Source organism: Chionomys nivalis, chromosome 10 (assembly GCF_950005125.1).
Source record: "Chionomys nivalis chromosome 10, mChiNiv1.1, whole genome shotgun sequence".
NCBI classification, from domain to species: Eukaryota; Metazoa; Chordata; class Mammalia; order Rodentia; family Cricetidae; genus Chionomys; species Chionomys nivalis.
The window spans coordinates 52,503,168-52,791,525 of NC_080095.1; the positions used below are offsets into that span (position 1 = coordinate 52,503,168).

General features: G+C 43.4%; 1 non-coding gene across 1 annotated transcript; it reads left to right on the top strand.

The window, feature by feature from the left end:
• Window positions 1-205,223: 205,223 nt before the first annotated feature.
• On the top strand, window positions 205,224-205,381 carry LOC130883249 (U1 spliceosomal RNA). Its single transcript, XR_009057937.1, has one exon. It is a non-coding gene; the product is annotated as a U1 spliceosomal RNA (small nuclear RNA).
• The last annotated feature ends 82,977 nt before the right edge of the window (window positions 205,382-288,358 follow it).

Here is a 288,358-nt window from a genome sequence, read left to right on the forward strand (position 1 = left end):
ATATGGAATTATATTGGCATGACTTACAGGCTGCAGTCCAACAATGGCTAGCTGTGAACGGAAAGTCCAAGAATCCAGTAGCTGCTTGGTCCCAAGTGGCTAGGTGTCTCAGGGGTCTTCTGTATGATCTGGAATCCCGAAGAAGTCGGCTCCAGTGCCAGTGAAGGAATGGATGTGCTGAAAGGTGATGAGGACAAGCAGGTGAAGGATGAATGCACTCTTCCTTCTTCCATTGTCCTTATCTAGGCTTCCAGCAGAAGGGGTGGCCCAGATCAAAGGTGTGCCTTCCTGCCTCAAGATCCAGATTAAGGCCATGTGTCATCCACCTCAAGATACAGATCAAGGGCTTTTTGTCTTTTTGTCTCAAAATCTGGATCACAAGTGTGCCCTCCATTTCTGAACTATATATAGTTCATTCAAGATATTGTCAAGTTGACAACCAAGAATATATTGGTTGTTCATAAGTATATGTTGTATTTAAGGTGTATTGCAAGTATTTTCAACTTGCATTGGGTTTCTTGGGATGTAATCTCAGTGTAGGATAGGGAGCATCAGCATGCAGTACAGTATTGATGACCACAGTCACCGCATTGGACATTAAGATAGCCAGAGCTCATCCGTCCTAAAACCCGATGCCTTTGACCTACATCTTCCCCTTTCCCCCAGTATCACCCAACACCTTCCAATCACTATACTGTTCTCTACTTCTCTAAGATCAACTTGCTTAGATTTCACATGTGAGTACGATCATGAAGCATGTGCAGCCTTAGAACCAATTCCCATCCCCAGCGTGGGTGTATGACCCTACTTTCCCATCACGTTTGCAACATTTAGCTTCTTCATTTTGACTGTTCGAACAAGCATAAGCCAACACCCTGTTTTGGGTTTGCATTTTCCCAGTGATGAGTGATGTTGAGCCCGTTTGCCACATCTTCTTTAAAGAAATATCTACTTAGAAGCTTAGCTTAAAATCAGGTTGTCCCTTTGTTCTCTAATGTCCTTATATACTCATTTAGAATATATAGTTTACAAGGAGCCTTTTCTAGTTCACAGGTTTATTTTCATTCAATTTATTATTTGCTGTGTAGAAACTTAAATCGGATGTAACCCTACTTATGCACATTTTCTAAAGAACCATTGCAAAGATCAATGTCAAGAAATTTTTCCCAGAAGCTGTCTTCCAGTCATTTTACAGCATCCGGTATTACATTCAAGTCAGGTTGTAAAGTTATTTTGAACTGATTTTTATATGTGGCATGCCAAGGCTCAACTTAATTCTCCCAAATTTATCCAGGTGGATTTCAGTTAGCCAGCACCAAAGAGACTGTTTCCCATATTATGCGCTTAGTATCCTCTGGAAAATCTGTTCAGCGAAAGCAAGTAGATTTAATTCTGAGCCTTCTGCTGTCTGTGAACTGCTTACCTGCCTCCTTCCCTGTACCCCGCTTCATTGCTGTTTTGACCAGCAAAGGACTGATATATTTTGAAAACAATAAACATCCGGATTATTCTTGTTCAAGATTGCATCTGTTATTCAGGGTCCTCTGAATATGAATTTATTTCTGTATTTTAGAAACATTTGGGGGAAACTGACTCCTTGTGTAATGGTATAATTCACCTGTGAGGTCTCCTGACCTGAGTGGGTTGCTCATCCACTATGATGTTTTTATTGCTATGTTTCTGTTTCTTCTTGATTCTGTTTTTGGCAAATCGTTAATTCCTATGAATTTGTTAATTTCTTTTGCGCTATCCGATACGGTGCTCTGTAATTACCCATCGCCTCCCTTCTGGTGTTTTTTTATCTGAGGCGTCTATTGCAACGTCTCCTCTCGAATTTCTAGGTTTGTCTCTTTCCTGGTTAGGCTGGCTGAGGATTTGCTGCTCCCTCTCCTACAGACACCATCTCTTGGTTTACTGATCTTTCCCATCCTTTACTTCCTTATTGCCTTAGCCACTAGTATGTCCTTCCCTCTGCTCACGTGGAGTTAGCTTCTTCTCTTTTCTGTAGGTTTTTGGGTGTAAACTTAGATTGCTTCTTGTGGATGCAATCTATCATAGAGAAAGATTCATGTGCACGGGCAAGGATGTGTGTTTTCTCATGGGTCTGAAAGTCTTGCCCATGTCTCTTGGGGTCACGTGGTTTTTAAGGCTCTGTTCTGCCTCCTTATTTGCTGTCTGAAAGTCCTGTTTACTCGAGAGTATGGGGATCGAAGAGTTCTGCAGTTGTTTCATGGCTACCCACTTCTCTCTTTATATGTACCAACTCAATTTATAGTTACAGGATTTGTTGTGAGGTCATATATATTTATGATTCTTATAAATTGTTGTTGAATTTGTTTTTTAAATCATTGAATAGTAACTTGCTTTGTTTCCTGCTATTGTTTTTGACTGAAAGCTTATTTTGACCAGGGTATATGTACACTTGATTTCTTTGAGTTTTCATTTACGTGGAATATTATTCTCTATTGGTTCATGTCCTTAAATCTAAAGTCCGTCTATTTTGGAGAATATATAGTTAGGGCAATCAGGCTATATCATTTGATTGTAGGATTATTTCATTAACCTTTGTAGTCGTGTTGACAGGTTAGGACCCGTGCTTGCTTTTTGTTGCTTTCTCGCTGTTTTTTAGCTATGTTATTCCTTTCTTGTCTACCTTTTTCTGTTTTTTGAGGATTTTTTTCTGCGGTATCTCCTGTGTATTTTGCCCTGTGGTTACCGTGAATTCTGCATCAGGCCCTTTATCACAGCCACCTGTTGGAAGCTGATAACAGCTTCAGTCACTCTACCAGGTACTCCGATGTCAGAGTTTATTCTCTTCTTTATTTGCTTAACTGCTGTGGTGATAGTTCTTCTAACAACTTTTTTTTCAGATTTGCCCACAAGTGTTGATGGTGGTTTACATGTCACCAGTACAGTGATGACATATTCTTTCTTTTTTACCATTAGCAGTGAACTCTCTGCTTTTGTGTCATTATTTGGCACCTTTTCCCATCAACTTGAAGAATCCCCTTTGGCACTTTGTGGAGATAATATGCTTCTGTTTTTGTTTGCCTGGAGACATAATATCTACTTTATCCTAAAGGGCAGTTTTGCTGTTGGTCTGTAGTCAGGTTGCATGTGGTGGAACTCTTGGCAGAGGTGGGGATGGGAACACAATACCCGGCAGTCAGAGATTCCTCCAGGCCCATGAGGAACAGGAAAGAAGCTGCAGAATAGAGAAGGGTTAGAGTTTGCTGTTGGGTCTATGATGTAGTTCAAGTTGATGGGCCTTTTCTGGGCTTTTGATGTGAGATGTCCTTCTGTAAATGTGTTGCTTTTATTGGTTGGTGAATAAAGCTGTTTCAAACAATGACTTAGCAGAGTAAAGCCAGGCAGGAAATCTGAACAGAGATATAGAGAAAGAGTAGGTGGAGTTAAGAAGATGCCAAGTAGCTGCCAAAGGAGAAAGACAACAAAACCTTACCAGTAATCCACAGCCTTGTGGCGATACAAAGATTAATAGAAATTGGTTAATTTGAAATATAAGAGCTGGCTAAGGATATGCCTGACCCATTGACTAAACAGTGCTGTAATTAATATAGTTTCTGTGTGATTATTTGGGTCTGGGTGATCAGAAAATGAAAGTTCAGTCTTCATTTACAGGTTCTGGTTTGTCCTAGAGTTTTGGCATCGTCTGTCTAGTTCCTAAAGCTCACGAAGGAAGACTTTTCTCTGTGGATGATTGCCAAACTGTTCTTGTCTACAGAGAACACGGGGTGGCAGGTGTAAGCCCCTTGAGCCACACAAGTGGTCAGGCCCCTTCCCCACTACCTCTAACTGCCAAGTCTCACCCACAGAATACTAATGGCCCTAACTGTTGGCCCCTGGCCCCACTCTACAGAGTAAAAAGCCCAATCTCTGGACATGAAATACCACCAATCTCTACTCTGAAAAGTTCCACCCCCTTCCCAAGAAACTATATATAAGCCCTGTACCCTGCTCAGTTTGCTGCAGTTTCTTGCCAAAGCAGAGGCAACCACCCTCCTGGTGTTTCTTTCCCTCCCAATAAATCTCTTGTGTGAGGTTTATTCTATGGTTTGACTTTGTGATGTTACTTGGCTCCCGGCTGCCAGGAGGCCATGCAAGCTGTGATGCTTACAGCAGGGGACACAGGACTTCTTATTTTGCATTTTTCCTGGTATCATTCCAAGACTGAGTCTTAAATTGTGGGTTTTCTTTCTTGTTTTACTTGGTCCTTTAAAAGTGTCTTTTGCAAACTTTCTCATAAGTCATAAATGCTTACTAAAATAAAGCGAGCAACACATTTAAAAAGTAAAATTACCTAAAATGCCAGCATATAGAGATAAGCTTTGTTAAACACTTTAGCAAACAGCTTCCAAGAGTTCTCTACACCTATATATGGGTACAATCTTTTTAAAGAAAAAAATGGTACAATCATACTGTGCTGTATTTACTCTCTTCATGGAGAGCTCCTTTAAGCATGACTGGAAATGAGGTACAATATTTTATTACATTTATTTATGCATATGTGTGTGCGCATGTGCACAGAGGTGCACTTGTACACATGTACAAGCTGTTACGTGTAGGTGGAAGTCAGAAGACAATTTGTGGGAACTGTTTCTCTCCTTTCACCATGTGTGTTCCAAGGATTGAACTCAGGTCATCAGGCTTGGTGGCAAGCATGTTTAACCACCTAGCTATCCTACCAACCCCAATACTTCCATATATTGTGATTTTGTTTAGATAGAATACATTCGAGCAGTGGTTCTCAACCTGAGGGCTGAGACCCATTTGGGGATTGCGTATCAAATATCCTGCATATCAGATGTTTATATATAATATATAATACATGACAGCAGCAAAATTACAGTCATGACATAACAACAGAATAATTTTGTGGTTGGGGGTTGCCACAACATGAGGAACTGTATTAAAGGGCTGCAACATTAGGAGGGTTGAGGACCACTGCTTTAGTGGACTAAACTTTGCATGCATTTTGTAAAGATGCATGCATGCAGGTGAGTAGTCATGCGGACACACTTGCATGTGGTGACCAGATGTCAAGTGCAGATGTTGTTCCTCGACACTGCTCCACTTTGTTGTTTTAAACACAGATGACATTTTATTTATACGCTTTTCCATGAACCAGTTTTTGAGAATTTCATACATGAACATGTTGGGGTTTTTTTTCATGATTTTTATCCCTCTTTCTCCTCCAACTCCTTCTATGCCATCTTGCTACACCCCCTTCTAGATTCATGTCTTCATACATACATGTACACACACACACACACACACAAACAGAGTTCAGTTAGTGTTGTTCAGGATAGGGTTTAGAGATGACCACTTAGGTTTGGGCAACCTAACAAGGGGCTCATCTCTCAAGAAAACTGACTGTCCCTCTTCAGCTGTCTTTAACTACCTGTATCTCCCCAACTAGGGGAGGGGCCTCTTGAAGCTTTCTTCTCTATGTAGACATATGGACTGGTGAGTCTTTTGCAGGTTCTATTTGGGCAACCATATTTTTGAGAGTTCGTGGGTCCAACATCCCTGTCACATTCAGAAGACACTATCTCCCAGCCCTCTGGCTTTGCCTGTCTCCCCAGTACTAGCATTATAAGTGGGCGCCACCATGCTTGATGTTTTCTTTTAGCTCAGCTCCTGTTCCATGTGCAGCAAGCCCTTTACCGAGTGAGCTATCTCAGTCCCAGTACTAAGCTTGTATAATTCCTCCCATCTCAACTCATTTCCCCGGTACTGCAAGTGGGTGTTTAAAATCCAGTAACATCAGCCTGGCTTTGGAAAACACACTGAACCTAGAGAGGACACCTTTCAGATTTTTCCTGAGCTTTCTTTCTACCTTACAAAGATAATACTATTCAACTCAGCTAACTATTGTGTATCTGTATTGTTTTAGGTATCGTCAGCTTTTTAAGAGCACGTACGTTCTCATACATTTATAATGATCTCAGATGTGAAGGGTTAATGCACGCTGGCTGTGACTTTGGAACCTCAGCCATGAACGCAGAGCTGCTCCCACTAACTGAAATCGCCAATGGCAGCCTCTGCATCCTGGCTTCAGCTGATTGTGGCAATCTGGGTTTCATTATTAAAGAAAGATAAGATGACAGGTTGAGCTGCCTCCCACTATCTGGGAAAGACAGAAGCCTTAAGTATCTGGAAAATGTGAACACAAAAATATTTAGGGATTCGAGGAGTGTCGGTTATTTGCCATCTGGGAGAGAAAGGGCAGAAGATTATCACCCAAGCAATTCCGATGTTGGTTTTATCTGTCTGTATTGGGCCTTCCATGATGGACAGAGTCTGCTGCCATTTCCATGAGGCTCGGAGGCTGCCCCTATCTCTGGCATCTCTCATTTATTTTGTGATTCATGATCAGCTACTGAGAGTGGAATCTAGGTGTCAACATGTTTCTAGCAGCTGCTGTCCAGATCTGCCAGTGAGAGTCCTGCTGTGGCCATGCTGAGATAAAAAGCAGGAAAAGTAATGCAAAGAAAAGGAATTTCCAATGAAGAAATGTCCCCAAATGGAATTTCTAGGCTATTGTTAACTCTGAACTTCACCTTTTTGTAGTTAATGCTCCTCCCAGCCCTGGTCTTGCACAGGCTAAATCAGCTCTCCACTCCAGAGCTACAGACCCTCGCCCCTGCCCTTCCTCTTTTTGAGACAAGTCATTGTTATGTGGCTAGGCTGGCCTTGAACTTGCTAAGTGATCTAGTCTGTTAAAACTACTTTATCCTTTTCATAACCACATTCTGGGTTTTTCAATTGCATTTTCTAGATGATTTGTTATATATCTGTTCTTATATCCACTGGTCATGTGTGTATCTTTTGAGAAAAGTCTATTATTATCCTTTTCCCTTTAAAAAATTAATTTATTTATTCAGGTTATTTTCTAACTAATGAGCCATATGTTGTTCTTATATCTTTTGAATATTAAGCCCTTATTAGATTTTTGAGTGTCAGATCCTTTTCTTCATTCCATAGGTTGTCTTTTTATCCTGTGGCTTATTTCCTTGGGCACACAAAATCTTTTTAATCTGATACAACTTCATTTGTCTAGTTTTGCCTTGGTTGTCTGACCTTTCAGGCTGTGTGTATGTGTGTGCATGCAAGGAGCATGACAGTATGGTGTGCATGTCAGTGGAGGAGGGGATGGCGCGTGAGTTCTTTTGTGCAAAGTGGAGATCGGAGGAAAACTGTTAACCGCGTTGGAGACAGGTCTTTCTTCTGTTGTTTACTGCTACATAGACCAGGCTAGCCGACATGCGAGCTCATGGAGATTCTCTGGCCTCTGGGAGTATAGAAGTCTACTGCTCCCAGACTTACATGGTAGAGAGCCAGACTCGGGTCTTCAGGTTGTGGCCCCAAGCCTTTTCCATACTGAGCCATCTTCCCAGCCCTGGGCCTTTGATAATTGCCCAGATCAATGTCATGTAATTTATTACCCTATGTTTTCCTCTAGTAGCTTCACCACTCAGAGTTTTATAGTTAGGCCTTGACTTGATTTTGAGTTGGTTTTTCCTATGATATGATATATAGACCTTCTTTGTGGGAGTATCTGGCTTTATTTTTTTAAATACTATTTTTCAGAGATTGTCTTTTCTCTGTTGTGTGTCTTGATGCTTTTGTAAAAAATTAATTGACCACAAACACATGGATTTATTCTGTCCCATTTGTCTCCACGTGTGCTCTTACGCCAGCTCCTGGCTCTGAAATCAGGCGGAGGATACCTCTGCCTTTGTTCTCTGAGGCTGCTTCGGCCACACGGAATCTTTTGCAATGCTGTACAAATTTAATTCATTTATCTCCTGTTTCAGAGATAATTGTCACCCAAGTTTTAATAAGAATTGCATAGAATGCATAGATCCATTTGGCTAATGTGGGCATTTTAACAGTTTTAACTCTCCCAGCACACGGACACAGGCACCTTTTGAATTGCGTGTGTCCTCTTCTGTATTCTTCCCCGGTGTGTTTTGGTGTTCAAGGTCCAGATCTTTTACCTGCATAGCTAAATTTATTCCCAAGCAATTCCTTTTCTTCCCTTTGTCGCCTCTATCATTACGAAAGGGGTGGCTTATAAGATCTTCTTCAGTAGTTCCTTACTACTAAGTAGAAATGCTGCCTATTTCCTGGTAATTTTACATTTGCAGTTTTCCTGAATGCACTCATTACAATAGCTATATAATAGTTCTTTGATTTTTTTCTCTATAATGTTATGTCATTTGCAATCAGGTACAATTTAACCTCTTCCTTTCCACTATTGAATTAAGATTTTTGCAGTTATTGCTCACCTGATTCTACAGGGATTTGGGTGCTAGGTCAGCAAGTGTGGGTCCGAGCCAGAATCTTTGGAGGCTAACCTATTCAGGCGTGTTCAGCCAGGTATTTGGGAAAGGTTTCTTATTTGAATATACTGGGATAGGCCTGAAGCCTGGTGCAATGGGAGCCAGCCTGGCCAGAGGTGGGCCTTCTGTATGAGTCTGCAGAGGCTGGCCTGAGGCCCAGTTCTGCAGAGGTGTCCTGAGGTCTCAGTCTGTAGCACTAGGCCTATTGTGGCAGGTCTGGACTTTACTGGAGCAAGGCTACAACGGTTAACCTGTGTTTTCTGGAGTATGGATGTTTCAGGAAGAAGGCCAGAGAATGGAGCTACACAAACCAGCCAGCAAGCTGCAGGACTGGAGTCTGTATTTATAAATACTGGCCTAGTGCTCAAGGGGAGTGGTCCACACCTCCGGAGCCAGGGGGTGCAAAATCTGAGGCTTTGAGCTCATCTGACACCTGGATCAGCCTGTCTCCTGGGGTTGAGGGGACTGCCTCTATGGAGGGATGCTTTTAATAGCCAGTTGACTCATATCTTGCAAATTAAATTTCTAAAATGACAAAGTTTTATTTTCAATTACTAAATTAATCTTCTCCTGAGAAAAGATCATCCCTTGTCGGTAAACAAAGGCCACACACACACACACACACATCAGGCCTCAGCAGATCTTTTAACATGGACCTGTTCTCAAGCAGCCTGCATAAACTGAGTTTTCCAGGCTAGAGCTTCCTGCGCGATTGAAGATGCATTATGAAATATGGAAGCTTTCACTTGAGGTCCTCAGTGCTCGCCATCCATCATGTAACATTCTGCGTTTCAATCAGACCACCTAAATGGAAGAGAAACGTTTCCAGCAGTCATCAGCACAGTTGAAAATACAAAGCCAAAGTCCAACAGGCCAAAATACAGTTGCTATTTATATTATCTGCTTCCTCGTGGTGTTGCATGCGCATAAATAAAAATCCCAAAAGAAACGAGCAGAAAGCCAGAGTGAACATCTGGAAAACATACTCCAGTCTGCAGTTCATTCTCTGTCCAGCTTCACTCCAGTTCTTTGCCCCAGCCAACCGACCACCTCCCATCCTACAGCACGGCACAGCATACAGCAGAAGGTCATTATCATCTCTGTAACATAAATTCATGTAGTGAGACTGTAGGAAGCAAAGGAGTTAAGCAGAGGGAAGCCAATCCATTTGAAAAAAAACTGAATGTGCAGTTTAATGGATCTGAGAACAAAGGCCTTTTCTTTCCCTCTTTTGTTTTCTTTTAAAATTTCTGACCATCAAGGAATCAAGGAATGCTCAGAAATGCATTTGTAATTACACTTATATCCTATCATTTCTTAATACCATAGAGTATAGAGAAAATGACAAAATAATGTTTTACCTTGAAAACCTGAGATGGAAAAACCTTCTGTGCACAGGGTCTCTCTAGAATCTGTGTGATTGCAGCCACAGACTTGGCTGAAGTAGCACACGGATGCTCCAATGCCTTCTGCCGAAAGTAACGCATTCCCAAGTCTACCTTACGACCTAGACTAGCTGTCTGCTGTCCAGAAAGATCTCTAAATGGTTATTAAACAACCAGTAACTGCCTAAATTCAGAGCACTTAGAGGCATTTTCAAGGTTTTGAAAGATTGCTCTAACCTCCCTTTTCCTTTGCCAAGATTCAATGGAATCCAGAAAGTTGGCAGCCTAGAGAACGATACCGAGGTGTTTGGTGGAAGTCTCCTTAGAGACTAAAGGAGTCAGGGCTGCTCTCCAAAGTGAAGCACGTCTGTGCCGAATGAGCAACCTTTGAATGCTCAATTGTTGTAATTAACTGGGGGAGTGAATGCCATAATCACAGAACATCCATCCCCCTGTGAAGAAAAAAGCCTCCCCAAAGAAACCAGAAGCCCTCGGGTGAGGAGACCCACTAACCCCACCCGTCTGTTTGGGGTGTACCATCCTTGTGCAGCAGCGGAAGGCCCACCGCTATTTATTATTCCTCCCCTGTTTCACTCCCGAGTTCCATTTCCATTCCCTACACTGCAGTCACCTTCTGTAGCACGCTTGGCGTGCATCCTTAAATACCACAGCATACTTACAGACACTGCGCCCATGTTCACTTGCACAACATTGTGGGGTGAACACTCTTCTGTTTCTTATTTGGGGAACATTTTGCTTTTGAGCTCTGCCCTTGTTATTCTGTGTGTACTAAATGCCTGGATTCTCAGGACTGCATTGTAGTTCACCGTGTACAACTCTTTTTCTGTGGATCCTCAGTTTGGATATCAGTCAGACCCTAGAGAGTAATGTCACCTTTCACACAACAGTTTTGGAAGCTGTTGCATCCCTCTTACTTCTGAGGTACCTTCTGGATCAAGTGGGAGTAGAGTTCTAGAAAGTCTTTCAAATAACATCTTTTTTTTTTTTAACTTTTGCTTTTGTGCAAAGTGTTGTCCAAAAACGAAAACAATATGCATAAAATTTGATTAACAAATGCAATAAGGAGTTACTCACTACCTCCATGGTCAAAGTGTGAGGCATTGCTAATGTAAAATTGGACTTGTCTAGGAAGAATATTGAGAGCAGGCACCTCCCTTTACATTCCTTGAGAGCTAAAGAGAGTTCTCTAAGGGTGAGTTCCTTTTTCCTGAAAAGCACAGCTTGACTGTTGGTTGAGAATGAAAGTTGCAGAGGAGGTGGAGATGGCTGAAAAGATGCTACTGTTCCATCCCCGTGTATGTGGAGTCTGACCTTAGGATGCTACTGTTTATCCCATGTATGTGGAGTCTAACCTTAGGATGCTACTGTTTATCCCTGTGTATGTGGAGTCCAATTTTAGGATGCTACTGTTTATCCCATGTATGTGGAGTCTGACCTTAGGATGCTACTGTTTATCCCATGTATGTGGAGTCTGACCTTAGGATGCTACTGTTTATCCCTGTGTATGTGGAGTCCAATTTTAGGATGCTACTGTTTATCCCATGTATGTGGAGTTTAACCTAAGGCCTATGGAGGCTCAAGACTGTGAGCTAAGAGAAGACAATGGGTTGTAGTAGAGAAAATCAGTTGCTGGAGATCTTTGCTCCTTCAACACCCAAATCTGAAAGACACATCTTCTCAGGCCACAACAAATAATAGAATTGACACAATGGAATTTAATCTAACCTAAATCAAGATCTAAGCCACATTCCCAAACCTGATTGCTCCCGTGCTGGTCTTCATATGAGATTCAAATTTCATGGAGTAAAGTGTGGCCATTAGCTCTGCACACAGCAGTGGCTATACTTAGAGAGTGGGAGGGCTAGGAAGGCCAGAGGCAGAATAGTTGGGTTTTTATCTCACAGTAGGTACAAATGGTGTGTCTTCAAAATAAAGATCTGGTCTTTCTCCAGGGGTGACACAAATCCTAAGATCTTTGAAATCTCTGGGGTGCCTTTTGTAAGGTGAAGAGGCTAGCTCTGAGGTTCTGATCACCTCAGGATGAAGCTGGTCACCAGAAACTCAAAGCACGATCAGAATCTTAAACCTCAGCCTTACTCCAAACCTGAGAAAAGTGAGAGGCCAGGAATAGAACCAGTCACCCACAGCCAAGCATGAGAATGGTTATAGGCAGTAAAGCCTCCACAGGAGCTCCTACGTTCGACTCACAGACTGTGAGCTCAGGGGTACCAGATGGTGGCTCCCAGGGAGAGGGCATAGGCACTCTCTTCCCTGTATTTTCGTGTTGTCTGTCTGTCTGCCTCTCTTTCTCTCTCTCTCATTGTGCTTGTTATAAAAATCTGGCAGATGAGAATAGAATGCTTCCCTGAGGTTTGCAAACCACCCCACCATTGTTAATCAGAACGAAGAGACCATGGAAAGCCCCAACCCCGGCAGCCTGGTCCCCAAATGGAAAGTTGGCTCTCTGAGGGGTATCTGACACTGAGAGCATTTGGGATGCTGGAAATTATCCACCGAATAGGTGCCTAGAGAACTGCAGAACCAGCTGTCAGTGGGGTGAAAGGTGATGCACCTGGAACTGAGCTCCGAAGAAACCAGCTCATCCCCCTGCGTGACTACAGGGCGGCTGTCCCTTGCTTAACCCACTCTGTCCCCAGGAAATACTGTCTTTGTTTTGTCCTTCTCAGGCACAAGCCAGCCGCTAGAACAATGCAGTCTACATCTTCGTGAGGCATATCAGAATCTCGGAACTTCCAAAGAAAGTTCACCTTTGACCCCTCCCATCAAACGCTCTTTTGGAACTGAAAACGTTTCCATGGAAATACATAATGTGTGGAAATGAATTCTTACATTTGGAGGTTCCTTCTGTGTAAACAATACATAACCATATCATATAGATTCAAAAACACAAGGTGATTCGTACACCTATAGACAAATAGGCTTTTAAACTTAGCATCCTCTTAAAAAGTAGAGCAAAATAAACCTAACATAAATTTAGCATTTCAAATGTTTTTAAGTATACAGTTTAGTGGTCTTAAGCACATCAGGAACATATTGTTCTGACTGGCTGGATGGTTCAGTGGTTAGGAGCGCTGGCCACTCTAGAAGAGGACCCAGGTTTGATTCCCAGCACCCACATGGCAGCTCACAACTCCCATTCCAGGAGAGCCCGTGCCTTCTTCTGGCCTTCTCAGGTGCTGTGTCTATGTGGTGCGCAGACATACATGCAGGCAAACACCCATACATATTTTAAGAATTAAAATAAAATAATAATAAGGAATATATTGTTTTGAAATGATCACTGTCATCTATCTCTTACTCTTCCAAAATAGAAACGGGACTCATTAGACAATAACCTCTTTCTCCCTTCCTTCAGCACCGTTCTACCAACCGCTATTAGGAATTTGTCTGCCTAGATACTTGGTGTAAATAAAAACAGTTAACCTTAACATCAAGCAAGTCACATGCTATAAAATCTCCTGACCTCTGTTTTGTACATGCACCATTCTTCCTGTTTTCATATTTGATTAAAAATACAACTATTTTAAGTCATAACTGGTTAAATGGAAGCAGTGGCCCCTCAGTCTGCCCCAGCCGTACAACTGTCCCCCACATTCAGAGGGACTAGCTTGGTCCTATGCTTGTTCCTCTCTAGTCCGGCTGGAGTTGGTGAGCTCCCATTAGCTCAGGTAAACTGTTTCAGTGGATGAACCCTTCCAAGGTCTTGACTCTCTGCTCATATTCTCATTCCTTCCACTCTTCATCTGGACCTTGGGAGCTCAGTCCAGTGCTCCGATGTGGGTCTCTGCCTCTGTTTCCATCTGTTTTTGGATGAAGGTTCTATGGTGATATTTAAGATAACCCCAGTCTGACTACAGGGCAAGGCCAGTTCAGGCACCCTCTCCTCTGTTGCTTAAATTCCCAGGAATCCACAGGATGACCCAGCTAAGACTCGAATCTTGTTTTTAAGTGATAATTCCTCTCCACCTAATGGACAGTTAAAAGAAACAGTGTTCTTGGGTCAGATAAATGTGGACAACCAATACTACATACTTCTCTTGCACAACCCTGTGTACCTTCAAGAATATTCCAGGATCCGATGAGTCTACCTGAGAAACAGCACAAAGGCAGATGAAACCGAGTTGCTGGAAAGAATCCCGATGTGTTTGACCATGCATTCTTTTTTCTCCTAGAAACATCTATTAACATGAAGATTTCGGACGGACACTGAGATAAGGAATGTTATCTCAGTCCTCGGAACCGAGCAACCAGCTTGCAATGCACGCACCGCTGAGTTTACACAGATATCATTCTAGCCGGTCCTCCGATAGCCTTTGTGTGACTGCAGGCATATGGCCCTTTGTAATTAGAAACTCCTAGTTTCTTAATGTGGTTTTTATTGAGTCTCATGCCGAGATAAATAGTTTGTATTTATGCAACGTCTCAGGACTAATTGCTGAGTTTTTAGGGTGGCCTTTTGCTAAGCTCCAATGAGTTCAATTAAATGAACCACTTAAGATAAAACAACGTATCAGTTCAGTTTTCTATCATGAATCAGTCGCCCTTCAGGGACCTGCTATAGATGGAGGTCATTGGCTTTTCTCCAAACTGGAAAGGTCATCTAAAAATCTCTCCCAATGGTCCTGCATCTGTCTCAAATTTCTCCCCAAACTGAAGGTGGCTTCACACATAACATCAGACTTTGCTTAACATTAATTAGGAAATCTTTGCTACATTGATTCTCTCTGTGCTGTGTTGTGTTTTGTTTTTCGATTTGTAAAATATTGCACCTGAATACTTTGAAAATTTCTATAGAGTAGTCAAAAATAATTTTCTCCCAATAGCTGAGACTGAAAAGCTTATCTTTAAAGCCAACACTCAGGACAAAGGAGGCAGGTGTACCTCCTTGAGTTCCAGGCCAGCCTGGTCTGCATAGTAACTTCCAGGACAGCTGGAGCTACGTAGTGACTTTCTTTCTTTCTTTCTTTCTTTCTTTCTTTCTTTCTTTCTTTCTTTCTTTCTTTCTTTCTTTCTCTTCCTTTCTTTCTTTTTTTCTTTCTTTCTTTCTTTTTTCTTCCTTCCTTCCTTCCTTCCTTCCTTCCTTCCTTTCTTTCTCTTACTCTCTCTCTCTTTCTCCCTCTCTCATATACATATATCTGCTCATAAATAAAAATGTTGAAAAAGATAACCTTATTTTTGGTTGTGAGCCTAGCCTTTAACGGCTGAGCCATCTCTCCAGCCCAAGATAACCTTATTTTTAAGTGACAAAAACACTTATAGGAAACGGAGCACAGGGAAGTTTGACTTTTACAGTCCATACAGTCAATGAGTTTAAGATTTAAGCATGTTTAGATGTTTGACTAACTCTGACATTTTGCTTCCTCTTGCGTGTGCATTCAGAGCTAATCGACAGCAGCTAACAAAAGCGAGACTAGCGGTCTATAAGGAATGTGGCCACAGCACCGTGTGTTTACCCATAGTTATGAAGCAAACATTTTCTGACAAGATTGGGTGGCGGTATAATTCAAAGAATACAATGATTCTTTTTAAAAAATAATTGTGAGAATTCAGCGAACAAGATATTAGATGTCATGGTGGCATGCATTTTTAAACGAAAGTGTGTTTTAGTAGATTGTCCTTGCCCATAATCTCCCTCACTTTATTTTTTTATTATTATTAGTCTATATGTGTGTGTGCAGAGTTAAGCATACCAAGTGGAGGTCAAAGGACAACTTTGTGGACTCTGCCCTCTCTTCTAGTCCTGACTTCCATGGGTTCTCGGGCCTCAAGCTCCTCTCATCAGGGCTTCACAGCAAGCTCTTCACCCACCAAGTCACCTCAGTAGCCCAGAAGGTTCTCAAAGAGCAGGTTATTTTTTTATATCTGTTTTTCTTACTACTAAAAGTGGCAAGGAGAATATCATTATGTATATCTTTGCCTATTTTTAATTTTTTTTCTTGTATGATTGACTATTTAAAACGAATTTCCTTAGGAAACCATGGTCATTTGAAAGCTAAGAGCCCTGAGCTCTAGAGATGGCTTAGTATATAGTATAGGCTTTTGTTGCCAAGCCTGGTTCCCTGAATTCAATCCCCAGACCCCACATGGTAGAAGGAAATAACTGACACACTAGTTAATTAACTAATCAATTAATTTTTTTAAAAGCTTGTATTGTGGACTTTTATTAAGCCCACAGTTTGCTTCTCTAAGTTTTGTTTTGTTTTGTAAGTTAGGCTGCTAAATGCCGGGTCTCATTCTGAGGCTTTACTAGATGTGTGCCATTGTCTTCTGCTTTTGCCCACCAGCCTCTGGTGTCCCCCTCACCTCTCCCTGACTCCTCTTCCCCAAAGGATCTCTCTTCTACTGTTTGTCTTCCTGACTCCAGCTTATGGGAGTTAATGTGATGATTTCGGATTTCATGAATTTGCTGAAAATGTAATTTCATTCTTTGTAGATGAATAAAACCCCACCGTGTGTGTCTGCTACTTTGCGAACTGTTCATTTGTCGATGGTATCCATTTGGATTCCATCTAGTGGCTATTGTGAATGCTGCATTGTTAGTGCAATCGTGCAAGCTTCTCTATAACATGTGACCTTGTGGTCCTCCCAAAGCACACTTGGGAATGTGTGATTGGATTTTGTGACTGCTCTATTTTTAATTTTTTTTCTTTTTTTTTTTTTTTGAGGATTACCATAGTGGCTGCACCAGTTTACATTCCCACGATCAGGGTACAAAGATTCCTTTTCCCTGAATCCTTGCCAGCATCCATTTTCTGGATGAAAGTCATTCTGACTGGGGTAAGATGGAATCTCAGCGTGATTTTGATTTGCACTTCCCTGATAGCTAAGGCTGTTACTTTCCCGAAAATATTTATTGTTTGCTTGCATTTTTCTCTAGGGAACTACCTGCTCAATTATTTCCACTTACTGACTAGATGATTTGTTTGGGTATTTAATGTTTTGATCTCCTTAGTTATCAGTTCATTGGATGTGTAGATGGCAATGATTGGCTCTCATTTTGTAGGCTCCCTTGTTCAAAGCCCTTTAATTTCGTCCAGTTCCACTTGTAAATTATTGGTGTTATTTCCTGACCTTTTGAAATCTTTTTCAGAAAATCCTGTCCTATATACTGAGGCATCATCTTTTATCAGCTTCTAAGTTTCAGATCTTAAGTTGAGGTCTTTTGTCCATTTTAAGCTGATTTTTGATCAGGATGAGAGTTTCATTCTCCTACTGTGGAAATCCATTTTGCCCAGCACCACTGTTGAAGATGCTATCTTTCCTCCAGTGTGTATGTTTGTGATCTTTGCTAAAAGTCTAGCGTCCATAGCTGCATTTATTTTTTATAGTCTTCTATTCTGTGCACATCTTTTTCAAGTACTGCCATAGTCATTACTGAAACTCTGGAGTACAGTTTGAAAACAAGTATTGTAATGCCCCCAGCATTACTTTTTCTGTCCAATATTGCTTTGGCAATTCAGAGTTTGGTTAGTGGTTTGTCTGTTGATGTGGGATTCCCTCTGTATGCTGTGAATATGTTTTATTACCACTGGTTAATAAAGAAGCTGCTTTGGCCGATGGAATGGCAGAATATAGCTAGGCGGGAAAACTAAACTGGATGCAGAGAGAAAGAAGGCGGAGTCAGGCAGACATCATGTAGCTGCTGAAAGAGAACGATGCCAGAACATTACTGGTAAGCCACAGACTCATGGTAAAACATAGGTTAATAAAAATGGATTCATTTAAGATATAAGAATTAGCTAAAAATATGCCTGAGCCTTTGGCCAAACAGTTGTAATTAATATAGTTTCTGTGTGATTATCTGGGTCTGGGTGGCCTGGAAAATGAAAGCGCAGTTTCCATCTACAGTCTGTGGTTTTGTTGTTTGGGATTTTGTTTCGATTTGTTTCTATATTAATTTCAGGATATTTTTTTCTATTTCTGCAAAGAATATTATTAGTACCTCTTTCAATTTTTTTCTTCAATGTTTTGAAGTTTTCAGTGTAACGATCCTTCATCTCCTTGGTAAGGTTTATTCCCAGATTTTATTTTGAGGCTATTGTGATGGAAATTGCTACTCTGAATTCCTTCCTTGTGTCTTCGATACTGGCATATAGAAAAGCTACTATATACTGCTGCTTGTGCTAAAAGAGGTTATTGGCTCCAAAAGTTCTCCAGGAGAGTCTTTGGGGTTCTTTGAAATCTAAGATCATATCAGAAAATGTAGTCAATTTGACTTCTTCCTTTCCTTTTCTTTCCTTTGCTTAGGCTACAATATCAAGTACCATGCTGAGTAAGTGTGTAGAGAGTTGGCCCCCTTGAGTCTTACTGATTTTCTTCATTTGGTATATTGTTGACTCCAGGCTTGTAGTCTGTCCTTGTCTTTATTATGTTCTGGTGTCTTCAGGCTGTCTATGAAGGGACAGTGGACTTTGTCCAAGGCTTCATTTCCATGTGTTTATACAATTATGTGATCTCTACCCCTGAGTCTATGTGATGGATTGTATATATTGATTTGTATATATTGATTCCTTCTTTTAGCCTTATCACAAAGGCAACTTAAACATCATGAGCAGTCTTTCTACTGAGAGATTTGCCTCTGTGTTCATCATAAAATTGATCTTTTGTGTCCTTATCTTGATCAGGTTTTGATAGACAGCTAATACACAGAATGAGATTGATAGTGTTTTTTTTCCTATCTGCTTTATGGAATAACTTGATCAGAATTTGTGTTATTATTTAAAGGTCTGGTATGAGTTGACATTAAACCTATTCTATTACAAGCTTTTATTTTGTTAATTGTCTCTTTATTACTGTACAAGACCACTGTTTATTATACATCTCTTATTTCTGTCTCCCGGGCTTAGTTTTGGTAGCTCATATGAGTCTGACTTTATTATTTCCCCTACATTTTCCATATTTTGGAATATAGATTTTTCAAGGTTTTTCCTAATGATGTTGAGGATTTAGTTGGCATCTATTGTGATATTCCAGTTTTCATCCCTAATTTTATTAATTTGGATCTTTTCTTTCTTTTTTCTTCATTGATATAGGAATGTAATATTTTCACATTCTTATCTTCTGTCCATGATATTCTTTCTTCTGCTTTGTCTACTCTATTGCTGATGTTTTTGGTTGTTGTGGTATCTTTTATTTGATTTGTTGAGGGTTTGTTTTGTTTTAGTTTGGTATTTGAGACAGGGTTTCTCTCTGTAATAGTCCTGGCTATCATGGAACCCACTTTGCCGACCAGATTGGCCTCAAACTCACTGAGATCCGCCTGCCTCTGTCTCCCAAGTGCTGGGACTAAAGGCCTGCACCACCACTGCCCAGTGAATTTTTCATTCCTGACAGTTTTTACTTTTAAGGTATGAATTTCCTTGCCATGTTACTGAGTTTCTCAACTGTGTCTTTCACATCCTTAGTTGATTCATTCCTTTTCTTTTTTGTCTCCTTGTTGAAGTCATCGACCATTCTTGTAAGTACATGTTTGAATTCCAAATCAAAAATTTCAATCATTTCAGAACCTTTGAATTTGATAATTGAATGACTCTTATCCTTTGGATGCATTTTATTGCCTTACTTCTTAGTGTTACCTGTGTTACTGTGTCTAGTTTCTGTGTTTCGACTTGTGTATCATTGGTTTGATTCTCTCTTACATTTTCATTTGGGAATCTTTGTGGCGAGCCGCCTTCTCTTGAGGACTCACTCCCTACTACCTACTACCAGCTGAAATGAGAAAACAAATGACTGCATCATCAATAACACCAAACCAAACAAGATACAGAGATAAACTTACAATTAATGGAAGCCAACTATCACTACACCACCAGTGACTATAGAAAGAGAAAATCTATAAATAACGAAGAGTGTGTATTTAGGCCAGTGCTGTGCCCAGCACGAGGAAGCTGTCTTCCTCAGCCAGCTTCCCTCCTTTGTACACCATTCTCCTTTGCTGACCACACTTAACTTTGCAGCCTATGGGTTGAACAGGTTCCCTATGCTTTCCAGTTCATAACCACTTGGACGCTGTGCTGGCTTGCTTATGTCAATGTGATGCAAGTCAGAGTCATCTCAGTGGAGGGAACCTCAATCAAGAAATTGCCCATATAAGGTCAAGATGGAGGCAATTCTGTAGGGCATTTTCTTAATTAGTGATTAACAGGAGTGGGTCTAGCCCATTTTGAGCTGGGACACCCCTAGCCTAGAGATTCCTGGATTCTATAAGAAAGCCATTAGGAGCAAGTCAGTAAGTATGTAACTATGTAATCAAGTAACCATGGCCTCAGCATCAGCTTCTGCCTCCCGTCCCTGCTCTGTTTGTATTCCTTCCTTGGTTTCCCTCAAGTGACTGTGATTTGGGAAGTGTAAGTCAAATAAATCATTGCTCCCCGGGTGGCTTTGGTCGCGATGTTTCATATCAGCAACAGAAAAATAACTAAGACAAACAGATAATGTATCAAGGGATGTCTTCTAAGTGAACTGGGGAGTGGGGTAGCATTGAAAAGGGGTTCCCAGTCCCAGTGCTTGAACATCCTTTGGGAGGAATGAGGCTGCAGAGGTCATGGACTGTGTCAGACCTTCCAGTTCTCACTATATCTCACAGCACAAGGCTTTAAATAACCTTGCATTTAAATCATGAAGAATAAATTTTATATAACCTTCTGATATTAGATTTCCTTACCCTGTAGGCACGGCTAACAGTTTTGCATTCCTGGAATTCTTCACATATAAACAAATATATATTTAAACAGATTGAAATGTATATTGTCATACTGAACACAAAGGCAGCAAGATTTGGGTAGAAGCTGGGATTTGGGTAGAATAGAGAAAGCTTAACTTTGGCCATTTGCCTGACCCTGGTATGAGTGTCAGTGTGAGGCTTGCTGGGAATGCCTGTAAAAAATGTCCCCGTTCATTTTCACATAGGACTTCATGTGTCTGTCCCTAGCTGGGGTGGGTGCTGAACTTATGAGGAACCCACGGTGCTGGCTGGCTGATCAACTATGATGTCCTAGGCTTAGCTTTGCCTTCTAAGACCTTTTCTCCCCTTCAACAGATAAAACTGAACTCGCTACATAAATACAAACCTCAGGTTCACGTAGTGTGTGTTGGAGGTGCCCATCGAATGGTCATGAACTGCTCCTTCCCTGAAATCCAGTTCATTGCTGTGACTGCCTATCAGAACGAGGAGGTAAGCAAGTGTGTGCCTGGGTACACATCTGTGTGGCCCTGTGTCTGTGTGTGTGTGTCAAAGTTACATGGAAGTGCATGGTAGAGTTGGTGGGGCGTCTTTTTATTGCCAGTGAGTAAGACTGAACAGAATTTAAGTTTTGAGGATTTAGACTTTCTCAACAGTGATAAAGCTAAATAGTGAAGTCAGTGTAGAGTCTCTCCCTCCTACCTCCTAAATATCACTATAAAACTTCTGAGTGTATTGGAGATCTGAGTCATTGTTTTGGGTCCCTTAGTGTGCTTGGTCGGTAGAAACCGGTTCAAAATGGATAAAAATGAATCAGACCAGTTTAGACCAGCTAAAACCGGATCAAGACCGGTTTAGACCAGATCAAGCCATTTCAGACCAGATCGGACCAGTTCAGACCAGTTTGGACCAGCTCAAACCGGATCAAGCCGGCTCAAACTGGTTAAGACCGACTCAAACCAGATCAGACCGGCTCAGACCAGTTCAGATCGGTTCAGATCGGTTCAGATGAGATCAAACCGGTTTAGGCCGGTTCAGACGGGGACAGACTGGTTTAGGCCGGTTTAAACTGGTTCAGACTGGGTCAGACCGGTTCAAACTGGCTCGAACCAGTTCAGACCGGCTCAAACCAGTGCAGATCTGATCAAGCCGGCTTAGACCGGATCAAACCGGATCAAACCGGCTTAGACCAGTTCGAGCCGCCTCAGGCCGGTTCAAACCGGTTTAGACCTGATCAAGCCTGTTTGAGCTGGTTCAGACCGGATCAAACCAGTTCAGACCGGATCGAGCCAGTTTAAACCGTTCCAACTGGATCAAACTGGTTTAGATCGGTTCAGACCGGATTAAACTGGTTCCAACCAGATCAAACCTGTTCATGCTTCTAAGAACTCTGGGCATGTGGAATGGATTGAAATTCTCATCTATTTGCGGGGCTGCCTAGCAGACCTTCTAGCTGAGGCTGCAGTTTTTGCTGCCACGAGACCACACTCCTTGCCCCACCCTCTTCCTAGTTCCCCACACTTCTTCAATCTTCCTCTTAGGAATAGGGTTCATTTTCTATACTGAGTCTTCTCACTCACCACGTCACACACAGGTCATTTCCAACCCACACTATCACCCAAGAAGCTAAATTCTGTGCTTTTAAAGGATGATTTGGATGCAATGTGAGTGATGCTTTTATTGCGCCATTCGTGAAACAACTAATGTTGACGCTAAGAATGCAGAGTCAGTTTTGAGCAGTGTGTTAGGTTCTCTATCTCCAAGTATCCTATCAGATATTGTGTGTACATGTATGTGGTGTGTGTGTGTGTGTGCATGTGTGTGTGTTCTGGGCATTTGAATGAAGTGCTGTATTTAGATGGCAGCTTAGGAGACTGTTATAGTTACTTATATTATTCAATTATGGAAAAAAATAAGAAAGAGACAATAGAAAAGGATCAATGGTATGCTTCCAGTGCCAATGGAGCTTAAATATACCTGACTTTCTGAACTATACACATCTGGTCTCTATGTCCAAAGAAGAATGAACCTATCAGGAAAACAGTTACAGTGACCGAACTCCAGAGTCATAGGGTTAATATACAGAGACAACAATATTAATGGAATCATAGGAAGCATTACAATGTCACATTTATTTATTGCACAACTTCAAAGCCCAGCTCCATAAGTTGCTATCCTTGGGACCTTGAGTGAGTTACTTCCTGTCTTAGAGCCTGGCTTTTTCCCCATCAGATAAGTTACAGTTCATCTTGGAGAATTTCCACTTCCCCACCTTAATCTCGAGGAGACAAGATAATAGAAATAAATAGGCCACTTAAAAAGAGTGCACTCTTTCCCGGTCCCCACTTCCCCTGACACCATCACCTTAGTGAGGTAGGCTGCCGGCAAGAGGTAGGCAGGTCTCCCGAGAGACGAGAATGCAGGCTGCGCCATTCTGCTTAAAACAGAGAAAATGGGGGAAGCCATGGGGAATAATGTCTCAATAAATGCTCCCGCCCCACAGCATCTTGAAGGCCGAAGTCTCTGAAACAGCAACTGCAGAAGGCCTGCCTCACGTTGGGTGGGGCTCTCTGCCCTCTGCGCTACCACAGTTATGTAAGGACATGAGTTCTTGAAATACGACTTTTTACCTTTTCCTTTTTGTGGACAGAGGCAAGGATAAACTCGCTCTGTTAGCATGTGGGTAAATCACACAAGCTGTGAGTCAAATTTATTCAGTTAGAAGATTTGGGGATATGTAAATGTGCCCAGAAAAATTCCGAGGGGCTGTTCCTTTCACACAAATCTGGACGGCTGCCTCGGCGGTTGAACCTCACCCTGCTTTACGCTTTGCCTTGATAAATGAATGCCTTATTTTTGAACTGGCCTGGATGCTTCTGACTTTACTGGGAAGTATAGTGTGAAGCTGAACCTTGTGAATTCCTGCCTTGTGACTGAAGGCATGCAAAGCCAACACTGCGCCTGCGTCTCTGCACAGGCGCCAGCCACCCAGGTCCCCGATGTGTTGGATGTCCTCAAGGAAGCTGCTTTGAAACTCTAGTTTCTAAAGCAAGCTTTCGGAGCAACACGGCGCATGTGCCTATGTGAACCCTTACCATGCTCTTGGCATCATGGGTACAAAGGCTGTATGGAACGTCTGAGAGGGTTGTCCTCTGAAAACACAGTGGATAATAATAGAAAGTATGTTTTGCATTTTTACCAAAACCTCAAAGAAGACTCCGGTAGACTGAGCCTGACAGAGCCAAGAAGTAAAGAGGGAGACCCAGTTACCACACTATGTAGTTTTCCTGGCACAGATGTATCTGCTTCGCTCCCTGGGCCTTTAGGCACAAGAACAAAAGAGCTCAAGAGCTCCCAGCACCCTTTGCCACAGCTGCCCACACTCCTGCTCTTGTTCTCCCCTGAGAGTGGGAGGGAAGGAGGCTAGGCTGGCTGTCTCCAAGAGTTGTGTCTAATAGAGAAAGGAGGTGCTGACTGATCTTTTCTTCTTCTTCTTTTTCTTCTTTTTCTTCTTCTTCTTCTTCTTCTTCTTCTTCTTCTTCTTCTTCTTCTTCTTCTTCTCCTCCTCCTCCTCCTCCTCCTCCTCCTCCTCCTCCTCTTCCTCTTCCTCCTCCTCCTCCTCCTCTTCTTCTTCTTCTATTACACATGTAGTAGATTTTTCTTGACTTTCAAAAATCTTAAACTATTGTAAATTGTTCGACCAGCAAAGGTCTAATTATACCCGGCCTCCAAATGTTCACATTAAGAGAGTTGATTTGTTTCCAAGGTAACCCTGAAGCAAATGTTGACTGCATTTATTGTTTGAGAAGTATTTAAATGTGCTTGATTTTCCTCCCATCTGTCTACTTATAACCGTCAGGGCCCAACAAAGAACCCAGTCTATTTTTAAGAGGGGAAATCAATGCAGGAAATTAGTTACACAGGTGATGGTGCCAAAACAGGGGACAGTTCTGTGGCCCGTGAATTAATGACATCAGGGAGAGAAGAGAGAGGCACCCCCTCCCCCGGCCTGAGCTCAGCAAAGGACTGCCTGATGGTCACCACCCCAGCTGCAGTCTCATGGGGCTAAGCATAGAAAAAATGCAGCCACTACTGGAGAAGCTACAGAAGCTGGACACGACCCCATGAGTTCCCCTCTTCCTGCACCTACCCTCACCTCAGTCTTCACGGCCTCTCCTGGCATGTCACACTCCCTAAAGGCAAAAGCCAGCTGCTATGGGAGTCTGGGAATCACATTGAGGTCACAGCTTCTTAACCATTCTATGACGTATCAATGCTAAATAAAAATAAATAGAATGCGAAACCTTCAGTGTCCCCGACATTAGGGAAGATTTGGTTCTGAAGAGTCAAGTGTGAAAGCATCTCTGTATCCCTATTGGCTAGCTCAAGCCCAATCACCCATGAGAGCTTCAGCCCTACAGCTTGTAACAGAAAAGGCGTGATGCCCAGCGGTACCCATGGTACCATCTCATGATTCTCATAACATCATATCTATATTGTCTACTCCTCCCTTGCAAACCCCCATGAAGTATTCTTTTTTTCTGGCCCAGGACTGACAGGGGGTACATTCAACACACCATTGCCAGAACTTTGAAGTATAGGAAGTACGGATAAATGAAAGTATGAATAAATGGTAAATTATTATTATCTCTTGGCCTTTGGGGAAATGAAAAGGATGAAAACACCTTTCTCTTTCTCCCTCCTCTCCGCTTTTTTTTTCTCTTTCCTTTTTGGTCATGAGCCTAGCGTTTAATGGCTGAGCCACCTCTCCAGCTCTTTCTTTCCTTTTTAAAGGAGCCCAGATGCATGACCGAAAACCACTTGTGCTATCTCAGGGTGGAGCCTGAGGATCACTCAATAGGGCACAGCTGGAAAGCATCTGCACTAGAGTGGGCCATCCTCGATTGTTGCTGTAAAGAAGGCAAACTAGCAATCTCTTTATCACACAACAGCTCTCCCTGGGGCCCATCTCTGTGCAACCCAGGACACATCCCAGCTGCCTGGCGGTGCTGTGTTGTCCTAGCCCACTAGAGCCTCAGACCATGATGGGAACTGTCTAAGTGCACATTTGTTTCCCAAGCAGTGGAGGGGATCAGCCATTCTGGGCTAATCCAGTGGAGATAAGAGGCTATGCAGCCCCTGGCTAGAGGCGGATGGGAAACAATTGTCTGCAGCTGACATGCTGAAACCCACACATACTCAAGAGCTGCGAGTTCTGGGCTCTCTGCTGGCTTCCAGAGTCCGCCCAGCAGGCAAGTGGGGTCTCCTTCTCCTCCTCCTCCTCCTCCTCCTCCTCCTCCTCCTCCTCCTCCTCCTCCTCCTCCTCCTCTTCTCCTCCTCCTCCTCTTCTTCTTCTTCTTCTTCTTCTTCTTCTTCTTCTTCTTCTTCTTCTTCTTCTTCTTCTTCTTCTTCTTCTTCTTCTTCTTCTTCTTCTTCTTCTTCTTCCCTTTCTCAGATGAGGATCCCGTGGCTCTGAGGCTGTTCTTGTTCATACGGAGACACACACCTCAAGTCCACAGGTCTAGCTTTGCCTTCCTCTAGCCCCAAAGCTTGCAACTATGCTACATGTCTCTGAGGGAAGAGAAGAAAATTGTGCCCACAGTTCTAATGGACCTTGAGACCAACCACTGACCATCGTGCCCACCCCATCATTTATGAAAAATAGGGGACCATTAATTGTTTGATCTAATACTGGAATACAGATATCTGAACTCTTAATAACTATCCCATCTTAACCGTTGAATCATGTGATATTGCTGAGTGTTCTGGGAGCTTCTGAACAGCTCTGACCACCCATCCATCTCTTAGAGGACAGTTGCTCCATCCTACATCTTTTCTTCCCAGCTTTTCCCAGCTAGCCCAGTCAGTGAACTTTAGGTCACATACAATTAGAGACACCGCCTCAAAAACTAAGGTGGATACTACGTGTGCACGTGTGTGCGCACGTACACACACATACACCACACCTGTGCACTAATGTTCACGTGCACCTGCACACATACACACATGCACGCTACACAGAGACACCCACAAATAAAGAACACGAGAGTAATATTTACTGAGTTCAAACTTGCAAAGAAGAACAAAGGAGGAAGAGAAAAGGGATCCACAAACTAACACCTACATCACCAGTTTACATTTACAAACGGCAGAAGACATGCAAACACTCGAGTAAGAAAGTCAAGCCATGTAGAAGTGTATAAAATGAGGGGGCAAATCCCCCTTACCACTTCCTCATGTTTCATGCCTAGATCATCCTCTGTTCTATTCACATTTTCTTATGCATCTTCTGGGGGAAAATATCCACTTACCTGAGAGTAAGTGTGCCTTCCTGGCTTCTTGTTTGTGTGTTTGTTTGTTTGGTTGGTTGGTTGGTTGGTTGATTTTTTTCTCTGACTAGTACACCTTAGCAAGTGCACACAAATCTCCTTTACACTTTTAAAAATATTTTAAAATGTTTGTTTTTATTGAGCCAAGTGGTGGTGTCACACACATTTAATTCTTGCACTCGGGAAGCAGAGGCAGGTAGATCTCTGTGAGTTCGAGGCCAGCCTGGTCTACAGAGTAAGTTCTAGGACAGCCAAGGTTACACAAAGAAACCCTGTCTTGAAAAACCAAAGCAGAAAAGGATTTGTTATTATTATTTATTATTATTATTATTATTATTATTGTCATCATCATCATCATCATCATTCATGTGTGTGATGGGGAGTGGGTCATACATGTATATGTGGATCTCAGAGGACAACTTTGTGTAGTCAGTTCTTTCCTTCCACCTTCACCTGGGTTATGAGGACCAAACTTGGGTCTGCAGGCTTGTGAGGCAAGCCCCTTCCCAGCTGAGCCATCTCATTACTAAGAGCACAATAACCACACAGAGAATCGTTAACCCCGACCCTTCAGACTTCCTTGCTCATTGTTTGTTTTGCTCCTATGATCAGTGTTGGGGACACACCAGTGAGTCACTTTACAAACATTCAACCCTGTGTGTCACAGTGTGCTGTACACATGACAGTCAACCCTATGTGTCACAGTGTGCCTCAGGCACTGGTACTTTGTTTACAGTTGTCCTTTCCCTCTGCTTTTCCTCACTTCTGGTCACCTAGATCTTTAAGACCCTGATTCTCAGCTGTCCACTTTATCTTAGGTTTGCCTATGCCCCTCAGGGAATGGATTTCTGTTGGACTCCCTCTCTTGGCCTTGAAGTCTGCCTACTCCCCAGGTCACCGCCCTTTGGCTCCAAGGCACTTAAAGCAACCTTTTGAACACTTCCAAATGCCTTGTCAAGAGAAGGAAGATCTGAGATAAATACTTCCCAGAGAGAGACTTTAGGTGGCCCTTAAATGACAGAATGCATCTTAAAAGGTAGTCCCCTGGGAGAACTAAATGACTTCGGCAGGCGCTGCAATGTGAGCCTCTGAGTAAGACAGGTGTTCCCTTAAACACTGGCAGCCTGGTGGGACTCCCCTGAGCCCCACATTAATACCAGGAGGGGGGTTAATGGGAATTAAATTGCAATGAATATTCACAAACCAGACAAACTCTGCATGAGTTTTGAGGGACCACAGAACAGAGTGACGTCATGACCCAGAGAGGCCTAAGGACACTGGTGAAAAATGAGAGAGAAGGCCTCTTGGGATGCTTCAGAGGACGGGCTAAAGACTGCATGAAGAGCAATGTCTCATTTTGTTGAATGAAGAACGCTAGAGCAAAACCACGCTGCTCCGATTCTGGCTGTCCATGCTGTGGGATAATTGATGAACCACGTGGTGACTCGGCTGCCGAGCAACAACACCTGGGTGATGAAATAACGCTTGGAAATGCTACCCCTTCTGCAGTAACACACTGCTGCCAAATTAACTGATCCCCGTTTATTCTCGTGTCTTAAAGTGTGAGGAGACAATCCAGTTAGACGGCTACCAGCACAAGGCTTCTTGTTGAGGACCCTGGTGCTGAGTAAGAGCGGCATGGCTACAGTAGACTGTTCTGATCTTCATAGAGTATGAGGGAGGAAAAACATCCCATAGACGGGCATCTCCTAATTCCGGCATGTATGAATAGGTGGCTTTTCTTAGACAGTCTTTGGCAGGTGTGATCGAGGTGCACCTTTGATTTAGAAAGGTGATCCCGGGGCGTTGGGAGGCAGCTAGTGTTATTGCAGGGGTGCACGGGACCCAGAAGCCAGAGCAAGAGAAGGAGGGATGCCAATGACAGAGCAGGGCTGCACCGTGTGAGGAAGGAGCCCCAAGCCAAGGAAGACAGATGGTTTCTAGAAGCTAAGAATAGAAGGCAGGGAAATTGGCTGCCCTGGAGACAATCTGTGTTTAAGCCATGGAGGTTTCTGTATTTTATGTCAGCCTGAGAGGGGACAGCCCTGTGCCCCAGGTATGACATTCTCGGTCCTTGTAGGACCTTCTTTCACACACTTCTTTGTCCCTCCAGCCCCAGGAGCCGGAGCTGCTGTCACCAACTGCCACCTTCGTGACAGCTCACATTCTGGTTTTGCCTTTTGATTCTTTATTATCTAACAAATCCTCATATTAAGAGTTTGCTGCTATTATTGTTCTGGAAGCGTTTGTGGTTTCTGTTTCCAGACGGGATCCTGAACTGACACAACACTCATAGCTACACACCAGCCCCAACGGTGACTGCAGACAACCTTAATGTAAGTATCAGTAAGAAGCTTCCTAACCCACTCGCCAAGCACATTCGAAAAGCCCCACCTGCACCTCGTGACCCCACCTGTACGTCATCTTTAGGTTTTGCCCCTGACCTGGCCCCGTTTGTTTCTCTTTCCCTAGCTTTTGCACTACAGCCACACGAGGAACTTAGGTTTGAGTTCTACTCCGTTCTTAGACACAATTCCCACATCCCTGCTTTGGAACTAGACTATGCTGCTCTCCCAAGTCTGGCGAACATTCCACATTTTTCTGGGTGGAGAAAATGAATAGCATCTAAAACTACACACCCAAACTAAATCCCTTAACCAAGCTCCTTGTGTTTTCCCAAGTTGGGTAACGTTCTACTTTATTAAGTAGAAAGACTGGAAGTCCCTGAAGCAGCTCCAGTTCCTCCTTCTGATGGCTGTTAAGGGAATTATGTGAAGTAGGTGGGGTACTTACATAAGAAAATTAATTTGTTTATGAGTTCAGGGTGGCTCCAAATAATTGTGGGCTTGGCTGTGCACTGAAAGGATAATTTCCAGGCAACATATCATCTCCAAACATTCAGGATATTTTGGTATGACCATGATTTGAGTTCTGTGCTTTTTTTTTGAAGGTCATATTTGAATTTTGTGAGACTTTTATCATTGGAAGCAATGCAATAAGTCAGTGTTTCTCAACCCTCCTCCTGATGCTGTGACACCAATACAGTTCCTCATGTAGTGGTGACCCCAACCATAAAATTATTTCACTTCTACTTCATAACTGCAATTGTGTTACTATTATGAATCATAATGTAAATATCTGCTATGCAGGCTATCTGTCATGTGAACCCTATGAAAGGGTCATTTGACTCCCCTAAGGGGTCGTGGCCCACAGGTTAAGAACAGCAGCAAAAGCTTTATAGAATGCACTGCTTCCACAGCGTTCCTTCTGCTGGGACTCTGGTCTCTTGTCGGGCCATTGTCTAGTGCTGCAGGTATCACCTCTCATCAGACATGCCACGGTCATTCCAGCAGGGTGCAGTGCTGCTGGGTTATCTTGCACAAGTCAGCAACATTTCAGTCCTTTCCATGTCAGTAATCTTATTTTCCTGAAAGATACTTCTTAGAAACACGGGTTCACAACCGGAGTCACAGACTAGAAGCGACACTGGGGAACTGATTATCGTTTTAAATTCCCTTAGGTTAAAAAAAGTGTAGGAAGGGGGTTGTGACTGAAGAAAATGAAAATCCTTATCTGTTGTAACATGAAGAGCCTCACCGGATACACATGTTTCCAAAGTACTGAGGAAGCCTCAGGACTGGCACCACTTGATTGCATATAGTGGCCACTGTCACTTGTTGGCTATTTCCCATTCTCCTCAGGAACACCCACAGGGGCTGCAGCTTTTAGGTCAAAAGACAAAGCATGTTATAAAAGTAATATACATTTTTCCATGGGTACATAAGAGGGCAACATGGAAAGGATATGTGATAGGACCATCCAGGACACTGTGACATAACTGCTGTGCCCACACAAGATGGGCAAAACACACCAGGCAAACCCCTCAGTGGCTTTGAGGGAGCACTGTCCCATTTTAAACACACAGGAGCACAGCAAACTTCTCTAAGGGGCCAGAGCCAATGTTACTAGAGCTTTTGTTGTGGTTTCTCAGCTCAACTGTATAGACCAAAAGTCACCACGGATCACATGTAAGTGGACAAGCAGTGTGTGCTAACATGTTTTATACTAAACAAGCAAAGGCCACTTTGACCCATGGGTCATAGTTTGTAGATTCTTGTTCTAGGATATCCGGAATAGTCTATAGAAACAAACCTGCCCTACTCACCCCCAAACTACATTCTGTTTTCCCAATATTCCCTGTAATTCTATACGTATGTCACACCTATAAAACGTATGTAATACCGCCTTCTTCCTTGCAGCATCTTAAATGAAGGCAATGGCCTGGGTTCAGAAAGGAAAATGTGCAGTGGCATTCTGTCATTTCTTATCTCGTAGGATGGTCTGTCAAGTCGGGACATCGTAAATGACCAAGTCGTTTGGGAACGAAGACTAAGTCCTAATTTAACCTCTTCCAAAAGCATTAAGTGTCTGAGCATTCCAAGTCATTGCAAACCAAATAATCCAACAGCAGGTGAAGGCTATGGCCTCTTGGGTACTAAGAAAATCAATCAGCCAATACAAACAGAGATGACTGTCGGTTCTATGAGGAAGAAAGGAAAGGAAGTAGGGGGGTGTGGAATGTTTGGGTGAACAGTAAAATTCTTTCTACACCCTTGAGGCAAAGGTTCTAGTTCAGGGTTAAGGTTAATGGAGTTTGAGAAAAGGCTTTTTCCAAGAGTCGAATGTTCCTATCTTTATGGGAAGTTATATGGTTTTCGGTTTTGTTTTGTCTTGGTTTCGCCCTCCCATTCCGTGTGTGTGTGTGTGTGTGTGTGTGTGTGGTGTTAAAACTTTATGCTTAAAATAGTTGTGCTAGAAGTCCTCAGTGTCTGGAAGATAATAGTTATTCTTTTATAGCATTTATCAGCAGACACTCAATTTATAGATGGGGAAATGACTCCAGACTAGTAGACTAAGTACTTAAGTAAATTATTTTTGTTTCAAAGAAGGTTTAGGCAATGCATCTTAGGGACAACACACCATAATGAAAATTAAATAGAAAATGATAGTTTCTGTAAGATGCATGACAGTTAAGAAAGCATCATGGTCAGACACATCTAACAACAGTTTGTGGGGGAGATGGCTTTTCCCACTGTGGTGATTTTCCTTTGTGTGTTTACATGAGGTTTTCTGAATGTGTCATGGATCCCTCAGATGCATGATTTGAGCTGGCAATTTGCAAAACTAATGATTATGGGCATGTCATTATAATGAAGCAATGAGCAATTGGTTGGCCACATTGATCCCAGCTGGCTTTGGGTGGGCTTGTGTCTTTACTGTTTGAGTGGTCACATATCCTGCTCATCAGCTCTGAGACTGCATCAGCCTCTGCCCCCCCCACATGTCTATGCAATGTACCTCATCTGTTTACTACACCAAGCTAGTCTGTTACACGAGTCTCCATTGTCTTAACCTGGTGTTATTTCTTCCTTTCCTCTTGTCATGTGTATCTTACAAGCCCTAACCCTACAGAGTTCATCAGTTCTTCCACTGATCACCTTAGTCTTCATGATGCTTTTCATCTTGGACAAATATGCCCTTCTTCTTCCTTCTTTTCTCAGAATTTGACCTTTCTGTGTATGCCAAGGCTTAGGTCCAGCCTGTTGCCTTCCTGCTTTGACCTCTACATCTCTGCTCTGTAGGTTTGGTTAGTTGATGTGAGATTTCCCTCTGTATGCTGTGATTACCGTTGATTAATAAAGGAACTGCTTTGGGCCTATAGCAAAGCTATAGGGAAACAGAGCTAGTTGGGGAAAACTAAACTGAATGCTGGGAAAAAGAAGGGCGGAGTCAGAGAGAAGCCATGGAGCTGCCACCGGAGACAGATGTGCTAAAACTTTACTGGTAGGCCACGACCTTGTGATAATGCACAGATTAATAGAGATGGGTTAAATTAAGATTTAAGAGTTAACAATAAGAAGCTAGAGCGAATGGGCCAAGCAGTGTTTAAATAATATGGTTTCTGTGTGATTATTTTGAGGCTGAGTAGCCAGGAATCAACAAGCGGCCTCCCTGCAACAGTTAGTGGTCTCTTTTCCCCCTCCTCCTCCTCTTCCTCCTCCTCATCCTTCTCTTCCTCCTCCTCAGTTGCCATTTTCCCTCTTACTATTGAGAAAGTCAGGGATTCAGAAGTAAGTAGGGCATCTGAAGGAAGATGGATTCCCAGTGAGCCTTGATTATTAGGGTATTTATCTCCCCCACACCCCAAAAAGTGTCAAATGGAGGAAGTCTGAGGGAAAGCAACTCCCTCTGGGGCTCTGGCTTCAGCTGCCTTTCCTTGTTTCAAATGAGATCGTTTTTGTTTGCCTCTGAGGTTTGGCCTCCAGAAAAGTATCCAGAACTCAGTAGCATTTGAAATATTAGGCATATCCCAGGACCCAAAAGCTGGAGGAGTTGAACTGTCTGTATCTCAGTAGACCACCCACCTGCAGTCCAACCCCACAGAGTGTCCAACCCCGCAGAGTGCAGCCGCTGCCTCTCACTGTCCTTCTAGGCAGTTGCCCAGGAGGCTCTGCGCCTCTTTGAGACTGCTGAACCAGACAAGAATTCCATCTCTTTGGCCCTGTGGCCCTTGCAGGTGGGAAGGAAAGGAAAATTAAACATAAATTCCTCTGGTAATGAATAAATGTTGGACCCTGGAGAATGCTCGACCTAAAACCGAGGAAGGGAATTTTGGGTTCCTCGTGCTTTTGCTTGTATTCTAATGCTCCCCATGAAAGCCTTCTGCTTAACAGTAGCAAGATCAGAGGAAGCATGAGGAAGTGAGTGTGCTGACATTAGTTTCGGGTCCCGTTTATGAAGCACGCTAGCAAAGCACTTACTCCTTTCCACTCAGCTTCGTGTTTTTGTAATTGCAAAGGTAATCATCACCCACTTTATTTGCTAAGTAACTTTTGGGTATTTCTAAAAGAGCAGGGATATTGTGAAAAAGATAGATTCTCCTAACGGCCTTTAAGAGAGCGAAAGATATGAGAACGTGGTAGCCTGACTCAAAGAAGCACCCCTCCCCAGACCCCAAAGTCGCTTAGCTTTGCGCGGGGGCTCTCCCGATGGCTGTGTTCATCAACACTCTTGGCACTGCTATAGAGATACCATGCCGTGTAGTTTATAGATCGCCAGGACTGCCTCAAGGAAATAGTATAGAACAAATGCTTTATAAATAAAGTGTATTTGTTCTAGTATTTCTGAAAAACAGACATCCAAGGTCAAGCAGATTCAGTGACTGGAACAGCCTCCTCCCTGACTCACCTGAGCCATTTCTTACTGGCTCAGTACATGGTAGAGAGGCCCAGGAAGCTTCCAGAGGTGACAGAGCACTGACATCCCATACGAGGTTTCTCTCCTCATCCCTTAGTCACCTCTCTAAGGTTCTATCTTCAAATAACATCATGTTGAACAGTTAGAATTCTGACATATGCATTTGATGCTGGAGACATATATAAGCCTCCCTGCAGTGCATGGCAAATGGGGTTTGGCAGATATGATCAGGAGTACTAATGACTTGACTTTAAGACGGAGACTGCTGGGTGGTCCAGCCTCATTACACAGTCCTGTTTGAGAGTAGATGTTTTCTCTGGCTGGTGACAGAGAGGAAGTCAGACAGATTCCAGGCATGAGAATGACTTGGCACTTCACCTCTGCTGTGTAGATGGGGGAGGAACGGAACCGGCCTCTAGACTGTGAGAATCCCCTGGCTTTACAGCCAACAGCGAACTGGAGCCTGCCAGCAATCCCTGTGAGCTTGGAAGCAGAGTCTCCTCCCCACAGACTCGAGGTGTGAGTTCAGCCCAGTTCACATACTGACTTTCGCCTGAGCAGAGCACCCAACCAAGCCCAACTGAGGACTTCTGTCCTGAAACATTCTGAGCTAAAACCAGGTGTTGTTTTTAGGTCGTTAAGTTTGTGTTAACTTTTGCTGTAGCAACAGAAAACTACTACAGGAGAGGGCGAGGGGAATTCCTGAAGGCGAGGAAGAGACCAGAGACATCCAGAGCTGGAGTGGAATCCTGGAAGTGGGAACGTATTCAGGCAAATGTATAAAATCCTGGGAAGGTTGTTATTACATTATGTTAGAGTCATATCCCATCTGCTGACTTTGAGTCCAATCTACTCCTCCATTCCAAATATACATTGGAAAGGAGACCAGGATATGGGGGACATCTCTGGCCCAGGACAGGACCCCCCTCCAGTGGCAACATATAGGTCCCTCTGTCTTTTTATTTCCCATAGCTGTCCAGCTGCATTTCAGGGCATGAGGGATTTGAGACTGCACAGTCTGGGATACCTACTCTTGCCACAATATTACCCAGCCCTGACTGATCCTTCAATCATCACTAAGTGGGTTGCCAAGCAACCTAGAAGTAAATGATCCAATTGAGGCAGAAGACGGAGTCCAAAGAACAGAACAATCCTAGTAGGAGCCAGTAGATATGGCCAGAGGTGCCGAAATTCATGCCCGGGTGTCTAGATAGAGAAGCTACAGGAGTTACAACCAACAGTCCAAACCAGAAGGTCAACATCACACAAGCTGCGAGGAAGGAGCCCCAGCTGAGAAAATTGCCTCTATAAGGTCAGGGCTGCAAGCAAGCCTAAGGGGCGTTCTTTAGATTAGTGATTGATGTAGGAGGGCTCAGTCTGTCTTGGGTGGTACTACTCCTGGCTGGTGGCCTGGGATCTATAAGAAAGCAGGCTGAGCAAGTCATGAGGAGCAAGTCATTAGAGGCACTCCTCCATGGCCTCTGCATCAGCTCCTGCCTCCAGGTTCCTGCCCTGTCTGAGTTCCTGGCCTGACTCCCTCTAGCCGTGCGGAAGCATATGCCAAATAAACCCTCTCCTCCCCAACTTACTTTTTGGTCACGGTGTTTCATCATAACAATAGAAACCCTAACTAAGACACAGGAGCTAGCAGACAGAGTCATGGACTGACTGGCCCAACTGCATTTTGATAGAGACATCCTGGATTGAGTCATTTTTAAAAGACCAGGCCTACTGGACATGGCTCTTCCATGCTACTCCATGCTTTGTAAGCCTGCTACTTGAACTGCAGGCTGATCTTTTCTCTCCTTGTGTATAGCATCCCTACAGTGTTGACAGTGTCATTTTTCCCCTATGTCTTAAAAATAAAATCAGCTGTTCCTGATACCAGTTTCTACTGTATTTCTGGTTTATTCTGACCTAGTCCCAGTAGGAAGCGGCACCATTCATAGCTTTTTATAAACAGCAAAGGTTCCTTGTTTGCCCTTCAAAAGGCTAGGGTGCAGAGGAGCCAGCATGCCTGATTCTCATCAGAGCCTGCTTGCAGACTACAGACTGCCAACACCTTATTCTGTTTTCACATGATGCAAAATGAACTATAATTAGCTCACCAGCCTGTTCTTGTAAGGGCACAAACCCCAGTCACCAGGGCTCTACCCTCATGGCCCCAGAGCATCCCAGAGGCATTACACAATGGAGATTAAGCTTCAGCGTGACTGCTGAGGTCATGCTAACATTTGGTCATATTGTCTTCTCTTTCTGAAATACCTCTATCTTCGTTCACCATTTAAAATTATGTTCTCTATGGTTTATTGCGGGATGGCTTCTTACTTTACCCATACAACGGAGGCTATTTCTTACATTCGAATTATTTGGCTTCATTACTCCTCCGTGTCAATGAGTTGTACATCTCTCTTCCCAATCCATTTGCACTCAGGGAGTTCTGTGACCGTAATTTGGTTGTTCCATTGGTACCTCACATTCCACTAGTCCCATTCTTTCATGCTGGTCCCTTCTCTAGTTTAATAATAACAAGCTGTGCCTGACATTAAGCATAAAACCACAGACTGGATATGGATTCTCAATCTCACACTACTGAGCCCAAGCTACTTGGGTTAATAATCAATAGTTAGCATTTAATGAGGAACCCTTGACCAATTAGTCCTTGCCTTTAGGCAAAAGAAAGACAATCAGAAAAGGGAAGATCTGTGTTGGGGGTGTGGGTGAAGGGTTTCCTTGATCTCCTCTTCATGCCAGTAAGGGCAGAGCTCTCACTGGGCTCTGAGAAGGCACAGTATGGCATTGACAGGATAATCTTCTTCAAAGAATTCTCTCAAATTAACTATTGAAGCGTGCGATTCCCTCTAAGTTGTAAACACTTAGTCTTCTGTGTATCCAAAGCCAAATCCTGATGTTTTCTTACAGAAACAGCCAAGCCCCCGGCAGTTTCAACTTCCTAACAAGGTGCCAAGATTTCCTGGAACAAATGACCCCCAGACAGCCCCTTTCCCATTTCCTCCTACCTCCGCCAGTTTCTAGCTTGCACGCCAGCCAGAAATATAATTTACACACACCTCTTGTTACTCTTCCATTTAATTATAATATAATCCTACATATGCAAACATGAAAACAGCAATCATGTTTTATTCCAACTCCTAATTGCATGTAGCAATCATGTGCTTTCGCTAAATTATTTCCATCAAGCATACATCGTCCCATTATTTACAACATGCCAAAAGACCCACCTGCACTCTCCACCATACCCCCGCCCCATCGGCAAAGCCAATTCAAGTCGTTCTGCTTGTTCTGTATGATAGAGTGGAACCTCCCCCATAAGCGTCTGTGTGCATGTAGGTGCACGCACTCGTGCGCGTGAGCACACACACACACACACACTTCCACATTCTAAGTTTATGTGAATTCAGCCACCAGCCTTGCTTTCCTTTCCTACAGCCTTAGACTCCTTGGACGTGAGGGAGTGACCAGCACTCTCCTGCTTTCTTGTGGGTCGTGAGATAATCTGAGTTGTTCCAGTGAGCCAGTCCTGCTCCTCTGATTCAAGCATCCGTTTCTGTTCCCCACAGGCAGAGTCCTCACTGATCTTTCTTTAACGGCGCTGTAAACTTGTCTTAATAAGGCTGTGATGATTCAGTATGGGATGTTCCCCACAGGTTCATATGCTGAGTATTTTGTCTGCAGACAGGGGCAGTATTTGGGGAGATGGTAGACTCTTTAGGAGATGGGATCCAGATGGACAAACCCTTGAAGGCTCTACCTGGCTCCGGGTCACTGTCTTGTCCTGTTTTCTGTCTGACATGAAGTGAAAAAACTCCTCACTCACATGCCCCCATCACCATCATCTGTTTAAGGGCATGGGACAAGCACATACACTGGAAATCATTTCTGTCTTATTTAAATCTGGCGCTTTGGTCCCAGCATTACAAAAGCAACAATGGCCCCTTTTCTCAGAGCCCCGGCGCCATTCTTCTGCTGTTGGACTTTGGAAGCTTCATTCTCTGGATTTGCACTCAGGGCTTGCACAGCAGCCCCCTGGGGCTCTGTGGATGTCAGATGTAAAATAGCCATATTATCACCTTCCACCATCTCATAGTTCACAAACAGCTTGGGAGGACTTTTCAGCCCCCTTATCAAGAGAAGTAACTCACTGGGTATTCTCCACTCTCTTTCCTGAACCAAAACAGAGCGTCAACCGACAGACAAGACAGACAACTGTGGATTTGTAACAAAAGACAGAATCAAAGAGGGAAACAGAGTGATGTCCCTGTTCTTTGCTCTTTCTGACCCTCATTCCTCGAACTAATGTAGCTCTGCCTGATTCTTTCCCACGTTACTCTCATTGGTAATGAGCTTTGAAATGAGTCAGAATGTGTATATAAACGTTAAAAGTGAAAAGGAATTATGATGCATAAGATAAGCACCAAGATTACCAAAGCCTGAAGTTTTCTTTCTGCTATTCAAAGTGTTGTGCTGTTGGGTACATTCCAAACTAGGCCTCAGGCCGCTGCCAGAAAGGGCCATCTTACTACGCCTTTCCTTTTTCCATTTTCCAAGGTTATTATCAATCATATGCTCTCTCCCAAGGCGCATGGGCCGTTTGCTAGGTAAAGGGGGCCTCATGGCTAAGGCAAGATTTCCTTATGTCGCCCGAAGCAGAAACGAACCCGAAGAGGACGCAGCTTTGCCCTGTTCTCTGTGCTTGGGAAAAAGCCCTAGAGAACACTGAGGACTTGAAAACGACCAGCAGGATTTGACCATTCAAACAAAACCTTGCAGCAGCATTCCAGAAGCGAGCGCAGGGACAAGCGCGACACTGTGCAACCCAGCGAGGTCGCTCCGCAGGGACTATTTTGTGGAATTAGGAGAAATAGCTTTTAAGAAGTGGCTGCGTCGGAATGGGAACAGCTGGGACTTTCTTCTCTTTTGTCCTAGGGTCGAGCTCTCGGCTCCCTCGTCTTAAATGCAAAGGTGGAAGATAAATCAAGTCAGACAAAACAGAATCTCTTTTCCAACTGTTTCCATGTGGCCAGCAGCCAAACAGCCTGGGATGAGTGGTGGATCGCACCCGACGTTAACTAACGGAGAGATGGGCCAGGTTGCTCGTTCTGTGTTTTCACAAGTGTTGCACGTTAGTCATGTTAGCTGGGGAAGGCTTTGAAGTTCAACGGGAAGAAGTCATTGTCAAGAGCTTGGGGTTGAAAATGTAGCTCTGTTCAGAGGCTGCGACAAGACACGGGATATTTCCTAGCTTCCTGCTTCGTGAAGTGAAGTGATAGTAAGAATAATTATGATGTTCCCGAAAGCCGCCTCTCCTTTACAAATCGGGTGCTGGCATACCATCTAAAGTTTCTCCCTCCAACTACATCTCCACTCTGACAAAACGTTTGACTTTGAATTCCTTCTCCAGGCCTGGCATTTACTGTTTGCACTCTTCAGTTAGTGTGTAGAAACTATGGAAGTAAGAATCTTCTATTTATTATTCATAAACATATGTCCATGTCTTATCTGGAGGTAACTGGTGTTTCAAAGAAGGAGAAAGCCAGTAGGAAATACGGTGGATCAGCAGAGGGCTGGGGCCCCTCTGGGCTGATAATATATAAACAAAGAAACAAGAACAACCAACAGAACATGACCTGCCTGGTATCTAACCCTGGTGTGCTCCAAAAACTGCGATTGCCAAGGGCTATAGGCTCAGTTCAGTTGTCCCCAAGACAGTACTGCCAGAGCAGAGCAAGTAAGGGTGCAGCGGGGGAGACAGAGAGAGACACAACTCACAGCAAGATGTCCCATGTTATTGTGGGAAAAGGCGGAGTGCAGATGTTTTAGGGGACAGAAGGGATTTGAGATTAATGGGGCCGCCTGTGGGTGCTATGTGGACAAGAACAAAGAAAGGTTTAGTGAAAGTGGCATGGACTGAAGAGGTCAGAACAGTAATCCAAAAAGGAAAGAAAGATGCTCTGAGTGGGGTGGGCAGCAGGGTCCGTGGAGCAGTTCAACTCAAGGCAAATATGAAAAGAAAAGCTACGGGGTCTGCTGACAGGCTTGATATTCGCTGGGTAGAGAAAGAGATGAATTAAGGATGTCTTTAGGGCCGACTCAGCTCCCAGGAGCAGGGCAGAGCCTAAGAGAGGAGGAGGATGGAGACAAAGATGAAAAGTTTTGCCTTCAGACCTATGGATTCACCCTAGAAATCATAGTAGAAATGTTGACTGCATTAGATTAACTGACTCAGAAGTCCAGGGGAAGGCAGGCAAGCTGGAAATTCTAAGTTTAGCCAGAATTATCAGTTGCACAACATTTAAAATAAGCATGTTCAACATCGTATTTTTAGTGCCTGGTGGAGTTAGACACTCGATAAACATTTGTTTCATAAACGAATGTTTCTGTTACAAGACTCCAGTAAGAGAATGGGAATGGAAATATTTTATTTTCAAACTGGAAAGCCCTCTTCACGTAAGAGACTACAATACTCTCATCTGATTATCGTATAAACAGAAAGATTTTGAATGGACGACAGAGTGCTCAAGAACAAACCAAGTAAAATCAGAAATCTTGCTTCCAACAGAAACAAATCCCCAGATGTTTTCTCTCTTCCTCCCTCTTTTTATATTTACAGCTGATACTATTTAATAATGCAATTAAGGGCAATAAAACGTCAGAGAAAACCAAATGTAAATAAATTGTAACAATATTCCTAATACTGACTCTTCAAATTGTCAAATGTCCTTTCTTAGTGAATTTTCATAGTTTCAGGAGAACTTACCTTTTCAAAAGCTGAGTCTAAAATAATATGAGTTTCTTGTGAACACTTGGAGCCCAGTTTATCACATATTTGGAAATTCAATTGTCACTATTTTACATTTATTAATATAGTCCTGGCTTCCATCTGCTTGCCTTTTAACTCTAGTCTGATAATTTAATTTTTGAAGTTGTTTGATGAATCTTGTTGGGGAAACTAAATATCAAATTGGGGTCTAAGATATCACTGCAGGAAATTTTTTTCTGGGCTTTTGAAATAAACATATAAATTGTAAGGCACATATTATATTTCTACTGATTATGGAAATATTGGACATTAAAGGTGGGTTTTCAGTCTCTGAAAGCTAGACATCATAATACAGAGACAAGCTTTCCCTTGACCACCAGGAAAAATAAGAAAGTATTATGGCTTGAATTAGATTCATGTGTCGAATACTTGGTCCCCACCCAGATGGTAGTGCTATGTTGAGAGAAACTTTAAAAAGGAGGATTTCCAACTACAAACCCTTCTATCGTAATTACAAGTGCAAGATGCACTGGTGTAATGGTGGCACAAAGCTTACAGGAGTAACCAACCGCTGTCTGATTGTAGATGCCTAGTGTAGTAGTGGCACAAAGCTTACAGGAGTAACCAACCGCTGTCTGATTGTATATAAAGCCCACCCTAGGAGATGGAATCCTTCACCACCATTGCTCAGGGGGCTAAGAGCCTGAGACCAGATAGGCCAGGGACCTAGGAAAAAAACAAATGCTACTGTTCTTCCAAGGAAACATAGTAACAAAATGACTTCTGGCAACAAACTGCTATACTATATTCAGTGCTGTGCTCAGCCATCATTAGAGAAGCTTCCTCCTGCAGTAGATGGGAGCAAGTACAGAGACCCACAGACAGATAATGTGCAAATTGTGAGAGACCTGGAACACTCAGTCCTCAATAAATACCTCCTTCGAATTCCTCCCTTCAGGGCTCAGAGAACCCTGTAAAAAAGGAGGCTTAAAGATTGTAAGAGCCGGGAAGAATGGAGGACACCGAGGAAACAAAGTCTTCTAAACACAGCAGGAGTGAGACACATATGAATTCACAGAGACTGCGAAAGCACGCACGGCCTGCACAGGTCTGTGCCAGATGGGGCCCCAGCATTGACACAAGTGGACACAAGTCCCCATCCCTAACCAGATTCTTCAATTGATAACCACTACAAATTAAAAAATGAGTTTTTCCCAATAGTGTCCCACTGGGATTACAACCCACTCTTTTTTTTTTTTTTTTTGGTAACCAACTTTTTATATTTTATTTATTTTTTTAAATTAATTAATTAATTTATTTATTAAAGATTTCTGCCTCCTCCCCACTACCACCTCCCATTTCCCTCCCTCTCCCCCAATCAAGTCCCCCTCCCTCGTCAGCCCGAAGAGCAGTCAGGGTTCCCTGCCCTGTGGGAAGTCCTAGGACCATCCACCTCCATCCAGGTCTAGTAAGGTGAGCATCCAAACTGCCTAGGCTCCCACAAAGCCAGTACATGCAGTAGGATCAAAAACCCATTGCATTGCATACAACCCACTCTTAAAGGCATGTCCCATGCCCAGCAGTAGATGGGAAATGCAAAACAAACTCAATAGCATCTTTGGAAATACTTTGTCTCGTAATATTTTGTTAGGGAATATTTTAAACATTACAGTTCCTTTGTATAGAAATTAAGCTTCTGAAGTGTGTGTGTGTGCGCGCGTGCGTGAGAGGGGGGGAGATTCCCGTATGTGTGCAAATGTGGGTCTCTCCTTGTGCTTTTCCTTTGGCTCTCTTCTGTTTTTGTTGGTTTCTTCCTATTCCAGTGTGTTTGGTTTTGTTTTATCTAATTTTATTTTACTATTATTCGTTAGATGTCTGTTTTTGAAGGGGAGACAGAAAAGGTGTGGATTCAGATGGGGGTCTATCTCGGAGAAGTTTGGGGAAAGGAAACTGTAATCAGAACTCATTGTATGGGGGGAATCTATTTTCAATAGAAAAAAGAAGAAAGGATTTGCTTGGAAGTGTAGATCACTGGAGGCATAACTTGAAGGTTCCTCTTTCCTACTTCTTGTCCACCATCAGTGACCTCTGCCACAAGTGCTACCACCATGTTCTGCCTCATCATTGGCCCAGAATCAAGGGCCAGAGTCATATGGATTGACCCCTCTGGCTCTATGGACGAGCTGAATTTTCTGTCCTTAGCGTTTGCATCAGGCATGTTGTCACAGTGATGCAAAATATGAAAAGTAAAAATGTGAAAGTGGTGAGTACATGACTGGACAGACTTGTGGACAGATGAGGAAGACAAATGGAGAGGAGTAAGGATGGAGAGGGAGGGAGGTGTGTTGCCATGAAAGAGCGAAGGGGAAACTGATGACTTGACAAGCTATCAGAGCAACTCAGAATAAGAATAGCCTCTTTCATAATATACTGACATGATTACTGTCCATATGGGAAAATGAATTTTGATGCTTGCTCATATAATGTGCATTAATTAATTTGAAATGGACTTGAGGACTAACTTGTAAAATGTCTAGAGGAAATCACAGGCAAAAAGATTTTTAGTTAGACTTAGCCAAAGAATTCTTCTATAGAACACAAGAACATGAATCAGAAAAGGAGCACATTGATATATTAAAGCTTTATCAATTTTAAAATATTTCCTTTCTATTTGAACAAACAATTGTGAAGAAAGTGAAAAGGCAGCACCAAACTGCAAGGAAAACACTTGAAAAATATGTTTGAAAATGGCCCTCTGGTAAAATAGAGAAATCTTACGATTCAAGAATGCTAAAAGTGAGCGGAAGATGTGAAATTATACTTAAGCAGAGAAGATGTAAATGGAAAAATAAACATAGAAGAAACAGACCACCACCAGACACCAGAGAAATACAAACTAAAGCCATGATGAAATTCTATCCCACATAACAAAAACAATGAGCAACAACATCTACTTTCTTGGGAACCATATTTACCCTTTCTGCCAAAAGTTACTAGATAACTGAGCAAATTTTATGAAATGAGAATCTTCACAAATTGGACAATTGATGCACAGCTATCACGGGGAAATGACAAGCAGCAGGAAGCTAAGGAGGAACGCCCAGACGGAGCCAGGAGGCTTTCAAGTTGGGGAGGCAAGAAGGTCAACCTGGCTGAGGCTAGTGGCTTAGGATATGTACGGTGGCCTCGGAGAGAAGCACAATTTGAGAAATTGGCAGAAGGACCCACTTGAGTCGTGTGATGGGTAAGTGTGGGCTTTCAGTGAAGAGGAGCCTATGTGAAGTTAGAGGAAGAATCAGGGTGGAGATGTATACAAAGCAATTTCAGACCTCCCACACCAGGCAGGAAATGGTTACTGTTTCACTGACTAGAGGAGAAAGGCCTTCTGGGCTATGGAAAAACAAAAGAAATTTCCGAAGCCTCAGTAATGGGGCCATGGCAGCACAATAAAAGGCTGTGGACCTAGTAAGACCTTTTAAAGGACACTTCAACACATGTGCTGACTAGTTTCCACTGTCAACTGGACAACTTAGAATCAATAGGGAAGAGACTCTCAATAACAAATTATCTACCTGAGGCTGGCCTGTGGGCTTGTCGGGGGTGGGGGTCTTGAGTTTTCATCGATGTAGGAAGACCAGGTCCACTGTAGGTGACACCATTCCCTAGACAGGGGATCCTGACAAGTATAAGAGAGGAGGAGGTTAGCTGAGAGGAGGCAAGCAAGGACCCATGAACTTATTCTCTCTCTACTTTTGCCTGTGGAGGAGATGCTTTAAGTTCCCTGCAACAGTGGACTGTAACCTGGAACTGCAGGCTAAATAAGCATTCACTTCCCTAGATTGCTCTTTTCAGGGTCCTTATCATGGCAACAAACATGAAGATAAGGCAGCATACTACTTACTTCAAATACTTTTAATGCATATCAGAAAAGAAAATCTAAGACTACTTAAAGGGAAAAAAAATCTAGCAGCCAAAATTCTGAAACTCACACTCTATACCACCCAGTCTAAATGATCCAACATTCCAAAAATTTGGATACATGATATCTGATCAAAAGAAAGCCCAGTCAATGGAACTGCCTACATGGATGATAGATATGATAGAATTACAACGAAAATAAGCTTTTAAAAACAAAACAAAACTATTTTACGGTTGGGGAAATGACTCAGTGGGTAAAGAACTTGCTAGACCAAGGTGAAGACCAGAATTCAGATCTCCAGAAGCAACGCAAATACTGAGTGGTCAATGGGACTCCCCTGCAAACCTCTGCACACAAAAGACAGCACAGGGAACAAATCCCACAGTGAAATCCTGCAAGCCAGGGAGGTCAAAATGGCAAGCTCTGTGTTCCGTGAGAGACCCTGCCTCAGTTTATCAGGTAGAGAGCAACTGAGGAAATACCCTAGTGTCAGCTGTGGACCCCATATGACATGCTCACCTGCGTGCACATTCTTTTAGTCCTTTGAGTAGCTTTAAAGGATCTTTTTTCTACTCCGTCTAGAAAGGAGTTCCTTTTCAGGGACAGATTCTGCCAGTTCATGTTTCTTTGGAATGAATCACATTTCCCTATCTGTGTATTTTGTGATTTGTTTTGTATTCTTTAAATCAGATGATCTCTTTTCCACTTTTATTTACTTTGCATACATGCCTGTGTTGGGGAAGGTGCAAATGCACACACTTGTGTGAGCTCAGGTCACTTCCTATCTACGGAAGTCAGAGGACAACCTGCAGAAGTCAGTTCTGTCCTTCTACCGTATAGATCTGTGCTGGCTAGTTTTATGTCAACTCAACACTAGCTTTACTCACCTGAGGGGAGGAGACCTCAATTGAGAAATTGTCTCCATAAGATTGGGTGGTAGGCAGAGAAGCCCATAGTGCATTTTCTTAATTAGTGATGTGTGTTCCCAGCCCATTGTTGGTGGCGCCACCCTTGGGCTGGTGGTGCTGAATTCTCTAAGAGAGCAGGCTGAAGAAGCCCTTGGGAGCAACCCTCTGTGAGCTCTTCATCAGCTCCTACCTTCAGGTTCCTGTCCTATCTGCGTTCTCACCCTGGCATCCTTCCATGATGAACAATGATGTGGATGTGCAGCAAAATGAACCCTTTCCTCCCCAGGTTGCTTTGGATCACTGTTTTGTCACAGCCATAAAAACCCTAACAAAGACAAGGTCCCAGGCATAGAACTCGGGTCACCAAGCATCCATTACCATTTAAACCATCTCACCAGCCCCCAAAAGATATACTTTAAATATAAAGACAAAACTAAACACCAAACTAGGAGAATAAAAGAAAACACAAATTGCTAATATCAAGGTTAATAAGGGGGCCATGTCTATAAACCCTGCTAACAATAACATACCATACCATGTTCACATCAAAGGCCTACAGCTGCCAAACATTTATTCAGAGGGTTACTGTCACCATAAGTCACAGACTGTCAGACCATTTGTGTACACTTCCCACAGGCCTTTGTGCAGATAATTTTTGTTTTATATTTTGTGAATGAGGAAATCAAGGTTTATAGAGGACAACTTAGAAACAAAATCCCTGACTTATATTGTACTCGGGTCCCAGGAACCTCTGCAGTCTCATAACTGACTCAACAAAATGAATCCAAATGCATCCTAGTATTTTGAAAGGAAAGACTTTTTAGAAAGATTACAGCCTGAAAATCTTGGAGGAATGAAGGAAGAAAAAAAAAAACCTCACAGAATCGCTGCTGCCGTTGCCATGGAAACCTGAAAGGAGCTTACATACACATCAGTTTTACAACTCCATCTTTTAATAGGTGCAGAATATAACCACAGGCTGATGATTCCTGGTGGAGATCTCCCAGGAAAATCTATCCAATCAAAAATAAAATCTCATCAGCCTCTCTAATACAAAAATCCCAATTCTCAGAGTAAGCAGAACTATCACAGACAGGCTGGATAACCAGTCTTTTTTCCTGACATCCTGCCCACCCTCTGCTTACAAGGACATGGACCAAGACATGAAAAATAAAATAATATTGAAAGGGAAGAGGCTAAGCTACAATACACTTGATACCTACATCATGAGGTCAAGTCAGGAGGCTTTGGGAAGGGCCTGCACGCAGCAACTTCAGGGAGTGCCGATGTTTCTGAGAAAATAGTGAGAGGCCCACCCCTGGCAGCAAAAGCAGTCTACTTCACTGGGAATGAAATAAAACCCCACAGCAGCAGGAGCTTACCTCAGCTGGGGTCTTTGTGGTACTGAGGTACAGACACTGTCAATTAAACATCAGCTGACACATCGATATGGAATCCTGAAATCAAATAAGGTTCTGAGTCTATAGACAAAGGTGAATGTCCTTGTTTGGCTAATGTTAGACCCTTTAGTATATCTCTCTGAAAGCAGGTTTGAAAATTTATAAGTAAAAAACTAAAACAATAATACAAAGGGAAGCAAAACACATTATTTGCTAGATTTTTATGACTTTTGACTTTGATTCAGTTAGTGGAAATGATTGTATTGATTAGGATGGAGCTTAACTGAAGATGATTTTTAAAAAATCTCAATATAAAAATGGCTTAAGCAACAGAATTTTCTGATGTGGGATTCCCCTCTGTATGTTGTGAATATGTTTTATTAACATTTGTTAATAAAGAAGCTTCTTTGGCCTACAGCGGGGCAGAACAGAGCTAAATTGAATGTAGGGAGAAAGAAGGCTGAGTCAGGGAGACACCATGTAGCTTCCGAAGGAAACAGACATGGAAACTCACCGGTAGCTCACAGCCTCATAGTGATACATTGATTAATAGAAATAGGTTAATTTAAGATGTAAGCGTTAGTTAATAAGAAACCCGAGCTAATAGGCCAAGCAGTATTGTAATTAATATAGTTTCTGTGTGATTATTCGGGTCTGGGAAGCTGGGAACGAATGAGTAGCTCCTGAGTAAATTTACCTCTGGCTGTGCTCACAGAGGAGATAGCCACTCCTTTTTTTTTTTTTTTTTTTTTTTAGATAGGGCCTTTCATTGGCCTTGAAGAAGAGTCTAGATTGGCTGACCAGGGATCTGCCTGTGTCTGCCTTTCCAGTGCTGGATTCACCAGCACAAGGCACCATGTGTGACTTTTTAAACAGTAGGTTCTGGAATCAAATGCAGGTCATACTAGAGCTGCAAGTGCTTTGCCTACTGAGCCCTCTCTCCAGCCCTCCAGCTGAAATTACTAGGCATAAGGTAGACACCTGGCTTCATTTCATTCCTTCATTCATTGTGTGCATGCGGGTTCCTGCAAGCATTGAGCCATACCATATGCCTGCAGGTGCCCACGGACGCCAGAAGAGGGCACTGGATCCCCAGAATTAGAGTTACATGTGGTTGCCTGTGGTGTGCATGCTGGGAATCAAAACTGGATTCTCTGAGAGAGTAGCAAGCACTCCTGATCCCTCAGCCCTATCTTCATTCCTACATCAGGAAGTTTCTTTGGCCTACAGCAGGGCAGAATAGAGCTAGGCAGGAAGCTAAACTGAATGTAGGAAGAAAGAAGGCAGAGTCAGGGAGACACCATGTAGCTTCCGAAGGAAACGGACATGGAAACTCACCAGTAGCTCACAGCCTCATAGTGATACATTGATTAATAGAATTAGGTTAATTTAAGATGTAAGAGTTAGTTAATAAGAAACTATTATTTTCAGTTCTGGAAAACAAAGAAAGCCAACAGCAACATATAAAACGGCAAATCATGTCACTGGAACATGCAATGAATTTTTATAAGGTAAAAAAGTACCCAAGTTTGCCGATTGCAAGGGAAAGCCTTCAAGGAATCCATTATAAAGAAAATAACTTGTCACCTATATCCTCAAAAAAAATAGGACTTAGATAAGAGGTGGGGAGAACGGGAGAAAGCAAAGGTTTCTGAGGAGTGTTATAAAATGGAGAGAGCTTTCCCGACAGAAGGATAAACAAACGCAAGAGTGACAGAATATAGGCAATCGGGACATGCTGGGAACACTTGGCAGCTCCATAAGGCTTGGAATGGAGACCAGAGGTGTAGGAAAGGAGCCAGGGAGGAATGATAGTAGACGAGACGGGGATACAGGCAGGATTCCCACAATAGAGGGCCACGTAGTCAGGCTGGAAACCTTGCCCATCAGCCTACTCACCGTGGGGGTACTGGAGGAATCTAGGAACGGAGGGATGGAGACACTATGTTTTAAAATATTAATCTGGAAGACATGTGGAAACGTGCAAGGCAGATGGGAGGCCCGACTGAGCGCAGAGAAACTGTTCATTTGTCAAGCATTGTCCGAGCTCCCACCCTGCCAGGCCCTCTGTGAAGTGCTGAAGACATCAGATGCAGGGAGGGCACAGACTCGAAAAACCTCAAGGAGTCACGGGAAAGAGGCACACAGGCGGGTGTTAACGGTGATCCACGTAGTGTGAGAAGGGACGGAGGAGGATGGTCACAGAGGACAGAAAAGTGAATGGGATCCAAAAATCTGCAGAGAAACGGGAACCTCGGTTAGTGAAAGTCAAAACCATAAGGGTCTGAGAATTGCAGAAGAAAGACCCCAGACTCAGATTGTATGCAAACACAAAGATCGTTTATTCCGCCAAAATTGCCAGCATGCAGGGGTCCAGCATTCACACAAAATGGCAATGTCCACCCCGGACAAAAGCACGCAGGCCTTTTTTAAGTAAACTTGCGGAATTCTAAGTATGGCGAGCTAATCTCTGTTCTAATTAGCCAAAGAACAGTTACATGGGGCGTGTGTTGATTGGACGGGGCTAGTAACAGGTCCACCCACTGCGGACTTTTAGCCATATATGGTTAGTAACAGCCAGATCCTGTAACTTTGGGTCCCCCTAGACTTGTAAGGCCAGGTTTGAAAGTGTTTAGCTGATTGGCTAAACTTGGCTGGGGGACTTCCTGGACCCAGATTATTTACAATGGAGTTGCTCCGTTCCTAAAATGGAGTCACATTTGGGCCCCTTCAAAAAAACAAAATCTGAGGGAGGGCCAAGAACTGCAAACAGCATTCCTGCCAGTCTATGGTACCTCCAGACACAGAGAAACGGGATGAAATTTTGTATATCTGAGGCTCCAAGGTACAAGCACAGGTAGTGAAAAATTAGTCCCAGATGATCAGATTTGGTTAGAGGCGGCACCAATTGTCTAGGTTGATAGAGACCATAGCGTGCATTAGAGTATGGGAAAACAAGTTAGCAAGCTTAGGGTGTCAGCTTATTCCCGCTCTCCTTTCCCTATACACTTTTCTCCACTCTGTTTTATCAGGCAGGAACCTCTGTTGTGTGTTCAACAGGTTCGCTGGCCCTCAGGCTTCCAGTTGGATTCAGCTAGTTAGGAAAAGGAACAGAAGATGAACAAGCTCCGGGGAAGGGGGATGGGAAGGTCAGTCTTCATACTTAGCTTCCCATTCCTCTGCCTATGGTGTTACCCTGGCTGCGCTCACACTCCATCACATTACAGAGGTCGTGTGCTGTCTCCTTCCTCTTTGCCTTCACTTTCTTGCATTGTTCCGAATCTCTCAGAAAACCACTGCATGTACTTTCTATTTAGGCACTGAAATGGCAGGAGAAACCCGGCAAGCGACAAGGTCATCCCCTACACCATGCTCTTAGTTAATAGTCCCTTTATTAAATTCTCAAGTCATCCAAAAAAACATGCCAAACCGTTCAGGGCTAGGATCCTGACGAATGCCATTACTAAACACCACCCTTGCTTAAATCTCATTTCCTCGCAATTCTTGCAGTTTTAGTGGTGCAAACCACAAATACTCCTCAAGGAGTGACCAAATCTCTGAGATAGTCTGTAAACACTCATCACTCTTGTTTGGCTTGTCAAAATAGCAATCAGATGAACTCAGAATTTGGAGGGTGGAGAAAGCTAAATTCTTGCTACTAGCAAGTTTACAAGTTAGGTAGAGATAAGCTGTAAATACACAGCTAACAAAAAAGACCCACTGGTCTGACCTTTGGCCTGTTTCCTGAGACTGGAGTTTAAGCAAATAGTTCAAACTAGATAAAAATCACTGTTTCTAATGCCAGGTGCCCAAAAGAGGGAATCCAGTGGTGCCTTGAACCTGACTATCACTTTAAACCAGTTAGGGTAGGTAGATCATAGTACAAGCACAGCTTCCTGGAATTCATTGCTTTGTTTTCAGAGAATGGGTAACAATATAGTAGAAAAAGACACCTCCAAAAGCATCCATCCCCACACATACACATGTAGCTTCTAGACAGTTATTTTTTTATTTGAATAATGTCCTAAGGCAGATTGTGATGGATCAAGAAAAGCTAATTAAAAGGCACTTATATAAAATTGGTGCTGTTTTTGTTAGAGAAGGAATATTAACATATTTACAATCGAGTTATATTTCTTTTAGACAAATTATGCAGTCCTTAATCCCATGATACTTTTGAGTGTGGGAGGAAGATTTCTACACCTGCCACACAGCTGGATCTGAGGCCTGCCTGCATGCTCCCAGCATGCTCTGGGATTAGTTTCCATACCAACCATATAAGAGTGTCTCCCCGCTCTGCCCAGTCAGGGGCAGACACTAATAGAATAGACATCTATGAGGGAGAATACGAGACAGGCTGAATGACTGCAGTCAGGGTTTATAGAACAACTTCTTTCTGGTAGTCCTCCACGACACAAGAGAATGGGAGACAGAGCGCAATGTGACTCTTGTTAAGAGCTCAGGGCTCGTTCATATACACGATCACATGAGCTTTCCCAGAAAAAGAGATCATACTTTGCAGGCTGGGAAACAAAGGTGCAGGATGATAGAATGTCATCTACATACAGGGCGGAGACTCTAACAGCAGAATAGGATTCTGAGATCCCTCTTCTCAAATCTGCATTTCCTGATACTTCCTCTCTAACTACTACCTCCATGTTTTTATGAATGGCAATGTGGGGGAGAAAGTTACCAGAAAGGAAAGAGCACAAAAAACAAGAAACAGGAAGGCAAGCATATAACGTTAAACTTGTTGAGTTAAAGTGTCTCACCTAATTATTTTTTCTATGAGGAAGAAGCAGTTCCAGCTTTGGAATAGCAGAAATGTAGTCCTCTGGCATGAGACGTATCTGTGACTCAGAGAAATAATGTAGTATCCAGGAAACCACGATTAACAGGAAGAAGTGTCCCAAAGAAAATGAGCTAAGATACCAGATTGCTTTTTAACCTGTCTGGAAGATTCTACCTTTGGTCCCAGCCTCCACAGGGAGAGAAAACTATGAACTGACCCCAACAAGGAACAAAAATACATCTCAGGAGACAGAGACCAAGGGCTTGGTAAACGATACCAAAAATGCTGATGCTGTTATTATACAGATGAGGTCATTTTTTCTCACATCACTCCATAGGAGAAGCTACATTAAAAAAAAAAAAGAGAAAGAGGTCACTCTGGACAATGAATGCAGAAACACCAGAATGTCAATTTATGTCCTTGTGAGATAACCCTTCAAAGCTAAACTAATATTTCAGGTCAACAGTCAGCGACAGGCCAGTGCCAGGTGCTTTCTGAATGTGCATCTTGGAATTCTGTTGTCTGCCATTGCTTGGTGAAGCCGAGGAGGTAATGACGTTTACTTACCGTTACATTCCATGTCCAGAATCTTCTTTACAGCAGGGCCTGAGGAAATTCTTGACCCTTCTCCTGAGGACCACCCCATAACACCTGATTGCCTGGGTAATACAGAGCCCTTCATCTATTTTTTTCAACCTCATCTTCTGAAAGGAATAGTGATATGAAGCCAGGCTTAAGAGGGCCAGCTGGTGTCTGATGGTGAACATCATCCTGCTAATAGCATGGCTCCTGGCTAATAGCAAGTCTTCTCTTGACTTCCAATGCTCTTGTCTATAAATATTAGTATTGGATGCTAACCTTGTAGATGTATTGTGAAGAGACATTAACAAACACCCATTCACATAGATATGGCATGAATGACAGACACAGAAAAAAATGATTCTGTGCAAGGAAAGCTTAACAAGCCAGTGAACTTGCAATAGGATTGTGGGTCATGGGCTACGATAAACCACATATAACTGCATTTAACACTCAGACCATAGTCAGAACCCCTGACTTCACTATTTACTAAAATGTTTCCTGGAGTCTGTCTCCATGTGGAATGGAGCCTTTACTCATCATCCAAGCCTCTTCCTTCACACTCGGAGACAGTTCACACAAGCTGAGAGAGGGAAAATGCAACTTAAATGACTTATTCCTTATTGCCTTGGGTGTATGATAGGAGCATGGGTTATCTTTGCATTATACCCGTCTCCTACAGTCTTGTCGTTAACATGTTGCTGTTCATTTATCTGCCATAAACACAGGTACTCCCATGCACTGGAATGATAAACCAGCTGTTACAAAGAGCTGGGTTTCTGGAGTGTTCTGACATAGCTAATCCAAGTAATTTTCTGTGGCTTAACCTACTTTCAAGAGCAATTCAGCCACATGCTCATTGCCAACATAAAATCCCTTCACCAGTTATGAGAGAAAAAATCAATGAGACTATTGCTTGTATGGAAGTCCTCGAATACAACTTGATCAAGGTGCTTATCTCTCTTCCCAGCATGCTTTATGAGGTTGCCCCATACTGATTACACTAAATCCAAAACTATATGTTTCTGTGAGCACTGTAATTGCTGACATTGGAAAAGCCCCACCAGTGTCGGAAAGACAAGAATCAAGTATCAAAGCACTGAGACTATCAGTTTCCCCTGGCAGAGTGTCCAGCTACCTGAAGCATCTCCCCGCCATGCACTGAGTTAGCCCAGTTCCCTCCTAGGCACTGTTTTCCAGACACTCCATCCTGTAGACTAGTCGTTCTCAACCTGTGGAATGACCCTTTCATAGGGGTGCCATATCAAACATCCTGTATATAGATCTTCACATTACAATTCATAAAAGTAGAAAAGTTACAGTCATGAAGGAGCAACAGAACTAATTTTATGACTGGCGGTCACCACCACATGAGGAACTTATTAAAGGGTCACAGCAGTAGGAAGGGTGAGAGCCACTGCTGTAGACTCTGAGAAACCTCTGCCTATCTACCTGGATCATCATGATTCAGACCCTGGAGACTATTTGGCCAAAGGCCAACTGGGCCTCCACTTAGGAAGGAGCAGTACCTTCACCTGACTCCGCCCATTGTTGTCTCACTACCTAACTAAGAGGTTCAGCTGGAGGTAGTTTGAACACTGGCTGGCCAGCTATAAGACCTTGAGCAAAACATTTCACATTTTGGACTTCTTTTCTTTCACCAGAAGAAACTAACATGCATACATCTTTGAGTCTGAGGTAAATGAAATGAAATAAGTTTTGGAAACAAGCCACCGAGCACAATGGCAGAGAACTCTGTAGATGTAGCCTAATCATCTCCATGATCCTCCTTATCTTGATTACTTTTCTCTTGCTGAGCTAGGACACCATGACTAAGGCAACCTAGAGACGAAAGTTTATTTGTGGCTTACAGTTTCAGAGGGGAGCATGGCAACAGGCAGGTAGGCATAATGTCCATGGGGACATGTCCACGAGGAAGAGAGAGCACACTACGAGTGACATAAAGCTTTTGAAACCTCAAAGCCCACCCCCAGGAACCGACCTCTTCCAATGAGAGCACACCTCTTAATCCTTCCCAACCAGTTCCACCAGCTGGGGACCAAGTATTCAAACACGGGAGACTATGGGGACCATTCTCATTCAAACTACCACACACCTCAAGTACTAGGAAATCATCCAAAAAGGCCTTGTCATAACTCATACAAAAGCCCAAAGGTTAAAACTATGTGCAGATATTCAAATTCAAAAAAGCATTCATTTAAAGAAAGCAGTTCCTTTCCAACCACAGGCTATATCATGCCCTTAAAATTATGTCACCAGAAGGCTGGCTTTATCACTTAAACAACTGAAAATCATCAGGTAAGTTGGTGATCTTTTTGTTTACAAGAAGATATAAACAAATTTTCCACAAATACAATAAAAAAAATTATCCTTCGTAAGTATCAAATAAATTAAAATTTAAGGAGCATTATATGTACCTACAAAACAAACAATTATGAATGATACTATTTAGCAGAATGATATCTGCTAGTGTATTTCTAGATAGTATCTTAACATATTTGAAGAACACACCAGGAGTGATATCAGCACAAGAGTCAAATAGAAGTTCCTCCCTCCACAGCCCACCTGCTCCATGCCAACCAACAACTGCATTTTGAGCAGTGTAAGTGAAGGAAAATAAAGAGATCAAAGTGGCAACTATGTTTCAGAGCACAGAAATCCCAGAGGGTTACCTGTGGAAAAGCAGAAGGCATGAGACCTCCACTACCCCCTTGTTCTGCTCAGAATCAGGTCTGAACCGAGAAGGACTTCCTACTGTTGGAAAAAGACAAGCAAGGAAATTTCCATAGACCCCATCACCTTGATAGATTCCTTTGACCTTTGGTACTGGAGACTCCAGCTGCCCTTATTGGCTTCACATCTGGTTGACAAAGGGTTCCCACACGCTGTCTGCATAAACTTCTACTATGAAGGTTAAAAGGAAAAAGAATGAAAATTAAATCTATGGTAAATTGTTTAGAAATATATAATATAAAATGATTTAAGTTGCAATATTGAAAACAAAAATTGGGGATAAATGTCTAAACTTGTATGCAAAAACAGATGTTATGAGGTTAAAATGGTGGACTGTGAGTGTTAGGGTGGCTTTTGTAAGTCTCATAGTAACCACAGCACAAAATACAGCTGGCGCAGAAACAATAGAGAGAGAGGTTTCATAGTTCAGCACTCCAGAAAGCAGTCACACGCAGACAAAAGAGGAGGAAAGAACAAAGGAGCTACAAACACAACCAGAAAAGAAGTAACAAATTGGCAAGTAAGATTTACCTATTAAAATAACTTTGAATTAAACTTTCTAACAAAAAGGCTGAAATGACCTAAAAGATGTAAAAATGTGATCCAAAAACATTCTGATAATAAGAGATTATTGAAACTTGTAAGAGCACACGCACACACACACAGGCACACATGTGAACATGCACACACACACAGGCACACATGTGAACATGCACACACACACAGGCACACATGTGAACATGCACACACACACACAGGCACACATATGAACATGCACACACACACTGACACACATACTGGCACACATATGAACACACACACATACACACACACACACACGAGGACTGAAAACAAAGGGTTAAGCAAAGCTCTCAAGAGTATGGAACAATTGGTAAGATTGTTCCCCTAACACTGAAGCTCCTTAAGGCATGAGCGAAACAGCGTGGGTGAAGGGGGATTAGCAGACAGGACGATAGCTGGAGGGGACCTTCAGTCATGGACGTGTAACCGTACAGAATGCTAAGGGGGAAATGCTGGACTTGAATAGCATGTCAATAGAGGGGCTGACGGATGCGTGGAAGTTTCCACCAGCAGCAAAATACATACACCTATCCAATGTTCACGGGATTTTCTCCAGGATAGACTATATGTGAGATCACATGAATCTTAACAAATTTAAGATTGAAAAGCTACCTAATATTATTTCAGACTATAAGGATATGGAACTAGAAATACAAAACAGATATAGTTTTCCAAAACTGACAAATATATAAATATTAAAATTTTCTAAACATTGAAAATCTAAAACTTTCCTAAAATTGACAAATATATAAAAATTAAATGGTATATTTCTGAGCAACCAATGGGTCAAAGGCAAATTCAAATAGGAAATTTAAAAGTAACCTTAAATAGGTGAGTATGCAAATATAGCATACGAGAACATGTACGTTGTCATAAAAGTGGTGGAAAGGGGGAGCTTCCAACATTAAAACCTACCTCAGAAAGGAAGGCATATATCAGGTAAACAAATCTACCGTTACACCTCAAGGAACCAGAAAAGAGAATAAATCAAACCCAAAATTAGAAGAAAGAATTTTTTAAAAACATAGACACAGAGAACACAAAAATAAATAGCACTAAGTTTATTGAAAATATAAACAAATTAACAAACTCTTAGTGACTCTAGGGAAAATAGTAGAAGACTTGAGCTAAAAGTCAAGAAATTAGAATATACATATAGGAAATAAAGCAGACAATTAGAGAGCATCATGAACAGCTACAAGTCAACACATTCAACAGCCTATAGATAGAAAGGATATATTCCTAGAAAAATACAACTTACCAAGGTTCAATCAGAAGTAAAAAGCCTGAGAGGAACAATAATAAATAAGATATCAAATAATTAATTTTAAAAAGCTTATTCAAAGGAAACCTCTGGACCAGAAGACTTTAGTGTCAGAACAATAAAAAAAGAATTCATTGTATCATATAGTCTTTCCAAAAATAGGACTAGATAAAATACTTTTAAGAACATTTAGTGAAGTCAGAATCATTCTCATACCTACGCCAAAGATAACTCAAGAAAAACACAGCCAATCTCTCTGGTAAACATCAATGCAAATAATAAAATATTAGCAATTGATTCCAGCAATACACCAAAAGACTGAACATCATGACCAAGTGGAATTTAAAATAACCTACAAAGCTTACCTAACACATACCAATCAGTCATTGTGATACAGCACACTAGAGGAACCAAGAGGAAAAGAGAGGATGGTTGGTAGGAAAAAGCATTTAAATAAGTCCAACATCCTTTCTCAAGACAACCTCTCTGGATAATTAAGGCATAGAAAGAAAATTCCTCAACATAATAAAACCGTTTATGAAGGCTCAACAGCTCACATTCTAACCCACGAAGAAAAACTGAAAGCTGTTCCACTATAAATCCAAAACAAGACTAGCATCCTAATTTTTACCATTTCCTTCAATATTGTATTACAGATAGTTGCAAGAGCAAGCAGGGAAGACAAATAAATAGACAATCAAAATGGAAGAAAGAAAATGATATTTATTTCTAAATGACACAATCACATATGTGAAAATCATCAAAGAATCTACACACACACACACTTGTTTGAACTAACAAAGGAATATTTTGCTAGGTTGCAGGATACAAATCAACAGCATTTGCACTGAGATAATAGCCTAACTAAAATTAAAACTAAAATAATAGCATTTCTTCTGGCACAGAAACACCACACCTAGCCGGGCGGTGGTGGCACATGCCTTTAATCCCAGCACTCGGGAGGCAGATGCAGGTGGATCTCTGTGAGTTCGAGGCCAGCCTGGTCTACAAGAGCTAGTTCCAGGACAGGCTCCAAAGCTACAGAGAAACCCTGCCTCAAAAAAACCAAAAAAAAAAAAAAACCAAAAAAAAAAAAAAAAAACAAAAAAAAAAACACACCTAGAGACAAGTAAGGAGGTATTTAATGAGGAGGTTGAAGATCTGTATACTACGACCTATAAAACATTGAAGACACAGTGCACGCTGCAGAGCAGGGCATGCTGTAATGCCAGAAGTAATGCCATACTGACCAGGGAGATGTGCAGATTCAGTGCAACCTCTACCAAAATAAAACATAAATAGTGAAAAGATTTTAAAATACAACTAAAGCCATAATGGCCTGAAATAGACAAATGGTTCTAAGAAAGAAAAGCATAATTGGAGGGGTCACATTATTTGATTTGAAACTATATAAAGAAGCTGCAGTTGTTAAAACATCATGGCCTTGCTGTCAGTATAGACACACAGATCTGTGAGACAAAACGGGAGTGCTCACAAGTGATTCCAAACACATTCGGTCTATTAACTTTTGACACAGACAACAGGAAAATGACACTCTCTTCAATCCATGGTGCAAAAGCGTGAGAACTGGACCTTATCTAATGCCATACATGCAACCCAACTCAATACGGGTCATACGACGGACAGACCTGAATCTAAAGTGGATACCATAAAATCCCATAACAGGATGTGGGGAAAGTCTCCTGGGCCTTGACTGATTTTTGGATGTCACAAACAACAGGCAAAGTAAACCGGACGGGGATCCAGATGCTTCACTGAGAAGACAACAATCAGCAAGATCAAACAGGATCCTGTGGCCAAAGAGGAGCCTAACACGCAAAATTATATTCTTTTGATACACTCAAATTATTAGTAGTAAAAACAAAGTTTCTGATTGTGCAATGGGAGGGTGGTTTGAATAGACAATTGATAAAAGAAGATAGGAAAATACAAAGATATCTGAAAAACATTATCATGAATTATCAAAGAAATGCAAGTAACACCGCTATGAAATACCACCTCACATCTGTTCGGTCTTATCATAAGGCCAAAAGAGAGTATATGTTGGAGAGAAACTGGAGAAAGGGGGATCTTGCCCATTGCTTGTCAGAGTGTGGATTTGTACAGTCATGATAGTAGACAATATGCGGGTGTGTAAAGAAATGAATAGTGAAACCAGGTGGTGGTGGCGCAGGCCTTTAATCCCAGCACTCGGGAGGCAGAGGCAGGCGGATCTCTGTGAGTTCGAGGCCAGCCTGGTCTACAAGAGCTAGTTCCAGGACAGGAACCAAAAAAGCTATGGAGAAACCCTGTCTCAAAAATCCAGAAAAAAAAAAAAAAGAAAGTGAATAGTGAGTCACTAGATAGCCCAGCAATCCCTCTTCTTGCTATTAACCCATCCCAATATGAATCACAATATTATTTACATCAACCAAGATATTAAAACATCCTATCTATTGATAGAGAAATAGATAAGAAAAATATGGAACATATACACAATGAAATCTTATACAATCTTAAAGCAAAGCAAAGCAAACAAACAATCAAAAAAAGGACCTTGCCTTTTGCTAGAACATGGACAAGCACAGAGGATATTGCAATAAGTGAAATATGCCACACACAGAAATAAAAGTATTGTGTCATCTCCCTTACTTACAAATGTCATGTTTTGCATGATTCTTACTTTCCAAATTTCCTGTAATGAGCATTCATTTATTTTTTTTTTGAATAAATTTTCAAAATTTTGTGTGCTTTAGTTTCTCAGAGATTTGCTTTTATGGATTCACATATATTTGAATGTTACCTTCTATGAAAATGTTAATTTAGCTCTAAAGAATAATCCTAATAGCTGTAATTTTAGTAAAGAGAGACACTTGGGTAGTGAGTCTTATTCTTTTTCAAGGGTCACTGCATACATCACGGCAGATAGTAGGGAAACTCCCAAGTTGCCTTGGGGAAGAGACCAGCCCACTATCACCACCAGAGACCAGACCAATCTCCTGAGAAAACAATTACTTACCTCTCTGCAACCCACAGGCTCTGGCTGTGCAATCTACCCACATTTGTGGTGAAAGTGGTGAAGTCAAGAACTTGTAGGTAATTTCAAGACCGCTTTCTCATGGATGGCCCGGATCTCAGAGAAGTCACAGCAGGAGAGCCACTGTCATTCCAAGCACCTTGCTTGCTCACCACCTAGCTGGTGTTGTTGTGAGGGACAGCATTGTGTGCGCACTACCCTGGGTCTTCTCAGTTCGTTTCTGGAGGTGTGTTCTGGCGACTCAGAGAAACTAGGGTTTTGCTAATTGCTATTCTTTTGAATTCATAGAAAGAATGTGATTTCGGGGCATTTTGCCAACAATAATTAGTCAATTTTCACGTTCCTCTTAAAAGGAAGGTCAGAATTGCCACCGTCATTATCCTCCCACCATTATTCCCCAGAGTCACCACTGAGAAAATAAACCATAAAGTTTGCTTCCCACAACTTGAAATAGAGAGCTAAGAATATCTCCCCCAAAACCTAGCAAACATGATTGGTAAATATGAGGATTTTGTAACAAAGAAAAGTTGTAACAAAAATGTTTACCGTAAAAATGAAATAAACCATTTGAACCAATGGTATTAACTTAAAATTTGAGTTACGGAACTATATAGCTTGATGTATTTCAGAAACGTGTATACCTCTTTGATTACCACAACAACTGGGGTACAGATAGTTTCCATAACCACAGAAGATGCCATCTTGCTGCCCTAGAGGCCATGCTCATCATTTCGGACAGCCACCAGTTTAATATCTCTCAATACATTAAGTACTTGCTACATAACTGGCCTCTTGAGGACACTTATCAACACATTCTGTGTAGAAGTAGCAGATTCCTTTATATTGATGTAGAGTTCTTCGTGGTATCGATCAACACGTAGATGCCACAATTTGTGGATACATTATGAATTAAGGCAGTATATCCAGGTGGAGAACACTATGAATAAATCATAAATATGATAAACATCTTTTATAGACATGTGCCATTTCTCTTGAATGAAAACCAAGGAGCAGAACTGTTGGGGCATAAAGTAGGTATAAATTTAGCCTTGTAGAGAACTATCAGATATCTTTCCAAGGTGGTTATATTTTATCACTTTACATTTTACACTCCCACAAACAAGATGTGAGAGTTTCTGTTTATCTATGTCCTTGAAAATTTGGTATAATGTTAGTCATTAGAATGGATTGAGAAGCTACTGTGTAGTGGTTCTAATCTACATACCCACATATATGCTAACAGTGACAATAAACATCTTTCTTATGTTAATTTTTCAACATGTATCTTCTTTTGTTAAGAGTCTGCTTAAGTCTTTTCTTACTGGTGTTACTGGGTGAAGAATTACCATTTTATTATTTATATGTAGAAATTTTTGACATATTTTAGAGAGAAATCCTTCATCCAATACATCTGTTAAGATAATTCTTAATATTTGATTCTGGATCGTCTTTTATTTTTATTGATGGTTCCTTTTGAAATGTAGAATATAAATTTTTTGATGAAATCACTCCTGGTTTTTATGGCACACCTAGATGTTCTATAATTTTAGGGTTTACATTTCAGTCTGTGACTCTCTAAGTTCGTCACTGATAATGGCATGAAAAATGTGATCCCCCGCTTTGGATGTCCAATCATTTCAGCACTGTTTATCAAAATGGCACTTTTCTGGGGAGAAGATATGCCTATTGGCATAATAGTGGCACAATGTTAGAGAAGGAACCAATCACTTTCTGGTTGGGTTTAAAGCCTACTCAACAAGACAAATTTCTTGTGTGTTTCCATTCACAAAAACCTGGGATTGGCTGGGTCTTAGCCCTAGAGGAGCACCTAATACTAAATTAACACAGTAATAAACTGACCCCTAAGTTATTATCTTTATAACCAATTAATTCGTGCATCTCTCAGACCTTAATGGTTAATTTTCTTTTTATAGTATGTGGTAATTAATACAGAGAATCACAACTAGTCAACATGTGGAGGCTAAGAGACTGAGAATTGTACAGCTCTAACTGGGACATTTATATTTCACTATCCTCAAGCCTCAGGGGTCATCACAGAAGAAGGAACAGAAAGGCTAAAAGCCAGAGGTAGTGGACATCTACAGGAAAGCAGTATTTGTTGTTTTGCCAGCATTGTTGAGCATGTGAACTCACAGTAGCTGTAAATGCATGCATAAGATTTGCACATGATCAAGCCATCCAAAATCTCATAAAGCCCCAACCTATTGGCAATTTATGGCTGCTGGAAGATGGAGTATCCGTTGTATCTGAGATCTGGTCCCTGAGAAGTTACCTATGGTCCAATAGGTTGTCCTTCAATCATAAACACAAAAATAGCATTAAGTGGACTAGGTGGATTAACAAAAAACCATGAAATTGGGAGTGGAAAGTAGTAGGGAAGTAAGGCAGGAATTGAATGTAAAAGAAGATGTGTAGATTTAATCAAAATACATGAATGCATGAGATTATGACCTTCCTCCATCAGATAGAAGTACAACCAAAACAGTAGGAGGAAATGACTATCAATTTTCTAAATGAATTAACCTGATACCTTAACAAAAATGAGTTGATAAAAAATGTATGTGTTTCTAACCTTTATTTTGTCTCATTGATCTAGTTCATGCCATTGTGACAATATAACATCTTGATTGCTTGATTTCATATTTGATGTGGGAGGTCCTTCTGTTTATGTGTTACTTTAACTGGTTAACTAATGAAGAAACTGGCTTGGCCTGAAAGGACAGAGAAGAGGTAGGTGCGGTAAACTAAACTGAATGCTGGGAGAAAAAAGGTGGAGTAAAGAGAAGCCATGGAGCCTTCACCAAAGACAAACATATAAAAACTTTGTGGGTAAGCCACAGCCACATGGCAATACAGATTAATAGAAGTGGGTTAAATTAAGATGTAAGAGTTAGCCAATAAGAAGCTTGAGCTAATGGACCAAGCAGTGATTTAGTTAATACAGTTTCTGTGTGGTTATTCTGTGAGTCTGGGCCACTGGGAAATGAACAAGCAGCCTACTACAACACATATTAATTTGAAATCAGATATATTAATTCCTTCTAGAAAAAAAACTTGTCTTTACATTATCACTTAAATTATAACCAACTTTCCACTGTCCTGTAAAGATTTTTTAAGAGGATTCTCTTATTATTTTTAATTGACGGTGTATTATTTACTCTCTCTCTCTCTCTCTCTCTCTCTCTCTCTCTCTCTCTCTCTCTCTCTCACGCATTTCTGTGTCTATGTATTTGCCCCTATCATTTTCTGAAATCCCTCACCCACTTCTTGGTACATGAATTTTCTCTTACAGGTTCTTTAATAACATTTGTCAATTTGTCATAGTTATTCTAAGGGACTCTTCTGTTTGTTTCCACATCTGGATTGAACCCAAACGTGAACTCCTTTCCACTGAAGGATATTTTTTTTTAACAATGTGCCATATTCTCTTGCTTCTTGTATGCTTCATAATTTTAATCAGATGTCATGCATAGTATCGAAATTAACACTAGAAAAGGCAATAAATGTCTTATATAGAGTATTGCGGACATACACATTTATATGTGTATGAATTTTTATGTCTGCATATATATACACACATATTTGTATATATGTTTATTTAAATATGTATCTATGCTTCTCTTTTCTGATAGCCTTCAATAGGGTCCTAGAACTAAACCCGTACTAAAGGGCTCCAGACTTTGATCTTGAGCCTGAAAAAGCACGAGAGTTCAAAACTGCCAGCTGTCATTTTGTTGTCCAGGGCCATCCTCAGCTGCGAACTAACTGGCACAATCCCCATGCAAAATAACCACAAGTTCAGAAAGATGGTCTTTGCAGTTGTCAGTCTAGCATTTGTCTGTACTGCGCTTGGCAGCTCAGGACATGTACCAAAAGCTCAGTTATTTCCCCAGTCCTTTCCTAACAGATCTCTCTTCCGCCTGTGCGGTCTTCAGCTGCTAGAGAAAATGGCTTATGCTGCTTGGTTTTATAGGAAGAGCTTGGTGTCAGGAGTTCAGCGTCTTCAGATTATGTTGCCAGGTCTCCTGTTAGTCATCTTTGGTGTAAGTTGCATTCCCCGCCCCAAGCATAGCCATTTGAGGCAGTAAACACTTGTTAGTCTGTGGTTTCTGAGGGTCAAGAGTTCGAGCATGCTTTAGCTGTGTGACTCTGGCTCAGGATAGCTCCTGAGGTTGCAGCCACTCTGTCAGCAGAGGCTACCGCAGTCAGCAATAGGAAAACCCGAGGCTGGCCTGGCTGAAGAAACAAGAGGGCTTCAGCTCCTTGCTGGCTATTGGCCAAAGGTCTTAATTCCTCTTATCAAGGGCCTCTTCAGAGACATGGTCACGATGTGCTCCCTGAAGTGCTCCACAGAGCAAATGAGTCCAGAGGGGAAGACTGCGAGAGAGCAAGCCTTCCTTGGCTAAGGTGTCGGAGGAGTGGCTCAGCTGGTGGAACGCTTACCTAATTTGCATGAAACCCTGGGTTCAATTCCCAGCAGCACATAAACTGGGCGTGATAGCACACACCTGGACGGCCAACATTCAGGAAGTAGAGGCAGGAGGATCGAAGCTCAAGGCCATACTTGACTCCATAAGTAGCCAGGAAGCAACATTGTCTCTTGTCACCTGTTCTGGAAAACATCAATGCTTGGCTCCATAGACCCACCCCAGGATACTCCCATTCCCATGGCTGCATAGACTTTTCCTGGGAGCAAACTCAAGAGGGCTTTGTATCTGTCTTATTCTGTGGGGTTCACGTACCCATCCTAGTACATACTGGGCGGAAACACAAAACCATAAATAAACAGCTGAGACCCCTTAGGACCATCTTGGCAGTTGGCTATGCAGCTTTCAAATAATGTGATTTGTTTGCTCATCAGTGACTTCCTCTTGCATCAGGGTTAAGCAGGTCTTTCTGATTCTCCTGGCTAACCCATCCCAGAATGATATCCAAGCAACTGTAGCGAATGTATAGTCTTCCAAACCAACCCATTAAAAAAAGAAAAACCATCTAGAAGTTATGCTCAACCCTCAGCCCTTGGTTCACAGCTACGTCAGCCATAAAATGTGGGTCTGCCATGATGAAATCATTAGGAGTCTGCTTGCACATTTTTCCTGACTTAGATTTCCAAGAGAAAACACTAACATGATTCTAATAGAAAAAAACCACTTGAAAGGTTATAAAGGCAACAAAAAGCAGTAGTTAAGACTTGGGTCCCGAGCCAGGCGTGGTGGAGCACGCCTTTGATCTCAGCACTTTGGCAGGCAGAGGCCAGTGGGTCTCTGTGAGTTCAAAGCCAGCCCTGGTCTAAAGAGTTCCAGGACTAATGGTGGAACACTGTCTCAAAACAAAACAAAATAAAAAGACACAGAAGCTAGAGTCCTAGTGTCCCATATGCAAATCCATGCCCCTCACTAACAACTTGACTTTGTGCAAGCCTGGCTTTACAAGCTTTCGTTCCTTACCATACAGTGGGCACACAGCTGGCAACAGCTGGCAACAGCTTGACCCCGATTCCCAGAAAACATGAGCAGTGCTTCGCCGAGTGCCCACGCCATCGGTGGAGTAGAACCCACGTGGGCAACAGGGTTTTCAGCCACTCCTGGACCACGTCCTGTTTAAGGAAATCCTTTCTATCGTTCACAGGTTTTGCTTTAAAAGTTTTCATTTTTGAAGACTGCGAGTAGCAAGGGAGAGTAGCAAGTAGACGCATTACCGAATTTTAAAATTAATTTCGAGAAGGTGTTGGCTAAGGTGTCGGAGGAGTGGCTCCGCTGGTGGAGCGCTTGCCTAATTTTCATGAAACCCTGGGTTCAATTCCCAGCAGCATATAGACTAGGTGTGATAGCACACACCTGGACGGCCAACATTCAGAAGGTAGAGGCAGGAGGATCGAAGCTCAAGGTCATACTTGGCTACGTAAGTAGCCAGCCTGGGCTCCTTGAGATTCTGTCCCCCACTTAGTAGGCTGTCGGTTACCAGAGCAAGGCATTTTGAAGCTAGTTGTGGATTTCAAAGATTTAGCTCCAGGTTTCCCCTTGTCTGTGCCCCACCCCCAAAAGTTAGCGAAGCTGTGACCTGAATCGAAGTAGCTGCTTTCGTGTGGGACTCCTACTGCAGTCCCAGGAGAGGCGGGGCGGCTGCAGTGTAATCAAAGGCATCTATTTGTCGCCAGCTGCGGTGACTCTCTGCCGAAGTCAGAGCAAGGTCATTACTCTCAGGCTGTCACGTGCAAAAGCGCAGCGGGCCTGGCAGAAGGCTCATTAGTACTCGACACATTGTGCCAGCTAAATTTGCTGTTTCGTTTAGAATGTTTCTGATTGCATTTCTTTCATATATATATATATATTCTCGACCTCCTCAGAGAAACGAATGCCACAATTAGTGAGTTGACAGGCAGTCGAGCATGCGTTGATGCGTTGGCCATTAAACTATGAGAGAAAGTTATTAAAACACTTGGCTATCGACCATGAATTTGGTTGGAATCATTTAAGCCATAGAAGTACTTTTAAACAGAAAAGCTGGGAATAAATAAATAAATCAAAGAAAATTTGTGGAGAGAGGGAGATCATTTCAATAAGTTAAAATTTACTAAAAAGGATTGTCTTTCTTCTATAATTATGTCCATATAAAAGTAGATGGATGCAGATATATTACAGCTATAAAAACATTCTTTAACCATTAACATCGACTCCTATTCAAAGTACAGGCAGCATCATTCGCAAACCTGATTTTTTTATTTAAACTAAGTATGTAGCTTTACAATGCAATTAATATGTATGTTAATTAAGCTTTTCTCTACATCACATTTCTTAAATGTGATGGACCAGATAACCTTTGACTCACTACCTCACAAGATAAGTGAGGGGTTCCCACTTATGGGCTGTGAGAGAGATGTACAATTTGTGCTTCTACCAACCAAGCTACTAAAACATGGAAATTTATGATTTTTGCCCCTTAGAAAAACCTGATTAAGCTCCTTGAAGAAATGCAAACGTCATGAGCAGTAATCAAAGCAAACGAAACCTCCCGAGCAGCTAACAGAGCCCACTTCATCAGACAATTCCACTGGGGACAGCGTTGCCCGGGGACACGCTTCTTACTGAATTCATTATTGAAACTCAACCACAGAAGTCACCCAGCTAGGAATCCCCCACGCTAGAATGTACCAGAAGAAGGTTTCCTGAGAACACACTGACCTTTTGTTATTGCCAAATTCCCGGGAAGCATCATCACGAGAGGCATATGGAAGCAGCCTACCCCAGGCTAATCCACAGACACGACAGCGGTGTTCTGGCCATGGCCGGCCCATCACCACCAGAGGACATAATGTCTGGACCATCCAAACTTTCCTGTGAACCCTCATGATTTAGAACCACAGCTTGAGTGGATGTCTGCACGTGGCACCCATGCCTTCTCTCTTTCTACTAAACTACTAAAAAAATTGTCTGGTGTGTAAGTCTGAATGGAATTACACTTAACATGAGATGACGAAGGAGACCCTCGTGAACAATGTGTGAGAACTATTTTGACATTCAGGACACACTGTGGGGCCACGTCTTATTACTTTTTTTTTTTAAAGGAACTTATGTATATATGCTTTTGTCTGTGTGAGTAGATGCCATGTGTATGCAGGGGTCCACAGAGGCCAGCAGAGAGGGTGTCCGATTCCCTGAAACTGGGGTTACTCAGTTGTGAGCCTCCCGTGCTGGGTACCAAACTCTCTGCAAGCTTAGGAAATGCTTTTAACCACTGAGCCCTCTCCAGGCCCCTGTGTCTTAATCCTTAGAGCTGCTGTGACAAAGTACAAGCAGAATAAACCAGCGCGAGGGTTGTTCGCCATCGTCCTGGAGGCAACACGTCTGAAATCAAGGTGCTGCCAGGGCCGAGCTCCCTCTGAAGTCTGTGGTGGAGGAGCCCTCTTTTTCCGGGTTCTGGCATTTGTCAGACCTCCTTGGCATTCCTTGGCTTGAGGAGCATCTTCACACCCTCTGCGACTGCTCTCTCGCCTGTCTGCCTGTTTCTTCTAAGGCCATCAGTCATACCGATTAGAGTCCAATCTTGTTTTAACCGGATAACATCTGCTAAGACCCAATTACCAAGTAGGGTCACATTCACAGGTTCCAGGATCAGGACGTCCATCTGTCTTTTGGGAGATATTGTTTAACCCACAGTGGATCACTTTAGCCGGTGGAGCATGCGACGGGGCGAGATGATGTGAGGAGCAAAGAAGTTGTGGTTGCGGGAGACAAAGGGGAAGCTGTTAGCGCAAGAGCATGGCGAACAGAAGCACATTCGTCAAACTTATAGTAGATCTACGCATACCAGATGCAGCCAGCGGAATGTCAGTGTCCGTGAGGGCTAAGAAGGCCACATCGCAGTAGGTAACTGCAAAGGTAGCCTGGTTTCTCCAGACATGTAGCTGTGTAGACATAAGATGAGCCGAGTAGCTCTTAGACAGCATAGTCGTTCTAAGTCAGATACTGGTATCCAGACTCTGAAAGCACTCAAGGCTCAATTGTAGGTCTCCACAGTGAATGGTCATTTACTTGGAGATCAGCCATGATAAAATTTGATGTCAGTCACCTCCAAACTGGTACGGTAGTAAAGCTTGGACCAGCGTGGAGTGCTCATTGCCCCCGTTCTTCAAGAGATATTTCTGCCCTGCATATCACAGGAAGGGCAAAAGAGTACGGAGGTGGCTTGAGGTACGGAGGGCTTGCTGAACATGCGCAGTGAGGATGCTGCCGTCTTCAGAACTTTCTTCCCGTAGCTGGGAGGTGCTAAGCCCGTGGTGCCAACCTGCAATGAGGGCCACATGAGGAAGGTTGTTCGAGTTCAGAAAAACACGTAAATAAACCTTAGTAAGCACATACTAAAATATCAACAGAGCAGTTCTTTTCCAGAACTTTCTCGGGACAGAGCAATTGAAACACAATTGCCTGGCACATACTGTAGTTTATATCTGGGAAAGCTGAAAAACAAGCAGAAGGCCATATCCAGATTCAGGGTCCACTGACCAGATTGGGTTCCACAACTGTGTCCTGGCATCCAACAAGAAGAAACATGTCTCATAAACTGAACATAAATGGTTGTCTCAGGAGGCACAACATTACATCCAGGAACAACCCGGGGAACAAAATGCACCTGAGGTAATTTCTGTTTTCCTGGAGCCTCTCTCAGTTCCTCAAGGTGTTGTTCACCAGGCATCTTTCCTCTAACCCTGTTCCAACAGTCGCTGAAGCATTAACACAGTGTGTTACTTGATAATAAACGTTTTGAGTGAGAACACATCTGAAACCGTGATGACAATACATGTGCATGTATGTACCTGTGTGGTACATAAAGCAGCAGCATGGTTGTTCATTATGGAGCGGAATGCATTGTTCACAGTGTCTTTGCAGGGCAGCAGGTCATCCAGCATCACAGACACATGTGAATGAGGCATTGTTCTACGACATCAGGAAGTAATAGAAATTTTTCAGCTCTGTTATAATGTAAGAGATAACCTTCATATGTGTGGTCTGCTCTTAACCAAACACCATTATGCAATGCATAACTGTGTGTACACAAAAACCTTTTTGTGAATGAGCCAGCCCACGTGATGGTGACAAGTCCAACGTCGTAAGACAACCTGGAAACTTAAGCAGGAGTTGAGTTATAGTGTTGAGGCAAAAGAGTGTTTTCTTTGGGAAATCTTGACTTTTATCCTTAGGACCTCCAGCTGATCGTATGGAGCTCCGTACACGTGACTGAAGATAGTCTTAACTCAAACCCAACGGATAACAGATGTCAATCACATCTACGAGTGGCTTCACACCGCCGCCTAGATTAGTGATTTTCTAAATAATAGCTGGGAGCAGGAGACTGCCACGCCAGAGTGTGAAACTGGTGATTCTGTCACCCTCCTCCCCACAACCTGGAGAGGCCACATATGCAGAGGATGCTTCCCAGTCCCGCTATCATACATGTTTGCAGATGCAGGCCTGGGCATGGGCAGTCGCTAGGTACTGTTTTCCTGGGAGGCGCTGTATGGTAGGTGGAGGTAAAGCCCAAGTAGCTCAGAGAATGACAGGCACTTACATTCTTTTAAACCATAAGATTTGAACCGTAATATGCACTGCTTGGTCATGCTAGAAAGACAGGAGAGTATTGCTATGCATAGTGGAAAGGTTGGTCCCAGACTCTGGCAATTTGCTCATTGTCTTCTCAGAACGCTCTCTGCTACTGTCTGGAGATACCATTAACCTCCTACCCCCTGGAGAAGAGTTCTCTACCTTTGGATCTGTCTTTCTCAACAGCAAATAGAACACTTCATTATCAAAGGATTTTGTTTCTAGGTGGGTGTACATCAGAGACACCATGACAACGTGAAGGATGGCATTAAGTGTAATTTCCTGAAAGAAAAGCCAGTCGACGAAAACTTAGACCACAAAGGATGAAAGCCTTATAATCACACCATGTAATTTCGGTTTTGCTATCACAGAAAACCCGACTGAAATATCTCACAATAGGAGGATCGTGCAAACCAAGCAGGGGCAGTTTTATATACACACACAGGGCACTCGGCAGTGTCACCAAAGGTGCCCAGTGAGGAATGCTGAATGCTGTCAAAAAGCTTGAAGGTTCCAGGCCATGTCTCCAAGGACTACCGATGTCTGTGACGCCCACATGCACCAGGGGAGCCCCTCCAAAGCACCGCATTAAATGGGGCGCACCAGGGGAGCCCCTCCAAACCACCGCATTAAATGGGGCTTACCATCCGTCTTTCCCTAGCCGTGTTCTTTTCGCTTACACACGATTCTATTCTCCCAAGAAGGCTTTTTATAATCCTTGAAATGACATGCCAGCAGAAAGACGGGAAACCTCCGGTTGAACATACAGTGTTGTCTTTCATGACTCGTCCCTTCGAGGGGGAAAATTGGTTCTCTTTCCTATAAAATGCTGATGGGCTTGTTCAGGGGCTAAAACAATACAAACAGCCACTTAACATGAATGATAAAGAACGAAATCCCGGGGTCTCTTTTCCTGCTTCCATTTCCCGTCTCCAGCCCGGGGATATGATTAAAAGATGTCGCTCAATTACATTTCAATTTTTCTGCCAGCTGCATTCATTATAACATTTCAGGCATGCTCTGGGAAGAATAACTTATTGAATAAATGTAGAATTTGTCATTAGAATTGAGAACTACCCAGCAGCACATCTTATTCTTTCTCTGAGATCATGTGTTCCGGCGTGTTAGAATTTTCACAAATGCACTGGGCCAGCATCTTTCGTTGTAGCTCATAAAATATAGAAATCTTCTTTCAGTGGTTGCAATAATTTTATTACTAGGTCCTGAGAAGAAAAAAAAGTGGGAATTATAAAAGAGATTATTTTGTTACATAAATATTTTATAGTATCTATTTTCCATTTCTCACCCTGACACTTTATTACCATGGACTCTTATTAATTCCATGCTTGATATAAATTAAATGGGAGATTTTGATGTGTGTGGTTGCCAGGGCCTTGAGGGCATTAGAATCTCTTCTCTCACATTTCAATTGCTTAACTTCTCCTAGGATTAATTTGTCCTACCACAGTCCCCGAGCTACCCAAGAACGGGGTGATTTAGAAGTGGAGTAGCGGGTTTCAGATGTGATAACTCATAGCCTTTCTGTTCTGCACTTTGTGGGAATTCAAAGGCATAGTTCACCCGGAGACATTTTACAAGGGGATTGTGAAATTGAATACAGCCAAGCGCCTCGCTGTTCAGAAGCCAATCAGCTGTCCAGGGACTTCATTACTTGCTGGCACCTCTGCTTGAGGTTGGGGGCGAGAGAAGGTAGAGAGACTTGCAGCACCTCTGGCCCCACTTGTTAGCCTATTCCCACAAAGCCGCAAAGGGAGGCTGTGGTGGTTGAGAGCAGCTCTGCCTTCCTTTAGGATTGGGGCAGGCAGTGCCTCCCCCATCTTAATTATCATCACGACATTGATGAGACTGATGGCTGTCACTTTCCTGAGTCCTGCGCGCCCCCTCTTCCTCCCCAGATAAAGGATAAGCAGAGTTAAAAATGTTTAAATGGACAGGATGCAATTAAGAACAATGACAATGACAGAGAAGTAGGGGAAAGAGATAAAACCAGAGCCAGGCTAGAGCAGATCTCACAATGACTTATGAAGCAGGAGGATGTGGCCAGAATATCTTAAGTGATTCATAAATCTCCTTCTGAGGAAAACAGTTACCCTTGACCACCCCGACCCCGAGTTAAACACAAGCTCCATATGCATACAACTATATGCACATAGACACTCAACATACATACACACACGTATTTTACATTTATATATACACACACACACACATTCACATTTCCTACTCATGTGAGGTGCCCTTCATGGTCGACTGAAACCCTTGGTTCATTGATTCTGCTTAAGCGTCCTTCTGGGATCCAGACGGAAGGAATAATCCCTTTCTGGGATGTTACGAGGCTTCCGCCGCAGGGAAATGATAGAGTGTAGACAGCATGGCCCCTCCGACACTGTCAATTTGAAAGTGACATATATCACATCCACTCACACAAAAAATATTTGTGAGAGAAAAGAAGGGGGGACCATAGCCAAAACCTTCACGTCAGGTGGGTGGGAAGACATCATTTTCCCACAAGAGGCAACCCCAGGAGACAGCAAGGAGATACTTTAGAAAATAAGAGAATTTATGTGTAAAGTAAACACCTACACTAACCTCTTTTTGCCTGTAGCTTTTATATAAACTGAAACATGTAGCAATCATAAATAAAATAATAAAGTACAAATTGGTACTTAATATGTTTAGTATGTTAAATGTTCCATGGACACTAACACTCCACTCAGGGTAAGAGGAATATTACAAAGTGAGAAGGCCATGTTGCAGATGCTCATGTTTCAATGTGGTTAGGTGCGCTAGGCTTGCGTGTGACAGGCAAGTGACTAACTTCTCTCTAGAACTTTCCCAGGTGAAGCTACTGTGCTCAAATCTGCGTTGGTCTGCTGTCACCACCTTTGACCTTCAGACGGCATTACGAGTCAGGCCCACTTGTTTGCACTAACTCAGAACTCTGTGATTTAGAACCTGGCGTCAATAAGTCCGTAAAGGCTAACACAGTGAAATTTTACAATGGAGAGATTTGAACAATCTGAAACAAATGTGCATTGCTTTTCAAAGATATTTCTCATGGACGCTAAAGCACAAAATCCGAGAAAACATCTTGAATGTGACCTCCCTATTACAAGAATGTCCCTTCGGAAACCTGGGAGATAGTCTGCATAAAAAGATGTGATTGCTGATGAGTTTAAAGCCACAGGTTTTTATAACTGAATCTGTCTATCTATATAATCTACCTGTCTATAGCTATTTATGTCTGTCTATATACATTTATGCCTTTGTGTTGAGAAAGAGCCTCATTCAACCTGGGATGGCCTCTAAGTAGCTGTGTAGCTGAGCATGACCTTGAACCTGTGATCCCTCTTCCTTTAACTCCCAGATGCTTACGATGGCAGGCCTGCATTACCATACCCAGTTTATGTGATGCTGGGCTTCGAACCCAGGGCCTCGTATGTGCTAAGCAAGCCCTGAATTAACTGAGCTACATCTTAGTTTCCCAAATATATTTTTGAGGAAAAGCCCGCTTGCAGCATTCATGGGCACCAGTTTGGACACGTGATAATAGGCTGAGTAAGGAGAAGCGAAGACTTTAAGTACAAATATGGAATAAATACAGCGAAATAATGGAAATGTGTTGCTTAATAAACATGGTAGCTTGCTCTTTTTCCTAGAACCTAGGCGAGCCCGTGATAAAGTAACAGTAGAGAATTAGCCTGCCTTTAAGCGTCAGATACACAACATAAACTAGGAAAGAAATGCCCTTCGTATGTATGTGTTGTGGTTTCCCCTCAGGCAGCCTACTCTTCCCACAGCCTCAGCTTCCGAGACTTCCCCAGGCACCATCCAGCTTCACAGCAGAGAATAACCACCCAGTCAAGACTGAACCGGGGGAATATAAAGTTAGTCAGCTGAGCGGGCAGACAAGAAATGAAAGACAGGGTCAACTCAAGATATTTGTCGAGGGAGTGGGCAGCTGAGGGTCTGAGTAGCCCACGAGTCTCAGCCCCTGGACAAGGCATGCAGAGAAGCCCATGAGAGAGCCCCCTCTGCACTGGTTGAATTGTGTCACTAGAATTTTAGGCAATGATTGAATGGTCATTCTTTGAGAACTGCATGTACGTTTATTTAGAAGAGGAGGGTGCTGACTGGTCCCTTAGACTAGTGGTTATCAACCTGTGGGTTGTGACCCCTTTTGGGGATCAAGCAACCCTTTCATGGGGGTCACATTACCAGGTACCTGTATATGAGACATTTGTATTACAAATCATAACAGTAGCAAAATCACAGTTAGGAAGTAGCAATGAAGATAATTTTATGGTTGGGATCACCAACCAACCACACGAAGAATTTTCCTAAAGGGGCCACAACATTAGGAAGGTTAAGAACCACTGTCTTAGACCATCCCCACCACAAGCACCAGCTACTGCCTGGATTCTGAAGATTACAGAGCAGAAGCAGGTAAGGCACTGTCTTAGAAGTTCTCTTGTTGTGGGGAGACACTGTGACCATGGCAACTCTTACAAAGAAAACAGTTAATTGGGGTGGCTTGCTGACAGTTTCAGAAGTTCAGTCCATTGTCATCATGGCGGGGAGCATGGCAGCATGCTGGCAGATGTGGTGCTGGCTACATCTTGATACACAGGCCACAAGAAGTCAACTGAGACCCTGGGTGGTATCCTGAGCATAGGAAACCTCAGAGCCCGCCCTCATAGCGGCACACTTCCTCCAACAAAGTCACACCCACTCCAATAAAGCCACAACTCTTATGAAAGCCACACACACTCTATGAAATTATGGGGGCCAATTGCATTCAAACTACCACAGTCGTGTGGGCCTGTCACTGATCCTCCATCTACGCCACCAAAACAAGGCGCAGAGTGTCCATGTCATGGTACTGTGGTCAGCTGTCCCCTTGGAACGTTCAGAAACTCCTGAGCCTTTACCTAGGGAAAAAAAAAAAACAAAGAGCTACTTGTTAGACACATCTTGATTTAATGTTACTTTATAGGTTTTATCTCCTATATTTTGATTCCTGATTTTCTGAGGTTTTCTGAGACGTAAATTAGAGGTAAAAATGCAAGTTCTTGGCTCCTAAGCCTCGTTAAGGGGAGCATTGAAAAGAGCTGTGGTTAAGCTACGAGTTTTCCATCTTACAGAAGGCAATTCATCTCCACACAAGGGCACACTGTGGCTCGAAGTTAATCAGATTCAGCTAGTGTTCAAAGGTGGGTTTGGCATTTGCAACAGTGACCAGGCAGCTGGAACCCTGCAGAATACTAAGGCAGCATCAGAAAGCGTGTCCCCCCTACCTTTTCAGTCCAAAAGGTCATATGATATTAATATCAAATGAAAAATATCATAAGAAAGGACACTGTTCAATCTCATGGTTGAAATGTAAGCGAGGTTATGCTGCCTTGCACGAATTTAAATATTATTGTAATGGCATTGTTCTTCTGGGATGTTATAGTCGTTCCTTCTTTTCTTCAGTGATCCAAGAGATTATCTTCTTTGTTTCAAAAGAAAAAAATACTATCCCAGGACCACAAAACACTTCCACGTATCACCTGGGTCTCATACTGTCACCCTAGAAGCCTGAAACAACACATTTATTACTGTCTGTGGTAGCCCATCGAATCCTGTGATCTTGTGAATTTGATGTTTGACACCCTTAGGAGAAGAGCGACTAGCAAAAGTTATCCTTTGTACCCCCTCCCCCCCCAAAAAAAGGTGATTTCAGAGGAAAAAAAAAAACGTATTACCAAAATTTAACAGAGCACTCCTTAGCTGTGGTGTGAGCGGGTCTAGTTGTCATGGTTCCCACACTGGCATTTCTCCTGCTAGGCTCTCACATCTTCCAGCCTTGTGCTTCCTACAGGTTAGATTCCACACAGGTGGATGGAGGAGTCCTAACAGTCATTGATAGCAAAGCTGGAAGATTTTAAAGGAAGCAGAAGAACATTCTAAAAGAGATGTTAAAAAAAAGGAAGTGAATCTATTAAATTTAAGTAATATGGGTACTTTGATGAAATAACACAGCTGTCTTTGTAGGGCTGTCACTGTAATATACAAACATGAAAATTGCATGGCTGTATTTCTTAAAAATTTTACCTATCACAGTTATATTTTAAATATTCAAGGGGAACTCGCCATTTACTGGAGGAAGCTATTGTGTATCTTTTGTAAGCGTATATCCTTTTTGGTAACGTGAATAATCACCCCCTGATTTAGAGTTTTATATTCTCAGATACGGCATCTTTGTGTTGCACAGACCATCATGAATTATTGGGAAAATAATATTTTGCCACAGGTCCCTTTTGACAGATGTATGAAGAGCTGAATGTATCCGCTAAAGGCTGCTATTTGCACTGTGGGCATTGGTATGGGAAAGGCAATAGATACCAATGCAGACTGGCTTTTCCTGCTTCATATTCAGAAACATATTTTTAGACCATGTCTATGAGTTCCTATAGCCTTAAATTGTTAGGCATGTGTTGGGGGTGGCTCTTACAGAGTTATCTTTTTCACAGATATCTAATTGGTAGCAGCTGCTAATCAAGGGTATTGTGAATCCTGCGGGGTAGCATTCATGCTAAAGGTTTGGGAGAACTATTTGCTTTTGGGTTTTTTTTTTCTTTCTTTCTTTTTTCTTTTTGGAAGGGAAAGCATATGCCTTAGGCAGCATAGGACAGAGTAAATTTCTACTAATTATGCCAAGTCCATAGAATTTGGCCTGATATATCTGACTCAAATGTCTATGTTGATCCCACTTCCCGGGACACTGTAAGCTTTTGTCAACATTTTGAGCTGTCCACACACAACCTAATAGAAAAAGTCCCCTGTCCGCTCCCTGGTATGGATGCCTGGAGGAATAAAGGTCCACGGAGCTTCAGCATCCTGGAGCTTGAATCTCTGTTCTATCATTAATTCTTCAAGATACTCTACTGTGTTTGGGTCTGCTTATTACAGTACTTGAGGCTGGACAGCATCGCGAGTGACGTGTAGCTGTGGCCTCAGATGCCTGCATCCACTAAGATGGCTTCACTCTCCAGATACTGGGAGAGCAAATGATGCTTCAGACCTAAGACTTGCCAACTCCGGTGCTCCCCAAGCCCTGAACTCCACAACTTCTGACTCTACGTTAAAATGAAACCCAATCTCAAATTCAACCCACTCTTGCCTGCAAGATCCACCTTCTAACTGGAGATTGTCCGGATGGCCACTCATGTCTACCATCCCAGTTTGTACCAGGCAGTTACCAAAATGTCCGGCTCCCGCCCCTTTAATCTGTCCATTGTCACCACAGTACTCTCTTCTTTGTCTCCAAACTGACGCTCTAAACCCCTTCTCCCAAACTCCAAGTCTGTACTCCATTGTCATATTTTCCCCTACAGCTTCCTCCTCTCCTTGCAGGGCTGGGGAGTCCCCTGTTTTCTTCCATTAATTGAAAGCTGCCTCTGCCTGAGTCCTCACAAAAGGAAGTTCCCTTTTCTCTTCCACACTAATGACCGAGGCTCAGCCTGCCCGCACCTCACCTGCCTTCCAGAGATTGGTGCAGCAGGATCCCCAATCCATGCAGTCTCCTATAGCTTCCTTGCCTCACAGAAGGGAACTTTCTCCTCAGTAAGGGTGCCTCCTCCTTCCTTTCTTCTGATGAGGAAGAGGCCTCTCTCTGCTGAGGGGCATGCTCGTCTTCATGGCTGTCAGAAGCAATTTAGTTTCGCTGTCTCTTCTCTTTACCTGCTTCCCATTCCTCAGCCTGTGCAAGATGACTTCACCCATCTTGTCCAGTGTCGCACCCAAATGATAATGTTGACCTGATGAGGTCAACGCAGATGTCTGTAGGACACTTTTCCATGCCTCCTCAGTCCTTAACTATGGTACAGAAGGCACCGTATTAATTACATCTCTTGTTGTTATGACCAGCAGCTGAGAGAAAACAACTTAGGAACTGAGTCTTTGGACTCAGCGTTTGAGGGTACAGTCTTTCATGCTCAGAGAAACGCTTGGTGGGGTCACATTGCATCCACAGTTTGAAGCAGAGAGAATGTTGGGACTTAGCCAGCTTCATCCCCTTTTCACTTTTTATTTGGTCTGCAACACTGTGTAGTCCGTGGGGTGTTACTGCCCATACTCAGGATGGGATTTCCTGTCTATCTCAGTTAAACCTATCTGTAAGCACACACACACACATACACACACACACACACCCCAGTGGTCTAACCTAGGTAATTCCAAATCCAATCAAGGTGTAAAGAAAATAATGATCACAGTCATGTGTGAGAGTTCATTTTGGTTGTTAATTTGACTAGACTGGGGGATGCCTAAAGAATCGTCAAGGCATCTTCCTAGGTGTCTGTGAGGATGTTTCCAGAAAACACTGGTATACGGACCAGCAAACTCAGTGATGAAAACCCGCCCTGAAAGTGAGTGGAGGGCCGCAGTGGAACAGAAAGTGGGAGAGAGAAAGTCTCTCTGTTGTTGAGCAAAATCTTTTCTCTGCTGCAGGCACCTGTGAAGATCAGACTCCAGGTCATTCTTCTGAATGCCAACTTGCAACAAGAGCGCCACCACCTCTAACCCCAGGCCACCCTGGAATTTCCTAGCTAGCAGCAAACTAATAACTGCACAGCCTGCAGTCAGCCACTGGAGGATTAGCCTGCCTCGGCAAGCAGGAGTCGGTCTAAACCATCCTCTCTCACGATTATACACACTTTGCTTGTTCTGTTTCTCTAGAGAACCCAAACTGATAGAGTCAATTTGTAAGATAAGAAGAAAACAGATTAGAACAACATGCAAAGCCCGGGAGGCCGGAATCCCACGTAAACTGCAATTCCATATACAGCATCAGAGTCACAAACAGATCTAAAGGGACCGCTGGGCTTCGGAACTTCCAGGCAACCTAAGCCTAAGAAGAGTGGGGCAAAAGTTGGATTGAGGAGAGTGAGGAAGGGAGAGGCGTTTTAAAGAAACCTCCCAATGAAAGCAACGGGTGAGCTCGGTGAGCAGCTAGAGAGGGACTTACAATGGGGCTCTGTTAGAGAGAAGATTAAGATTTGGATCTAGAGACAAATACAGCTCCATTTGAACTCCAGTTCTACCACTTAAAAAGCCGCAGGGGCTTGGAAAGAGTCCCATTTCCCTACTTTCAATTTTGTTAGATACAGTAGTAATAGCTGCTTTGCAGGGTTGTCGCTGGGTGCCAGCTGGGTGTGTGGCGCATATACATATACATACACACACACACACATATATATATATATATATATATATATATATATATATATTGGTTTTTGGTTTTTTGAGACAGGGTAGCCTTGGCTGTCTTGGAACTCACTTTGTAGACCAGGCTGGCCTCAAACTTACAGAGATCCTCCTGCATCTGCCTCCCAAGTACTGGGATTAAAGGCGTGCGTCACCACCGCCTGGCTAAAATTAAGTATATTTTGATACTATAAGGAAGAAACAAAAGGAAGTAATTAAAGAGAAATTATATATATGGAAAATTGTAAAGTTCTCACTAATTAATCTTATTAATTAATCAGTCGAGATTAATTAGGAGAGGCCAGCCTTCACTAGGACTGACCGGGTTTCCTATGCTTTGGCAATTGTTGAAGCTTGGTTGCCATCCTATGTGACTCCTGGGGGAGGTGGAGCCTAGTGAAGAGAAGCTAGGTCACAGACGGAATTGGTTGGGACCCTAACTCATCCATGCCCCATCTCTCTCTCTATTTCCCTTCAGTTCTTGACTGCCATTGAGTAAGCTGAAACCTCACCTCTGCCACAAACAATCACCAGGATGATGTACTACTTTACTGCAAACTGAAAAACAATGGGACCAACAAGCAAGGGACCTCTAAAACTAAAACGTAACAAACCTTCCTCCTCCTCCTAATCCTCCTCCTCCTCCTCCTTCTCCTCCTTCTGTTGGTTATCTTAAGCATTTGGCTACAGTAACTAGACACTGAGTAACACAGAGTTGATGCTAACCGTCTCTTTTTTATCAGAGACATGTGAAGGAAGAGCATCTGGTGATAGAGAATGTTACAAGACAAGATAAGGGACCTGAGTAAGATGGAGTGGTTGCTATGAGAAACAGGAGAGCAAGCAGAGCAAAGACGATCTGTAGATAACCATTCCTGAGGGGCCTCACTGAGATGGATGAGTCTGAGTGAGTGGCCCTCGCTTCCCTGCTGTGGCCCTGCCTCTTGTGAGAGTCTGGGTTGATCCATACTCTGTCCAGCTTCCATCACCAAAATCATCACCAAAATTGCAAACTGCCTGCCAGTGGGAATTGTTATCAGTCTTGTTTGCCACTCTGGCTGATTTGTAAGGCATAGATTCCCAGTAAACATCTGTCAAAAGAACAAATTAGTCAGGGTATATGCAAAAAAAAAAAAAAAAAAAAGATTATCGCAAAAGTTCCATGACCTGTGTATGTGGATGAACAGAATGGAAGAACAATCAGAACGTGAAAGAGCTAAGGGAATACGTAAAAAAATTAAGGGTGGGCATAAATGAATCAGACTATATTGGAAGCGAAGGGAAGCCACACAACATCAGCCACGCTCACAGAGTAGCAGTTCCTTGTTTCGTGAGTCCAGAAAAGATTTGGTGGCACAGAAGAGCAAGAGTCATGACTCACATGAAACCTCAAGGATGCTGGGCTGGAGAAATGGTACATGGCTTGCTGCTCTCGAACATGACCTGGGTGCTGCTCTTAGCACCTATAGGGAAGGAGGGATGTCTCAAAACATCTCATAACCCCAGTTACAGGGAAGGCGAGACCCTTCTCACCTCTGCACACACACACACACTCACTTCAGGCATGCACACACACACACACACGCACAGGTACATACAATTTTTTTTTTTTCGGCTTAAAACTGCAGACATGGAAGTCTTGCTGGAAATAGGATCTATCTAAGGCATTGTGAGATTAAAAATGCAATGAGACAAAACGCAATAGAGCTGAAAGTCAAGGAACTGAGGGAGCAGGGCACTTTAATTGTTTCTGTGGTTATAGGACCATGACACTGGCAGAAAAGAAGCCAAACAGAATTTCCCTCGTCCCAGAGATATGTGTGTGCATCTATCTCGTCAGGGCACAGATGGGATTCTGTTGAAGGAGATGAAAAATTCGAGGGAGTTTCCTAACTCCACTTACCCACACTGTGATGCCAGTAGTGTCAATCAAAAGCAACACTATGAAAATTTGTCCAATTTATGTTCCAAGTGAGGTTGCCAAATGCTAAAGAAAATAGATTAGCAATTAATTTAGCAGTAGAGACGGTGCCGATGATGGGTTGCCTCAAATGTTCAGTTCAGTGACTCCTTCCTTGAAAGAACTATTAAACATGAGAGTAAATGTTTCAAAAATGAATGCTTTATAAAAATCTCATCCAGACCATGCATCTGGGCTGAATTTTCTCAGTCATCAGAGTCTGCCAATTGGTCAGCACGACTTTCCTGTGGCTAAGTTTTCTCATGTGCAAAGTGTGAGTAACAATGGCTGGCCTTGCTAGCGTTAAATGAGATAATGCTTGTGAAATCCTTAGAAAATGCAACTGTGCCTGGCACATGGTAAAACTTCAAGAAATTGCAGGCCTGGCTATGGTTATTTGTGATAATGAGGAAAACCCTAGGCTTCCTAATTTCCTTTAGCGTTGTTGCTAAAGGATGAATACATGCCCCACACTGATTAAAACCTAGCTTCCACCATGATGGACTTTGGCAGTAAGGCCTTTGAGGGAGGAAAACTCGTGGAGAAGAGCCCTCGTGACACACAGGGTTAACACCCCATCCAAAAGGGCCCCGGTGGCTCTTCTGCCTCTCTTGTAGTGAGACACAGCTAAAGTGGACCATTAATAACCGGAAGGCAGACCCTCGTTGCAATACTTCATTCCGTCCAGACTCCAGGACCCTGAGGAACACCATCTGCCATTTGGAAGCCAGTCTCTGATTCTGTGACGTAGTGACCAAATGAACCAAGGCAAGAAGAGCAATTCAAGAGTTCAGGATGGAAAACGTGAATTAACTTCCCCATACCAATTCACACACAGTCATAGGAAAGAGGTATGAAAAGAAACTCACTTATCAAAGCCCCAAGAATGAATGTGTTTCATTTTGCTAGGGGTGCCCCATGGCAGTACACACAGACTCGGCAGCTCAATGACCAAATTATGATTAATAAACAAATAATAATTTCTTTTCAGTTTTGGAGGTTACAAGCCCTATTAATAAAATACTAACTTATTTTGACTGTCTCCCCTTGGCTAATAGATGGCCACCCCTTCCTTCTGTCTTCACCTGGCCTTGCCGATTTCTACTGTCTTAATATTCTCAGGCTAGGGCTCACGCTAATGACACTTAATCACCTCTTTAAAGATTGTTTGATAGTTAATCTTGGTTATCAACTTGAAAAGATTCACACCCTGTGTGTAGATAATGTTATCCTCTTGACTGGGGAATCCAGATGAAACAAAAACAGGAAGAGACAAGTATGTGTGTGCGTGTGTGTGTGTCTGTTCTAGTCTTCCTGAGCAGCTGAGCTGCCTCTTACTATGGTTGCCATCACCCACAGCATTGGGGCACAAGCTTCCTTAGCCTTTAAACACTGATTTGCCCTTGCCTCCAGATCAATGCCAGCTGGCTCGGGTTGTACCCTGGCACTGCTCACAGAGATCTTGAGATGTGAAGTTAGATGGTCAAGCGGAGCACGAGCCTAATTAGTCTTAACAGAATCAGATACAGGGGTAAATGCTGAAGGATCAGAAAGACAAAGGAGCAAGCCACAGTCTCTTCTTGCCTCACGCAGCTCCTCAGCCTGAAAGGGAGGCCCTGCTTCTACCAAACCTCAGACTGAATGGCTGAGCTCCTGTCTTCTCTACTTTATAGTCTTCTCTCTCTCCTCCCAGCCATATCACTTCCTGTCTCCACCTCCGTAGTGCTGGGTTAAAGGTGCGTGCCTCCACTGCTTGGTTTTTATGGCTTAGCTTTGCACTCTGATCTTCAGGTAAGCTTTATTTGTTAGAGCACAAACAAAATATCACCACGTTTCTCCTTTTGTCTGAAATTTTAAAAAGGTTATAACTAATATAAGAAAATGTAACCTGCCCTGGCTGGTCAGTTAGTCTAGGGTTGTAACCCACCTGGCAAGTCAGTTATTCCAGGGTCCCGGAGAGGCGCTATCTGAAAAGACATGGGCAGGAAAGAGCAAGGAGGCCAAGCAAGACTTGTTGTCAAAGCCTCTGTTTATTAGCATAATGGTTGTGGCTTATATAGCCCCTGGATGAGGAATTTGGGTTGGGATGGGGGGCAGGGGCATGGCCAGGATAGGAAGGGATCTTGCAGCGATGGTCATGAGCCGACACTTGGTCACGAGTCAGTCACGAGGACACGAGTAGGTCAGGAGGTCACGAGTCGACACACCTAGTTCTCTATGCAAGCGGAATCGTTCTTTTTGTGATTCCAACCACAAACAGTTCTCTAGATAGTTGGAATGCGGGGCAGGTTCCGCTAAAAGATAGCTCTCAAGATAGTTGGGTGTGGGGTGGGCTCTGCCAACGAACAGTTCTCAATACAGTTGGGGTGTGGGGCTCTCCGCAAACATCCTTAGGACAATAGTTCCCACTATACTTTTTGGGAAAATGGCTCCTGACAAGAAAATTATATACAAAAAGTACAATAGCTATATACAATATAGATAGACAATAAATACATCAACAATGTCTAGTCCATTAACAATCGAAAAATTTGGTGAAAATACTCCGTATCTATCCTATCTTGTTGAATCAAAAAGGTTGAATCTAATTCACTTTCATGTGTGAACACAAGAAAATGTCCCTTTGGAAGGATGTCAGCAGTAAATGGGGACCTTGTGGGACCCTCACCAAGCAACTCCAGGCTGTTGAGAGCAGGAAACTTAGAAAAGGTGAGTGCCCTCTGGACCATTGGAAAATAAATTTTAAAAGACCCCTCAGAATACCTGGAATCTAGACTTTGACTAGCCATCAAAACTTTTGCGATGTAGACACTTTCCTGGATTTCATGTCTGTTCACTTTGAATAACTATAAAAAAATTAAGATAACAGAGCCCTTCACTTAAAGACAATGATTTGCATGCTCTGTCTCCTACATTTGGTACTATGTTGACAGTGAAATGAGTCTCATGTGTGCATGTGAATGTATACACACCCAGAATGCCTCCCCATTGGAAACACATGTGCCTGGTAAGTGACCGCACATTTGTTGCAATTGTCTGGTTGGCAGCTCGGCCCTCTATGCTTTGTTGGGTACATATTTCCTTTGTTCAAAATGTGCCACATATTTCTGCTTATAGCATGGAACTTGGGCTTCATGACAAAACAAAACAAACCCCTGCAAATGTTTAGACCAGATGACCTGAGGCCATGCCAAAGCATAGTCCTATTAGAGCCGCTTTTGCCTTCTTTTGTGGCTTTGGGATCACAGCTTACCACCAAGTAATTAGCTCAGAAGTCTATTATAATCAGTCTTCTTTCTTTGTCTGGGTTGGGGACAAGGAATTGCATCAAGTGTGGTTCTCGTTCCAGCCAAGTTGCATGTCAGAAAGTCACTGCTGTGGTCATACTTCATGGCAAGCAGCAAGTGAAAGAATGCCCATAAAAGCGGCACTCAAATTCGATGGCAATATCGCTGCCTCACTCAGCTTATTGGCTGCAGATTAAATGAGCAATAAAGTTATAGGGAAGATTAAACAATATGCGTGAAGCGTTTCAGTGTTTGGCATATAGTAGGCACTCAGTAGAAGGTACTAAGTTAAACACCCCTGTTTTATGCACTTAAGGACTTAGCTTTATCGCGGAGCTCATCACACTAATGTGTTCTTACTCTGTTTACTTTCCTGTCACCTCATGCAAATAGGCTTAGCGTTTCAAGCACATAAATCAATGGCATTTGTTGAATTGCAACACATAGAATACTTGTCTTTGGCCATGAGTTTAACCATTGGCTATGCTGACACCAAACTCCATCTGTTTCCAAAAGGTTATCTCTTTCCTTGGCCATGTTTTCTATTTATTGGTACAATACAAACCTAAACCAGAGTTTTAAAAGTGTACCTAGACATGATTGCACTCTTAGAACTCTCAAATTGATGAGTGAAGTCCATGGCCCTGGGCCACTTATTCTGGAACTCAACAGCACTCTGCAGTGAAGTGCATCGTGGTTGATTGGTTTCGTGGTGGAAGTGGGAAATATCCCCCCTTGAACACACAAGGCTGAACACAATCCCTAGATGGTGGCAGTGTTTGGACAATTGTGGGACGCTTAAGAGACAGAACCTAACTAAAAGAAGTGGGTAGCACTGGGGGTGGGCTTGAAACTCCACAGCCCTGCCTGCTTCCCTCCTCACTATCGGCTTCTTGACTTTGGATACATTGTGACCAGCTGGTCTTCTGCTGCCACCACACCTATCCTGCCGCCATTTCTTCCCCACCAGGCTGGAACATATCTTCTTGAACTGTTAGCCAAAGTAAGTCCTTCCTTTCTTCCCTCTTTTCTTCCTTCCTTCCTTCCTTCCTTCCTTCCTTCCTTCCTTCCTTCCTTCCTTCCTTCCTTCCCTCCCTCCCTCCCTCCCTCCCTCCCTCCCTCCCTCCCTCCCTCCTTCCTTCCTTCCGCAGATTCTTGCCAGATCACAACAACGAGGTAAGACAACTGATACGTGCATATTGTGACAGCCACGGCATCAGAGCCCTGAAGCAGAGAACAAAGAACTCAAATGGCAGATTTCTCCTTGGTCCATTCTGGAGAAAGCACAGAAACAAAATCCAGAAATTCTACAGAGTCAGGGAAATAACTTGGGCAGAAACAAGCAAAGACTCGTTCTATTAGGTATAATTTTTAAAAACTAGTGGGAAAACTGGACTCTGTGTCAGGGAAAGAGTCTGAGAATCTTAGCTCGATCACTCTTTTCCTCTCTGAATTCACGGCTCTCCAACACTTCCCCCAAAGCGATGAGGTGTACAGATGTCATTCAGAGAGGATGAAGGTTTCTGAGCTTCATGGATGAGTTTCGACTCTAATTTCCCAAAATGCCAATAAAGAAGAATGAAATCTCATAAAATGCGAGAGCTTCCGTGTTCCTGGTGTTGTGGCAGATACGAGAAAAGTCATGACCGAGACGGCATACGATCCTGATGGTGCCAATCAAACCCCCGTCCCTTCGCCATCAGCTTGCTGTCCATCAAACTCTTAAAATATGTGCGCATGTTTTCTCTAAATGGAAGAGCTCTAACCAATGCTCTTGGATCACAAGTTTCTCACTGACTTCAGACAAAGACGTGTAACTTTTCCATAATAACAGTATGGTTTCCACACTGCACTCACACCCCTACAGTGACAATGAGACACACGCCAGAACCTGTACATCTGGTACTTCTGCTAAGTCCCAGTTCGCGAATGGAATGAAACAGGAAAAAGCAGATGTTACCAGTTAACATATGAATATCTAAAGTATTTTGAAATACAAAAGCTCCTGATATTCTTTTAAAATTAAGAAGCCTGTGTAATTCCTATCCAGTCAGTCCTGAGCTCTTTAATTGCCCCTGACAAAGAGGAAGCTGTGTTCTGAAAACGTAACTCTGAGAGGATTACAAAGTATGGCGAGTTGCCAGGATGACAAGGCCATCGCTTTCCCAGGAACCAGAGCAGTTCAAGACTTTACATGAGAAAGACTTTACAGATCCTCAGACTGATCACTTGCTACCATCTGAGTGAAAGGTCCTCCACAGGCTCAGGCCCTGCTATGTCCAGGGGTGAACTTGTGGTAGTTAATCCACACTGTCACCTTGACTGGGTTTATAATCAGCGAGGAAATTGTTGAGGTGCAACTCTGGGGATATATTTGAAGGCACTTTCAGATGGGATTTACTAGAGGGAGAAAATCCCCCATGAATATGGACAGTCCCAGCCCATGAGCTGAGGGCAAAAGGGGAAACCAGCTAAGCACTGTCAGCCCCTTTTCTCCGCATCCACGGTTTCTCCTCTGGCACGTGCTGTTCTCACCATGATGCTCTGCCCTCGGGGCCAAGCGACCCTGGACCACGCCCTGTAAAATCATGACCTGAAACGAGTCTTCCCCATTTCAGTTATTGCTGTCTAGTGTTTTGCAACAAGAATGCAAGAAGCAACCGGCATATGAGATCACGGCTACAACTCCATGTCCCTGACCTTGCGTTTTCAGAGGCAGTCTTGGCAATCACGGTACCACCACCAAGTCGTTCTGCTTCATAGTTATAATAATTGGAAGTGGGTTTACTAGATGCCTGTGTGTAGGGATATAGCCCCACCCATTGGGGGCGTGTTCGCCTCGGGCTAATGTTTACGGATAAATCTGCCGGGCGTGATCCCAGCAGCCCTTTCTTTTGCTCCGGTTTTCCTGTTCTCCGCGGGAACCTGTGGTCCTGTAAGTCTATTTCCTTATTAAAGCTGTATATATCTATATAATCTGTCTGCATTCATTTACACCGCTACACCTGTGTTCTGAGAGTTGTTTCTAAGTCTACCTAAAACTCTAGTCATGAAAAGACTGGAGCAATAAAATATCCCACCATTACTTTCTAGAAAACAATGATGACTTTCTAGAAAACAATTTCAAAAGAGCTTCTAAAACTATTCCAAAAATGTTCAAACTTCAGCTCTCTTAAAACTACTCCTCCAAAGAAAGTAAGAAGGCAGGGGCTCTGCCAAATTAGTTGGACAAGGCCAATATTGCCCTGATATCAAAACCCAGAGGCAGACTCATACACAAGAAGAAAGAGAAAGCTACACAGTCAGATGCACTTGTGAATAAAGAAGTCAAAACCTTTCAACAGAACACCTGCAAACAGAACCCAGCAGAGCACACCGAAAAGGTCACACACAATAATCAAGGGTATTCATCCCAAAGATACAAGTAGGATTTAATGCTCACAAATCAATAAATGTAATAATCTCACCAGAAGAATGAAGAACCAAAGTTATATGATCATCTCCAGTTGACACAGAGAGCCTATGTCAACACTCTTCATGATTTAAAAAAACAATAAATTATGTGTGGAAGGAATACAAATAGTTCAGAATACAAAAATCCACATGCAAAAAAAATTTACAGACAACATTATACTGAACAAGAAAATGCTGAAACCATTTCATCTAAAATCTGGTCTAAGATAAGGATTCCACAGGCACCATTCTTGTTCGATGTAATATTGGATGTCTCAGTTGCACCAATTACACAAGAGGAAGAAATGTAGCGCATCAGAATTGGAAAAGAAAAAGACAAATGTGACATGGTTTTACACACAGAAAACTCAAATACTCCATCAAAAGGTATTAGAACTGATTGGTGGATTCAATGAGGTTGAAGAAAACAAAATCAGCATAGATAAAACAGTAGCATTTTATGCACCAATAACTTCCTGAAAGGGAGATTAAGGAAGCATTCACACCAGTTACAAAAAGAAAGCTTAGAATAAATTTTGGCAAGGAAATAAGAGATGTATATAATAAAAGTGGCATTATTACATAAACAGTGAACAGATGAAACATATCCCATGGTTTCAGAAAAAATTAATATTGTTATGATTATTATATTGTCCAAAATGATATATATATATTTCATCTAATCCCACCAAAATACAAAAATAATACTTTTCAGCAAAATAAAAATTTCCCAAAGTTCATATGAAACCACAAAAGATTCAAATTAGCCAAAGCAATTCTGGGGGAGGCGGAGACACCACAATCTTGAACTGAGAACAAAGCATGGGGCATGGTGTTAGACACCTGCAATAGAGGCACTTAGAGGTAGAGACAGGAGGATCAAGGATTCAAAGTCATGCTTGACTACATAGCAAGTTTGAGTCTTGCCAGTGCTGTACGAGACCCTGTGCTAAAGCAAAATAAAATAAAGATCTGAACAGTTATTTCTCAAGTAAAACGTGAAAATGTTTAACTGGTATATTTTTCAAATACTTAATATCAGATGAGCACAGTGCCACACACCTGGAATTCTAGCACTCGGGAGATGAGAAGGAATGTCAGAACCCTGAGGGGAGCCTAGACTAACTCCATGGTGAGTTTCAGACTAGCTTGAGTTACACAGTGAGACCTTGCCTCATTAAACAAAACTCACATCTCTTTCTGAAAGAAGAACTCAGTATCTCTGGTCAGCTAGTGTGGAAGCCCAAAAATGTGAACCTGTTTCCACGTTGGCCAAAGGTCAGAGAGTTGAAATTTACCTCTGTTCCTTCAAGGTTATTGTGTTTCTTCCTCAAACGAAGGTCCCACCTAGATTCGGACCAGAGAGTTCTGCTCTCTCAAGGTTATTGTCAACAGGTGTGGCTAATAGTCAGACATCGTATTTCAGGAACAGAGAAGTAGATATGTTTCTACTCCAAACAAAAGTCTAAGGATCTGACTAAGGGTCCAGTTCCATTCTGGAGATAACATTGAATTCCACCCAGGGAGTGGTTTGCCTACAGAATGTTTTAGTCTAGGGTGTGAGCATGACTTGTTTTATTCTAGCTACAGAATGTTTAACTATGGCTGTAGCCCACAACCTTCAATTGGTCTATTCATTTCCTTGTATCATGGTAATGCAGTTTTTTGTCTTTTCCTTCCTTTTGGGGTCAGGGGTATTTTAAGCAATTAGAAATTAAACACAGGTGATTTCAGTATTCACTGGAACTCACTCCCAATACTATTCTATGTTTTTGTGTCTTGTTTTTTATGTCTTTGTATTCTTTACTATATTTCTAAATCCCAGTGCCCCTACCCTGGCAAGAGGTATTTTTGTCAAGGTTGGTCTACAACACTCTAGGAAATTAAAGTTAACATTCTAATGCTGGTGAGGGTGTTAAGGGCCATTCCCATACACTGCTGGAGAGAATGTAAATTGTACAGCCATACATAGCAAAAAGTAGCTGAAGAAAGAATCCATGGGAGCCACTGGTTCAACTAACATGTCTAAATCCAAAGTAAACGGAACCATGTGCAAAAGAGATCTGCCCATGCTGCCTTGTTTTTCCAGGGCTCTTTGCAACAGTCAAGAAACAAAAGCAAACAATGTGTCCATTAGCAGACAATCGAGTAAAGAGAATGTGGTATATGAGAATCCTATAATGGAATTTTATCCAGCCATAAACACAATGAAATCCTGTCAATTGCAGCAGTGTGGTCACGACCGGGGGTCATTTGGTTGAGTGATATAAGCCAGACAGAGAAAGACTAACACTAGAGGCACTCACTTGTTTATATAAACCTAAAAAGTGAATCTCATTGACGAATAGAGAAGTAGTGGCCGTGTGAGACGGGGCAGGAGAGAGAAGGAACAAGTTAACTGTGGGACCTGGAAATGCAGAAAGGATGGTTGAGTCTGGCTTTCTACAGTCTTAGTACAGGAACTATTTTCCCCAGCAGATAGACTGAAAACTAGTGGGGAAATAGAATCTGTGATTCCTGACCCACAGCAGCACTAACGTCTGAGGAACTGGAAGTTCTCACCACCCTGATTTCATCAGTACACATTGTATGCAAGTCCTGGGTTACTACAGTGTACTCTATAAAGATGTGAGAACAGGACCGGCAAGATGATCCAGCGATGAAGATGCTGGCAGCCAAGTCTGGCTACTCCAGGACCATATGGAGATAGAAGAGAGCTGACTCCCAAAGTTTGTCCTCTGGACATCCGAACTGTACACACACACACACACACACATGGAGAGAAAGAAACTGACACAGACACACACAGGGAGAAAGAGAGAGAAGCAGACAGACACACACACACAGAGGGAGAAAGAGAGACACATACACACATATACACACTCGCACACAGAGGGAGAAATAAACAGACACACACACATGGAGAAAGAGAGAGACGCAGACAGACAGACACAGACTCATACACACACATACACACACAAACAGGTTGTAAGAAGTACTTAAAGAATATGGGCCTTCAGATATGTTAGCCCTAAAAGTCCACTGCAATTTAAAACTGATTCTATGTGTTTATCGTTGACTAATGATTCCTATAACATAAGTTTAGGGAAAAAAATCCCTGTCAGATACATACAATTATTCCACAAAACTGTCATATTCGAATACTGTTAAACTATTTTTTCAAATAAAAGAGAGTCTTGTGGTCTGGAATTCACAACGTGAGTCAAGTTGGTCTTGAATTTGTTACAGTTCCTGCCTCAACCTCCCTAGTTCTGGAATCGCAAATGTGAGTCCAGATGCCTGACTTTCCATTCCTGATTGATGATTCATTGATTGGCAATTGATTGAATGATTGATTGATTGTTGTTTGGTTGGTTGGTTGGTTGATGGTTACAAACTGGCACACAGAGACTTTCTCCTTCTGACTTGAGATTTCTCTTCCAGTTTACAACCTTCTCACTAGGCTAACAGAGCAGTCAATGATTCAGTGTTGATCCTGGGACAAGACCCCAGCTTAACCTCTGCTCAAGCACATAACTGTGTTCTGGAACGCTCAGCCTGTTCTTGGTAAAAGAAGGCCAATGATGGCTTCCAGTTTAATAGTCTTTGTAAGGATGATTAAATAACACATGCAAAGTATTTTCCCAGTGCTCACTTCACAGGAAGTGCTCAGCAGTTATCGATAACGGTAATTAAGGTAATGACCGTGGTCAGAAAGAGTGCAGACATTAATGCTGCTGACCCTCCTACCTGTAGCACCATCATCCGGGCTCAAACACAGCACCATATTTAGGGTTTATTTCTGTCTGGTTTTCTATTGACACCTTTCAATATCTGTACCACGTTTCCCGTTGACTTCTAACTTCCTTCACTTTGACCTGGAGTGGCAAAGATGAGCAGCCACACCCTAGCTTAGTGTGTCACTAGGCCACAGCCCTCTTTGGAGGCCTGTGTACTAGGGAGGCAGGGCAAACAGGCCTTCTTCCTGGTCCTATTAAATCAACACATCTCCCAGGAGAGTAATAAAGAAAAAAACAACAACTTGCCGCGCCTTAATGAGGACACGCTCAGAGCCCAGTGTAATCTTATAATGCGCTCAGTGCCCTGTGGAATTCATTGGAATTAGATTTGGTAACAGTAGATCTCCGTTTCTCAAATATTAGCAATGTAATTTGCAATAACTGTCTCCTATTTTGGCTGATGACATTGTAAATTACAAGCGCTATTATGGCGTTGTTTGTAATTCCGAGATGTTACCGCAGGAATCTGCTTTGCAGCTGTTGGCGGATGTGTGTGGAGTCTGCCTTTGTTAGCACAGCGCATGCTGCATTCTTCTCCAGGCCTTTAATCAGACTCTTACAGGCATTAAGGCACATGTGAAGCGTGTTTCCACAGAACAACCTGAAAGGCCGCCTCTGCTTGATCATTCTGACGTAAACAAAACCCTCGTCCCATGTGCTCCAAAAGCTCTCCAGTTGTACAAAATGCTTCCTAGCAAACTTGCAACAACCCCAGGAGTAAGAACTCCATTCAGGAGATGTAAACAAGCATGTTTTCACTGCAGACTGGACACCAAAGACAAGGAATGGACTCTTACTGAGCTTAGCGGGGTGAACCACCTTCCCTGTTGTTTTACAGAGGCATGAGCTACTACCCCAGCCAGCCCACGGAAAGCAGCCCTCCCCCCACCACTCCCCAAGCTCGCCTGCACACCGCTGACCGAATGCTGTCTGCCTGAAGTTCTCTGCAGTTCGCAGGCCGCTCCAGGGAACAGCCTCGCCCCTCTAGCAATTGCTTGCTGCTCAACCTCAGGGAAGGCCTTTGGGAATCCTGTGATTCTGTGAGCTCCCGTTCCCCCCCACCCCACCCAACCTTCTTAAATTCTGTTAGCTCCCTGAGTCCTCAGAGGTGCTCGCCTTGTTGTGCCCCTCTGCTCTAGAATGGAAGGTTTTGATTGAAACGGCAGTATAACTCAAAGGCCGGGATGGCCCTACCATATTCAAGATTAGAACAGCCAAGGAAAGCAAGTCTGGAATAGAAGACAGATCTTTTGGGAACTCACCGATTTCAACTTTCAGGAACTATTGTCTTTAGATTTGGAGGTAATGCTGTGCTCAGAATACTTCAAAATTCATGATGAAATTCAATTACTGCCACAACAGCACTGGGCAATGAGAATTTTCACAGATCGTTGAGCATTCATGCCCCAGCCTCAGAGCCTTTATATTAGTTTTCCCATGCCCAGAGGTCTTCTCTTAAATATTTTTATCATTAATTCCCTCAGCTCTCTCTATGAGCTTTTTCAGATGTCCTCTTATCCACGCGCCTGGCCCAAGCATCCATTTGACTCTATCCATGAGCCTGGCCTGAGCATCCATTTGACTCTATCCATGCACCTGGCCTGAGCATCCATTGACTCTATCCATGCGCCTGGCCTGAGCATCCATTGACTCTATCCGGAACCTTGTGCTCATATGTTACCCCCTCTTTCACATTCTGATGGCTCCCATAGCACTTATTTCTTGTTAGAATTCTAGATCATTAATTTATTATATGCATTAATTCATTTCTTTCTGCTAGGATAAGCTCTACGAGAACAATAATATATTGTCTGCTTTGTTTATTGGTTAATTGTAAGTACCAAAGAGAGTACCTGATATAAAATCAATCCCAGTAAGTTTGTCGAATAATGACTAGAGGAACACCCGGATACCCGGATGGTCTATGCCTCCATCTCCTTTACAGGAGGCTCCAGCAGATGGATGCAAGAAGAGGACCATGTACTAAATGAACACCGATAGTCAGGCTAACAATATCTCTGTATGGAGCATCCTTCTTCCCTCCTTGTGAAAAACAGACAGAATTCATTTAGCATGGGGGCAATTTCCTTTAGGGTTAGTGATGCTGACAGTAAAAATCTTGAGTTATCTTTAAGCAAAATAAATTCTCTTGTAGCCAAAGATATACACATTCAATAAATATTAATCCATATATATATACATATAAAAATAATGCCTTAGAAATTTATAATCTTTAATTACCTGAAAATCTCTCATTTCCCATTGATAGTAAATAAAACAGATAAATGGATAGATTTAAATCTTTTCATTTTTGTCACTTATTTTTAAAATTAGAATAACAACTTCTGAGTCTCCTACAAGATATAATAACATACAGTATAGAAACAGAACTATTGAAAGAACTGAGGATGTATTTGCAGATGGTATTTCATACATTTATTAATATGTAGCAAACAGTGAGGGAGACTCAGCATGGGGGAGGTCACGTTCTCATGGAAGGGACCATTCAAGGCGGGAGTCAGTGTGTGTCTCGGAAGAGGAGCCAGCAAAGGTCTTGCTTAGGTTTCCATACAGCTTGTCCCACAGCAACCCCTTTGAAACTGAGCCACTAATGTGACAGGGATGGGATGTGGGGCCTCGGTGAAATGTAAGAGGAGTACATGGGGAGGGACTGGGAGGAGAGGAGGGAGGGGAACTTCAGTCAGGATGTAACATATGAGAGAAGAACAGAAGAAGAAGAGGAGGAGGTGGTGGTGGTGACTGTACCATTAAGAGGGATCAAGGCCTTTCTTGTGAAACTGGATTATTTCTTTTTTTCTTAAAAAACATCAGACCCTTTGTCTCCTCGCTCTTCACATGCTCCTGCTAGTTCCTCTGCTCTCCAACCGAGGCCCTCAACACAAGCTGAATGTATGTCAGGACCTTGCTCTTGGAACCATTTCAGCTCAGACTATGGTCCAAGGAAAACAATCTTTGCTGTATAAGTTGCCCAATCTCAAATACTCTGCTCTAACAATAAGAAACAGACTAGCGAAGGCCTGTAGAAGATGGGAGAAACTTCTATTGGGGAAAAGGCAGTCTTAGCCTTTCCCTTAACTAATTAATGATCCAAGGGAACACTGAGTCCATCCTGAAGGGAGGCAATGTTGCTCACCCTATTGAAAACTTAGAGATGGTTAACCCTAAAATGTCTTCCAGTAGCAAAATTCTGCCACTCAGCATTTTCTTTATCACTCAGATGGGACCTCTGTTCCTCGGTTACACCCCACGTTTCCCGTTGCTTACTCATTTGTGCCGAAATGCTGGTTCACTACATAACCAAGCACTGTCTACAGTGTTATACATGATATTAGCTTATTTAACCTCCACAAAACCTCTGTGAGCTAGGCAACGCCCAGTGTTATACTCAACTTACAGATGAGGAACTAAAGTCACAGAACAGTCTAAGAATTACCCTGAGCTCACACTGCTGATATGCAGTAGGAATATCAGAACCGACAAATTTTTTGACATCACACAACAAACTGTAAAAAAAAAAAATAAGAATACTGTAGTGACTTTCTGTGATATGAAATTTTAAAAATATAAGTTAAAATAGAAAATATAATCATATGTGAAAACGCATTCAGTTTAAAGAATGGCCCTATATCTGGAGGCCATGAATCACATGCACTGGGAACACGAAGGATGTAGCTGTGCCCCTCAAACTTTTCAGTCTTGGGCAGGAAACTATTATACATTTAACTCATTGTATCCAAGTACAGTGAAGGCAATGGGAACATGTAGATCTGGAACACAGAAACTTCTATCCAAAGATAAAAAGGGGATTGGTTACAGTCACCCAAAGAAGGTGTCATCACTCTGGTCTTGAAGAAAGAGGAACATGCCAGCAGCGGGAAGCGGTTAGGCCAATGGCATTGCACACAGGTGATACAACATAGGCCACTGCACAAGCACATAGCAGAGTCCTTAAGTGATGTAGTATGGTTATGGCCAAATTGTGTAGGGTGGGATGTTAAAGGGGATGCCGAAAGCTTGATGTCTACCTTGCAGGCTAAGATCAATTCCCGGAAGACACTGAGACCCACACAGCACAAGAGCCATTTTCAACAGACGGTTCTGAAAAAGTCATGCAATGAAACTGAGAAAGTATTCAGAAATGTACACCAGCTGCTGCATAGTTGTAGGACACAGAAACCCTTGACAAAGACCTCAGTGACTTTCTTGATAATGGAGGGGAGAAGAATTAATACAAGAGTCACCAGGAGGTACAATAACCAACAAAGTATGGACATTTGAGAAAAAGGAAAGAAAAAAAAGAACTAACTTGTGATCTTAAAGTCAAGGCACTTAAGAGATAACTATTTCAGTGGTCCAAAGCCATATGACTGGCCTTCTAGCTCTGAAGGTTTTCTCTTCAGTCTCTTCAGTACTTCTTTCTGTTTTCCCTATTTTCCATACTGTCTTACATAATGGTTTTTTTTTTGTTTGTTTTTGTTTTTTTTTTTTTTTTTTTGGTTTTTGAGACAGGGTTTCTCTGTGGTTTTGGAGCCTGTCCTGGAACTAGCTCTTGTAGACCAGGCTGGTCTCGAACTCCCAGAGATCTGCCTGCTTCTGCCTCCCGAGTGCTGGGATTAAAGACGTGCGCCACCACCGCCCGGCTTACATATGTCTTCCTCTTGTGGGACCTTTGCCAGGCGGGTTATACCCATGAAGGTCAATTTGATTGGATGTAGAACCAACTATGAAAATTACCCTAGGGAAGAGGTGTCTGTAAGGGTATTTTATAGGAGGATTAGCTGAGATTAGGAAACCCTGCCCAGAGTGGGCAGCGCCTTCAAGCAGTGGCCTAGATGTAAGGGTGTTCTAGGATGAAGCTGCTGCTTTCTGCCTGCCTTTGCTCCCTGCTGGTGAGAGCATCTGCTCTGTTTCTACGACTGCCATCCTTTCCAGATGGCAGAACCCGGTTTCTTTAACCTTCCATCATAGACTGAAGAGGAGTGGTCCTCCAGAAACCCTCCAGGTTTGGGTACCAGGTTGGGACTGCTGAGACATCCATCACTGTGAACAGACTAGCAACTTGGTGCTCAGCCTCCCCGGTGTGCAGGTAGCCACTGTCAAACATATTCCCTCATATTCCCTCAGCCAACCTGATAAATCTCCCTTGTATCATGCACTCATCTGTCCTAGCAGTTCTGATCCTTAAGAGCAGTAGTTCTCAACCTGTGGGTGGTGAACTCTTTTGGGGTGGAACAACCCTTTCACGGGGATCGCCTAAGACCATTGGAAAACACAGATTGTATATTAGGATTCATAACAGTAGCAAAATTACAGTTATAAAGTAGCAACAAAAATAATTTTATGGCTGGGAGTCACCACAACATGAGGAACCGTATTAAAGAGTCACAACATTAGGAAGGGTGAGAACCAAGGATCTATAGAACCCTGACTAAATCAGCGCCATATCTCTTTCTGGTGTGTAGCAGATGAGTCTAGATAAATCTTTTTAATTTTCCAAGCTCAGATCTCTAGCTGCTACAATCAAAATTTAGCAAACTGATGCAAAACCACCCCCTTTGCATCTGAGCACAGCAGCTCATCCTCAGGTTACCCTGCTCTGAGGTGACTACCTCACACTCAGTCACAAGCCTCTCAATGATCCAGTTCCACAGCCAGTTTGCTGCCAGGGCATGTTCAGTACACCCTATAAACTCTCCCTTCATCGGCCTTTACTGAGTCCCCACCTTCCTCTCACTCCCAAGATTTCCAGAAACACACACTCACCGGAGTACTTTCTTAAGTAAGACCCCGTTGATGGCCAGGTCTTAACCCAATATAACTCCAACAACGGGGTCCTGGAAATGCTGCAGACCCAGCCACAGACAGTTCACATTTTATCCCATGAAGTTGTCCCTCAACATCAAGCTTGGGACAGCCTGCCCCCACAAAGTCCCTGTTTTTGAGCAAAAGCTACTTTTCACTTCCTTTGTTACTGCATCTAACATAGAGAGTGTGGTAGGAAATATGCTTTCTGATCAGAACAAAACGAACTGTCACATGTATGACCCACCAAAATGTCTACCATTGAGGTGTTTTCTACTTGAACTTTTTTATAACTTAAAGCATCTCACTGATGATAGTCCACTGGGTCTGCTCAATCAATTTCATTTCTGAGATATGTTTTCTCAGGATAAGAAAGTACTTTTTTTTTTAATCAGCAGTAATTGGCAATCATGGGGAAACACTTGTACGCTAGAGGCAGAGACCGTTATTTCCTCTAACACAGCACCGCCGCTTAGACTCATTAGCGGACTCTGGCTTTGAGGCTCCAACTTCAGGTTTGTTCACCTCACCTTCTCAAAGGCAACACACGCTTTTCCTCCCTGCCCCAGGCTGCAGCTTCCCAGTGCATGTTGAGTGAGATATAGGTCAGCAGTGGGAAGTAATTGGATTTCCACACAGGGAGCCCAAAGTGCCACTTTGGAAAGGGAGCCTCTTGTTATGTCTAAGTGTGCCTCTGAGTCTAATGGCTTTGTTTCCCCTGTAGAGAGGTCATCTGGACCCCAGAGGAAGGAGGAGAGGGGACCCCCCCCCCCTTGCAGCTACCTTCACAGCTCTACTCTTCCTGGCTGCCAATCCAGAGCCAAAGTGTCCCTGAGCTGGGAGCTAGTGAGTCGCAGGCCACAGGGAGCAGCCAGAAAGAGCTAGGACCCCTCTGACTGCCACCGTATAGACAGCAGCAAAACATAGTCATTGGGGACCTTGTTGACAGAGAACGCTTTGAAGAAGGACTTCAGGATGACAAGGTGACACCCGTAATTTGGTCTTCTTGGACCCTGAGACCAAAAGCAGATGCAGCTGGTTTCAGGGATCCCTACAACCACAGGGCCACTCTAATTAGTGCCAGGCTGCTGCACAGCGTCCTCCAGGGGCTGTTTCTGCTCCTCAGCCTGGCTTGATTCAATAGCAGCGAAGACAAGCAGCTTCCAGGAAAGTCACACTCAAGGACAATTCCAGTTTTGTTTTTAGAGCCCCTATTTCTAAAACCACAAAGTCAGTCCATATGAAGCAGAGGACCTACATCAACTAAAGGTGAAATTTTAAAATACAGAATCTCTTCCCTCCCAAGACCCAGGCACACCTATTAGAATATTCTAGTGAGACTGTGTGCACTCACATGCATACATGAACATGGTTTTCCTCCTGTATCCCTTTCCTCTGCGACAGGTGAAAATAGCCACATCATTTTATCTAACAGTTTACTCTTCTCACTTAGGGGCACGTTTCTGTACCATTCAATTTTTCTCAATATTGTTTCTAGTGGATGTTAAGTATTCAAGGCAAATTTTCCTTTAGAAACCCACTTTCATGAATCTATGCCTTGCTATGGCTCCCAAACTGCATGCAGCTCAGGGCAATGGGTGGTTAGACATGGTGTTAGCAGATGAACCTCAGGATTCGGGTAGACATTGTAATAGCATGTCCTCTAGGTCTTCACATTGGGCAGTATTTTTATTTCATTCTTAAAGCCACCAGACGTTTTCATAATAAGGAAACAGTAATGACAATGGCTTGGGTGACTTTTTTGCAGTGTCCCATGGCTGGCATCATGCTGGATGCTGCCCAGGAGAGACCTAATTTAATCCCACCAAGTCCCTTTATATTAAACTATTTGTTTCTCTCTCTCTCTCTCTCTCTCTCTATATATATATATATATATATATATATATATATATATATATATATATATATGATAGATAGATAGATAGATAGATAGATAGATAGATAGATAGATAGATAGATAGATATTCCCATAAGGAAACAATGTGTATGGTTCCCTTTTCCCAGTGATTTCTACACCTAAGGAAGGGTGACCCGGGAAGCAATTAACTAAGCCCATCATACGTCACAGCTGCCCAACAAGTCAGGCGTGGGGGAAGCTGGCTACGCCTTTGTTCCCATTGGTCAATGGAATCTTTAATCTGCTTGAGGCTACTCGTGGGACAGGCTAAAGTTTTCCGCTCTGTGTGACTTCCGGGATTCAAAAATAGTCTCATGTGAAGGTTTTGTCTCGGGATGACTCCCTTCCCAAGCTCACACCCCCCCTTTACTAGAAGAATCCCAGTTCATATTTGTGTACAGGCAACAGGACTCTACAGGGCGTGTGATTTATAGGCAGAATCTAGTTGGCCTTTGACACTCAACGTTTCCTACTTAAAGAATGGCTTCTAAGTACTATATATATAAAAAAAAAACCCTTACTTTCTTGGAGTAAAATTCACAAACCTCAAATTAAACTTCACCCTTAGTATTTTGCTTTAATTATTATTATTTTTCCTTGTCCTGGAAGATCCAGCATAAAATATAGTCAAGATGATCAACCAGACAGCAGCCCTTAATCTGTAAATAATCTCTTTGGCTTCCTGGCAATCAGGAAAACAGTGGGAAACAGCTGGTTTAAGATGAATGTGACAACCTATTAGCATTCAGAGAGAAATGATTTCTCTCATCACCTTTCCTGAAGATGCTGTTGCTGTGGCAACCAGGCCCTGCATTCATCCTGCATCCAGTTGCTAAAATGACAGCGAAGCTGGTCATGGAAAGAGAAGATCCTTCTCACTATCTCAGTGGCAGCCAATAGCATCTATAAGGCAGATTCCATAGAACCACTCATACAAACCCCATACAAGCCCCTCCAGCGAGCTTCCCTAACTTGGGTCTTCCATTAAAGCTTCAGAATCCGTTCATTTCATTGTACCAGCTAACATTTAACTTAAAGAATCAAACTACGAGGGGAGGATGGGAGGAGCTTGGGGGATTAGGATGGTTGGGATATAGGAGGGGAGGATACGGGAGCAGCAAAGTATATATCCTAACTAAGAGAGCCATCTTAGGGTTGGCAAGAAACTTGACTCTAGAGGGGTTAGCAGGTGTCCAGGGAGATGTCCCCAGCTGGTACCTTGGGCAACTAAGGAGAGGGAACCTGAAATGACCCTATCCTATACTGATGAATATCTTGCATATCACCTTAGAACCTTCATCTGGCGATGGATCGAGGTAGAGACAGAGTCTCAGTTTGGAGCAACGGTCTGAGCTCTTAAGGTCCAAATGAGGAGCAGAAGGAGGGAGAACATGAGCAAGGAAACCAGGACCACGAGGGATGCACCCACCCACTATGACAGTGGAACTGATTTATTGTGAGCCCACCAAGGCCAGCTGGTCTGGGTCTGAATAAGCATGGGTTGAAACTGGACTCTCTGAGCATGGCGGACAATGAAGGCTGATGAGAAGCCAAGGACAATGGCACTAGGTTTCGATCCTAATACATGAACTGGCTTTGTGGGTGCTTAGCCTGTTTAGACGCTCACCTTCCTGGACATAGATAGAAGACCTTCGTCTTCTCACAGGACAGAGAATTTGGACTGCTCTTCAGTATTGAGAGGGAGGGGGAATGGTGTGGGGGGAGGAGAAGAGGAGTGGGGATAGGGGGAGGGGACTGGGGGGAGGGGGCAATATTTGGGAGGAGGGGAGGGAAATGGGAAACGGGGAGAAGGTGGAAATTTTAATTAAAAAAGAATAAAAAAAAAAAAAGAATCAAACTACGCCTTGGAGACAACTTTTTGGGTGCTCTGTCTTCCGGACATTGCCATGTAAGGTGTGTGTGTGACCATGGTGTATCCCTCTGGGCAATGATACCCTCCAGAGTGGCATCTGGGAACAGTGGCCACAGCTGCCTTCTCATACTGGGCAGATGTGCTCAGTCTATAGTAGAAAATGCTGACCATGAAACCATTACCCCCCCCCCAATTTTTTTTTTTTTAATCTTCTGCCAGCAACCCACCTGGACCCCAAACATACCCTGGACATCAATTTAAACCATAAGCCAGGGTACCTGTGCACCTCGTGGTGGATGGTATTTCTCTAATGTCTGTACATAGGAATGTTTCTCAGGTGGAGACACCGTTTAGTTCTATTTCCTGGAGGAAACGCAAAGAAACTGGTACATCTTGGGTGACCATCTCAGCTAACTTTCAAATTCTTTAACAACATCATCTCCCATGTTTCCACTGGGCCCAGACATTTACCATCCTGTTTAAATAATAAACACATACTTCAAAAGAGTTTCATGTGAGCGGGGATCTGAATATTCTTCAAGGAAGCATTCTCCTTCACCTGCAAACTAATTATTTTTCTGCTCCATGCTATGGTAGACTTGTGAAGAAGAAGGGAAAGGAAATACGTTTTCAAAATGGTACGGTCCTCGGTGCCCGCTGATGTGGATTGCTCTTTGTCTTCTACTGCTAAGGTTCAATTTCCTCCCTGCTCGAACATTACATGATAAACCCAAATAACTTTTCTGATAGTTCACAACCAATAACCTTTTCAGTTCTGCACCCCAAAGTAAAAACAGTTTTCTTTGCCTTGTGTGAGCACAAAGCTCGGCAATGTGGCATGCAAGTCGCTGGCAGCAGCATGCACTCGGGCCTTTGTCTAACACCACGGAGTCAGAGCCTCTGTCTCATGATTTGCTGCTTTGTTAATGCCAGGCTCTCCTGGGTCCAATCAAGAGCCACGGAAAGGAAAATTATAGTAAACCCATTAGAATTATAGCTAATGGTTGTTCGGGACACAATGAGATGCCATTTAAGACACGATTTGCATGCACAGTCTCATTTGTTCGCCCCAGATGTTTTATGAATTAAGCAAATGCCATTCTTGTCCTCCTGCCAGAGAAGCCCAGTAACCTCCCAACAGAGACAGAAAACCCCAGTCACATTAATGCTAAAACCCGATGCCTCCTTTAATCCTAATGCATTCCTTGCTTTCTAGGAGCTCTAAAGCACAAAGGCGCCTTCCCTTTCCCCCTCCTCTCCCGGGAAGGAGGCTACAATCAGAGTCTAACCACTCAGTAGTATCCAGCGCCCGTGTTTCATAGTGCCGCTGCTCAGGACATCCTCACTGATGAGGGCAGGAGAGTTTTGATTGCAGAGCCAGGAAGTTTCTGCTTTTCAAAGCTGTACTGCGCTGTGGCCCTTCTCAGTTCCAGGATTCTCTGGGACGCCATGGTCCGTGCTGCTCTGGACTGGCTTTCTGAGGTTCTCGTCATTTATTTTGTCCATTATTATTTTAGTAGTGCCAATATCTGTCATATACATCTTATAATCCGTAATTTATTTAACCAGATGCTCAGCTGTTAAATCTTTAGTTGTCCACACAAATAGTATAACACAGATGATCCTCTATGTTCATCACCACTTGCTTATGTTTTACATAATTGTAACAATTACTCTATATTAAAAGGTAATAATGTTCTAATGCAGCAGGTCTCAAGCTGTGGGTCATGACACCTTTTGGGGGATCAAACTATGCTTTCACAGGGGTCACCTAAGATTATCCTGCCTGTGAGATATTTACATTACGATTCATAACAGTAGCAAAATTACGGTTATGAGGTAGCAATGAAATAACTTTATGGTTGAGGGTCACCACTACATGAGGAACTGTATCAAAGGGGAACAGCATTAGGAAGGCTGAAAACCACTATTCTAATGAATGGGAATGTAGCTGAGTAGCCCAGCAATTGTGTGGTGTCTTAGAGGCCCTAAATTCAGTCCCCAGCATTGTAAAGAAATACGCAGTTGCAAAGTGTTTAATACATAGTATCAAAATGCCTCCCAGAAAGCTTGACTCAATTTATGTTCTTAAAAAGCACAGTTCGGAACAAGGGTTTCTTTTTCTTTTTTTTTCTTTTTTTTTTTTTTTTTTTTGTTTTTTCGAGACAGGGTTTCTCTGTGGTTTTGGAGCCTGTCCTGGAACTAGCTCTTGTAGACCAGGCTGGTCTCGAACTCACAGAGATCCGCCTGCCTCTGCCTCCCAAGTGCTGGGATTAAAGGTGTGCGCCACCACCGCCCAGCTGAGAACAAGGGTTTTTTATTATTTGATTTGGTTTTTAAAAATAGTTCACAGAGGGGCTGGAGAGATAGCTCAGAGGTTAAGAGCATTGCCTGCTCTTCCAAAGGTCCTGAGTTCAATTACCAGCAACCACATGGTGGCTCACAACCATCCGTAATGGGTTCTGGTGCCCTCTTCTGGCCTTCAGGCATATACACAGACAGAATATTGTATACATAATAAATAAATAAATTTAAAAAAAAATAGTTCACCGAATGGTGGTGGCACACACTTTTAATCCCAGCCCTAGGGAGGCAGAGGCAGGCAGATCTATGTGAGTTCAAGGCCAGCCTGGTCTATAAGAGCTAGTTCCAGGACAGGCTCCAAAACTATAAAGAAACCCTGTCTCAAAAACCAAAAAAAAAAAGTTATTGGAAAATTTTCAAATGCGTTTTGTAGATGTGTGGGAGCATGGTCAACCTTCCAGGGACAACACCCTTTAAAAACAAACTGACTCACCCTCTCCAGCCAGCTAACAATTGCCAATAGGTCCTTGGTTAAGGTTAGGACTTCAAGCCCACCTCCCCTCCCCATACTGGGATTCGGTCTGGCTTGGGTTTGCACGGTCTTGACAGCAACCCGCTGTGAGTTCCCCTGTGCAGCCGCCCTGCTGTGTCCTCCTGATCACCCCCCACCCTCTGGCTCTTCCACACTTCTCCACCCTTTCTTCTTCAGTGCTCCCTGAGTCTTGGGAGGAGGGAGTGTGATGCAGATGTCCTATTTCTGGCTGAGCACTCTGCATTCAGAGTCAGTCTTTTCAAAAACCAAAATCTTGTTTATCCCAGAGGCAACATAACACTTCTCAATAGCCTCCATCATTCACTGCTTTTTCTCTGTCAACTTCAATAACCAAAACTATAAACTCAGAAGAAAGGGGAAGGAGAGATGACCAGCTTGGTGATATGTTCTTCCATTTACTGAAGAAGCAGATGTTGGTCCAGGGAGACAACATCCTCCAGGCACTGCCAACTCCTAAGGTAGTCATAACTCAGGATTGCAGGAGGGCCAGCCTGACTCCCGCCATATTCCAGGACAGTGGATGGGTCAGTAACTTTCCTCATTGCTGTGATCAAATACCTAAAAAAAATCACTATCATAAAAAAAAAAACAGTTTAAAGATATACTTTATCATGCTGAGGAAAGTATGCCAGCAGGACCAAGAGGCTACATCCTCAGAACCAGAGTGATGAATTCTGGTGCTCGGTCACTTCTTTCTTTCATTGAGTCCAGAATCCAATCCATAGATTGATGCCAAGTTCATTCAGTAGCAGTCTTCCCATCCCGATGAATCCAGTGTCATTCAGTCATTCATTCATTCAGTCATCAAACAATCATCCCACAAAACAGAATCTCATTCACATCACACTGCCGCGGCTCAAAATCCTGACTCAGCCCCTACACCAGCGATTGTATATGTTAGTGTCTCAGTTTCCTCATACATTAAGTTAGGGATAACACAGCCAGGACCTTCCTGAGAATATCAAATCGTTGGTTTATTTAATCTACTTATTAGCTTACATAAAATCAAGTCTGAAGCAGAAGGGACGGATAAATGGCAGGTGTTCTCTTTACTCTTATGTGCTCCAGCACTGGCTAGAAACTGGAGACTTCCTGACACCGGTTTCCTCGACTTTCAAGAACTTCCTTGCCCATACAGATGATGAACATCTAAACAAACAAAGTGTGATAACACAGACAAGGAGAAAGAGCCAGAGGATACTGACAAAAGATGAACTCTGCCTGGGGGGCTGGAGGAATTCTACCTGAGCTCTTTCTCCCCTGGGAGCCTAAGGCTCCCGGGATGAGCTGGAATTTATTATGCGGAAAGGACAAGGACATTGTGGGTAGCACAGGAAAGGGTCAGAAGTCGTGGAAGAGAGCAAGGGGAGAGCATGGCCCCAGGTCGGTGTTAATCCCACCAGATCAGAGTAAAACACCAACAACTCCAATGGCCAAATTAGAACAAGCTTTCTCATTCTGCATGGCCGTCTCTGCTAATGCGGCCCTGGACATGGGGAAGATGAGGTTTTCATAGCTCAGGTGTAGGGATTTCCAAATGGGGGGTTGGCAGGTGAATAAACAGCAGACATCACAGAAGCAGAACTTAAGCCTAACAGCCTCCTGAAATAATGGTGTGGATATAAGGTGGTCATCACAAGGTGGTCATCACAAGGCGGTCATCACAAGGCGGTCATCACAAGGTGGTCACAACAACTTCTTGAAACAAAAGCATGGTTGCCGTTTCCTGGAACAGACACTACAGGGCTATTGTTAAGATTACAGCTATGGCATAGCCCAATCCTTGAGAAACAGATTTAATAACAAACAGGAATGAAACAAGTTTGTCTTTACTATAAGATGGCTTCCAAGACCAAGATGGAGGCAGGCAGGTTTATCACCAGGTGGGCTGAAATCAGTTTGGAAAGCAGGTAAGAAAAGCGGTGACAGGTTGGTGAAAAGCGGGAAACATTAGCTCCTGTCATCCTTCATATCTCATGCTTGGTGTGAACTTCACTGATCAAGTCTCCCCTCTCCCAGTCCGGAGCCCCTGGAGGACCATCCCCTGATAGTGTTTCCAGCTGCACAAACTTACCCACAGAGCTGACAACTTACGCTATTTCTTTAGTAGCCAAATAAACTTGGCTATTATGGAGTAGATTTCAACATTTACGTAAGTCTTCAAGGAATTTCAAGGAAATGTGGAACCCACAGCAGCATGTGTAGGGTCAATCCTCCAGACCCCAGGGGAGGAAAGGGTGTCTTCTGCTAGTGGGGTCCAGCAGAGGGAAGAATAAGACAAGATGACTTGGGTAAGCACTGACGAATCATGGAAAGCCTTGAAGGAGGGAAGTATTGTTAGCTGCTTTCTTATGAGAAAGACCACTCTGGTATCAATGTAGTCCCCAAATAACAGCAGCAACAGAAGGGATAAAGCAAGATGCAAAGGACCAGGAGATGGCTATTTCCACAGCCTGAGCCCAAGAGAACTCAGCTCTTGCCTTTGTTAATTCCAAATGCCGCACTCTTCTCCCCCATTATTAGGCACTTTGTTCAGGATCCGGCCTCCTCACTAAATGATGAGTCCACGAAAAAATACAACCATGAGTGTTTTTCACTGATACATCCCCGGTGTTCCCATCCAATCACTGTAAACAAGAATAAATGAAATTGACACAGGATTGTTTAAATATATATAACATTCTTCTCTTCTGAAGGAGGCTAAAACATATAGAGACAGTGAGAGCCTTCCCTATGGGTAGGTTCTACAGCTGTGGATCCAACCAACCTTGGGTCAAAAATATTTGAAAAGCATGCATCTACATGAACACGGCAAGCTACATTTCTTATCATTACTCGCTAAACAATAAAGCATAGTATCTTAGTTAGGAGTTTCTGTTGCTGTGAAGAGACACCACAACCATGGCAACTCTTAGATAGGAAAACATTTAATTGGGACTGGCCTACAGTTAGGAGGTTTAGTCCATTATCGTCATGGCAGAAAGCACGGTGGCATACAGGTGAACATGGCACTGGAGAAGAAGCTGAGAATTCTATATCTTGATCCATAGACAGCAGAAGCAACTGTGTGTCACACTGAGGGTAGCTTGAGCAGAAGAGATCTCAAAGCCCACCCTCACAATGACACACTTCCTCCAACAAGACCACACCTCCTCCAACAAAATCACAGCTCCTAATAGTGTAATAACCCTTTGGGGGCTATTTTCTTTCAAACCACCATACATAGCAACTATTTACACAGTACTTGTGTTCTCTAAGATGTCCTACAGTAATCTATAGAGGATTTATGAATACAGGAAGATGTGGGCAGGTTATAGGCAATCACTACCCTGTGTTTTTTCATATAAAGGACATGAATATCTGTTTGCTTGGGTATCCCTGAAGGTTCCGGAACCAATCTTCCCATGGACACCAAGGAACAAATTGAGGTAGGTAGAGATAGGAATATATAAACATCTATTTTGATAATTTGAAGTTGTTATTTAATTCCTAGAGCTTAAGTTATGAAATTATCCTCCTAGTATCCATTTCTGTTATTAGTTCTGTTAGTATTTTTTAATGGCCACCCTTTTTACAGAAGAGGTGCTGAGAAACTCAGAGCAATTAAGTGACTTATCTGCATCATACAGTCGGGAAAGAACAAACTTGGACCTGGGCCTGGCCATCTGTTAGCCCTTAGATGGGACACAGCAACTAGAGAAAGTTCTGTGGAGGTCAGGATACCACGCCAGTTCCCAGACTGAAGATAAATGCCGACACAATTGAGAAAATGAAAGACACTTCAACTCACACACAAAAGCATGAGCAGAATCTAGTATCAAAAAAAAAAAAAATCTCTTAGCGTAATGGGAGAAAGTAAGTATATTAATATAGCTTAGATATACACAACATAGAGAGAAAGGAATGAGTTAACAGTGAAAATGTCATCCAGAGTGGCACACAAAAGTAATCCCTGAATTTGGGAGCTGCTGGGGCAAAGGAACTTCAAGTCAGAAGCCTATCTGGGCTACATAGCAAGATCCTGTCTAACACAAAACAAAACAAAAACTACCTGGAAAATTCAATAGAAGAACATTGCATGAGGCTTGAACCTTCAAAGGCAACCTTGGAAAAACCAACTTCTTGGTTGAGAGTTCCTAGACCCTTCTATGACCTTAAATGAACATTCAGATCCATTCCCCATCTCATCAAGAAAGTCACCTAGTTAATTATCATGAGGTGACTGAAAAAAAAACAAAAACAAAAACCACTCTTGACCCAGAACAAAAGCACATCTTTTATGGTAGATCTTTTTTTCTTCACTTCAAATCTGTGGGTAGACTTTTAAAGAAAATTGCTTTTCTCCACTGAGTTATGGATCTCGCATTTACTGAGTCCTCTGCTCCTTTGAGACATTTCTCTCTTCACATGTCTACTTTCCTGGAGTCTCGCTGTCCTTGATTCCTCTGCACTCAGGGGTCGCTGTTTGCTGCCTATCTCAACGCAAAGATCTGAAGCTGGAGTCTGCCTCCCGGGACCTCAGCGAGCAAGGGAAACTTGATGTCGGGGCTGGGGAAGTGTTCTTACTGCTTCCTGGCTTCACCTTTAAATCTAGACACTCCTCAGGCTTGCTTGGAAGGAGACTGCAAGCTAAAAATAGAACCCAGTTGGATGAGGTCTAAGATACAGAACCCAGGGTAGACAGCAATACCTCAACCCAGATGGGACGATCCTAACATTCAGTTCCCCTTCTGGAACATAGGAGACACAGTTGTGTCTTAAACGTGTGTTAAACGTGAGCCCACAGTGAGCCAAGAATACGCGAGGAACTCACTGTATTCCCAAGGGCACATGATTGAAACCAGATAGACTAATCCGTTCTCTAAACCAGGTGAGGGCTCCTTGTCCTTAGAAGGAAATGTATTTTTCTTAGACTTGGAAAAATGTTGCTCACAATCTGCTGCATTTTGATTACACACACACACACACACACACACTTTCTCTTTCACATTTTCTATATCTCTGTCAAGCCTCCATCCGCATCCCATCCCACTCTGTGTCTCAGCCATATGACCTTCAGCAACAAACAAGGGTCATTTCCTCGGTGGCCCAGGCTTTGATGATGCCGGACCCTTAGTTTGGAGCTGTGAACTGACTCCGACAGAAGCACATGGTTCGGGGAGCATGAGCAGACCGCCAGGATCACAGGCTCAGTGAGTGACTAACCAAAGCCACAAGCGGAGAGGAAAGAGGAGATGAAAGCCACACTGGCTGTTTTGACAAGAGCCCCAGTTGAACACAGGAATGCCCAGAGGCAAAAGCAACTGGACTTACAATAAATTAGTAAAACTGTCCAAGGGTTCTGGCTCTGCTGTCAACACAGGAGAATGAACGCAGCTCCACTTGCAGAAAAGAAGGGCTGGCAAGGCTCCGATTTTACACTTAGACATGTGCCCAGACTCCCGGGATCAGATAGCATGAATTCCTGGGAGTCTCTTTGTCTGTAGCGTGTTAAACGTGGAACCTGAGTCCCCCCATCAGCTTTCCCTTGCTTCATGAGAGAATTTTATGTAGCCCACCCAAGGATGGGTTAGCTGGTTTATTAAATTCATAACAAAAGGAGCGATAGTATCTCCCTGGGACTAAACAAGAAAGAGAGGCTCCATATTTCTCTCCTTGATGCTGCTCTGTGAATAAAAACATGAAATGTTCTTCTTTGTATATTAATATCCACAAAAGTTACTTTCTTGACCCAGCCACCATGCGCTATGGCAGGAGATTAGTTACCGGAGATGGATGCGTCAAGATGAACGTGAGAGAAGCCAACCCTGGCAGAGAAAGACTAGACAGCCCTTCCTCACCTGGGCTTCATGTAAGGAGCCAAACACTTGTGAGTTAAAGACCCTGGGCCTGCAAATGGGAGGGGCCTGTGCTACCTGAATGTCTATGAAGGGTCATGCCCTAGAGAGCCAAGGCTTTGGGAGCTTCTGCCCCGAGCTCACTAGCCCACTCCTGAATGTTCTCTCTGACTCGGCAAACTATTCCTTTTTTTATCTTGAACTGTAGGTCTCTAGTGTGATCGGTCATCTTGGGACACAGAACCTGGCTTTGGGTGTCCTGAGAACTCGGGTCTACCACCACACTAAGCACGGCTTTTTCTGTTTGTTTTCTTTTCTCTTCCTTCATTTTATCTCTTTTTCAGATACTCTCTAAAACTTAAGCGTGCATGCTTCTTGGACACCCTGGGATTTCACTGGTTCTCTGTGGTCCACGTCTATCTTGAAAGGCGTGGTTCTCTCTGGATGTCTGCCTCCAGGCAGCTGCGGGGATTTTCAGTGTACCTCCTGATTAGAGTGGTTCTTTTTCTGTTTGTTTCCTCTCAGACTCTACTAAAATAATCCTCCAGCTTCCTTCTCAGTTCGTTTTTAAATTTTTTTTATTAACGAGATTTAGAACCCAAAGAGGAACCTCAATTTCCCCATAATAATCCTGTAGCCAAATAGTTGCCCATGGGTTTGCATTCAGTGAACTTTGACTAAAGTATTTTTGCTGAGTCATACATTGTAATTTCAAAATATTCTGTGTTGATCTTTAAAAATTCTCTTGAGGAGTATGCAAAACAATAAAACGAACCAAACCAGTTAAAGTTAGTAAAATTGTAAGTTGACAAACCTCTCAAACCATTAGCGCTACAAGTCTTTTTTACTAGGCCCTCACACCTGGGAGGCAAGTGCCCTACCCCTGAGTGACATTCCTAGTCTTCCTGGCTCAGCACTGTTGAAAAATAATTTACCAAACTCTAAAGACCCAGAACTAGACATTTGTATGCTGGGTAAATGTATTGCATTATCTGTCATATATACTGCATAAGAAAGGGACAAGAGAACTAGAGAGATGATTCAATAGTTAAGAAAAGACACTATTCTTCCAGAGGACCCAAGTTCATCCCAGCATCATGTTGAGTGGCTCACAACTTCCTGTAATTCTAACTTTAGGAGCTCTAACAACTCAGGCCTCCAAAGACAACTGCATATACACACAGAATTAAAAGTAATTTTAAAAAATAAAGTGTGCTTTTTGTTTGCATTTTGTTTTGTTTTGTTTTTAAGGAAAGGCAAAAGCACAAAATAGCCCCGTAGTTTGGTAAGAATAGAGAGTGAAGAAGTAATTTATAGTTAACAAACTAATGTAAGACCTAATCCAAGAGCAAAGATCTTAACTCAGCAGGGAATGGGAGAAAGGGACGAAGTAAATATGCTGTAGACAAAGGTCCAATCAGCCAGAGGGAAAACAGGAACTCTAAAGTCAGCAAAAGAGACCAAAAGACAGGGTGTGAAATTTAAGATGAGCTGGGTTCTGTTCCCAACCCCCTACTCCCCACCCCCCCACCCCATCCCCACCCCACCCCAGGTGCCAGATTCCCTGGGAGATCTGGATAGCATCTATGGTCAACAGCAGAGGAGAAAGTTGAAGAGCGAACGTCGCTGACAGCTGCAGCAGGATGATGGAGGAGGAACGGGATGATGGGAGAGGAACGAAGCAAAGAAGGGTGGGGTGGCTGAGCAAGAAAGCTAAACAGAAGGGCCGGTTTGTCAATTTTATCTCCCCCTCGGGCCTTACAGAAGATAAGAAAGGTCAAAATCTGTCTGGAGGGAGGGTATGAGGCCGACTTTGCAGGGGAAGATTTGTGCTGGGATTTTTTTTTTTCCCACACTGCCCACAAAGAGGCATTGCTATTGAGGCAGAAACCCTGCAGTGTGATTGGGGTGCGTTCATAATTATCATTCATAATCATTTAGATTCTGGGGGACAGAACCATTTCTATTTCAGAGGAAATGTGTAGGTCCACAAAAATCATTGTGTGGCAATTCTGTTTGCAGGTCAAGATTAAATATGAGGATCTTCAAACATGAAAATAAAAGGCTCAGGTACTAAGATGTTGTGGGGAAAGTACCAACAATTTTGCAATGTATACCCAGAGAGTAAATGTGAGAAGAAGAACTAGAAAAAGAGGAGTGAACTTAAATCCTCATGGAGTAACTCTCCTTGGTCAGAGGAGAATGCCAAAATTACAAGAAAGGAGAATAGATGGAAGATAGATGTATAAATGGATGGATGGAAAGATGGATGGATGGATGGATGGATGGATGGATGGATGGATGGATGGATGGAATATGAACAAATGAATTGGAGGATGGATGGAAAGATGGATGGATGGATGGATGGAATATGAACAAATGAATTGGAGGATGGATGGAAAGATGGATGGATGGATGGATGGATGGATGGAAAGATGGATGGATGGATGGATGGATGGATGGATGGATGGATGGATGGATCCACTGATATAGACAAAGAGACTGAACAAGTAAACCTAAAAGATAAGAACAGGTTGGCAAGATGGCTTAGAAGGAAAAGGCACTTGCGTGTAAGCCTGATGGCCAGAATTGGATCATGGGAACTCCTGTAGAGGAAAGACAGAACTGACTCCCACAATTTGTTCTCTGGCCCCACATGCGTGCCATGGCACGCACACACACTCAAGTGCACAAATACATGAAAACGTACGCTAAATAAATAGAAAAATAAGTAGTGTCCAAAGGACAAGGTCCATGTGAACAAAACTTATTTCAATGTTGTAAACAAGTAAGGAAATGCACACATGTAATATCCGTTTAAAATAGAATTTTGTGTAACCTTTGCAACAGCGAAACTCGAACATATTTATGTAAGCAGTCCAATTCATATCAAAACAAAGAGGCCAACACAGCTGGGCCAGTTAACATGAATGAACCAGTGAGCCAGCAACATCTGCCAAACAAATGTGGAGAGCACTCCAGAGGCCGTAAACTGAGAAGGCAGAGGGGAAGGAAGAGCATGAGAAAAATAGAAAGAGGAAGTGGAATTTAGGAGTGACAGTGGAGACAGAGGGGTCTGCAGGTGGAATAATAAGATACTAACACACACAGGGGAAACGCTAGCAAGAGATATACAGCCTGGGAAATAAAAATTAGTTGCAAGAATACATAATATAGGGGGCTGGAGAGATGGCTCAGAGGTTAAGAGCATTGCCTGCTCTTCCAAAGGTCCTGAGTTCAATTCCCAGCAACCACATGGTGGCTCACAACCATCTGTAACGAGGTCTGGTGCCCTCTTCTGGCCAGCAGGCATACATACATACATACAGAATATTGTATACATAATAAATAAATAAATATTTTTAAAAAAAGAATACATAATATAAGGATGGGAATTCTTTATCTGAAGACCATAGCAGCCTATGGCCTGGGAAGGTACTGGCTGCCAGGCTCACAGTTGGGCTTTGTGTGTGCTCAGGAGAGTTGACCCACTCAGCTTCAAGGTCTGGCCTTCAGGATCACAAGCTCTTGCAAGCTCCAAAGCTGAATTTTGCTAACTGTGGGCCTGGGTCCAGGGCCTAGGCTCACAAAGACAGATAAACAAGGATATGATTTTGTATACACAGACACACTTTCATCCTGCAGGCGGTCTTTGGAAGTAAGCAAGTAACAGTTGGAAGATCTCTCGGTGAAAATGGTGCTGCCACCGAAGAAGGTCAGGGAGGAACAGAATTAAACTCCTAGACAGACTATAGGACGCGTGCCTTTGGCATTCGCTAGCTGTGTGGCCTTGAGCAAGTGATTTAATCTCTGTGTCTCGTCTACTCTATGAAATGTTCTGATATCTACTACTATTTAACAGATCACCCCAAAATTAAGTGGTTTAAGACAACTATCATTTATTTGTTCACACCTGCTACTATGTACTACATGGTGTTAACTGAAGTGATCACATGTGGACTGCAGGACCTATGTACATGATGTCATGTGGGGACTCAGCCAAGCCGAGACTGAAGACTCAGGGCTCACCTTCTCACCGCAGGCTTGTCTAAAGATTTCTGAAGATTCTCTAAGCCTTGATGGCTGGATTTCAAGAGCTAGTATCCATAGTAACAGAAGCAAAGCCTGCCAGTCTCTTCTTCTTGGACCAGAAGTTGACACGTGTCCTATTCGGTTGGCCAGGCAGCTACAGGGCACAGATTCAAGAAAAGAAAAGAAAAAGGACATAAAGCCATCCATACCTCTCAATATTTCTCCTATACTGATGGTACAAACCAAGCAGTCAGTGAAGGAGAACTCTTCTTTAAATGTTTGATGTGTGCTTGCTGCATTGTTTGAGGCTATTCAACACTTCTTTAGGAGATAAGAAAACACAAGATGCATGACATTCTCAAGCTATAGTCCCATGTGACCATATGCGTCATACTAACACAAGCGTACACATATGTGGTAAGTATGCTCAGACATACTGAATATGCTATACTTGTCTTCTCTAAATTAAAAGGAGAAAGTAAGCTGGGTGTGGTAGCTCACACACACCACCCTAATCCTTGGGAGGATAAGGCAGGAGGACCATGAGTTCAAGGCCAACCTTGACTACAGTAGCAAGATTACGTGTGAGAAGAAAGGAAGTTTAAAAGATAATCTGTTAAAAGGAAAGACACCAGCAAAAGAGTAGAATTCTCTTTAAAGTAAAGGATAGAAAGCCCATCTAGCACTAATATTCATGATAGACTAAAATATGAGGCTGTCACTACACATGATGGCGAATTTAGCTATTCACTGGAGACACCCATCTCAGCCCCTTCTGTCATCTGCTCAGGGGACTAACTGGCATGCCGTGGTTGTCTCTTTCCAATAGAGCAAATGTTTGTCATCATGCCCAGATACCTTCTGTTTGATTGGACCCCCTGACTCTAACTTCAGCTCCAGTTTTTGTGGCCACATGATCCACAGAGAAAGCTAATGTGGTAGACAGCCGTGGGACCATCAGATGATTCGGGAGACTGAGCATCATGCTTAGATACCTGGCCCCACTTCTTTCTCCTTCTGTTCTCAGTTAAGTCCTTCTAATGTACGCTGATATTCTAATTCCAAGGACTCTGCGGAAACTCAAAGACCTATGAATATGACCTTCCTTCAGAGATTAGGTCTTCCTAGATTTAATCAAGTTAAGAAGACGTCGTATTAGATTACTGAGACATTCAATCTAATCACTAATGTCCCTCCAAGAAGAGACATTGAAATACACACGCGGGCAGAGAACACGAATGGGGTGGAAGCAGAGATCCGGGCGTTCACCAAACCTGCACAATGAGAACCTCTGAAGCTTGCTGGCCAAAGCTAGAAGCTAGAAAGAAACAAAACAGGACTCTTGCCCAGGGCCTTCAGTAGCAGCCAAACACTTGGATTTCACACTTCCAACCTCCCAAACTGTGACAGAGTAAATTTCTATTCAATAAGTCCTGACAGAGAGAAGGTAAGATAGAAAGAATGTAAAATATCAGAAAAAAAAAAGTACAGAGAAGAAGAACCAAAAGAAGCATAAATGGAGAAAGCCAAAGAACTAAGTCCCAATTATCAGCTATAAATCTAGAAGGTCACTGAAACAAATAACTAAATCCCATTTATCAGCTATAAATCTAGAAGGTCACTGAAACAAATAACGGCATCAACAACGGCAGCGAGCCTGCACCTAGGAGCACATGGTGCATCCAGACATTGCACTGCGTGTTTGTCTTTATTTCTTCTACTATTGATAACAACCTCAGGCAGGCTATTATCTTAGCACCAAGATCAGAAAATCATCCAGAAGACACCCCGTAGTTTACTAGGGGTAGCCTAGGACAGTGAATAAAAACGCCAGGGTCAAATCAGACTGGTTTTGCTCAAAAGCCTTCCTCTTTCCCAGGGTATCCCTCAACCTCCCGATAACACAATGTTAATATCAGCCAGGAGAGAAGGGGAACAAAGCAAATGGGTACTTTTCAGGGCAGTATATGGATAAGAAATTGCAAGAAAAAGAAGGACCTAGAAAAAAGAATTCCAGCATTCTGACCAATACAGACAGAGAAGATAGTGGCTTTCCTCTTCTCCTTTCTTCTCCTCCTTCTCTTCCTCCTCCTTTCCTTCCTTGTCTCATATTAAACATGTTGTATGGAAGCTTAGTAGTTAAGCAAGGTGTGTAGGGGGAGGCACATGGTCTTCTGGCTGAACTGGGAAGCAGAAAGATAAAGCCTTCTCCGCTCGGTTCCTTGATGATATTATGAGCATTGAGAAAGGACTTCCGAGGAGTTCTGGAAGAGGTGGCACTACTGGAAATAAGTCAATGTGATTCCCAAGTCCAAACATTTAGTATCCCTCAATAAAAACAGATAGCTGAAAAGTTGCTTTACTTGGCTAACAGTTTCTGTGAGGGGCACTGAGCCAAGAGGGCTTAGGATTTGTAAAGATGAATAAAGCTACTTTGTTAGTAAAAGGGAAATAACTGATGCTGACTTATCAAAATGAAGGATGCGTTTGCTGAGGTCTCTGGCAGATAACCGGGTTTTCTTCTATCAAGAAGAAATAAATATATAAGAGGAATGATCAAGTTGACGAAAGCCCTCCTGGCTTTGGAAGGATTCAAGCCAAAGTCTGCACTAAAAAAATAAATTCCCCATGGTGTAGTAATATAAAATGCTCAGAGACATGGGGCGAAGAGGACCGAAGCCAACACAGAACAAATGAGAAATGTTTGAGGTGACGTCAGGTGGCGAGAGAGAAGGGGATCCAGGAGGATGGAATCTCTTCCTGTGGTTACCTAGTGTTCAAAAAGTGGAGAAAACAGTGATAGTTTAGGAGAAACGGTGAGGACTGGTGGGCGAGAGGTTGTGGGTAACACACAAGCTGGAGAGACGGCTGGGCAGTTGAGAGCACTTGCTGCCTTTCTAGAGGACCTGAGTTCAGATCCTGACATCTGTATCAGGCAGCTCACAATCATCTGTGACTGCAGACCCAGCAGATCTAGGTCCCTTTTCTGGCCTCCATGGGCAACAACACGCTTGCTTTTGCATGTGGGCAACACACACATGCGCGCACACACACACACTAATCAAAATATTAAAAATAACAAAATTAAATTTAAAATTTCTAAAGCAAAAGTAATAAATCTTTGAATGTTAAACATGTTTTCACCCAGCTCAAGTTCTAAGCTTTCTTGTAGTACAATTCTCTTTTCCTTTCCCTCTTCCATCTGTCTACACCTCCCTCCTGCCTTTCCTTCCATTTTCCTTTCTTCCTTTCTACATTTTAGGCAGCTCTCTTAACCTCCCTCTGCCTCAGTTTCTCTTTAAGGGTAAAATGAAGGAAAAAGAAACTCTTAGGGCTGCCTCTCCTTCCCTCACCAGGATGCTCTTGCAGAGTGAGTTTTCATTTGAGCCCTAGCTGACAGGGAAGGAGCTAAATGTTCATGACTGTGTCTAATAACCTTGGGGGGTATAGACCAAAGAGCCCTGAAAGAGAAGCTGCCCACAGTATGCAGGATATGTCTGAAGAATTTGTTTCCAAGGTGGGGGGAATGCCAAGAAAGAGGCGGGCTAATATTGAGAAATGAAAGAAAATATAATTCTTAAACAATCTGTTGAATAAATTCAACTCAGAAATTATCTGGATTGCCAAAGTGGCCAAATGACAGGGCCCTTGGGTGGGGCAGACTCAAGTCTGGGCGCCCAGTGAAGACAGCACAGCCTTTCCAGGCTCCAGTCTGCAATGGCACAGGAGAGGGGGCTGCAGAGAATCCTACAATGAAATAAGGAAGCCTAATGACAGCTGACTGAGGACAGAAAAAACACAGTGACAATCTGAGGTCACATCCTGAATGATCATCTTTAAAGGACAGTTCAGTGACAGTCTATCTATAACCTAGGCCACTGCTAAAGAGAAAGTAATGGCTGCGTGCTCGCTGACAAGCGAGCGTCCTTCACTTGGTGTTTAAAGACAAAATGCAGAACACTGTGCATATTAAATTACTCTACTTTATGAAAGCATTTTATATGATTATATGTACTTAACTGAACCAGATGCAAGAGCCTAGAAAATGAAGCTTGGGTGCCATGTAGCTTTTTTTTCCTTCGATTACTTACCTAGCAGAAGGAAAAAGCTGTATTAGTTTTTTTTAAATGGCGATGGGGATTCAGGGACCTTGTTCAGTGGCAGAGCGCATGCTTGGCATACATAAGGTCCTGGGTTAAATGCCAATACCAAAAAATAAAAGAAACACCAGCAACACAGATAAAGAGTAGCGATTTTAACACAGATAAAGAATAGCAATTTTAACACAGATAAAGAATAACATTTTTTTTAAAAAAAAAAAAAGGCTTGACAGGTCCTACCACTTAGTAAGTAACTGATAAAACACTTGGTTCTCTACTGCCTCAGTTTACTTGTTTATAAAATAAACAATAACCTGACATGGTTTTGAGGTGGATGGATCTTTCTCTCTCTCTCTCTCTCTCTCTCTCTCTCTTCCTTCCTTTCTTTCTTTTTTCCTTTCTTTCTTTCCTTTGCTCTCTTTTTTCCTTTCCTTTCCTTTCTTTCTTTCATTCTTTCTTTTTTTTTTGAGACAGGGTCTCTCTTCTCTGGGTAGCCCTGGCTGTACTGGAGCTTGCTTTGTAGACCAGGTTGGCCTTGAACTCACTGCCTCTACCTCCCTGGTACAGGAATTAAAGGCAAATGCCACCACTGCTTAACTGTTTTGGGGAGGTGGGGAGGTTTGACAGGGCCTTACATAGACCAGGCTGGCCTAGACCATGTTTCATAGTCAAAGGCTGGCCTTGAACATCAGATCATCCTGCCTCCCCCTTAGAAGAGCTGGAAAGACCATCAAGAGCCCCATGCCCGGCTCTGGATGTGATGTGACTATAAACAGCACATAAGCGTGACACGGGGACAGCAGACTTCCGACCTGGACCGCTCCAGGTCTATGGCGTCACACCTCTGTGGTGTTCCCCAGCTTTTTAGCACAAACAGAAGTCGTCCCTGAGAACCGCAAAACCCAGGTAAAGAAAATCAGAATTTATAAGTCTGCCAAAATGAGGAGGACTTTGCTTGGAATTCTTTCAGCTTGTTTCTCTGGGACAAACTCAGAGCCATTTTCTAGAGTCTTCTTCAAAGTTCAGTAGGTAACTTACGTGTTGTTCTATTCCGTTTCCGGGTTTCTTGTAGACAGCTTCACACTGTTGAGCCTTCTGATCCCAAATCAGCGTATTCCTTTAAGTTTTCTCTTGCATTCTCAGCTCAATCCTAAATCTTTTTAAAAAGTACATGCACCTGCTCATTTTTTGCTGAGTTATGTCTGAATGTTTTTAATTAATATTATAAATGGAATATCTTTCCATTACATTTTAAACCTGATCTCATTTGCATACAAGGTAGCTATGAGGATGAACCCCACCAGATATTAAAATGTTACCCATGGAACCACAAGAATTAGAAATAGTTTGTTAAAGAAAAAAATACGAAGATTAAAGCATAGACTATAGGATATAAAAATAACTAATTCATATGGGATTCAGTACATTACAATCAGAAGGAAAATGAATTAATTTGTAAATTACAATGTAAAACTAGTTATCAATTTAGAGAAATATAGATTCCCATCCTCGGGCTTTACAGTAAGTTAATTTAGATTAATTGGAGACTTTAATAAAGTCAGATTAATCAGTGACACGAAAAAATAAAGCTATTACAGGAAGAGATAAAATTTAAAATTCATTTATTTTAAATTATGATAAAAAAGAAATGGTTTGCAGATAATATGTATAAAACCTAGTCTCCATAAAAGAAAGTTAAATATTTATGTAGTCAAATCCATCAAAACATGTGTTTGGGCGAAAATGTGTCCTAAAGTCAAATGATGGGTACAGAATTGCCGCACATATAAAAAGGGCAATTTTCTTTAATTTATAAAGACTCTATCCTAATAAATGGGGGTGGGGTTGACAATTGATTGAAAACTGAACAGAAGGCTATCAGCTCATTTACACAGTTTGTACAGATGAAGTTCGAAAAGCTAAAAAGTACCAAGACTAAAGGAGGAACTTATTTCCACTGACTGCAGAGAAACCAGAGAACACAGAAAGACACTCCTTCTGCAGGCAGAGCATGATGGGTCACAGACACCCGTCCATCAACTGTAATGTTGTTTTTTGTTTCTTTTCTTGGACAATGATTTGGAATGGCTTTCTTATCATTCTGATAAAACATGATAAACTCTCTTAATTGCATTCACAGTGAAAACTGGAGAATTCCCCCCAACTCGTACTCAGGAGCTGCTTTCCTATTTGGTGCTTTTGAGTTTTAACCTTAAGAAAATCGGATTGCTGCTCAAGTCTGTTCGGACATCTGCCTTCCCACGCTCTGCTTTTGGAAAGGGCTGCATCTTGTATCTGGGAAGTTATCCTGCCAGCTTAACATGCAACCCTGCAGGGTGCAGCTAGTTGTTCTGAAACAACTTCAGTTTCCTCGAATGGCTGCTTTCTCTCTCCTGGAACTTCTCCTTTGGTTAAGGATATGCTCGCTACCTCTGGCATCGCTATTGATGGGATTTTGTGACTCTTTCTAGACCCTTGGCCTTCATGAAACATTGTGGCCCCTCTGTCCCAATAGCCTTTTCATGGAGGGTCCTGTTTTGTGTTTGAAACGTGTCCCTCAAAAGGTTCTTACACACACACACACACACACACACACACACACCAATAATCAAACAACAAAACACTTTAGTCCTAGTTTGGTTTTCTGGTATTGTAACAAAACACTGACCAAGACCAGAGGGAAGACAGGCTTTGTCTTAGCTTACAGATTACAGTCCATCATTGGAGGAAACCAAAGCAAAAGTTAAAGGCAGAAACCTGAAGTAATGAACTGGAGCAGAGACCACAGAGGAGCACACACACACTGGCTCAAGACTCTTGACTTGCTCACCTACCTTTTTTATATAGCCCAGGCCTACCTGTCTGGGTAAAGTATAAGTACACAGTGGCTGGGACCTCCTACATCAATTAGAAGCTAAGAAAATACCCCCCATAGATGTGCTCATGGACCAGTTTTATGCAGGCAATTCCTCAACTGAGATTCCCTCTTCTCTGGTATGTGTAGGTTTGTTTCAAATTGACATGAACTATGACACCTTCAATGCTAAAACATTTGATACAGAAATAACTTGAATATACATGTCAGGCACCACTTAGTTTTACTGTAATTATATAAATGTGGCTATATACAAAATATACACACTGATGCTTCCCAACTTAGAATAGGGTTGCTTCCCAACAAACCCATCGTAAGTTGAAAATATTAAAAAGTGCACTTAATAAATCTAACTTATTGCCGGGCGGTGGTGGCGCACGCCTTTAATCCCAGCACTCGGGAGGCAGAGGCAGGCGGATCTCTGTGAGTTCGAGACCAGCCTGGTCTACAGAGCTAGTTCCAGGACAGGTTCCAAAGCCACAGAGAAACCCTGTCTTGAAAAACCAAAATAAATAAATAAATAAATAAATAAATAAATAAATAAATAAATAATAAATCTAACTTACTGAACATCATACCTTGAAGGCACAGTGTTTTGTAGAATTTTTTAGCGCCAAGTGCACTGTAGTGACCCCCATGGCTGACTGGGAGCTGTGACCATCACTGCCAAGCACCCCAAGAGAAGAGTGCACCATGCATCACCTAGTTTCTGCAGAATGCATGTTGCTTTTGAAATTATTATATCTTTAAATTGGAAAATCTTTAAATTGAACCATCAAGATATGGACAATCCATAAAATTTACATACCAGGTAGAATATAAATATACATTGTCAATGCTTATAATGTTTGTACATGGGTGGTGTCTAAGAGTCAGTATAAACCAATGTTCTAATATCTAGCGCCTATGGAATATTTCATCTGTGACAGTCTCTTGAGCATTTATTGCCTCCCAATTAAAACAGTCCCTCAGGAAAGAGGAGAGAGGCCGATATGAGTCAGGAAATAAATGGAACTCAGGAAGCTCCTGAAAGTTACAAGATTTACAAGACCCCTCCCCAAGGTTATGAAAGCAATTGCTGGGGAGAAGGTTTGTTTCAAATCGCCATAAACTGTGACACCTTCCAACAAGAATCCACTTATTCCTCCATAATGAAAATAATTCATTGCTTAGTGCTAAAAGTATCTGATACAGAAACAACTTAAGTATTGCTAATATATATGTCACCCACTGCTTAGCTTTACTATAAAACTATATAGTTTTATATACCACATTGAGCAGGCTCTCAGGGTGCTAGATAGAGACAGTCACAGCTCCCAGCCACTAGGAAACACTCAGCACTTTACAGTATACCGTGCTGCCAAGGTATGGTGTTTAATAGGCTGGATTTATTAATGCACTTTTCACATATTTTCACCTTGGATGGGTTTGTTGGGAAGTAACCCTACTGTAAGTTGGGAAGCATCCGTGTGTGTATTTTTCCAATCAGACCTGATGCCACTAGGCTGTGCAAAGTGTTCAGAGGTCACGAATCACCATTCATACTGCGTCGGCTTCTCAGTGACACAGTTGCTTTGGAGTCAGCTGAGCTCCTGCCACCCCATAAACTCACAGGTTCACTCGGCTAAACTTGAATGGAATCACCCCCATGGTCTGCTGTCAGCGCCTTCTCTGGGGTGAACAGATATTCATCCATGCCTCCCCGGAGAAACCTCATAAAAACTGCTGTGTACTTCATGTGTATTGTTTTATTTAATTCTCACAATCGCTGATCAAATTAACACTAGTATAGATTCCATCTGTGGCAGATTAAACCAGGCCACAAATTCTTTGGCCTTCCTTCCACAAAGGGATGAGAGGGAAATCATCTCCACCCTGAAACTGTGCAGGCTCTAAGATGGCTTTGGCTATGAGCTTTACAGGGAAGTGGGATAGTGTAGTCACCAGAACCAATCCATAAGAGCATCCTCCTCTGGTACCCTCACTTTTGGACCCTGCGCCTCTGCTACAAGACACCACCTAGAAAAGTGTTTCGCCCAGCTTCCAGTTAACCCCATCAAAGTGACAGCCAATGAGGGAAGTCTTCCCGGATCCTTTGGAACTAATAGCTGTCAGCTGAGTGCCACCAAGGGACCAAGTCAGGTCACAGGGAGCACAAGGAGTGTCAGCAGTGTCTTCCCAAAGGCCTGATATACAAAATCATGAGATTTAGTACACTGGGTATTGGGTTAGTCCATTCCATGCTAAAGTAATCATTACACTCATCTGGAACTCCCATCTTCCAGATGTAAATCACAGTGAATGAAGTAACTCGTTCTGGATCACACACCTAATTAATTCGTGGCTAAGATCCCAACCAAAGGCAGCCAGCCTTGGAAGCCTATAATCTTACTACTCCATTGAATTCTTTTAAAATGATAATGAACTTTAGGAGACAGGCAGAGATAACATCTTGATTCTTCTTAGCAGCTCCTCTTAATTCCTAACTAATGAAGAATCTGTGCCCGAGGCCTATGTCCCCCCTCCCCCTCTCCTAATCACAGTGACCTATTCATGCATATTTTCACATCCTTCTGAATTTTAAAATGTGGTAAGTTCCTTCCATGGATTTGCCTACATTTAAGACAGTAGGGGAGAAATCACTGTTTCTCCTCTGCCCTTAGAGCTGATCCTATCAGGTAATGCTGGTTAATACCAAAAGGGCAACTAATTCTGGGCTTTGGGAAGTTGATTTCTGTGGCATTAAACTCAGCTTAGCATTTTTTCAAGGAAACAGAGTCCCTGGGAGCTTGGAAGTGTCTATGATAAGCTATCAGCCCATTCATATTGGAGCGAATTATTTTCTAAAATGGAGACAGGAGTGGACAAAGATTTGATATAACCTTGACAGGCAAATAGATCTGTACCTATGACCTTTCTGGAGCCAAAAAGGTCAGGGGTGAAGGACCGAGAGAAAGTGATCAAATCAAAGGTTATGCACTAATTAAACACTGCAGCAATATGCATGCTGTGTAGACACTATTGTTCCCGAGACACAATAAACAGCATTATATGCGACATCAAAGGAAGTCAGATCTCTGTGTGCTATTTTGTTGTCGGAGGACTTTTTCACAACAAAGAGAAATAACAGCCATGTGACCCAGTCTAAATTTCTGAGGGTCCCTTCTAAAACATTTTTATCTCAGCCTTTACAGACTCCTCATATGAAACAAATGGTTTCAAATGACAGACAGGCAGCAGGAAATTCATGAGCAAAGCCCTCCTCTATACGGCCATGTGCCTAATTCTTATGTTTTGTGAAATCTCTGCAGAAATCAACAGAATTCGGGGGATTTAGAGTTTAACTAGTCAAATGCTCAGTTGCTTTCCAGTAAAAACAAAAGCAGACAGCAATTGTGGTGCCAACATTTATGAGGTCCTGAGTTCAATCCCCAAAAGCAAATTAAGGATTAGTCTCCTAAAAGAGGAGAAAAGTTCTGCACAGAAAACTTGTCTTCCCTGGTAACATCTGTAGGCTGTGAGTGTCTTAGTTACTGTGCCATCGCTGTGAAGAGATACTGTGACCAAGGCAACTCTTAAGAAAAGAAAGCATTTTCTGGGGGTTTGCATAAAACTTCAGAAGGTTAGTCCAAGAGCATCATGGTGGGAAGCAGACAGGCATGGCACTGGACCAATAGCAACGCCCCCCACATTAAATCCAGCAAAGGAAGAGAGACTGAACCAGAATGAACTTTTAAAATGTCAAAGGCCACCCCAGTGATACACCTCCTCCAACAAAGCCACACCCCCTCATCTTTCCCAAATAGTCCACCAACCAGGACTAAACATCCAAATATATGAGCCTATGGGGACCATTCTCCCACAAACCCCAGTTAGGTTCTGGAATATTTCTGATGAGAGGACTAACAAACCTCGTAGAGTGGCGTCTGCCATGTTGAGACTGTAGGAAAACTGACCTGGAGGTGGACCTCCCATTCCCAAAGTTCCCCTTTTTCTGTCCTAAGAAATCCCAAGTCCTCTGTGCCATATGTACACAGTCTCCACTTCCTTAGAGACTATATCCCTTGAGTTGCTCCAATTAACAGACACTTCTGCTTTTGGAGGTTTCTATCTGTTTTATTTCCAAGACATCTCTATCAATCCCAATCTAATACTCAGGGGCTAAAAACTAGGAGGGGTTTGGGGATCTTGTGTCTCAGACTCCTCTCTCTGAGTAACCTTTCCTTTGTTGCTTTACCCATCTCCCTCTCTTTTCTGAGACCCAAACTATGGAGAATGTGGTTGCTCACCAAACTTACTATGGCTAATGGCTACCAGTCACAACTTGAAGCCTGTGGGATTTGGTGGGCCAAGTAAACTCTATTTTGGGTCTTTCCCCTCATTTGCCTTCCCCTACCTGCCTGTCTGCACCTCTCTCTCTCTCTCTCTCTCTCTCTCTCTCTCTCTCTCTCTCTCTCTCTCTCTCTTCACCACGGGCTCTCTCCCCTCCACTTTTGCTGGAGAATATCTCACACACGAGCAGAGAGTACCCTTCTCTGCAAGTCAGGCTCTCTTCACCTGCAAACTCTCCAACCCCAGGTGACAACTAGGGAGCTACTGGAGTATGCCTCCCCTGCCTTCTGAGATGGGTTCTAGATTATCTGTGGACTTCGGCATGCTTAAAACTAAGCTTCAGAAATTGGTCATCAAAAAAAACCAAATAACCCAATTTTAAAAAAATGGAGTACAGACCTAAACAGAGAACGCTCAACAGAGGAAGCTAAAATGGCTGAAAGACACTTAAGGAAATGTTCAGCATTCTTAGCAATGAGAGAAATGCAAATCAAAACAACTCTGAGATTCCATTTTATACCTGGAATAATAGCCAAGATCAAAAACACTGATGACAACTTATGCTGGAGAGGTTGTGGGGTAAAGGGAATACTTCTGCATTGCTGGTGGGAATGCAAAATGGTACAACCCCTTTGGATGTCAGTGTGGCGATTTCTCAGAAAATTAGGAAACAACCTTTTTCAAGACCCAGTAAAACCACCTTTAGGTATATATCCAAAGAATGCTCAATCGTGCCACAAGGACATGTGATGTAGGTGGGTCTTCTTTCTATATGTTGCTGTCATTGGTTAATTAATAAAGAAACTGCTTGGCCTGATAGGTCAGAACATAGGTGGGTGGAGTAGACAGAACAGAATGCTGGGAAGAAAGGAAGTGAGGCAGACGTGATGAAGCTCCGGCCCAAGATGGATGTAGGCTGGAATCCTTCCCGGTAAGCCACTTCCTCGTGGTGCTACACATATTAATAGAAATGGGTTAGTCAAGATGTGAGTATTAGCCATTAAGAGACTGGAACTAATGGGCCAGGTAGTGTTTAAAAGAATACAATTTGTGTGTTGTTATTTCGGGGCATAAGCTAGCCAGGCAGCCAGGAGTCGGGTGGTAGGAACGCAGCCCACTGCTCATTCTACAGACATGTGCTCAACTATGTTCATAGCAGCTTTGTTTGTCATAGCCAGAACCTGGAAACAACCTAAATGCCCCTGGACCAAAGAACGGATAAGGAAAATGTAGTACATTTACACAATGGAGTACTACATAGCATAGAAAAATAATGACATCTTGAATTTTGATAATCTTGAAATTTGTAGGTAAATGGATGGATCTAGAAAACATCATATTGAATGAGATAGCCCAGACCCAGAAAGACAATTATCATATGTACTCACTCATAAGTTGTTTTTAAACACAAAGCAAAGAAAACTAGCCTACAAACCACAATCCCAGAGATCTTAGACAACAATGTGGACACTACATGGGAAGTGGTAAAAGACAAGATCTCCTGAGTAAATTGGGAGCATGGGGACCATGGGAGAGGGTAGAAGGGAAGGGGAGAGGCAGGGAGGGAAGCATAGAAATATGTACAGCTCAATAAAATCAATTTAAAAAAAAGCCTAAACTTCAGAACTTTAGGTCTCGCTGACCTCAGACCCCCTTCCCTTATTTGACTCTCCATTAAGATCTGGCCTGATTTCGGTGACTTCCAAATGATTTACAGCCTTAGACAACTTTACTAGGGAAAGTCTGAAGTCCCATCTTTGAGGGTCTTTTTGGCTTCATTCCTGTCCTCCTGCTTGTCCTTCATTTCTGGAGGTCAGGCTTCACCAGTGGGAAGGTCTAAACTCTCTTTCAGATGCTAATCCATCTGGTGACCCCTCCCTCTCAGAAGCAGAGTATCTTAAGTTATGTTGTTAGTTCGTGTTCCTGTGCTTTCTACACTGACATACTGGCTCTGTGTGGGACCTGGCCTTCCCACTCCTGACCTCATGTCCTCCCAACATCTGACCTGGGGCAGGCTAGCCCCCCGATTCTGTGATTGGGAAAGGGAAGCAAAACATGCCAGTTCTTCCCCCATCCTGGACCTGGACTGGTACCATTCCTCGGGAAGTTACTCTTCTGGAGCTCTGGGAGAAAACCCTCATGCTGTGATTTTAGCTAATCTATCCATTTATGAACTCAACTTCCTGAACTGAGACCATCAGATTGCTTCTTATTTATTTTGATATTCTGGGCGTACCTGACTAGGCCCTAGGTACTGTCTCCTATATCCATGGTAACCTACCTAACTAAAGTGTCATTCAAAAGGAAAAAAAGATGTGACGCCCACATTCAGTTTATAAGGTGGTGGATTCCCCAGGGATTCCACGTGACAGGGGGATGGGGTCACTTTACCATGCTGCTGAGTTTGCATTGAACCATAAGCAACCATGTGGTTCTCTGCTATCTTGGCTGGGCGACCCTATCAAGGTAGAAGCAACCATGTGATGGGGATGCCATCTTTACTAAGGATATCATAAAGAAGGCAATGCCATGTGACGTCACCCCCATCTTGGTTAATGTCACTACATGGCACAAACCCAATGGCAGCACCCATAAAACTTCATGGTCCCACCGCGTCCTCCGGGAGTCCCCTTTACATTAGGCAAAGGAGAAAACATCTGACCTATGAGATGTTTATCTTGTGCTCTTAACGTTTTGTTTTCATTTTGATATAGGTTTTACAAGATACATTTTTATATTGGCATCTGAGGACCTAAAAGTAAGTTTTCCCCCAGCCTCATGCCTACAATACTGGCGTACGGACAAGGAAAGTTAACACGTCGAGTCGGCACCAACAAGAATACATTGCCAAGTGCTCGACAAGCTGCTGCCAGTGAGGGCTGCCATGGTAACTCCGCTGGGTCTCAATGGCTGCTGTTTCCATCTGGTATCTGCAGGCCCATTTTCCTACAACAGATAAGAAAATATTCTTTTGTCCCTCACTAGTCATTTGTTCTAGTTCACATCTTTGCGTCTGCTCCTGCCCAGTCTAACAATATGTTTACCAAGGATCTCCATATTGTTCCCCTACCACAATAAAAATTATAAAAATATAATACCAACAAGCAATAATATATAAAATCTTAGTTTATAGGCGGGGAGGAGGAGGAAAATTTTTTTTCAATAAAAAAATAAATTAATTAAAAAAAATCTTAGTTTATTAAGGTATGTCTTTTTTAATAATTGAGTATATTTAGACTGTCCACATGTGGCTATAGTTTGCTCAGTTCTTTTTTTTTTTTTTTTTTTTTTTTTTGGTTTTTCGAGACAGGGTTTCTCTGTGGTTTTGGAGCCTGTCCTGGAACTAGCTCTTGTAGACCAGGCTGGTCTCGAACTCACAGAGATCCGCCTGCCTCTGCCTCCCGAGTGCTGGGATTAAAGGTGTCAGTTCTTTTTTTCCACATGTACTTAGTACTGACTTGATATACAAATAAATGCTTATATAAAGTTGTTAACCCAACTTCATTTTGCTCAAAGTAAAATTAAAATTTAAAACTGATAGTGATAATGGCTAATGGTGATGAACTTTCCATTGGAACAATTATGATAAGTTTTTAAATTTAAATTTTTTAAATCTGCTTTTAAAACTAAGACATATATAATCATACAATTCTACTCAAAATGTCATCTTCTTGATCCTTACCCCAATTCTGGTTCTACAGTCTAGAAATAACTATCCAATTCTAGATAATCCTTATTGCTTGAGGGTGTGACTCGATCTCAAAGGGTGACTGCTCCTACGCCAGGGCACATTTTTCCTCTGGAGAACGCCCTCCCTTTAGATAAGAATAACGTATGCCTGTGCTTTTAAGTGTGTTTCATAGAGAAATAAATGTATAGGCCAGGTGGTGGTGGCACACGCCTTTAATCCCAGCACTTGGGAGGCAGAGGCAGATGAATTCTGTGAGTTCAAAGCCAGCCTAGTCTACAGAGCATGTACCAGGACAGCTAGGGCTACACAGAGAAACCCTGTCTCAAAAACAAAAAACAAACAACAAACAAGAAAACAAATAAATGAACAACTGGCTGGGTTTTTTTAAGACCCTTACTCCACCCAGGCCTGTGTAAAATGAAAAGGTAAAACCCAACAACCAGCTCGTAGCTTTCTCTTAGAGAAAAGGGCTTCTGTCCTATCTTATATTAAGCAACTGCCATCTTCAGCTGTGCCAGACAAAAATAATCATGGCAGGACTTACTAAACATTAATATACATCCACTGAAGAGATGAACGGTCACACCAGACAATTTTATATTGAGACCAAAAGGCAGAGGCAGAGACAGACAGACAAACACACACACATACACACAGAGAGGGAGGGAGGGAGGGAGAAAGAGAGAGAGAGAGAGAGAGAGAGAGAGAGAGAGAGAGATCTATGCGACTATAAGACTATCAAATGTCCTCCTACATCCTGAGCAAAGGAGTTCCAGTGAGACTGTTTCTGGGTCGCCCACACTCTCATCAGCTATCGTTACCAATCCCCTGTCATAGGCCCAGTTAAGCTCATCGGTTCCCTGGCGTGAGCTTTGATTTGCCATTGGGACCTTATGAAGAGCGGATAGACATTGCTTAGGAAAGCCTGTGTTGAGGAAGACCTGTCGTGAAAGATTTGTAAACTAGCTAGGTCTGCTCCAAGAGCTGATTAAGTAGGTTACAGAAAATGCAATATTTTCCTTTCGAAATGTTGGGCTTGCTAGAACGTAGATTCAACTGGGACTAAGAGGGCACATCTGTGGGAAAGAAACCTAATACAGTTGACCAGAAAGTGAGCATGGAATCACTTTATCAGCATTTTTAATATAGCTCTTAAAATAATATCTAAATATAGGCTGTCCATACCAAATTGGAGACAGATGTGTTCCCATATAACATCCTGATGCTTGTCTATTTCCTGATGACCCTTAGACTTCTGGGGTGGCTTTCTATTTTCTCTTTCAAACAGATGTCCATCCCCAAACCAAAAGTCTTGATCTTCGTTCTCTTGAGTTTATATTTGTCAGATTTTCTTTTCTTTTCTTTTTTCCTTTTTTTTTTTTCCAGCAGTGGTAAATGAAGAATGCTCTCAAAAAGTAAAATAAAAATACTATAATATTTTGGAGTGAATGCTGACATTTCAAGCCCTGAAATGGAAGCAGTACCCTAAACACTCTGCCAGAGGCAACCCAAGAGAAGTGTAATGTCCATGTTATCTTCCCAAAATGGATGTTCAACAAACACAGTTGCGTGCGACTGAACACGTATAATGCCTGGGCCGGCCAAACATTGCCTAGTAAAAAGCCTACGAAGCATTAATCAATACGAGGGCACAAAGCTAGCACAAGACAGCTTCAGTGTGAGCAGAGGGCCTCGGCGGGCCTCGCCTCTAAAGGACTATTTCTTAACTACTTGAAGAAACACTTCAGCTTTCTTCACAGGGCAACCGCCACCCTTTGGAATCTTGTTTATAGTCTTGTTAGCAGGCTTTCATTTTCCCTCAGACATCTTTAAAAGAAAAAAAAAATGAGAGAAAGAAAGAAGCAGCCATCTTTATAACCCCTTTACAAATATCACAGATTCTAATTATGCGTCTAAAAATCAAGGCATTTTTGATGCAATATCTGTACGATGCCTTCTTGGAAAGGCATTAATAGATCAGACCCTTCAAGGGGGAGGATGCATTAAAAGAAACCTTTGATCAATCGAAGAATTTTTGACAACACAGATAATCATCTTCTAATGGACTCATTTTCTACATCCACGTCTTTCAGATGGATCACTTTAAAAGGGGAACACCTGTCATTTGGCTTCATTAAGATCTCGTGCATCACGTTTGGTTTTGCAGCAGGCTCTAGGAATATCAAAAAACAATTAAAAGCAATATTCGTATTAGAGTGAATTCAGTTTTTAAAATAATGATGGGAAAAATAAAGCTGTGTTGCTATAGACCAAGTGTGATTATAGGAAGAGAAGACATAGCTCATCATTCTAAAAGACTAGCTCTATGGCGATTTATTTATTTACTGCTAGTGCAGGAGTGCCGTGTGATCAACCCGCACGTCTATGCCTTTACACACTGAAAACAAACTCAGAAATCACAAGAAGAATTCCTGTTAATGGGATTGTGACCGATGAAATAATCACCTCACAGGCAAAAGTAAAGCCGTGGTTCTTCTTTAAAAGTTGATTGAAGAATTACTGTCAGGAGTGTGAAATCAGGGACTGAGCAGAGGTGTGCGCGCCAGTGATCAAAACGGTGTTATTCAAAATAGCCAACAGGTAGGAACAACCCAAAAGTCCATTGACAAATGAATAAAGGAAATTTAATAGCTAATAGTTATATTAGATATCCTTGTATACATATACACCACACACACACTGTCATACTGTCCGCCTTAGAACAGAAGAAAGTTCTGGACAAGGAACGTAGTTCAGAGAGAGTTGGAGTAAGGCTTTGATCCCCAGTGCCAAGGTGGAGGTGGGTAAGGAAATTTTCATACAGACTACAACATGGATGAATTTTGAAGACATTGTATTGATTGAAATAAATCAGATACAAAAGGACAAATGTTGCATGATTGAACTCATTTGAGTTACCTAGAATATCAGAGCTTAGATAAACAGACAGACAATTAGATGCTTGCCTAGTGCTGAAGGAGGGAACAATGAGGAGCTCCTGTTTAATGGTACTAGAATTTTGGTTTTGCAAGATAAAAAGATTTCTGGAAATGGATGAGTATAAATTTACTTGAAGTCACTGTATACTATAAAATAGTTCAAATGGAAAATATATTATGTGTATTTTAGCACAATATTTTAGAAAATGTGGCATTATTTACTCTGATGGTATTCCATGAGCTTTAAATTAGAGCTATAGGGAAAGAAAGCCCATATTCACAAAAGTGATACCAGCTCTGGCCTGCATGGACGACAGACAGACAGACAGCTCCTGAGTTCAGGAACACTCACGCTGTCTTGTGAAGTCTGCAACTCAGGAAATGGTCTCATTTTCTATTTTATCCTGGCATTTTAAGTTCAGATCTGTCTACAAATGACTGCTTTGGGGTAGTGAGAATTTGAGAGAACTGTGTTTTTTTTTTTTAAACTATAACATCATCAAGACAAGAAACAAGACCCTTTGAGGAAAAACAAGGATGGAGGCATTTAGAAAGCCAAGAGCATCATCTCTTCCGGGAGCAGACAGTCTAAGCTGAAGGAGAGCTTGAGCAGATACATTTTTATTTAAAACTGAGTAAAAAGCCGGGCGGTGGTGGTGCACGCCTTTAATCCCAGCACTCTGGAAGCAGAAGCAGACGGATCTCTGTGAGTTTGAGGCCAGCCTGGTCTAGAAAAGCTAGTTCCAGGACAGGAACCAAAAAGCTACGGAGAAACCCTGTCTAAAAAAAAAAAAAAAAAAAACTGAGTAAAAACATGGGACTAACCAAGAACCTTAAAACCTGTGGAAAATGCAAGCGCCATGCCCTTATCCTCTCATAGAGGAGCAAAGGGAGGCGTTTCTGCAGCTGAACACTCAGCGGGAAGTGAGAAAGTGGCCAAATCACCTCAGAGGGACATGGAACAAGTTCCTCATAAATATGTCATTGATGTACATTTGAATTTTAAAGTGATAGATTGGGAAGGAATTGAAAGACAGCATCACACATGGGATAATAGCATAGTGGATAGGACATATTATCCGTGCTGTACATTTGCAGTATATAAGGACTGTGATTTACCGAGCGGTTATGGGGTATTTGAATAAACTCTAAGAAGAACAATCTCTAGCCTAACAAAATAGTAGAAATGCAGTAAGCAAATTGTGGTCCATGCTGATATAAGACCCCCAGGACGGAAGAAAATGGAGCTAACTGTAGAGACGGCATAGGTCTGCGGATATTATGAGAACGGACAGTTTCAACTGTTCACAACCTATTGCTTGGCACCAAAAATCCTGAATTATGTGAAAAGCAATATTGAACCAGAGAACATAAAAAATAGGCTGGAAAATCTGTACCTGGTGATTACATTAAGCCTGGAATCGACAAAAACCACCTAGGAGGTCCTAGCTTTAATAAACACAGCAGAAAATAGCAATTCTGGGGGCTATCCACAAAAGAAGCAAGCGCAGGTACACAGTGAACAATGCCTATTTAGAAGAAACTTCTATATTTTAAAATCTGCTTTAAAAATGATCTTGAAGACCATGAATTTGAAATGTAATGTAGCTAGAGAAAATGCAGAAAGAACAATACATTCTTCCATTCTAAAGTCGCTGGACACGGCAGGGAAGAAATCGATTTCTTGGCAAGCGCCATTTCCAAAAGAGTAATCTAATTTTTCAAATTTGGCATTGAAAACTGTGAATACATAGAGCTTGCAAAAATGTATGTGTATATTAACCCAGACTGATCTTGACATTGATATATTGAGAATGACTTTGAACATCTGATCTTTCTTTCTCTCATACTGGGGTCACAGGTGTGTACCACCCTGCCCAGTTTTATGGGGTGTCAAGGATCAAACCCAGACTCCATAGATTCTAAGCAGACACTCTACTAACAGAACTCCATCCCAGTCCCATGTACTATAAAAATAAAAAATTAAAAAACAAAAAAAAACTTCAAATTTTAACCCAAATGCAATTCTTAATTTATAGTAACCGCTTGGAGGAAAAGCCCTTTTAGGACACGAAGCAGCTACAGAGTGGCATCAGGATATTATTTTAACAAGTTGTCCCAGATAAAAATAACAGAGCTGCTCCTAAAAAATTATAAAAATCATTTATCTAGGAAGCAATACAAAATTATATGGAAGAGAACATTAATAAACACTTCATGTTATCTGAAGCTAATTTTAATTTTCTTGGAAATAAACATTGTTACCTAAATTTAAAATTGGACTGAACTATTTAAACAAAGGAAAGTGATAAATTACCCAGTATCCAAATGAGAAGAGATATTTGGCAGAAGTTCTATTCGCTCTGGTCTCAATAAAACTCTTATTAATAAGTTGGACTGGAGAACAAGCATCCAGTTATTAATATCAGAAGTTATGTTTCCAAATAGACAAAGATTGTGCTCAGATACACAAAGAACTGCAGGGATTGGCTCTAAAGCCAGAAAATTATAAGCTAGAGTCATCTTAGAAATATGCAAGCTACCATAGCATGAGAAAATAATTTGAAACTAATTTAATTCCTTGAGAAAATATGACCGTTGGAAATGCCAAAGACACTCCATAAGAAATAATAGGCGGAATATTAAGTAACTACTTAAATACGATAGGAAAGAAAAGAGCCAAAACCTCCCAGTGCCAATTCCATTTGCCACTTAGGGCAGCCAGCCATAAGGCGATGCAAACGATTAGATAGGGTGAGATTGACAGGCCTTTCTGCGCTCCCAGCCCGGCCACTTCCAGCTCAAGCAGCAGGAAGGGAAACAGCCGAATGCTGAGGTCACGGAGCCGTTTCCATGCAGCACTGGAATTCTGTTGGCCTTAGGAGAAGCTGGACAGAAATAGAAACTGAGCCCGTGGCTCCGATAATGATAAGGTGAGACGGGCTTATGGAGAAGCAAACCCGGGGTCAAGCCCCCGATAGAGCAGCCCCCCCTCCCCCCCCCCCCCCCCCCCCGCAACCCCGTCTTCTCCTCCACGCCACCAAGAGACTGGATTATAAGATCCCTAACTTGCATCCAGCTCCACGTGCTTTCTCAATCCTTAGAAAATAAGCCGCATTTGAACCAAAGAGTTTGCTATGGAATGTATTGCTCTTGATGGAAGAGGCTGAATGCATGTGTATTTGAGAGAGGAAACCTTAAACTATCTGGGTTCCTATTAATAATTAGCATGTTCTCAGTTGAATTCAATTGTTAGACCCGGCGCGAAGTACTTAACATGGATTATCTCATTTAATGCTTGGAAGAATTTCTCATGAGAGGCGTAATCATTAGCACCCCTTTACAGCCAGTCAGGCTTCTAAGAGAGCGATTCCCGTCTAGAGAGAGCTCAGCTGGTAAGGGGCTTGCCTTACGAGCCAGAAGACCCGAGTTCAAGGTCTCAGAGCTGTGGTTTTCTTTTTAATTAAACGTCAGGCCTGGTGGTATGAATTTATAATCTCAGTGCTGAGAAGGTAAAAGTGGATCCCTGCACTCACGGGCCAGCCTAACCTACTTGGCACGCTTCCAGCCGAAGAGAGGACCTTACTTCAAAAACCAAGGTGACACACATCCGTAGTCTCTTGTCTCTCGGGAGTGGAGGCAGGAGGATCAGAAGAAGTTCAAAATCATGGTTGCCTATATAATAAATTTGAAACCAGCCTGAACGACATAAGACTCTGTCTCAAAATAAATAAATTTTTTTTAAAAGCACATGTCATCTGAGGAACAATAGTCAAAAATGCCACACATGAACATGCATACATGTGCACACACGCCATCACACATATGTCTGTCTGCTCATGTACATACAGACACAAAAGGATCCACAACTATCAAGTGGGAAAATTCCTAGATAGAGTCTTCATACTGGCTAGTTTCAAGTCACCTTGACACAACTAGAGCCATTTTGGAAGAAGAAACCTCAACTGAGAAAATGTCCCTACCAATCTGGCTTATAGGCAGGGCTGTGGTACATTTTCTTTATTGATGGTTGATGTGGTGGGTGGATCTAGCACACTGATGGAGAGAGGCGATGCTACCCCTCAGCAGTTGGCCCTGAATGGTGTGAGAAAACAGGCTAAGCAAATCATGAGGAGCAAGCCAGTAAGCAGCAGCCTTCCTTCCTGGCCTCTACTTGAGCTCCTGTTTCCAGTTCCCTACCTTCAGTTCCTACCCAGACGTCCCTTCATGATGAACTGTGATTGAAATGTGCAAGGTGAAACAAACCCTTTCCTCCCCAAGTTGCTTTTGGTCATGGGCTTTTATCACAGCAACAGAACCCCTAAGACAGTCTGCCATAGTCCTGGCCTACACAGAAACATAAGGACCACGACACACTGTGCTTTGGGAAACGATGTGGCATCCCAGTTGTTACCATTACTCAATACCAGACACGGACTAAGTACTTCACAAACAGCCCCCTCAGCCCTCAGTGACACTCTGAGACAGATATCATTAGCCTCTTTTTGCAGATAAACAAACACACCCGCCTCTCAATGCTGTGACCACACCTGGACCGCAAACCCTAGAAATATAGCATTTGAGCCTGGGCCTTGGCACATACAGAGGAAGAAACATGACCAGAAAAATAACAACATAAAAATAACAGAAAAATAAAAACATCCTCACGTTTTGTGGCTGTGTTCCAAGGTCTGTGGCTCTCTTGGATTGCCTTTTAGTTCAACAGCCCTCAACTTCGCACTATCATCCCGCTTACCCTGCGACCTCCCTCCTGGAGAGCACACTCATTTGGTATGGACTTGAGGAAAAGAGAAACCAACCACCATGTCCTACACCACAGAACCCAAAGGAGGCTGCTTGCTCTGTGCATCTTCTGGGGGGGAGGACAGGTTGATGGGCGAGGCTCTGCCAAGTGACTGCTCTCCTGGAACTCTGAATTCTGAGCATCCGAGGAAGGAAAAGATGGTTGCAGCCACACTCGTCACATCTGGACAGATGTGTGTGCGGCCGCTTGTGTATCTGCCCTTAGGTCTAGCATGCTATAATTCTGTCACCTGATTCTGAGATTTTTGTTGCTTTGCATTGCCTAATCATATCCTTCTTTCCATTAGAATTTTTAGCCCCAACTATTCTTCTAATGAATATTCTCCTTTATTTAAAATAAACAGTCTGTTTCGGTAGCCTGTAACCTGGAAGTCTAAGTAGTGCTGGCTTGAGGGCAGAAAAGGAGAGATTCACATTGCGTTTACAATCCAACCTTGTCAGAAGGTTCTTTCAGGTGACAGCCCTGTCTTCCAGCGTCCCAGGCACCCAAGCTCCACTGCTCGGTGTCGGCACCAGTTCACACCTTCATCCCCCAGTTCCTCCAATCCCTTCTTTTAATCCCACTAGCTACAAACACAGATGGCCAAAGTCACAGTGTGATTGCTGAATTCCACAGTCTGTGCTGTGTGCCTTGTAGATATTCGACCTTCCAAAACGATGTCTTCTGAGTGACGAGGCAATAAATATCTTTCGGCTATTGTACATTCCGGTACAAAAGATCTTTCTCAATAAAGCCCTTAGCTGCCTGGATGAAAGGTGCTTAGGAACTGTTCAGTGGCCATGGATTCCCTTACTTCTCTGCTCTTCTATACGCAGACATAGAGCCAGGCACAGCAAGGCACACACTGTCTTCTGGGGACCATGGTTTGCACTCACATTGAAAGACAAAGACGGGGCTGGAGAGATGGCTCAGTGGTTAAGAGCATTGCCTGCTCTTCCAAAGGTCCTGAGTTCAATTCCCGGCAACCACATGGTGGCTCACAACCATCTGTAATGAGGTCTGGTGCCCTCTTCAGACATACACACAGAATATTGTATACATAATAAATAAATATTAAAAAAAAAAAAAAGAAAGACAAAGACAAGTCACTGCAAGCCAAAGGCCATGCATGCTTTCCTAGAATGAGTGAAAGGAAGTTCATTTGTAGAATTTCACACCCTGAAATTTGACCCGCATTGGGATGAAAGCAGCCTCTGGGGCTATTCTCAACATTTTCCCACGAATCTACCTATGAGGAAGCTGGGAAGATAGCTCTGGAGCTCTCGATCGTGGTGCTCTGGAAAAGAGTATCTGAAGCAGGTACTCTGAGGTAAGTCTTGAGGAGAACTGAGGGAAATCTAAGGGATGGCCCATGCACCGACTGCAGGAGGGCTGTGGAAGGAAACCCCAGGCCTCCTCGGCATGCTAGTTGTCAAGATGCGACTCTCCACGGTCAGCTGGGGAGTGCCCGCGTGTTTGAAACAGATGTGGGAAGGAAGAATGACATCTACATGTGAATGTTCTATATTCCCTGAAAGTGTGGAGAGCAGGAAACACGACTCAATTTCTTTCTGGACATTTTAGTCCTAAAAATGTCATTGGGACATAAAAATGTTCTCCGATTTTCCACGGATTCTAATACATACCCAAAGAAAGATGCTGATACCAACAGAGTGGAATAGCATTTTATTTTACATGGAACCAACCCCCTTAAATTAAAATAATAACAAAATCGCCAACCTAATTGCAACAGAAATTAGTCTTGTGCGTCACTACCATTTTATTTTGCAGCAATTATTACCCAGTACTGTATTAGTATTGTGGCATATTGGGTAGCTAATATAACCCAGTCCTGTGTTGTTGTGGAGGTCCATGAGAAATGAGCTCAGAACTGTAGACTCTGTGACTATGATAGTCTAGCTATCATGTTTGTGATTTCCACAACACCTCTAGAAAGACAGGCTGGATATGTCTTCTTTTCATGTACGAAGCTGGACACTGTGTGGGTCCACCCTTCTTGGCAGGAACTCATAAGATCTGCTCTCAGAGCTGCAACAGGAAAACCGGAATTAGCAACATTAAGTGTGCCTCAGTCTCCCTGGGTCCTCCACTCCACAATCCCAGCCTGTGTGCCCTCCTTGTGCTGTCTGCCCCACCTGGCATCATTGCTCTCTTGATTTTAAGCAGAGCTGCCTGGCTTTCCTAGATGCAAAGCATTGGCCCTAGCCTACTCCAACCCTTGTGTCTTAGTCATTGCTATGGAATGCTTCCCCAAGCAGGTAATCCTGCAGAGAGGAATCCTTGTGACAGAGACATTGGGAAGATGAATATTAGAAGGAAGAAATGAGAATAGCGAACAGTATCATCCCTCTCCCCCGCTATACACACACACAGAGCATACATCCCAGGAGCCCTGGTAGATGCCTAAAAATCAGATAGTAATACATTCTACTCAGAATGTGGTTTTTTCTCTTTTTCTTTTTTGCTTTGTTTTTATATTTTTATTAATGGATTAATTAATTAGTTCTTTCCAAGCCCAATCACAGTTCCCCCCCTGCCTTCTCTCATTCCAGTCCCTCTCCCCCCAACCTCACCCCCCCATCCACTCCTCCTTCTTTCTCCCCAGAAAAGAGTAGGCCTCCCATGTATATCAACCAGTCACGGGCATATCAAGTTGCGGTAAGTCTAGACACCTTCTCTAGACGACGCAACCCAGTAGGAGGGAAGGATCCCAAAAGCAGGTGGCAGAGTCAGAGACAGCCCCTGCTTCCACTGTTAGGAGTCCCACAAGAAGACCAAGCTACACAACTGTAACATACATGCAGAGGGCCTAGGCCAATCCCATGCAATCTCTCTGGTTGGCAGCTCAGTCTCTGTGCATGAGAATGTGGGTTCTTTTTTACACATACATATTATGATGAAGTTTAATTTATAAATTAGGCACAGTAAGAAATTAACAACAATGATAAACAATAATAAAACAATTATAACAGTATACTATGATGAAATTGCAGCAATACTAGCCTTGTACTTTGGGAGTACTCTTAAAAATGAGAGTGGCTTAAGCACAGTTTGATAATTATGATGATTAGTAAGTGATTAAGAGCAGGACACAGATACAGTGTGGATACATCAGACAAATGAATGGTTTACATCCCAAGAAGGATGAGACACAATGGGGTCAGACGCCACAAGATTTTAATCACACTACTCAGGACAATACATAATTTAAAATCTATGCATTGGCGTGGTGGCTTGAATGAGACCCCCATAGACTCATATATTTGCATGCTTAGTCCACAGCTGATTGGAAAGGATTGGGGAGGTGAGGTCATAGGTACGTCTGTTGTGAAATCATCTTTTTTTGTATACTATAAAGATGTGTTTCTGCCTAAGGCACCTTCTGATTGTTTTAATAAAGAGCTCAATGGCCAATAGCTAGGCAGAAGAGAATAGGCAGGACTCCCCAGGAGAAAGAGGACTCTGAGAGGAAAAGAGTTGGAGATGCCAGCAAGGCACTGACGAAGTCAAACATATGGTACAGAGGAGAGTTAACAGAGCTATGTGGCAGAATGTAGATTAATAAAAACAGGTTAACTTAAGTTATAAGAGCTAGTTGCAGAAAAGCCTCCATGTCATTATTTGTGAGCTGGCATCCCAAAGGAAAGTCAGACGACAGTATGTCCCTGTTGAAGGAAGTGTGTCAGTGTGTCACTTAGAGTGGGCTCTGAAGTTTCTAAAGCCCATACCAGGCCCAGTCTCTCTCTCTCTCTCTCTCTCTCTCTCTCTCTCTCTCTCTCTCTCTCTCTCTCTCTCTCTCTCTCTCTCTCCTGCCTGTATGTATATCAGCACCATGCCTTCCTGCCTGTTGCCATGCTTCCTACCACAATAATCATGGACTAACCAACCCTCTGAAGCTGTAAGCAAGCCCCCAACTAAATTCTTTATTTTTAAGAGCTGCCTTGGTCATACCAAGCAATAAAACAATAACCTAGACAATTGATTAGTTCCAGAATTTTCCATTTACTAGTTTCAGACCATAACTGACCATGAGTGGCTAGACTCTCAGAAAGCAAGAGCACAGAGAAGATAGCACCTTAGGAAAGGAAGGAAAGCTGTCGTGGGGGAGTTAAGGGACATTTACCATTCCTGGGTGTGGCTCTTTATACTCAAAAGGCCTGACCAACAAAACCCTCAAATTATTTATTTTTAGTTCTTTTGAGACAGTCTTGTATAAGTATCCCAGGCTGAGCTTGAACTTGCTATAGTGAAGAATGACCTGAACCATGTACTTCTTCTACCTGCCCCACCTCTCCCAGTGGGGGAATCACAGGCATGCATCCTCAACCCAGCTTTATCAGTGCAGGGGATGAAACTCAAGGCTGGGTGGATGCTAGTGAGCACTCTACCAACCGGGCTACATCCCCCAACCCACATTATTTGTTTATGTATGCATTTATTTGAGTTTTTGATATAGTATTTGATATGCTTTAATGAGGCGCAATGTGATATTTTTTACTCACATGGCAAGCAATAGCAGACTCAGAATAGTTAAATTTTTATAATTTCTTTATAGTAAGGACATTAAATTTTTCTGAGTATTATGATATGTGTAATGTGTTCTTCATTATACAGAATATATATATATATGTATTGCTGTCCCACAGAATACCATTTTAACATAACTATAAGACTGTACGTGTTAACTAAACTTTCTCCTTCTCCCCTCCCAACTACCTCCCCCACTCTTCATAATCCCCATCCATTCTCCACTTCCATGAGGTCAACTCCTTTAGACTGCCCATATGAGTGAGAGATCAAGGAGCTTGTCATTCTGCACCAGACTTATTTCATTTAAAATAATGTCCTACAGGGCTAAAGAGATGGCTCCATGGTTAAAAATACTTGCTGCTCTTGCAGAGGACCTGGGTTTGTTTTCCAGCATCCATCAGGTAGCTCACAGCCACCTGTAACTCTAGTTCCAGAGGATCTAACACCCTCTTCTGGCCTGCATGGGCACTGCATGCACATGGTACACATAAATAAGCTCATATGCATACTCACTCACATACACCCCTCCATACAAACACACTAATAAGATATTCTCCTATCAAAATGCAAATCAAAACAACTCTGAGATTCCATCTTACACCTGTAAGAATGGCCAAGATCAAAAACACTGATGACAACTTATGCTGGAGAGGATGTGGGGAAAAGGGAACACTTCTGCAATACTGGTGGGAATGCAAGCTGGTACAACCCCCTTGGATGTCAGTGTGGCGATTTCTCAGAAAATTAGGAAACAACCTTCCTCAAGACCCAGTAACAGTACTTTTGGGTATATATCCAAAGGAGGCTCAATTGTGCCACAAGGACATGTGCTCAACTATGTTCATAGCAGCTTTGTTTGTCATAGCCAGAACCTGGAAACAACCTAAATGGCCCTTGATCAAAGAATGGATAAGAAAAATGTGGTACATTTACACAAAGGAGTACTTCACAACAGAAAAAATAACGACAGCTTGAATTTTGCAGAAAAATGGATGGAACTAGGAAACATTATTTTGAGTGAGGTAACCCAGATACAGAAAGACAATTATCACAAGTACTCACTCATAGGTGGTTTTTAAACATAAAGCAAAGAAAGTCAGCCTACAAATCACAATCCCAGAGAACTTAGACAACAATATAGACACAAAGAGAGACTTACATAGATATATAATCTACATGGGAAGTAGAAAGTAGAAAAAGACAAGATCTCCTGAATAAATTGGGAGAATGGGGACCTTGGGGGAGGATTGAAGGGTGAGGGGAGAGGCAGGAAGGGGAGCAGAGAAAAAATGTAGAGCTCAATGAATATCAATAAACAAACAAACAAAAAATATATTCTCCTATTAACCAAGACCTGAAACTATTTCTAACTGAGCCATAGACTTTGAGCTTTAATCCACAGTGACTATCTATAGCCACAAGCATCCACCCAATGACTATCCATGTACTTTTGTTTTTAATACAAAACGAAGGTCTCAGATAGTTTGTTCTGTCTATTTGAATTCCCTGGCTTTCTGTGCACCACTGTTGCTCTCTGGATCTTGCAAATATACCACCATACTTGTCATTTCTGAAACATACTTTTGAAAGTTTTATGGGTAAGATTTATTAGGAGTTGAAAGGTGGTAAATCTCCAAAAATGTAGACACATACACACACACACATACACACAAAGCGGGGAGCAAAAGATAATGTCCTCAAGACAATAGCATCCAGGCTTTAAATAGGAGCACGCTGACTTCTAATTTCAGTGTGATGTGTGCAGAATTCCTTCTTTTCCAGTGCCAAATCCTGAATGAAACATGCAATAAAAATCACTGCCTGAAACACGGTGATAGCATTTAATCCCCTGGCAACACATTAGAAAGGCTTTCGGCTTTAAACCCAAGACTGCCACACTGCTGCCCTACTCATGAAATTATTTATTCATGCCTTGCTTTATAAAGTCCTTTTTATAAGCTTTCTATCGGCTAATAATGGGCTGGAGCACTTATGTTCTCAGCCTGACAGATCCCACAGTTATGAGGCTGAAGTCCGCTCTTGGCAGAAGGACTGCCTGGAGGGAGCCATGCTGGCTAGCTGAGTGGGTTTCGGCATGGGGAGGCTGTGGGGGCTTCAGGCAGGAGTGATGCTGTGACCAGAGGGATGGCATGCAGGGGGCCTGGAAGGAGGAAGGCAAGATGGAGCAGTCGGTGGGTTCTGGCAAGCTTGCCCTGAGAGGCAAGGTGGAGTGAGAAGGGGGGAAGAGGGCTCAGCACAGTAGGGACAAATCTGTCCACCACATACCAGAGATCTTTCATTAGCGACAATATGTGTGACAGCAGGCCTGGCTTCCCCTGTGACTGTGAAAAGATGGGGAGAGATTAGTGGCTTACTGAACAAATTAGAAGCAGAAGCAGATTAACAACATAAATTATATACTTAGACCAAAGTAATTTGAAGTACTTTAATATGTATTTATTCACATGCAATTTATCTCCTAGGAAGGATAAAGCTACAATGAGGGCAGAGGCATTTACACCCTGTTCTAATTCAATCACTAAAGCAGGACCACTAGCTCCTAACCCTTGAATAGGCCAACCCTCCCCTCGCTGTTCTGACTGGGCTAATTCCCACTATTAAGAATTTTTAAAGTGCTGAACACAGTCATGCATTTCTGTAAGTTCACTGCTAGGGAGACTGAGGCAGGACCATAAGTTCAGGATCACCTTGGGCTCCGTGTGTGTGGTATTGGGATGGTAAGGGTGCATGTGGTGTATGTGATGTGCATGTCACGTGTGGTGGTATGTGTATGTGAAGAGGTGTGTGGATACGATGTGGGTGTGGCATGTCTGCATAAGGGGGTGTTGGATGTGTGTGATACGTGGGGGTGAAGGCATGTGGTATGGGATGCGTGTGGTATAAAAGAGGGGTATGTGGTGTGCGTTTGATATGTATGATGTATGGGAGTATGGAAGGGGTGGTGTGCAGATGCGTGTTTATGTGTGTGGTAGGTACGGGTGTATATATGTTTTCATAAGTACTTTATAAAGATTTGAAGGTTTGTTGTTGGTTTGTTTTTACCCCCTTTAACTAGCCTGTACAGAGTCTGGTTCTGAAAAAGTACTATGAATGTCAAGAGAGTCAGTATCTACCTAACATTTAATATTAAAATCATCACTCAGTATTGGGGATAATGAAGCAGCATCAGAGGGAGGCAGCATTCTGGCAAAATAGTGACAATTATGGGTAATGTTAAGCCCTCTCCCTTTGTTTTATTGATAGTACAATAATTTTAAAGTGTTACTCAGAAAATTCCCTTACGATTATGAGACCATAAACGCTGAAAACATTGTTGTACCAGGACGAGAACAGCCTCAAACTCCTGGACCTTCACTGCAGAGGAAAATGTCTATTTTTCCTTCCTGCCTCTGTGCAGTTAGATAACCTGTCCAGCACCCAATGCAGCCCTTCTGCTGTGCTTCTTCTGCTTTGGTCCACTGGCCTTTCTGCTCTTTGGTCATTGCAGGTTGGTCCCGCCTTGAACGTCTGCACTTCCTGTTCTCACCTCTCCTGCCTTTGCTGACCACTCTGATGACTTTCTTCGCTGCCTGCGTTCCTCGCTTTATTTGCTGTGGGGAGCATGGCCTCATCTGGGGTTTTCTCATTTCTCAGCTCATTAATTTGTAGGCCTGTCTGTTTAGGGTCCCTCCCCAAAAGTGGGCTCTCTCGGTCTTTGCATGTGTGTAGTTCCAGCACCTCACCCAGTGCCTGGACAGCAGAGACACCTGATAGTTACTGAATTAATAAAATAGTTAATCAGTGAGTAAGAGAGAGACAGAAAATAGAAAGGGACAGATGAAAAACTGAGACTTGTGGGGACTAAGAAGTTTCACAGAACCACTGTGACAATCAATACCTCCCCCCCAAAAAAAAGAAAAAAAGAAAAAAAGAGCATGGGCCAGTATTAAACCGCGATGTTCCCTTTGGTTTGCTCTGCTGCCTCTGTAATGTGCAGCATCTCCCAGGCCTTGCAAGATCCTTCCTTTTGTCTGGGATAACGATTCATAAATATTGTGACTTACAGAAAAAGCTCCAGTGGTATGGCACTTACTGGATGAAATGTAAGAGGTCTGACAAAGGAACTAAATGAGAGGATGCTATACAAGATAAATCTTACAGGAGTAAACAAAGACAAGAACGAGTCTTATCTGAGGCGCTGGCTGATAGTCATTTATACCTGGCACGGGTATAAATAAAAGGGAAAACGGATCTTTAGTGTGTTACGGCTAAACATTTGTATCGCTACTATTATCAACACATTAGAAGCAACACAATAACTTCAGTGCCACCAAGGCAAACTGAATAAATGACTTATTATTCATCATCGGTGGAAAGAAAAGTTCTCAACGGGCACAAAAATATGATCAAATATCAAAACAACAAACCTGAAAAAAATTGTAGTAGGAACATAATCGTTCCTTCTTGAAGAGTCTTTACAATGGATAATTAGGACTATACAATCTCATTCAGTTGCAATCAATCTCGGTCACCTTTATAACCTATAATAGATATTTTGTGGGTGGCATAATTTAGCTCAATAAGACTTCCATCTTCACTATGGTATTTGGATACCTGCTGGGCAGGGTATTTGGGCACTACGGTATTCGGATACCTCCCTGGGAGATAGGGTAGGCTGGCAGTTAAGAAGACAGACATGAGTTTCTCTCTAATCCCTTCCCACCGTTTACTCACTGGGCTAGATTGCAGATATTAGGCACCTCTCTAAGCCATGGTTTTTCATCTGTGTGGAAATGATACTAACAGAACCTTCCCCGTGGTGTTGTAAAGATTTGGGAGGAAAACACGCTCAGAGCTCTCATTTCAGCACCTGACCAGAACAAGTCTTCAATACGCACTAGTGGATGCAAGGCAGAACAACAGAGCAGAAAGACATGGATGTGGACAGAGCTAGGGTAGCATTGCAGGGCCCCATCCCATTGCTTATTGTTTACGGAACTAAAAAAGGCAAAACTATCTTCTAGGAAGGAATCCTGTAAACATCGGTTTCTTCACAGGAGAGAGAATTAAAAGACTAAAAATCAAGATGGATCTTTCGAAAAGAAAGTAGATTGTTATATTATTTTATCCTCCTCCAGGAAAACCATCATCATATATGTTGCCATACTAAATCTTGAACCATAGAGAAGGTATTTAAATTTTAAACAGAAAAAAAAGAATTCCCTCACAGTGACAAACATAGACCAGAAGGCAAGCGGAAATAAAGATGTTTTCAATCACGTAACACACTGTGCACCATGAGAGCCACAACTAATAGTATGTGTTGTTGATATGCCATGACAAGGTCCATAATCTCAATAAACCTGGTAGGAATATGCGTCAGTATTGCAAAGGGGTTGGGAATTTAGTTCAGTGGTTAGAGCACTTGTCTAGCAGATACTAGGTCCTGGGTTTGGCCCTCCACTTAAGGACGGAGGGGAACAAACATCCAAAAAGAATGGCAAATGACCTGCAGTGTTGAGATATTGACCCTACTTGCAAGGTAATAAGCCTTTAATAGACGGTGGAGAAAAACACCCGACACCCGAGTCAGAGATTGGGGCCTCTTTATTGATCAAAGCAAGGGTAGTGGCTGCTCAGGGACCAGATCCAGCCCCAACTCCGAGGCCGTTTCGAGAGGATAAGATAAGGCCTATGTGTATAGCCAGCTGCATCCCAGGAGGAAACGCCTGTCCCGGGCAAAGCTGTTTCTGCAGGAAGCGCACCCAGTCCATCGTGCTCCCTAGCGCTTGGCTCTGTCCTTCTTAGGATAAGCAGTAAGCACGCCTGCGTTCACTCATGAAGGAGATGGTATCTGCTGGACGCGTCACTATGCTAACAGCCTTAGAAAAAACAACTGAAACAAAGTTTTCAGTGGCCTAAGGAGCTGATCATCTAGGGAGGCAGAGCCAACAATCTCAGGCTTTCTCGAGACAGAAAACACCCCTTGTGGTCTGCCGTGTGGTGTGGGGCCTGAAGGCGAGCCTCATGCAGCTGCCTCAGTCAAGATCTTCAGAGTGGGTAAGTGATAGCACGGATGAGAAGTGACTTAGGTCAACTCTATTCTCTATCCACATACAGTGAAAACCAGAAGGCCGCTCGAACCACTCCCATCTGAGCTGCGTTGTGCCGATCCAGAGAGCAGTGTCGTGGTTAGGACACCCCCACAGGGTCACCATATTAACCACAACCGCTCCCAGCCTTCTGGGAGACTAACAGGTTTTGCATCCCTGCCTTTGAAGGAATGACCCTGTGCAGTTAACATTCCTGGTTTCCCTAGTACTTATCTGTGAGCGCAAAGACCTCCGTGCCTTCGACACCCACAATGGGCTGGGCCCTTGCACATCGATCACTAATAAAGAAAATGCTCTATGTGCCTGCCCAAATGGTGATGCGTAGTTGTCTCTAACGCCAATTCCAGGGGTCCATCGCCCTCTTTGGGGACCAGGCACTCACATAGTACATATACATATTTAGGCAGATACTCATGCATATAAAATACTTTTTTAAAAAAGCAGTAGGGGATGATCCATGTCCTCACCTGACTTCCCAGATAATGTTCTGGTCCACAGTATAAAAGTTTTCCCCATTTTCAAGGGAACTGGTATATAAGAACCCAACATTAACTAAGGTTTCCAACTGGAAGGATTAAAGAACTGTGCAATTTAACATCCATTCCTTTACATGAAACCTGTACATGGCTTTTCTGATGCTCACCTGTGAGCAAAACACATTCAAGGAAACCCAAACTATAACCCATACCAAAGAGGGGAGGGGAATTGTTAGCTTCTCGGAAAAAGCCACAAGCCAAGCCTTATAAATCTGAAGAGTGTTGTGCAAATTCCCAGACCCTAAATTATCCCTAAAGTCACTATTGATTGCGTTGTGATTCAGCTTTAGCCCAGAATCCTCGGGGTGTCTTCGTGAGACATCACAATTCACGGCGGCACTGGAGAGGAAAGGCTGAGCTGAGTGACGCACCACCAGACCAAGCAGAAAGAACCATGAGGAAGCTCTGAGGCTTGTGGCTCTAGAGGGGAGTGTCCAAGAGTCCAGGGTTGCCTTAGAACTTACACAACTTTGAAGTGGGTAGAGATTGGCTCCCTTGAAAAGCCCCTTGAGAGCACAATGCTGTCATCCTGCGCCGAGTTCTTAAATTATACATTCTCAGACGGTGAACATCTAAGATGTGGCCACAGCTATTTAGAAACACTTTGGAGCATGTGAGCATAATTTCATACTCCATTATCAAGGATTCTTATGAAATTATATGATTCATCTCTCTGAACCCCAGGCAGTTCCTCCAAAAATGAAGAAAGGGCTCAGAACCTCACCAGTAAGCGCTGATTCTTTGGGCTTTGGGTTTTCTTTTAACAAAGATTCCCAAATTAAAAGTATCCCTTAAGGCCACATTAATTGGCTGCTAGAACAGACAGCTCCCAAATGGGACAAGAGGCTTCGTCATTAAATGGCTGACTTGATGAAGCACAAAGTTCTTTTCATTATTCTCTTTCTTACCTAGTGCTTTTTGTGTCTCGGAGACAATATGTCTCCTAAATTCTTTTTGTTTCTCTCCCCAGCGACTTCACTGAGGCAGGAGTCACAGAAGTTGATTCCTTGAAAACCCAAGTCCTCATCAGCCAGCAGGCTGTGCACTGTTGGGAAGCTGGTCAAGTTGCACGCTCCAGCTCTACCTAAATGTAAAGCTCTTGAGTTCCTGCTCCAAGCCAAGACCAGGGCACAAGGGTCACATAAGAAATCCAGAAGCCATTCTCAAGGAACTCAGGTTAGTCTCCTGGCAAAGGGTTTGATTCCTGCTACATGGAATAAAGAACTGACCACCCAAGACAGGTCACCTAAGACGTGTGTCAGAGATGGACCAATGTGTCTTGTGCACTCATTCAGGAACATTCCAAGGGATCCTCTAGTCCCTGGGATCACCATTCTGGCTCAGCTGGGTACTGTTGCTCAGGAGGTCCATGCACCAGGAAGGCGCTGGGGGCCTCTCAGCAGACACACACCCCTGCTGCCCCAGGCACTGCAGTCCTCCTAGGGAGTGGGGGCTTCCTCTGTTTGGGTCTGGTAGATGGATCTCTGGACAGTGTGTCACTGACCACCAATTTATCACACAGCACAGTGGCATGGTTTTTACTTAACATTTTCTGCCCCCTCCCCCACCCTCTCTCCTCTTTTTCTTCTTTCTACCCCCTCCCCTTCCTACCTTCCCTCCAAAGGATGTTTCCAGGAGCTGAACAATGATTCAGGTCCCCTAACAACTCCAACCATGCACCTCTTTCACATTCACAGGTAAAGCTTTGATAAGAAAGTTCTTCCTCCCCACTAGAAACATAGCTCACAAAGTCTCCTTGAGGTTCTGGAAAGTGATAGTCCTCAGGTCTGCCCACTGCTGTGCGTGTAAGCTACAGGCCCTGTCAGGGACCTTGTTATCCTTGGTGGCCACTCAACCCTAAGACAGTCTCTTACTCTTCCCTGGGAAATGATCAGACATTGACTTGGAAACAAAGTCATCTTGATTGGAACACATAATAAAGAACAAAGAGAATTTGATTCCGGAGACAGAAGACCACCCAGGGCAGGCAAACAAGGCAAGGCTACGAGAACAGAGAAAGGGAAAACGCAGGAAGGAAATACGGAGCCATAGGTTCTGACCAGCACAGAGCTTCCAGGGAAGTATTGGCAAGCATCAACACCCTTTCATCCCTCACAATGATGCATGGGTCACCCGAGTGAGAACCTGGCCCAGGCTCCACTCCAGAGCACTGTGCATGAAGGACTCATAAACACAATGGGGCCTGCTTTTTCCTGTAATCCAGGAAAGTCGGAGGATAGAGAAGGATAAGGTCTACTCATTATGCTGCCCTCCACCCCAGACCCAAAGCCCCAGCAGTTTGATTCTGTTGATTATAACAGGCTGTCGTGTGGTGGTGCGGATGGCTGTAGCCTGCCAGCATTTGGTCCTTTCTGTGGGTTTAATTATTCCCTGGTAATAACTTCTCCCTATTTCTATGAAGAACAGATGATCAACAATACCAGCTCAAGGCCCTGTGTACCACGCAGGAGGCAGCCACAGCCTCTTCCAAACATGGTTTATGAATGTCGTGTCCACGTTATTACATTTTCACTGCAAAGCTCTAATATCAATAATAACAGCCTTTCCATTACAAATATTTAAATAAATGCTTTCCATGTGAAGCAGGAGCCATTATTATCAATATTTGGGTGAACAAGAATCCTGGTGACAGCTCCAACAGCTGCGTTCAGCTTTGGCTCAAAAACAAAACACAGAAATGCTCCCCAGTGAGAAACAAGGCAGGGTTTGATGAGTTCCACTCGGCTCTTCAGTTACAGATTATTAAAAGATGAATTATAAAATTGGCACAATGACGGCCATACGCATTCTTTCTGGCCAGCATCATCTCCGAGGCTCCGATAGTCGCTGAGGAACCCTCAAATCACAGAGCGATTCAGACCTAACTCAAACAGACAGTGTTTGTAAAGCTGCCACACACCATTAACACGTGTGCTTCCCTGAGTGATGGTGTCACGGCGTCTCACAGACAGCCACATGCAGTCGCTGATAGGACCAGGACAATCCAGAAGACACAAAGGTCCAAGCATCACCCTACTGTGGTCCATGGAACAGGACTTGGGGAGATGGAGGCAGGAGGCAGTTCTTTCAGAACATATAGTGAGTGGCTTTGACTTGAGGTGTTCTGCTAGCTAGATACAGGGTCTTGGCTGTGTGTGACTATGAGATCTAGGTAAAATGCAATACTATATGCTGAATTTCTTTAGACTAGTATTTCCAGTGCAACACACTAAGCCGTTATCCATTTCCAGAATGCCTGCCTTCATCAGGGTGTATCAGAAAAACAGAAAGAGACACATTTATGGGGGTGGGTGCATATCATACTTATTTTGAGAAATTGGCTCATATAATTATGGGGCTGGCAAGTCAGAAACCACTAAAGCAAACTGGGAGGCCAGGAAGTCAGTGAGAGTCGATGATGTGGTCTTGACATTGAAGTCTACAGGCCAGGCTGGGGGATGAGAGGAGCACTCAGCCAAGGCTTGTGCATAACGTCTTTGGAGAGTTAATTCTTCCAAAAACCTCAGTCTTTGCTCTAAGGCCACTTTCACTGATTGGATGAGCCCACCCATGTTGCAGAAGATAATCCACTTTACCCAAAGTCTACTAATGGCAAGTATCAGTCATTTCTAAAAATAGCAGCCCAGAAAAATCTAGTCTGATGTTTGACTCGCAAAGTATATATAGCACGGTCTAGCCAAGCTGACGTATGAAATGGACCACTCCTTTAATGTCACTGTGAATGTAACGCTAGAGATTGGATGTGTGTATTATGACAGTCAGTAGCAGTTCACATTTCCACTGAGGAGAACTGAGCTCTCCTGCCTCACACTTGTTCACAACCATGGCGTCCACCAGGGCATAAAGACATTAGTTATCCTTCAGAGTGGAAGGGAGGGGTGCACAGGATTTCCGTGAGGCTCTGCCTGTCTGCCTCCCTCATCCTACACCTGAAATCAAGAAGGCATTGACTGACATCCTTGGTCCCTCATTCCTTGATCCTCTCTTTGTTCTCCAAGTTACCTTTCCATCTGTACGATTCCCAAGGACCCCCTGAAAGATGAAGCTGCCCTTGCCGTCCTCAACAGGGAAGGAAGGACTTTAGGAAAAGAACTCTCTTCACCTCCTCCCTCAGCTCCGCAGTCAGCACTCCAGGCCATGAGGATTAACAGACCTCACTGGAGGATCCACAACACAGACGTGAAATCGATACTGAGCGTGACTGGTCAGCTTACCAGGCTAACCGGTCTAAAGGATTCTCCTTAAGATACAGCCCAGAGCTTCATTTCCTGCCTTCAAATCTCTTCTTTTCTTACCCTTTACCGGGTATATGCCCTACTTTTGTGTACCTACCCCAGCTGAAAGGTAGAAGGCCTAATCACAGTTTCACAGGGTTCGGTTGACAGTCTCATGGTTCCTATGCTGGTATAGAGCGTGATGGCAGGAGACTGTTCGCTTCCTAGTGGACTGAGAGCAGAGAACAAAGAAGGACTGGGAGCCTTGTAACTCCAGTGGAGGTATGATTCACCTTCTCCAGCTAGGTCCCACCTCCTAACCTCCCAAGCAGAAGGGGACCCCTGGGAGACATTTCATATTCAAATCCTGACAGGAAAAAGCCCTTCAACCCTTCCCACAGTAAAGTACCATTCTTCTAGGACAAACACTTTACCCTGCCAAGGAGATACATGGTCTTCCACAACCTTCACCAACATGCTCAGTCCAATGCTCCGGGTACTGTTGCTCAGTAGCCTCGGTTGGACTTTGCTATGTCAAGTATGCTTCCCACGGTGATCTCGACACAGCATGATCTATCTGATGACAAAATGCCTTTCCATTCTTCCTCTAAATAACTCTTGAGAAGACATGCACACATGGTACAGACATTCTTATCCCAAGAACGAAAATAGTTTTGAAAAACAGGATGCTCCAAGTCTACATTAAGAGAGAAAAATATTTCCCCCAAACAGAAATAAATCTGCCAAGATTTTCTCTGCCCACAACAGAAAGAGAACTTGATATTACAGAGCATGAAGACTGTAGTTTCCTTTTTCAGAGTCTCTCCATCCCTGATGGCCCCTGAGAACCAAGAGGCTGAGCCATATGACAAGGGCGGGGCACAGACAGGCCATTCTTAACAGCAGGGTCCCTTTCCCTGAGTCATTTTCCTTAGAGAGCCTTTCCTGGTTGTGATCATGGTCCATGAAAAACTCGTGACATGAAATATTCACACATTACAATAGGACAAATAGGGGGAGGGGTTACAAAAGCAGCTGCTCCAGGGCAGTTTGTCTTCCCAGAAAGTGATGACCACATTATCTAAACAGGTGTGTCACCAATATACTGTACCCCAGGAAGCACAGCAAACCTAGTAGGAAGCTTTATCCCTGATGCAAAGGACCAGCTCAATACCTGCTCCCATGCACATGTGCATGTGCGTGTGTGTATGTGTATATACACACAAGCACACCTCCCTTCAATCAAACAAAACTCTTTAGGATGATGGAACTTTCCTCTCCTAACATCTCTGGCAAATAAGAAGAACAAAATCCAGGCAGATTTTTCTCACCATCATCAGCAAAGTCCAAAGATCTGGGCTAAAAAGCTTGTTTATTAGACCCATGTCTATTATAAACCAAAGAGGTTTGTCCTCTGACCTATTTCCAAGTGGAGGAGTTATAGGCCTAAACAGTTGACTGGAGAGACTACTCTCTTCATGGAAGGAGGGGGACAGCCATGTACAGCCTACTACTCTGAACAGTCCTGATGACTGAGGCAGAGTTGGGCCCCATTAGCACTTGGGCAGTATGGTAGTTTGAAAGGAAATGCTCCCCATAATCTCACAGAGAATGGTACTATTAGGAGGTGTGACTTTGTTGGAGTAGGTAAGGCTTTGTTGGAGAAAGTGTATCACTATGGCAGTAGGATTTGATGCCTCATATATGTTAAAGCCATGCTCAGTTGTCGAAGGCTGCTTGTTGATCTGCCAGCCTCTCAGATTCCCAAAATAATCACACAGAATCTGTATTAATTAAATCACTGCTTGGCTTATTAGCTCTAGCTTCTTATTTGCTAAGTCTTACATCTTAACCCATTTCTGTTAATCTGTGTATCGTCACGTGGCTGTGGCTTACTGGCAAGGTTCCAGCTTCTCTGTTCCCAGCAGTGGCTACATGGCAACTCTCTGACTCTGCCTTCTTCCTCCCAGCATTCAGTGTAGTTTTCCCCGCCTACCTCTGTTCTGCCCTGCTATAGGTCCAAAGCAGTTTCTTTATTAATCAATGGTAATCAGAGTATACAGAGGGGAATCCCACATCACCTCCCCTTTTCTGTCTAATGAAAAGGAAAGTTTTAATTTTAACATAGTAAAATTACATATACAAAACAGATATCATGCAAGAATTACAGTTACAATATTTATATCTACTTTATTTTTTTATAACTAAGGAAAACTATAACTATCTATTCTTCAACTCTATCAAAGACTCCAGAAGGATATACTATTACCTAAGTAAACAGGAAGTGCACTGCAAGCAACTTGCAAAACTTTAGAATTGACAGAGATATCTCATTGCCTGGACAGTCATCCAAAGTTTTTCTGTAACATTGTGGGCACCCATCTTTAGCCTGCTGGCCCATAGTACCCGGCAGACTTTTCCATGAAGCAGGAAATTTCAAAGACAGTTATGCCTATATTGGCTGTTTGTGAGCCACTTTCTTCTGTGTCCTGCAGAATGTCTAGCAGACTCTTTCATGAAGCAGGAACCCCAAAGGACCATCTCACCTTTAGACAAGTTCAATAGTCATTTCTCTATGGGTCCTACATGTCCAGTTCATACAGCATAACATCAAGCAATCCAGGCAAGAGCAGTTTCTTGCCCAAATGGCTAATAAACTCCATAAGGAGCCTTTTTTTTTTTTTTTTTTTTTTTTTGGATTTTTCGAGACAGGGTTTCTCCGTAGCTTTTTGGTTCCTGTCCTGGAACTAGCTCTTGTAGACCAGGCTGGCCTCGAACTCACAGAGATCCGCCTGCCTCTGCCTCCCGAGTGCTGGGATTAAAGGCAAGCGCCACCACCGACCGGCTCATAAGGAGCCCCTTTGATGCTCATCATCCTCTTGAAATAATTGGTGCTGCCAGGATCAGATGTGTCTCACTGTCATGGAAAGTCCTAAGTTCTTAAAACATTTTAAATGCCTTATTCTGAAGATCTCTGAAAGATTTGAAGAATACCTATCTAACTGAAATATATCTCTATACATCTAGAAAATCTAACTAACTTGACTACAAGCTTGACTACTATAGATGATTATCTATTAACCCATATTTCTTAACCATCCATTACATTTTTAAATATGATGTACAAAACACAATACCTTAAGAACAAAAATATACTTATGACAAAATTGACCTAAAATTTATACCAATAAACCAAGATCCATACCAATGCAAATCTCTATAGAATATTCCCTTTAAATGTAAAGAAATATTTGTAAACAATATTTGGGAATATAGGCGCAGTTCTTCTCCAAACTGCTTTCTGTTTTTTGTTGGGTTAAGTAATTTGGGGGGGTGGTGTTCACGGCAACCTTTTGGGGGGTCTTGGTCCATCAAACCACATTAGTGTAGAAGAAATCCATAGGTTCTCAACTTCTGTGAAAACAAGAAAAGAACCTCTTTTCCAAAGCAAAATATCCTTAGACTTATAGGTTGAAGTCAAGGTACCTTTAAGATATATATGCTGGCTCTTTCTCTTCTGGCTGCAGGCGCTTCGGGAGCTGCAGATTACCATCCAGCCATGGCCAAGTCCAAGAACCACACCACACACAACCAGTCCTGGAAATGGCACAGAAATGGCATCAAGAAATCCCGGTCACAAAGATACGAATCTCTCAAGGGGGTTGACCCTAAGTTCCTGAGGAATGTGCTTTGCCAAGAAGCACAACAAGAAAGGCCTGAAAAACGTGCAGGCAAATAATGCAAAGGCCATGAACGCACGTGCGGAGGCCATCAAGGCCCTGGTGAAGCCCCAGGTGGTGAAGCCCAAGGTGCCAAAGGGCCCCAGCCGCAAACTCACCCACCTGGCTTTAATTGCTCACCCCAAGCTTGGGAAGCAGATTAGAAGCTTCATGGACAGGGTCATAGACTCCAAAAAACAAAGCCCAAGGTTCAAGCCAAGGCAGAGGTCTCAGCTCCAGCTCAGGCTCCCAAAGGTGCCCAGGCCCCTGTAAAGGCCCCATAAAAAATGTCTCAACCTGCCAATGTGAAGACAGATGGACTGGTGTGAACACCTTCACAGTATTTGTGGATGTTCAGGACCTTATGCTGTTTTTACAAATAAACTTGAGGCAAGTTCTGTTAAAAAAAAAAAAGATATATATGCTGGTTTAGCTTAGCAGCCTGTATAATAAAATGTCTCTCTGTACTTAGCTCTTTCACAGTCAAAAAATTCAAAGAAAATACAATAATGTACATAATCCAGACTCTCTGAGTATTTTCCATCTTTATATGGCTTGTTTTTCTTTATTACTTAATCTATGACCATCTGTACTCTGTCTCTTAAAAACTTTATTTTTTAAAATGTTTTAAATTATTTACTTCTTTTTATAACTCTCTATATTCTTTCTTCTCTCTCCCAAGCCTACGTACGTTTTTCCAACACTATGACTCATTTAGAGATCTTTTCCATATGAAGTTGTCTTTATTATGTATCTGTAATTATCTTTTTTGACCAGAACTGTTTTTTTAATGCTAAGTGGGTATGGCTAGGGACAACATGGCCCTGCCTACTTGCTCTGCCCAGTCCAACATTCCTGAGGCATGTTCATTGCCTCTGAGAGTCAAGCACATTGCTCCATTTTTAGGCACACAGTGGGTCTATGTCTCCATTAAGCAAGTTTAGCACTCTGCTCACAGAACCCATTTAAATGCTCTATAGCAGGACCTCCCAAAAGAGTCAGCACCATTCATGCTGGTGAGCCAGAAAGCTGCCATTTTGAAACTGCACATTTCTTGCTGCTACCACTGAGTCAGGAAACCTTCTCTTAAAAGAATCATGCCTCTGCTTGCTTCTAGAAAAACAGAGCCTACCCAAGAATATGCTTAACTTTGTTTTTTGTGTGTGTATCTAGAATTCCTTTTTAAGTTTCTCAGGTTTTATGTGAATTTAGTCAACCACATTGGCAATTGGCACCCAATGTGAGGCTCGAACCTACATCCCTGAGATTAAGAGTCTGACGCTCTACCAGCTGAGCTAGCCAGGCAGAAGAGTCAGTGCCCTATGTGCCACATGGCTGGCAAACTGAAACCAAAAAGTATGGACTGGTCCCCTCATTCAGATGCCAGATCATGACAGAAGTTACAAACTAATCCCACACTAGTTCAGAATTACATATAATAAAGAATTATTTATGGGGGGGCTCACAGATCCCTGTTCTAGATCATAATCCTCTGCATGAATGAGGAACAGGAACTGAATCTAGCAGCCGGAAGCGAGAGCCAGAAGCAAGAGAGCAAGGACAGACTTTACAGTTTCATTTATAGTATAAGATGCCACGCCCAAGTGGGCTTGTACCTTAAAGGCTATTGGCTGAAGGAGCTGAAGGAACTCCCACAGCACCCAGTGTCTCAGTTTACTTCCTGTTGCCTGCAGATCAAAGATGTAGAATTCTCAGTTCCTTCTCCAGCACCATGTCTGCCTGCATGCCTGCCTGCATGATGATAATGGACTGACCCTATGAACTGTAAGCCAGTCCCAATTAAATGTTTTCCTTTATAAGAGTTGCTGTGGTCATGGTATCTCTTCACAGTCATAGAAATCCTAAGACAGATGGAAAGCGGGGGAAAGATATGATAAATCTAGTAAAAAGGTCCCTTTTCTTTCACCTGAAAAGATGAAGAACAAAAGCAGTATTTTAGTTATAAACATCTTGATAACATGTAGTAAGGAGGCCACTTGTGTCCGTCCCCCCCCCCCCGACTGCCTGGCAGCTCAGATTCAAAATAAACACACAGAAACTATATTATTTAAAACACTGCTTGGCCTATTAACTCTAGATTCTTATTGGCTAACTCTTATATCTTAATTTAACCCATTTCTAGTAATCTGTATATTGCCACGTGACTGTGGCTTATTGGGTAAAGTTCCAGAGTCTGTCTCCAGTAAGTTTGCATGGCTTCTCTCTAACTCCTCCTTCTTTCTCCCAGCATTCAGTTTAGTTTTCCCCGCCTAGCTAAGTTCTGCTTTGCTATAGATCCAAAGCAGTTTCTTTATTTTTTTATTTTAATTTATTTTTTGATTTTTGAGACAGGGTTTCTCCATAGCTTTTGGATCCTGTCCTGGAACTTGTAGACCAGGCTGGCCTCAAACTCACAGAGATCTGCCTGCCTCTGCCTCCCGAGTGCTGGGATTAAAGGCGTGCACCACCACCACCCGGCCTGCAGTTTCTTTATTAATCAATGGTAATCACAGCATACAGAAGGAAATCCCACATCATAAACATGAAAAATCCTGCTACCTAAGAACATTTCACCCAAACCCTAGTCTGTGCTTGTCAGTAAGGAGAGCAGTGTCTTTACTGCTTCCCATTAAATCCCGGCACCCAGCATAATGTCTGGCACACAATATATGCTCAATAAATATTTATTGAAACAATGTGCTCTGAGACTGAAAGGCTGGATAACTTTTAGTGTATTCTTCCCAAATTTAGGAAAATGAAATGCATCCCACTTGTCAATTACAGTTTAAGGCGATTAGCTAGCAGGAGGCAGCTTTCCTGAAATCAGATTGCAGGCAGCGGTCCATCTGTCGACTAATGATACAGATATTAAGAAATAAGAAGTATCTGACACAATGGTGAAGTCCTGCCTCCTGCCTGTGTGGAGGTAGCTGAAGTGTCATTATCTACTTCCCCAGCAGGACGAGAGCGCTTCAGGCCCTTCTGGTCTCCACCTTCAGAGTCTGCTGAGAAATTGACACCCTCACCATAAAGCAAGCAGCCCCTCTTGCTGTTTACACTGGAAAGCATCCTGCTGGTCACTTCTTCTCCCAGCATTCAGAGCATCTCAAGACTTGCTTGCTGGTCTCCTGATGCGAGTCAATAGTTCACGGGATGCAAATAGTTGAGTTAAAAATAAGCACACCACAGTTAAAAGCCCGGTCTTTGGAGTAACTGTTCTCTTTTCATTTATAATAATTAGAGTAGAACTGAGCTGAGGCTTATATGTTTAAAATCTATGACAAAAGAAGTTGTTTGAGCAAATATATAGTGTAAATAAGTACAAGTGTTCTATTAAGATTGTAGCAAACCATATTAATTCCACTGGTGAGAACTAAACTTTTAATACCTTTAGAGTGGTTATTTGTGAATAAAAAGGTTTAGGCTCTTGAAGAATTCAAATTATTCTTATCAAAGCATGCCCAACTGGATCCCTCCATTCATGCTTTATTGTATTCTTTTAATGTTGTTCCTTTTAATGAAGCACAAAGGATGTTAATGCCAAATTATTTTTAAAACATTCTTTGAGATTGTTTTGGTGGCAGTTTAACTAAAGCCAAGTGAATACATTGCTTTTCTTTGGGAATACTAGTTTTTTTTTTTAAAAAAGAGCTTATAAACACAAATAATATTTCAAAATAAAAAAATATGAGCTTAATAAAGATGAAACGTTCCCTGCACCAAAACACACAACCCTTTGACAAGTATGTGTTTTGGGCTTGTCTTCTTGATTGTGACCATAGTGGAAATAGTTGTGTGAGTAACACAAAGGAGAAAATGGAAAGTGGAGAAAACGTGTTGATTATCATCATCTGAATCCTGATGTTCGTCTAGCTTATCGACGGTTCTCTCTGTGGAGTCTAAATCATGAAGTCATAGAAAAAGAGAGCAAGAGGCAGACTGCCACGCCTCTGAACAACGGGGCATCTGGGTTTCTATCTTGGTTTTTAATTGCCCAGAAAATATTCCCTACTATGCCATGTAACACTTATTTAGAGATCACGATTATCCCTAGCTCTGTGATTCAAGAGCTTTCAACCTTACAATGGTGTAAAGTGTCATAAATTCAGCATTTTGCACTCAGAAATTTGCTCACTATGTTGCCGGGAATAGTGGTTCACACCTATAATTCCAGCACTTGGGAGGCAGATGCAGGAAGATGGCGAATTCCAGGTCAGTTTGAGCTATATAGCAAAACTCTGCCTCAAAATAAATAAATGAAAGAAAGAAAGAAAGAAAGAAAGAAAGAAAGAAAGAAAGAAAGAAAGAAAGGGAAGAAAAGAAAAAGGCTTGCATGCTGAGTTCTGCTCATTCTTGTGCCTATATGTCCTCAATCTCAGAGTGACTAGAGGGTCCTCTGCCTTCAGTCAGCTCTCAGAGGTGACAGGCAGTGTTTAAGAAATCAACTAAGAGTTCTACACAGGCCCACGTTTTTATGTTTTGTTTTATTTAAATTTATTTAATGGTCTCACTAGGAGCAAACAGAGGAAGATTAAGTTGGCAAAGGGCAGACTAAACTCCCCTTGTACTCTTTCGGGAAGCTCCAACGGGAAACATTGGAAGAAAAGCAAAGTCATGGTGTTCCTTTTCACACATTCCCAATAGAAGGATGGATACCAGGCACCGTTGTGTGCCCGCCACTACTCAGCGAACCCTTGTTTACACATTCTCTCTGGAGGTCTGTTTTACACAGCGTCCCTGGCTCATGACCAAGAGTCTTGAGCTTGTCCTTCTGTGACTTCCTCACTGATGCAGGGACAAGGCCGGCTATTGGGGCAGAGCACACAGCCCACAGAACATTAGCTTGAGCCCTGGCTTTTTCACTAGGGTAGCTCCACTGAACACTATCACTTGGTTGCTTCCTAGAGCACATTGAAAGGGAGACCCACGATGTCTGTACACTTCCTGCATTCACATTGAGATCGCAGAACAACGTGAGCAAGGGGCAGTAAACATCACCATAATGACGTTCTACTGATTAAATTTCTCATGGAATCTTTTCTAGAAATGAAAAATAGATCCACCCCTACACTTGCCCAAGAGAAAAGAGTGACTACTAGAAGATTTGTGGGTTCAATAAGGAGGTGACTCATATTGAAGATCTTTCCAGTTGTGACCTGAGTTAAGTCCAACAGGCACAACGGAAAATGAGGGAGAACACACTCCCAGGGGCTGTTTAGAGATACAATCTATTCTATCAGGACTAGAGAGTTACAAAGTCTACTTTCTAATCTAGGCCATTAAAAAAATGGGGGAGAGGGTTCTGGAAGGTTTTCAACAAGGCATAATAGAATCTTAGGTTTTGCATTTTAAAAGCTAAGAAAGAAATGTGCTCTGGTGGAAAAGTCACTCCTTATTTTCTTTGACTTTTGAAAAATGTTTGTTGTTTGAAGTAAAATTATTCATCCTCATTAATTACTTTTATAATACAGCTCCCATTGATGAATAGCAAAACCCTCTCTCCCTAAAAAACTACAGGCCAGCAATTAAGTCAATTTGTTTCCTTACTTAAAGAACACATTTTCTGAAACCAGCTTCACCCTTCCACAGAGCAAGGGAATTTACATTGCCAAGGTCATTTTCCAGACCACATCTCCTCAAGGAATACTACTAGAGATGTCCAAATAATTTAAAACACACTGGAGTCTTTCACAAAATTACCAGTTCTAATAACAAACTTCTACTCTAAGAGCTGACAAAAAAAAAAGCGTTTACAAATATGTGAGGATAGTTGTAATGACCTCTCACTTAGCAAAAAAAAAAAAAAAAATTAATCCTGTTCCTTTAACCAAAAAACAAAACACACACACACACAAATGACAAATACACTTTAGATATTGGCACTAAATTATTGGTCTGCCAGCATTTATGAAAGGTACAATGAGGATTGTTTTAAAAGCAGATGCTCAGAGGTCCCCGTGCATTCATTGCTCATTTATAACTATATGGAAATTAATATACTGAACTTTCAGCAGTCTACCCTTTTTTCATAAGCAGTGAAAATAACAACAACAGAAACCATGAAAACAGTTATAGTGCCCTCGTCCTCGGCTAAGTATTAGGCATTTCCAGCAACTTTTCAATTCTGTCTTTTGCTTGATAGTATCTAGAATTAAGCTTTTATACTATTTTATTTTTGATGACTCCAAGTTGAACTATAAACTATCAAGAAACTTTCTTTAAAAAAAAAAAAGAAAGAAAGAAAGAAAACATGTCTTTACTCCTAGAACTCGGGAGGCAGAGACTGACAAATCACTGTGAGGCCAACCTCGTCTTCATAGGATTCCCATGGCTGCCCGGACTACAAAGTCAGATCACCTCTCAAAAAAGAAAAAAAGAAAAAAGGAAAGGAGGGAGGGGGAGGAAATTCCATCACAGAACCAAGGGTAGTATAACAAAGTCAGATGAACCGCCTAAGAATTCACAGTGAGTCCTGGACTAGCCAGGGCTACATAGCATCACTATCTTTAAAAAAGGGAGGGCGGGAGGGAAGGAAGGAAGGAAAGAAAGAGAAAGAAGGACGTATAGAAAGAAAAGAAAGTTAATTTCACCACAGGGTGGGTTTGTTTGCATGTAGTTGCTCATACAAGGCAGAAGAGGGCACTGGATTCCCTGAAGCTGGAGTTACAGAAGGTTGTGAGCCATCAAATGCAGGTGCTGGGAAGCAAATTACGTTTTCAGTACAGTAGAAAACTCTTAACCACTGAGCCATCATTCTGGCCCCCACCAAGGTTGGCTCACACAGTGTCTTTTAGCAGTGTTTTCAAGGATACACAATTTGCATAAACTCTGTAAGGCAAAGAAGTGAGGTGGATGTACAGCTTGAAACGAGCGCTACCGTGTTCCCAGCTCTAGTCTTCATGTCGATTTCCACACACTCCAGTTCCACTAGATGCAGTGAATGTCTGTCTGCTTTATTCTCTCCAGACCCTGGGCTCCTGGAGAACAATAGCCAGGCTCAGTTATCATTATTTCCAAGGGTCCTGACTTTCAGTAGGTATTCAGACATATTATACTCAGTAAACAGGAATCAAGAAATTTACTTCCTTTTTCCTGCACCAACTAGGACAACAGTTAAAAACTTACAAATGAATTAAATACATATTTTCTGTCTAGAAAGAAGAGGATTAAGAAAAATCTCTAAACCAACCCTTCATGACCAGGATAATTAGTTGACACAAAATTTTAATAATCACCTTCTTGATTCTCTCACTGATTTGTACATCCTAGATGCATAGAAATAAGTTTAATATGTAAAATTAGTATATCTGGGCAATAGGGTTTCACTCTTCAGCACTGTGGGTAAGAGAGGCAGATTCCATTGTACAAATTTCAATATAAAAAGGGCTTATATTAATTTTCAGTTTTATTTTACTTTCTTCTACAGTGACAAACTAGCATTGGGCTTGGCAAATTACAAACAATAGAAGCTTATTTGGCTCATGATTCTGGAAGCTGGGAAGTTCAAGATCAAGGGACCATGTCTGGTGAGCATCTTCTTGCTGCAGTAATTGACTCAAAGGCATGTTCATGTGTGCAAACAGCAGGATGAGCATAAGCCGAATTTACAAGTTCACTTGCGGTCACCAACCCATCCCCTTGCTAACAACATCACTGCAGTCATAAGGACAGAGCCCTTATGACTTAATCACCCTTTAATGGTCCCTCCTTTTAACATTCCAATGACAACTGAATTTTGTGCCACATAGTTTTAACTTGATGTAAGCTAAAGTCATCTGAGAGGGGGGGACTTTTAAGAAAATGTCTCCATAAAATGGGACTGTAGGCAGATTTGTAGGGCATTTTCTTAATTAGGGATTAATTAATTGTGGGTGGTCTCACCTTGAGTTGATTGTCCTGGGTTCTATAACAGGCTGAGCAAGCCATGGAGAGCAAGTTAGGACGCAGCACCCCTCCATTGCCTCTGCATGGCCTGTTGCCTCCAGGTTCTTTTTTTTGTTTGTTTGTTTGTTTGTTTGTTTTTGTTTTTTTGAGACAGGGTTTCTCTGTGGTTTTGGAGCCTGTCCTGGAACTAGTTCTTGTAGACCAGGCTGGCCTCGAACTCACAGAGATCCACCTGCCTCTGCCTCCCGAGTGCTGGGATTAAAGGCGTGCGCCACCACTGCCCGGCCTGCCTCCAGGTTCTTGTCCTGTTTGAGTTCCTGCCTTGACTTCCTTCAGTGATAGACTCCAATGTAGACGTGTCAGCCAAATAAATTGTTCCCTCCCCAGCTTGGCCTTGATCACAGTGTTTATCACAGTAATAGAAGCCCGAAGATAAATTTCAACATTAATTTTGAATGGGCACTCAAGCTCTAGCAGTGTGACTTTAGGAAGATTAATGTCACATGTGGACTGTAATTGTTGTTAATGAGCTAGTTAAATATTTAACTATAAATACAGTGTTTAAAGTCCAGGCAATCTTGGAAATATAAAAAAGAATTTGGGGATTTGACTCTTTATTGGGGAGACATGATCCCTAAGAGACAGTGAGAGAAAGAAGAAAAGGAGTTGAGTAATCACTCACTAGTAGATTTTCCTACAGCACCCCCAAACACACAGGACCCTGGAAGAGACCCAACAAGTCACTCAACAACCATGTTCACGTGACACAGGAACTTTACATGAAGGGGTACAAGGTGCAATTTGTCCTCCTATTGGCCAAGGTCACCTCAAACACTGATTCCTTGTTAACATGATCAAGATCCACAGGAGTCCCTCAACTTCTACATCACACACTGGAAAAGTTCTGTCTCTTCTAAATAGAAAAGGAAATGGGAAGTCCCATGAATGGGGGCATCAACAAAGAAAGCAGGAAGCACAGAGGTCCAAAGAGCCGGGGGAGGTGTGTATCCTGGTGCCTTTCTGTCAAACCTCCTCCAGAGTCAAGCGCTTGGGATCCACTTTCTCCCTGAAGTCCAGACATTTCTAAGACCAGGGAGATTCCATATAATACAGAAAGAGTCTCCCAAGGCCCTGCCTTGCTTTACATCTTGGGGGGGAGGATGGCTCTGGTCCAAGATCTACATTCTCCTTTAACATTATCTTGGAGAGTTCTGGGCATCCATCCAGGCTACTATTTTTCAGTCTCCCAAAGCTAGATTGCCATTTCTGGGTGTAGACAGGAACACTTCAATGAGTTGTTTAGCTTGGTTTGCTTTCAGAAGCTCTTATCTATCTTCCTAATTGTACATCTATTCAGGAACTCATGGTCAGATTGGGCATTATTGCCCTTCACCCAGCCTCCTGGCTGACTGCTGCTAATTAAATCTTTCAATTAGCTCTAGCCTCACTACCGATGACACGTGACACACTGGTATGACGTAACTCTTGAAACAAATGAACAACCACAACTTTGAAATTACCTCTCCCTCTGCTCTTCTGTAATAAGGCTGAATGTCTAAGAACCAGGAACCTTACAAATGTCCAGGGGCATTTGCTTTTCAACCAACCTAAGTTATATAGACCAAACTTTTTGAGGTGTTGGTGTACTCTGGTAATTAGTGTGTGTTTATCACTCATCTCCCACTTGATGGGGCAAGCCTACATGTGTTGGAGAACTCTTCTATAAAGATCACAGTCCACCATGTCCAGAGAGATCTCTGACCCTGGTGCAAAATGGAGGACTCCCTTTCTCAGCAGGACAGATGCCTGACCTTATTTGATAGATGACCCTGCACAGAGCTCCCTGCAAAAGCTGTATGTCTCAGCCTGTAGGTCTCGCTCTTTCCTCCAACCCATATGATAATTAGGTGCTGTGTTATGACCAATCAGCCCTTCCCGTCTTATGATAATTAGGTGTTGTGTAATGACCAATCAGCCCTTCCCATCTTTATGATAATTAGGTGCTCTGCTATGACCAATCAGCCCTTCCAGTCCATAACCCTAAAAACCTGTATATGCCTTATCCCTGGAACAATAAAATGAGCTGTCTCTCTGAAGCTGACTCCTTGAAGTTCTTTCCATCATATTCATGGCCATCAGAACCCTGCTCACTACTTCTGCTCCCTTTGCCCTCCTGGGCCAGCGACCAGCGGCCCCATCCCCACCAAGGAAAAGAAGACACACACCTGTCTTCTCATCTGAAAAGTTCAATGTTGACACCCATCTATCCAAATCAGGTCTTCTACTCAGATCCATTCATAGAGGATGAGATAGGGGCTGGGAAACAAGTGTTTGAGATTTACCTGCCATTCCCATTACTGATCCTGTTGTAAGGCAAGCCATCACTCACCTTTAAAAATTTTTAATTTTATTTTATATTATTTTTATTTATTTGTGTGTGTGGTGGCCTGTGGATGCAGGTATTCTTGGAGGTCAGAAGAGGGCATCAGATCCCCTGGAGCTGGAGTTACAGTGGTTGCGATCTGCCTGACTTGAGTGCTGGGAACTGAACTCAGGACCTCTGGAAGATCACCAAGCTCTCTTTAACTTCTAAGCCATCTTTCTAGCCCCCATTTTGGAAGTTTTAAATTAAGAAAATACATGCATGTTTCAAATCCATTAGACAAGAAAGGTCCAAGAACAGTAAATGGATTATTTTGGTTTGGTTTATATTTTGACAGAATCTCGCATCACCTAGGCGGGCCTCGAAACAGCGATGATCCTGAACTTGTGGTCCGCTTGTTTTGACCTCCTCGGTCCTGGGATTCCAGAATGTATCACCACTCCCAGTTTATACAGTGCTGGGATCAAACCCAGAGCTTCTCCAATGCTGGGCAGCTACATCGCCAGTCTACGCTGGCCTTCTGAAGTTTAGACTAAGTCAGGTAAGACAATGACACTAAGCCTTTGAAGATCCCGTATCAAGGAGTAACTCCTTCACAGAGTTCTCACAGCGAGAGTTTTGTTTCCTTTTTCTCTTTTAGGCCTCAGACTCTGCTTTTGACTCATTAGCCTTCATCCATTTGCAGGGCTCACAATATCTGTGCATGCTCACCGTGCTGAAGGCTTCTTTCTGTAGACCAGTCAGCTGCATCATGTCATTTATCAGAAGCATCTGGCCTCCATCTATACCCTGATTCAGTCTGAACTGCACCTACAAGTTCTACAGCTGCAAGGAGATTGACTCACTAAGGCTTCCTTGAAATATCTGCTTAGATGAGTGATTGACAGCTAATGCTTTCCCCCTTGGCCTTTTTCTTCCAAGTAACTCCTCCTCTTCCTCCAATAATAACTCTTTCTATTTGGTTGCACTCTATCCAGAAGTTTGTGTCTGACGATGCGGACACAAGCTGTGACCTTCAGGTGACGATGAACTGAAACCAAACTGTAGCTGTGGTCACTGGCAACATGATAGGTGCAGTTTTACAGACCAGAGAAAGCCTTCTGGGAATTAAATACAAGCAGCTAATAGCAAACAGTACAGTCTCATTGGCTGTCAAGCTACTGAAATACTTGAACACCTCTTCCTGTAGAGCCACTGCACAGAGCTCCTCACCCTGGCTCCACACTTCCCCACCACAGGGACCCTGCACCCCTTCCTAGCTCTCTGAGGTCTTCCCACCATCCAGCAACTCGAGGTCACTAGCCAGCATTCCACTCCAGGCTTCATAGCATCCACTCTGGTCTTCCTTCATGGGTCCAACCTGGGTTTAACATCATTTGACCAGTGCCACTAAGAACATATATTTAGAAGCAATGGCCCAAACCATGCAGCCTTGAAGAATATTGAGAATGCTTGGAATGGCCACTCTAGAGCAGATGCCCTGTCCTTCTGAACATCTGTTTCCAGTTTCCCTTGTCACTTAGCCGAATACCACAGAGTCTTTCTGGCTGTTATTTTGGCTAAGTCCCCATTTCCACAGTGTCTATTGTGATTTCAATTAATCTTTCAAGGAGCATGTGTAGCCATTCTTTGAATATAATTAAAGCAAAACAAAAACCTTCTCTGAGTTGATTTAATAGCCTGAAGAAAAAAAAAAAGTGGCCCATGAAATGCTCCGAAACTTCCTATAGGAATATCGAGTACGGGGAGAGGAGAGCCAAGAAAAACACAAGAGAGTGAGAATTTGATCCCCCCAAAATTAAAAGCAATATAAAAGGGAGTTCTGGAAGTCTCTCTGAAACTTGGGCTACAGTAAGAAGAAAAGGACAAAGGCAAGATCCGCTTTCTTAGTAATACAGAAGCAGCAGCTCTCTCAAATCTGAAACATCTCCAGTGATGTGAGTAGCTGAGCTCACACAACCCAACATGTGGCGGGTGCCACTAAGATAGCTGCCTTCGGTTGGTGACTTCCCTAATTGCCATCAGAGGCACTCTATCCAGTAACCGATGGAACCAGAGACAAAGACCCATAGACAAGCACTGTGCTGAGTCTTGGAGAAAGAATGGGAGGAGGGATTGTACCAGCCCAGGGGAGCCAGGATGAGGGAGCCCACAGAGACAGCTGACCTGAACTAGCAGGACCAACCATCAGAGAACCTGAATAGGGCCTGCCTAGGCGCTCTGCATGTGTGTGACAACCGTGCAGCTTGGTGTCTTCGAAAGACCTACTAGCAGTGACAGGAGGACCTCTCCCCTGGCGCTCATCTGACTTTGGCAACCTGTTCCCCCTGTTCCGCCTTGACACCTTGACATAAAAGGAGGAGCTCGTTCCTGCCTCAACTTGATGCTCCATTCTTTGTGCAAGCCCGTGGGAGGCCTGTCCCTTTCTGAATGGAGGTGGAGGAGGAGTGGATGGGGAGGGGGAGGTAGATGGAGAATGGGAGGGGTATTGGTTGGTGTGTAAAATAAAATGAAAAAAAAAATGTCACTTAAATAAATAAATAAAAATAAATAAGCTGCTCTCTAGAGAACCAGGAACTGGGCTGCGAGACTGTGTCTCTAGTGACATCAGAGGCTACATACACCCATATACTCTCATCAACATGATCTTTCAAATGTGAGCTGAACAAGGATGACCCCAAGAACATGTCAAACTCGATGGGGGAAATACTATGAAGCCTCAGCCCTACACTAAGAACTACAGGCATTTGGGTAAAGCTGGGAGAGGTGGTCCTCCCCTCAGAAGAGCACACAAAATTGCTTGTCCAGTGTCAAATGGTCAGCCCTTAGGAATGTGTGTGTGTGTGTGTGTGTGTGTGTGTGTATAAGGGGCCATGGATTTGAAGGAGAGTTGACAGGGTATAGGTGAGGATTTGGAAGGAGGAAAGAGAAAGGGGAAATGTAATTAAATTATAATCTCTAAAAAAGAGAGAACTAGCTTCTAATCAGACACAAAGCTTAGATCATTTTTACTAAAGCAGTACTTGTTCGTTCTCTCTCTCTCTCTCTCTCTCTCTCTCTCCCCACACCCATGCACACACGCACATGCACACACACACTCTTACTTTCTCTCTCTTTCAAGATAGAGTCTCACTCTATAGCCCAGATTGGCCTAAAACTCATAGTAATCCTCCTGCCTCAGATTGCAAAGTGTTGGGATTACGGGCATTCATCACCTGGGTTGTATAGAGCTATGGATTAAACCTGGAGCTCCATGCATGCTAGGCAAGCACCCAACCAACTTAGCGACATCCCCAGCCCAAAAATAATTTAAAATTTTAATTTCAAAAATTAAGTAGTTAATAATGTGGCTCAATGGTTGATTACTGCCTTTAGCCTGCCCAGAGTCCCCAGTACTGAGAGAGAAAAAAATTAAATCAAAAATGTATACTAACTATTTTTCCTAGTGGCATAATAAAAATACCTATACCTTGACAAGAAGGTATTTTTAGGGGAAAGGGTTTTCTCTGATTCTTAGCGCCAGGGTATAGCCCATTGAGACAGAAAATTCCTAGCAGTAGAAACTGGGGGCAGCTGATGCTGCTGCACCCACTGCCAGGAAGCAGGAAGAATGCGTACTTGTGCTCTGCTTCTCCCTTTCTCCTTTTTATTCCGGATCAAGAACCAACTAAAATCTGGTTGTATCCGATAGGCCCGAGGCTCACCTGTACAACCAGGGCACTTCTAACGTTAATGACTTCCCATGGCTAACCCCATTCATAGGACCAATAATAACAATAATTTTTCCTCCTAGCCACCTGCCTTCTCATTTCCCTCAAAAAGCAGCCGCCTGAGGTCTCCAGGATGACAGTAAACCGGATGCCGCTCCAGCCACTCCTCTCACTGAGCGTGAGCCCACCTCCCAGCTCTCCCACATCGCCCCATGCCCACAGGAAGTAGGCAGACTTGAGCTGATACCCCTGTATCCAAGGACTCTGGGATGTTTAAAAGTACGACCCCAGCCCTCTAACACCCCTATATCCAGGAGTCTGGGATAGTTGATTGAAAGTGTCACCCCAGTCCCTGGCGTTCATCCTCAGGACGCCAATGGAGCGCCAGTGGAGCAGAAAGCTCCATCTCAAGCCCCCTCCTCCTGGGAGTTGCCTTGGTCCATACTCCACCTCCGGAAAAGCCCTCCAAGGGCTGACCCCTCCCGGGGGAGGGTCAGGACCACTCCCACAGGCTATTTGAGCTGCAACTGAGAAAAAAAGAACACGTGGTCTTTGGGTTTTGCGTGCCCCCCTCTTTTCCCGCCATGCTTTCCCAGCCACCCGGGAGCTGCAGTAAACATGGGCATTGATTTGGTCTAATTTGGTCTGATTGGAATTATTTGCATCGGCGGAGAGGCTCGTCTTAAGAATATTCCTAACACTTAGTAGGGCTCACTGTTCTGATGATGTCTGTCCATCGTGGCAGAGCAGGCATGGTAGAACAGAAGAGCTCCTATCATGGCTGCTGGAAGCAAAGAGAGCCTGCCTCTATTCTCAAGCTTTCTGCTTTCCCCCATTTCATTCCGTCTAGCCCTCCAGCTACAGGCTGTCACAACTCCACGCCAGGGAGGATCTTTCCTCCTTGCTGAATCCCCTCTGGAAATGCCCTCACAGATACATATACCTTACCAATCTAAGCACTTCCCAACCCAATCAAGTGGACAACCAAGATCAACCATTGAGCTAGTCTTGTCCTTTGGAGATGCTGTCACATGAATTAAGGTGACGTGAATGCAAGCACCGCAGGGTCACAGCAGTCAATTTAACAGTGCTCGTGGCTACCATGTAGCTACCAGGAAGACAGCACACACACTGCGATACCCTGGATGAAAGGAAGATTCGCAGCCTTTGCAAGACAGAGTAGGTCTGCATAAGAATCTGACTAACTACTCAGAAGCATAATTTAAATTCTATGCATTTTTTAATTTCTGGAATTTTCCATTTTGATGTTTCTAGGAGTGCAGTTGACTATGAGAAACTAAAAATCACATAAAGTCAAACCGTTGGTAAAGCGAGCTCTACTGTAATTCTGCGTTCTTAAAAACCTCCAGCTACTCTCTTAGCGACCAAGCCCCACAGTTACCTCAGCTCTCAATCACGCACACCCTTTTCATCCCCTATCAGTACTAAAAAAAAAAGTCTTCACTTTCTCACAGCGAGCTTCCTCCTCAGGTCAACACAGTGGCTTGCTTGTCGGTTCTGAGCAATGCCCAACAGCCAACCAAGCAAAAATGAATAGTTTTTGTTTTTGTTTTTGTTAAAACCAAAGCAGCTGAGCAAATCACAGCTGTCTAAAGTTGGTTCAATGCTAGCTAAGCTCGGAGAAAGTCCCTTGTTACAAACTGGATCCCAAATCATAGGCCTGTGGGAGCTTGGTTTCTAAAGCTCTGATTCCCAGAATTCTATCGGAAAGTTCAGAGGAGCCAAACACAGCGGGAAATGTGAGCCCTGAAGGACCAAGAAAAACCATGAGGCTGTGAGTCCTTCTCATAGATCCCACGCTGGCATGACTGTGGCAGCTCCTCAATGGAGAGTAACCCGGCAAAGCTGAGCTAGTCCCAAACAGAGCTCACCTTAGAATCAGCTGTCCTCTGCTCTCAGATTTTTGGGTTTGGCTTTGTAGCAGTTAACGGGTATCCCTGCGTCTGGGGACCAGCCTCCTTCTAATGATCTGAGAACGTCTTCCAATTTGTTGAATCTTTTCTCTAGAGAGTTTGTCGTAACAGATTTTATATTGTAAGTTTGTAAGACACAGTAAGAGAGATTCCCAGTAGCTGGCTGTTGTGAGGTCACACTTCTACAGGTCCTTGTTCATGTACAGTACTGAGTACGCTACAGAAAGCAGAGTTTATATTGCTTCAAGTTTTAATTTTTCCCCTATTTAGCAATCTTAGGGAATATTTAACAGGAATTTTATTGCCTGTGGCTGATGTGCTTTCCAACAAAATAAATTATCAACTGGCAATCATACCCATAAAAACCGAACTATTTGCAGCTTCTATCCCTTGACATACTCATCAAGTCTACCAAATAATTTTTATTCACAACTGACATGAAATATTCATTTTCTAAACTTTTTTCTTTTTTTAAATATGGAATTTCAATTTTCAGTCCCAAGATTTAATTTCATTTAGTTGTGGTGTTTGCGTTTCATTAAATGAAGCCAGAGCCCCAGTGGTCAAAGGTATGTTTAAATACATAGAGCACGACATAAACATTACCACAACCACTTGATTTGCACCAGTTCTTTCTTACCTCCCTCTGTGCCCCCAAACAATTCCTCCACAAATCCCTGAATTTAATCCAGGAATGATAATTATTTCTAACACAGAGGCATGACTAAACAAAAACAAACCACTAATTATTTCAAAAGAAAAAGCCACACAGGAATAACACTAGAGAAGGAAAGTAAATAATCAAAAGGAGACATGCCGTGGCAGGCATGTGGAGGTCAGAGGGCAACCCCGTGGACGTCAGTCCTCTCTTTCCTTCTCATGGGCTCCAGGGGTCAACCTCGGGTTGCAGGGCCTGGCAGCAAGTGCCTTCACCTGTGAACCTGTGAGGTGAGTTAGCCATGCATGTTTATTTTATAGAAAATGTGCAAACTGTTTGTCTAGAAGGTTTATGATACCAGCATGACCCCATGGACCCACTTTCTCCACAGCCTCGCCTGCCTTTGCTGCTGTCACTAATTTTAATGGTAGCCATTCTCTTGGGTGGATCTTGAGAGCTCGCTGAGAGTTCATTTGCATTTTCCTAAGAGTGTGTGTGTCCTAGTCGGTGTTCTGTGGCTGAGAAGAGACACTGTGACCAAGGCAATTCTTATTAAAGGATTTCCTCAGGGGCTTGCTGATAGTTTCAGGTTATCAGTCTCCATTAGCATCAAGGCATGGGAGCATGGCAGCACCAAGGCAGACGTGGTACTGGAGCAGGAGCTGAGAGTTCCCCATCCAGATCCTGATCCACAGGCTATAGGAAGAGAGCCCCTGGGCTTAGCTGGGATAGGCTTTTGAAAGCTCAAAGCCCACACCCAGTGATGCCTTTTCTCCAACAAGGCCACACCTACTACAATGGGGCTACACCTCCTAGTCCTTCTCAAGCAGAGCCACACCCCGATGACTAAGCATTCAAATATATGACCGTATGGAGGCCATTCTTGTTCAAACCATCACAATGTGTTTATTTCTCATTTGTGTATTTGGGGGACAGGGAGTGCTTCGTGCCTTTTGGCCATTTTTAGTGGGAATATTTGTTTTTATACTTAATTTACCGAGCTTTAAATTTTTTTTTTTTTAGCATTTAATACATTGGCTATGCAGTTCCCAAATATCTTCTGGTACTGTGTGGCTTGTAGTCATATCCGCTGTTACAGCAGTTTTCTGATACAGTCTTTTAATGCCCAGCGTCTTTCCACTCCAAAGAGTTATAAGTAACTAGCCCATACTAGGAGAGTAAGAATCAGTTTTTCTTAAAGGAATGGCCCCTGGTAGGTTGGGGATACTCTAGTGGAGGACCCACACCCAAGCATATATGGGCAGCACAAATAGGATTTAATGAGTTATAAAAGAAAACGGTCATAGAGTTGGGAGGGGGACGGAGGGACGGGTCCAGGAGGAGTTAAGGAGAGGAGGGATGAATAGGAGCAAAGTCATTGTATGTGTGTATGAAATTCTCAAAAGTAAACGGAAAAAGAAACTAGCCAACACAAAAAAATCTTTGTAGAATTTCAATTGAAAGTGATAAAGTTGTTTATAAAACTGAGGAATTTACATAAAGTTCTGGACTCTTAACTTCCCCAGAAGCTTTACTTGGGAACATTGGTTTGCACTGGATTGGGTTGCACTTAGACATTAAGTAGCTAGAATCCTCTTCAGAGAGACTTTAAAGTATCTAATTTTTGCTTCATTATTGTCCTTTGTTTAATATGTGTAAGGCTTCACATCACCTTCTTTATATCCTCGCCCTTGAGAGGCACTCAAAGTTTAACCCTTAATTAACACCAGTCCCCTTGAATGACATGGAAGGTTAAGTAACAATCTCCAAATAACACCCACATCCCAGTCCTGAGGACCTGGCATGAACTAACCTACAAAGCAAAGAAAACTGTGGGGGTGTTTAAGCATCCTGAGGTATGGAGATTTTCTGGTTGTACTCAATATTATCCGGGGGGGGGGGTGGGTTCTAAAGATGAGGCAAGCAAGTCTGAGAAGAAATGCGGCAGAACAGGAGCTGGAGGGATGCGCTCTGTAGATTAAGGCAAGGGCTGCAGTTCTGGGATTCAGGATGCAGAAGAAAGCAGGTCTAGAGTGATGTACTCTGTGGATGAAGACAAGGGCTGTGGTTTTGGGAGGCAGGAAGCAGGAGCAGCAAGGAAAGAGACCTCACCAAGGACCAGTGGGAGGCAAGCAGCTCTGAGGACACACTGATTTTAAAGATCTTAATGAACATTCATATCTTTACATTTTCTAATCTACCTAAATGGGGAGCAGGACAGAGGAAAAGGAAGTTAAAAGAAGAGGAGGAGGGAGGAAGGAAGAGAGGGAAGGAGTAGGGAGAACAAGTCTTATCTTTCTAAAGGATGCACTAACATTCCCATGTGGATGTATTGGGCATAAATTACTTCAATATTGATTCAATCATTATCCTAAAATTATTCATGTTATAATAGGCCCCAGACATTATTACAACTGACATCATAATGGAAGTACCATTCTGGCCTTGGAACCCAGCACAAAGATAGCACCATCTGCCAATACAAAAATGGAGACCTAATCCTTCCAAGTTCATAGTTCTGGGAAAGTCTCCAAATGTACTAACCTTGCCTTAGGATTCAAAAGTTCTGCTTCTGGCTAACTGTCCGTGCTAACTGATGTGTGTCAACCCAGGATTTGTGTGTGTGTGTATGTGTGTGTGTGTGTGTGTGTGTATGTGTGTGTGTGTGTGTGTGTTTTAAAGTTCATCCTAAGACAGGTTAGAGGCTATCCTAGGGTCCCAAACACCTAGTATAGTTGCTGGCCGGCAAATAAAGACTTTCTATTGGTTAAAGCAGTGGCTTAAAGCCAGGCCTCTTTGGTGGAGTCCACAACAATGTGCCTACTGTTTATGCAACAGAGAGACTTTATTTCTAACAGAAAAAAAAATCAAACTTTATAATCTTATCAAGACAAAATTCAAGTCAAGCATCATGGTTCACACCTGTAACCCCAAGCAAAACGATTAAGAGTTCAAGGACAACCTAGGGTACGATTAGGGACTGTCTGAGCTGCAGCCACTTCTGCCTCAAAAAGTAAACAAGCAATAGCTGGGGAGGTAGTTCCGTGGGTAAAGCATTAATTGTACAAGTGTGTGAATCTGGGTTCAGATCCCTAGAACTCCCCAAAAAACCCAGACCCAGTAGCCTGTGTCATGATGGGAGACAGACGGGAAGTTCCCCAGAAGTTCACTAGTCAGCTAGTCTGGGTGTGCAGCAGCTAACAAAGACCCTGTCTCAGATAATATGGAAAGCAAGGACCAACACCTGAATCTGCCCTCTGACCTCCACACATAGGCTGTGGCACACGTGCTGGCAGAAGCACACACACTCGCGCACGCACGCGTGCGCACGCACACACGTACATTACAAACATACATACACACACATAAAAACAACACACTCACACATAGACACACATGAACTTACATACTCACAGAGGTTCTACAAAACAAAAGATGATAAAGTCTTTGAGGATTCCATGCCAAGATTCTTCACTTAGTTCATGTGCAATACTGAAGGGGATGATGGACATCAGGATTTTCCACAAAGATAAATGTTAACATATTAGTAATAGTAAGCTAAGCAAAGCAATAAGATGCCCCAAACAGAAGTATAATGTGGTATGATAAATACAGAAATAGCATATCTTTAATCTTCCACAGTAATCTAAATTTCAACTATTCTGCCCCCTTGACAGACTCAGAATCCAATGCAAATTTGATGATCTTACTCATTGAACATGATTTTCATAACTGCAGTAAAAATGTGACTGAAATAAGACAGTGCTGAAGAGGTAACAGAAACCCTTGACTTTGCCTTAGGCAGTTTCATTGATGAGTTACATTAACATGAAACCATAAGCAAGTAAGATGAAATGCCACGGAATTAGGCCTACCTGCCTCACCCAGGCAATCAGGTCATGAGGACTAGTGTGACTTCATGCAGAAACCGGAGTACTTGTGCTCAGTCTTAAGATGATTGGAATTTCATGTCCAGCATCAGGTATAACAAGGACACTGAGCATCATCATATGGGGAGAAGACGGTAAAACTGTAGGTCCAACCTCAGGTTGTGAGACTGCTTCACTAAAGTCAAAAAGACCAGTGTATTAAGACAATGGCAGAGTCTGCTGGTGGTGGCACACACCTTTAATTCCAGCACTCAGGAGGCAGAGGCAGGAGGATCTCTGTAAGTTTAAGGTCAGCCTAGTCTACAGAGTGAGTTCCAGGATGGCCAGGGTTATCACACAGAGAGAAAGCCTGTCTCAAAAAAAATAAAAAACAAAAACAAACACAAGACAAAGGGAGAAGGATTTCTATTGTGTATAGAATGGTGAAGAATTGTTGTGATACAAGGACTAAAAATGGCGAGCACTGAGCAATAGGACCGGCACCTGGCAAGGCATCCAGCACTGTACAGAATGACAGAAGGATCTGCAAGACATGGTCAGATAAGTCGCCAAGGCACCTCCCGCACCCCCATTGCTGCACTGGAATCTCCGTGACCCTCTTCAACAAGAAAGCTTTTATGTGGGTTTTCTTCAGAAACTAAAACAAGATGATGTCCAAGTATGATCATCAGCCAGAAAAATCTAGGCATGTGCCTCAAGGAGTCAGGCATGGGCATGGGCATAACTTCTATCTTGGTCTAAAGGGTGACATCATCTCATACTCTGGGAAGTCGTAAGCCACAGCTAGGCTCTGTGAAGTCAGTGTGTCCTAATTAACCCGGCCTCAGCAGATTGTTGGTGACGTTATCAAAGCGATTCAGGTTTATAGTATGAAGCCACATCACGTATTTGAAGCAATCTTATTTAGGAAAAAAAAGTGGCTCCGGTTCAGACTATGCTGGTGGCTCTAGTTGGTCTGACTAAAAGATTTCTTACAACCACTGACATTGGAGTTAAGTGTTCAGGAAAGCAGACAAGAGGCTTAGATAAAGGAAAACTGAAGGCTGGCCAAAGTGTCGCTGGTTTGCAGATGGGAACCAACAAATGCACTATAGCCCTGCAGGTGTTGGGGGCTGCAGAACCCTGGCCCCTTGACTTTCTTTGCCTGTCTCAGACCCTTTCCCTGCTGGAATAAACGGAATAAACAACTTGTTTTCCTGTGCCTGCAGCTGCTCTGAGCATGAGACCCTCATGAGTTCCTGATGGCAGAGGAGTGGTTCCTGGTGGGTTTTACAGCAGAAAATCCCAAGAGCTGGCTATCAGTTAAGGATCCCTATATAAGCTTCCCTGGGGCACAATAAAGTTGGCATTCTTGTTTCAAGGATGTCCTCCTCCTCCTCCTCCCTCCCTCTCTCTCTCTCTCTCTCTCTCTCTCTCTCTCTCTGTATTTAAATCTCCAGCCCCTTTCCCAGCTCATGTCCAGTCACATTGTGCAGGCCCTACAAGCAGGCAGGACAACCGGCGAGACTAGGAAGCATCTTTACAATCCCCAAATGTAAACAGGCAAACCTACTGACCAGAGACTATGGCCTCCAGCGAAGACCAGCCAAGCAGAGATGTTAGCCTCAGGCACCAGAAGAGACTTGGGCAAACAGAAGCTAACATGGCAGCCAGTGTGTACCTGGACCACTTCTCTACAGATGGGTACCAACAAAGTTGCTTCCTAGAAAGGAGTGGGGTGTTTTCAGGCTTGGTGGGTAGGGGCAAGACTGTAATCCCAAATAATGTGTCCTTCTCACCTAGAATGTGTCATTCACAACAGAAAGCTGACAAAGGAAGAAACTGGACTCCAAGTTGATACTGGGGATTGTCAGGCAGGATACCCAGATGAATATCATGGCAAGCACCAAGATGATTGCCACAAAGACTGCTAATACGGCAACCAAGCTTTGGTTGGTAGAGTCCCATAAAGGAACTCACTATTTTGCCCATTGTTTTTCTCCAGTGAGGATTAATGCAGCATTGAGTCATTTGTTTTTTATCTTGTCTTCCTAAAATACCATTACACTTATTGTTCCTTTAAAAAATTACAAACATTCCTTTTTCTGCCTCTTCCCTCCTGGCTGCCTTTCATTGTTGTAACAGTTAGATCCTAGGATATAAACAATAAATGGAAAATGGAAGGCTGGGAAAGGAGTGCTCTGTCCTACAGCCAGCTCTCGTGGCCTGTATCTGTGCAGTGCTACATTCTTACACATTGTTACTCTCAAACAATAGGAAACTGGGCTCCTAGCTGCTTGGGGGGGGGGGGGGGCTTTTATTTGTCTGTTTAACACATCTGGGTTCCACAAGGAAGACTCACCTCAGACTTATTCTGAATGGGATCTTGGCCTTAAACCTAAGATGTAGCATTCAGAAACGTACATGTGTCAATCACTGTACGGTGTTTGCCATTTGCTATATTTCAATAAGGCTATGATCAGTGTGCAGTTATGATCATATGCACACTCCTTCTGTTCCTTAGGATGGCAGAATCTTTCCAGAGTAGTATGTCCCAACAGGCAAGGGCAGAATGACCATAGACACGTGGGTGTGGGTGTGCATTTGTGTAAATAGACCCATACAGTCACTCTGCTTCCTTCAACTGTTTTCTTTGGGGGGGGGGTGCATTATTGTTGTTGTTTTTCAAGACAGGGTTTCTCTGTGTAAAGGTCTGACTGTCCTGGAACTCTCTTTGTAGACCAGGCTGGCCTCAAACTCACAGAGATCCACCTGCCTCTGCCCCCTTTCACCCCCTCCCCCAGTGCTGGGATTAAAGGCCTGTGCCAGCACTGCCCGGTCCTTCAACTTTATTTATTGGTGCATTTCTCAGCACAATTTAGCCTATTGTTTTTTTTTTTTTACAAATAAATATATTTGAATTGAATGCTACAAAATTAAAGAGAAGCATACACACACACACACACACACACACACACACACACACATATATATATATATATATATATATATATATATATATATATATAGAGAGAGAGAGAGAGAGAGAGAGAGAGAGAGAGAGCATCTCTTTGTAGCTTTGATGCCTGTCCTGGAACTAGCTCTTGTAGACCAGGCTGGCTTCGAACTCACAGATATCCGCCTGCCTCTGTCTCCTGAGTGCTGGGATTAAAGAAGTGCATCACCACCACCCGGCTAGAGCATTTTCTTTAGCTGCAAACTCCCTCAAGCTTTTACTCCCCGTCACTTGTGCAGAATCCTTGAGGCCTCACAGGCTGAGGCAATGGCTGAGTCTGACGCCAGCTTCTCTCTGACCCTGGCTTGTTTCTCAGTTCACTGTTCTCAGATCTAAAGCACAGACTTAGGGAGTCCACACCGCCACCTTGCTGGAAATAGCGCGGTTAACAGAATTGGCCCCCTAAGAGATATAAAATCCGTCTTGATTTCGGAAAGATTTTAGCTGATGTTACATAATCACCAATGAGCTGATCATTTTCTTCTTAAATTTTGGATGTGATCTGAAAGCTCTTGGAAGCTAAAGCCAGGCCCCTATAGCGGAGACTCCCTCCTGTAATAAACACTAGGTTTGGAACCGCGCTCCACAAGTCACCAGAGCGAAAGGACGATAAAGCACTAAAGGGTTTTTTATTAGCCCGTAATAGAAAATGGCAAGGGCTGTCTTCTGATTGTGGAACTAGATGGAGCATGGTAAATGCTGCTCTCCACAATGTGTCAGAGAAGAGAGTGTCCCCCTCTGCCAAGACCAGGAAATGTCTGCAAATGATGTCTGGTGAGCAAATTTATGGTATCCCCAACTGCTCTTCAGCATTTAGTCTGAAGTAGCTACTCTTGGCGATCCAAGAAGTCTGGCTTTTAGTGGCGTTAACAGCACCACATAGTCCCAACGCAGCCCTTCGCGCACCTTCCCCATCTGGCAGTGAGTACAATGCTCTCAATTTAAAGACCGTCTTGATCCTGTTCTCCTCCAGTAATTTACAATTCAGTCATTGACTTTTTGCAAATCCCCCAGCTTCCTCACTCACTGCTGCTTTTCCAGAAGGGTAGCTTAAATGCTTACAGTTTAGTAATCGGCCCTGTATCAGCTGCCGTGCCAGGGTTTGACTGAGCAGTCATTGTTAGGAAGCAGCATCAAGAGTGGCTTAGCTTCGTCCTTAGAGAACAAAGTCAATAAAACGGATGTATAATTGTATCTGAATGTCTGTGGAAGCAGACAGCCTTGTGAAACAGTTTGCAGGAGGCAACTCCTGAAACCAGGGAAATCAGCAAGTTCCCAGAGGAAAACGGCTGAAGTACAACCGACAACCGATGAGAAAGAAAACTCATTGAAATGTAGCTGGAATCAGGGGCAGGGTGGCTTGGTGGTGTTTTTAAAGGTAATATATCAAATGTTCTAGAAGGAGAATCAAGCCCGATACAAACAAACTATTTCCTAAAATCCCCAGTTTGTTGTTGACATCTGTGATGAACAAGAGACATTTTATCCTTCTAACTTAGTGCCTGCCTGGGGGATCTTACCAGAAAGAGGATCCCTAAGAATGTGTATAGAGATAAAGGACATTCTATAACTTCAGGGCCTTATTCAGTTCACAGCAACTCTGTTTGGGCTGTCCTGGTCTTGTGAGTTTCATTAGTAAACCCTAATCTCCTGTGGGCTAGTCATCCCTGTACAACTGACAAAACAAAGTGTTTGAACCTGAGCCACCCAAGACCCACTTATCACTGGTGATGGACGACTTCTCCAGGGTACTGACTCCCAGGCAATCCTTCCAAGGCTGCCCAGCAGCTTCCAGGTATACCTGTTCTTGTGTTATCTCCATCCACTGATCTAAAGACCAGTGTTTCTCAAGCTTTAGTGTGCTTTCAAAGTAACTGGGGAATCTAGATAAAATGTGTGCCTCTAAAGTCCAGCTGAATGCATTATTTTTGTTGCATAGAATCCAAATGATTTCACTTTCCTTATCTTGTTGTGATGGGCAGGTTCGCGATCATGAGCTATTTATAAGGGATGGTTTATGAGCGAGGCAGGGCTGTCCTCGAAGGAGTTGGAAGCTAAGAAAGAGGTGATTGATTAATAATGTCTGCCATGTGCTTGGGATGGAAGAGATATGGTAAACACCATTAAAAATCCTATGCAGCGCCTAGAGAGATGGTTCAGCAATTAAGAGTTTGCTGCTCTTCTAGTGACTAGAGCTTGCTTCCCAGCCCTCGTGTCCCAACAACATTTAACTCCAACTCTGCAGGGTCCAACACCCACTTCCGGGCTCCACAGGTACTCAAACATATGTAGTATACACTTATGCAGACACACACAAACATGTAAATTAAAAATAAATCTTTTAAAAAAATCCTCTGTGGAGACTTTCTAAACTTCTTAATTCTATAAATTGGAATTTATAGAACATCAGACATCTTGAAAACTAGATCACCCTTGGGTGATGAAAAGAAGCCAGCCCCAGCCCCAGCACTAACATCTATGTATTCATACAACGAGGGCGACAGCAACCAGACTTTGGAATTCAGGTTTTCTCCTGAGAGGCTCTGTACACAGCACACACCTCTGGCTTGGTGACCCCTGCCAGTGGTGTTACAGCTTTGTCTGTGTGGTCAGAGGAAGAGGGGTGTGCCTATCACATTGCAAGTGTCTCCAAGGGCTGCCGTGAAATAAATTATTTGATTTCGATGGAAAATGGAAAAGATCCAGGGCAAACAAGAGGAAGTTGCTGAAATATGGGATGAGTTCCTCCCTTGTGAATTCCCCCTCATTCTTGTTCTAACTCAATTCAATTTAATGCCTGTTAAGGTCCAGTGGAAACCAGTCACTTAACTGTCTAGGATTGAGGCACATCCATTTTGATGGACTCTTTTACAGCCAAAAAAATTATTGATGGAAACGAATGGTAATGACATCCAATACTCATGATCTAAGGGGGGAAAAAACAGAATGTGAACCCATGAAATGAAAATAGTCTCCAAGTGTTATAAATTTTTGTTTGTTTGTTTGTTTGTTTTTGGTTTTTCAAGACAGGGTTTCTCTGTTGCTTTAGAGCCTGTCCTGGAGCTAGCTTTTGTGGACCAGGGTGGCCTCGAACTTGAATCCACCTGCCTCTGCCTCCCAAGTGCTGGGATTAAAGGCATGCACCACCACCACCCAACATATAATATTGAAAGATAAGTCTATCTACAGATGCAGTGTTCCTTAACTTTCCAAGTTTGCTGTAATAAGCAGATACCAGCATTGCTTTTTATAGAAGAAACTAAGTGATATACAAAGAATTTATGGTACTTGATTTAAGTGAACATCATGAATGATAGAATCAACACAAGCTCGAAATGTGGGCTTACCCATAATCTTGTTACTAGCGTTTCACGTGCTAATTTATTATTATAACAATATTTCAAACTTTGAAGTAGAAGGGAGAATATTTATAGATGGTGTGGTGTGCTGTAAAACTCAAAGGGACAAAGAGTGTCTGCAATTAAAGAATGCTACATTAATTCAAAACAGCTTCAGAATTTCACAAAACTAGAATAAGGACTCAAGCCATACATGAATATGTCTCAAAAAATTGAAGGGCGAGGACCACTGAGGGAGTAGGCCTGAACCAGAGATCTGCGGGTCCGGGCATAAATCTGGAACCTCCAAGGCAGTAGACCAGAGCCAGGGACTTTTGCGGGGGTGTGTCCAAGCTAGGGATCTCCACTGGAGGGAGTGGGCCCAGACTACGAATATTTATGGAAACAAGTCCGAGCCAACGACCTAGGCAGGAGCAGGACTGAGACAACAAACTCCACAGAAGCAGGCTCAAGGGAGCTACCACCGAGGGAGTAGGCTGGAACCAGAGGCCACTACAGGTCAGGGTATGAGTCTGAGACCACCAAGGGAGCAGACCGGACCAGAGACCTCTGCTGGTCTAGGCATGAGTCTGGGAACTCCGAGGCAGTAGACCAGAGCCAGAGACATTTGAGGGATGGGTCCAAGCCAGGGACCTTCGCAGGAGTGAGCAGGCCCAGACCAGGGACATTTATGGAAACAGGTCTGAGCCAGCAACCCAGGCAAAGACAGGCCTAAGACAGCAAACTCCACAGGAGCCGGTTCAAGGGAGTAACTGCTGAGGGAGTGGGCCAGAGCCAGAGACTTCTTCTGGTCTGGCCAAGAGTCTGGAACCACCGAGGGAGTAGGCCAGAACCAGAGATCTGTGGGTCCGGGCACAAATCTGTAACCTCCAAGGGAATAGGCCTGAGCCAGGTCCTCTACCAGAGCAAGCCCAAAGCAGCAACCTCAGTAGAAAGAACTTCAAGCAAGCAACCTCCGTGGGAGCAGACCTGAATGACCCCTGGTATTGCAGAGAGAATCTCACAAGCACAGAGCGACCTCGAGGAACACGGAGTTACCAACAGGGTCACAGGAACTGTGGTCCTGACTGGACCACAAAGAGCAACTATCTGAGCCTTGGATCCACTGGCACCTGGAAGATTGATAACCAGAGTCACAGGGAGTCCCAACTAAACCAATCAGAGGAAAGGATGGATAGACAAGGTAAGAACACACACAACACCACAAAGAGCAACAAGACATCACTAAAAACTAATGGCTCGGGGCTGGAGAGATGGCTCAGAGGTTAAGAGTATTGCCTACTCTTCCAAAGGTCCTGAGTTCAATTCCCAGCAACCACATGATGGCTCACAACCATCTGTAAGGGGGGTCTGGTGCCCTCTTCTGGCCTGCAGGCATATACACAGACAGAATATTGCATACATAATAAATAAATAAATTTAAAAAAAAAACTAGTGGCCCAACCTCAGCAAGACTTGAACACCCAAATATAGATGAAGCCAAAGAAAATGACCTAAAAAAATAACTTTAGGAAAATGTTTGAGGCTCTTAAAAAAGAAATGAAAAATTCCCTCAAAGAAATGGAGGAAAAGACAAACAAAAAATTGGAAGACATTAACAAATCCCTTAAACAAAACCAAGAAAAAGCAATCAAACACATGAAAGAAACTATTCAAGACTTTAAAACTGAAATAGAGGCAATAAAGAAAACACAAGTCAAGGAAATTATAGAAACAGAAATCATGAGAAAATGATCAGGAACCACAAATGCAAGCATAAACAGCAGAATACAAGAGATGGAAAAAAGAATCTCAAATGCTGAAGATACAATATAGGAAACAGACTCACCGGTCAAAGAAAACATTAAATCTAACAGAAGCTTAACACAAAATATCCAGGAAATGTGGGACACCATGAAAAGACCAAACCTGAGAATGAGAATTCTAACTCAAAAGCACAGAAAAGATATTTAACAAAATCATAGAAGAAAACTTTCCCAACCTAAAGAAATGCCTATGAAGATACAAGAAGCATACAGAACACCAAATAGACTGGATCAAAAAAAAAAAAAAAAAGTCCCCTCACCATATAATAATCAAAGCACTAAACATACAGAATAAAGAGAGAATATTAAGAGCTGCAAAGGAAAAAGGTCAAGTAACATATAAAGGTAGACCTATCTGAATTACACCTGATTTCTCAATGGAGAAAATGAAAGCCAGAAGGTCCTGGTCAAGCATTATGTAGACATTAAGAGATGACAGTTGCCAGCCCAGACTACTAAACCCAGCTAAATTTTCAATCACTATAGAAGGACAAAATGAGATATTCCATGAAAACCAGATTTAACCAATACCTAGCCACAAAGCCAGCACTACACATAGTACTAGAAGGGAAAGTCCAACCGAAGAAAATTGGCCACATCAATAAAAACACAGACAATAGATGATCTCACAGCAGCTAATGCCAAAGAAGAAAAAAAAACACACAAAATAACATTGCTAACAATGAAAACTAAAATAACAGGAGATATCAATCACTGGTCATTAATATCTCTTAATATAAATGGACTCAATTCACCTATAAAAAGACACAGGCTAGGCCGGGTGGTGGTCGTGCACGCCTTTAGTCCCAGCACTTGGGAGGCAGAGGCAGGTGGATCTCTGTGAGTTTGAGACCAGCCTGGTCTACAAGAGCTAGTTCCAGGACAGGCTCCAAAACCACAGAGAAACCCTGTCTCGAAAAAAGCAAAAAAAAAAAAAAAAAAAAAAAAAGACACAGGCTAACAGATTGGATAAGAAAACAGAATCCATCCTTCTGCTGCATACAAGAAACACCTCAACCTCAAAGACAGACTGTATTGCTGGTGGAAATGCAAATTAGTACAGCCCCTTTGAATATCAGTATGGCTATTTCTTAGAAAATTAGGAAACAACCTTCCTCAAGACCCAGCAATACCATTTTTGGGTATATACCCAAAAGATGCTTAATCTTACTTACCACAAGGACATGTGCTCAACTATGTTTATAGCAGCATTGTTTGTCATAGCCAGAACCTGGAAACAACCTAAATGCCCCTTGACTGAAGAATGGATAAGGAAAATGTGGTGCATTTACACAATGGAGTACTACACAGCAGAAAAAAAAACAATGACATCTTGAAATTTGCAGGCAAATGGATGGAGCTAGAAAACATCATATTGAGTGAGGTAACCCAGACCCAGAAAGACAATTATCATATGTACTCACTCATAAGTGGCTTTTGGACATAAAGGAAAGAAAACCAGCCTACAATTCACAATCCCAGAGAACCTAGACAACAATGAGGACCCTAAGAAAGACATACATGAATCTAATCTACATGGGAAGTGGAAAAGGACAAGATCTCCTGAGTAAATTGGGAGCATGGGGATCATGGGAGAGGGTTGAAGGGAAGAGGAGAGGCAAGGAAGGGAGCACCGTACAACAAACCTCACACATGAGGTTTATTGGAAGAGACACAAGAGGGTGGCCTCTGCTCGGCAAGAAGAAGTATCAGGGAACTGAGCAGAAGGCAGGGTTTATATAGTTTCTTGGGGGAGGAGTTTTCCAGGGTGGATATTTTCAGTGTGAGGACTGGTGGTATTTTAAGCCAAGCCCAAGGACTGGTGGGATTTCAAACTCGGGGACTGGTGGGATTTCAAACTCAGGGATTGGTGGAATTTCAAACTCAAGGATTGGTGGGTTTGGGTTAGGTCTTCAAACCTGGAAGTAGGCTTGGACCTTTTACCCTACAGATTCCAAAGGGGTGGCCCTACAGTTTTTATCTGATTAATTATACAGGAAAAAAGTGGCAGGTTTTGCCATGTATGAAAAGAGAGCATAAGTGTAATAGAAATGTAAAACTTAAATTATGTATGCTTACATTTCCAAAATGTAAGCAAAATGCAATGGCAAGAAGAAGTGTGCTTATAGATTTGCCTTGAAATCCCATCTTGTTCAATCCAGACAAGTCACTGAATGTCTCTCGGCTTCAGTATCATAACCTGTAAACTAGGCACACCTATATCTGCCTTCTGGGAAATCTGAGAAGAGCAAGGCAGCATTGACTGGAAGGGCTTGATAAATGGGGAAGGCCATGAAACTGTTCACTACAATGCAGGGCACTGAGTCTCTGCACTGGTGCACCACACCATGAACGTTCTCTTTTCTCTCGATGTCAGTGAACTATCCATCAAACTGATGCTTGCAGACAGTATCAAGTAAGTCATCTGTTGGTGAGCAAGGCAGGGCACACGAGGGCATCTTGCATCTCACCCCTGTCCATGATTCCCGCTAGCTTCTGTAGCCAAAAGTTTAAAGGGGCCCTAGTACAGCACTCAACCTCTCCTCATCCATCCCAATCTGCAGAAATTCTGTGTCAGTGTTGTGGGCCCCTGACCTGCTGAGCACCATTGCGTTACACAGCACACAGCTCTTGTAACTTGTCCACTTGCTACACTGTCTTCAAACTCTCAATGGACATGTCTACAAACTGGTAATAGCTAACAACTGATAGAAAATTTCCTGCTTATACCTGGTCATCCATGTTTTTCCCCATTCTGATCAAAACCCTCTTCAAATGGTGTTACTATGGTTAATTAATATTGATGCATTTATTTTACAAAAAAAACATGTTAATATTTTGTCTACATGTGACCTAACCTAAATAATCCTCAAAGTTAATGTGACTCAATTTCTGGTGTGAAGTACAGTCACAGGAAATATAAATCTGACTAAAAAGTTCTGTATGTATTTTTAGATGGATCGCCTGTGAGTTTTATATAGGGACCAAGCAGAAAATTTTCTGATATTACCTATAGGCATCAGTATTTGTCTTTGGTTCTATAGCTAGGATATAGATATATTCATATATCTATATATGTATATAGTTATTTATATAACTGCTAAAACATTCTGTCTCACTTTCTCTGTCTCTTCATTTGGGGGGGTTATCTCATCATAATTCTGTTCTTCACTAACTTTTTGTACTTTTCTGTGAAACCTTTCCAAGGATTCCCTTGAAGATGTGACCATCAAGACGTTTCCTCTCTAGGAGCACTGGCTAGAGGATTTTCTATAGAGAACTCTTACCCACATCACCCAATCCTTTCTCGGTCTCCTAGGAATAAAGCAAATACCACGTAGGAATTTGTCTGGCTTTATTCCATACATAAACATCATGGAAATTCTGATGAATAAAATTTTTTCTCTTCACCTTGGTGAGAACGTTTCCTCATCTCAGGTATCCTTGCCTGAGGGGGAACATCTCACCCTCTGTACCCCAAGCCTCTAGTCTAAACAACTCAGAGGGAACATATTGTTAAACATAAACATTATCCCGGAGGAAGTGAGCCATCTCCCTCGGAGATGAGGACCCCAGCCTGAAGACAGCAAAAGTCACACCAGATGCCACGTCAATGAATGGCACTGGGTTCGGGGTTTATTTACTTTATAGAATAGTTTGTACACTAAGGGAAAATCAAGCTGTTTTTTTTTCCTTTCTAGAAACAAAGAGGCAGACATAAACATTTTTACAAGGACAGCAAACAGCTCGCTAAATCAAGACAATGTGGCAAGTTCATGGCCAACTCTATGATGAAAGAAGTAAAAAGAATATCGGAATCCGTCCCTCTGCCTTCCTTATGAAGTCCAGACTGCCAGTCATTACGTCCTATGTATTTACCCAGTTCAGTTCCGGTACACAGATTCTGGAATAATTATAGGAAATTGTAGGATAGGCCCCAGCCAAGAATAATCTCATCAATTTTCAATGTCACTCTGCTAGCACAAAGAAGAAGGCAAAGAGCCTACAGAATTGTACTTTTTCTCAAGTTCTACATCCCCCACCTAACACAGATAAGAGGACCCTTCATGTCTTGCTAAGAGCAAACTCCATAGCCAAGAGAGTGTCAGAACAGCACCACAGAGGCACCTGATAAGTCAACAACCTCAGGAGCCAGTCACGTGGGACCAAGATGGGACACCTTTCTTTTAACCAGGAGCTAGGTGATAGGCTCATAGGTCTAGCTAGGAGAGATGCTGAGCCAGGAGGATTGCTGGAATTGTAGATCTCAAACCAGCCTGGGAAACATTAAAAAACCTTAACTCAAAAAGAAAGGAGAAAACTGAAGATTGTCCCTTTTCCTCTAAATCTACATAGACTTCCAGGACATCTTTAGTTTCTTCCATCACAGGTGAAGGAAAGGCAAGGAATCCAATTTGAGACATGAACGTCTGTGACACGTGGCGATTCACAGGAAGTTCACTTTGTGAGCCAACGTCTGGGCCATGAGGTCACCCCCAGAAGACTTGCGACAGAACAATGCACAAAGGCTGCCTGTACCCCACATCTTCAGCTTACACAAATAGTGTCAGGCAGGCAACCCTACACAAAGAGAGAATCCTTCCCTTTCAGTTCCCCGGGGCTTTAAGGGAGAAGTACGGGGAAGCACGGTATTAAATTTGATGGATGTGATTAATAATAAGAGCTCTTATCAGGCAAAGGGAGGGATCTGCTTCCCAGATGGTATGCACTGAGAACCACAGAAGTGGAGCAGGGTTGGGGTGCCCCCTAAACAGACCTTTAAAGGGCTCTCTGACTTGAAGTGTAGCGTTGCGGTTAATGGTCTGATCTCTGGCTTCCTAACGCGCCGTGCTTGAAACTCCCCCACTTAGTGCTGCCTTTGCCCTTCCTAGACTGCATCATCCCATGTCAAAAATGGAATTGTGTGAGGATCCAATGAGTTAGTGCATTTAAAGGGCTTAGTGCAGAGCCTGCAAATAGTTACCACTCACTAGGTAGTGGCTTTGAGTATATACTCAAAGGGATCAATGTCAGCAAACAATAGAGATACATGTGTGCCCTTGTTTATTGGGGCACTGTTCATAATAGGCAAGCTAAGAGATCAGCCGAGGAGCCCCTCAGTGGGTCAATGAATAAAGCCAATATGATGTATATACAGTAGAATATTGCTTAGCCATTAAGAAAATTGAAATCACATAATTTGCAGAAAAATGGACAGAACTGGAGATCATCGTCTTCAGTGAAATAGGCAGACTCAGAAAGCAAATATTGCAGACTTTATCTCACGTGCATAATTTAGATAGTTTTAGGGCATAAAAGTAGAGAATAACTATTTGGGAAGAGGAGGACTAGTTGGAGGAAGGGGTACAGAAGAGGATAATGGTAGAGAATGTGATTCAAGGTGCATATATGCCTGTGTTAAAAGGTCATAATGATGCCTGATATTTTCTATAATGAATATGCTAGGTTTTAAACTTGACTTTGGCATGACCCACATGCCCACTTGTACCTTTCTCCACCCTCTTCCTTTTATATTTACAAGTTACTCTCTTTCAACTCAGAAGGTATCGTCCTGGAAGAAGCCTGTCTGGAGTTACTGGCTATTATGTTATCTATGATTTAACAACGTCCACCCACTTCTTCTAAAAATTACCTTTCCCTCTGCCTCTTATAATAGACCAAATTCAGAACAAGCTGGAAAAATCAACCAAAATATAAAAACACATGAAGTCTGCTTTTTTTTTTTAATTGTCAACATAATTAATGCCAATTTATGCCACTTGGGCTGAACTTTCATAGACTACCTACCTAACAAAAACCTCAGCACCAGCCCAGCCGTGGTGGCACACACCTTTAACCCCAGCACTCTGGAGGCAGACACAGGCAGGTCTCTGTGAGTTTGAGGCCAGCCTGGTCTACAGAGCAAGTTCCAAGAAAGCCAGGATGGTTACACAGAGAAACTCTGTCTCCAAAAAAAAAAAAAAACCTAATTAACAAAAAAACTCAGTTCTATGAATGAGAAACCTCTGTTCAAGTTGTTGGTTAGGGTAGTCCAAGTGACTCCCAAAACAATTATGGGTTATTGATCATGACCTTGGTTGTCTCTTAGAGGCTTAAGACAAGTTCCTATTGCTGAAGACACCATGCAATTCAGACACAGGACTCAGATGATTCCAGTTGAATCTAAACTGCAAGCCTCCTTCCTGTGGTATAGATTCCATCGTATCATAAAATACTATGCAAGCTGCAAGGAGAAAGAAGCAATCAAAAGCCTATCCTGTTCAGATGCCTATGAAACACAACAATGACCAACATGGCAAGATATCTTTAAAGGTGCAATAGAGGCACTCATATCTTGATAGTAACCAATGACTGCCTACTTGGACATTCAACAAAAGGGAACTTGTGCCTGCTCGCAAAACCTAACTAACTACCCTGGTCTAGAAAAGTCATGAACCTTAGAATTCTGAGATCCTACTACCATCACTTTGCTAAACCAACATAATCCTAACTACATTCTAAAAGTTATCCTTACGTCCACAGGTAATTATAGCTCTCACCAAAAGCTTTTCATGTAAAGCTTGTCTTTATAGCTAATGGGGATAATTACAGAAAGCCACAGCGGGTCACAATCAGAGATCATGGGGACCCTAGCCCCATCTACAGCACAACTGATAAGACTTAGGGAGCACTACAGAGCAGAAGAAGGAGTGGAAAGATTGTAAGAGCCAGAGGGCCAGGAAGTTCGCTGTGAGACTGTGTCTTCTAGAAATGGCTACCTAGACAAGTCCTGAACAATAACAGTATCAATAGACGTGCTAACTCAGAAAGGGGGAGAAATCTCACAGGATTCCACCTCCAAACAAAGAGCCAGGACAACCGTTTCTGTGATTGCTGAGAAAGGGAAAATTAGCCTCTCCCAATGATGAACCCCCTAAGTGGCTCTCCAATACAAAGTGATCTGAAATCAAACACACACAAACAACAAAAATAGATGTGTGTGTGTGTGTGTGTGTGAGAGAGAGAGAGAGAGAGTGTACAAGTGAGTGTGTGCCTGTAATTGAATTAAAAAGAGCCCGTCAATTTGAAAGGCAGTAGGAGGAACATTGGAGATGTTAGAGGCAGGAAAGGGAAGTATGGAAGTGATGTAATTACATTTTAATTTTTAAAATGTATTTTTAAGTGCCTTTGGCATGACACACACGTCCACTTGAACCTTTTCCTGCGCACACCCCTTACATGTGTAAGTTGCTCTGCAAAAGCCCTCTTTCAGCTCAAGACACTATCACCCTGTTATTCCTCTCTGGAGCTATGTACTATTGTGTTGGCTCCAAATGCAAGGATTTGACATCACCTATTCCCTTCTAGAGGCCACCTGACCCTCTGCTTCTCGTGATAAGCTGAAGTCAGACCAAGCTGGAAAAATCAGGTAAAATGTAAAAAATACTTGAAGTCAGCTGTTTTCAATTATCAACATAATACAATAATCACACCCCCAGCTCCTTTCATAGGCAACAAGGAACTTAAGGAGAAAATTGCATATGAAAATATTACAACATGTGAAGAGAAGAATGAATTTCCATGCTCCACTTTAAAAGGCAAAAAAGAAAACAGAAGAGGGAGGGGGGATACGTACCCCAACCATGGGAACTGCGGCCCCAGCAAAGCAGCATTAGCTGAAGTGGAATTCTAAGATGCTGAGGCATAGCTTGTTTGGAAAAGTGAGCTCTGCTCTGCAAATCAAGACCAGCTGGAAGATCAGATCGAAAGCAGATCTAGCCATGGGAAGGGGAAAATCTTAGGCTGCCTCAGAACCTGCTCCATCCTCCTGGCCTTGAACTAGAAGACACAGGGTAGGTCCTTCACTCCAGCTCAATTTTACTTTTCTAGGTTAACTTGTCATGGGCCCCGGTCCCAGCGCTCAGCACAGGATTATAAGGCCTGTAGGTCCAATTTCCCCCACCTTTGCACCCAGCATTAATTGTGGTGTTGGTGTGGCTTGAAGGGGAGGCCTTGTTCTGGCATCAAACTGACAAGGCTGTGCCATGTGGCCGTGGGTGGCTCGTTTCACTGTTTTCTTTCTAGGCCTCCTACCTCTACACTCTGGTTGTTTCCAGTCTTAAATAACCTAATGCACATAAACTGGCTGTTGGTATCCAGCATGCACTAAACAAACAAACAAACAAACAAACAAATAAATAAATAAATAGTAGCTATTATTATTCTAATTTTTTACTTTTATTGGTTTCACTGTTTTAAAGTTTAGTTTGGGATCCTGTTTTCATGATTGAAGAATAGGAAATCATAACTGCTGACCTTTGAACTTGGGTCGCAGGTTCCCTTCCCATACTAGTTTCAAATGCTGCTGCTAATCTTGCCTTTGCACCACCAAGAGCTGAGGTCAGTGTTCTTAGGGAATAGAAAGTTTCTTCCTTGTGTTCTCAAGCGCTGGTCAGATGTTTCCAAGAGCACCCCTCGCCCTCTGAACTTTGGGATGCTTTAGGCATTGTTCTGTTCGTAAGCTTCAAGGCGTGGCTTTCTCCAAACCCCAATGCAAATGATCAAAACAAAATTATTCCCGGCCAAATTACAATTAGAAAGAACCAGTAGAAATGCAAAGGGTGTTCTCACGGCCAAATTGCTTCATTTTCACTTCTTATTTTTGATTAAAAACTACCAGCGCCCCTGGGATTTATAGAGGCAGTCAACAAAATGTGTTATAAACACCTTCTTCAAAGAAACCCCCAGAGACCGTCTGTAAGATTTCTCCCTCTGATAATCCTCTCCGTGCCAGTTTTGAATAATCTTGGAGCCAGCCTGACACAGAAAATATTTTTCCATCCTCCCAAGGAGCGCAGATGGTGGGCTAACACGGAGATGTGCCCGGAGTCTTTGACATGGTGTCTGGGCCAGTTATTTTAAGACTTATTCTAAAGGCAACGACAATTGGATAGCAAGGCACTGGAGTCAAGAGGAAGACACACGGTGATCAAAACACGGCCTGTGTCCTCATGAAATCTGAACTCGATGTAAACAAACAAATCTCTTCTCATACAATCACTTTTAAAAGAGCAAAATGTGTAAGACTGGCTTTGTACTTTCTCTCCCACAGCAAACGTCTCTGCAGCTTCCGGTCTCTGCAGACGGCCTCTCCATCCCCCGGGAGTCATTTCTTCCTTTTCACTTGCTGTCCTCTCTACCATGCACAAAAACATTGCTTCGTATTCCTTTGTTCAGGATTTTTCCAAGTTTCCAGAGGAACTGGATGCTGGATGTTATGTGAAAGGTGAGGAATGGTGTGTACATTGGGATGGGAAGTTTGTAAATGGCAGTGTGTTGACAGGGGTTTCTGTGTGTGTGTGTGGGGGGGGGGTCCCTCACAGTCCAGCAGCCGTTCAGTCAAATCTTTACAGGGTACAAGACCATTGTCCCACAGCACTCCCCTTTTTGTTCTCAAAATTCTGAATCTAATCTCCTTTGTTTAGCTTTTTTCCAGACCATTATCCATAAAAACTTGTAACCAACACTCTAAACAAAGTTAAACATCCATAATCCATTTTGGGGGACTGTGTGTATAGTTTTCTAGACTACTTCCTGCTGATTGGGGGGGGTGCTGATAATCTTATGGGGACCTAAGGAAATTTAGAATTATGGTAAAGTCCTGAATTGAATATTCTGTAAGGCTTAATTATCTCAGCCAGCAATCTTGAGGCTGTTCTGGATGTAGAACTCAGAGGAAACTCCAACAAAGGTACTTTGAAATGTTGGGTCATCTGGGCCATCCGCTCCTATTGGAGATTTCTCAGGGGGTCTTTCTTGATCAAACCTGATTTTTCTTAACCCAGAATGAATCCACAGCCTCTCATTTCTTGTGGAAACAAAAGTAAAACCTCTTCTCCAAAGTAATATATCTTTTGACTTAAATTTTGAAGTCAAGGCATTTTGAAAATATATAGGTTGGATTAATCCAGTAGCATTTATAATCAAATATCTTGTAACAGCTGTTGTTCTTTCCTTAGCCATCAAACAATTCAAAGACAACAAAATAGCATACAGTATCTAGATTCTCTGTGTATTTCCCATCATTACATGGCTTTATTTTAAACTCTATTTCTTTTATTTTTATTTTTTGGTTGTTTGAGATAGGGTTTCTCTGTGTATTTTTGACTGTTCTGGAACTCACTCTGTAGACCAGGCTGTCCTTGAACTCACAGAGATCTGCCAGCCTCTGCTTCCCAAATGCTGGGATTAAAGGTGTGTGCTACCACACCCAAAGACACTCTTTAAAAAAAAAGGACTTTATCCTTTTTCTTTTCTCTCCCAAGCCTACATATATTTTTTAACACACTGTAAACCATTTAGAGTTTTTTTAGTCCATCTGAATCTATCTTTACTGTATATCTCTTTTTCTGACCACATGAGTCTTTAATTTGCTAAGCAATATGGCTAGGATTAAAACCATGGCTTTGACGGCTGGATCCACCCCATTCCTCAGCTTTCTGAGAGTCTAGCTTCATGGTAGAGGCACTGGTAGAAGCCATGTTTATTGCCACAACTCTATGGAGTTTCAAAGTTGCCACCACCATAGCTATCATAAACACCATTTAAGTGTTTGGTGGTAGGGCCTCTTGAAAAAGCTTCAGGTTTTTGCAGCTAAAGCTGAGTCAGGAAACCTCTCTTAAATGAGACACTTTTGTCTCTAGGAAACAGAGCCCACCTGAGAAAATGCTGCTAGAAAGAAGCCGTGCTAACTCTGGTGTGTGAGTGTGTGTGTGTGTGTGTGTGTGTGTAGAATTCCTTCCCAAACTCTCTCAGGTTTTAAGTGGATTTAGTTGTCCACATTGGTGCAATCTGTTGACAAAAGTTTCTGTCCTGCCCAGTCCCACAGCCGTTCAATCCCAAAGAAACACGCAGAGGCTTACATTAATTGTAAACTGGTTGGCCCATTAGCTAAGACTTCTTATTAACTCTCATATCTTACATTAACCCATAATTCTTGTCTGTGTTAGCCACGTGGCTTGGTACCTTTCATCAGCGAGTCATTCTCATCTTGCTTCCTCTGTGTCTGGATGACAACTACAGACTGAGCCTTTCTTCTTCCCAGAATTCTCCTGTTCTGGTTGCCCACCTATACTTCCTGCCTGGCTACTGGCCATTCAGAATTTTATTAAACCAATACAAATAACAAGTCTTTACAGGGTATAAGATCATTGTCCTACAGCAGCAGTGTTATGTCATTTCCAGGAAGTTCTATATCCCCAGTTCAGGCATGCCATAAAGGAGAATAGGCAGGCCAATTTAAAGTTCCTTACCTAACCCATGCATGTACCCTGAACCTCTGAGAAACATCTAAGCTTTCAATCTAGCTTCTCACTGTATCAGCATGTGAATGAAGCTAAGGAGAATAATCCCAGTGCCCCTCAACCCATTAAGAGCTCATCATGGGGCTAGGAGCCCCAGTTTATCTACCCATGAGCCTTTGGAAGGATGCAAGTGGGCTGAGATGAGGGCGGGAAGAAAGACCAGAGGGAAACTACAGAAGAGTGCTGCCATCATTGGAATCCTCCAAACCCCCATGGACCTTTGCAAAGAGGTAATGCATAAAGACGATGTGAAGGAAAGACAGCACACATACCCACGGCCAACTCAGGGCGGACTTCACTGTGGCCTCCCTGTGCAGAGGATGCAGTCTTGGCTTCTAGCTACATCAATAAGAACCAGCTCAAGCGATAGCTAGCCCTGGCCCCAGGGCTGTGTGCACCCTGCTGGACAATGATGCTTTCCAAACCAGACATTCTTTGTCTTCCACAGGAATTCATGCATTGGTGAAAATGCGCAAAGACCCCAAAGACAGGTCTAACAATATGGAGCCTCTAGATATGGAGACCATTGCAATGATCCCAATGGAAAATGGGGTCCTCTTAGACTAAGATGGCAGGGTGGAGATAAACACATTTAAGCAAGATGATCCTCAGATCTTGCAATTAGATTGACCAAGTAAAGTAAAGGAAGGCATTTAAGATACATGTTTTGGTCTGCAGTTTGTCAAGCAGGGTGTGCCAGAACAGCTGTGAAGTAGAGAAGGAAGAAGAGTCTGTTATAATGGATTTCAGAGGAGAAGCATCTTTCTCCCAATCTGTCTTCCAAATTAGTGCTCTAACTAGATGGTGGGAGGGGCAGGGAGCAGGGCTAAACCAAGGCGTGAGGATCATGTTCCCTGAATATAGAGTCCTACCAAAATGCCAACATGTCCACAGTGAAGTATCCGGAGCCTGAAACTATGCTTGACTTCATCTTCCATTTTAGTAAATATTTACTGTATGGGTTGTATAATGCTCATTGCATAGGGTACACAGCCTCTAACTTCATAGAACATACATCAGTGAAATAAAAAGCATAACAATGATTCTTTAAACGTTGAGCTGACACAATGTCTGCAGTCATGTAGGCCTAGCATCCTAACTGACTGCTTGTGATCAGTGAAACGTAAACAGGTTTCTCGGTTTTCCTGTGCTTCCGTGTCCCTGTCTGTAAGTGAAGAGGAATTATGTTTTCTTCAAAGATGTGAAAATTAAGGAAAGAACTGGAAACAGTACCTGGCATAGTGACTAGTGTAAACACTTTATAGGTGTTAGCGGGGGTGGGGGGTCACAGGTGTGATGAGAATCAGGGAGGGGTCTGTTGACAGGTAGAAGTAACAAGTTCTGGTTCATACAGTTCCTTTTCCAAGCTGGACCATCATTCTTCCAGACAATTACCTCATTGCAGGGCAGAAGGAGCCCGGCAGTGCACAAATACTGTGGCAGAAAGGGGAAGTTACACATGAAGCATGAGGGAGGACCACTGAGAGACCTAAGATGGCGTCTGTGTGTGCTCCTGAGCCTGCCTCTCATCTCCATCTGTACTTGCCTGCTGTGCCCCAACATACTCACATGCACAAGCACACGCACACACACTCAGACACAGCACTTGTAAAGATAGTCTTGACAATTACACTTTCAGCATGACGACTGGTTATGAAGATGGACACGGGCCCTATAAACATCTGCTTTGGTTAGCAGGCCATTGTCTTTTCATAATTCCTTCTGAACCTTGACCATGCAGGAGGTAAGCTTGCCTGGCACAAAGCCGTGTGTGTAGGTGTGGGCATGGGCAGGAGCAGTTCAAGATCACCCTTGCTTCAGAGAAGCCCTTTTCCTCTAGGCTCTGAAAACATTTCCTTGTTATTTCTAAAAGTTTGAGCACAAGCAGAGACCCCAGCTCCTGCTGCCAGCGACAGTGAGCCTGTGAGCATGTTTTCCTACTGCTTCCTGGACCACAACCTCTGAAAGATCCCCCATCGCTCAGTCTCTTCCCACCACCATTGCTCAGGAAGCAAAACAAGTCACTAAAGTTCATGGTTGTTCTGAGAGCTGAGGAGAGTCAGTGGTGAGAGACTGTTGGTCTGGGTCAGCTTATGTGAGCCAACCTGAGGTGATTGATAGAGCCACTCCAGCCTCTGCCCTGCAGTCAGCTTGGCTGGGTTTCCAGCTCTTGGAAGATTAGCATAGCACAAACAAGACATGTCTGATATGGTTAAGAAAGGGCACAGTTCCAAGCCCCACCTCCGACCCTCAAACCCCCATACACAAAAACAGGCACACAAGATTTTAGCTGCCTTGGGCACATAGTAAGAGAAATTTTAGGAAAATTGGAAAATTCAGCAAGACAAGTTTTATGATTTGAGATTTTTAACCCCAGGGCAGCAACAGAAGGCTTGTTTCTGAGTACGGTTTTTAAAACACTGCTATTGGATGTTGTGTGTCAAGACATTGCAGAAGAGAAGGAAACTACACCATCGCAGTGCCTCATGGAAAATTCCAGTCGATTTGGAGAAAAATGTGCTTTAAACTCAGAATGACAGAAGGATCATTTTTTTAGTGATGACCTCCTGACTCTTGGGACTGGGTCATCATTGTTGCTCTAAATGCAAAATCATACTGGGGACAAATATTTTCAAAAGGCTTTTTTTTCTTGTCATTCCTAAGTCTATCACTTAAACCCATCCAAGAATGAATCTCTGTTGCAACAATATAAACAAGTACCCACTTTATTTATCTTGGAGTTTCCTGGGAACTGAAGGATGATCTACACATACTAGGAAAACAAATTAATGAAAGAATTTGATGACATAGAACTCAGCAATGAGACTCCTGTGCACATGGAGTCAAGGAATGTTCTAGGCAACACTAAGGGGTCCTCGCCACTTACGGAACCAAAGTCTCAGCTACACTGAGTGGAAGCCGAGGGAAGAATGGGGCTCCAGGTAGAGAGCCTGCTCAAGCCCTGGGCATCAACTCTCATAATCACACCCTCTTCCTATTCTCTAGGGGTTCCCTGTGTCTGCATACACATGAGAGTGAAGGATGGGACACACAATCTTGGACAGTGAAAGTCTTTGAATAAAATGATACTTATATCCCTCATTCACTCTAGGCAAATTTCAGAAACCCTAAGGGAATCTGTTTTATGGCTTGGGGTAAATAGTACTCCAGTAGTAGCAAGCTATCAGCCTCCTGGTTGCCTTCTGTATAGAGTTCACAGACAACTAGTTGCTTCCCCTCCCTGCCATCACTTGGAAAAACCCCAATGTTTCACCCACTCTTTAGTCGTAGATGGACATCCCTGGGACAGACTATAACACTGACAGGTCTCTCTTCAAGTTCCTCATAGCAAGTTTAATCCACCTCCTTTTCCAATCTCTACCACTCTCCTATACAATCATCTCACTCCTGCCCAGCTTTCTTCTAGTCTGCAATGTTCCTCTTCTCCATTTGACATCATTTCTCAGTTGATAATCAAACAGAAGCCATCCAAAGAGGACTTGCACATGCTCCTCATGCTGGTTGGTTCTCTCACCTCCACCTGTGTAGGCAAACTTTCTCTGTCCCACCAGCCAGCTCCCAAATAACCACACAGAGACTTATATTACTTATAAATGTTCAGTCAATAGCTTAGGCTTGTTACTAACTAGCTCTTATAACTTAAATTAATCTATATTTATTTGTTAAGTTACATGCTGCCACATGGCTAATGACTTTTTAGCTCATTTTCTACATGTCTTGCTTCCTCTTCATCTGGCTGGTGACTCTGCCCTTCTTCTTCCCTGAGCTCTTTTAGTCTGGCTCTCCCACCTAACCTCTTCCTGCCTAGCTATTGGCCAGTTGGCTCTTTATTAAACCAATGAGAACAACACATCTTCACAGTGTACATAAGGATTATTCCACAGCACACCTGTGCCTATTGCCCTCTCCTATGAGGTGAATCAATCATCCATGTCCTGGCAAAGGACTCAGCTTGGGATTCCTTTTGGATCCTCAAGAATATACCTTCATAACAAGGAAACTACCACGAAGACTTGAATATACTTAATCCACAAAGGTCAATTTTGATACATAGGGTGCTGAGTGAATGGCTAAGAATATAGGTTGGGCATTAAGGTTAAGAAATAAACTTGTCAGCATATAAATACTATCTCAAGCCAGGCTGATAAATGCAATCACTCATAGATGTAGATAAAGAAGAATCCACTTGATCCCCAGTCCCATACTCTAACACTGCTTATTAAAAGGTCTCCAATGACTCTATTGGCCAAACCCAATGCTCATTTCTATGTCTTTATAAGATCAAGCTCATAAAAAGTAAATGAAGTCATTCTTGTAGAAGGAGCCGAACTGCGTCCCGCCTCCAGGCTAGTTTTACACCAGAAATAATTACATGGAAACTGTATTCATTTAAACACTGCTTGGCCCATTAGCTCTAGCCTCTTACTGGTTAACTCTTACATCTTGATTAACCCATTTCTATTAATGTGTGTAGCACTACAAGGTGGTGGCTTATCAGGAAGATTCTAACCTGTGTTCATCTCAGAGAGGAGAGCTATGGCATCTGACTCACTTCCCTTCTTCCCAGCATTCTGTTCTGTCTACTCCACCCACCTATGCTCTGACCTATCAGGCCAAGCAGTTTCTTTATTAATTAACCAGTGAAAGTAACAGATAGATAGAAGACCCACCTACATCACATTCTTTTGGTTTTTTTTTTTTTTTTTTTTTTCTTTCTTGAAACACTGTCTTGATTTTATTTCCCTGAAGATCTTGGTGGTCATTCTTTCTCAGTCTCTTCTGACCATTGAACATGAGAAGACCTTGGACTTCATTTTGATGCTTCATCTTCTACATCTCCATCCACTCTGTGGATGATTTCCTGATGACCCTAGCTTAAGATGGTATCCATATGCTTATGGCTCAAAAGTCTACTTCTGTAACACTGATGTCTTCCCTTAATGTCCAGCTCATAGTCCTAACCATCACTCATCACCTCAGACATCAACACTGAACCTTTTTTTTTTCCAAAAAACCAACCACTTCCAGCTGTCTGCTTCACAGTCAATACCTTTTCCAATTCACCCAACTGCCAGAGCCAAAATCCTTTAAGTCATCTTTCTATCCTATCAATTCATCACCAATTTCTATCATTAACGCTTACATCTAGACAGATTCGAAATCTGACAGCTTCTCAACACATTCACCTACCATCACCAGCTCTCTATACTTAACAAGCAGAGAATTTGGGTTAGACACAGAGCCAGTCAGTAACTCTCAAGTGCATTCTTACAGTCCTTCCTCCACAGTGGCCTCTTAACTGTTCTCTTGTGTCTGTCTCTTGAGGACTGCACTGGCTGACTGATTTTATGTCAACTTAGCAAAAGCTAGAGTCATCCAAGAGGAAAGAGCCTTGATGGAGAAAATGCCTCCATAGGATCCAAATGTAAGGCATTTTCTTAATTACTGAGTGATGGAGGAGGCCCAGCCTATTGTGGGTGTTGCCATCCTTGGGCTGGTGGTTCTGGGTTCCATAAGAAAGCAGACTGAGCGAGCCATAGGAAGCAGACCAGTAAACAGCGCCCTTCCACAACTGTATGTAATCCCCCATAAAAATCAAAAAGCAGATTACATACTTCCAACATATAATGGCACAGGATACTAATTACCATTCCAAAATGCAGGGAAGGGAGCTTAGCAAAGCAGTACTGGACAAAAGCAAGACTGAAAACTGGCTGGGCAAACTACAGACTCTGTAGCTCCATGTCTGATATCAAAATGCTCTTCAGATCTCCAGCTCTGTTCAGCTTTGTTAACTGTAAAACACTTCTCTCCCTTGGGCTGGTTCCACTCCCTGTTAGTAGCTCTCCTTGGCAAGTATCCCACGACTCTGGCATCTCTAACATCTTGGGTTCTCCAGGACAGTTCAGGCTCCAACTTCACAGCTTCACACAATGGTCTCTCTACTAGACCTCTATTCAGGGACACCCTGACACATGCCTGATCTCAGCAGCTTTCTTCCATAACTCCTTTCTTCTATCTTAACTCTAAACCCAAAATCACATGGCCAAAGCCGCCAAGTTCTGTTGGGTTTCTATAGCTGTGAAGAGACACCATGACTACATGACCATGGCAACTTATAAAGAAGTACACTACGCAGTGCTGAGATCTCCAATGGTCTTTGGGTATCATAGGCTCAAAGCTTACTTCAACCAAGCTGTTCTTATGATGCCTCCACTTACATCCTCTCCCAGGAACAGCCTACATCTAATGACCAGTAGTCCTTGGAGTATAGAAGTTGACCCCTCACTTCAATGAGGAATTGCCACAGGACAGTTTCACCTCCATAGAGACACCTGACATAACTGTTTTGCTCAACTTCCCTTCTGCCTAGTTCAGAACCCCACTCTTCATCCTAGGTCCCGCCCTCAAGGTCTGTTTTCCAGGAAGTCCTACCAGCTAACTTAGAATACAGACAAGGCTGCACCTCACGCAAGTCACAAACAGAAACAACAAAGCAATACCAACACACTCATGCTGCAGAGAAACACGGGAGGGGCAAGAAAAAGCTCTTGACTTAGAAGCTTTCGTGGGAGCAGCATTGCTTGACCTCATTCTGGAGATGCTCTCGATGGATGGAAAAGGTGCGGAGTGGATCAAATCCTCTAGGTCAGGCAGACGCAGCAGCCTCTGACAAGTTGAGAAGCTATGAGGAAGTCTGGCTTGCGTCTGGTCACAGTAAATCTGTCCATGTGGCTGAAGCATAGAGTGAGGTAAGAAGGAGATAAGAAGTGTCACGAGTGAGGCCAGGAAACGGGGCAGTATCACTCTACATGGGAATAATAGGCAACTTAAATTCTTCGACTCTAATCGCAATGCATGGGTATGGATTCTATGATCCTGTAACTCATCAGCTAAATGATTATCTGTGCTTGCCCAGCCTCTCTAAACTGCAGGTTCCTCATTTGGAAATAAGCATACTTCTGAGAAAGGCTTACTACAGAGATAAGGCATGGAAATGGAATGAGGTTATATGTTTATAATGTGCTTAACACAGAATTAGACTCCAAGAAAGCATTTAAACAAAATGTGGAGTGGGACGAGGTGGCCGAGTGGTTAAGGCGATGGACTGCTAAACAAAATGTGGTTGGTGAGATGATCCGTGAGTGGGTAAGAATGCCTGTTACATAAGCATGGTGACCTGAATGTGACATCTGGACATAGCCACATGTGTCTGTCACTCTAGCACTGTGAGTGGCAGAGACAGGACAATCACTACAGCTTGCTCAGTGCCAGCCTAGCGCCAGTTCAGTGAGAAACCCTATCTCAAGTGAATAAGGTGGACTAGTGGTAGAGCTGGGTGCTCAGCATCCTCCCCTGGCCTCCCTCCTACACACACACACAGGCATATGCATCTACGTACACACGCGCACACACACACACACACACACACGGAACTTGTTTTCCAATATGGGACTCTCATTCTAGGTGGCAGAAATTACTAGTTTTAACTACTACAACTTGGATCTGAGGTTTATTACCTGGTACTAAAGGCATGGTCCAGCCAGGACATTAAGTGGAGGCTAGCAGGAAGAAGTGAGAACACTGGGGATATCTTAGGGGGCCTGCCACCCAACTCCCAAATAAATGGACAGAGTTTTATTCTTTCTTATGAATGGCAGGCCTTAGCTTTACTTTTTTCTTGCCAGCTTTTCTTAAATTATTCTGTCTACCTTTTGCCTCTGGGCTTTTTCCTTTCCCTATTTCTGTATTTTTATTTTTTACTCCTTGGCCTACTGTGTAGCTGGGTGGACCCTGGAGTCCTCCTCTCCTCATCTTTCTCTCGTTCCTTGATCTCCTCTCCCCAGACTTTACCTCCTATTAATTCTTCCTGCCTGTCAACCCTGCCTATCCTTTCTCCTGCCTTGCTATTGGCCATTTAGTTCTTTCTTAGACCAATCAGGTGTTTTAGAGAGGCAAAGTAACACAGCTTCACAAAGTTAAACCAATGCAACATAAAAGAATGCAATACATCTTTGCACCATTAAACAAACGTTCCACAGCATAAACAAATGTAACACATTTTAAAATAATATTGCACAGCAAATATTGTGACCTCCTCTCTTCTTTTGCTCTCTGCTTTCTTCTAGGCCTCCATAAGGGGAGCACCTCCTTCCCAGTGTAACCTCCTACAATGATGGATTTTGCTTTCCCTGGCCCATGGTGCATTGTGCTTTCCCTGGCCCAAGGCAATAGGTCCCAGGGACTGCGGTCTGAATCTCTGAAACTGGAGCTAAAATGGATCTTTCCCACTTTAAGCTGATTGTTTCCGGTATTTTGTCATAGTGGCAGAAATCAAACTAATGCCATACTAGTGCTTTCGGAGAACAACTCTGGTTAGATGTCTGTCGGTCCTCTCAGAAGCAATTTCAAGGCTGACAGACACATTTGTATACATGTGAGAAACTAGACTTTGAAGCAGAAATGATGGGGAAATTGTTTGTTTGTTTAAAAAAGCTTTATGTATATGGGCTGCCCAAGCAGCAGAAGATAGAGTTAAGACAAAGATAGCAGAAAAAAATTACTAAGGAAGCCAAGGAGGCCTGAAGTAGAATTGAGGTCTTGAAATACAAAGTTTGGGGATAGAAAGAAATCTCCAAGGCTAAAAACATTCTGAGAGCTGCCATCAAGTATGCAATGAAACTAGAAACTCAAAAGGCTTGCTGACTCCAACCCTTCAAACTCTACACCCCCAATTCTACTCTCATCAAACCACCAAAAATAGACTCCCCCAATTCCTAACATACGCTGTCCTCCAAAAGGGCTAGAATAGAAAAGTCTTCTATTACTAGTGACCATAGTGATTTTAAAAAACTACACATTGATCTAGACCTCCAGGTCACTTGAAACAAGTATCCAGCAATTTATAGAAAATGCAAATTAAACATTGAGAACAAGTTAGGGAGACTGATTGAACCAGGGCTTAGCATTGTAGCAAAAGGAGAAAAACTGAGAAGTGATTTTCTAAATTAAAATGGTGATACTTACCTGGCAGGACATAGAATGGCCAAGAAGGTGGCTTTCTGGGAGAAGGATCATCCATTGCAACTGCAACATACTGACTTCAGTGATTTCCCAAAATTTGGGAACACTCAACTGTATAATTTGTGGTAGTGGGAGACTGCATTCCAACTCTGGAGGTGGATTTATAACTCTGTGTTGGAGCAGGGTGCAATTTCAAGTTCAGTATGGTGACTCATGCCGGTGATCCCAACACTTGGGAGGCAGAGACAGCAGTATCGCCTCGGTTTTAGGGACAGCAAGAGCTACATGATGAGTCCCAAGTTATTCAGAACCATGCCATGAGATACCTGCCTCAAACAATAAATTGTTTGAAAAGACGTGGTGGTTCATGCTGTAATCCCACACTGACCAGGCTGGAGCAGGAAGATTTCTGAAGTCAGTCTGAGATATGCGCTGAGTCCTTGTTTCAAAAACCAACAAAAACATTGTTACTAAAGCCACAATGAGGCCAGGCAATGGTGGTGTATGCCTTCAATCCCAGCACTCAAGAGGCAGAGGCAGGCGGATCTTAGTTCAACACCAGCCTGGTGTACAGAGTGAGTTCCAGGACAGCCAGGGCTACACAGAGAAACCCTGTCTCGAAAAAACTGAAACAAACAAACAAAAGAAAAACAGCCATAATGGCTTACTTACTTTTACTCATTTACTCGGATGACTGAAATTTAAAAATTGATAATATCAAATGTGGATAAGAGTGGTTAACAACCAGAATCGCCACTCCTTTATTAGTAACGTGTAAAATACTGGACTAAATCACTTACAGGAAAAAGGATTTAGCACTTCTTATAAGATTAAGTCTTGGGCCGGGGCAGTGGTGGCTCATGCCTTTAATCCCAACACTCAGGAGGCAGCGGCAGTAGGATCTTTGTGAGTTCGAGGCCAACCTGGTCTACAAAGTAAGTTCTAGAACAGCTAAGGCAACACAGAGAAACCCTGTCTCTAAAACCTAAATGTAGATGCTAGATAATAGTACCAGTTCTAGAAAGTATAAATGAAAGCATATATGTATAACATGACTTGAACAAGAATAATTGTCAGTACTCTGGAGTTAGAGGCAGGTGGACTTCTGTGAGTTCAAGGCCAAATATATATATTATATTCTATAAAGTTAGCAATTCCAACTCTAGGTGTTTTTTAATACATACAATACAAATGCTTTAACAATTTTAGCTTATCCCATGGGCCACAACAGATCAAAGGGCAGAGAACAGGTGATCACGTGGTGTCCGGTCCCAGGGTATAAATCAACAACTTCTGCACCTAAGGCTCAGAGAACCTATTAAGAGGAACCAGAGAGATTTTAAGTGTCAGAGAACCAAGAAGTCTGATGGAATATTCTTCTCCTAGAAATGCCAGGGAGTTTATACCCATGAAGTCTCATTAACATGGCTACCTAAGCAAGACCCGAATAAGGGTGACCCCAATAGACATGCTAACAGAGAAGGGAGAAATCTCATGGGGTCCCCATCCTAAACAAGGAACTACAGGCAACCAATGAATGCTGAGAGCAGGAGAAATAGTCTTCCCCAAGGAAGAGCACAATAATTGATCATCTAATACCAAATGGTCAGCCCCCAAATCATATAAATACACATAACTTTAGACATACTGACCAAGTTGTATGTATGTATATATATATATATATGAATATATCACACATACATAGCAACAAAAATTAAAGAAATAGAGGCAATGATTTGAGAAAGAGAAAGTGGAGGGTACATGGGAAGGGTTGGAGGGAGGAAGGGGAGGGAAGGGAAGAAAATAATATATTTATATTTTAATTTCTAAAAATTAAAAAACCAACAATGAAAACAACAAGAACATATTCTGCTGACTGAAACGGGCCCTGCTCAAAGAGAGCATAGTGGTTAAATGCATCTAGTAGAACAAGCAAACATTACCTATAATGGAAACAGTCAGGATAATAGCTGCTTGTAACAGATTAAAGGGGGAGGTTGACTAAGTGGGGACATTGGGAAACTTTATTATATTTTCATAGGGTTTGGAATGCAACAAAGCATACATTTGTCCTCTATGAACAAACTATTTTCCATTTTTGTCCCAAGATCTCATGCTACACCCACTTTGAGAAAGCATGAGCTGGGGACCAAGCGATGGAAAAGTACATAGCAGATGGGCTCTACACCCAGTCACGTGAAGTTCTCCGGGGCTTCTTTGGGAGACGTCACCCCCAAATGCCAGCGACATACACTGGGAAGCCTGAGTTTCCACCCTGAAACAAAGAAGTGCAAACAAATGCTTAAGCAAGTGACTGACAGCCTCCAGACTAAGGGAGAGCATTCAGATGCCTGAGACTGACTTTGAAGTGTGTCAAAAATAAACTGAGGAGATACATTAGAAAGCAATTATAAAAATGTGTTAATGGTAGAATCTTGGCAGAGGACTTGCAGGGGTTCACTGTAAATTTTGCGTGTGTGTGCGCACGTGTGTGTGTGTTTCCACCTCAACATTGTTATTACATTTTCACAGGAAAATGTTGAAAACCTTACTTTGGAAGAAAGCCACTCAAATCAAAGGAAGACGTCAACCTCGCAGACAGCCTGAGCTGAAAGGCGCTACGGAATCTTTTGTTTTTTTTTTTTTTTCCCGGGGGAAGAGGGTTGGTGTTAAGGGTGGGAAGGGGTTGGGAACAAGTCAGTGGAAGGCTTCCCTTTCTTTCTCAACCTAATATTGTTGTGCCAAAGAGAACACACATATTGAGTGCTTGGTATGAGACTGAATGACTTCCCGTTGGCTTCCAAACTTAGAACTAGCAGACAGCCTGTGCGCAACTAAAATAAATAAATCAGCCAGCAGTCAGCAGGCCTTTCCGGTGGCGAGCAGTAAGTGGCCTCCACATCAGCACAGCAGGGGGCGGGGGTGACCTCCTTCTTGAGGTACAGACAGCAATAACCCTGTAAAAATAAGCAAACGGATCTACCCGGCTGTTGGGCCTGCTTGGCTGGGGCCTGGGCTCAGCGCCCCCTGCCCTCTGATCCTGCCATGTTTGTGGAGCCTGGGTTGCTGTCTAGCAACTGGGTCTATTTTTCTATCCCAGGATGCAAGTGGTCGCAGCTGTCTGTCGCTGATTTATGGGAGGAAGCCACCACCAGGAGACCCAGGAGGCTCTCTCAGTCCAGGATGACAGCCATGGGAACTCTGGGTTTGGGGCACAGTAAACCAGGCAGCGTGTGCTACTCCACCATCCTGGGGAGATGCCCCTCAAAGAGAGCCTGGAGAGATTTAGATCTAGGCACCACATGCTTTCCCACCTCCTCTAGTCCCCAGCTGGGGAGATGTTATTTTTAGCCTTTCTCAAAGGAGACTGTGGGGTGGGAACTCGGGACAAAAAGAAAATGGAAGGTATTTCTTCCATGTGTTAGAGAAACATTCTTATTATTGTTACACCTTCGTGGGCTCAGTACAGGCTTTGAACATATACCTAAAGATACTGCTTGCTGCCTGACTCCTTCAGGAGTAGGGGCCCCATGGTCCTTCCCCAATAGCTGCTCTATAGTCCAGAGAATACAAAGACACAGCAGCATCTGCAGGTTGCCAGTGGGAAACTGAGGCCAGCAAGGTCAAGGGATCTCCCTAGATTCAAAGACAGTGGGCAAGCTGCCTGCCTCTGACTTTCTAGAACAATCCCCACCATTCAGTCTGAGCAGCCAGCACTTCTCGCCTGTTAAATTCTGCTTCTATGTTAGAGACTACAGAGTAAAACCTTCATCTTCACTAACTTAGTAAGACAACCAGAAATCCAACAGCAAGGATATGGGACGCTTAGGGTGAGGCTTATGAAACCAGGGCTTATTCCCCTAGCCTGGATAAGATATATATTTTCTTAAATAAGATATATATTATCCCGCATCATTAGCATCTCAGAAAAATCAGAATACTATGTGTCAACAAGCATGTATACACACACACACACACACGAGCGCGCGCCACCAGGATATTTCGAAATTCAGTCAAGTATTGAGCTTCCTGCTGTGTCTCTCGAATACAGATGCTTCACCCCACATTTATGCACACTTAGTAACAGGCTTCCTACTCCCCAGTACACACCAGTGAGCCTACCCCAGTTCTCCAGCACACACTCGCCCAAACCCAGCGACTCTCTTGTCCTTCTGCACGAACTATGCAGCTTGTCTGGAATATAAAGTGTGCCGCTGCAGCTCAAGAGAAAAAAGGCAAAGAGACAAGATTTAGCTCCCTGGCTTCAGCAGGGCTCCTATCGCGAGCTCAAAACAAAATACTGATACTACGCAAAGCCATCACCAGATACCAAGCCAGACCTAAATGCCAATGAGCCTCAATATTCTTTCCAAGCTGATCCCTGCACAGACCCCTTCCCCCACAAATCCTCTTTAATCCCCACTGCCCCACCTCCTGTCACTCAACTGGCAAGACAAATCCAAAGCCAGCCCTGTCTGGGTCATGATCCTCAAGGGCTAAGTAACTCTTCGTGGCTTCCCTGAATACCATTATAAAGAGACTACATGCATCTTAGTCCTTAATCCTTTTCTATATAATTTATTACCTTAATATAAAATTTAATTCCTTTCCCCCTCCTGCAAGGCAAATATTTTGATCACTTGACAGATAAAGACACAAGCCAGAGGAGTGCAGTGATATAGCCAGTAGCTGGGGATGTCCAGATTCAACCCCAGATCTGTCTCTCTCTCTCTCTCCCGCACAGTGGCAGGGACTGCACTGCAAGGCTGCTGTGCTGAGACTTGCCTCCACCCTGCTCCCTGAGAGGATTCCTTTCACTCTTGGCTAAGCACAACTGTCCTATGGGGAGCTGGGGTGGGAGGAGGGGAGCTAACGAGAGACGGGCAGGTGATTCTCCATAGTCTCCAGAAGACGCGAGGCGACTATGAGACTCCAGGGGACCGGACACAGAGGAGTCTGTCAGCCTGTACATCTCTTGTGAGATGGCCTGGGAAACGGCTCTATCTCTTCACAATTACCAAGCAGCACGTCTCAACCTCAGGAGCACACCCTCACTCCGGCAGCTGCGTGCTTCATCTGTCCCTGGGTCTTTTAAGTGACCTAAATCCCAGCATGTAAAAATGAGATTTCACGTAAAAATTCCAAATTTTAGATTCTCTTGGAAAAGAGAATTTAGAAAGATAGGGTTCACATTCCCAGATGGCCACGTCCAACTAAAGCTACTTTCATGGTCAAAGCCAGCACCCCTGTTCTCCAGCCAATATGTCAGAGTTTCTCACACCTTACTAGCATAGCCCAGATAACCAAGTTCTACTCTTCAGCTGGTCCCAGCAGCATATAACTTGGTAAGATAGGTAGGTAGGTAGATGATAGATAGATGATAGATAGATAGATAGATAGATAGATAGATAGGTAGATAGATAGATAGATAGACTAAATAGATAATATATACATACATATATATGTCTCAAGACACACAAAGAGAGAGATACAGAGATGAACATTCATTCTTTCTTTCTTTTTTTCTTTTTTTTTCCTTTTCGAGACAGGGTTTCCCTGTAGCTCTTGTAGACCCGGCTGGCCTCGAACTCACAGAGATCCGCCTGCCTGGTGCATCACCACCACCACCACCCAGCCGATAGTCATTCTTTCAGTCAGCATTTCACCCCTTTGGCCGGCAGGGCACACAACTCCTGCAAGGGAATCAAGAAAAATAAAAAGGTGGGTGCCTATTTCCCAGAGCTCTAGTGAGTAGGGAGCGTATACACTTTACAGAATGTCAACATCACAGGGGTGGGCCTGTTTTATCACAGTCGTTCCGACCCCTGGAACATAACTGGCACATGGTTGCCTATTCCGTATACCGGAATGAAAAGATGAGCAGTGCTATTTCTGTCCCTTTCAGGACACTAGGTGGAAAATAAAGGGGAATTTGGGACAAGAGCTCAGCCACCACTGCCCCAGAGACGAAGCCCCACTGGGATGGTTCATCCTCATTGCTACCTGGCTAAAGTGTAGGATTGCTTAGTAAACACCTCTAGCTGTGTCTGTGAGGGTGGCTCAAACCATCCCAACAGTGGGTGGCACCATTCCAAGGACTAGGGTCCTCGGCATAAGGGAGCAAGTCAACTGGCTGCCAGCATTCACTTTGCTGTTTCCTCACAGTGGAGTCAGAGAGACGGGTCACACCCCCATCACCACATCTTCCCCACCCTCAAACTGTGGGTCCCTGCTTTCTATGACTGTCTTCGTCACATATTCTGTCATGGCAACAAGAAAAGTGACCAATACAGCTTCCCAGTTCCTAGAAAGAGAAAACTTTTTTTTTTAATAGTTTATGGTATTTTGCTTTTTGATTGGGTGTACACGTTCCACAGTGGAGGTCAGAGAACAAACTGCAGGACTTGGTTCTCTTTTTCTACCATGTGGCTCCCAGGAATTGAACTCGGGTCCTCTTGGTGGACCACAGGCAGATGTTATCTGCTGAGCCATCTGGCCGGTCCAGAAAGCTTACTTTTATGTGGTATGACAAAGGAAGGTATTCTGGGGAAGGAGGGACTGGCGGTGCATTTAGAAAGTTCTTCTCCCTCTTTAGCTATCCAATTTAACCCGTTGAGATTGCGTTACTCTAAGAAAGAGAGTGGTCTAAACCACGCATGCTCTGCAGAGCCTACCATGTGCCTATGCGCAACAGACAAGCTGCCTGGAGAGCAGACCCTGGCCAGAGTTTGGTCAGAATTAATTCCCTTGCTATATGGTTTGGCTTGAGGGAAAGGAGCCAACGGGGGCAGAGGTGGGCAGCCAAGTTACATGGGAACTAGCACTGTAACCACTAGGACGAGTAAGTCCACTCCTGTAACGCGCTGAGCGACATGGAGGTGGGGCTGGGTACCAGCCTCCGATTTAGTACAGCAAAGTGCGCAGACTTATCTGCCTGGTAAGCAATTACTCTGTCTCTCCCTGAGCCCTTCCTTCAGTGACTGACAGGGTCCTCTGGTCGCCCTCTCACCCCAGCCTGCCTGGCTATAGCTTTCTCTCCCAGGGCCTCACTCTCTCTCCAAAAGGTAGGAGAGTATCAGCGTGTTGAATCTCCAAGATCAACACTGGGCTTTCCTGGGGCCTCCTGGTAGGAAGACACTACTTATCTCCATTAACCTCTGACCCCAGCGAAGATGAAACAGCTCCCATCTGTGAGCTGAGTGCCCTCGTCCCTGACTCAAGCTAAATAGAGTGTGGGGGTGGGGCATGGGGCCCTGCCGAGGCCCCAGACTTGTGCCTCGTCCCCAGGGAACAGCTGCCTCCTCCCTCTGGCTGTAGCCCAGAGCCCCCACTCTTAGAGCTCCTTGAGAACCCCTCCAAGTGGCCTCCGGGAGAACTAGGGTGGGCTGTGGGAGGAGGCGGCGCCCCCTAGGAAGAGGGAAGGCGGTAAACTTTCCAAGGCTGTCTGTTTGATTTACGTGATAATAATGGGAATGTTAATCTCTAAAAGTGAAGCCCTTCACCTAAAATTCCAGACTCCTGGGTCCCCCACACCTGCCTTAAGAACAGCCAGCCCTGACTGGCTCTCCCGGGGGTCCAAGCCTTGTTAGTCTCACACCTCGCCGCTGGAGCCAGACAGGCAATGCCCGGTGCTCAGTCTACAGGTGAGTAAACAAGTCCAGGTGACCCGCTCAGAGTCAAACTAGCAGACAGTCCTCCACCCCAGTGGCCCAGGTGAAAGCAGACTCCAAAGCCAGCCAAATGTCTGTGTTACTTGCCCCTTGAGGTGGGGATATGAACATGTTCGCTAAAACGGGGGATTTGAGTTCCTACAAGAAATATTTCTTCAAGAAGATGCTAAGCAATGGTTGTCAATATTAACTTAAATCAGTTTAAATAGAGAGAAACCAAGAGGGTGGTGGTGGAGGTGGTGGAGGTGATGGTGGTGGAGGTGGTGGAGGTAGGAGTACGGTTTTAATGTTATTCTGGTCAATGTAGTTTGCCAATGGACTCAGAATGGAGGCAGCAGCCACTTCCATATGGTGAACAAGAATAGAAAGTCATAAAAGATCTGTAGAAGACGGTAATTTGGACAATATTATGAGGGTCTCATGAAGAGTCCTCTGGAGGTAGGGGACTACTTGTTTTGTAGTCTTAATCCGAGTGCCCAATGCACCATAAATGCTGAGCCGTGAGCAAGCAGCTAGAGAGGTGCTCTCCAAGCTTTTCAATGTGGAAGCATCTCCCGTATGTCACAATTAGATCCACACACAGGGAGTCGGAAGCAGGGAACTGTTCCCTTGCCTAGCATATCAAAACCATCAGGGAATTCATAAAGAGACCAGACACCCAGACACCGTGAGAACTTTGTAGCTTCCCAGCTACAGTGGTAAGAGCTCTTTCACAAATGGCATAATCAGCCTGTGCCACCTGAATTGTTGGGGCCATTTCACAGATAAGAGGATTGAACTAATTGATGCAAAATCCTGGAGCAAGAGAGACGTGCGGGCAGACATAGCCAGCGGGCCGGACCTTCAGGCTCACTTTTCTCCCACAGGACATGGAAGGAGTCTGGGCTTCCTGCAGAAGATTCTACGATGAGCCTCAAGCTCTGGGACCATCATGAAAAGATGAATAAGTCACAGCCAGGTAGTTGAACTGTGTAACTCTTCAAAAATAAAATTGAGTTGGGAGGCAGAGGCAGGTGGATGTCTGTGAGTTCGAGACCAGCCTGGTCTACAAGAGCTAGTTCCAGGATAGGCTCCAAAACCACAGAGAAACCCTGTCTCAAAAAACCCCCCAAAATAATAATAATAATAATAATAATAATAATAATAATAATAATAATAATAATAATAAAAAAATTGAGGACATTGTCTAAATATTCAGGCTGCCAGACAGAAGGATCAGGCATGTGCCCAACCCACAGGTTTCCCTGTAAGCCAGTGGTTCTCAACTTAATACAGTTCCTCACGTTGTAGCGACCCCCCCACTATAAAATTGTTTCATTGCTACTTCATAACTGTAATTTTGCTCTTGTTAACATCTGCATTGTCAAGTAGTCTTAGGCAACCCTGTGAAAGGGTCATCTGAAGATCAGGGGGTCGAGATCCATAGGTTGAGAACCACAAGTATAAACCCACAAAACGGGAGCAAGCAGAACCCAAGCGCCTGTGAGCCTGTGTGCTTGGAGTCTAGCCTCTAACTGAGAATTAACTGGCTCGTTGTTCTACTCATTAGTACCTCCACAAGAGACAACAGCAAAGAAAAAAATAGAAAACAAACTCAAGATGGGCATTATTGCTATCTGTAACCATCATGGAGGGTGAGGTGGTTTTCCAAAAATTGAGACGTGTTGGGAGGGTACTAACAGAGGGAAGAGTTGAAAGGGTGATTGTTTTTAAAGGTGTTGGCCATTTTTCTTTTTATTGACTGCATTATCCTTAAATTCCTTGTCCTAGCTAATCTAAACTGGCTATAAATCAGGCACGTTTGAACTGCTAGGCTTGTGCAGAAACCCATGAAAGTATTTATTGTGTGCAATTTATTGCCTCGTGCCAGATTCACTGGCTGCATAATCTGTTTGCAAAAATTTCCAAAGTTCAAATGTCAGCGACAGTTCCTTTGGGCTTATCACTGAGCTCAAATCTTCTGAGCTGGGGTGAGAGGAAGGGGGTGCCAGCAGGCGGGGTTGGGGAGGGATGTTCCCTAAAGCCCCTTCCTGCGTGCAACCCTTCCTTGGTCTGGCAAGCTTTCTGAACCGTACCCCACACTTGGGCTGCTCTGGACAAGGACGCGCAGTGACTCGGAGCGTCACCTTCTGTTCGCTCAGCTTCCCTGTTGGGAACATATGTGTTGGACCAAACATCGGGACACATGACTTGGCCATGGGAAAAACATTAAGACTATTCCAGAAGATCTAGGGTGTATGTTCTCTAGAGACAGGAGAACTCGGGACTATGTATACAGTGGGTGGCTTAGCTGTCTACGGCCTGTGTCTGAAAGAGACCACAGCAGCCTTCCAGAAGGCATCCGGCTATCACTCACAGCATTCATCCTCAGCTAGCTCTGCTGTGCTTTGTTTAGCTCTATTTCTAAATTTTGAAATTCTTTCAGGCTCCCACACTAGGCCAGTTCCCTGTGCCTTTGACTAGCCCACTGACATATCACTATTTTCTTTTTGTAAGATTAAAATGGAACAGAGAAGCGGGGGGGGGCAGGAAGGGGGTGAGATCGGGAGACATGACATGGGGACATGATGTGAAAGACACAAAGGATAAATAAAAAGAAAGTTTAGAAATATTAAATGGGAAGAAAAGGAAAGGAGAAACATCGTAATTAAATTACAACCTCGGAAATAAACAGAAAAGAATCCGCCAAAATAAATAAAAATTAAATTTAAAAGCAAAACCTAAGAGGGTTCCCCTCTTAGATCCTGGGAAGTTTAAAATATAGGTAGAGATGTGATACACATCTTTCACCTTGGAAAATAAGTAAGTAGCTTGATAAGCCAAGTGCTACTCCAAACACATCGCAAGAGTAGAATGAGCCCAATGAAGTATTAACTGTTGGTTTGTTTAGATAAGAAGTACATCCAGTCAAAATCCACTGCAATTACAGAACTTCAAAGTCAAATCATTTGGCTCGGCCACATTGGTTTTAATCTCACATCAAAAGCAGCTGTGTCTTGGTCGGCTTATGAAAAGAAAGCAAGTCTTCCCAGCTAATATGAAGCATGGGAAAACAAGGATGAAATTTCTTGAAAACCTCAGATAAATAAATAGGGTCACACTGTGAAGCATGCACCACAGTTCAGATTTTTTTTTTCTTTAATGTAAGCGCCTAGAGATGTGCTTCATGAAAGAAGAACAGGTGTAAAACCCAAACAGGCACATCCGTTTTCATTGATAAGACTTAAAGAAATGCATATTAATGAATGAGACAGCCAAAACCAAGATCCGAACCAGACACTTGAATGGGTACCCAATTTAAGAGGAAGACCCTAAATTCAAACAAATGGATTCTATTCTCTGGGACTGAAAGATTACAGACTCTGGTTGAGTAGGTCCTGGGTGGGGCCGGGTCACCTGTGTGTCGCACATGTGTCCGGTCTTTAGCTTCTGGTCTGTGAACTCACTTTGAGCAGCAAGAAAGTAGAACTTTTGACCTTTGGGTCCCGCCCACACATCCATCACTCCTTGCCAAAAGCCTAACTAGATGAAATAAGCCACTGTCTGTAGCCCTGACGGGGGCAAGGGGCTATTTTCATGTGTTAAATGACCTCCCTTGGGGCCAACACAACAATATAGAGCAAAACAAAACCAAGATTTTAATTGCAGGGACAGGCTCATTAGAAGCATATCATCAGACAGATTTCAGTGAAAGACAACCAAGAAGGGCGAAATGGAGGCCAGGGCTTTTACCCGAAGCTTCTGATTTCCCAGCAAAGTTTGGCGAGAAAAGTGATAGAGGGAGGGTGGTGGCCAAAGTCATTATCAGCTCAGTCTTTCAGAGACTGAAAAATCAATCAGAGTTTGGACAACAAAGAGCCGGCTTGGAGATGGGTTCAGCGTTTAGTGAAGATCTGAAATTGAAGGGGGTGGGGATTACAGTGTTCCTGCCGAGGTCCAGAGGGTGTTTTCAAAGCACTGGTACTTAACCTTCCAGCAGAAGCTCTTCATCTGCGTGATGGAAAAAAATTAACAACGCATCCTCCCAAGGATGATTGTGAGAATTAAAATGAATTCTATTAAGGGGATTTTATTAAACTACAGTAATTGAAAAGATTCTGACAGCAGGCCCTGCAGAAGTACTGTCTAGGCTGCTATTATGTAGACACACATTACATTGATTTCAAATATCCCAGGTCAAGAGCGCCAGCTATTAAAATATGCCTGGCATCACCAGGAGAGTCAGCCATTGAGAAATGTCCATCAGCGGAAAATGGCTGACAAACGCCCTGCTGGTACACGATCCTCACAGAAGCGGGAAGGGGACGGTCATTTAATTTCACACTCAACAGAAATAATAAATTGGAAAAAGAAAAAACTCATCTGAAGAGACGATATTAAGTCTGCAGTGTGATTATAAAAAGAACTACATGGTCTTCCAACCCGCCAATTGGAGATTCAAACCAGCATTTAAAAAATAATAATATTTTGTTATATTACAATTTCTGAAGCATAATTTAGAGTCAATGTCTTCTAAGCCACCCCCTTAGTGAATCTAAAAGGAGTGGGGCTGTGCAGGGCAGTGCTTAATGTGTACGTTTTTCAGGAGTTCCATATATTAGTTAAGGAAAGCACTGGCATCATTCAGCTCAATATATAATGATCACTTGTCTGATTGTTTATAATAATCTGGGCTCCAAATTTCAGAAGACTTTCTCCCAAAAATACTTCCCACTTGCCCCAAGGAAAACTCATTTCCAGTAACAAAGGAAGCAGAGAATGTGAATATGCCATTTTAAAAGAACTAGCCTGGAAGGACAGGGCCAGCATTAGAAGCTGGAGACCTGCAGATGGCAGGAGCTCACCCACCAGCCAGCCCAAGCCACAGTTTTCATGGTCAGTGAGAGACCCTGCCTCATGAATGAAACTAGACAGAGATCAGAGATGGAGGAAGACACCCAGCATTCTCCTCTGGCCTCTAGTGAGCATGTGAGCGCGCGCGCGTGCACACACACACACACACACACACACACCCCACACTGGGGTTACAACTGGAAAACTGTACCCCAAAGAATGTATCTCAATGAAGACAGGAATTTTGTCCAATTTGATGGCCCCTGTGACTATAACTCCCAGGGCAGTGAATGTCCCTATCCATGTAAGTTTGACACTGAACACTTTCACCTCTCATTGGCCAAATACAGGACCAGAATTACATGTGGTCCTTTTCCATTTATTCACTCACTGTCATCCTTCTCATACCAACAGTCGGGATTTGTGGGTGCTGTCTTGTACAAGAGAAACCTCACTGGATAGCCTTATCTAGGGTTAATAAATATTAGATTGTTCTAGAGCTTGGCTTCATACGCATCATACAGGTGAGATTAGGGGTACCAATCTTTATTACAACTGCTCTCCAACAGGTAAGCATTACTCAGATCTATCTTGAGGCTGGACAAACAGAGCCTCCTATATCCTGGGCATCTTATACTAAGGTATGTACAAAAGGATAAAATGGTCACTGCCTCCAAAGGAGCCTGACTTCTTACAACAGGGTGCACCCTTTTCTTGGGTGAAAATGTTGGTCACAAATAAAGGCCAGATCCAAGGGCCTTTCCCAAAGGGAAAGAAGATGTTCTTCCGCTGGGTAGCCAAAGACAGCAGCACAAGGCTTGGTCCACCTCAAGGAGTTACAGCATCTCATGCGTACACTGCTCCTGTATCACATCCAGGATCCTCCCAGCATCTCTAACCAGTCACATCCCCATGATATAACAAATGCTACCTTACTTAGAGCAGTTCTCAACCTGTGGGTCGCGACACCACAGGGGTCAAATATCAGATTTTATATTATGATTCATAGCAGCAGCAAAATTACAGTTATGGAGTAGTAATGAAAATAATTTTATGGTTGGCCGGCACCAAAAGAGGCAGGAAGAACCCCAGGCAGGGAATGGGAGCATCCTGGAAGAAAAGAGAAGTGACCTGATGGGGTCAGGAGGGCACACACCTTTACTCTGACTTCTCAGCAGCCCGGGAGCCTCACTGATACCGGACTCCTGATAAGGAGCTTCCCAGCATTCACCTTGTTCCTGGGACAATGTGACAGTTCAAACCAGATCCAGACTAGACTAGAACACAGAGTTTGAGGGCAAGATTAGTAAACTTCAAAAGCTTTCGAGAACTTGATAAGCCCGGGTGAGGGTGGAAATATTTATTTAAAAGCTTATAGTCCCTGAGATATTCCTTCTGAGCCCCTCAGTCCCCCACCTCCCTTCCCCTTGACCTTTTGGTGACCTTCTCCCAGCTCTTGAGGAGTCTTGCCTTGGGTCAGCTGCATTCCCAGCCACAACACCAATTTTTGCCTAGTTAAGTTTCCAGAGACACAACCTCTCCTGGAGTCCCTGGAGGGTTTAGAAAGGGAAGATCAACATTTACATTGGTAAAATACACTCAGCTGTGGGGAGGGCCTAATCTTTTTTACAACTTTATGCTGCAGCTGTGTTGCCTGCCTCGCTCCCGCTGGACTCTTAGGCTGCTTGGAAAGAGAGCACTTCCCCCAGTGAGTACCGGGACCCAACCTCGAGAAATAAAATTGATGGAAATCATGGGTGTCTCATAACCAGATGCGTTCAGTGAGTCTCATAGGACCAGGAGCAGAAAGCAAGAGACAAACATTGTGGAGATAAAGTCAGGGTTCAAAGATGGGTGATTAGGACAAACTCCTCAGTGATAGGGGACAGGGTGAACTTCTCAGTGATGATGGGGACAGGGTGAACTCCACAGTGATAGGGGACAGAATGAACTCCTCAGTGATGACGGGGGACAGGGTGGACTCCACAGTGATGATGGGGGTCAGGGTGAACTCCACAGTGATGATGGGGGTCAGGGTGAACTCCACAGTGATGATGGGGACAGGGTGAACTCCACAGTGATGGGGACAGGGTGAACTCCACAGTGATGGGGGACAGGGTGAACTCCACAGTGATGGGGACAGGGTGAACTCCACAGTGATGATGGGGTCAGGGTGAACTCCACAGTGATGGGAGATAAGATGAACTCCGTAACTTTTAAGAAAGGTAGGAGAGTCTTCACTGGGGGTCAAGGGAAAGGAGACTAGTCTTTCTGGGCATTCCTCCCTCAATTAAGCTAACTACCCGCCTACAGCCTTTTCTTTTCATCTTTTTTCTTTCCGGTACTTCACAGTTCTGAAACTACGGGTTGAGTCAGTGAGAGCTCCTGGGCAGCAGTTCAGGTCTGGCTGAGCCTGGCCTCACACTGGAAGCACACACAAATGCAACCGCAACAACGGAGGAGGTGATGGCTGAAGACAAACAACAGGAGACCTTTAAATCTGTACCGCTGAGGTCTCTCCGAGGTCAATGTTAGACATGCTTTAGAAAAAATGAAACAGCCTTGCATGAGCAAATCTTCCTCCTTTGCTTCTCAAAAATGGATTTCTTACACAAGGCTTCAAAGTCACCGACCCTACCTCCATAATAAAATTTTACATAATAAAAATTTACATAGTTTAGAGCACTGCATACTTACCTCTAAATTCTATGGCATAATCTATATTTCACGGTATACTAGTAAGCTCTGGAGTTCAAGGCCAGCCTGGCCTACATGATGAATTCCAGGCAGCTGGGGCTACATACTGAGATCCTGTCTCAAAGAAGGAGAAGGAGGAAGAGAAGGAGAGAAAAGACAAAGTTCAGAGAATGAGACAGTTGAGAAGAGATCAGTACATGGCATAATGACAAGACAATGTCTTCAGAACAGGGAAAGTATTCCATATTCCTCTGACGTCTAAATTCTATATTCCTATGACAGCTGAAGTGTTGTGGGCGACCTGGACAAATCTCCAACGCACACCTTAAAAGAAACAAGGTACAGAAATCGCACAGTCTGCTGCTATGTGTCCAAGTTTATGAATATGCAAACCCTGACTATACTAGTCAAGGGAAGGGTGAGGGTTTACGGATGCGCCTACAAAATATTACTATACAAGACTATATAAATGCAGAGTTCATGGTAGTGTTTTCCTCAAGAAAAGAAGTGGGCAAAGGAAATATAGGACACATGGATTTTAAAATCTGCTTCATTTTTTAAAAAAGCAACGTGAAATAGAACTAGCAAAAAAAAAAATTGAGACATCGCCACAAGCAGCGCCCACTTTTTTGTTTTGTTTTGTGTAATGTTTTATTGCACGCTTGAAACACTTCATCCAAAATGTTGAGTCTTGGACAAAAGTTTTCAAGTAAGACAGTCAGGGATTCCTGATGGACTTAGGTGGGCTTTGCCAGCCCAAGAGATACTATCTTTACTCAGCTCTTCCACTCCTAACAGCCTTTGGTAAGGACTGTGCGGACCCCACCTTTGAAGGTTTTGTGAAATCACTCCACCCAGTGGGCTCAAAAAAACAGCCTGCATTAGGTATCTAAAAGCTTTTGTCAGTAACTCAAGGCAGGAAGTAGCATTGAACAAGCCTCGCTCAGACTAAACATAGATACTTGAAGCCTGGTCTTTTTCTGCCAGTTCCAAACAACTTTCTCCCAAGCACTGAAACTTGTGAGTTCCAAAACTGGGGGTAAAGCCATTCACCCGCTAGGTCTTGCTGACTTATCTGGGCCTAAATGACATCTAACAGCTGAGCAATCAGTGGCTCTAATCTGAGAATGGAGGTCATGGACCATGGACAGAGGCAACATCTTTCATGCACCAAATGATCCCCCACCCCTACCTTGACCCCACCCTATCCCCTTTGGAACACATGATCCAGAAGGCTCTCCTCAGACTGGCCCTAAGTCAAAGCCCCTCACCTCCAGATTCCAACCTGTAAGGCCTACAGAGAACATAGGATTATGTTTTGTTTTGTTTCCAGTGTCCCTGAAACAGTGAAGAGAACTGGAGCTAGGAACTGCCACAGGCAGGAGAAGGCAAAAGAAGGAAAAGTTCTCAAGCTTTTGATTCTATAGTCCATGTCAAAGACTCCATTTCTAGCCCAAACCGTAGGATCCCGACACAAGGCAAGGAGGGGACCATGGAGGCCATCCCTCTTGTTCTATAAAGAGTAGGCCAAGCCGGGCGGTGGTGGCGCACGCCTTTAATCCCAGCACTTGGGAGGCAGAGGCAGGCGGATCTCTGTGAGTTCGAGACCAGCCTGGTCTACAAGAGCTAGTTCCAGGACAGGCTCCAAAACCACAGAGAAACCCTGTCTCGAAAAACCAAAAAAAAAAAAAAAAAAAAAAAAGAGTAGGCCAGTCTCCCTTTACACAGTTTCTATTTGTGTTCCCAATAAGAGGGATTTCCTTTACGATCTCAGAAAAGCTTGGCAGACATTTTTCTCAGGCTAAGTAAAACTAACGGTTGTATCCCTAATGTCCTGTGCATCATTTTAGGCGACTGCTGGCTGTTAAGTTTTTCCGGCCTGCGCCTTCAACCAAACACTGGCTGTGGTTTAAAGTAGACCTGTGCTCACACTTCTCTGGTATTGCCACCACCCCCAGAGACATCTGCAGTCTCCTCCCTGACTCCATGTCACATGGTCACCATCAGAGGTCGCCACAGTGGAAAAGCCATTGGCAGGAAGCAAGCAGACCACAAATCATGCAGGAGAAGAGAGCTGTCGGGCCCAAGCACACCCCCTCAGAAGTGGGTGCTACAGCTAAGCAGATCGTAAGTCAGCCTCAGGACCACGTTTCCTCCCTTTTAATTCTGTCCTGTTTTAAGCCACAAATATATTGATAGATCCTAGATACCATCCTGCATGAGATTTTTTTAAACTTAAAAGAATATATCTAATTTTACTATATTAAGTCAAAACAGTGTGTATGTGTACATGTGTGTAGATAGTATGTATATGTTCATGTGTGCATACTGTATATATACTGTGTATATTGGTATGTGTATATGGTATTTGTGATGTATATGTGCCTAGTAGGGTGTGGATAGTATGAATGTGTTCATGTGTGCATAGTGTATAGGTTGTGTGTATGTATGGTGTGTGTATATATAGTATTTGTGATATATGTGTGTATGTGTGTGTAGTATACATGTGTTCATGTATATATAGTACTTTTGGTATATGTGTATAGTGTGTGCATGTGTGTTTAGTATTTGTGGCATGTGTATAGTGTGTGTGTGGTACTTGTGATATATGTGCAAACTGGGTGCTTGAGAGTTTGTGAATGTGTGTGGTTTTTGTGATGGGTGTATGTATATGTGTGTACTTGTGACATATGAGTCTATAGTGTATGTACTTGTGGTATATGTGTGTATAGTGTATTGTAGTACTTGTGATATATGTCTGTGTATAAAGTATGGGTGAGTATGTGCATTTGTGTGTGTGTGTGTACTTGTGTATATGTATATAGTATGTGTGTGTGTGTAGTACTTGTGGTGTATGTGCATATAATATGGGTAAGTATGTACGTTTGTGTGTGTGTGTTTACTCAAAGTTGGAGGTTTTCCTCAGGAGCATAACTCAGGATCCACAGAAAGATATGTCAGAATAGTGACCCACTGGTCCAAACTTTATGAGGGGACCATGCAACAAAGGATGAATGATCTCATAGAAACCCACATCCTAATCTCTCCGGAAGGAGGCTCAAACTTAATTACACAGCATAGCCCCTCTAGCCCCTCTGAGCAACACTGAAGCAATAGACACGTGACTAGACGAGACCTGGTTCTTCACCAAATAGAAGCTGGCTAAGATGAAATGAGCTTTCGGAACCAAATCCACAGTCACATGACCAGTCTTTTCTCACACAGATGAGCACCACATCAATCACAACCATAAAATCGAGTCAAAAAGCCAATGTTATCTCCATCTTTATTCTACAATGCTTGTATAATGAAATCTTTACTTAATAATGTGTATCTCAGAATGTAGCCAGTGATGGTGATTCTCTTTCTTTCCTTTTATTTTTAAAAGATAAAACTTAATAATAAGTGAGGAAAGCATCCTGAGATGTGTGTGCTCAAACAACAAGCACCAGGAGTCCCAGCATTCTGGGAAGCTAAGGCAGAATTGCTTTGATTTCTAGGTCATCACAGACTACATAACTACACACTAAAGTTTGAGTCTAGCCTGGGCTTCATACCAAGACACATCTTCAGAAGTGAGAGAGACAGAGACAAGGGAGAACAGGATCAGGGGGAAAGGAAGGGGAAGATTAATTCAGTAAATAAAAGAAATGAAAGTTTGGAGAAGGATTGGTAGATATAAATATTGATTACAAGTGGTTTAGACTCTGGGAGCCCAGGCATTCGGCAGCTAACATAGCCATGGAAAACTCATGACTTAGTTCTGAAATGCATCCAAGGGGACATCTCTTTACCAAAGACCAGGGAACGCAACCCAGGACTAGAATGGGGCCTAGAATAGAGCCATTAAGCTCTGTCACCATGAGAAGTTTTCATGTGACAGCACAAGGCTTCACCCTTACTCTGGGACCCCTCACTGTTGAAAAGCAGACTTCGTCATGGTAAACGCTTGGCTGGGCGATGACGAGCTGATCACAGCTGTGCTGCTTTTCATGGAGGAAGAACAGCAACAAAGAACAGAGCATTGACCAATGAGGGCCTGGTTTCTGCTCTATGAGAAATGTGCTCTAAAATCTCCCCTGGCAAGAATCGTCTGTCTCATGCCTGTCCCCTGAGGTGGTCAAACCACAGAAGTTGTAACCTTGCTCTGACGCACACAGGAGGACAGATCTGCTTCTGGGCCTCGTGAGGTCACCTCTAGTTGCTTGTATGGGATTTTCACTTCTGGGATTAACATGTTTTATTGCTTACTGAAGAGAAGAAGAGAGATGGCTTTCCCGCATTACACGAACACTTTAAATCATATTTGTCCTTCTTATTATTTTATACTTTAGTTAATCCACATATCTTAATAGTTTTACATTTTCTTCATAGTTCAACCCCCGCCTGAAATTACCTTCCCATCTCACATCTTTGGATAAGCAGGAAGAATTAATCACTTTGGCTGAAAGTCGGGAAAATCTTGGTTCAAATCTGTATTTTGCCATTCATTAGCTTTATGACCTTCGGGGTGTTAATTAACCTCTGTAAGGTATAATATCCGCTTCTCATCATTGCGATTAAGATTTAAATGATGGGGCAAATTAAGAGCATTTAAATGTGGTAGCTCTCACACAGTAAATATATAATAAATGGTATTTTAAAGTATTTTTGTATCTTTTCATCATGATCAAATTAGCAAAAACTTCAGAGTTTGTCAATAGCAAGGAATATGTAGCCAACAGGACCTCCTTAACTGCAAAGAAAGTGTGGCAACAAAAGGCCAGTGTAATCTTGAGAAAATAATGTATGTGATAGAAAAAAAACTAGAGTATCATATCATTCCATCTATGTAGAGCAGGAAAAGACAAAAAACTAAATAAATAATATTTTATATGTATATGTTACTTAGGTATATGCAAAGGAAAAAATAACACAAAATTCAGAATAGTAGCCCATTCTGGGATAGGTCAATGGAGGTTGGAGGGACACCTAGGACCTTCAGAGATATGAGTGATGGTTTGACTGACAATGTAGGTAGCTGGAATCACGGTGGTGAGAATAAGATTATATCTTGAATGGAAGTTGGTAATCATTTCCTATAATTGGCATAAGGATAAAAATTTCAGGTTTTGTGACTGGTTTTCTATGTATATTGCTTTTCTATTGCTGTGGTAAGACACTGACTACGGCACTTATAAAGGAAAGCATTTCTTCAGGACTAACAGTTTTAGGGTGAGTCTATGACCATCATGGCATGGAGCAGGGAAGGGGCAGGCAGGCATGACACTGGAGCAGTGAACTCACATCTTGATCCACAAGCATGAGGCAGAGAGAGCTATCTGGGAATGGCATGGGCTTTTGAAACCTCAAAGCCTTCCCCAGTGACACGCCTCTTCCAACAAGGCCACGCCTCCTAATCCTTCCCAAACAGTTCCACCTACTGGGAATCAAACATATGAATGGGTCTCTAGGGGCCAGGCTCATTCAAACCACTACAGTGCATCACAATCTTGCTCACATTAATTTTTTAAGGCTTTCTTTCACAATTCTTTTAAAATATAATAACTAGTTCACAAAATGGCTTTAAAGATAAATTCATTGCCAAGCCTGATGACTTGAATCCAGTGTGTGAGCCACGTGTAGTAAAAGGAAAGAACCAAACCCTGCAAGTCGTCCTCCTACCTCCACATGTGTGTCACAGCCCAGGCACATATGTGCACACTCACATATGAAAATAAATAAGCTAATATTAAAAATAAAAGTTTTGGGGCTGGAGAGATGGCTCAGAAATAAAGAGCACTGGCTCCTCTTCTGAGTTCAATTCCCAGCAACCACATGGCATCTCACGAGTGTCTACAACTATAGTTCCATGGGATCTTTGGAACTTCTTTGGCTGTGTAGATGTACATGCAGACAAAACGCTCATATACATAAGATACATAAATAAATGAATGTTCAATAAATAAAGGTTTTAAAAATATATATATTTAATCCTTCTTCCTTCATGGATCATTTACAAAGAAGCCAAAGACATAAACCTAGCCCTATGCCAAACCTTGCCAAACCCTGGTTTTAACTGTCTTATCGAAATTATCTGTCTTTGGAATCCATGAGTGATTTCTACACACACACACACACAGAGACACACAGAGACACACAAATAAAAAGGAGACTGAAGCAGGGCAGTTTCAGATAGAATACACATCTTCAGAAGTTCATCCAACAAACTTTTCACCTCTGGGCAGCCCCTCTGAGACCCACTTCACTGTAAGAAAAGAAACCCTGTTTTCTATTTCTAAAGAAAAAGGCAGGCAATGAAATGCTCTGAAACTCCTGGGTGCTCTAAGCAGACCGGAAACACATTCTAAATGTTCAGGTCAACACTGCAGTCATAGCTAAGACTGGGTCTTTGGGCCGCAGAGGTCACAGCCAAAAGTCACAGATTGATCTCCAGGTTAGCAAAATGACAAAGATGGTTGACAGAAACCATGTAGTGAGTGTCTGCTTCTCAGGGAGAGCCCTACTATGTGCCAAGTTCTGGTATCATACATGAAATTGCATCCTATCACTCACAACCATCTCATGTGGTAGATATCATATTCGGCCAGTTCTATCATGGGGAAACGGAGGCATTTATTTAAGGTGACATTACTGGGTGGTGTTGAGGCCAGCATTCCCACCTGAGCAGTGGGGTCTGGAACTTACCGTCCTATCATGAGGCTGTTCTAATTATTTAGTCTGTTTGTTTCTTATCATGAAAAGTGGTGTTTTTAGCCTCATTCTACAGTGGCTACGCCACTGTCCCTACCCGAGTATTTTAGCTGGAGGTTTGAACCCGGAACCCCTGCTTTGCCTTGTTTAGGGACATCTTGTAAATCTCCTCTTGTCGGTGGTAGGAAAAGAGCTTCTTTATAAAGCCCTCTTTCACCCACAATGACAGATCCCAATGACCCATCAGACCATGTGGCAATAACTATATCCAACCTTTAGAGAAGCACCATACTTGGTCTTGAGGAAATAAGCAGGTTCTAGAAGTCATTTCTCAGATAAGGAGGAAATCTTGATAGTTATGAAATGGAAAATTAATCAGCCTCATTCAAGCAAAGCCAGAATGTAGGATGCATTGCTATTTACTAAACCAGCATTTAACACCACCTACTGTGTGGCACAATCCTTCCTACATGCTACAACACGTGACTCACATGCCACAGTCCTCCTTCAAGAGCTGGGGTGTCTCCCCTGGCCCTCAGCAGAACGCTTCTGAGAGAGTTCAAATAAAAACATCCAGGTGTTTAGGCAGAGTCAGGAGAATAAGAGAGATATGACAGGCACAGAAGAAGGGGCTCAGCGCCAGCCACAGAAACACCCCCTGCTCTGCAGCTGTGGCAGAAGGCAGACTCATACCCATATATGATTATCTTCAGGATGGGGGACCCTCTTTAAGCAAGGGTTTATAATTGCCTTTCTCCTGAGCATAGGGTGGGGGTGTGGTCTGAAAAAAGTACTTTTGGGGAAAACATACCCTTAAATATAAATCTTCATTCAGAAACTTCAAAAGTTTCTCTTTGGTGTGAGAGAGACGGCTCAGTTAGTGAAGCGTTTGCCTTGCATGCACAAGGACTTTAATTTGGCCCATGGGCATGGCGATTCATGTTTGTGATCCCATCATTGGGAAGGTGAAGACAGGCAGAGCCCTGGGACTTGTTGACCAGTCAACTTAGCCTACTTAGTGAGCTCCAGGCCAGCAGAGATCCTGTCTCAGAGAACAAGGTAGATAGCACCTCTGGTCTCCATGCACACACACACACACACACATACACTCACACACACACTCTCTCTACGTCACACACACACACTCTCTCTCTCTGTTACACACACACAGAGAGGGGGGAGAGAGAGGCCGGCATACACATTAACACATCCATATGCCAGAGACACATGAGCTCATGTCACATAAGAATACATATCTGCATTAAATCATGATTCCTTTTCTCCATCTGTCCTCAGCCTGAACAAATTCTCCAAACTACACCAATCAAGCGGTCCTTCATTGTCTTTCTTGGTTTTACTATGAGGATGTTGTAGAGGGAAGGACGGGAGAAAAGCCACACACAAGAGTATCAGCAGGAAGATTGTGAAAAACTTTGGTCAACAGTTTCTTCCACTATCAAGTATTTCTATACTGAAGAAATCTGTTTCCATCTTGTAAAATTTTGGAGGCATAAACCCTTAAGGAAGACTTGGGGAGCCAGGTGGTGATGGTGCATGCCCAGGAGGCAGTTTCAAAAGCAGCCTGGTCTACAGAGCGAGTTCCAGGACAGTCAGGGCTATGCAGAGAAACCCTGTTTAGAAAAACCAAAAGAAAAAAAACCCTCAGGAAAAGGAGCATGGGGAAGCATCAGACACAACAGCCAGAGGCAGAAGGAAGTGTAACAAAAGGTTCCAAAGCTGCTGGCTGTGAGTCCCAATGAGTTTACACACTCACGCTCATCTTGGCACCGCTAGCTACTAGCTCCTCCTGTCCCCAGATGCTCTTCTCCTCAAAGAACCTAAATGTTCTCAATTTGGCATACCCAAGAAAGCCTCTAAAGTAGCAAAAATCTATTATTCGTCAGGTGAATAGCCCAGACTGGCCATACACCCTTCGCAAAGACAGCGCCAACTTTAAAACAAAGCCCCGCTTAAAAACAAGCCCTATGGCCGAATCTCACCCAGGCCTGTCCACACAGTCACCGTAGGCCTCTGAGACAAGCAGCTCACACGATGCTCAGGGCGGGTTCTAGTCTAAAGCCCACGCTGCCCGAGTCTCTGCTCAGGGCAGGCTGGAGTCCCTCAGTCGTGGCTATGCAAGAAGAGCTCAGACTGCAGCATCCTTGACGTCAGCCTAGAGAGTGAGAGATCTAAGGGTGGGGCCCAGGAACACAGGAGGATTTCAGAGTTCCCCAGGTTGAGAGCAATGTCTTTCAGCCAGTTTGTCATGGCTCTAAGAGCTCAGCAGATCTAAATTAACTTGTTCTCAGGATGGAATGAGCAATACATCTTTGCTGCATTTGAACCGGACTCTCATCTAAAGGAAGGAAAGGATGCCTGAGAGGGGGAATCTGGATGCAGCAACGGGATCCACAGAGCTAGTTTCCATGAGAATACCGTGTATATGTCAAATATCCGTTTCTTTAGTATTTGTACCATTGTCTCCATAACATTGCTGTATTGTAAGGCCGCAAATCCTAGCCCTGGATGGAGAGTCTGTTCATCAGGTTTACAGGGGGCCTCTATTTACTTAGTCTTCTCATCGGTGCTGTTTTCAAACACAATAAGACCGCAGCTAAAACAATGAGCAAAGGAAAACCAAAAACCAGTGATACTTCAAACTTGACTTGTTTTTTTTAAAAAAAAAAAATGCATAACCTACTCACACATTAGTAACTGAAATTTGAAAACTAGTGCAGATTAATTCTTCAACGGGGATTCTTCCCTAGTAGGATGGCTCTAGGGTCACTAATGTACAAGACTTCAGCTGAAATGAATTCATGATGAGGGATGCTAAGAACATCTATACGCAGTTGTGGGGTTGGGGAGTAGTGAAGGCAAAAGGTAGTAGCTACCAAGCTCTTTCTGGAGTTTTCCACTTGGCCCCAGCACTATGACACCGATTTCCAGTGTGAATATTGCTCACTAAGATCTGCTCTGTATGCAAGCAAAGCTCTGGGGCCTTCAAGTGGGACCCACTCCTAGCAGCTTGTTCAGAATTCTTTTTTTTTTTTAATATTTATTTATTTATTATGTATACGATGTTCTGTGTGTATGCCTACAGGCCAGAAGAGGGCACCAGACCTCATTACAGATGGTTGTGCGCCACCATGTGGTTGCTGGGAATTGAACTCAGGACCTTTGGAAGAGCAGGCAATGCTCTTAACCGCTGAGCCATCTCTCCAGCCCTTGCTCAGAATTCTTGAAGACAGTCACATGCTAACTCTCCCAGGGCCCAGACTTGGGGTAGAGAGAATAAGAGCCCTGTGACGGGCCGGGGGGGGGGGGAGAGAGGGGGGTGATGCTGTACAGTCTCATTAGCAAGGTTTCCAAACATCATCTAGATCTCATTAAAAATCAGTGAATTTCTCTGACTCCCTTAAGCAGGGAGGTGGGGAGTCTGTTATTGTAGGAAGAAGAGGGAGTTACTACACAGCCCCAGAGCTGGGAATAAAACAACTGAAGAAAAGAAGATCAAAGAAGCCAGAGGGAAGGAAAGCTGGGTACCAAAATAGACTATAAACAAAAGGTTTCTCCATCCATTCAATAAACACTTGAACCCCTCCCTCCTTAAACTCCACACTCCTCAGTAAGGCAGCCTGAATGCAGGCCATCCCACAGGATCTCTCCAACATACATCTTGGATTCCATTGGCGTTGCCCTGCCACGTCTCCTCTCTCATCCATGACGGCTCCTAGTCCAAGAGCTTAGAGGAATTAAGTAAAGACACAGCTTAGACTTAGAATGAGGATCCCCTTCCCCATTGAGATACTTTGGCACTGCTAGAAATATGAGTTTCCTACCATGAGGATCAGCTGAGATCCTAACTACTGCTTCTCACAGGTACTTTTCAATTCCCAGCAACTTGTTCACCAACTGTCTTTCAGAACAGAAGAGGTTAATGGATTGGGCATTGCTTCCACAGGGTGAAAGCATGAGGGATGATTAACAAAATGAGGGGCACAAAGGGTCTTCGGCATGAAGTATCCATGTCTTTGAAGCAACTAGCAAGATGAGAGACTTTAAAATCTATAATTACAATATACAGTTTCCGGTTTTCTCATCGATTCAGTCACAGTCGGGTGTGGGCATTTCTACTTTCTCACTTGCTCTTGACTCTTGACACTTGTAGGCCTTGTTAAACTTACTTCCGTGGGTTACATCCTCACCAGGAAGGTTACTCTGTTAAACAGTAACATTTAAGAGGAAAATGGGAACTGCTGACAGGAGCAACAACCCTCTCCATAAAACCTGTGATGGCCTCAGAAGACACACAGATTGTGTGGCCTCTTTTGCTCCTCCGACCTTGTCTCAGGGGACTCTCTGTAGCATAGACATCCACTGGTCAACTTTTTGAGAGGACCCTGCCTCTGCCTGCCAAATCTTCGCTCTTCCTTCAGTTTAAAATTAGGCTTTCTATTGCTGTCTAACACCGAGGTCATGCTCATGGTCCCACGCACCTCCCAATCTTGATGGCTGGTGCTAGCTCAAAATAAAAATGAAATCTAGTCAGCCTGTGCTATATTCTGAGCCTGAAATAAATACTAGATTCACAGTCGTTGCGTGTTTACAAGGTTTCCATCTGAAGGCACATCAGTCATCTCTTCAGCTTCTAATAAAGCCAATTTTCTCCTCAGAACACACTGTGTGCTTTAATGTAAAAGAAGCGTTACTTCGATTGGTTAGCTGGAACAGCTACACCCAAATTTTAATAGACTTGTTTTATGGAGTTAACGTGTTACTGATTTGAATTTAAAAAACAAAAATTAAAGCAGCCCATTTGTGGTTTGTGTCCTCATCATGGGGTGAGGCTGGGCCCCAGCTGCCAATGGCAAAGCTCTCGTGCACAGCCTTGCAACGCTCAGGAACTAGGAAGAATCAGCAGTTGAGTAGAATCTGTTGCCTCCACAAGCTAGTCCCAGGCCTGGCTCCTTCTGATAACAGTGGGCTACTAGGAGGGAGGTTGATCAGCCTGACTTCCCGAGACGGTAAACACAGCTCCCCCACTACCCAGATATGCGGCTTCAAGCAAAACAACTAACTGAGCTTGATTTCCTCATCAGTAAAAAACAGTTACTACGGTGATATTTGTCTTATGCCACTTTTGTGAGGGTCTAATTAGCCCATGCTGGTGAGATGGAGAGAGTGGGATGAAGGAAGGGCATCGGACCTGGCACTGGTCTCTTGCTGAGTCACGGCGCCCTGGCCCTGAAGGACAGAGAATTTGCTGTCTACCTGTCGCGTGTGCCTAGTCCCCTTCCTCCCCCACTGTCACCTCCGCCATAACTGCTGAGGGTGTCTGGGCAGACGCTTCATTGTTGAGTGGCAGCTGCCAGGCTCAGGAGTCTGCTTCTTCCACGCACTTAAGAGTGCTTGCCCAATCTCAGATCAGCTTTCCAGCAAGCGTGAACTGAATGCTGACCGCACTGTCTCTGCCAATCATTGTCATCTACCAGAAGGCGACCAGAGAAATAAAAGCAAGGAGGGTTGGCAAGAAGAAAGGCAGGGGGAGAGGATCTAAAGAAAGCTGGACGGGCTCCAAGGGTGTCGGAATAGACCATCCAGTAGGCCTATTCCTTACCTCTGTTTCCAAGCTGAACTGTCTCTAACCCTAATTCTTCAAGCCAGTGGGTGACCTGCCCTAGGCCTGATGGATCCCTGAGAAAAGTCAAAGCCAGCAATCCCATTTCTTCCTATTAAGTCTAACTTCTTTCCAACCCAGCAGCTCCAAGCCTCTACTCAGATATGGAATGGTATGCTTTTACTTCAACTTTCCACGGCCCATTGCAAGATGTCATTTGCATGGGAAAAAAATGAGGGGAAAACAAAACAAAACAAAACAAAACAAAACATGGCTCCTTGAGTTTAACAGAGTATTGAATTTGAAAGAAGAGGGCAGTATCCCTCAGATCCTTGGTTTCCCTAGTGGGGGCAGCAGACAGTGGGGCAGTCCCATCCAGCAAGACTGAGGCCATGATAGATTCACATTTAATGTTCCCTAGACCATTCCAGGGACAAAATAAAGCAAGTTTGCATCCCTGCTGCCTTGTCCCTGGCAGGCTGAGGGAGAAGCAGCCCCGAGGACCTCTGAAGTCCTGTGAGTCTGTGAGGGACCCTGGGTGGTGACCATGGCAAGCTCAGCTCCGGCAGAAATAGTCTGCGCTGTATGAAAGCTTCTGGATTCGTCCGCGTCTGCCCTGATCACAAACCCAGCTCTCACTTAGTCCGAACTTCCACAGATGTTCTACTGACCCTGGGCCCTCTCAGGCTATAGGAGACATTGGCTTCGGTCCAAAGATAAACAACACCCTGACTCACTTAAACTCTGAAAACATCTGTCTGATGAAGCTGCTTTGAAACATTGCCAGAGTTCTCCAAGCTGTCTCATTAGTTCACCACACCCTCCGAGCCCTCACCCTAATGCTGTGCAAAGTTCCCCTGAGATCTCCGGAAAGACAGATCTGCTATAGGCTACTAGAAAAGGAAGCCAGACCTGTTCCTAATTAAAACAAAAACCAAGGACTCCTGGGGTACCAGCTGATATTATCTGCCCCTTGGCACGGAGTAGCTCAGGCTGGCCTCCAACCAGTGATTCTTCTGCCTCAGCTTCCTGGATGTTGGGATTATAGAAACACGGTGCTGCGCCTGACTAGGCTATGGATTTTAAAGCTGGTCGTTTTGGTCCTTTGCAGTTCAGCATCCCATTCCTAGATACAGCCCCAAGAGAAATACTTGCCTGTATGTACAGGAAGAAACAGAAGAGTATTCACAGGTTAGACAGCATCATACTAACAACCACATGCCAATCAACCATCAGATAAATAAATGATCATACAGCAATGAAACGAAGTATTGTGCAACCCTAAAGATAAATGAAATACAGACATGAGCAATAAGACAGAAAACACTTAGTACTGCAATGTTGAGTATGAAAGGAAAACTTGATATATTATAGTGCCTTTTACATATAGCCCTACAACATGGATAAAATTAAGTGACATGTTGTTGTGAGCCAATAGAGAAGAGAGGAAACAATCAGGTGGAGAATGCAATTCTCCAGGCCTGAGAAAAGAAGACAGAAGAAGGGCGAGTGCTTGGATTCTGGTGCAAGCCATTGACTAGGTTCTAATTGGGGCCTAGGTGATGATTACACAGGAGTTCATGGTATCAATTAAGTAAAATATCATGCATAAAACCAAGGATGGCGGTACATGCCTGCACTCCCAGAACTCAGTTGCTGAAAGCCATTCTCAGCTCTGGAATAAACTGGAGACTAGTCTGGGACACATGAGCCCCTGCCTTAAGAAAATAAAATGATCACACATATATAATAATGATAATACAGTAAGTGACTGAATGAGCAATTGCTACACAAAAGTTCGCCAGGCCTTTGTGCTGGGTAGAAACCTAACAGGGATGTATTTATAGCAGAGAATGGGAGACTCATACTTCTCAGGTGGCTCTCCCACTGTTTCTCTCCCCAGCGTGCTCTGAAATCCCTCTTCACAATAAAATCAAGCTACCATTCAAGATAGCATCTCACACAGAGAAAAAAGAAAAGCCCCAAGAACTCGTGACCTCTTCTTTAGTGCTATTCTATCGATGACAATTTTGTCGGGCTTCAACACAGCGGAGTGGCAAATCGGTCCCTCTTTGTTCTTTGTTTGTTTTGCCGGTCTTGGGTAATATTTAAGCATCATTGCACAATAAACCTGCCTTCTTGCTTGTTGTAACAAATCAACTTAGCTTCCACCCCCTCTCTGAGCTCCTGTGGCCACACCAGCTTCCTGGAGGTCTGCCTACAGCTGGCCTCGCTGGCATCACCTAGCAACAGAGGGGCAGCATGAAGTAAGCCAAAAGTCGGGCAGAGGTGTAGCCTTCCTCTTCTGAGGTTATCCAGGGTGGCTTCCAGGTCCTCCCCTCCGTCCACGCCTATCCCTTAGCTTAGCAAATTCATCAACACTCCTGTAAGTGAACAGATGGGATTGGTTATGACAACACAGTCCTGTTTCATTAGCATTTTCAAATCACTCAGGCAAAAGTAAAGCTCTCAACACTAAAACAATAGCTTGATTTAGGACTGTTTAGTCTGTGTGTTAAAAAAAATGTGACCAACTGAGCTAACTATGAGTGCTCAAAGTAGACTTTTTGTAGCATCCCCCTCTGTGCTGAGTATAACGAGTCTCTGCCCTCTAGAAGCTGACTTTCCATTCAGAAACCTCAGATCTCCTTTTTGTTTGTCTCACGTGAAGAGCACGAATATTTGGGGGGAGAGGGTCCATGTGGTCAGTATCAAGAGTTGGGACCTTGGAGCAAAGGGGTCATCAAGAATATTCCAGAAGTCTGTGGTTGATAAGAAATGGGCACAGGTTCAGGATACCTAATCCGAAGAACTCCTGCCTGTGTCTTCTCCACATCTGCAAAACAAGGTATACCATATGTGCTTGCTTTGAGGAAAATATTATTCTGGAGTGAATTTTCTGGGTATAAAAACCAAAATGCCCTGCAGACTGGCTGTAGCACTCCATTTGCAAACTCAGATGGCACAGCGGTCTTGGTGCAAGCCAGCCTAAGTCTGTCATGTTTTAATACATAGAACACATTTCTCTAAAGAGCTTCACTGAGAGCCAAACGCAGCAAAGCAAACCAAGCTCTCTCCTACCCAGCCCTGGGATATGCTGATGTCATGCCAACCTTCCTGAGTTCTCTTCTACGAGATCCTATTCACGGGCACAGGAGATTCAAAGTTCAAATCTTATTTAGGATCTATATCTTATAATTAGGTAACCATACCCCAAACAACTCTGGTTATTTGCAATGAGCTCTCTTCCAGAAGATACCAATGCATCTCAGTCCTCAACTACAAAAAGAAAAATGACAGACAACAAGAACATGGCTCCTAAACAAAGGACCTCACCAGAGCAGGAGCAGACTCAGGAGCTGGCTGGCTTCCACACTTTCTGAACTTTACACAAGCCGAGTTTCTTAACTCGCATAGACTCAGCTGTAACACTATGATAAGACAAGAACCCTGGACATGAAAGGCAAGTCAGCAGTGCTATTGTGCTAGGATGAGAGGCTCTTCACACGGGCTCGGGTGCTTCTTGACGAGCTAGGACATTGCATATGATCCCTGAGGTCCCTTTCCCATCTCTGGAGAGTGTTGAGGAAGCCCTTTCGGTCTGTTCTCTCCATCTCAGTATTCCATCCAGCATCCATGTTTTCCTATATCCTCCCAAGACCCCCGTCCCAAAAGACTCAGATCACCCGCCATACAAGAACTTCACTGTAAGAGGAGGGCCTGCTTGTTCTTCCTGGCCACCCGGCTAGTTTAGCCCCGAAATAATCACACAGAAACTATATTAATTAAATCATTGCTTGGCCCATTAGCTCTAACTTCTTATTGGCTAACTCTTACATCTTAACCCGTTTCTATTAATCTTTGCATCACCACGAGGTCGTGGCCTACCAGCAAAGTTTCAGCACATCTATCTCTAACTCCATGGTGTCTCCCTGACTCTGCCTTCTTACTCCCAGCATTCAGCCTAGCTTTCCCCGCCTAGTTCTGTTCTTCCCTGCCATAGGCTCAAAGCAGTTCTTTATTCATTAACCAATAAAAGCAACACATAGACAAAAGGACCTCCCACACCACTTCACCTTTGCTTAGTCAAACCAGCCTGGCTTGAGGGAAAAAGGGTCAGGGAGATGTCTTGGTTGACTATGCAGAAGGACAAGCAATTTTGTATTGGTGGCCATATTTACTTCTGTTTGTTCTGTCCCATTATTTCTTGCCATGACAAGAATCACTGTCTCTTTTGCACACGAGCGATTCTTAAGGTACACACCTGTAACCCTGCATCTTGGTGGCATGTCTCAAAGCACTACTGAGAGTGAAGGTTCTGGCAAGCTCCACTCAGGTTGTCTGTATCAATCTGCACTCTCTCCATCCTCACACATTTGTTCTGCGAGGAGCTCAGATCAGTTCAGAATGGTCCCCATCAGAGCCATCCTCCATCTCCCCCAAGCTCCAGCAACTGAAGAAGAAGAAGAAAAAAAAATCGTGTGGTATGTATCTTCAGCCTTCTAGAAGTAAGGAGATTGATGGTTTGGGGTCCCGCCTGTCCCAGCCACCCACTGCGCTTCCCAAATGCTCCTCTGGGCGAGCAGCTGTGGAATGCTGTGGGAAAGCACCCATGAATCAAGGTTGGCAGGGACCTGCTCCAGCAATAGACCAGCGAGGCCTCCTGAAATGCACCAGGCTGGTACAATCCCTCTGACAGCTGAGACAGAAAAGCACCGCAGCACCGAGGACATTTTCTAAGACATCATGTCTGGGAGCTGATGTTGTTTAATCCTTGCTACTTTGCCTAGCATTGACCAAAGGTTTCGCGACTCCGCTAAACATAAATCAGTTCCACTGCGTGCTAGGCACAGTGCAGCGGTGGTCTCCATTCCGCACGGGTGCCGACTGTCCGGCGCTGTGCAAATATAAAGCAAAGGCTGAGATCTGCTCCCTTTGCCCTGCTTTCCCCTCATGCTCAGAAAATTATTATCTCCTTCTCTCGCTTGTCTTCTGTGAGCAATTCAGCGTGCTCCCGTAAGCCTTAGATGCCACCTAGATTATTAAACAGAGTATCTGAACATCTCAATACCATTCAAATTGAGCTTCGGTGATGGTTAAAATAACCCTGAATTGGGTCTGTTGGTCTTCAGATTAACACATGGAGCTCTCTGGATACCCTGACCTTCTGGAGTCAGAGGGGCAGGCACTTAGTCTGAGCGAGTTGAAATGCAGCATAGGTTCTGAAGGCCTTGATAGAAGATCACAAAGACAGCATGCAGTATCTCCTCCACGCATGTGGAGACAAGAAACACAAGCATCTTCGCTTCACAAAGATACAGTGTCCAAGTCTGGCACAACACAGACAACGGGAAATGTGATTTGTTTATTTCTATGGGGTATAAACCCTCCGTTTCCTTTCCTGAGAGCGTCCCAGCGGCACGCCGGCTGTGGCGCAGCGTCTGATGTGTGCACACGATGCCACAAGTGCTTGTTGGCGGGGATTAAGAAACGAGGCGTCCCTTGATGCATCCCACCGGAAGCCAGGCCACAGCTGCTGATATTATATTACATTCTAATTGTTTACTTTACATCCTCTTCACACTCGGGCTTTCCCCTGCATGCTAATGCCACTGTTCATCAGTATTCTGGAGCTCATTTGTGAGGCTCCGCGGACAGAGAGACCAACCACAGGAAGCAGAAAAAAAGCGGAAACCCAGACTGTTCAATATCGCATTAGCATGTTCCTTCCTACTGCGGTCACAAAAAGCCATTTCCCAGTTGTCTCACATGAATAGCTCCTTTACCACTTATCAATATGGATGAAGCCCGAGCCCCTCACCTTATGCAAAATTGAAAAGTGAATAGGCCTTTCTTTGAAAAATAAAAGTAGGCAATTAAATCACCTTTGCTCCCTTTTCTTTGTGAAGAAGCAGCTGCTCCTGTCGAGTTACCTTATCACTTAAAATTTACTGCCAGCCAACCCACATCAGCACCACATGGGGGACTTCCTCGGGAAACATGACGCTAAACTCTAAAACACATGGAGAATGAATGATGCATGAAAGCAAAAACCGATGCCTCCTCCCTGAGAGAGGGCTGCAGCTCACAGCACATGGGTGGCCTTCCTGACAGGAGAACAGCTCCTGAGATGGTGTAAGAGCCAGCCAGGGGGGCAGCAGCCACCAAGAGCCAGCCAGGGGGCCAGCAGCCACCAAGAGCCAGCCAGGGGGCCAGCAGCCACCAAGAGCCAGCCAGGGGGCCAGCAGCTACCAAGAGCCAGCCAGGGGGCCAGTGGCCACCAAGATGATTTAGAAAAAGAAAGGTAGGAAAAGGTATCATGAGAAATATTCACATCAGTATTTAAAATTTTACCTTACAATCAGAGGTTTATCCCCATTTTCTAGAAGGGAAAAATGATAAACCATTTTTAGGAATCATTGTTATGATTTTAACGTACAGAAAATCGAGCAGTGTATATCTAACTCAGTGGCACTAAATAGTGGTGTGTTCTTTATTCTGTCTTTTTCAGAGGTGGCTTAAGCCACAGATTTGAAACTTAGAATGAGTCCGATGATGTGGAAACTTTACAACCATCACTGTAGTTGCTCCTGATAGCTTCCCTTCCCTTGACCCCCACTCCCAGGCTTCCAGCCCAGCCTGTATGATGACACAATGTTACCTGTCTTCCTGTAAACCAGAAAATGGCTCATTCTGCACCAAGACGGTGACAGTGTGAACTCCTAGTCAAAGGAAAGATGGTGGCTGAGCAGGGTACTCATCTTGCCAGGCTGCCTCTCTTTCTGTGTCTGGTTCAGCACTTGTCCAACGGAAGCAGTTGGTTAGCTCTCTGGTAGCTGTAGGCTAGGGTGAATTGGTTAATCTCAGGAGGTGCCTCCAGCTGCACACAGAGGGAGTCCTTTGCTTTGCAATGGGATATGATGGGACCGTGTGATGAAATGGGTCAGGTCCTTTGCTGCTAGCCGTCCTGTGCACAGCTGGATTCCCTGGCCTCTTTTCAAACGGGGTCTCTTCTTCTTCTTCTTCTTCTTCTTCTTCTTCTTCTTCTTCTTCTTCTTCTTCTTCTTCTTCTTCTTCTTCTTCTTCTTCTTCTTCTTCTTCTTCACTAGAATGGGAGTCAGGGTTACTTTATGCCTGGCAGCTTTCATTCTTTTAGCCTCCTGGGCAATGGGAAAAAAGAGGTTAGGCTACTAAGTTGCCAGGTTTCTGGCCTGGCATATCATCACTCTTTAAGGTCAGAGAAGACAGGTGACAGGTTGGTATGTGTATATATGTATATATGTGGAGGCCAGAAGACCCCAGTGGCATCCTTGGGAAGGCCATGCACCTCTTTAGAGACAGCGTCTCTCTCACTGCGCTGAAGCTCACCAGTTAAGCTAGACTGGCTGGCCACCGAGCCACAGAGATCCTCCTGTCCCCATTTCTCCAGTCCTGGGGTTCCAAGTGCACGCCACCCTGGCTGGCATCTTGGTGTGGATTGTGGGAATCCAGCTCGATTCCTCACACTTGCAAGGCAAATGTTTTACTTACTGGGTCATCCCCAGAGCCTGACAGACACGTACATGTAAGTGAGCTTCCCATTCCTACAATCCACCATGCTCCGTCCAGTCAGGTACTCAGTAAAAACTGGCTTCTGGTGATAGACAAACTACTTCTTGAGCTGCGATTAAACAATTCTCTTCTCCCAAGTGATTTTAAACATTATCTCTCATGATTATCAAACAGTCATCTAAAATAGGCAGAACTTCTTATAAAGAAAAGCAGCTTGGGACAATTGAGTAGCATTGCCCAACCTCACAGCGTAAGAGCCAGGCAGGCTTGAGCCAGGCCAAAGCTCTTTCCACTCTTTTAGGACTCTAGCACACTTTATAACAACCATCTTTGCTGAGTTCACTGGGATTACGAGGCCAATAAAAACGAGGCCAGACAAAATTTAAAATGCAAGTGAAATGCAGATCGCTCCAAGTCAGATTCAGAATCACCAACTGTTTGCCATTAGGTGGAAGTTCCCTGGCCTGGACACTGAGAGTCAGCAAAGGCGGCGATCAAGGAAACAGTAGGTAAAGGCACTGACCACAAAGCCTGCCTCGCAACCAGAGTTTGAGTGCCCAGGACCCTCATGGTGGACGAAAAGAGTGTACCCCCTAAGTTGTCCCCTGGCCTCCATACAAGAGCCACGGCACATAGGCACCCGCCCACATCCATACACAATACGTTATAAAAGCATAATTTAAAAAAGCAACTGGCATGCCAGTTAAGGTCAAAGACAGGCACATAATCACCTGCAGGTTTTAAGCCTTGGGAATCAGGAAACCTGAGGTTTGCTCCTGGAAGAGTTAAAAACTGTGTCCTTCAGAAGTATCTTGACTAGCTACCCTCTGTTCCTTGCCTGGAAGAGAAAAGGACTTGCTTTTACATAGTTTCTATGTTTCCATCTTGATTTAAGACTCAGGTAGTTTGTTTGTCTGTTTATTTGTTTTGTTTGTTTTTTGTTTTCAGAGCTGATACTAACCCAACCCCTGACTTCTGAGAAAGACAGGACTCATTTTGTGAAGAAAAGTGGAGAATCCAAAAAAGTTAGATGCCTGTTTTACTGTGTAAGAGAGTCTCTGTTGCCATCCCCTCCCCCCATCCCTTTTCTTCTTTTCTTGGGATACTTATTAACATTGGTTGAGGCAGGACAGAGAGGAACTAGAATGCCTGCTTCTGCCTCTCCCCGAGGCTGAGTGCCAAGCCTCACTATCTGTTCAACAGGCTTCCTAGCAAAGCCACATGCCCCCAACTAATCCCAGGGCTGGCAACCACCCCACCTGAGTGATGCGGGACGGGAGGGCACGATTTGGTTCATTCAGTTTGTGCAGTCATGATTAACAGTACACTTAACACAGTCATCTGGACCCCAGAAAGGGCCTCTTGTTGGAGGCAAGTCCTTCTCTTGCCTGCTTACGGACACACCTCCACACAACTCCACAGCGCCTGCTTTGGCCACCTGCCTACCACTCATTCCAGACTGGGCGCAAAGCCAAGCCACGCTGCTCTTCTGTACAAAGATGTCCTTGAGTGGAAATTCAAAACACAAGCTCACCATGTTCCGTAAGGACAGGAAACCTTTTAAGGCAGCCTTGTGTGAACCCCCCTGGGTTTGGATGCCTCCCGCCATGAAGGACACACTCAGATCTCCCTGCCAATCTGGAGCTTTCCCCTCATCCGAATTATTCAGTGTTGTACATTTTAAGAGCGCTTTGCCCTGTGGTTTATTTCTTCTTCCATCACCTCAAGGTATTTCATCCCTCAACACCTTGTTTTTCCGTCCTGCATTTTCAGGCTCTTCCTGGCCAGGTGTATTCACTTCTTCTCATCCCTTCATTCTTTTCCTTTCCTCTGGCAAAAAAGAAAGGAAGAAAGAGAGAGAGAGAGAGAGAGAGAGAGAGAGAGAGACCAGCAAGAATAAAGTCTTCCTTTGTATGCTGAGCAGAGATAGCACCGTCCTGCTTCTTCATCTGCACTGTGCATCATCGGCCCTGGAGAAAGGACCTTTCCTTCCTATTTGGGATTCACTGCGTATTCACTGGGTACCCACGTACACATCTGCATGTGCTCACTGCTCTGTGGATTTTCTTACTACATCCTCACAACCATCTTATGGAATGGATGTTCCCTTCAAATGCTTCCTTTCAGAATTTCACACACATGAAGTCACTTCAGGATCTTGTCAGTATACATATTCTAAAGGTCTAGAGTGAGACCTTCAAATCTGCATCTCATAGCTGAATCCCACTCCTCACGCCTACCCCCGTACTGTTCTGTGTTTCTGTCTCTTATTTCTCTCATATCTGTTTCTTTTGCCTAACAATTCTAACCCTCACGCTCCTACCCTGGAGCATACGAATTTCATCAAGGCTAGACCCGAACAGTTTGAATAATATCCTATCCTACATCCTCCTGACCACTCAATATCTAGTCTCCATAAATTACCCAAATTATAATTCTACCCATTCTTCCTTCACTGGTACATCCATCTTCTCTGACATCTTGAAAAGCTGCCACCTTAATAACATGTCATCTCACTAAAGATACAAAAGGAAGACTGAAGAAATGGCTCAGTTAGAGTACTAGTTCAGTTCCCCCAGCACCCACATAAAAACTGGGTGCAGTGGTATCTGCCTTTAATCCCTGTATTGGAGAATCAAAGGCAGGAGGATCTCTGGGGCTTGCTGGCCAGTTAGCCTAGACTAATGGAGGAGCGCCAGGTTCAGTGAGAGAAGCAGTCTTAATACGCAGTGGAAAGAGCCAGCAGGATGACCCAGCAGGTAAAGATGCATGCTGCCCAGGCTGCCAGGTGAGTTCATTCCCAGGACCATCCTGGTAGAAGAAGAAAATGGACTTGTAGTGGCATTTCATTCGTATTTTAATAAGTCAAGCTTGCCTGAAGACCAGCTGTATGGGGACGCTGTTATTTAGGTCTTTCATGGTATAACCTGTGTGCTAGGTTCATCTCAGTTGGCAGTTGAATGAAGTAATGTTACAGAGGATAACTGCATCCACAGAAAGCCTGAAGATCAGCGTAAAACAGCCCTGCTGGTCAGCCTTACAGAGCAAGCGATGGTGACACACACCTATAATCCAAGTAGCCACACTAGTTGCCATAAAAACTGGGTGGCGTATGCCTTTAATCCCAGCCCTAGGGAGGATTATAAAACGGGAGGAGAGACAGCTCTCAGACGATCTCATTCTGAGTTCCTGGAGGCAGGATCACCATTTCAGACTAAGGTTGAGGTAAGAGCCAATGTTGGCTGTTTTGCTTTTCGGATCTTCAGGTTGAGCCCCAATTTCTCTCTCTCTGATTTTATTAATCATGCATCATAGGACTGTCCTGGTGGAAGAAGAATACGGACTCCCACTAATTGTCTTCTGATTTCCACATGAATGCTATGACACATGTGCACATACACACACACTAAATAAAATTATAATTATAACTTTAAAAATGGGTATGGCGGCATATACCTTTAATCCTAGCACTCAGGAGGCAGAGTCAAGAGCATTAATGTGAGTTTGAAACCAGCCTGGTCGACATAGCAAGTTCCAGACCAGCCAGGGCTATAGTGAGATCCTGTTTCAATACAACAATGACAAAAAGGGAAATAATAACAATGCAATAAATCTTTCTTAAAATTTTTTAATAAGGTGAAGAACATTGTGGAAGACACCAAATGTTGACTCCTGACCTCCATCTGCATGCACACATATGTACACATGTAAACACACACACACAATCACACAAGTTTTTTTTAAGAAGCAATTCTGTAGCTCTTGTTTCCCCGTTCTTTCCATTTTCTCCTTTGTTCTTTCTGTCTTCCCACCAGTCCAGGGTCTTCATTCTCTGCCTTGCAACTGAAGCACTTCTTTATTCATTGAGTAAATGACTCACCGGATACATTGTTGCTCCATGGCCTTGTGTATCAGGCACAGTTCTCATTGTCCCCACACTGCTTCCCTCCACCATCACAGGGAACCATTTGATTGTCTTTCCCTCCAACAGCTTTTTCTTGCACCTGTTCCTTCTCAATTTTACTATTTCACACTGTTGCTTACCTGTTTCATCTTGGAAGGTTCCATCTGACATCTGAATCATCGCAGGGCCTTCCTTTGCCACCCTCCAGTTTTTTTGTTTCCTTGAAGATGCTTGCTTGTGCCCTTGCCGTATCTATGGTACCCAGCTTTCATCCTTGTCCTGAGCGGCCCTTGCGCTCTCTTCTTCAACACTCTTTGGGTAGAAAATGTCACAGTCCTGGACTCACCATCTCCAGCTGGCATCTAAATATTTCCACCCACGATTTTCTAAAGCCAACAAAGTTTTGGCTGACTTTGTAATCTCTCATGCATCATTGTGTCTGCAATGCTCCATGGACCACAATCTGAGGAGCAATGACTTCCAACCCATGCTTGAAAAGCAATCCCAGTTTTCCACGTGGGCTGAACTCAATTCAGCTCTTGAGTTTCCTATTCTTTCTCCTCTTTAAACGTAGGTATTCTGAAGACAGGTGCCTGATTATGTTGCACTACACCCTGAGATACATTTCAATAGAGGGTTGCAGAATTGTAGAGTAAGATGCTGTTGCTAAAACTCCTTCTTGGGATGAGATATAAAGAATGTCTATCCTTCCTCCTAAGGTCTCAAGGGCAAACCAAGATATGATGCCACCAAAGTTCTCTCCAGGGAAGCAATGAGTTTATTGAGCACATATGAGGAGCTACACATATGTGGCTCAAAGGCCACACTACGAAATGTGTTTATTACCCAGTGAATATGATCACTTTCCCATAGCTGCATAAATGGAGCCCCTACCCCAGTCCTTCCCATCTATAACCTCTTGTCCCTCCCCTTAAGCCCCGAGTCCATATGAAATTAGGACAACATTGTATAGAACCTGTTAGGAGAGCCTGGAGGTGTGAGTTTGGGACCTTTCCCATGCCCTCATACGAAGGACTATAAACAGTCAACAGGCACAGCCAGACTCCTGAAGACACTGGTAGTTTGGCTCAGAGGATAATCTTGTACAACAAATTTACTTTTCTCCCTGAAAAATTCGTGAACATGGTCTGCAAATAAGGCATTCATGCATAAATATGCATGCAGTTCTTCAAGTCTTGTGGTCAAGGGAGTTCAGAATAGCTCAGCAATGGACTAGTAGAGGTATTCAGCTGCCTGTGGAGTCATGTAGGCTGACCCAGCCATCCCCCTGCTCTCAGGAACACCATGGTAGGGTCCAATGAAAGCCTATGCTCTCTTGACCTTATCTACCACTCTGGGGTTTTCACTCTACGGTTTCAAGATGAATGTGTTCAGCAATAAGAAAGCAGTCTTGTGAGTCTCTGGGATCCAATAAATTTGATCTCTCCAAGTCCCTTAACCCCAAGAAAGGCCTTATGATCAGAAAGCAGCTCAATAAATCCTATCTTTCCAACAAGTTTCCATGACCTAGCCATCTGCCTGCAGAGAAGTAAACCATGCTCCACACTTCGAATCAACCGATTTCTTCTCAACATCTCTCATAACCAGGCCAGCAGTAAGGGCCCAAACAAGAACATCCACCACCCTGATCACTTCTTCCATGACATTAAACAAAGAACCTACATAGCTCCCTGCAGGGGAACAGAACAGATGATGCAGTAGAACGGGCACCCCCACACACACCCTATTCATTTAGCTTAGGCAAAGTGTCAACGCCTCCCAAATCCTCACATTGCAGGTGTCCCCCAGTATGACCACTGGAGTCAGCTTTTTTCACTTAGACCACTGCAATTTCTTACTGATGATAGATCTGGCTGTTCTGGTTTATGTTGTCTAATTTCATAAAGGCATTTTTACTAAATGTTTCTCCTGTGGTTTAAATGTATTCCCCAGAAATCCATACATTAGAAATTTAATCCCTACATAACAGCCCTGGGAGGCAGGACCCAGTGGGAGGTGTTTAGGCCATGGTGCTCATCTCTCCAGAAAAGATTAATACCCTCTTAACAGTCCTGCCAGAGGAAACATTAGTCTTGCTCTTTTTCTCTTGCCCTTCTACCTTTGGGCTGCTCTTTATAAATTACTCAGACTCGGGTTTTCTGTTATAGTAATCAATTTCAAGGAGACTGGGACCATTTCTAACCCACTGTATTCTGCTGTTGGGAGACCAGCTTTTAAGACCCTCCCACCCATGAATTTTATAAGGGTACCACCTACCTGTGCTTGCTCCATAGGACAGAAATTCCTTTGCAAGAAATATTCTTCTACTCTTCTGAGACATCTTTTCCTAAGAGCTCCACCACTGGGGGGGGGGGGAGAAAAGAAAGAAAGGAAAGAAAACGTCATCTATCTCAATTAGCCAGTAGTCACATGACAGAGAGAGCTACTCTCTTTATCCCACCACCTCCTTTCAGAGAACTGCAGCTTCTAGCATTTTGGATGTTATGGTTCTCATCGACTCATGGAACAAACTGAGCCAGGTCAATGAAAGTAATAACCCAAACTGTGAGAAGGTAAGAAGTTAGGACTCTGAGCCCACTTGGCTACTAGGCTGAGAAGATGTATCCTGAGACAGATAATGGCTCATGTCACCCATGTGGAAGAGCCAGCGGATGATCAACACACAGGAAAGAGAGAACTAAACCACCCCAAAGAGCCAGTTATCAAGATCAATATCTTCCCTTTCTGTTTGTTAATCTGAAGTGACTTTCTCTTAGTTCCATCTGAACATATCATAGCTGATAGGTGATTCATGAGATGATAACAATAATAAGAGGTCACCTTCACACAGTACCTGCTATATGCCAGGTACATACTGCTGTGTCTTCTAATTATAATTGTTTAATATTTATCACAATACTTTGCTCTAAGCATTCATAATCACTATCTCCATTTAATAGCTGAGAAAATTGAAGCAAAGGACTTCCCTAAGACATCCACCTAACAAGTGATAAGGACAGGATTCAGACTGGAGCAATGTACATCTAGATTGAGTTCTCTAAACCATAACTGACTGCTCAAAGAACGGCCCATGGCCTGGAGTCAGTCTACAAACTATTAGCTGTCTGCTTTCCCATAGTTTGAGGAACATTATTCTCCTAGAATACTCAGAGTGCTTTGGACATAAATCACAACCTTTCTTCAAATGCTCTTAAGTTTCTATGAATAATGTCGGTGTCACTTGGCAATCCCAAAATATATTGCTTCTTGACTCAATTCCAATGTTTCTTAAAAAAAAAAAAAAAAAAAGTCATTTGAACTAGCTTTAGTCCCTGTGACTCTGGCTTAGAATGGGATCCTAAGCTCTCAATGGAGTGATTGAGACGCCGAAGTGTTATGAGTTAAAGACGCAGAACTGTAGGAATGGTTAATGGTTTCTTCCCTGAGTGTGTCTTACCCTAAGCAGCCCTAACAAAGACAGATGTATTCAAATCCCCAATCAACCGAGAAGCCCAAAAAGCAAGTGTTGGATTCAAACCAGAAAGTTGTAGGAAGGGCCCTCATGCATCTTAGCCTAACTTCTGAGCCTGCCCTGGTGGTGCAAGCCTGAATCTCAGCTACTCAGGAGACTGAAGCAGGATTGCAAGCTTAAGGCCAGCCTGGGTTTCAACGTGAGTTAGTTCAAGCGCAGTCTGACTCAAAATTAAAAGTAAAAATAAGGCTGTGAGTGTTGCTGAGTGAGAGAGCACTGGCCTAGCATGCTAGGCAACAAGTTCTGTCTCTATTTTGAGAGAGAGAGAGAGAGAGAGAGAGAGAGAGATCTAACCTGTATCTTGACATGACAAAACAGTGACTAAGACACAAAATTAATTCTGCCTAACCTAAAAAAATAAACAAAGGCCGGGCGGTGGTGGCGCACGCCTTTAATCCCAGCACTCGGGAGGCAGAGGCAGGCGGATCTCTGTGAGTTCGAGGCCAGCCTGGTCTACAAAAGCTAGTTCCAGGACAGGAACCAAAAGCTACGGAGAAACCCTGTCTCGAAAAATAAAATAAAATAAAATAAACAAACAAAACCTGTCATTTGAACAGTCACATCATAAAAGAAAGTTAAATAGATAATAAATAGAAGAGAAAATTTATTTATTTATTTATTTATTTATTTATTTATTTATTTATTTTTGAGACTAAGTCTCACAAGCCCCAGGCTGACTTCGAACTTGCTCTGTAGGCACAGTGACTTTAAACTTCTTACCCTTCTGCCTCAACCTCCTGCGTGCTGGATTCCCACTACCTCACCTGGCTTGTGCAGTAAAAGGAATCAGCTGAGAGCCTCAAGAAACTCAGGGGCTTCCCTCATGCTAGACAAGCACAGCACAATGAGCCATATCCCCAGTCCCCAGGAAAATTCTCTGCCCTTATCAGTCATCAATAAAATGCAAAATAGGACCACAAGATACCTCACCACACCCACGAAAGTGGCTAAAATTAAAGAGACAGCTGCAACTCTCATATTTGGTTGGCAGAAAGAGAAAAAAAAAAACAGTTTCTTATAAAGTTAAAATATACCCACCCTTTGACCCAGCATTTCTGGACCTACATATTTCCCCAAGAAACTCTGAAAACATATGCTCACACAAAGACTTACCCAAGAATGTCCACAGCTTCACGCTGGGAATAACCCAAACACTACTTAAGAGCTGATTAAGTAAACAAACTTTCCATGTATCCCTATTGGAAAAGTAGACAAATGAAATAAAACAGACAAACCATCAATGCTTGCAGTCCCTGGACTGAAGTTTACAGGCACAATGCTGAGAACACATCGTATATGAAATAAAATTCTCACATAAGTTAGCAAATCTCAGGTAAGAAAAAAATCAGAATGGAGGTTGCCTCTTGGATACCAAACAGAAGGCTACATACAAAGTAAAAGTTGGTCTCTTTGCCTTTTCCATTGTGTGTGTGTGCGTGTGTGTGTGTGTGTGTGTGTTTGATTTTCTCCGGACAGGGTTTCTCCATAGCTTGAAGCCTGTCCTGGAACTAGCTCTTGTAAACCAGACTGGCTTCAAACTCACAGAGATCCACCTGCCTCTGCCTCCCGAGTGCTGGGTTTAAAGGCACGTGCCACCACCGCCAGGCAGTGGTGTTTACTAAAAACATCAAATCATAATATTGTACAATTTTATATTACATCTATTTATTCATTTCATGAGGGGCACATGGCATAGGTATGTGTGGAGCAGAGCCACTTCTCGCCTTCCACCGTATGAGATCCGGGAATCGCTCTCAGTGTAATATTAAGTTGGGGGAGTCACCCCAGCCCCTGGCAGTCATCTAAGAAGCGCCAATAGAGCAAAAAGCTCCTCAGACCCCACCCCCTGGGAGTTGCCTTGCCCGGACTCCAACTCCCAGCCTGCCAAGCGCTGACCCCTCCTCCAGGGAGGGTCTCACACACCAAGCTGTCTTGCTCCACTGTGTTCCATTTATTAAATGCGGGCATTTTAACTTGGTCTAATCTGGGCTAACTGGACTTATTTGTGTCCGCGGAGCAGCTTTTCTTAAGATTAAACCAAACACTCAAGTCCTCATGTTTGGGGTCCAGTGTCTCCATCAGTCCAACCTCTCAAGCAGTAACGTTTAAACCAAGATATTTGTATAAGTAAATTAATAGGCCAAGCAGGAACATTAGAACAACTTTCATGTCCAACAATGAAGGGGAAAATGGGGACGTTGTATAATATATCATGCATGTATGAACATGTGGTTTTAATTTCAGGACAGTGGCTGCATCTTAATCTACTTCTATCTCAGCCAGCAACTGCAACACTGCATTTACCGGCCTGCATCTCTAACAGCAGCCTGGCCGCTCAGTACATAGCGTGGCAGGAATTCTGCTCCTGCAGGTACCTGCCCTGTTGCTGCCGCTAAAGGTAGCTTTAACTAAATCTCTATCATTCTAATTATGAATAAGTCCTGAGATTCAGAGGCTGGCGTGAAAACCTGTGAGCTCAAGAGGCTGGGTAGCTAAATACCTTGCACTTTTCTCCTTGCTGGCGTCCATGGTAGACCTGTGCTCCTACTTGTCCAAACCGTCAAACCAGAAAAGGCTGCGCCATGCCAAACCCTGCCCTACTACTTCCTGTGTCTATCTGTCCTGGATGCTCTTTGATGTTCTATGATTGCTTTCTGCCAACTAGTTGCTGACTCAGCCTTCCGACCCAAGGTTAATTTTATTTCATTAACATAAGTGCAAACTGCACACTCAGGGTTCACGGTGAGATCTAATGTCCCCCAACATGAATGTATGAAGGCTGATCAGAAATATGAAAACGCATTCATACTATGTCAAGTGAAGCTATACACAAACTTATTTATAAACCCAACTTTATCTTTTTGACGTCTGGATTTTCCCATTTTCTATAGAATAAATTTTTATGATGGAAATAACAACTGAAAATCCAGAGATTATAACAAACAAACAAACAAAAATACTCCATCTGTCTCAGCATTCAGTGTTGTACCAGATTGGTATAAATAGTTACCATCTTCCTGAGTCTTTTTCTTTCCTCTATGAAATGTAGATATATTTAATCCCATCACTTGGGAGTCAGAGGGAGATAGATCTCTATGAGCTTGAAGGCAGCCTAGTTTACATAGTGAGTTTCAGGCCAATCAAGGCTACATAGTGAGACCTTGTCTGAAAAAATCAAACAAATGAAAAGAATTAGTATTGTGTGGAAACCTTTCCTGGAGAGACACTGCCACATCTACCTAGATAGGGAGCCCACAGTACAGACACCATCAAAGTCCAGCTTAGTGAGCTAGTGAGTTTTATTGGGGTTTCTTAGAAGAATATGAGTGAGGTTACTTAAGCAGTAGAATTTACTAAAAGACAGCCGCAGCACCAAAGCCCACCCCAGCATGGGTGACAACTCACCAACACTAGAAGCCTGAAGCACAGGACGCCCCCCTTCAGGGGCTCAACAGGTTGGAGCCTTTCCTTTCCAAAGGGTTCCGTTGGTCTAAACATCATCCGGGTTTCCACCAGCTGGTCTGGTCTCAGAGGCTCCTTTGAGCTTGGCCTAGCTGAGAGTGACCCTCAGCAGTCTTTACAGTTTAGACCGTCATAGGGAGGGAGGGACCTAGTGAACCTGATCAGCGTCAGGGACTTCCTGAAGCTTTTTTGAGTTGTTCGCCTTCTGTCCTGAGGAGCTTCCCTGGGAGTTGGAATATTTCATTCTTGGAAGAAACTGCTACAGAGCGGTTGGGCTAAGAATAAGTTAATAATCTTTTCATTTGGCATAATGGGAATAATTTGTATGCTTCCCCTGGGGCTGTGTAAACACAATACATTGTGATGCAACACTTCCATCCCTCCCTTGCTTCTTGGACTTCAAAGTTTCTTTTCATTGAACTACTCACTACTGTTTATTAATTACCCATATGTTATTAGAACAACCACGACCTCTATCTCACCAATGCTTCATCTGCACGTTAGCCGTTTCCACACCTGCTTCACACACCTATGGAACTCACACTCTAGCTGGGACAGAAAACGTTTCTGAATTTCCCAGATTTCTATAAAATTACTTATATAATAGGAATCTTTTTTAATTACCTGTAAGTGAGGTACATTTCTTACTATAATTGTTTAATGAGATAAGCAAGCATCAAACTGGATATCCTCCAGTTTCAATCTCCTGACCAATAAAAATGTCATTCCGCAGGAGTAAGGAAAACCAAGTTGTTCCCTTGTCTCAAGAGTTTTCCGAGGGTGCCCATCAAGCTAGAACTGCAAACTGCTCTCCTGGTAAAGGGTTTTTTTCCTTGGGTTACTTTTCAAATGAATTTTTAAATGCCCAGTCTGCTTATTTAAGTGTTGAGAAAAAGCAAGGTGAACAAGCCAAAAGTCATTTTTCATTCCACAGCCCTGAACATTTGGAGCACTCAAGTGACTCCAAACTGTGTTGTCTCTCAGCCAAGGCCAGGGACATCCAGACCTGTGTCCCCAAACCAAGTTTTCTGGGCTGACTCTCTCAGGACAGACCAGAAAAAGAGAATAAATGTGATTATGTTCTCCCACTGTCTGCCCTGGAGTGAGAGAAGAGTCCCTGGATGTCCTCCCTACCTCATGTGCCAGGCCCCTAACGTGATAATGAGCGCACTCCTACGTTGTTCTCCTTACCCTGAAACGGGCCAAGGGGAGTTGAGCCTGAGAGCATTTAATCATAAATCCTTACTAAGGCTTCTCTGAGAGCTTCCTGTCTCTCTGAGGCCCACCTCAGAGCCTCATTGTCATAAATTCAGATAATACCCTTTTTCTATTAATTTTTATTTATTTTGTTAGTTGGGGGTTTGGTTTAGTTTTGTTTCCAGCAGGAGTGGTACAGTCATAATTTGTATTTTATGTACATTGGTGTTTTGCCTGCCTGTATGTCTGTGTGAGAGTTTCAGATCCCCTGGAACTGGAGTTACAGACAGTTATGAGCCATCATGTGGTGTTGGGAATTGAACCCAGGTCCTCTGGAAGAGCAGCCAGTGCTCTTAACCACTGAGCCAGCTCTCCAGCCCCTGGTAGAGTCACTTTTGTGATTACTATCTTTCGGTAGCGTGGTTTAAAAAATATAAAGCATTTTATTTTGTTGATGTATAAGACCAGTTGGCCCCAAGGCCATGCCGTGGAGTGACACTCTCTGTAAGGAGGATCAAACCAGGAAGGCAGAAGCTAAAAAAGGAATAAGATGGTAATATCATTAAGTACCCTAAAGAAGGCACATATCCTATTTATCAAAAGTAAGGTATTTTGGTGAGACACATTTGGGAAGAGAAGAGAAAAATTCTTAGCCAAAGGTCACAGATAGCAAACTTGATGTTTGCAGGATGAAGAGGCCAAATGGGATCCCTAGAGAATAGGGACCAGTGGATGGGAAAAAACCCAGGGTTAGGCCACTAAGCCTCCCCTCTAGCTAAAGGGCCAGTCATATCAGATAATGGCTGTCCCTCTACCCCCTCACCCACCCCACACAGGAGAGCAGCTCTGTGAGCAGGGCAGTAGTAATTGGTGATGCTGCAGACATTCCGCTCGGCTCCTGGTCCTCAGGAGGCTGAAGATGGTGAGCAAAAGAAGCCATAGGCATTTGAACAGCAAAATAAAGTGCTACTAATTTCAAAATATTAAAGTTGAAAGAAATATATATATATATATAAAGACTTGCTAGCTCTTTGCAGTTCCACAGGTGTTCTGACAGCTCTGGATTATTCCTGGCCTTTTTCTCTTCCCTGTTAGAGCTCTGCCTACAGCTGAGGTCTCTCCTTCTGAAACCCTTCTGCCTCAGAATCTCTTCACCGTTGTCTGCAGACATCACTGAGCTGTCAGGTTCACCTCCCACGGTTCCTTGCACTTTGGAAGACTATACCACATTAGACACAGAGACCACTTGCCTTCGCTTCTGGGCGGCACATCTGCCACCATCTCTCTAGACCAGACTGTGAGGAGCCGAAGCGGTCATCACAATCACTGGGCACATTATTTGATTCCATGCCATGGTTTTGTTTGTTTTTAAAATCAAAAAAGAAAAAAGAAAAAACACTTGTGGACACCTGGGGTGAACTGCGTCGTGCTAGCTAAACAGCCACAATATTTGTTCTTCAGGAAGATTCTGACACAATTCAGGTCCCAATATAGAGTTTATTTTAGGCTGAGGGAATGTTGGGGAGGTGATACAGAAACTGTGAATTCAGCTGTGAAGTCACTTTTCTGGCTCTTCCGGGGCCCTCAGAAGGCCCCTTTCCTTCAAGAGAAACATTTAAGAGACCGTGAGAGACAGAATGGTGGAGCGCTTCCTAGTTAGGACACACTGGGGGTAATTTTGGACAAAGGGAACAGTTTTCCAAAATAGACTCTACTGACTGGACAGTCACCAACTGGCACAGATAAGCATCTGGGAACTGATGTTTCTCATCCAGCTGGAGGAGGTTCCTCTCCTTTCCTTTTAGATTTTCCAAATGTTTTTCCTGAGATCTGGTCTCAGTTCTGGTCCTCATTCTTCAGAAGTGTGCTGACTTTAAAAAGGAGAGAGAGAGAGAGAGAGAGAGAGAGAGAGAGAGAGAGAGAGAGAGAGAGAGAGAGAGAGAGAGAGAGAGAGTAGAAGATAAAAGAGGGCATCAGATCCCCTGGAACTGGAGTTACAGGTTGTTGTGAGCTGTCCAGTTTGAGTGCTGGGAACTGAACTTGGGTCCTCTGCAAGAACAGCGAGTGATCCTAACTGCTGAGACATCTCTTCAGCCCTGTGGCATGAGTTTTAAGAAGAAAGACAAAGACAGAAACAGAGAGGAAAAGTTCAAGCTATTTAAATCCCATCCATATATAGTAGATCCTTTTAAAACATAATTCCAAAGAACAGCAGTGAATGAAAAAAATACCAAACAAGAGAAAATTCATAGAGTAAAACTGCAATGAAGACATAAGAAACTTTGAATATATCATATAAAAATCCTTTTAACAGAGGTATCTTAAAAGGACTTTGTTTTCAGTTTGAGCTCAGAGTCCACTAGATCCCTGTGTATATTACTGATTTTGTGCCTTTGTTCTTTTTGCCCTATCTCAAAGATAGTTGGGGGGAACCACTTTATTTGTCAAAGCTTTAAAAAAAGGAGATTTATCTTTTAAAATGAAAGGCCACCCAGAAAAGTACAAAGTTCTGTGAATTATCAGGTTTTTTTTTTTTTAACGCAGTGGCATCTTTATGGCCGTGGTCTTGATTTTTTTAATAACTCACATCCATTCGGCATCTTCAGATCCACATGCATTGCAGAAATTCCAGGAAACCTCATCATAAAGGCCATTCCTTCATGGCTCCCTCTATAAAAGGGAGTTGTGCTTTGTAGGATTACAGCCCTGTTAGACAAGGACCAAAACCTCTCTTTTATGATTCTTTTGTTCTCTCCAGATACCCAGAGAGGTAGGCTGCTGGTGAATTTGTTTTATTGGAACTCTGATCCAGGAAAACATAAACCCCGCATAGGGGAGTGAAGCTGGGGCTCCCCAAGTGGATGGCTATCTTCCTGGAAGGAGTCAGACTCTTCTTGGAGCGGAGCATGGTTGTGTAGCGCTGTGAACCCGCTGCTCGGGAGACTGAGACAGGAGGATCACAAGGACTGCCAGGGCTACAGGGTGAGCTCACAGTGAGACTCCGCTTTTGATAGAGCTGGATAGGCAACTCAGGGACAGAAGGCTTACCTAGCTTGTGTGAGGCCACCAGATTTTTTAAAGGCAATCTTACAAGAAATAGCAATGAAAAAAAATACTTTTTTTGTTTGTTTGTTTTCTTTGAGGCAGGGTTTCTCTAACAGTCCTAACTGTCTTGGAACACTCTCTGTAGACCAGGCTGGCCTCGAACTCACAGAGATCCACCTGTCTGCCTCCCAAGTGCTGAGATTAAAGGTTGGCTGTACCAAAACCCTTTTAAGTGATGAATGACTTAAAATGTAAAGTTCCAACTTCACCTTGACCTTATGAGTGAACCGTTTCTTATCACATTATCATCCTCTGTATTATTAATATGTGACCAGACCAATCTAGAGTCACCTAGGAAAAAAGTCTCGAAGCCTGCCTGTGGGGAGTATCTGTATTGGGGGAGTATCTGTATTAGGGGAGTATCTGTACTGGGGGAGTATCTGTATTGGGAGAGTATCTGCATTGGGGGAGTATCTGTATTAGGGGAGTATCTGTACTGGGGGAGTATCTGTATTGGGAGAATATCTGTATTGGGGGAGTATCTGTATTAGGGGAGTATCTGTATTAGGGGAGTATCTATACTGGAAGAGTATCTGCATTGGGGGAGTATCTGTATTGGGGGAGTATCTGTATTGGGGGAGTATCTATACTGGAAGAGTATCTGCATTGGGGGAGTATCTGCATTGGGGGAGTATCTGTATTGGGAGAGTATCTGTATTGGGGGAGTATCTGTATTGGGAGAGTATCTGCATTGGGGGAGTATCTGTATTGGGAGAGTATCTGTATTGGGGGAGTATCTGTATTGGGAGAGTATCTGCATTGGGAGAGTATCTGCATTGGGGGAGTATCTGTATTGGGGGAGTATCTATACTGGAAGAGTATCTGTATTGGGAGAGTATCTGCATTGGGGGAGTATCTGTATTGGGGGAGTATCTGTATTGGGGGAGTATTTGTATTGAGGGAGTATCTATACTGGAAGAGTATCTGCATTGGGAGAGTATCTGCATTGGGGGAGTATCTGTATTGGGGGAGTATTTGTATTAGATTAATGACATGGGAAGACCCACTTCAGCTATGGAATCACCATGTTCCAGGCTGGAGAGTCTAGGGCCGAGTGAAAAGGAGAAAGCGAACTGAGCATGAGCATTCCTGACTACAGATGCAGTGTGTCCAGCTGCCTCAGGCCCCTGGGGCCACGACTCCCCTGCTGTGATGGACTGTAAGCCCAAATAAATCCTTGCTTCTGTTAAGTTGCTTTCATCATCAGAACAATAGGAAAGACAACTAATAATATTCCATCTCATCTCCAGCTAAAGATGCTCGCCCTCCACCTATCCAGCCCAACTCCAACATCCTAGAGTCCCTGAACTCTGGATGCTTCTTACATGAGATGCTGTTTCCCCAGAGCATGAGCCATAGTACAGCTTAGAAGAGATGAAGCATCCGGAAGTGCCTGGGCCACCAAATCTTCCAAATGAGAGCAAGGATGCGATATCCCTCCAACCAAAAACCAGGTAAGGGTTCCCCATTAATAGGTGCAGCATTTTTGGAAATGAAAGCAAAGAGCTCAGAGGAGAGTGACAGAGAGTAAAGCAGAGGCTGGGGAGGGCAGGGGAGGAGATGAACGGAACCTCTGCTAAGAGACCGAAGTGCCTTTAGCAAACCGTTCAGCACAAGGCCTGCTTTGGTCGCCACTAATCCTTAAAAATATTAGAGTCAGCTCCACGGTGATCTGCAGTGAACTGTGAGTGTCTACAAACTAAGCCTTTTCCACTTTAATTCTCTTCTTTTGAGTTTGTCAAGCATTTATTCCATAACTTGCCACACAAGCTAATTCTATGGCCCATCAAGAAGGCACTAAGAAGAAACATTGCTTTCCTTTAAAAGGAAACAAATAATGAGCGTCTAAAAACAGTGGCTTCTCAACCTGTGGGTTGCAACCTCTCTGGGGTCATACATCAGATATCCTACATACAAGATGTCTGCGTTACAATTAATAACAGTAGAAAACCTACCGTTATGAAGTAGCAATAAAATAATTTTATGGTTGGGGTCACCACAACATGAGAAACTGTATTAAAGGCTCACCATGCTAGGAAAGTTGAGAATCAATGGTCTAATGGAAAATAAAGAAAATACACATCTTACACCAGTTTTATTTTTTATTCACAGTCAGTAGGCATCTCTGAGAGTGAACTAGTGTGTGCACAAAGTAAATACACATTTATTTCTCCCTTTGGACATTGCTGGTGACAATATTAACAATGTACACACACCAAGAAACAAAGTCTGTAAGTTGCATTTGTTTTCCAGAAAACAAGCCTGTGTATCTCCATTCTCACTGACCTCTCTTTTCTCCATCCTCTGGAAAATAGGTCAGGGCACAGTGCCCAGCTCAGCCTCAGTCAGGATGCTTAAAATGTGAGGCCGAAAAGTAGAGGACAGTCTAAAGGCCGGGATTCGCTGGGCACTGGCTCCAGGGGCAAGTGGTCACATCCCTGTGGTGTCCACTTCCTCCTCTGGTCACTGAAAAATCCCTTCTTTAATTAGAAGTAAAGAGGAGTTAAACTTGATAAGCTAAAGGCAGAGAGGACCAAAGGGGCAGACAGAATAAAGCAAGAACAACAGCAATAGAGGCAGACCACAAGTGTGCTCTCTGGGGAAGGCTCGTGTCCACAGGCCACTCTGAGGATTATTGACAACAATGATCATTTTTCAACTTATTCAACCTCTTTATTTTATCACTGTTTCCTTAAAAATAAAGTGTTGTCGGTACAGATGTCTCACCCATAATAAAAACAAAATCTCCCCTGCATGCCTGAAAACTTCAAACAAAAATTTCGATGCTCTGTGCCCTGTGGTTATTTCACCCTTTGTAGTCAGTGGATGTGAGCATGGACAATATGCCAGGCGTGTCCTAGGTGATGGGGACAGAAGGGACAAAGCAAAGGCGAGGTTACAGCTTAATGGAAAGAGGTCAAGTAAATAGGTAATGGAAACGCAATGGTGTAAATATAATGCATTTCAGTATTCAGCCTCCTTCCTGTTTAACAAAGCTAGAGACAGCTGAGCGTGGGCTGCCATTTTGAGATGGCAGAAGGGCACAGAAGGTACTGTTATCCCTGCTTTGAAGTAGAAGTCAGGAAACAAAATCCCCTTGAGCCTTGATGTCTCTGCTTAGAAATTTCAATCCAAAAGTCATACAGGAAAACTAATGTCTGGTCAATTAAAAGCTCAAAAGGATAGCAAGGTGTCTGTCTCCACGCTACACCCAAAGGACATAGAACTCCTTTATGTGGTTATCACTCTTGTATAACAGGTCTTTCTCATTGTATTAGTCAGGGTTTCCTAAAGGAACAGAACTGACAGAATGAACACACACACTCACACTCACACACACACACATACTAACACCCACTCACACACCCCGACAGACTGGATTACAGGGTGTGGTCCAGACAGTCCAACAATGGCTACCTCATGACGAAAAGGCCAACCAAGAATCTAATGGTTGTTCAGTCCACAAGTCTGACTTTCTCTGCTGTACCAATCTGGTGTTCGAGTCCTGGAGGATGCCTGGAGATCCACAGGATGCCATTGAAATCCTGAAAACATTGCGTTTACTACTGGTCAGAGCAACAGAATGGTTGAACTTGACAGTGGACATGGAGGCAATCAGGCAGAAGCAGAGTCCCTTTCTTCCATGTCCTTTCCTGCAGGCTGCCACCAGAAGGTGGCTCTTCCTGCTTCAAGTACTCTATTAAGACCATCCTTCACAGGAGTACCCAACAGCTTGGGTTTTAGCTGCTTCTTGCTGTAGCCATCACACCCCCATTTTCTCTTAGAGTCTAACACCTATCGCGGGTAAAGTATTACCCAAGGCAGAACGGAAGACAAATGCTGAATGCAGTAACCCAGGAGGAGCAAGCAGAGAAGCAATATTTCACTTACAATAGAGCATATGTATATTATACCTTGTTCTTCTTTGGTGCCCATTTCTTTGTATGGTAATTTAAAAAGCTGAAGAAGAAAACTAGTATTTTCAATCCAACTGCTTGAATTTCTACCCTGTATTTCTACCTTTTAAAAACAAAACAGTTTCCATCCTTTGTCTAAATGTAGGACTTGAAGATCCCCACGTTACTTTAGGTTCAACCTCCAGCCTAGCAGAGACTGACAGACAACACTCCCCAGATGATGGGCCAAACTCGGGAAGACAGAGAAAAGAAAACACACAGAGCACCATGGAGCTGTCAAAGAGAGAAGCAGACTAGAAAGTAAAGGGTCAAAAGAAAAAGACTTATTTGAGATTCACACTATATAGTATTTCCCAAGAATTTGAAATGAAAGCCTCAGAGGTAAGAGCAGAACTCAGAAACAAGCTGTCTTTTCCGGTTTCCGCCCTCTGAGGACTCGGATGGTGATAGAATATGGCTCTTGAGAGAAGCATTTGGAATAGCAGGTGTCTCAGTTACTTCTCTGTTGTTACACCATGACCCAGGCAACTTATAAAAGGAAATGTTTAACCTGGCAACTCACGGTTCTGGAGGGTGAGTCCATGATCATCAGAGAAGTAATACGGCAACAAGCAGGCAGGCAAGGTGCTGGAGCCTTAGCTAAGAGCTCACATTTCATCCACAAACACCAGGCACGGGGAGAGGAAGCTAACTGGGAACAACATGGGCTTATGAAACCTCAAAAACAAAAGCCTACTCCCAGTGACATATCTCCCCCAACAAGGCCACCTCCTTATCCTTCCCAAATAGTTCCATCAAACATTGAGGCTGTGGGCGCCATTCTCCCTTAAATCATCCCAGGAGGTTAACAATCCTCCTGGCTTTCATGTGTGCACTTGACTAGTTACTATCACGCATTTAGTATTGACTAGCAGCTCTCTCTTTCGGGATAAATTAATAGGTTATTTTAGCAGCGGATTATAACAGACTTTGGAGTGTGTGTGTTTACATGCAGGTATGTGGATGTGCATAAGTGTGTACATGTGAACACACATGTGGAAACTGGGGACAACATCAAATATTGTTCTTCAGGAGTCCTCCACCTGGGTTTTTCTTTATTTGTATTTTGTTTTGGTTTGTTTGAGACGAGGTGTCTCACTGTGACCTGGGTCCCCACGTAGGCTAGACTAGCTGGTCATCAAGCCCCAGGAACATGCCTGTCCCTACCCCACAGCATGAGATTTTGCTGTACACACCCTCCATGCCCAACTTTGTTGGTTTTGGTTGTTGTTGTTTTTCTTTTTAAGCCTGAGCTCTGGGGTCTCAGGTCCTCATGCTTACACAGTTTTCATACTTTGCAAACTGAGCCGTCCTCCCCAGCCACGGTCTGTTCTTCAACTCAAGGGAATTTTGAGATGACATACTTCCTCTTTGCGTGATATCCCGGTGTCCACCATATGATCTGCCAAAGACACATCCAGACTCACGGTTCCCAAGTAAGTAAGCAGCAGGCTGAGTCTAAAGGGTTATTAAGACTTTATTGAGCAGAGCTTCTGGGGAGACCTGGAATAAGCCGAATTTTGGAAAAGAGCCACCAGGACCCATTTGAGCGCCACCATGATTCCTAAGTGACCTCAAATGGACCTACAAAATCAGCTCTTCATATCCAGTGAGAAACTACACTGAAAAAAAAGGAGAGACAGAGAGAAAGAGAGAGAGAGGAGAAAGAGAGGAGAGAGAGAGAGAGAGAATAAAAGAAACTGCCCTGAATAACACTGAGTGTGCACAAGCAGGTCTCTCTGGATCTACGTCTGTTCCTTGTGCCTTCGCTTGGGCTCTTGTCCTCATTTGTTTTGTCCTATTCCAATGTGTTAGGTATCTTGTTTTGTTTGTTTTATCTTATTATATTTTATTATTATCCCTTAGAAACTTGTTTGATTTTTCATGAGAGCCAGAAAGTGGGTGGATCCAGATGGGAGGGGAAGTCCAGAGGAAACCGGGGGAGTAAAGGGAGGAGAAACTGTAATCAGGATAGATTATGTGAGAAAAAAAATCAACTTTCAATAAACAGGAGGAACAAGAAAGAAACTATACTGCCTCGGTGTCACTCTCAAATCCTAAAGCCAAGAATTCTTCCTGTGAAAGCTATGCAGAATGCTTAGATCTGTGATGAATTTCCATGGAAACTATGACTGAAAAAGGTCAAGTCTGGGTTTGTCTGACTCTCACCTCTATATTTCTTTCAAACATATGCTGGAGGCCAACATTTTCCCTGGGCCTCACTACTGTGTGATGCTTAGGCAGTAACTTCTATATTCTTTCCCTTCCCATCTCATTGTTTTGTTTCTTTGTATATGAATAAAGATAGATAGATAGATAAGTACATCTGTTGGTTGGTTCGTTTCTTGGTTTGGGTTTTGATTTTTTTTTTGAGACAAGGTTTCTCTATGTAGCCCTGGCTGTACTGAAACTCTCTCTGCAGACCAGGATAGCCTCAAACTCAAAGATCTGCCTGCCTCTGCCTCCTGAGTGTGGGGATTAAAGACATGTGTCACTACACCTGGCAATATTTATATTTCAAAAAAGAAAAAGGCACACATGTGATGCATGTCTTTAATTAAGCATTCAGGAGTCAGAAACAGCCTGATCTCTACACGTTTAAAGCCATCCTGGTCTCCACAGAAAGTTTCAGGACAGTCCATACTACATAGAGAGACCTTGTCAAAACCAACCAACCAAACAACAACAATTAAAAAAAAAAAAAACTGCATTTCCATCATCTCCTACCTCTCTCCTTGCTCTCCTTCCTCCCATGTTTGACTTCTCTATTTTCATCCCTTCTTCCTCCAGACATTCAACAATTGACACTGAGGAAAATTCCTCGGAGGTATTTGGTTCCCACACCTCCTGTGGTGATGTGCTGACTAGATTTTTATATCAACTTCACACAGCTAGAATCGTCTGAGAGGAAGGACCCTCAGTTGAGAAAATGGCTCCATAATACCCAGCTGTAGGCAAGTCTGTAGGGCATTTTCTTAATTAGTTATTAGTCTGGAGGGTGGTACCACTTCTGGGCTGGTGGTTCTGGGTGCTATAAAAGAGCAGGCTGAGCAAGTCATTAAACGCAAGCCAATAAGCAGCACCCTCCATGGCCTCTACACCAGGTTCCTGCCCTGCTTGAGTTCCTGCCTTGGCTTCCCTCGGTGGACTGTGACTGAAGATATGGAAACCAAATAAACACTTTCCTCCTCAAGTTGCTTTTGATCATGGTGTTTTACCACAGCAGTAGAGAGGAACTAAGATGTGTATTTTGAATGAGAATAATGCCACCCCCCATACCCATATGTTTGAACACTTGGTCTCCAGATGGTAGAACTGTTGGGGAAGGATTAAGAGGTATAGCTTTGATGGAGGAGATATGTCACTGCAGGGGGAGGGGGACAGGCTTTGAGGTCTCAACAGGCTCCTGCTGTTCTTAGTGTACTCTCTGACTCCTGTTTGTGAATTAAGAGATGAGCTCTCAGCTACTCCTGCCACCATGCCTTCGCTCCACCACTTTGAACTCTAACCCTCTAAACCCTAAGCCTATTAAATGATGCTTTTTTTTTTTTATAAACAGATAATATACCTTCCTTAGGTCTTGTACTACTGACTGTCAAGATCAACAGACGTGCTTCAGAGAGAAGAGATCTTGGAACCAAGTTGTGAAGGACGAGGAGGAGTTTGGCCAAAGAAGCCGTGATGAGAGCAAACAGGCCATCCACAGCAGGGCAGAATCCCACATGCAGAGGAAAAGCCATGTTTATCCCCCCCACAGGAAAAGCAAGTGCACCTGTGAGCTAGTTACTCATCAGCTGTCAACAGACTAGATTTAGAATCGCCATGGAAACACACCTTTCGTGTGTGTTTATGAGGATGTTTCTGGAAAGGCTTAATTAATGAAGGAAGACCTACCTTAAATGTAGGCTGCATCATCCCATAGACTAGGATCCTAAACTGAGCCAAAAGTGAGTTTTAGCTGGGCACCAGTATCTGTTGCCCTCTGCTTCCTAATTGCAGGTGTTACATGCCCAACTACCTCACACCTGCAGTGAGTCCCCTCCTTTGAGGGACTTCAACCCTGGGCCCCAGAAAGTATGGGATTAAAACAAGCCAGTTTGTGCTATCCATTGTATTGGCTACAGTCATTGCTCATGCCCAACGGCCTCACACACTGCCTGAAACGAGTCCCCTCATCTGAGGGACTGTACCCTCAAACTGTGAGCCCAAGTGAAACTGTTCAATCTCAGGTCACAGCAGTAAGGAGAATAGCCCAAACGATCTACGTGAGTATGCCTTGGGAAATCTTAATCACTGAGGCTATAAAAAACTGACTGCTCTGGGATTGGGGAAATGGCTCGGTGGTTAAAAGCACTTACTATTCTTCTAGAGGTCCCAGGTTCAATTCCCATCACCTACATGATGACTCATAACTATCTGTAATTCCAGTTCTAGGAGATCTGCAGTCCACTTCTGGCCTCCATGGGCACCACACACACACACACACACACACACACACGTATGCAAAACACCCACACACATAAAGCCATTAAGGGTATTGCCTGCTATTCCAGAGGTCCTGAGTTCAATTCCCAGCAACCACATGGTGGCTCACAACCATCTGTAATGAGGTCTGGTGCCCTCTTCTGGCCTGTAGGCATATACACAGAATATTGTATACATAATAAATAAATAATATTAAAAATAAAATAAGCCGGGCGGTGGTGGCGCACGCCTTTAATCCCAGCACTCGGGAGGCAGAGGCAGGCGGATCTCTGTGAGTTCGAGACCAGCCTGGTCTACAAGAGCTAGTTCCAGGACGGGCTCCAAAACCACAGAGAAACCCTGTCTCGAAAAACCAAAAAAAAAATAAAGTAAAATAAAAAATAAAAAAAATAAAAATAAAATAAAAATAAATAAATCTTTAGGAAAAAACTGGTTTATCACAGCAATGGGGAGCTGTTTCCCACACAAGATTAAGGAATTAAGATCTCCAGCAGGACATGCTGGTATAGTGCTGTAATCTCAGTGTTGGAGAAAGGAAGGGAAGGAGGCAGAGGCAAGTGTCCCCTCCAGGGGCTCACTGACTAGCCAGCCTAACTAAATTGACAAATTCCAGGTTCCGTGAGATAGCTAATCTCAAAAATTCAGATAGAAAGTAGCAGAGGAGGGTACCTGTCCTAGCGAGTTTCCTGTCAACTTGACACAAGTTAAAGTCATCTGAGAGGAGGGAACCTCAGTTAAGAAAATGTCTCCATACCCTCAGGCTGTAGGCAAGCCTGTAGGGCATTTTCTTAATTAGTGCTTGATGGGGGAGGGCCCAGCCCATTGCGAGTGGTGCCAGCCTTGGCTAGTGGTCCTGGTTCTATAAGAAGCAGGCTGAGCAGGCCATGAGACGCAAGCCAGTAAGCAGCACTCCTCCACGGCCTCTGTATCAGCTCCTGCCTCCAGCTTCCCGCCATGACTGAACTCCTGTCCTGACTGCCTTTGATGATGACCTGTGATGTGGAAGCATAAGCTGAATAAACCCTTTCCTCCCCAAGTTGCTTTGGTCATGGTGTTTCCTCATAGCACTAGTGACCCTAACTAAGAGAACACCTAACATTGACCCTTGACCTCTACCTGCATATGGACAAATGCACCCTCACACATATGCATGCACGTGCGTACATCACACACACACACACACACACACACACACAGCTAATCACTGGACTTTATATGCTAAGCTGAGGAATGTGGAATTTTGTCCTTCATGGAGGAAAGCTATGCTAAGTCAGCATTGATCTCTTAAACTGCACGGAAAGTCTATCAGCTGAAGGAGTCAAGGTCTTTGAATCTCATTGAAATGAGCCTGATAGAATCTGAATTACAGACATTGATCATGGGGATTAAAAAGACGGAGCAGGGTTCAGGGAAGGTAGAATTACTGGACCTGATTCAGTATGCAAGAAGTAACAATGTTTCTCCCATGGGTTTCTAACTTAGAAGACTGCAACAACACAGTGTGGAATGGAAATTCAGGAAAATAAGGATAATAAAAGGCATAATTAATGAAGAATTGTAAAGAACGGATACATGAAGACAGGACGTTAGGAGTCTTAGATCTTACTTTCCAACTTAAGTTCTTAAAAAGACTATGTTAGCAACTTTAGTTATCTTTCCGTATTTATGGTGAATCTGCTGTGATGAAAGGATTCCATTTACACGCTCCTCGGCTCACCCAGCAGCCTCCCAGTGACCCCGCCCCCACCCCCAGGCTACATCTGCTCCACGTGGGTTATTTATGATGCAGCTGGCTGAGCAGTTGGGAACTGCATGGTGCTCCATCACAACGCAAAACAAACAATTCCTCCCCGCCACCCTGGCTCCTCTTTATTTCAAACTCAAAGTGACGTTGAAGGAGCAGGCCTTGTCACCCCTTCCAGTCTGTAAATGACACAGCCAAGGTCAGTCTTAAAGTACTGACGCGCTCACCTCACCGGGACACTGCATCCCTAAAAAGTGAATTTTGCGCTGGCGGCGTCCTTCTGAAACCACCCTGGTATTTATTTATGTGTTTCCGTGTTTGTGAATGGTCGCCCTACAGGATATCCTCTCTAAGCTCTGCAGCTGTGGATAATGGGTGTCTGCCCAAGTGTGGATTTCTTTTCCAAACACATTTATCATCTATCAACTGTATTGGCTGGCCAAGACTGTGTTCTGTGACTTGCAGCGTTCTTTCTCCTCGTGGTTCCAAAACCACTGAACACGCTCCACATTGTCCCCGCGCCCTCTCCCCAGGAAAGAGGAGACTGACTTTGTCTGAGAGGTGACAGGAAGAAACTGCTGAATCCACAGTGTGCAAGGAGCCGGGAGCTGTTTTCTAGATGAATCAGCTGATTCTTTGTACTTTACCAGCTAGTTAGTGAAAATGGGAGAAAATGGCTCATCCAATCAATACTCTGCGGCGAATAAAACAAAGGAGAGAATGAGGCTGTGAGTCGGTTATATCACCTTCCAGGGATAAGGATTTGGATCCCTTTCTCCAGAGCTTAAACTGGGAGCTGTGCTTCCAGGAGAGGGGCAGATGGAGGCTGAAATTCTGAATCAAGAACCATCATCCTACGGTGGTATTTGGATCTCTAAGTCCTCCATGAGAGGCCAGAGGAGGGCATGTAGGGTATTCGGCTGCTCCCAGGAGCATCTGTCTAAGGGCCCAGTGAGACTAGATCCAGTCTGAGAGGCTCAGACCATGACGCCCAAAGCCCAGTTAGAACTAACCTGGGCCATAAGTGGGTTGGAGATGTTACCCGCAGCAGTCACCACCTCTAAAACCTATATCTAGCTGGGCAGGAGATTGTAGAATCGTTTTTTGATGTTGAGCTCCTTTGTTTTCTGGAAGCATAAACTCCCTGTTGCCTGGAGATTAAGAAGGTGCCAGCTCCCTGTGTTGGTTCCCTTTGGTTTCACTGATGTCTTCTTTCTACCCCACCCTCTTTACTTGCTAGCTTGGTACTCTTTTCTCCATTCCTTTCTCCTCTCTCTGTCTCTCTCTCTCTCTCTGTCTCTCTGAAAGTTTTTATAATTTCTCTTTCCTTGATTCATTCATTCCAGTTTTTTTTCATTTGAAGTATTAATGTTTTAATCCCCAGAAACTTACCTCAATCTAAACACTAACAAAAGTTTGGTAGAGAAAATACCCCTCAACTATATAAGCATTTTATCATCAGAAGTTAACATTTCTTAAGATCCAACCCAAACATGGTCAAGACATTGTGTTGGAAAGTTAAGTATGATAGTGTGATCTCAGCCTCAGGAGTGGCTGAGCCAGGGGAGTCATGAATTTGAGGCTACCAGGAACAACCTAGCAAGTTCCCATTCCTCAGAATCAAAACAAACCAACAAATAAGAAATTATAGAAGTATAAATACAGTTTAGGAAAGCTCTACCCAGAGTCACTCCTTTGGACTCTTATTTCTCCAACACTTTAATCAGCAAACTTCTGAAAGTTCTCTTGTCCTAAAACAGAAGACTGCAATGTACAGTAGAACCCCTTCGTCTATGAATTTGGGGCATATCGATCCACCATGCATAAAACCCGCCCACCCTAGAGCTACTGATGGGGGCAAAAAAGAAGCAAGGACGCCTTGCCAGGGCCTGGCAACAGCTCCCCTAGTGTCCTGAAAAGCATGAGTGGCTAGCTATTTAATCAAATTAAACTGTCGAAGTTTGGGGGTCACAAGAAAGATGAGGGGGAAAGAGTTATCATTCATGCGCTGAAGGGAGGACCTTGGGGACAGCGGAGCGTTAGACAGGCCTCATCGGTTCTGATACTTGGGCTGCAGGGAACAGAAATGCAATTTAGACCAGCATAACTGAAGGAGAGACAAATTAGTTAAAAGGAAAAAAAAAAATCGAATGACCAAACGGAAAGGCAGGAGCCCTTGAAATAGGCATCCATTGCCCAGCCACTGAAGAGTGTCTCCCCACAGAACAGGATTTATTGCTGCTAGTCAGGTCCTCCAACTTGGCTGCAAATGAACTTCAGAAGTTCTCCTGATTGTTGTAGCCACTGGCACTTCCAGAGGAGGACTGGTTCTCCTCTTCCAAACTGCAAAATTTCAAAGAAAGGGTTCTGGTCGGTCCAAACTTGGTCAATAGCACCTCTGAGCTAATATTCTCTGACCAGGGAGGCTTCAACCATCTCTGCACCAAAGCCAGGCTGCCATTGGACTCACATTCAGGGAAGGGGAGAAAAGTTCTTACTACATGTAGAAGGAAAACAGAGTTCTAGACAAACTTCACAGCGAGAGCCCTCTCTTGAAATACCTTCGGCACTAGGAAGAGGAACACACAGTGAGTGACCGGAGCGACCACAACCCCGGAGCACCCAGCCAGGGAAGACCTTGAGTGACTGACAGCAAAGGTCAGAGGTGAGGGAGCAAGCTGAGAGCAAGCTGAGACTTTATCGCACTTCTGCATGGCTCTAGTCCTGTCCTGTCAGACATCATCAAGTCTCAATCAGTAGTCAAACCGACTACAAACTACAAGTTTAAATGTTCAATAAAAACGTCTCTTAAGTGTCTTGGCTCCCCTCAATCAAATGAGATTACAAACTATTATACCAGGTAGACTCAAAGCCATGCAATGACCCATTAAGACACATTCCCTCCATCTCCCAGATGACACTCAGAACCAGAACCAGGGATAAACGGCAGCTAGACAGAGGGGTTAACCACAGACACGGCAGAAACTCTCAAAACGGCTCACTGGCTTCCACCTTGCTTCTGAGCGGCCAAAACCTGAAGTCATTTTCATAATTCTACCAATATTTTTGTAACATTATCTCATAGAAGATTAGGCACTATAGAAACAAGTGTTAAAGTCAGGATGAAGTCAGGATTATATATTTAAAAATGTAAGCACATATGAGACTTTTCTATTCTTACTATTTTATTAAGCACATGGGTCCTCTCTCCTGCAGGACTGTCCCTTAGAGGGCTGTCTACCTGTCATGCAGGAGTTAATACTGCAGTTGACATTAAGTTCCCCTTGATGGCAGGAGAGATAAGCTGCTTGTCAGCCTTATTTCCATGAGGAATTATTCTGAAGGTTATCAGGCTGTCAAATAAACTTTTTTTCCCTTATGGGATATGGAGAAAGGGGTCCAGAGAACTAGAGGGGCCCTGTTTTTCATTGAACAAAGTGATTTTGTTCTGAGGTTAAGTCCGTATGACCCAAAGTAGAGGCTGGTATGCAAGGGGGCACGCACTGATTTAAACAATAATAAATTGTGGTGCAGTGGTGGAAGGGAAATCTGTTCCCTCAAGGACACTTGAAGACCATGCACTTTCTTTGCTGTGATTTCAAAATAAACCGCGGGCTTGTCAAGTTGGAGGACAGAAGCTATCCTAGGAACTTTCAAAAACCAATACTTAATCCAAGCCAGTAAGTTACGATGCTCATAGAACAACCCTTAAAATTCCAGATGGTTAAGTAAATAAATGGATTGTAAATCACCACAAATAGTCAATAAAATACAGAAGTTAACAGTCAAATAATAAGGTTTTAGAAGCCTAAAATCTGCCCCACACAGTATGGTGAACTCAGGGTGTATTATCCAAAGACTTTGAACAAGACAATTTGGGAGAAGGCTGGCTCATCATTGCAGGGCTCATGAGATCTACAGAGGCAGGTGTGGTTTGTAAACAAGGCGAACACACATTACTATTCAGCAATTACTTTTTTAGCTAATTAATTGCTTCAGCAGTTGCTAAGTGGCTGAATACAAACAGGCGTATGTATGCACTAACGTCTAGTGAAAAGACTACAATGTTCCCATTCATTCCTCCCTGGCGTTTTCAGATACAGGGGTAGCAACTTCAGTCCTCCAAACAGCCCTTGCTTTCTGGGCGCCTCCCTGATTGGTGCGGGCACACCCTCAATCCCCGGCTCCTGACTATGATTTCCTGCCGCAGCAACACAAGAGCCTTGATGTTAAGGCCTGTCTGACCACCCCAATGTGTTCCCCTCCCTGAGTCCCACTGAGCCCCGTGTGCCCCAAGATAGCTCCTTAGGGCTTTTATGATGGCTATAGTCACAGCCATGTCGTTGTCCTCCAATCATGACCCGGATATCCAGCAGATGACACTGACAGAGGTTATCTGCACTCTCAACCCCTCTTCATCCTGGAAGATCCCTTTAAGCCTCCCAACTAAATGAGAGTGGCTACAGTCCACTTGTGATGAACATATAATTCCTGACATTTCTCTGAAGCCTTACGTCTGAGCATCGTTCAAACAGTGCATTGAGTGAGCCGCTAAAAGTCAAACCACTTGCTGGCCTCTGGGTCCCATGGAATAAGCTCCTGCACCACAGCAACAACCTTGCATGCATTTTTTTTTTTTTTTTGTCTAAAGTTGCTCATCAGCCACAAGCTGGTGGTTCAATATTCCTGAGGACATGCCTTGAGGCTTCTGGGCCTTTGTTCCTTGAAAGCACCACACACCCTGACTCTTCAAGACCCAGTAAATTTCTCCCTGTCTCTGAGACTTCTGTGCCTCTCATGGGCTTGATCATGACCCATAAAACACAACATGTTGTCGTATTTAAAATTAGTTGGGCTTTCTATTTCCCTGGTTAAGTCAGAGGCTCGAAGAAAAGTTTTGGCTTAGTCTCCTTGTATCAACTCAATACAAGTGACACTCAGGTGTTTGCTCTAGGGAGATCATTCCGAAAGCCAAGTATTCTCCAATTGGATTTGAGTGTAGAGATACAGCCGTATGTGGAGTGTAAAGTGAATCTTTGAAAATGTTAACAAAGAGAAAGCGGGAGGGGGGTGGTGACGGAGCAGATGCTGTTAGCCCGGGGGCATCAGATGTTGGAGCTGGTAGAGATTCAGCTGATCTATTTTCTGTCTCCAGCTCCACCCCTCACCTCTGAGTGATTCCAATTCCAAATGGGTTCTGCAGCATGCCTCAAAACGCTTGGTGTCGGCCTGCCCTCTGCTCGCATCGGAACCACTCGTGGTTCGGCACCCTCTGAGGCCAGTTTCTGTGCAGTCATTCACGTCCTCCTGGTGCTGTGCTATTCCTCACAGGGTGAGGCTGACCTCACTGGTAGTCTTTGTTCTTTGGCATGTATGTGGGGTTAGGGGGTTGTTTCCCTGCTTGCTTGTTCCCATGTAGCTCAGACTGGCCTAGAACTCACTATGTAGCCTCTGTAGGCGTCCGACCTGCTGCATCCTTCTGTGTCTACCTATTTAGTGTTAAAACTGCAGGGATTAGAGATATACAGTGACACACCAGGCCCAGGGTTCCTCATTCCAAAATCCTGTTAATCAGAGCATTGACCTTTCTAGAGAAATAGAACATAAATACATGGGAATTTCATCCATATTTAGGCAGAATTCTTTGAATGAATTTTTGTAGTGTTATGTACTACTTGTATCAGTACTATATAAAACTTAAGTTGGCATTAATAAGACAAACATGAGCACAGCAGACTTAGAGAAAATAAGTCTACGACCATACCAGCCTGAACGCGCCCAGTCTCGTCTGATCTCAGAAGCTAAGCAGGGTCAGGCCTGGTTAATACTTGGATGGGAGAAAACAAGCTAACAAAATCTTTTATAACTTCTTGAAACTTACTCTAGGTGCCAGAAGATTATTAGAAAGAAATAAAATAAAACTCAAATTAATAGAAAAACAGTCTGATTCTACAACTTGATCTTAAACTCACCTCCACTCCATCTTAATAAACGCCGTATGAAAACCCATTTCTGGATTTTACTGAATACATTGTGTAATACAAGGCAGTGTGAACTCAGCATGTTACTTTGTTACAACTTTATTGGCAGGAAAAGGAAGACCAGCCTCTGTGACCTCCCCTGTTTTAACTAAGAAATGTGGCTGCTCCACTGTCCTTCCTTCTTCCTTTCTGTCCCTTTCAGGGTGTTCAAGATATCATCAAAGTCAGGTTTTCTAGTGCAAAAACTTCCAGATTTCCTTGAATGTTCCAGCAAGAGCTGGGTTCAACCATGCGGATAACACTAGAGCCAAAAATCTGATCGTCCTCTCCACAAGGGGTCACGGGGCATCCTGAGGACACACTTCTTACTGCCGCTGGGTAGGGTGCAGTGAAGAAAGGAATTAAGGAAGAAAAGAAATACATCCAGGGTGGATGAGAGACATCCCCTATAGCCTCATGCTGCTTTGGCAGAGGACCCGGGATGTTGCGCCCCCGCCCCATGACCACCTGTAACTCCAGTTCCAGACACATCTGATAGTTGTGGCCTCATGTGCATATACCCCACACACACACATACACACACGTGCAGACAAATTTAAAAATAAAGCACTGTAAAAAAGAAAGGGAAAAGAATCTTTCTGATCTCAATGCCAGGCAAAGCTGCTGCTGGCACACATTTCTTGGAAAGGGACCGCAGTTTCTCAAGCTTCCCTTCTTGTACATGTGTGTTGACAGGAGCGTTTGACAGGAGTCAATCTGGCTGGCAGGTGGGTTTTTCTTTTTTCTTTTTTTTTTTTCCTTCCTTTGAAAATTCAAGTTGTTTTAGCTGCCGAGAGTTCTTCATGATGAAAATGAGGAAGTTCTGTCTACAGCCCAAGACTCACTGACCTTTCGGGCTACATTTTGCTGAATCCCATTTGGCCCCATCTTAACAAATGGGGGTAGCCAGATAGCAAATAGGGAGGCTGGGGAAGTAGCCAGACCAATGTGTATTTGATGAGGAATGATTCACACACTTGAGAGAAATCGATCAAGATATGTAATGAAGTTCTTATTATAAAACTCCAAAAGAAAAAATATCTAATGTTTATTGACCATCTGTGGCATGTCAGTCACCCTGTCAAATCATCTCCTAGTCTCGTGAGAATCTACGGAGACAAGAAGTAATAGTAGCCTTATTTCCTGCGTTTAAAAAAAACTCGGGTCAAATTCCCTTAGCAGAGGAACTAGAATATTACCCAGTCCATGAACTGGATTTCATTTGTGGTGTGAAGATCTTCAGCTCTGCTTCTTTGAAGGGTAATATGTGGAAGGAAAAGAAATTAGAGAATCCTACCGGCTCAGGCCTTGATGAAGGGTTGAAGGTCACATTGCAGTTTCTCTCCAGTTAAAGATAAGGAAACAGACTCACAGAGGTTAAATGATTTGCCCAAATTACACGGCTCTAGCTGTGCAAATTGTGAAAATCCTGCCTGATTGAAGTATTGGGGATTGAGATGAGCTTAATTGGAGATGAGATATCCTAAATAGCAAAAGCTGTTTCATTTCTTTCAAACAATTGAGGCTGTAAAATGCCTAGGTGAGAATTTCTAAGATAACCCAGGGATTCAAAGCGCTGTGGGCTTTAAGAGAGCTTTCCTTCAGCAACCAGGCCTTTTCACCGCTTGTGTCTGAGTCAAAGCAGAGCCCTTGGGCAGCAGGAGGCAGCAACAGAGGCTGCTGTACCAGAGCTGGGAGTTCCCTAAGGAGTCAACAAATTAGCAGGAACGGTGAACAAGACAAGAAGGAGGAAGAGGGGAAGAGAAAGAAAAGATGCATCTACTTAAGCTAGCAAGCCAGCAAAATCCCAGATACATCTCGATTTGGTTCAGGAATGATTTTCCAGATGGGCTCTCACTCGTTTCGCTGTTCTTGACTGAGAAGCAGAAATCCCTCTGTGAGTTCGAGCCCAGCCTGGTCTACAAGAGCTAGTTCCAGGACAGGCTCCAAAGCCACAGAGAAACCCTGTCTCGAAAAACCAAAAAAAAAAAAAAAAAAAAAAAAAAAAGGCCAAAGTCCACCCAGAGAGAACTCAGTATTCACCGTCCTGGCAAACAACCAGTCCCGTTTCTATCTCACAGGCAAAAGGAAACATTTAATAGACTTTTCAGATGCAGATATTCTAGTACAGCCAAGGCTCTTCAAAGTTGAAAAAGCCAAGGACATGCTTGTATTTGGCTTTTGTGAACTCAAGCGCTAAGGTCCAGAGAGTTATGTAAGGAACAATACTCAGGAGGAGGGTGATGTTTTTATCTATTTAGTTTCAGCAAAGTTTGGAATACTGCCCGAAAGAATAAACATGATTCATAAGGGCTTTCTCATGTAGGTAATCCCTCCAGGCAGGATGGACTGCATTCTCCACAGATGTTTGCAGAGACTTAAGCTCTCAGAGTACCCAAGTAGGTGGGTGCATGAACATCTGACGGTGGCATCTGCCTTCCAACTCTGGAGGTTTATGGACCGAAGCTAAAGCAGAAACATGAGAAATTGACAGTTTAATTCATATTCGTATTACACAGCCAAAATGCTATCGTGACCTCAGAGGAGAAAGAAAGGACGGTTCTCAGTACAGGGTAGAATCTTTGAACAGAAGATGCAATGGTTTGGTTATAAAATGTCACCCACAGGCTCATATATCTAAACACTTGGTCCCTAACTGCAGGCACTTTTGGGATTGTGGGACCTTTGCAGGGGGCCAGAGGGCGGGGGAGGGCTCTAGCAAGAAGTGAGTTGCATTGAGGTAGGACCTGATAGTGATAGCCTTTGCTACTTCGGGTCAATGTCTGTGGTTCACAGTGCACTGGCGCAAGCCTGTCTTACTGTCCTGTTGCCGCTGCTGCAAGGCCCCATGAGCTCTGCCATCCCCCCCCCCATGCATTGCACCCTCTCAATAATTCCTTCCTTAAGGGGACGCTTCCAAGCATTTTATCATAGCAGTAGAAAGAAAAGCTAACCCTGAGGGGCCCCACACTCCATGGAGCACACAATAAACGGGACACCGGCTTGATTCATACATGTAGCAATACAACTTTCATTGTCTGTCAGTAAGCGATGAGGTCATCAGTGCTTGTTTGCAATGCTTCAGATATTAATGTTTTCTCCCTTGGGCTCAGCTTATCTGCTTAACGGATCCTCAGTTGGACATGAACTAAAAAGTCCAGTAATGGAAAGAGAAAAGAAAAACACAATATACACTGATACCAGTGTTGCTCCCATGTTCCCAAACCTATCTGTGCATATTAAACCGTAATAGCATCACCTCAGGATTACTTAGCGTGTGCAGAGGTCTTCGTGATTATTAGTCACTGCGTGAGTTCAAACGCCTATATTTCTATGACTAGAAAATAAACCAAACTCACTCTTGAGGTGCAGGAGGTCTAGGACTTCTCAGGGGACCTTGGCAGGTTGGTCTCCATTGTCTGCTTATCAAGAAGTCAGGAGGACTATGTAGGAATTCATAGAAACATCAAATGTTCTCCATTTAAAAATGTATAGAGGACAAGCATCAGAGGATCCAGCGCCCTCCTCTGACTCCTGTGGGCACCAGGCATGTGCACAATGGTGCTCTTGTGGTGTCTCAATTAGGGTTTCTATTGCTGTGGAGAGACACCATGGCAGCTCTTAAAGGGAACACATTTAGCTGGGGTGACTCGCTTACAGTTTCACAGGTTCAGTTCATTATCATCATGACAGGGAGCATGGCAGCGTGCAGGCAGACATGGTGCTGGAGAAGCAGCTGAGAGTCCTACATCCTGCAGGCCACAGGAAGTCAATTGAAACACTGGGCGGTACCCTGAGCATGGGAAACTCAAAGCCTGCCCCCACAGTGACACACTTCCTCCAACAAGGCCACACCCACTCCAACAAAGCCACACCTCCTAATAGTGCCGCTCCCTGTGAAATTAGGGGGACCAGTTGCATTCCTCTACCGCACATGTTTTCCCTGGGTGTTATCTATGATTTCAGTCTTCATTGCTTAGGGGGGGAACCACTGACTTCATGCTCTGTCAATGTTCTATTTAACCCTGCCTGATTCCAGTGATTAAGCAAAATCGATGAATGATTCCTGAAGTCAGAGGATCTGGAGTTCAAAGTCAGCTTGGGCTACACAGCAAGACCTTTACTCAAACTAAAAAAAGAAAGAAAGAAAGAAAGGAAGGAAGGAAGGAAGGAAGGAAGGAAGGAAGGAAGGAAGGAAGGAAGGAAGAAAGAAAGAAAGAAAGAAAGAAAGAAAGAAAGAAAGAAAGAAGAAAAAAACTGTGTTTAGTCCTTTGGTTTACTTGTTTCAAGATTTACTTATTTTTTATGACTATTTTGCCTGCATGTGCGTCTGTATACCACATGTGTCCCTGGTGCCCACACAGGCTAGAAGAGGGCATTGGAGCCTCAGGAACTGGAGTTAAGGGCATGTGGGTACTGTTCCACTTTTCTATGGAGTGTAAGAGCACACTCTTTCTCGGCTTCTTAACTACAAATTACACAACCAAAACATGTCCTAATGGGAGAAAAGAGGAGAGGTCTCTCCCTACACCACAGGATCACAGCATCCAGGCACCAGAACCGGAGCAGTCACTGACCCCCAGGTTCCCCCAGGTTCATCCGCTGCCTGTTCCCTGAGGGAATAGATTGCGCGGTCTTTTGTCCTTCCTTTCTTTGAGTCTTGCATTTTAGTTCCTCCCTGGGGATCACAATGGACCACTGAGGATCAGGTGATGATTTCAAAGTCTTTCTCCTGCCCATCCAATCGCTAACCTTAAGTCCTTTCTTAAAACCCTGCAATTTTGCCGATTACTGGTGCCCCACCCCCGCCACCTCCACCCCCCCCACCCCCACCCCCGCCACCTCCACCCCCCCCCACCCCCCCGCCATTTGCAGAGAAGAAAGGAGAAGCAATTACCTAAGGAGTTGCAGGTTGAGCTAGGTTTTGACCTCTCCGGGCATCAGCTAGGGCAAGAGTCAGCGGTGAGCCAAGAACCCCCAGCTTCCCATTCAAAGCTGAGGCTTTAGGGACTGAGAAACCTAAGCCACGCTTGTAGCCTATACACAAAACTGACTGCAGAGAGAAAAGACATCCTGCCACCCAGACGCTGAGCAGAAACCCATTAAAGTTCAGAGCAGAGGACTGTTTTATTTCCTGGAAACTGAGACACCAGCACTATACCCACCTCAAATCCCTTCCAAATCCCCTAAACCCAGTGAGAAGCCAGCCCCGGGTGGAGGAGGGCAGGGTGGGTCTTTACTTGGAAAGTGCTCCAAGACACATTAACAGCTTCCCTACCGAGCCCTTCAACCTCCGGGGCCAAAACCCCGTGCATCAGTCAAGACCCAGGAATGAATATTTGGACATTTGTTTCCCAGTGTGTGCTGGGATCGTTTCTCAGCCAGGCCTCCCACCCTTCAGGGGACCTGCAAGCTTGCAGCAGAGAACCCTCCGTACCTACTGCTGATGTGAGTGTTGGAGCAAGTTAAGAGGGCCAGTGAGGCCGCGCAGGAGGCTTCTTGGCTGGTTGTCTGGTTTCTGTTTCTAGGCACCAGGGTTATTAACCCTCTTTGGTCTCCCCATGATGCCTGAGCCTGCTTAGAAAAAGCTGCTAGAGAAGCAAAATTGTTCCTTTCTCGGTTGTGTTGAGGCCGAGGTCGTTCTTCAGCTCTGAAATCGGACTGATTTATCTGTCACAACCCTATTTAGAGACGCCAACAAAAAGCGCCAGAGTCTAGGTCCTTCCTCGTTTTCGGAGCCCTGGCCTCTTCTCACATTTTCTATCTTTTATAATGCCTTCGGTCTAGGCTGCCGGCTTTTGTGTTTTGGTATGTCTTATCTTGTCTCGTATAAACTTCTGGGGAGAATGCGACATAATCTTAACTACAGTAAATGAAGAATAATTTTTAATCCGAACGGATGAAATCTTAAAGCGACATATGTTTTCAGTTTAATGCTATCAGTCGTGACTGCACGGGAAATGCGTGGCTCATTTTTACGTTTTAGCCCAGAGAAGACTTGACCGGAAACATCCTGATTGTCATTCAGTCAGAGGCACGGGGGCTGGTCCTGCCCCCAGACCGTCCCATATGCAGAAATAGCTTTAAAGTCTACAGCTTTAGAACAATCACTGTAACCAAGACTAAACCCTGTAATAAGAACCACGTAAGATTCTGCAATGACTTCTAAGTAACCACAGCAATGACAAGAGAATTGGCATTGCCACAGCTGTCTCCTGCTCAGAGATAGAGAATATGGATAAATAGGAAAATATTGGTTAGATAAGGAGGGATAATAGAATCCTAGTATGAAATACACAGCTATCAGCAAGATATATTCACACCCATAAGGGAATTTCTTCAGGGTCATTTGCTTGTCTGAGATTAGAACACAGCTATGCCAAAGTCTTGTTTTTCATGGCTTGCTCCCTTGGTCCTTCCCACCAGCCTAGGAAATTGAAGGTCAAATGACTTTTTCAGGAAACATTTGTCTCCAGTGTCTAGGTTGTTCACTGAAAAGGAATGTATTGAACGTTGATTATGGACTCAACAAAATCAATGCCGGGCGCCTACAGGAGCTCCATAGGTGTCCTCCGCCCGTGGGCTTTATACTCTGTGAAGGTGAATCAATTGTCAACCTGATGGGGTTTAGAATCACCATGGAAACAAGGCTCTGGGCTTGTCTGGGAGGGATTAGATGTTTAGATTAAATGGAGTAGGGAAAACTCATCCTAACTGTAGGTACTATCACCCCACCGGTGAGTGTAAGACTGGATAAAAAGAGAACGTCAGTGCCCGCAAGCATTCCTCTTTCTCTGCTCCATGACTGCAGGAGCTGCTTCTAACTACAACCACCATACCTTCCCCACCACGAGGGCCTGGAGCCTTGAACTGAGAACTGAAATGAATCCTTCCCTCCTTAGGTTGTTTCACCAGATAGTGTGTTGTAGTGTCAAGTCATGGAGCTAAGACACACCCCAGGGCATCCCTCCCCCTCATCTCTAATCCGAGCTCTCACTTTTAACAGTTGGTGGCTCTCTTTTCCCCCCACAGAGTGTGGCTGAAATGATGCTACTTCATTTGTAAGCCTTCTTCATCAAGAGGTAACAGCTTACACCTTGATCTCCTCGGACCGATTGCCCTGGGAGAAGCTAGCAACTGGTAAGTTCAAATGTCCTGAGGTGGTCATACTTTGAGAAAGCTCAGTTAACCATGGGATGAAGCAGAAAGATAGAGATCCTAGCAACCATCAGCTGGCCTGGGAATATCATGCAAGGAGCCATCTTGGATACCCAGGCAAACTGGCTTTTGGATGACTATGGACTATGACCACATGAGAAGCCTCAAACAACAATGCAAATGGTAAAAAGCAATGTTTTGGGGATTGAAGAGGTGACTCCGTGGCTAAGGGTATTTGTGGCTCTTGCAGAGGACTTGGGTTTGGTTCCCAGCACCCGTGCCGTAGGCTTTATCCATCTGTCACACTAATTCTACGGAATCCGATGCCTGCTTCTGATCTTTACAGGCATGTACAAGGTACACATACATATATGCAGGCAAAACCCTCACCTACATAAAATAAATCTTCTAAAAAACCTTTTTTTAAAATAAAATTTAATAGTATAATGAAAACTTAAATTTAGGGACGGAGGGCTTGCTCACAATACACAAGTCCCTAGGTTCAGTACACACCAGCACACATATACACAACTTTTTTAAAAGTTATGATCTTAAATAGTATATAATCTGCAGCACATACCTTATATTATCCATAACCTACACAAGCATACAAAAAAATGTCTGCACAGAAAAAAATATGAAAGGAAATATACCAAAAAAACTGATAGTGTGGGAGAGTTGTTCCGGTGGAGGCCTGGCTCACCAGTTCACCTACCACCCAAGTCCAAACCCAGGGCTTTGAGTTGGTCCACTCCAACCTCTCCCCTGTCGGAGACCTGCTGGAACTCACGAAGGACCCGTTCTGTGGGATCACAACCGCAGGATATCCGTGACTTGGAACAATAGCAGGCTATCCAAGAGGCATCTCAGTAAGAGCCCAGTACTGACGGTTTAGCAGAAGCCAGAGACCTTGAACCTGACCAAAGACTCCTTGCAATGAACATTTACAAGTAAAGCTGTTTGGTGCCACCCTGCAGTGCACCCTCCCAGTACCGCTACAAAGAACAGGTATGTGGTGGAGATCAGAAAGACAGAGGAGTAATGTGATTTTATTTTATTTTACTTTTTATTATTTTATTTTGGAGGGGAGGCTACAAGGGTAGAAGGTGGACATGGAAGGACTGGGAAATGAGTGGGATTGGGGTACATGATGTGAAATTTCCAAAGAATCAATAAAAAAAATTATGGAAAAAAAAAAAACTAACAGTGGTTGTCCTGACTAATGGGATTTTCAGGCCTTTCTGTTATCACTATGATAAATGTGTACTATTTTTTCCTAAGTTTTCAGAAAAAGTCACACCATGTAAAAGAAAAATAAAATTAATCAAAGAGCTTTGATTGACTGAAGTGTACAAAGTTGCAGCTGAACTGGTTAACAGAAGCGGGGGACTGTTCTGTCTGGGCATAACAGAGGGGAAACAGTTGGAACTCCAGAGAACAGGAATAAATGAAACATAAAGAGAGTAATCTAAAGTGTGTGGGAAAGGGAACATTTGAGAACACCGGTGTCAGATAAAGGCCATTTTACCTGCCGGGACAGAGTCTGGTGGGAAACATCCCGAAAGGGACAGTAGCCAGAGGCTTCTTCAGGTAGTCCTGGCAGCTGGATCACTGTGTACTTGATGTCTGTATGTATTAGTTACTTTTTCATTGTGATGGTCTAATTATCTGACCCAGACAACCTAAGACAGGAGAAAGTCCTGTTGATTCAGTCCCAGAGAGTTCCGTCCATCACGGCAGGAAGCACACGAGGACAAGTTCATATCGCCATGGGCCAGGACAGAAATGAACGGCGAATCCTGACACACAGCTACCGTTGCCATCTCCTATTTATTCCATGTGGGGCACCAACCCATGAGATGGTGCCACCCATGTCCAGGATGGCTTGTCCCCAGCAGTTCGTCTTTTCTGGAAACAAAGTCTCACAGACACACCAGGAATCAACCTTAGCACTCTCTCCTGGGTGAAATCTCTCTGTAACTGGCTGGAGAAACAGGGAAAATGGGGAGTAAGACATGTGTCCAATGAGACCAAAACAGCCAAACCAGGCCCATCGTGTGTAGATGTGTGAGGTGTATAGGTGTGTAGATGTGTGTGTGCACGCACACGTGATCACACCTACAACTCAAGTGCATTCCTAAAGAAACCTAATTCCAGCAATCTTCTTTGCTCTTCCACCATATACCCTGAGGCAGGCTCTACCAATCAAAGCCAGAGTTTCTTCAGTACAGAACTGGGCAATGCAGTACCAACTCCTCTGTGATGTCCAAGTCACTTCATTGTCATGCCCATTTCCTCAGTCCCCTTCTACAGCCGTCTTCTGAAAGCCCACGACTCTTTGACAGGCAGCCCAAGAGAAAAGGCCATTCCTCTTATTTTAAAATAAGAACAGAGACTGGTGTTGATAGGCATGACACAAAGAAAGGCTCCAGATGAGAACTTTTGGTGGCAATAGTTGCCATCTGAGTCAGTTAGACTGTTCTTAATCTACGGAAATGCTGTAGTCAGGTCACAGAGGCGGAGAAAGCTCTCTACTGACTGAAATCGCAGAGGCGGCGCGGCGCCCTGAAAGACTACACCTGCCCCCACGCCGCGGTTTATTTGCATCTAATCCCAGTCAAATCAGTATCTCCATCTTAATCAAGTGGGAATTACAGGCCTCAGCGGAGAGGCCTCATTGTAGGTGATTGCATCAGAGTCCTTTTCAAACGGCGCACACTGAGCTGAAATGTTTAAATGGATAGGAAAAGATTGGGGGGGGGGATGCTAGAGAAGAGCTTACAGGATCGCGTGTGCTGAGAACAGCAAGTGATTCGGGCTGTCACGTGCGCATGCTTAAACTTTAGAATAAAACTGGTGACGAATCCCAGTTCCAAGGTCAGCGGAGGAAAAAAAGGTGGCACAGCAGAAGTGGGAGATTTTTACAATTCTAAAACGAAAATATCTAACTTTTTCTTTCAGCCAGAATACCATCATTTCCCTACCTCTCTTCTGCCTCCCCACCCCCCCCATTCTCCCTCCCCACCCTACTCCTATCCTTTCCCTTCCCCCATCCCACCTCCAGACAAGGTCTTCTGGACCCCAAACAGACCTTAAACACACAGTAGCCAAGAATGAATTTAACTTTTAATCTGACCTCCAGCCCATACTTCCTGAGTGCTGAGATTTCAGGTTTACACCAGCAAACCTGGTTTACACAGGGCTGGGAACTAGACCTAGGGGCATTCTAGCCTGCTAGGAAAGCCCTCTACCCTGTGAGCTGTATCCCAGCCAATATTTTGTGTTGCCTTGAGTGGGCAAAGACCCAGCTCGATGACCACGTGGAAAGACTGTATATTTGTGACTTGCCAGGGAGCCAGAGTAGAGAGAGGACCACTCCTCCTGGCTAGGGACTTAATTGTTCTTGGAGTTATCTAGGGCTCCCTATCCCCAAGAAATAGAATTAAGAGGAGGGGGGGTGGGTACAGTATTTATTGGCACCCAAAGTTTTGCCCATTCTTGTCACCCAGTTGTTGTCTGTTCTATAATAAATAGTCCAATGTTTGGGGGGGAAAAATATACTTAAATTGAGAGAGCCTGAGCTGGTTCTGTGATGAGGAAATTCCCATTTTCTTCATTTCAATCGCAGGCAGTGTCAAAGGATATATGTGGCTGAGGGAACATGGCTCCTGTTAAGGGGAAAGGTCTTATAATTAAGATGCAGAGAAAGCTGGGCCTGAATCACACCAAGCTCAAGCCCAGAAGGGCTCTGTTTATATGCAGACACTGCCTTCCCTCCTTGAAGGGGCAAACACCCTCTGGAAATCTAGTCTACTCTCGCCAGCTTCTTTTCTTCTCTTTGTTACTTCCCAGTATTTGTGAAGTAGATGTGAAAGGATCTCTTGTGGGGAATGATCACACATTCCAAACTAATCCATTTTCCCTGGTCAAATGTCTGTCTCACACATGTGGCTTCCCCATCAGTTTGCCTTAAAAGAGCCCTTGCTTCCCAGGGAGCCCTGAGAACAGTATCAGTCAGGACACCTGGAGGGTGGGGACATCAAACATTCTCAGAGTGGACTTGGTGACCACAGAAATAATAGCAGGAGCCCTCTATCTCTGATGTTAGACGTGTCTAACGGGGTCGAAGCCGGGCCCCACGGGACCCTGTTTTTCCCACAGTGAATAGGAGACACGTGCCCAGGGACCTTGAGACAGGAAAACAGGCAGTGAGTGGGGACAAGAAAGCCTTTCACGAAGTCATAGGAACGTCGCACACTAAAATAACAGCAATTGGAAAGAGGAAGGCTGCCTCAGAGGTGCTCCAGAGTAGTTCAAGGGACCCGTGACACATTATGACTCTAAAATACACCCCTTAGTGAGGATTTAAGGTCCTAAAGAGACATGCAATGTATGAAGCTGTCCATAGAGAACACATGACCTGTAAACCATCCTTGAGGAAATATACACATTGTAAACGAAGGAGCCAAAAGATAGGATAGGAAATAGGCTGTTGCTGCTTGTTTTCGATATGAGATAAACCTAGAGTTTCTCAGGGTAAGAAGGGGTGCTAAATCCCTCCCTCCCGAACTGATAGCTAGCACCTGATTGTTCTAAGACTCTGGAGTTAGATGAGGCTTCGTGTTCTAGGCTATGGGATGGGGGTCCAGGAGGTGCCCAAGTTCCAGTCTGAAGAAGACAGAACTTGCACCAAATCAGCACACCAGTCATTTCTGCATTTTTCCCCCCTGTGTCTGCCTCTTTCTGGGGAAGTGTATGCAGATGGCTCAGCGGTCAAGAGCACTGCTGCTCTTCCAGAGACCCTGAGTGTGAGTCCCAGGACCCACAGGGCTGCTTACGGCCTGTCACACCAGGCGCCCACCTCTGGCCTCCACAAACATTGCATGCATGTGGTGCAGACACATGCAGGCAGGCAAAACACCCTTACACACAAAATAAAAATAAATAAAGCTTTTTTTTTTAAGAAAAAAAAAAGTGCTTCATTCTCAGAAGGCTCTTGAGTTTTACGTCTTCCAGCACCTGTGTGGTATGAAAACCCCAACTCTGCATACAGTGACCCGGATCATGTGAGCTGCCCCCCACTTCCTCCCTTGAACATGTGCCTTTGGTGACAAACTGTCTCTGTTTCTGCCGCAACTGTGTGTCTCTGCTCAGTTGCTTATTCAGGGACCCAAACGCACAGAACCCCTCTACAAGAGCCTCCCAAATGTTCTATCATCTTTGGCAAGGAGCTGTCAAAGCATAGAACACCCTTCCCCTGTCAACCACTTCACCCAAACACAGCCTCAGCCCACTGTATCCAGAAAGGGTAGACTGGAGTGAAGGGCCCTCTCACAACCGTAACTGTCTTCTGTTACTCCATTTTTTGGTTCCTGACTATGAAGGATGCCGTTGGAGGGTTGTCAATGAATTCTCCTCGTCAACAGGATCTCATGTCTCCCCAGCTTGTGTTCTTGGCCTTCCCCTCTATGGAATCACACTCCTCCACACTCTCACCTGACCCCCACACACACACACACACCCCACATCCTTACCTCTGCTATCAGACTACAATCCCCAGACACTGGCAATTGTACACCTTATCTTTCTGGGCTTATCTGTTTCTCCCAGAGTTTCTGATCATTGCCAGCCCATTCAACTAATTACTGGAGAGACTCCCTGCAGGCTGCTAGCTTCTACACAACATCTACCCAACATCGCTGCTTGGGCAAATGGATACAGGAGAGGGTGGATGGGCAGAACACGCCCCTAGGATTTATTAGTCACTTGTGTTGCTATAATTAAATGCCACAGACTGAAAAACTTCAGCATCTGAAGGTAATTTCTGTTTCTTTAATTTATTCTATTTCTGGAAGTTGGAAACCCACCACCAAGATGTTGAAGGTTTGCTTTCTATGAGGCCTGTAGCCTTGAGGCACAAATGTCCTTCTAGCTGTGTTCTTCAGTGGAGACCCTGCCACTATGTGCACCTGTCTCGTGTTTCTCTCTACGTCCTAATTAGTCTTCTTTTAGAAGCGATTTGATATTAATTTAATGGCCTCCTAATGTCTCCATCATCAAGTATACTCATGCTCTGAGGTAACGAGGGTCAAGCTTGGGTCAGATGGATTCTGAGGGCAAAACAGATGGGCCCCGGGAACTGGCTGGATAGACAGTCTAACTAAAATGGAAGACTCCAAGATCAGTAAGACACTTGACTCCCGCTCTGAACTCCACACGTGTCCACAGAGGCTATCTTAGTTGCTTTTCTACTGCTGGGAAGAGACGCTACAATGGAAGCAACTTATAAAAGAAAGCATTTAATTGGAGGCTTGCTTACAGTTTCAGAGGGTAGGCCATGACCATCATGGTAGGGAGCACTGCAGCAGGCAGGCAGGCAGGCAGGCAGGCAGGCAGGCAGGCAGGCAGGCGTGATGCTGGAACAGAATCTGAGATCTTACATATCTGCAAGTTGGAGGCAGAACGAGGGAGACTGTTGCCAGCTTGGGCTTTTGAAATCTCAAATCCCATCCCCACCCTCCCCCGTGACACACCTGCTTCAACAAAGCCATACCTCCTAATCCTTCCCACAATAGATACTTCCACCAACTAGGGATCAAGCATTCAAATACACGAGCCTATGGGAACCATTCCCATTCAAACCAGGCGTGCACTTAGATACGTGTGTGTGTGTGTGTGTGTGTGTGTGTGTGTGTGTGTGTGTGTGTGTGCGTGTCTGAGAGAGACATAGAGACAGAGAGAGTCATCCTTACTTATATAAAATTGAAGTGAAATTTATGCCCTGGTAATGCAGCCTGTATATGATGGTTCTGTTGAACTTGTCCATATTGGGTTTCATGGTCTAAGTTGATGAGGATGACTGACCAGTTCTCTTCCTCAAAAGGGCACCAAATCTCATTACAGAAGGTTGTGAGCCACCATGTGGTTGCTGGGAATTGAACTCAGGACCTTTGGAAGAGTGCTCTTAACCACTGGAGCTGTCTCTCCAGCAAATATAGCAAGTATTAAAGCCTGGGTTACCGGAGACCCTGTCTCAAAAACAAAACACGGAACTGTAACCATCCTATCTGTCAGGAATGAATATCTTCTAAAGAGAAATTTATGCTCTCCTCATTGACTGTCAGAGTGTTGGAAGAATGGACCCAAAGAAACGAGTATTTCCCCAGGAATCTCCTGCTGGGAGGGGAAATGGCTAAAACTCTGGACATCAGGAGAGGAACTTGTCTAAGGGAGCATTTCACTGGGACAGACAACCCTGGAGGAGAGACTTGGGGGTTGAGACAATGATTGACAGGTAATCACTCCTTGGTGGCTGTTTAGTCCTCTTGATTTCTATTTAAACCTGGCTCTCCCATCAGGACCCAGAACATAGATTGGGGGGAAATGAATGAGGGGTTCCTGGATCTCTTGTCCCTCTTCCCAACATGGCTGCACTGAATAAATCTCCTTTTTCTGCTCTTCACTATTAATTTGGCTCCTGCAGTTGACTTATTGAGGGCAGGTGGCTGAACCTGGCATGTTGGGGCACAGGCCACTAAATCTGTAAACTAAACACTAAACGAAAATAGTACCCAATGCTATGGACTGGAATTGAAATGCCTCCGAACTCAGCTCCCACCACACATACCCCTATTTCCTCAGCCTTGTAATACCCCAACTGCACCCTTGGTTCCAAGCAAACATCTCCCCTTACTGTCCGGAATATCCAAGCTCCTCTCCTTCCTCTGAGGCTTTTACCCACTCTTGTTCACCACAACTTGCATCCCCTGGGTCCCACGTATGCACTCAAGAAGTCAAGCATTCCCTTTCACCCCACCTCCAGCTTGAGCCCACAGTTTTAAGAATAGACTCCTGCCTGTAGCCAGGTAAAACAGAGTTCTGCAGATCCTGACACTGTCCCTCACGTCACTGTTTCTCCACACTTGAGGGTCACATCTCCAGAAAGGTAAAAATCACATTTTGTGACACTCTCTATCCCCAGAGACTGGTGTGACGTTCAATGGTAAGTGCTCAATAAATGTCTGCCAATCATACCCAATTGTGTGTATACTGTTTGCTTTGGTTATTGATTAGACGAGACCCAAATGACAGTTACGCACTTCACTCTGGTGACCTTGGCTATCCTCTGCCCCATGACAACATGTAAGACTCAGCAGGGCTTACTGTCCACTCAGTAGTTAAATAGTTGGCCAGTGCTTATATTATAGCCTCCAAAGGCTGCTTGAAGAGCTAAGAAGCCCTACTTATTAAACAAATCATGTTTGCCTCCAAATGATGACACTTGATATCCCTGGGAATGTACCGAAACAGTTTCTAAGGAATGAGCAAAAGCCGTCGGAAAAAGGAAAACATGTTATTCTGTTTTCCTTATCCCCTGGAGTCCCAGATGAAAGGACAAGACGTCAGCTGATGGACATGTGTGACCATAGATGTAAAAAACACTGAACCAAAGCAGCTAGTTAGCAAATGACGAAGCATTGAGTGGGCTCACTTCTCAGGCATGGATTGGCAGCAAGAGAATTCTGGAGACCCTACTGAATGGAAGGGAAGGGAGAGGTGAGAAGCCTGCAAGCAAGCAGAGCCACATTGCCAAATCTATTTTGCATTTATTAATATAAGTATTAAGTGGTAAGTGCCCTAGATTTGGGGTAGATTTTACTTAATAATATTGCTAACATGGGGGAAAGCTGACCCAAAACTGGCAAGCTAAAGCAATGCTTTCTTTGTATCATTTCTCTAACAGCTGAGTCTTTTAACATAGTTGGCAACGCTACATACACAGACAACACATTATGGCTTTTACTTGCGGTATTGGCCTGGATGATTCCCACTGAAGACTCATTTTGTAGATGACTGAGGTAGAAGAATAGTAGGTAACTGACTCTCCAGCACATGGATCCTATATAAACAATTATCTAATTAACTAATCAGGTGTAGTGGCATCCACCTTTAGTCCCAGCACATGGGACTCTAAGGCAGGAAGACCTCTGGGAGTTTAAGGACAGCCTGATTAAATATTGAGTCCCAGGACAGTCAGAGATATTTAGAGAGACCTATCTATAAATATAAATATATATGTGTATGTATGTATATATATATATACATATCTATGTATATATATAACAAATAAAAATTAAATAGGGAGGAGGAAAATAATTGGATCATGGATTCAGTAGCTTGAGATGAATAAAGAGGAGGACAAGAGTGATCTGTGTATTCACACGCTGTCCACAAGTGGCTCTGAGAGTATTCGAACTACGTCAGTGGCCCACTTCATCTACTCTCCTGTTATCTGCTCCACACCTAGGGCACTGAACCTAACAAACACAGCTTTTGTGCACTTTTTATTGTGTGTCTATTAAGTGACAGGTATTTTTCATGGCTTTGAGGACACAAAAGCAAAGTATATAATGATTGAACTTGTCAAGAGAAGCAGATTTACCTCGAGAGGAAACCATGAAAAAAAAATCCAGGCATCGGTGGTGTATGCCTGTGATCCCATC